This window comes from Rhineura floridana, chromosome 6 (genome assembly GCF_030035675.1).
Source record: "Rhineura floridana isolate rRhiFlo1 chromosome 6, rRhiFlo1.hap2, whole genome shotgun sequence".
NCBI classification, from domain to species: domain Eukaryota; kingdom Metazoa; phylum Chordata; class Lepidosauria; order Squamata; family Rhineuridae; genus Rhineura; species Rhineura floridana.
The window spans coordinates 60,231,243-60,519,600 of NC_084485.1; the positions used below are offsets into that span (position 1 = coordinate 60,231,243).

At 42.0% G+C, this 288,358-nt stretch overlaps 3 protein-coding genes and 2 pseudogenes across 4 annotated transcripts; 2 read left to right on the plus strand and 3 right to left on the minus strand.

The window, feature by feature from the left end:
* The first annotated feature begins 5,951 nt into the window (after positions 1–5,951).
* On the plus strand, positions 5,952–84,014 carry LAMB3 (laminin subunit beta 3). The gene is made up of 23 exons (XM_061632048.1): positions 5,952–6,055; positions 7,726–7,780; positions 12,053–12,207; positions 39,183–39,297; positions 39,566–39,639; positions 41,409–41,600; positions 42,523–42,586; positions 45,024–45,211; positions 47,367–47,487; positions 48,377–48,565; positions 49,396–49,551; positions 53,518–53,714; positions 55,209–55,320; positions 56,668–57,040; positions 58,112–58,272; positions 65,954–66,162; positions 71,026–71,229; positions 72,025–72,169; positions 77,284–77,491; positions 78,468–78,609; positions 79,106–79,282; positions 81,701–81,854; positions 83,663–84,014. The coding sequence occupies exons 2-23, from the start codon at positions 7,756–7,758 to the stop codon at positions 83,800–83,802; spliced, it is 3,501 nt and encodes a 1,166-aa protein (XP_061488032.1). The 5' UTR covers positions 5,952–6,055; positions 7,726–7,755; the 3' UTR covers positions 83,803–84,014.
* Positions 84,015–84,311: 297 nt separating this feature from the next.
* Positions 84,312–136,238, minus strand: CAMK1G (calcium/calmodulin dependent protein kinase IG). Of its 2 annotated transcripts, none has more exons than XM_061632050.1 (13): positions 136,133–136,238; positions 122,746–122,867; positions 113,086–113,214; positions 110,319–110,393; positions 105,849–105,987; positions 103,474–103,597; positions 102,447–102,522; positions 100,875–100,987; positions 98,354–98,432; positions 91,463–91,550; positions 90,285–90,703; positions 87,034–87,165; positions 84,312–85,095 (listed from the first exon to the last, which is right to left on the minus strand). In XM_061632050.1, the coding sequence occupies exons 2-12, from the start codon at positions 122,835–122,837 to the stop codon at positions 87,075–87,077; spliced, it is 1,425 nt and encodes a 474-aa protein (XP_061488034.1). In that variant the 5' UTR covers positions 122,838–122,867; positions 136,133–136,238; the 3' UTR covers positions 84,312–85,095; positions 87,034–87,074. The 2 variants fall into 2 exon arrangements, with proteins under 2 accessions (XP_061488034.1, XP_061488035.1); XM_061632051.1 differs by lacking the exon at positions 136,133–136,238 and adding an exon at positions 132,532–132,550.
* LOC133386653 (large ribosomal subunit protein uL15-like) lies at positions 113,668–114,097 on the plus strand (annotated as a pseudogene).
* A 31,982-nt stretch (positions 136,239–168,220) lies between the features above and the next one.
* Positions 168,221–169,081, minus strand: LOC133386838 (olfactory receptor class A-like protein 1). The gene has a single exon (XM_061630608.1). It carries the CDS (start codon positions 169,079–169,081, stop codon positions 168,221–168,223), a length of 861 nt encoding a protein of 286 aa, XP_061486592.1.
* Positions 169,082–281,672: 112,591 nt separating this feature from the next.
* LOC133386654 (polyhomeotic-like protein 1) lies at positions 281,673–283,145 on the minus strand (annotated as a pseudogene).
* Positions 283,146–288,358: the final 5,213 nt, after the last annotated feature.

Genomic DNA, 288,358 nt, shown 5'->3' on the forward strand with positions numbered 1-288,358 from the left:
TCCCGACAGAGGTCATCATACAGGGCGACCAAGGCTGTTTCTGTACCAAACCCCGGCCGAAAGCCCGATTGACATGGATCCAGATAATCAGTTTCATCCTAGAGAGCCTGGACCTGGTGAGCGACCACACGCTCTAAAACCTTGCCCAGGAACGGAACATTTGCTACCGGTCTATAGTTGTCAAGATTTTCAGGGTCCAAGGAGGGTTTCTTTAGGAGCGGTCTCACCACCGCCTGTTTCAGGCAGGGTGGTACCACTCCCTCTCGTAAAGAGGCATTGATCACCTCCTTGGCCCATCCGGCTGTTCCGTTCCTGCTAGCTTTTATTAGCCATGAGGGGCAAGGATCCAGAGCAGAAGTGGTCGCCCGCACCTGTCCAAGCACCTTGTCCACGTCCTCGAGCTGAACCAACTGAAATTCATCCAATAAAACAGGACAGGACTGTGCTCCGGACACCTCATTAGGCTCAACTGCTACAATATTGGAGTCAAGGTCCCGGCGGATGTTTGTGATCTTATCTTGGAAGTGTCTCGCAAACTCATTACAGCGGGCTATTGATGGTATTATTGCGTTCTGAGGACCAGAGTGTAAAAGTCCCCGAACAACCTTATAAAGTTCCGCTGGGCGGTTAGAAGATGACTGAATGGAGGCAGCAAAGTACTGCTTCTTCGCTGCCCTCACCGCCTTCACATAGAGCTTGGTAGAGATCTTCACAAGTGCAAGACCACAGCCGTCGGGAGTTCGTCTCCATTTGCACTCAACCCGTCTCCTTTCTTGCTTCATCACTCTTAGCTCCGGGGTAAACCACGGAGCCAATTGAGCTCTGCAGAGGAGAGGGCGCACCGGGGCGATCGTGTCAACTGCCTGGGTCATTTCCGTATTCCACAGATTGACCAGGGTTTCGACAGGAGCGTCAGTTTTATTAGCCGGAAAACTCCCCAGAGCCTTCTGAAAACCTTCAGGATTCATTAGTCTCCGGGGGCGGACCATCTTAATTGGTCCTCCACCCTTGCAGAGGGGAGAAAACATTGTGAGCCTACACCTCAATAGGCGATGATCTGTCCATGACAGAGGAATAGATGTAAAATCCCTCACTCCCAGATCACCATCCCCTGCTCCAGTAGCAAAAATTAAGTCTAGAGTGTGCCCCGAAATATGCGTAGGGCCAGTAACAAATTGAGACAGCCCCATGGCTGTCATGGAGGCCATGAAGTCCTGAGCCGCCCCAGACAAAGCGGTTTCGGCATGAATGTTGAGATCCCCCAATACCATAAATTTGGGGGATCGCAACACCAAACCCGAGACCACCTCCGTCAGCTCAGTTAGGGAGGCTGTTGGGCAGCAGGGTGGACGGTACACCAACAGTATTCCCAGTCTGTCTCGCTGACCCAACGTAATATGGAGACACTCCAGACCATTAGCTACCTGGATAGGGTGCCTAATGAGAGGGATGGAACTTCTATAGACCACAGCGATTCCCCCTCCCCGACACTAAAACTTTCGTCATATTTCCTCAAATTTTCTTTGGAGTTCATTTCTTAGTGAGTAGAATTATGGGGTGGGGTCGGGTGGGGAGGGAGAGAGTAATGCACCCTTTGAGAATCCAGAGGACAGGATTAAAACAAAGAAAAGTAAATAATCCCAATAAATGACATATCTACTCAAAAGTAAGTCCCAGTGAGATCAATGGGATTTACTCCCAGGTAAGTATGTTGTTATGTGCCTTCAAGCCGACTTATGGCGACCCTATGATTCAGTGACCTCCAATAGCATCTGTCATGAACCACCCTGTTCAGATCTTGTAAGTTCAGGTCCGAGGCTTCCTTTATGGAATCAATCCATCTCTTGTTTGGCCTTCCTCTTTTTCTACTCCCTTCTGTTTCTCCCAACATTATTGTCTTTTCTAGTGGATCATATCTTCTCATTACGTGTCCAAAGTATGATAACCTCAGTTTCATCATTTTAGCTTCTAGTGATAGTTCTGTTTAATTTGTTCTAACACCCAATTATTTGCCTTTTTCGCGGTCCATGGTATACTCAAAGCTCTTCTCCAACACCACATTTCAAATGAGTTGATTTTTCTCTTATCTGCTTTTTTCACTGTCCAGCTTTCACATCTATAGAGATCGGGAATACCATGGTCTGAATGATCCTGACTTTAGTGTTTAGTGATACATCTTTGCATCTGAGGACCTTTTCTAGTTCTTTCATAGCTGCCCTCCCAGTCCTCGCCTTCTTCTGATTTCTTGACTATTGTCTCCATTTTGGTTAAGGACTGTGCCATGGTATTGATAATCCTTAATAATCAATAGTAATCCTTCCCTGTGTGTGCATGTGTGTGCACGTATGTACGTGCACACTGAGCTCTGTGCCTTGGCAGACCACAGCCCCCAACCAAGCAACCAGGGATGCGGGAGTCACCTCCACAGCAAAGCAGCAGCAGTAGCAGCAACATTTGCTTTAAAGTGTCCGCAGCTTCCACCCACTTTCCTCCTCCTCTGGCCTGCCAGCAAGTTGGAGGTATGGTTTCCCTTCTTCTCCTCTTCCCCCCCCCCGCCTGATTGAAGCTTCTCACTCTTCCCAGGAGGCTGTTGGTGGTAATAAAGTGTCTCTTTGCGTCTTGGGTGAAGGCAGCCTTTGGAAGCGCGGTGGGGGGTGGAATTGGCCAGCTCAGACCTGTAGACAGATCACCTGTTGTCTGCATTTCTTGCCTTCTTTGAAATTGTGTGTGTGTGTGTGTGTGTGTGTGTGAAAACCATAGAGAGCCAGTGTGGCATAGTGGTTAGAGTGCTGGACAAAGACCTGGGAGACTAGGGTCTGAATCTTTACTCAGCCATGAAGTTTGCTGGCTGATCCTGGGCTAGTCGCTGTCCTTCTGTCTCACCTGTCACAGGGTTGTTGTGGCGATTAAATGAGAAGGGCCGGAACTGTGTACTCCACCTTGAGCTCCTTGGAGAAAAGGTGGTATGCTAATGCTAATGCCAATGCTATTGCTATTAATAATAATAATAATAATAATAATAAAAGACTTTCCCAAGGAAGAGCTTCCTCCTCAGAAAACAAAAACACACTTTGTTTTTGTTTTTGTTTTGAGTGCCTTGTTGTCTGTGTCTTGGTTAAGGTGTGCATCCAACCTTGATGTGCTTATGGAAGTGGTGTGCAAGTAGTGCCCCCCTAAGTGTGAAGGTTTGGACAAACACTGTTACAGAAAAGTCTGTGTGAAGGTACATCTTTGGAAATGCCATTGGTGCGATCCTAAGCACATTTACCAAATGATGTCATATAGAACTTAAACTTCACAAAATATTTTACGGTCATGCCCATAAACACCTATGCAACCTTGTGTTTGGAGACCTAGAGCAGATAACACATTATTAAGAATCACTTTCCATAACTGTAAAGAGGTATGTTCACATGCGTGCATCCCAGGCACCTATTGAGGGGTGAGAGCAGTATAGGAATATAGGCAGATGCCTTACACCAAGGGTTCCCAAACTTTTCTTGAAAAGTTACACTTTTATTGTTTTTATTTGTAAGCTGCCCTGAGCTCTGTTTTTAACAGTGGAAGGGCAGAATATAAATCTTCTTAATACATAAATAAATATTCCATAGTGTTGGAAACTAGAGCCTAGGCCAGCGTTTCCCAACTAGTGGGCCACCAGATGTTGTTGGACCACAATTCCCATCTTTCCTGACCATTGGCAATGCTGGCTGAGGCTGATGAGAGTTGTGGTCCAACAACATCTTGTGGCCCACTAGTTGGGAAAGGCTGGCCTAGGCATTTAAGGCTGAAAATGTACATCTAAAAAAAAAAGATTCCTCACATATTCCTTCAGTTTTTGTTGATAATTACTAGGTACAAAAACAAAACAACTGGATAATGCAACTATTAATATGATTAATTTGCATAAATAGCAAATAATTTGCATAATATGCAAAATAGCATGCCTGGTTTGTGGGACTGGAATATGGCAACCCTAAGCATTGTCAACTCTGACAACCGCAGCTCAGCTAACCATGGTCTCAGGCAGAGTACACCTGTTACCTCAGAGGTCAACAGAGATCCGGCTTGTCAGAGCTGCTTTATTTTTTACTAGACATTAAACACCAATATCTGTGTACTGGAGCCATGTATGTGCAAATGACATACAGTTAGAACTAAAGAACATGGTGCCTCTGAGCATATCCTGGGCCTAGAAATTTGCTTTCAGTCCCAGGAGGACTGAACTGAATTCAACTCACAATCCACTCACACAGGAATCCACTTCTGGTTAGCTTCTGTCACACAGAAAAGTAGCAAGCAAAGCTCTTTCTGGCATGAGATGAAGCAGTGGGAAGCTTAGCTTTGTCTGTTCAATTTTTGTGCATCAGGTGGCTGTTTACAGGCACAGGAGTAGCAGCAATAAAAAGTCACCAACTCAACTTGAAAGCAGAAAAATACAGAAATATGGGCCTTTTCCAGACATTGGCTTTCCAGAGGGTGGAGTGGGGTAGTCTGCACAGTCATCAGTAATCCCTCACTTATCCATCCTGATGATGCCCTAGTAAGTGCAGCTGTTATGAGGAAATCAGAATATCCCAGCCATCAGACCACAGGGGAAGAGTTGTATAGCTCAGTAGCGGAGCACATGCTTTGTGTACAGAAGATCCTAGGTTCAATTTTGAGCATCTCCAGGTAGGGATGGGAGGGACCCGCTGTCTGAAATCCAGGAGAGCCATTGCCAGTCAGTATAGACCATACTAAGCTTGATGGACCTCGCCTGACTCAGTATAAGGCAGCTTCTAGTGTTCCCCTAAATGCAGTTACTAAAAAAACAGCTCCGTTATTGTACTGTACTGTGTTGTATGGTTTTACATTTGCCTTAGCAAACACAACTGCCCCCTATGCCTTGGATCATACTAGCTTCATGGACATCTGCTGGATAACAGGCGCATCTCTGAACTGCCCCCTGATAGTTGTGACATTTGGACAAAACATTCCTGCAGGAGAAAAAATGCACCTTGAACACAATAGTGCTATTTGACCCACTGAATAAACAGTAAGAGATGGCACATCATTGTCAGAGAGTTGTGTGCCATGATTTTGAGTAACGCTAATGAATTAAAAATGGATTCAGTATAATGAATATTGTCTGAGTTGTTTAAACAACTTTTTATTTTTACCATGTTCATTGTCCTTTTCTTTGAATGAACTGGATATATGGACTGGATTGCCAGCAAAATATGACTGTATATTTTAATGAGTATTGTGCTAATGAAATATTACTCTTAATTACTTGAAATGTGACCTATCCCTTCTTTTGGGTCATGCGTTGCTTGGCTCACAGGCACCAAACCTGGACATAATTCCTTTAATTTAATTTAATTTAATTTGCTTTTTTATTTATGAGGAAAGAGCCTTGGGTAAGGATGGACAAATCTGTCAGTTTTGGTTTCTCATTTTTTCCAGTCTTCAGTTCAGTTCTCTATATTTCTGCATCTGTTTGCAATTTTTTTAAAAAAAGTCCCCATGAAAATTCATCAACTTTTTGTTGCAAATTGCTCCTAATACACACATTTACGGTATGGACACATTATTTGGTTTGAGAAGTGCAAATTTCTGTATTTTGGTTTGCATATTTTTTTCAGAAAGTGTGAATTAGGTAGGCCCACATTATTTTTATGAAAAGATTTTCTTTTGAGTTCTGTATTTCCTTACTACGGGTACAATGAAGCAAAACCAAACTGATCTCCCTCTGCTGTTTTAAAAGTGCTTTGTAGTCTTGAATTTCTGTCCATTTCTTAGTGGTTGAAAAGACGCCTAGTTCACATCTGTGAACAAACATGTGCTCACTGTCTAGGAGGTATAATGAGTTATACTGAAAATGGGTGTGCCTGTCTGAAGAGATCATTGAATCACTCCTTGTACCATTATTACTACACCCACAGGAACTTACTTCACCAGGTGAGGCATGTTTAAAAACGGAGAGTGAAAGACAAGGACTCAGGAGGCCAAGTGAGGGATTCAGGTTGGCCTCAGTAAGCAAGAGGAGGAAACATCTAGCCCAGGGCAGCAGGTAGGTTCTACACAGTGGGGATTGGGAGCTGTAAATCATTCCATGGCAAAGTATTTCTGAATCTTAACTGAGAGATTGCTATTGTGCTTCTTGCAGTCTATCGACTCATAATTGTGGGGATTTGGTTATAAAGATTGAATTATTCAGACAGTTTTTATTCAATCATCCTAAAAGGTTGCAACTTTCCAGAAAGGTAAGGGGTATTTTGTCATCAGGAATGAAGCAGACCAAAACAAATGCAAAAATGATAAAAGGTGGTGACAATAGCTCATGGTGCAGGTAAAGCATTAGAAAGTGGCTTGCTTGCTTGCTTCATAGGCTGACGTTTAATAGTTATCAGTCTGCCATGTGTACGTAGCTTGATTTATGAAAGACAACTTCAGAGGCAGCAAATTAGTCTCTGAATAAGCAGGTTCTCCAACGTCCATATAAAATTTAGTACTTTTTGTTCTGCAGAGAGAATAGAAGAACTGAACTGCAGTTTATTAGTGGTTTGAAGAGAGTCTTATCTTTTATTGATTCAAAGACATTTTATGCAAATGCAAATAGGCAAAAGGTGAACTGAGAAGAAGCTGTAAGTTCCTAAGCTAAAGAGTGCACATTTGAATTCTCTGTGTGTTAGACTCAGTTTCTTTCTTACACAAGCAAGCCTGAAAGTGAAAATTAGGCTGTGTATAACCTTGGCCTAGTTTTGCATAGGATGCACAGAAAAGTACAAGTGAACCATGTGATTTACACTCTGCCATAGGTCAGTCATATATTGGATGTATGTTAAAGTGCAACTGAGTGCACAGTCAGTATTACAGATAGCTTTTATTACTGATGTTTCCATCTTCAGTGCTGGTTTCTGATTTTAAAAGTAGTTAATGCTAATACAGGGTATGTCTATTAGGGATGGAAAGATCTATCAATTTTGGTTTTCTCCGTTTCTCATTTTTCCAATCTCAAATTAAGTTCTCCACATCTCTGCAGCAATTTGTGTGTGTTTGTGTTTTAAAAATCTTCATGAAAATTCTCCAGCATTTTAGTCTGAATTTCTCCTAATAAACACATTTTTGTAGGCTGTTTTGACTAATGTACACAGTTTTTTTTAACAATTTCTCATCATATAATGCATTTTACATGTTATTGTCATTCATCTATTCATTATTATGCACACGTTCCCTAATATATGTATTTTTTTAAACATTGGTTGGTTGGCAAACTGCATCACAAAATTCAAAGAAGTGAAAATTTCGAAGGATGGCTGTGTTTTACTTTTCATATTGCTTCAGAAAGTGTGAATGTGATAGATTTCACTTGAAATGTGAACTGAAATTCTCTCCCATCCCTAATGTCTATGTTCTAATGCAGCAGACCCTGTTTTTCCATGAGTGGATTTTCCCATTCACTGTAGGGGACATCTCTGCACATGATTTTCTGTGTGCTTAGAGCTATCTCCATCACTGAAGAGACTAGGCAGTCTTCTTGGCTAGACGAGGTCTGTGTGAATTGACAGTGTGAAGGGAACAGTCCCTTCCATCTACTTCCTCCTGCAACCACAGTGAAATGAGATAACTGCAAACCAATGTTGCAAATCTGGTGCTAAGGGAAGAGTTAATGAGCTGCTGGATTGTCCTTTCCCATGATATCTTCTGTGCCACTGAATTTATGCTTTACATTTATCTCAGGTGAATCTTTAGCTTTGTGGAATCAACATCATGTGGATATTTCTTTTTGTTCTGGGTAAGTGTTGCCATTCTAAGTATGCATACAAAAAAGTCTTTGAGATCTGTATTATTTGTGGTAAATCAGAGGGTCAATTCTGTAGTCCAAGATGTTGCATATCATCTCTAATTGAAACTGGCTAAAAATCTTGTGCATTCTACTCAAGACCAATCACAAGAAGTAGTTGGTGTTAGGAGAGAGGCAACCGCATCTTTAGTATTTGCCAGAATTCGTTGAAAGGTGCTACTGAATTGTGGAGGAAGGTGGGGCGGAAATAATATATGCAGCAGACAGCATGGTGGGGCGAAGGTGCTTGTCTGACCTTATAGAAGGTAAGTTTCTACTGCTTACTGGGAGGAAGAGAGATGAAGCGGTTCACAGAATCATAGAGTAGTAGATTTGGAAGGGGCCTATAAGGCCATCGAGTCCAACTCACTGCTCAGTGCAGGAATCCAAATCAAAGCATTCCCGACAGATGGCTGTCCAGCTGCCTCTTGAATGTCTCCAGTGTTGGAGAGTCCACCTCTTCCCATGGTAATTGGTTCCATTGTCATGCCGCTCTAACAGGAAGTTTTTCCTGATGTTTGCCAAAATCTGGCTTCCTGCAGCTTGAGCCCATTATTCCATGTCCTGCACTCTGGGACGATCAAGCAGAGATCCCGGCCCTCCTCTGTGTGACAAACGTTCATGTACTTGAAGAGTGCTATCATATCTCCCCTCAGTCTTCTTTTCTCGAGGCTAAACATGCCCAGTTCTTTCAGTCTCTCCTCATAGGGCTTTGTTTCCAGTCCCCTGATCATCCTTGTTGCCCTCCTCTGAACCCGTTCCAGTTTGTCTGCATCCTTCTTGAAGTGCGGAGACCAGAACTGGATGCAGTATTCAATATGCCTAACCAGTGCTGAATAGAGGGGAACTAATACTTCACACAATTTGGAAACTATACTTCTGTTAATGCAGCCTAATATAGCATTTGACTTTTTTGCAGCCACATCGCACTGTTGGCTCATATTCAGCTTGTGATCAACGACAATTCCAAGATCCTTCTCACATGTCATATTGCTGAGCCAAGTATCCCCCATCTTATAACTGTGCATTTGGTTTTTTTTTCCTAAGTGTAGAACTTTGCATTTATCCCAGTTTAATTTCATTCTGTTGTTTTCAGCCCAATGCTCCAGCCTATCAAGGTCCCTTTGAATTTTGTTTCTTCCACGGTATTAGCTGTGACCCCCAATTTTATATCATCTGCAAATTTGATAAGCATGCTCTGTACCTCCTCATCCAAGTCGTTAATAAAAATGTTGAAGAGCACTGGGCCCAGGACCGAGCCCTGTGGTATCCCACTTGTTACTTTTGCCCAGTTTGAGAAGGAACCATTGCTAAGCACTCTTTGAGTATGATTCTGGAGCCAACTGTGGATCCACCTGATAGTTGTTCCATCCAGCCCACATTTAGCTAGCTTGCTAATCAGTGTATTATGGGGCACTTTGTCAAAAGCTTTGCTGAAGTCGAGATATATTATGTCCACAGCATTCTCACAATCTACAAGGGAGGTAACCCGATCAAAAAACGAGATAAGATTAGTTTGGCAGGATTTGATCTTCATAAATCCATGTTGGCTCCTAGTAATCACTGCATTGTTTTCAAGGTGCTTACAGATTGACTGCTTTACAATCTGCTCCAGAGTTTTTCCAGGGATTGATGTTAGGTTGACTGGTCTGTAGTTCCCCGGTTCCTCCTTCTTGCCCTTTTTGAAGATAGGGACAACCTTAGCTCTCCTCTAGTCATCCGGCACTCCACCAGTCCTCCATGATTTTGTAAAGATATTAAACAGCGTTTCTTCAGCCAGTTCCTTCAGTACTCTAGGATGAAGTTTATTGGGCCCTGCCAATTTGAACTTGTTCAAAGTGATTAGGTATTCCTTGACTGTTTGTCTATCAATCTCAAGTTTCAATGCTGTCCCTTCTACTTCATATTTCCCAAGAGGGTCATAGACCCTTTTTTGAGAGAAGACTGAGCCAAAGTAGGAATTGAGCACTTCTGCCTTTTCTTTGTCATCTGTTATGCTTTTGCCATCCTCACTGAGTAGCTGTGCCACCATTTCTTTTTTCTGTCTTTTATTATGGACATACCTGAAGAAAGCTTTTTTGTTGCTTTTAGCATCCCTCACTAACCTCAGCTCATTCTCAGCTTCAGCCTTCCTGACACCATCGCTGCAATTCTGTGATACCTGCCTGTACTCTTCCTTTGTGGCCTGGCCTTCTTTCCACTTCCTGTATGTGTCCTTTTTTGTTTTCAGGTCAGTTCTAAGCTTTTTGTGAAGCCACACTGGCTTCTTCTGCTGTTTTCCCCATTTTTTCCTTGTTGGAATTGCTTGCCATTGCGCTGTAAGAATTTCCTGTTTTAGAAACTCCCACCCATCTTGGACTCCTTTTGTCATTAGGGTGGCTTGCCATGGAACCGTACTTACAATTGTTCTGAGTTTATTAAAATCAGCTTTCCTGAAGTCCAGGGTGCACGTCTGGCTACTCTCAGCTTTCACTTCTGTTAAAATCAAGAATTCAAGTATAGTGTGGTCACTTTCCCCCAGAGTTCCCGTAACTGCCACTTCATCCACCAATTCATCTCTATTGGTTAGAATCAAGTCCAGGATAGCTGATCCTCTGGTTGCTTCCTCCACTTTCTGTAGGAGAAAGTTATCTCCAACACAAGTCAGAAATTTCTTGGAGTGGCCATGTTTGGCAGAGTTTATCTTCCAACAGATGTCAGGATAATTGAAGTCCCCCATTACTACTTCTGAGACCCATGTGGTGCAAACACACCAGTGAAACGAATTTGATGCTCCTGCTGATGCACTTGCACTCTAACACCCTCCCTGCTGCCTCACCCCTCCACCTCCTATTCAGATGTTCTCACAAAAATAACACAGTGCCCCAGACTCTCCTCATTGCTTTCAGATCAGAGGGAGAGCCTGCATATGTTCTGCAGACTCCATGCCCCCAACATGCAGATAGTGGGGGGGGGAGGGAAGAAGACATGGGAGCAGCCCCACTTTCCCCCTGCTGCAATGCTAATCATGTGAGGAACAGCACTTAAACTGAGCAATGGGATCTCTGCAGTCTTGTGAAGTAGGTCAATATAATCGTCCGCACATTGTAGATGGAAGACTGAGAAATAGCTATTTGCTTAAGGTCATCTAGAAGAGGTGAGATTTGAACTGAAGACTTCTTGGTGTGCTCTGTAATAAAAGGGAAAGTTATATTAGAGAATGGTTCACTGATTATAATTGTCTGTTCTGTGCTTTCAAGCATACATTCATCCTGTAAACCTTTTTTTATCAAAAGCACACATGCTGACTTGAAAAAGTAACACGTCTGACTGGAGTAGTCCCCAGTGTGTTGAATTGGTTAATGGTCACCATATTACTAGTGTCAATTTAAAAGAAGGAGAGATAATTGAGCTGTTGGACATGAGTATAATATTTAACACTTCTATAGTGCTTTTGAATATTTAAAATGCTTCAGAGTTAAATACATTATCTCAATAATTGTTGCAACAACCCTGTGAGCAGTAGTGTAGTGGCAAATTCAGAAGTGCAGGGTCCCTTCATGACAGTCACAGCCACACTCACACCTTTTTCTGCTGCTGGGCTGAGAATGAGATCCGAGTTAATACCTTTCCCCACAGCAATAGATGTTCTTATGAAAGGGGAGAGTGTTAGCTAATGGAAACAGTCTTCTCAGTGGTTGACTCTCCTCCTTTCACTCTGATTGGTTCCAATCAGCAGGAAAGGACAACGAAGCATATTAGAAGACTCTTTTCAGAGGCTAACACACTCTTCTTTCATGCTGATTAGCTCATAGGACACCAGAGACATAGGGACCCTGCTCCCAAAACAGTAAGGGGTCTAAGACTCCCCGAGACCCTGGACTACTACACCCCTGCCTGTGAGTTAGGTCAGTATTGCAGATCAGAGGTATGTGTGAAGCTCTCAGTGCAGTCATGTACCTGTCTACTCAGATGTAAGCCCTTTTTAGTTTAATGGAGCCTACTCACAGGATTGGAGTTTGAGTGACTTTCCTAAGGCCATGAGGTCAGTCCATGGCAGGAGGTGAGGTTTCAAACCAGCCACTTCCTAATTCCTAGTCAATTACAATTACACCAGCTGTTGTTATCTCTGGTGGCTTCAGTGAAACTACCAGGTTTTACATTGCCATGAACAATGGTGGGTTTTGTGTCTAATTTTGACTTTATTAATGGCTATATTGAAGTGCAGTTCTTATTTCATTCTAGCTTCACTACACCTTCGGGCTGCACAGAGTATCTGCTCACATGGGGCTTGTTACCCACCTGTGCAAGACCTTCTAATTGGAAGAATCCATCATTTGAAAGCCTCCTCTACCTGTGGACTTGTCCAACCTGAAACTTACTGCACTCCATATGGGGAAGTACGTATGACATAAGTATCTTTATTCATACAGGAAAGGCACATTGTCTATTTATTATTCATTTATTTATTTATTTGATTTATATGCCACCCTTTCTCCCAGGAGGAGCCCAGGGCAACAAACAAAAGCACCCAAAACACTCTAAAACATCATAAAAAAGACTTCAAAATATATTAAAACACAACAACCATTAAAAACATATTAAAACAAAATACCTTTTAAAAAACATTTTTAAAAAGCTTTAAAAAACATTAAAAAAAGGTTTAAAATATATTAAAAAGCAATTCCAACACAGATGCAGACTGGGATAAGGTCTCTACTTAAAAGGCTTGTTGTCTAGCCTTGTCTAGCCGCCCTAGCAGCAGTTTTGTGTTTGTCACTGAGCAGTTTAGAGATGGTATCTCGTCATAACAGAAGCTGAAACACAAAAAAGCATACTCAATTTTCCAGAATATAGTTGCAGAGAAGTATCAGAATTTTAATCAGGCTTTTTGTGCCCCACAGTTTTTAAATGACTTTCCTCTTCTCCCGGGCATTTTAGCATGTGTTTTTAAATTGTTTTTAAAATTTTTAAATTGTGTTTTTAAATTATTTTTTGTGTTTTAAAATTTGTATATTTGTTTTTAATGTTTTTAATTGCTATAAACCGCCCAGAGAGCTTTGGCTATGGGGTGGTATATAAATGTAATAAATAAATAAATAAACAACAAAAAAGTTGGTTATTATGTTATTATGAGAAATCATGTCATGGACCTCAGTTTTCCTCCATAAATCTAAAGACACAACACATCTCACATGGGACCAAGTTACGTGTTCCAACAAGCAATAATATTCCATATGCCTTTTCTCTTTCAGTTTGTGCCCTTATTTGGTCAGTCACTCTGTGCCTTGGTATCTAGAAAAAACTGGACTCCTCATGTTAACTGAGTTCATACCTTTTGTTTGCTTTGCCATTGCCCATTGAATACCACATTCATAAACATCTAGTTTTTACCTGTAGGAATTTCTTGATTTGGGGCCTGCGATCACACACACACATATTGTTTATTAATTATGTAATTTATAACCAGTTTGTTGTTATATGCCTTCAAATTAATTATGACATATGGTGACCCTATGAATCAGTGACCTTCAGTGGATAACAGAGTAGTAACTTAAAGCACAATTTAAAATAAATGAACAAATAAATAAATTATGCATACAAATTAATATAGCAAACTTAAACTAAAACAGCCTATTCAAGAAGATAGTTAGATCAAACTGCTCTAAGTTAACGATTGCTTACACTAGCAGTTCTTGAAAGCTTGGGAAATCAGAAATGTTTTTTCATGGCACTTAAATGAGGTCTCTAGGTGGGCCTTCCTTGTTGAGAAGGACATTCCGAAGGTGAAGAGCCAACACAGAAAAGCCTCTCTCTCTGGTCACCAGTCACCACACTTCAGATGGCAGAGGACATAGAGAAAGATGATGATCTCATTAAGACCTAGGATTTCTGCTAGAAAAAAAACTTGGCAGCCTTTTTATATCAATGCCTTTCTCTATATGAACTGTAGTAGTTAAAAAAGGGTCTTAACCTATTCAGTGTAGCTCAGTTCACCTCCCTATCTTTTTCTTCACCTTCCTGCAATGGGTGGATGCAGAAATGTGATTTATTTATTTATTAAATTTATATCTCACCTTTCCTCCCAGTAGGAGCCCAGGGAGGCAAACAAAAGCACTAAAAACACTTTAAACCATCATAAAAACAGACTTTAAAATATATTACAACAAAAACATCCATAAAAACATATTAAAACAAAACATATTTAAAAACATTTTAAAAAAGGCTTTAAAAACATCTTTTAAAAAAGGTTTAAAAACATCTTTAAAAGCAATTCCAACACAGGCGCAGACTGGGATAAGGTCTCTGGTTAAAAGGCTTGTTGAAAGAGGAAGGTCTTCAATAGGTGCCAAAAAAGTAAGAGATGGTGCCTGTCTAATATTTAAGGAGAGGGAATTCCAAAGGGTAGGTGCCACTACACTAAAGGTCCATTTTCTGTGTTGTGCGGAACGGACCTCCTGATAAGATGGTATATGCAGGAAGCCCTCACCTGCAGAGTGTAGTGATCTGCTAGGTATATAAGGGGTAAGACGGTCTTTCAGGTATCCTGGTCCCGAGCTGTATAGGGCTTTGTATACCAAAACTAGAACCTTGAACTTGGCCCGGTAACAAATGGGCAGCCAGTGCAATTCTTTCAACAGCGGGGTGACATATTGGTGATACCCTGCCCCAGTGAGCAGTTTCGCCGCCACATTTTGCACCAGCAGCAGCTTCTGGACCAACCTTGAGGGCAGCCCCACATAGAGGGCATTACAGTAATCCAGCCTGGAGGTTACCAGTACGTGGACAACAGTGGTCAGGCTACCTTGATCCAGAAATGTCTGCAGCTGTCTCACCAGCCAAAGCTGGTAAAAATCTCTCCTAGCCACGGAGGACACCTGGGCCGCTAGTGACAAAGATGGATCCAGGAGCTATCACACAGACTACAGACCTGCTGTTTCAGAGGGAGTACTACCCCATCCAAAGCAGGCAACTGACCAATCTGAACCCGGGAACCACCAACTGACAATTCCTCCGTCTTGCTAGGATTTAGACTCCATTTATTGGCCCTCATCCAGCCCACCACCAAGTCCAGGCAGTGGTCCAGGGTTTGCATGGCCTCTCCCAATTCAGATGTTACAGAGAAATAGAGCTGGGTGTCATCAGCATACTGCTGACACCTCACCACAAATCTCCTGATGACTGCTCCCAAGGGCTTCATATAGACGTTAAACAGCATGGGGGACAAGATGGTACCCTGAGGCACCCCACAGCACAGCTGCCAGGGGTCCAAAAGACAATCGCCCAATGCTATTCTCTGAAAACGACCCTGGAGATAGGATTGGAACCACTGTAAAACAGTGCCTCCGATACCCATCTCACCAAGTTGGCCCAGAAGGATACCATGGTCAATGGTATCAAAAGCCAGTGAGAGATCTAGTAAGAATAACAGGGTTACACTCCCCCTATCCTTCTCCCAATAAAGGTCAGGGTGACCCAGGCCAATTCAGTCCCATAGCCAGGCCTGAAACCAAACTGGAATGGGTCAAGATAATCTTTGAGAATGAGGTTCACGGAGGAGGGGTATGTGAAAGGTAACTAAGGGCTCATCTACACGGTTGTTTGCTGAGTGTTTGGTGCTATTCACATCTCCTTTAAATTTGCATGGTTCACATGATGTTACCATCAAACAGAAGCTATCACACAGTTTCCCCCCTGTAAATCCGTATTAACTGAATGTGCTAATACGAAAAGGGGAGAAAAAAAGTCTCCACTCCGGGTTTTTTTGGTGGTTGCTGATGCTGTGCTCTAATGCTTTTAGGTGGGTGTGTCAATCATTCCCCTCTCCATGCCCACTATCTCTTCCCATCTTTCATTTTGTTTCCTGTGGGCTGGCAAGCAACTTCTGGGTGGTCTCCTCAGTTCTGCTGGACTTTATTATGTTGCTGGAAACAGTGCCTTTATTTTCTTTCCCCCCCAACTTGTGTGCAAAAGTGTAACACTGCTCAAACAAAGATTGGTATTTCAGCTGTATCCCACCAGCCCTAGGCAAGGAAAACACAGATATTTGCACTTGCATTCTTTTTTAAAGGAACCTACTGCAGCTGGTAGAACAGACTGAGCATGCCTGGTCACCTAGCAACTAGAGGGAGTGGAAATGTATAATTAGAGGGTCAAGCCAAGCCACAAGGAAACAGTGAGACTAATCCTTCCCAGTGGAATGCCTACTCATGTGATTGGGAAAAAGTGATTGGCAGCTATCACTGAGCAGGGACTGCAGACAGTGCAAATGAATAGCGAAGGTAAAAGCAGTGTATTTGTTATGAACAAATGCTCCCATGTAGATGAGCCCTAATTGTGGCCTTCCATAGCACACATAAAAGATCACATACTTGTACACCATGTGAATTATTTATTTACACACATAATATACTTCCCCTTCAACATAGACTTATGTTCACAGGGCAGGTAACAGAGCAGTAAGAATAAAAAAGTACAATTTAATAGTAGTAGAAGCAATATAACAACAACAACACACACACACTCACAGGTAGTAACACAGATTATATCTCCCAGTTTATCCATAAACATAGTAAAAGGTTGAAAAACAATCCCCTTTTCTCTTCTTTAATCAGCCAAATCAACAAGAAGGTTAAATGGTATTAAGGGGTGAGTGACCTACATTATGATTCCAGCAGTTCAGTATTGCAGTCATGTTTATTCCTAAAGCTGACTCATTATGGTAACTGCATGGACATTACCGGTCAGTAGTTCTTTGTAGAGACAATGTATGATTTCTTTCACTTCTTGGCCTGTATGAATGTGAGATAGATTAGAATCCCCTGTCCAGCATGTGATCTGGGCTGATAAGGGAATGATAGCTAAAAAGCTTTGTCAAGCCAGACCTGGCTCTTATTTTTGCTTTTGTTTTTTCAAAAAAACACTGCTAACAGGGCATCTAGACACACTGCAAAATGTAGTGCCAGTAAGACCCCAGCCACCCAGCATCTTAATTTGCCCAGAAGCAAATGAAGACCTGGCAGCACGACTTGCAGGTTTCCCATGGGCACCTGGTTAGTCACTGTGAGAACAGGATGCTGAACTAGATGGGCCTCTAGCCTGATCCAGCAGGCTCTTCTTATGTTGACTAAGCCCTGAGAGCAAAAAGATTGCAGAGCGGGAGTTCCCAGGCAATACACATTCACCCGATACAGGCAGCATGGGCTTAAATAAGCTTTCCAGTCCCATCTACCTCCCATGTTGCCGCATTGTGTGTCACCATTAGGTGTGTGCATGCCTACCATTACCCAAGATGGCAGCGGGGGGCGGTGTCCCTAAGGGTTTGATGTCCCCACTGCCATCTTGGGTGATGGCAGGCATGTGTACTGATGAGCTGACATAGGAGGTAGGTGGGGCAGGAGGGCCTATTTAAGCCCACATTGCTTGCACTGGGAGGGGGTGTCATATAGACAAGACTGAGCTAGATGGGCCAATGGTCTCACTCAGTATAAGGCAACTTCCTATGTTCTGTGCTTTGCTTCTAGTTTGCACCTGCCAAGGGTTTGAGACCAAGAACAAAGAATCTTACCCCCGCCCCCCCCCCCCAGATATCCTTGAAATTTCTCCTTTTAGATATTTGAGGAGCAGGTGCCAAAACTGTGCACTGTAGGTGACAGCCACAGAAACAGGAGCAGCAGTGTCCAGCAATTTGCCACCTGCCTCCCAATCACACTTTTCTACATTCTCAGTGAAGAAAGGCCCAACAAATGTCTGAGCAAGTGCATCAGGAGGAGCCAACAGAAAGTGATTGGTGAAAAATGCCCAAATGAATGTGCTTGGTTTGCATTAGCATAGAAGTGGAAGGAATTTGTATAACATTCAAATTAGGTTGCCTGGATTTGGTGGAACGAGGACATGACAGCTTAGCATGCGCTGTCTTCTTTATCAGCCGTGCACCTTAATCAGTCAGTGCTGTGAATTCACAGGGACAACTGTTTCATCACTCATCCACCTCTGCACCATGAGTTTTGGGCCTTAAACGTCCTGGCATAATTATTAGTGGGGCCATGTATCACGTTCCCAGTTTTGTGCCAAACGGTGGAAAGTTTTAAAGTCCATTTTTTGCAACCTCTGCACAGGGTATGGGAGGAGGGGCTGTGCTTGCTTGCTTTCCTGACACTCTGCCCTGCTGGCCAATGTGTACTGTCTGAGTCTGGTGCCAATCAGAGAAGTGTCCCAAAGTGTGTGTTTTGTGTCCCAAAGTCTTTTGCAATTCTGTTAAGTTCCTTGCTGGTGGAAGCGCTCCAATCCTGAGCCTCTTGTTTGCTGCCTTTGCTTTGGCTGTGATTCCTTCTGACCTTTATACTTTGTACCCCCACAGTGGCAGCCTCTCACCCAGGACTAGGCAAAGTGCAGCCTATATATCCACTATTGCAAATTATACAAAAGGGAGTATTAAACCCAATCAGTAATTTTCAGGCATTTGACCACAGAATCTTGCTTGCTCAGAGATAAATCACAGTCCCATTAAAGCCTACATTGATATTGTTCCTGTCTTGGGTTGATAAGAATGGGTGGCTAGGCTTGTTTTTCTGGCTGCCTTGGGACAGGCATGATTTCAACAGGTGAAGTTTTTTCTAGTGCACAGATATAGTCATGGGGATGTGTTCTTCAAATTTCTGTCTTGTATTGCAGCTTATTTTATTTAGGAAAAAAGCCCCTTTTATCCCACTTTTAACATATGCTTTGGGGACAGCTTAGAAAAACTTAGAGCAGCCTTTCCCATAATAATAATAAAATAATAATAAAATTTTATTTGTTAGTCGCCTGTCTGTCCGAATTCACGGACGCTCTAGGCGACTTGACCTGACCATTGGCAATGCTGGCTGAGGCTGATGGGAGTTGTGGTCCAACAACATCTGGAGGCACACTGGTTGGGAAAGGGTGACTTAGAGAGTAAGAAAACCATTCAAGCATTCCGTTAAACAGCATAAAATGCAGTCATCATGATTTATTTATACGCTGCCTTTCTGTAGTAATCTATGCTCAAGGCAGCTCACAATATGAAAAAGTTTACATAATTTACTGTTACAAGACAAAAATCAAATAGTCAAACAATAAGTTAAAGAAAACATCATAAGAAACATACAATAAATTGAAACACCATTATATTCTGACCAGCAGAATTAAATTTTGGCCCAAACAGAAGTCTGTAAACAAAAACCCACAGCAATGAAACAGCAGAATAACTACAAAGTATATTCCATTTTGTTTCTATTGTGTGATGTGTGTTAAATTGTTGTGACCCACCCTGGGATCATGTGTGGTAAGAGATGGGATAGAAATCATATAAATGAATGAATGAATAATAAGCTAAAATAAAATAAATTGAATGCCTGGGCAAATATATATAAAAAGTCTTGGCCTGGAATGTATACTTTATCAGGCTTTGGGAGAGTATTCTCTAGTCTCAGGGTGCGGCCAGTGAAAAGACCCTGTCCTCAGTCATTGCCTGCTTAATCTTTGATGGGAGGGGCACCCAGGAAAAGATTTCTGTCACAGATCTTAATGAAACTTAATAAAACAGATCTTAACAACTGCAGATGTTGTTAGACTCCCAATTCCTATCAGCCTCAGCCAGCATGGCCAATGGTCAGAGATTATGGGAGCTGTAGTCCAGCAACATCTGGAGACCACAGGTTCTAACAGCTGCCTTAATTCATGGGCAGGTTCATGTGCTTTTTGTTAATTATTATATCCCACCTTTCCTTCAAGGTGGCATACATGATCCCCTCATTTTATCTTCACAGCAACTCTGTAAAGTAGATTAGGCTGAGAAATACTGTCTGGCTCAAGGTCACCCAGTGAGCATCATGGCTGAATCTATGTATCCCCAGTCCCCACTACGCATGTTAACCACTATGCCACACTGGCAGTTATGGTTATGGTAAAAGGCAGAGGAGCCCTACCAGAAAAAAAAGTGGAAGCTCTAGGGGAAGATTAGTTTATTAAGCTGACCCAAGTCATATAACTAACCTGTTCCTGGTACCTTCTGTAATGGTGCTTCTGCGATAGCATGGTGCCTGTAATTATCTTTTAAGTTGTGGCAGAAGCACTAAAATATTATGGTACGATAGCTAGCATTTTGGATAGTTTCTTGGTGGGGGGTACCAAATATCAGTCTGTCACCATTCCAACTTTTCATGGTGAAGCAGATAATCTTGGAGACTTATACGTGAACTTGCCAGCCTAACTTTCTCAGTGTTTATCATATGAGAGACTTTGGATATTAAGACGTTGTTTGTCTTAGGTCAAGGACATTGACTCTCACATCATTATCTTGCCTGGCAGTGAGGGACTATTAACACATGATAACCACAAAGAGTGAGAAGATGATTTTATCATTCGAGATATGGCAGGATAAGAGAACTCTGTGTGTCCATGTGTGTCTCTGTGTATGTACACACACATATACACTGCTGCTAAGTATGCTTAATAGGAAGTCCCATGGAACTCAATGGAACTTACTTCTGAGGAAATAGGCTGAGGACCAGATGATAAATCATAAAAATCATAATAGGTGGATTACAGCAAGAGGGACAAAAAACCTTTTGAAGGCAGGAAGGGGGGTCCTTTAGTTGTCAAGCAACTAACCATGGGTGCTCTTCTTTTCTTGGTTTTTACAATAAGGCAATATGGTGTAGTGGTTAGATTTTTGGCTTATGACTGGGGAGACCTGGGTTTTGATCCCCATGTAGCCATAAAGCTCAGTAGGTGGCCTTGGGTCAGTCACTCTTTCATAGCCTAACATTCCTCACAGGGTTGTTGTGAAAATAAAATGTGGTGAGGGGAAAGGAACCATGTACACTGCCCTTAGATCACTGAAGGAAGTAAAAAAAAGTAACGTCAGAGCTAGCCAAAAGTGGCTGCCTCAAATTCTCCACCCTATTTGGAGGTAGCAAATTTTTCCTGGATGTTATCCAGGAAGGGAAGCAGAAGTTCTCTGGCTATTTCTTGGGGCTGGGAATGCTTATCAGTAGCTGCAGTGACACAACTGCTTTTTTTTCTTTCTCTTCGTCTTTTTCCTTGACAGCATAGAGCCCATTTTGTTTTCCCCACAAGATCTAGCATTGTTCTGGGACACTCTTTGTGTGTGTGTGTGTGTGTGTAAGTGTGTGAGAAGGATGGCAGCATATCCCCACCCCACCCCTAATACTAAGAATGTTTTACAAAATGGAGAATATTCCCTGTTTGTTAGGGAAGGGGTGAAAAAGAAAATTCTCAGAAATTTGAAAATTTCTTAGAAAAGCCTCTGCTGGCAAATTTCAGCTCAGCTCTGGTAGTAATAATGTGAACTTCAGCTGTTGTGGTGGTGGTGGTGGTTACTGAGATAGGCCTAGAAGTCCTAGCATCAGGACAGAGATATTCAGAGATGCTGATTGCCTTCCCCATTCAAGGGACAGAGAGTGAGATGTGGTGTTAGCCAGGACAAGAAGCTGGAGCAGACCTGATTAGTGACCTTTCCCCACCTCTTTGGTGGTGCTGGGGACAGATTCCCAACTCCCCCAACCTTGTGAAACTGGCAAACCATTTTCATTCTGTCTCTTGCACCCTAAAATGAGTATTAATATTGCCTGCCAAGGGCCAAACTAAGCATGATGCATGATGATGGCAGATATTTGTTTCTTTTCATGTGGCTGCTCCATTGACTCAAAAGGGGTGACAGTTTGACAGCAAAAGGGGTGCATAGAAGAGGGTTGCTGAGCCCTTGTCCCTCCAATACTCTTCCTCCCCTCAGTCCATTGCTCTGGCCACCATTCTCCATTCTGGTCTTGCTTTTGCATTAAAGCTGGGAAGGGTGCAAAGAGACTGGGTAAAATGACATCAGGGAGGAGTGGCATGGGGTGTGGGAGGCTTCAGTGCTGCTCCTCCATGTGCTCCTCTTAATATTGCCATAGAAGGTAGCTATGAGACAGGAGAGGACCTTTTTGGTGGTGGCTCCCCCATTTGTGGAATGCTACGGAATCCGCAGGAATTATGGTGGTAGTAGCACAATCTGGCAGAGAAGCAATGCTCATGGCAACTTCCCAGAAGGCTCCAGTGATTTGTACTCAAAATACTAGCCCTATTATTTAAAACTATTAGTTAATTCAGCCTATTATTTAAAACTTTATGTCATCCATCCTCACATAGGTCATTAATATTTCCATTTTACAAATACTGAACTAAGACCTACAAAGGAGACCTACATTTCAAGTTCCACTGACTTGGTATATGACTTGTTATATGGCTTTAATTGGCATACTCCAGAGAACAGAATTGGGAGCTTCCAGTAACTGCATCTAATCCTTCCACTAGGGCATTCCTTGTTTGCATCACGTTTTGACAGGGATATGTTCTAACCTGTACAAATCCTAGCCTTTCTGTTTATGTTATCTATTAAGGTTGTCATCTGCTGCAGAAACTCATAATCTTTTTTTTTTTAAATAGAAAGGTGATAACATTGTTTTCCAATGTAGTTCAGGCTGGCATTTGCAAAAGAATGGCTGACTTGTCCATTGTGGTTTCTCCACTCTGTTGCTTGAGGAGTTTCCCCAAAAAAACTTTCTTATGAAAGGGGAAAAGGGCTGAGCGAACAAGTCTTTGAGACAAGTGCTTGCATGTTTACCAAAAAGAAATATGAGTTAGAGTGATTGTTTCATGAGATTCAAGCAGCACCGTTCTCTCAATTATTATTGCATTCTGCAGTCTGTCCAGTCAGGGAAAATGGTAGAGCACACACCCATAAACTGCTTTTGGTAATGGAAGGCCTTTGTAGATTTGCCTTACTGTGGTGTAATATATCATGGCTGGATTTGGATGATGGTGGAGGCTTGGATTCAAAATTCTGTTTAGACATTAATCTCCAAGGGGACCTTAGGCAAGTCACACTCTCTCAGTTGTTGTTTCTGTAAGGGTAAACTGGCATGCTGCCCTGAGCTTCTTGGAAGGACGGTGGGATCTGGATTGATTTTTGACTTCTTGACAGAGAGATGGAGCCCTGGGCTCCCACTGGGAGGAAGGGTGGGAGATAGATAGACAGATAGAGAGACAGACAGATAGATAGATATACCTTAATCCAACAAGAATTAGGGTGGCCACTCAAAAAGAGGGCATACGTCACCAAAAACCAGAACAGAGGATTCTGGGTTGTACTCAGCTAAGCCTTACTCAGAGTAGACCCATTGAAATTAATGAACCTAAATCATGTTTATTAACTTTAATGGGTTTACTCAGCAAAACCAGTATTAAATATCATCCATAATTTTGCATAAAATTTGCATGTGCTAATTTATCTGTATAGATGCAGATTTAGATAATTTAAATAGAATACATCTCACCATAGTGGCTAAGATTGTGACTGGGGACCTCTGTGCCTGCTCAATCTGCTGTCCAGGTGCTATCAGTTGATGGGTGACCTCAAGGCTCCTACTCTTGATTCATACATTTTTTAAAATCTTTAACTTAGACTTGAGCTGGACAACCCTTATAAATAGAGGACTGCCCTCTGTAAAGTGGGACATATGTCCACTCTGAACAGAATAGCTGGCTAAAGGAAATGAAGAGCTGCCCTGGGCTCCTACTGGGAGGAAGAGCAGGATATAAATTTAATAAATAAAATAAAATAAGAACTGGCAACAAGCATTATGTAAATGATAATGTGAAGATATGCCAATTTTTAAAAGAAGACGCTTCCATTCTTCAGAACCTAAGCAAGCATGGTGCCCCTCTCAGCTATCAGGATGGGACAGGGAGGCTGAAAGGTTGAGGGAGAACTGGGTTGGTAACAGTGACAGGCACAAGTGTGTGCACATCTGTTCTTGCTTCTCCCCCCATATCAGTCCAGGTGAGTGGCAGTGCCACCACAGCAGGAGGGTGGTGCAGTGTCGGTGCCTTGCTTCATGTATTGTGACTGAACCTAAGTTAGTATATTGTAGAGAGTTAGGATTGCTACCATTTCTCTTATTTAGGGCTGGCTCCAGGAATGTGGGGGCCCTTGGGCATTAGCCTGCCCCGGGCTCCTCTGCTTCCCTTCCGCGATCCCGCGGATCGCAAGACGAGCTTCCGAACCACCCGCCATCCCCAGCGCTTCACCTACCTTTCTCTGCTGTTCGTGCAGGGTTGCCATCAATAAAGATGGCGGCAGAGGTTTCCGTAAGGAACTGAAGCCTTTGCTGCCATCTTGCTGCGGGGCCCTCGGGCCAGTGCCCAACCTGGCCACCCTTTGGAACTGGCCCTGTTCAAGTCCCATGCTTTTAACAATGATTTATTTTATTTTATTTATTTCAAATATTTCCATAACACCTTTCAGGGAAAAGCCCCTCCAAGGTGGTTCACATACATAGCAAAACATCTCAGCCAGGAGTCAGGTGTTTTACACCCAGGGATGTGTGTGTGTGTGTGTGTGTGTATACTGTTACTGTATGTACCATGTGAGAAAGCACTCCACTCTGGCACGTTGATTAGTGGTTTGTGTACACAAAGTGCTTGCTGTTACTGTTTTCTTGCTGTCCTCAAATGCTCCCTCCCCATATATGTTTGCTTAAGGTATATGCTATTAACTTTATTATTAAATTAACTGGTAAATCTGTGTTTTAATCAGGGAAAAGCAACAAAGTAAAAGTACAATGTTGATTTAAACAGCAAAGTCCACTGTTCTTAAAAGGATTGCACCAGTGACCTTGCATAAATCACATAATGAATCTGGTCCCTTGTGGGACTGGCTCCAGACAGACTTGAAATTATTTCAACATGCAGAGTTAAGATCAATCCCAGCACTTTTAGAAGTACTTAAGCCAAGATTACAGGCAGTTTCTCTAGTATTCTGCATAGGTACACTAAGGTTCCAAAATAAGCTTTCTGTAGACACTATGCGTGAGCAGTATGTTTCAAGGTGGGGCTGAGACAAGACTATATGGCTGTGTGCATGCATGTGAGTTTTGTCTTTTGACTTTAGTGGGAGAACCAAGAATGTGTGGTGTATAGTTAATGAAATAGAAATGGAGAGGGTATGGGGAACCTGGGGCCCTCCAGATGTTGTTGGACTACAATCCTTGATTGCACCCTCTATTGTCCCTGACCATTGGCCATGCTGGCTGGGGCTAATGGGAGCTGGAGCAACATCTGGAGGGCTGCAGTTTCCCAAAGCCTGAATCAGAAGGCCCCTACAGACTGGTGTTTATTTGCAGGAGTATTCTGCAACATGTCCTTGATGGAATAATTGCACATTAGTGGTAGCTTTATAGTGGACTGTCCATTCCACCTGATTAGTTCTGCAAGGCTTTCCAAATGTTATTGCATTATTGTCATCTGGAGGAGCACTCTTGCATGATAGCATAATAGAAGTGGGACAAAGCAACAACAACCTGGAACATTTGTGGTATGAAAACTTACAGGAATTCAGGAGGAAGTTACAGGAAATGCACTGATTGGAAACGAAGTAGTATGTCTGCCCCAAAGCATTTGCAAACAGTATTGAAAGTGGGATTGTGTGTAACCATCCTGACACCATCAGGAGCACAAATAATCACGAATGCACAACAAAAAAGGCAACTGGAGGGCCCCAGTGTATGTAAGTCTTAGTCAGGATACGTCTTCAGTAGACACGTGAGAAAGCATCAGTTTCCATTCTGACTCAAGTTTGGCGCATACAGATATGGTTGGACTCCAACTCCCATAAGTTTTAGCCAGCATGGTCAATGGTCAGGGATGATAATCAAGCAACATCAGGAGGGCCACAGGTTCTCCATTCCTGCTATAAGTCAGTCTGAGAGGTCACAATTCAATACGTGGTTTTTCAGTTTGGGCCTATAACAGGTAAACAAAAACTTGCTGTAAATTTAGCATAGCAGTCGCTAGCAATGGTTTCTGGCAAGCTCAAACCTAACAAATCCAACAATTCTAAATATATCAAAAAGAGATTTCTGCCATTCACCATGGTGAGCTTTTAGGAATTTGTTGTCATTGCTGAAAGAAGATTTCACATTACTGAGCATCAGTTTTTAAGTATCCAGATCTATTCAGGGCTCAGCAATTTTTTTTTAATTTCTGGGAGCTAGCACCAGTTTCTTGACAATCATGTGTGCGGTTTTCTCCCTCGTCTCTGTCCATTTCATGGAATGAGAATGGTTGCTTCAGTTCACTTTTCAGTTTTTCTACATGGAGATAATTCTCAATGCAGTGAAAAACAGGTGTACATGATAGTACACACATTTTATAATCAATATGCATGCTAGGAAGCTAGTTAGCACACTGAAAGTATTGGCTTCCTCATGCTTGTACTCATGGCAAAACAAACACTTGCATGTTTTTTTATGAACAATGGTGTACACAATTTGCAGAACATCCCCATCCAGGAAAAACGCTTAGAACATTACATAGAACTGCCTTGCTAGATCAAAGGAAGGTATGAAAAGTTCAGTATTCTGTCTTCAGCAGCAGCCGGCCAGATGCCTCTGGATGCTGAAAAGAGTGTGAAATTGGTGGTATTCCATATTCCTATGTTTATTGCTCCACCATCTGGTACTCAGATGTATACTGCCTGTAAACATATGGGAAAGAACTCTTAGAGAGGTGGCCTTCAAATATATTTTGCATTCCTTTGCTTCTGAGTATCAGGAGTTATGGTCAGAATCCCCCTAGACTGGTAACACTTGGCCGGGTTTTTCTTTCAAAGAATGATGATAATCACATCACATCTTCTCAATGGTCCTGTCTCTTCCAGCTGCCTTGCCTATGTTTCTTAGCCAAGATGATCTCCAACTCACAGGGACCTTTGGGGTTTTAAAAGTAGTAGTGGTGGTAGAGAGGGAATTAGCAGAATAATATAAAATCTTCTTTGAGACCCTGGAAGAATGGATGGCATTCTTGGCCAACACTTCCCTTTGCTCATAGAAACACAAAGTGTATGGGGGTTCTATTTTTGGAACTCTCTTGTGTGATGCGACTTGATGCTATATTTGCATCAGAATTAGACATATAACAAGAGAGCCTTGTGTAACCCAGCTTTAATTGATGACCTTGTTCGGAGCTGACATATAATTCTTCACAGTCCAGCTCCTGCCAGTTCTCGATAGATCTTTTCAGTCTTTTTTTAAAAACAGTCTAAGTACTACCCCAGCTCCTCCCTGATATAAGAAAGTCAGCAGTGAATGGTTCCATTAATAGCCGAGATGTAAGGCCATAGAAAGGTTCAACCTGAGAAGCTGGTAATTGATAGGCTGGGATTGAGAGACAAGAAAAAATACATGACCATGAAATGCCCCAACCAAGCTTCTCATGCTTACACACTAGAGTTCTCATTGCTAGAGGTAGCAGGAAGGAAGAAGAGCTTTGCTGAGACACTGCCATTCTGTCTTCAGTGTATTATGCATCCACATATTCCTTGTACTGCTTTTTTTCTAAAAGGCATCAGAACCATTAGCTGGAGAGGCTGTACATATATTTGCTCACTAAGTCAACATAATATTCTCTGCTTGAGTAGAATGACCTTCCTTTAGTTCCAAGGCCTTTGGGAGAAGCAGTTAATGGGCAAGTTAATCTGAGAACCAGGCCTCTATAGAAGCCAATTGTGTGAGTTATGTGGGTGGTGGTGGGCGCTGTTTGTAGCAGCTCAGCTATTTGCTTTGCATTATAATGCAAGTGATTTGCTGCAAAGAGCCATACAACGCATAAAGACACAGTGACAGAGCACACAAACAGCCACACTCCATACATAAAGCTGCTATAAGAAGCTCATATAAACTTTGTGCTCTGATTAAAGGAATGCAAATGCCCATGGCTTTCTGTATGTGGGTGTAAGATCCCCCACTTTGATGCATGCTCATGCTTGTTTACATATTAAATGTTTGATTACTATGATCACTGTGCCCGTTTCATAGTGGATTATAAAAACAGAGAGATCAATTGGGAATATATGGATATTTCCACACAGGATGATTTTAGTTTGATTTCCTCTAATATACACTAATAGTATTTACTAGAGTAAATCACACTAAAATCAACTTATGTGGTTTGCATTTCATACATTGACCTGTCCAGATCAGTGCTCTGTGTTTTTCTAAGCACAAGTATGTATACCTCATAAAATAGATCTAGTACTCATGCAAATTAGGCACACCTCTTTTACCCTGGCCTTTGACACCTGAGATGTATAGTTTTAGGACCAACTCTATATTTGTGATGTGATTTTAGGTTGTATTTAACTGTTTTTAATGATGTATAACTGTTGAGACCCACCCAGGTAAAGGGTGGTCAATTAATGATAATGATAATAAATTTGATCCTGTGCATGTTTATTCAGAAGTAAGCCTCACACTGTGTTCAACTGAGTTCTAGTCCCAAGATAATGTGCATAGGATTACAGTCTTAATAGTCATCTAGTTAAATATTTCACACAACTTTTGGTCCGAGGATTGACCATTTTACTGACAGTATTCCATGCCTTTAACAGCTGCATGACTTACAGAAATTCAGCAGGTGACTTCTTCCCATGCTAGGAAAAACACAGCTGCCCTGTGAAAAGCTGGCAGTCCTATTTCATCTTGGGTATGGTTCTCGCATCCAACTTTCAGGAATTTCAGTTTTTCTTAAAATGTTTTTATCTTGTTGGGTGCTTCTTTGATATATCTTCACAAAGGAGACTTCTTTTCAACAGTTCTTTTTTTCATGGCTGCTTATTTTGCAATGCCACAGAAGTTGGCTTGCCAGCTATCCAGAAAAGGAAAACAACAACCCTGGCCTAGTCTGTTCCTCCTGTGGTTTTTGCAGATATTTGGTATATAGAAATCAACGCTGAACCTCTTCATAGCTTGAAGCTAAATATTGTCACCTGCTAAATTGCTGCAGATCAAAATGCTCAGGGGGCAGTTCAAAAGTTGGCAGATATATCTTTCAAAGCATTCCCCATCTCCTGACTTGTTTACACTTCAGCTGAGGGGATCCTAGATGGCCTTGTGTCCATCTGAAGGTCTCCTCTATTTGCAGGGCTGTCCAGTCCATTTCACAGACAAAGAATCTTAAGGAGGAAGGGCAGGGGCCTTGTAGAAGGGAGAGTAGGAACCTTGAAGTTGCCCATCAGCAATACAGGACAGCAGACTGAGGGGGCACACACTTTATATGGCCACTGTCTTTCCTCCTACAGTGAGATGTATTGCATTTCTATTTACATTTTAGGAATGCTTTCTAAAATTGCATCTATACATAGAAATTAGCATGTGTAAATTGTATGCAAATAAGTGGCCTCTGTTTTGATGATGTATAAGCGGCCACCCTAGACGCCATATATCTGGCTTTGCGATTAAAGGGGGGGGAAGCACTTTTCAGATATATTAACAAAGATAACATGTGTGAATGGAAGTGGCTTTTAGGGGGATGTGCTACAGTGGTAAGCAGTCAAGACAGAATGAGTGTGCATGTGGAATGCTGCTCACTGTTCTTTCAGACAGGGCCAGCCCTACCATTAGGCAGAGAGAGACAATTGCCTCAAGTAGCATATGCTGGAGGCAGCAGTAGTCCCTTGGCTGTTTCTCCTGCCCCCATCCCCAGGTGTTCCTCTTTCTTGGGGGACAGAGCTGTGTATGCCATGTGGCTTGTCCTACCCTCTGATGCTCCAGGTGCAGCTGAGGATGCCAGGATTGAAATAAAATTCAGCTGCCAGTAGGGATGGAATCCACTGACCAGTGCCGGTTTGAAAGTATTCTGGCAACCTAACAGACCAGTATTGATTTGAGTTCATTCTTTAACTGCTAGCCACTGCTTTTAGCTATCTGTTTTTCCCCTCACAAAAAATATTGATATTAATATTGATATTTTTAAAGGAAATATGATTACTTTGAAAGGAAATATCAATATTTTGAGAGGAAATATCAATAAAATTATCATTCTTAATATCAATATTTTAGAAGCGGATTTTTTTTAAAAAAAAACTGATTTAGAAAATAGCCATGGAAAATTGCTACATAAGAATCCAATCCACGACAATAGAGAAGAAGCAAATTAATGGAAAATTCTGTACCAAATGTGAATTGGGTGCAATTTTAGCATATCCCTACCTGCCTGACTTGTCAGCTGCTGCATGTGAGATGAGATAATGCCATCCTGTTATTGGCTTTAGGTAGCAAAATGTCTTGGACTGGCCTGCGTTGGATACAAATGAAAACTTTTTTTAAAAAAACCTTCCACCTTCGAAGTCAGATAACAGGGGGAAGTGCCTTAGTGCCACCAAAGATGGAAGGTCTTTTCCAGAGGCAAGAATTGTTTGTTGTATCCAACTAATTTCGACTCATATTAGACCCACAAAAATGAAGGGGCCTAAGTTAGTTATGTTGGTTAGTTACATTGAGTTGTAGTCTACTAAGTCCTACTCGGAGCAAACCCATTAAAATTAATGAACCTTAGTCATGTCCATTAACTTCATTGGGTCTACTTTGAGCAGGACTACTGTTGCATACCACTTATTGGTTCTACTCTGAGTATCACTAACATTGGATATCAACCCTTTGAATGTTGTTGCTAATTAGACAAGGTGGGAATATAATGCTCTCCACTATTTAATGGATATAAATTAATGAACTACGCTATCACCTACATCAGTGAAGCATATTGCCTTGCTTTGACTTGTTGGATGCTTGTGTAAGGGACCTATGATCTCCTGAAATGGGCAGCTCCAAAAGAGTTGGATTTCATGGAAACTAGAATACAAATGCTTATAGACTCTAATAATGACAATTCCATAGCCTGGATCAAATGGAGCCCTTTCATGTATTCATTTGTGAAGACACATCTGGGAGGAGGGGCAGCAAGCTCCTCTCCTAATTTATGCACAATCAGGCTAACCTTTGGCCCTCCAACTGTTGTTGGACTCCAACTCCCATCAGCCCCAGCCAGCATGGCCAATAGGCAGTGATGATGGGAGTTGTAGCTCAACATCTAGAGCAGCCTTTCCCAACCAGTGTGCCTCCAGATGTTGTTGGACCACAACTCCCATCTTTCTGACCATTGGCAATGCTGGCTGAGGCTGATGGGAGTTGTGGTCCAACAACATCTGGAGGCACACTGGTTGGGAAAGGCTGATTTAGAGGCTATAGGTTAGCCACCCCTGTGTTAGGGCATCAGCTAGAGCTTGGAAAAGTTACTTTTTAAAATTACAACTCCCATCAGCCCCAGCCAGCATGGCCAGTGGACTGGGCTGATGGGAGTTGTAGTTCAAAAAAGCAACTTTTCCAAGCTCTGGCACCAGCACATAGTTAAACTGGAATTTGCTACCGAAAGATGTGATGACATTAAAAGGGGATTGGACGCATTTGTAGATGATGAGGCTAACAACTGCTACTAGTCATGATGGCTGTACTCCAGGATCAGAGACAGCACATACCAGCTGCTGGGGAATAAGAGTGGGTGTGTTCTGCTGGTTTCAGTGCATCTCCACCTCTGTCTTCTGAAAATGGGGGAACATGATGCTAGTCAACCCCCACCCCTTTTAACTGTAAAACCTAGTGGGAGCAGCTTGAGTGCATTTTTTTTTAAAAAAAATCAGCTTCAAAGAGATTTCATAAGTGATCAGCAGATCAACCATTTCCCTTCCTGATGTGGCTAATGGAAATGCTTTGTTCTGGCGACTAGTGCTCACAGCCCTATTCTGTATTCATAGGCTAGTTCAAGGATGGAGAACCTGGGGACTGCAATTCCCAGTGTACTTGATTGTTGGCCACACTGCACAGGGCTGGTGGGAGATAGAGTCCAGCAGCAAGTTCCCCACCACTGGGCTAGACAAAGACTTGGAGAGGAAATTGTCAAATAATAGTACCAGGAAAAGAACTTTAATGTGTGAGATACTACACTACACTGTCACCATGGGGTCTGATCGGTTGCCAAAGGCATCAGAAGGAGAAAAGGAGGTGGACAAATACCCACACTCCACCTTGCCTCCACCTTGCCCCCTAAGAGCAAGTCAGGACATTTTTCTCTTTCATAGGCAGTTCTCCTAGCTGCACACGCCCACAGACCTTTTTATTCATGAGAAGGCCCTCCTACGCAGGATATAATCTCTGTTCCTGACTAAGGGACTAGCCTTGGTCAGCTGTAAGAAAGACACAGCTGCCTGTTGCCTCCATGGTTAGGCAACTGTTCCCTCCACAGTTTGGTAGCGTTGTCGCACCTCCTTGATCCTCTTCTCCTGCCATGGTCTCAATTCATGTGTCCCATAGCCTTGGTACAGTGGAGATACCTACACTCTGAGCCCTCACATGTTCCTGCCTTCATGATTATAGAGACAGTGCCCTGTCCGTTTAGCTATAACTGGAGTTTACCCTGAAGAAGTGGTGAGTTAAACGGTGAGGGATTTGTGCACTTCTGTCAAATGTCAGCATTCCAAATGTGATATGTCCATTGCATTTGGCAGGCAGAGCACTTGGTAAAGCTCTTCCAAAGCAGCATGACCTTGAGTTGGGCTAAAATGAAAGCCAGGATTTTTTTTTCCTGGCCTGTAATCCCATCTGCCCTGAGGAACTTTGAGTTGCACGCTAACTCTTGCAAACTGCAGTTTCAATAATGGGCAAAAAAAATTCTCTTAAGCAATGGATATGTTACACAACTTGCTCAAGGCAGCAGACAATCCATGTGTTTGCTTCCAGTGTTAATTTTAGCTTTCCCCAAAAATGAAAAAAGAGGAAGATTTTGACATGGCAGTGGATTGCCTTGTGAAATTATTATTTCAGGGTCCAAGTGTTTCAGGGTCCAAATATGGAGATGTCCAAACTCAGCAGGCAGAGCATTTGACATTAGCATGATCTTGATTTGAGCCAATGCAAGGTCCTGCTGAAATTACAGCAAACCTTTTACACAGTATATTGTACTAAGCAGAAATGGGCAAGATTTTAATGGGTTCCAGCTTTTTCAGATAGCATAGGATGACAATCTCCTATAGTGTTTCAGTACACATCTTTTTAACGTTTCCTCAAGGAAAATTGGTGTGCTGAGTGTGAGAAGAGGGACAGAAAGCAGTAAGAAGAAACAAATGATGGAAGCAATCTTCAGCTATTACCTGCCTTCTCCTCCATCAGTCTGTTTCTCTCTGTTTGCCATCTGGCCAGGTGAAGGCTATAGGTGCAGGAAGAGGAGATGAAGCTTGAAATACTGAAGGAAGCATATAGAAGCTAGCATTGTTGATGCCACATGTGAGCTGAGTATTACATACCAGTAGCCACTGTGACATTGTAGGGCAGGAGTAGCCAACTTGATGGTTTCCAGATTTTGTGGATTCCAGCTCCCATTAGCTCCAGCCAACATGGGTAGTGATCTATGATGATGGGAACTGTAGTCCAGCAACATCTGGGCAAGCACTATGTTGGCTACTCTTATTGTAGGGGATGCTGAGTCCCATACCTTGCTCTAGCTCTCTGGTGTATAGAACACAGGAAAAAAATGATGTATGTATGGTGTATGAGTTTACTCTTTACAGTCCATAGAATTGGAGGATATGTCAGAAGTATGAAGCTCAGCTGGATCTAGGATAGCTTTGATAGTAATTGAAATAGATATTGGATTGGATAAGAATATGCCAGATGAAAGATTCCTCTTCTAAATAAGAATAGGTTTATATAGCCATGAGAGTGGCTGTATATTAGAGCCAGCATGGATTTTTCATAGTCCTCCATGTTAAATTGAAACTATCCCCCATGCCATTCTGCTGCTTCCCATAAGCTCATTTCAAAACAAAATATTTCAAAACTTATAGTTCTGAACTCAGAAACGCTTGCTTAACAACCCTCTAAGTTTTCATGGTGATACACAAACACTCCTAAGCATGATTGCCCGGGAGTAAATCCCATTGACATCAATAAGCTTGCAAATGATCAAACTTGCCTTTCCCCTCCCTCTCTCCCTCCCCCTCTCTCCTCCTCCTCCTCCCCCTCCCGCTTCCCTCTTCCTCCTCCCCTGTCCATTCCAGCCCTCCCTCCCTCATATTCAGGTTCACCTATCCTATGATTGCGCGGGAGTAAATTCCATTGAACTCAATACACATGCAAATGATCAAACCTGCCTTCCTCCTCCCCTCCCCCTCCCACCTGCTCCCATTCCCCCTCTTCCACTTTTCCCATTCTCCTCCCCCTTCTTCCTGGCCTTGCTCCTCCTCCCCTGTGGTCAGGTTTACCTATCCTAGTAAATCCCATTGAACTCAATAAGTGTACAAATGATCAATCCATTCTTAGCAAAGTTGCACATGTTTTACCTCCCAGATTAAAAAGCAGAGAAATTCACTAATAGGCAAAAAAAACCCTTGCGGTTTGAGAGCGTACCTATAGCCAACATATATTTCTATCAAAATTTAAAAAGCAGGGAAATTGGGCAGCTATAGTGAATGTACCAGGGGAGCAGGAGACTGGATTTCTTCTCTGAGATACTGTACTACCTTACAAATTTGTCAAAATGCAAACACAATTTGGGTTGGTCTTTCACGTTCCAATCCACTTCCTGTGTAGTTTGGACGAATTTTGTAACATGTGCCCTCTGAGCATATGGTGACTGGTGGCAACACCTGCAATCAGGACTGCATCTCCAAAAATGGAAAATTAATTTTTTGTATGTTTGTTGGTGTTCTTACTTTGCTTCTTTACTGTGTTACTATTGTTCCTACAGAGAATCTAATTTAGAAAATTATATCTCATTCTTTATCCTAGAAATTGGTATCAAATTTATTTTTATTAATTTCAAAGCCTTTTTATTGGTCAGTGTCATATGATTGTGAAGACAACCTTTTGTGTTTCAAACTGGAGGTTATATTCTATTTCTATTTTGGGTGCATTAACAGTTAAATCTGAAATTTCAGCTCTGATGTAAAATTACACTGATTACAATATGTTGCTACTTAAGCAATAAATCTAGCTGTTGTGGAGGGAGGAAATAACGTGGCCTACCCAAGTGTTCAGTCTGCTATGCTTTCACTACTCCACTTGTGGAAGGGTGGACATGGTTAAAAGTTAAAAGTATAGAACACACTTAGAAAATTGCTAGAATATATTTCACTTCCCACTGTTTTATCTTGTGCAAACAGAGACACTCCCCATGTCCACTGGAGACTATTCTGCAGAATAGCCAGTGCCATTATTCCACAATTGTTTTTGGTGGTGTTTTTAGTCAAAATTATGCAAAGTGTTGCTGTATTTCACATATTCACAGAAACAGAAGCAAAATAACTTACCATAGGAAACTTTACTAAAATTACAAAGTCAATCAAACATATTTAAAGTGACTATCTGAACTATATCAACTGTCTTCATATTGTTGCTTCCGTCCTGCTAAAACAAGATCAGCACAGCACGTCATGTTTCTGTTATTTGCACTGATTACAGGTGTTGCCACCACTCACCATATGCTCAGAGGCACTTGTTACCAAATTCTTCCAAGCTACACAGGAAGTGGATTGGACTGTGAAAGACCAACCCAAATGGTGTTTGCATTTTTATAAATGTGTAGGGTAGTACAATAGGCCCTCAGGTTCAGGGCCTGAGACTGATCCTGTATCTTTAGGAGAAGAGAAAATCAGCCAAGTGCAGGTGTTCTTGCAACACTGTAATGAGAAAAACCACAAGGTGGAATTCTCCCTTCCCCCTGCACAACTTTTAAAGTTACAGAAGACCTCTTGGTTGCCAGGCCTGGCCTTTGAGAGGTCTTCTGTATCTTTAAAAGTTGTGCAGAGGGAAGGGAGAATTCCACCTTGTGGTTTTTTCCATTACAGTGTTGCAAGAACACCTGCACTTGGCTGACTTTCTCTTATCCTAAAGATACAGGATCAATCTCAGGCCCTAAGCCTGGCAACCCTATAGTACATTATCTCGGAGGGGAGGTTAGGTCTCCTGCTCCCCTGGTGCATTCACTATGGTTGCCCAATTTCCTTGCTTTTTAAGTTTGATAGAAATATCTGTTGGCTATAGGTACATTCTTAAACAACAAGGGTTTTTTTTTGCCTCGTAGTGAATTAATCATGTAACCTGTATTGTTGAGCAGTGACAGCAACTAATAAGCTGAGAGTCCACTATATTCACCCCCAAGTGTATAGAGGCTATGGATTTCTATAACTGCACCCTCCAGGTGCTTGCCACTATGCTCTCTCCCTTTTCAGAAGCTTTTAATGATGTGTTTTTATTCTTTAAAAGCCACCTCATTGGTGCTTCATGGAATAACATTGTTTTACTCCCTGATTTGCTTTTTGTAACGATTTTAATCGAACAGCAGTCAGTTTCTAATGATTTAATTGAATGTTAACATACGTAAAGTGTCCTGAATGCAGTATCCAAATGAAATCAGCATTTATTTATTTATTATTTGATTTATATCCCCCCCTTCCTCCCAGCAGGAGCCCAGGGTGGCATTTATTAATATAGTCAGTGTATTCTTACCCTCCTGACATTTACTCTGCTTTTTTACATGCCCCTTTTGGTAGAGCCAGTGTGGTGCAGTATGGTTAGACAAGAGCTACCAACCTTTTGGGTTCCATGGACACATTTGCAAATCAGAGAAACTGTTGTGGGCACCCTCCCCCACAACATAGCACATACTGCAACCTCTCCTATTGGCTATAATCGAATCCTTCTTCCAACCCTAATTTCATCAGCAGGAGGGGACCCTGTGAGCTCCAGGAAAAGTCTCTATGGTTTCATTTGTATCCACAGGCAACTTGGTGGCAACCCATCAGTTAGAGTGTCAGACTCAAACCTGGGAGATCAGGGTTCAACCGCCACTCATCCATGAAGTTTACAGGGTTAATCGCAGTCTTCCGGCCCAACCTGCCTTATAGGGTTGGTGTGAGGATAAAACGGGGAGAGGGAGAACCTTGAGTTTCTTTGATGAAAAGTAGTGTTTACATATAATAATAAATAAATAATATGCATCTGCTTATGGTCAGATACACCGGATGGCTTATTTATTTATTTATGTACCTAAAGAGCCAGGACTTAACCTGATCTGTCATTTTTTAGTATTTGTTTGCCAAGTTGGGACTGAAGTCTCTTTAAGCCATTTGTGCACAAACTTTAGGGGATAGCCCAGCCTGTCTTGCTTCTTGAATTACTCACTCAAACTGAGGGATGAAATTTGCTTCACTTGACTTCCTACCCAGTAACCTTTCATCCACAAAAGCTGCTTCGTCTCTGCTTGACTCTTTTTTGGGAGAGGGTGTTAAGGGGTCTAGGCTCAAACTATTTTGAGATGAATAAAGGCCCTTTTGTTTGCTCAAATGAAACATCTCACAGCAGAAGCCTGGCCAATGCTGGAAAGTTGGGTATTTGTCACTAACCTTCTGATGCATGGCAAATATTGATACACTTCACATTTTTTGGCTGAGGTGAAGACTTCACGATAAACTGAAGGTGCTACTTTAAACCTATGAACAAAACAAAAGCTATAAACCAAGAAGCCAGAATGTATTGTTCTTCCCTGTTTGTTTAGGAGGATCTGAAGGTGGGTAAATATCAAGTGGCCCCATGTGAAATTTGCAAAAAGAATTCCATTTTAATTGTTGTTTTCCTGGCTTTCAACAGTGGCTTGTTATCTATCTGAATTTAAGTCCGTGCCCTTTTTGCTCTGCCATTCCTTAAAAGAGACAACTAGGAAAATAGCTTTATAGTTTTAAGGCACATCTTGCATCTTTTCTTTTAATAAATATTCTGGGTTGTATCCAATGCTAGTCCTACTAAGAGTAGACCCATTGAAATTAATGGATATGATTAACTTAGGTTCATTAATTTCAGTGGGTCTACTGTTAGTAGGACTAGCATTGCATACAACCGTCTGTTTTGGAATGGGATGATTGCTCACTACTATGACATTCTTGAGTTATGGGAAGAAGCTATCTAAATTTCAGAGAAATTGGATAAGAATGGTCTAAATTACAATATAGGAGTTGTTACGTGCTGTAACACTGTAGCAGTGGCCACAAGCCATTTCTTTCTATCCCTTTGATTATGACCCTGGACCTCATTCTTTGCATCAAGGCTAGGGAACTGGACTACAATTCCCATCATCCTTCCCTATTAGCCATGCTGGCTGGGGCTGATGAGAGTCAGCCTAATAACATCTTGAAGGTCAAAGGTTTCCCCTCCCTGCTTTACATTGTAATGTGTGCTGTATTTCTGCCATACAGTGTGCTAGAGTATCTTCTTGGCCAATAAGTAACTTCTCTTAAACCCATGAAGAAGAACATAATATCTAACTGGTATATATCTAGTGCTAAGATCGACTTAACATTGTCTCCAGAGGCTTGAGTTTCAGTAATATAATCTCAAAGCTATTGAATATCCTATGAAGAAGGACATATTATCTAACTGGTATTGCTTTTTATTTTGTTTAAATCATTTCTTTGCTACCCTTTATCAGTAACACAAGGGTAGTTCACAACATTGCAACATAATTGCAATAAAATCAGCACATTGAAATACAATAAAATAGACCAAGTGCTAACATCTATTTAATTCTGTGTGGGATCCCGTGCATTTGTTCCATTAGGATTTATGCTTGTGCAGCAGAACTCCCCCCCCCGCTTTCCTCCTACTGCACACACCCCACATCCTCCCCAAATCTTCTCCAGAGGGTTGGTGAAAACCCCAGAACAGATATAGGAAGCACGTGGAGTGGGAATTCCATTGTGCAAGTGTAAACCTTTGCACTAATAGAACAAGTTACTTAGTGCAACATTAGATACAAGCCTCTGTTCTGTATTCTTGAGGTCTGAGTGATGGCAATTATGGGTTTGCCTGAAGGACAGCTGGGACACCTGTGCAAGGCTGACTGTTATTTTGTGTTTTTAGCTTGTATATGCAGTTGTGCGTGCTTCTGTATGCGTATGTAGGCTTCAAATTTTTGTCTCCAAATTCTGGAAAAATTGTGCTTTTTTTTATGGCCATGAAGAGAGGAAGTGGCCACAGTGCAATTTCAGAACCCATGCTTTTCCTTCATGAAGTTCCAGATCCAATTGCTGGTATTTCCAGATAAAAGGAAGATCAGGTACCAGAGCTAGGAAAAGCATCTTCCTTGGGCCCTTCAGGGTTTCCAGCAGCCAGAGTAGACATCACTGTCAGTACGTTTATTAATCCGGAGTGAATATTTTCTTTCTTTCCACATTACCCAAGGTCTACTGTATGGCTATGTACCATGCATCTGACTTTTGAATTTACCTAAATTTGAAGTAAATGTTCTTACATTTATATCCCACCTTTGTTCTACCATGGAACCCCATCATGGTGCTTCTGGATGTCTTCCATCCAGGCACTGGCCAGACATGCACCTGCTTTGCTTTAGGAAGGTGTTGGTCTCATGGAAATCCTATTTCCTGATCTGACAGTTGCCTTTTGATCTCTTTCAGTGGCAAATGAAATGTTGCCGATGTGATTCCAGAACCCCTCGTACACTCAACAGTCACCGGGTGGAAAATGTCCTCTCTTCTGCAGGACATACGCGGTGGTGGCAGTCCAAGAATGGTGAGCCTCTGTCTTGCTTAGTGAGTCTTCAAGAAACATAAGTGTGGACATACTGTGGATGAGGTCTTGGTTGGATACTTTAGAATAGGAATTATGGGCTGAGAGGGGCAAGGGTTGTGTAGATTCAGCAAACACAGTTTGGGTTTTAGTGGATTAAATGCAAAGAGGAAATGGATGACCTGGCTGACGGGAAAAATCTGTTTGCAGTTTTGTTTTCACAACCTTCATGACCTACTGTTCTGAAAACTACACTTTTTTGTCTCCTCAGATGTGAATCATGTCTCCGTCCAACTAGATTTGGATGAAAGGTTTCAACTTGATAGCATCTTGATGGATTTCAGGGTATGTGTATGGCTCTAATGCTAGTTACTGGGGATATAAGATATTCAGGTAGCCTTTGCAAGCCAAGTTGAATCTGATCAGGGCTCCAGTTAAATAACATTACCTACACTATTTTTTCTTTTTTCTTTTTTAAAAAACACATTGGGCTGAATCCAGCCTACATTAGTTGAGCAATGCATGTAACGTGTCCCATAAGATGTAAGTTCAGCTGGCTTAGGCTTGATCCAATTCCAACCCATTATCAGGTAGTAAAAAATTCAAAAATATATAAGGAGGAAGAACTACATTTAAAAGAAAGAAAAGATTCAACGATGCTATGAGATATTAACCCAGATCTAACAGTCTGGATATATGCAAAACTATTGGGCAGACTCAACATCAATTCTACTGCCTATTTTTAGAAAGCCATTTTGGAAGGCCTGTGCAGAAGATGATCAATAACAATAATAAAATGTGTTTTTAAATTTGTATATTTGTTTTTAATGTTTTTAATTATTGTAAACCACCCAGAGAGCTTCAGCTATGGGGCGGTATACAAATGCAACAAACAAACAAACAAACAAACAAACAAACAAACAAACAAACAAACAAACAAACAAACAAACAAACAAACAAACAAACAAACAAACAAACAAACAAACAAACATGGTTCCAAAATGCATATCAGTTTATGTTGTTTGCAGTGTGCTAGGTGCTGTGCTGAGCACAGAAGTGAAGTGTTTCATTTCTGAATAACACCCCAGTATTAAACATGTGAAGTAAGGCTGTGAGCCCCCACTGGCAGACCTGGAATTAAAAATCAGTAGAAATGAACACGGGACCAAGGCCTGTATGCAATATAGTGCAAAATAACTTCTTTTGTTTGCTCAAGGATTTACACTTGTTCGGTGGAACTTTCCCTCCTCTCCTTCGCCCATGTGCCCCCAAATCTTTTCTGGGTTTTCCTGCAACTCCTAAAGATTTGGTTGGACATGGAGAGCATACCACATATGGGGGGGGGGAGGAGGGTCTGTTGCACAAGCATAAATCCCTGCACTAATGGAATAGGTGTATTGGATACCACCCCAAGATAACAAAGCAATGGGGGTGGGACAGGAACCAGCAGCGAGGATGTTGCTCAGGCAGTTCACAGGTATGCTCATCCTTCAACACCACTTCAACTATGTGCATGGTAGACAACTTATTTGAAGCATGTATCCCTCATGCATGCATCCCCCATACCAAAAGTTCTCTGCAAGTGGCAAGTTTACACATCAGAGAAAAAAGCCTGGGAAAAGAGAGGAGATGGATGTCAGCTGCAGTAGACCCCCTGGGTCCTGTGAGCCCTGGCATTTGCCCAACCATCCCAGGTACTGATGTGGGGCCTGATCAGAACTGCAAATTTTTCAAAAGAAAATCAGTTGTTAGGTTCAGAATCAAGCACAACGTTGTGCAATTGTATACAAAATAAAATGCATGAAGTTTATTGATTTTAATGTTCTGGGGAAGGAGACACAGTCCTAAGGACATTGGAAGGTACCTTATACCAGGTCAGACTATTTGTCCATTGAGCACAATACTGTCTATTTCTTTGTCAGGGATCTGTCTCATATTTTTCTACTGGATCCTTTTAACTAGAAATGTGAACTAGGGATTGAACTTCAGATCATCTGCATGCACAGCACATGCTCCACCACTGATAGATGGTTCCTTCTGTAAATGTATATCTTTCTCTATATTAATATATCCAATACAATCTACTTTCATATCTCTTTGCCTCGTCCCTCCAGAGTCCTCTGCCAGTTGGCATGGTGATTGAGCGTTCTAATGACTTTGGCAAATCCTGGACGATTTATCAGTACTTGTCCACCAACTGTGCCACGTCATTTCCACAGATCTCCAGAGGCCTCCCTCAGACCTGGCAGGATGTGCATTGCCAGGATATCCATACTCAACACAGGCCACCTCAGAATGGGGGGAAGGTATAGTAAATGCAGTACTCATTCCTCAGAAAGACTAGGCGGATTTCCCTAAACATAGAGTTGCATTAGCAAACTTCAGCTAGGAACTTAGGGAGCTGCCTTGTACTGAGTCAGATCATTCCTCAGCCCTACCTGGGGACACCAGGGATTGAACCTGGGACCTTCTGCATGCAGGGCAGATGCTCTACCACTGAGCTATGGCTCTTCCTTTAGTTTGACAACAATCATCCACAGAGCTCCTCTACTGCACTACGAAGACAACTGGCTACCAACCATTCAGGTGCAGAGCAACAAATTACAGAGGGTCTTTCAAGCCATTTCTGTGGGGAATAGGTGGACTCTTTCAATCTGTCTGATCTAAGGCACAGATCATCTCACCTACCTGTCAAAGTTGGCCTGTGGGGGTGGAGACAGATAAAGATCTGCCCTTCCCGGGCCTAAAGTTTCCTCTCCCTTGCTCTAAATCGTGCAGGGTGCCTACACGGTTAAGGCTCCTCACTTCAGAAGCTATCCCTCAATACATGAAGAGCCAAGAGGAGCCACACGACCTTGGGGGGAGGGATAAATGCAAGGCCCTACAAGCCCTTTGTATCAGTGAGTAATGCATGAAGAGAGCTTATGTTATGGCTTTCCTTTTTTAAATAAAAAGTATCATGTTTTAAAATTTTTGCACTGAATTGCAGTATTGCTGCCACCTTTTGGAAGGAAGGAAGGAAGGAAGGATGTCTCATACAACCCTTCTTTGATGGGTGAAGTGACTATAGTGTTCATTGTACCACTAATTCTGTGCAACATCACCATTTCAGTGCTAATATGAAAAGCCATTGTCCTAACTGGGAAGTGTCATTGACAGTTTCTAGGACAGGATAGAAAAATCCATGCTTTGACCATCATCATTTTCTTCATCTTTGTTCTTGTTAAGGTTGAGTTCAATCCCATTGGCCTCGCATCTGGGATGAGGATGTCTCAAAGCCAAAAAACCAACAGTACGTATATAGTATTTATGTCTGCTATGGGGTGGGCACACATTGTACAAGTGGAGATTTATTGGGGGATTCCAGCCAGCAGAACATGCTTAGGCACCCAAGTGGATGTTTATAAGAATGGCAACTTTAAGATCTGGTGCCTGAGCTTGCTTTTTCCCTTCTCCCTCCCCTTTTCCTTGTGTGACATATCTTTTCAATTGTAAGCCTGAGGACAGAGACAGATTTACCCCTGAACTTTGTAAGCTGCTCTGGGAGCATTTCAGGTAAAGAGCAGGGTAAAAATGCATTAAATAATAAATAAGTGTTATTTCATATACCTATGAGGGCAGCCATCTTTCCCCCCCATACAAGGTCCCTGTAGATACCTGCCCTCCATAGTTACAATGGGGATACCATCCTGTTCTCTGTACTGTTATCCAGGAAGGAGTGGCACACAGGGGTGGCTGGTGGCTCCATGTCAGTGGGGCACTGGAATTCGCTCTGAGTTTTAGGCCAAGCTTTCAAGGAGCTGTCCAAGGTGCTGAGTATCTTGGACTGTTCCTTGAAAGTCTGGACTAAAACCCAGAGTGAATTCCACTGCCTCACTGACATGGAGCCACAAGTCACCACTGGTAGCATATCATAACGTACTGCTGCTTCCAGGTAGTTTGTACTCCAAGGTTTTCAACAAGCATGGCAGCAGCTAGAAATGGTTGTTTAAAAGAAACAAAGGAAGCATCAAGGAAGCCCTCATGCCATTTTGTCCAAATGTAAGTTGGGTGAATCGGGGTCTAGGAAGGTTCATCCCATGAAGATCGAATCTGCATGTCTATGTTCTGGTCTGAACATGATCTCTTGGATGCAGACCAGGAAGGTTCACTTCACAATCCACAAGATCCTTCCCCATCCCTATTTGTGAGTAAGCATTACAAAAGTACTTTGACCATGAGGAAAGGCATTGCTTTATTTATTTATTTATAAAAGTATTTATATACCGTCCTCTCACAAAGCATCAGGGCAGTGTACAACGACATAAAAACATTTAAAAGCAATACAAAACAATCATAAAATGGCTGGCTTCTCAGAAACCATTTTAAATGGCTGCATGGGCTTGTCAGCAGAAAAAAGTCTTCAAGACTCGCAAGCGAGGATGCCTGCCCAGTCTCTGCTGGAAGAGTGTTCCGTAGCATGGGACTGGCAACACTAAATGCCCGAATTTTGGTTGAGGCCAGTTGGCCTTCTGTAACACAGAAGCACTATATAGCACTATATTAATGACTGTGTTGACCCTTCCTTATAATTCTGATTCCATGTAATTATAGAAAAATAACGCCTCTGCTGTGCTCAAGACCTCTTGAGTGGAAGCACCCTTTGTCTACACAGGCCACTGGATAACATGAACAGATTATGAAACTAATCCAGCGCTCATGCAGGAATTATGTTTTAAGTGCTAGCTTCATCCCTGTTGCTATGTTCAGACACTGGGAATATAATGCCTGTGATGATGCTGCATGAAGAACTTTTGAACAGTGGTAATTCTGTGTGCTAACTTGCTGTTTAGAGATAGAGAAGTGTTCCTCAAAATTGTTTGGAAATGCTTTGTGGGGGGGGGGAGGTGCTGCACATAGTCCTAGAATCGATTTGTAACAATATTATCTTTGTAGCAAGGCCTGTTATCAGTATCTCTTAAAGGGCCAGCTTTGTGTTTTGGAGTGCCTGAGTACAGGGTCCTCGGTGTTCCCCCTATGTAAATGGGCCACACCTGAACTTATCTGGTGAGGTGGTGCGGAAAGCAGCAGTGGTTATGGAACTGAGAGATAGTTCGACTGAACCATCATTATGCCCTCAAAGTAGCAATGCTTTGTCAAGGGCATTGGGGAAGGAATAAAAAGGGAGCTTGTTCAGTTAGTGCTGCTGCTCGGCATGCCTCTTATCACTAGGGAGCAAGGCTAAAAAGTTCTTAAAAGGGCTTACGGATGAGTCTCTTTCATATTTTTTAAAAAAATCCTTCTCAAACTGAACTGAGAGTTGCGTTGGACAGCTGTAGTGTGGCACACCATACTGCTGCACTGAATGGTTGTGGCTGATATCATTTTAATTCCCCCTGTTCCCCCCAACTTGGCATCCCTAGAGCTGTATCCTGGACATTAGGAGGGTCTGAAAGTATGCCTTACTCATTAACTTCAGGTGGTTGGTGCACGCCTCAGCACAAGGCAACAAGAAATCTTGGGGATTGTAGTAGTTTGTTAAGAATACTGAGCGTTGTTAGGAGACCTCTTTTCTTCTCACAGAGCTACAGTTCTCAGAGTGGTTTAACAATTAATCCCTCTCCCTGGGAACTCTGGAAATTGTAGCTCTGTGTAGTGCAGATGTCTCATTTGGGCCTTTCTCCCTTGGCTATAGACTTTGTCTCCTGTCTCACTGTGTGTTTCCCTTCCTTGGTCTTTCTCTCCAAAAGAGCTGGGCCAATTCACCAATTTGAGAGTCAACTTCACCCAGCTGCCCCGCCTTCCACACCAGGGATACCGCTCCCCCAATGCCTTCTATGCCTTGACCGAAATGCAAGTGAAAGGAAGCTGCTTCTGCCACGGACATGCAGATCGCTGTGCTGCCCCTGACACCTCTTCTGCAGGACCCAATGCTATGGTGAGGGTGACAATGGGTTGCTATATATATCGCTTCCCAGCTCCGTTCTTAGATTCTGGTAGGCATGCTCTGCAATCTGACCTCTCATTTGTAAAATGTGTTCCAACAGGTTTTCCAGAAGTCCTCTGTGCTTTTGGAAGCAGCGGGTGTTTCTAACTGACAGAGGGAATAAGGTCTTGCCATCTGCCCTGTGTGAGCCACAAAAATAGATAGTTCAGCCTAACAGAAAGGCCAACCTGCGTGCTTCAAATGCCATTCCTGACTATCTTAAAAGGTCAATGACCAGCAGCCCCTGGGGTCAGTTAGGCTGCTCAGCATACAGCTACCAGCTTCTTTCTAACTGGGCTTCTGGGGATGCTTAGAGGGCTGGAAAGGAAGGCAAAACAAAGAGGGGCAGTGCAAGGAAGGCAATTATGTGCCCTTTGAAAAATGGAAATGGACTGCCTTCAAGTCGATCCTGACTTATGGCGACCCTATGAATAGGGTTTTCATGGTAAGCAGTATTCAGAGGGGGTTTACCATTGCCTCCCTCTGAGGCTAGTCCTTCCCAGCTGGCTAGAGCCTGCTCAGCTTGCCACAGTTGCACAAGGCAGGTCCTTCCTTGTCCACAACTTCCAGCTGGGGGGCAACTGGGCTACTTGGGACTATGCAGCTTGCCCATAGCTGCACAGGTGGCAGGGCACGTAACCCCCGAGCCACTCACTGTGGGGGTGATCTTTAGCTGGCCCTTGACACCCAGGAGACATGAGCGGGGATTTGAACTCACAGACTCTGGACTCCCAGCCAGGCTCTCCTCCCCACTATGCTATACCAGCTGTTATGTGCCCTTTAAATGTAAATGTATTGCTTTCAAGTTGATTCCGACTTATGGCAACCGTATGAATAGGGTTTTCATGAGGCTGAGAGGCAGTGACTGGCCCAAGGTCACCCAGTGAGCTTCATGGCTATGTGGGGATTCGAACCCTGGTCTCCCAGGTCGTAGTCCAACACCTTAACCACTACACATTACACATCCTTTATTCAGTAGCTTATTCAGTCCCCTCTTCTTGTCGTAGCCATTTCCTGGCTTGGAGAGACAAATGGGCACATACAGAGAGTGGGGATGGAGAAATTAATTTGGATGACTTTATGATGTGGACCTATCTGAGTCACGCTTCACGAATGTGAACCAAAATGCAGCTCTCCTTTGACATTTGCACTACTCTGAATTTTGTGAAACACTTCCCCGTGCATGCATACAAAATGCATAGACAAGGGGAAAGTGTGTGTGTGTGTGTGTGTGTGTGTGTGAAATTCATATGTTAGTGAAAATATAGCACAAAAGTGCTATGTTAGGCAAAATTAGGAGAAATGCATGCAAAGGTATTCATGATTTTTTTTTGTATGGACTTTAAAAAAATCACAAATTGATACAGACATGGGTCAAATTGAACCTAAGATTGGAAAAACCAGAAACTGAAACTGACCACTTCATTCAGCCCTAGCAGAGAAGTCCTTGTTTTGTCACTGGTCCCTTTAGATGGGACAAGACTCCAAAGGGGCCAGAGGAGTGTGCAAATGATTGATGGAGGGACCTTCCACCCATCCATGTGCACAGGAGGGTGCAAGCAGACAAGCTGGTGGGCTTATTGAGGGCTCAGCACTCCATCCCTTAGTTTATAGGTTCTTTATAGGTTTATAGGTAAATTCCTTCATTGTCTGGTCAGACACAGACTAGGTTGGACAGGAGTTTCCAGTTAGGAACTTCAGAGTTAAACCTGAACTGCAAGAGGTGGCACCCAGAAAAAGAGAGGTATTGCACTACACAGGATTTTGTGCATGAGTTTCTGCATGTGGATTGTGCAAACTGTACTCACCCTGATAATCTTCTGATCAGCCAGAGAGGGGCAGAAATACACGTGACCATCAGTATAACTGTGGGTTTTTTTACTTCCCATATCAAGTGCTCTGATTTGGCATGCATAAGAATGCCTCCCCTGCTCTTCCAATCAGTATGGAAGCACCCAAAATGTAACCCCCCCCCAATTAAGCCTGAAGGAAGCTCTTTCTCTATCAGGCCAGACAGAAAGAGACAAGATGTGTGAATTCGTAGCCTATCATAGGGTAGCAGGGTGAGCTGTAACACACTCAAAGCAAAGCTTTCTTTGCATTCTAGGTGAACGGACACTGTGTATGCCAGCACAACACTGTTGGGCCAAACTGTGAACATTGTGCAGCTTTCTACAATGACCAGCCATGGAGACCTGCTGAAGATGACAACCCCAATGAATGTCGCAGTACGTATGCCTGTATCCAACTTCCTAGAAAAACATTTTTTTAAAAACAAAGCATTTTGGAAAGATGACTGGTATTTCTAAAATATACATTTTGGATGTTCAAGCTAGTGAAAATATTGTGGCTTCTCCTCAGTTGTGGAATTTTCAGATTCATAAAAGGTGGAGGTGAGCAAGAAAGGGGAAGTCATGGAAAAAATATAGCAAGAAATTCATTAAAAAATAGCAAACATTTAAAAACAGGATGACAGGAGGACTGTGATTTTCATGTGTAAAGACGCTGACTGTGGAAGACACCCCACATCAGCTTGGAGGAAGCAGGCAAGGCTGGGGTAGTTTCAGAGGGTGCAGAAGCCCAGTTTTGTTGAATTGAAGTTCCCTAAGATCCTAAGCAGCCCCCTTGCACTCTGACTGTTTTCATGAGTGACACATGAATGGCATGTCTGGAATTAGCGCCCCTGTTTTTGAACTTGTGATTCTCGTACAGCAAATATCCAGTCTTTAATGTTGAACTCCTACCATTTGAGTTATTCAAGTAGATGACTTCAATGGATACATAACTCCCAACTCCTTGCCACTCTGGAGGAAGGGTGGGATATAAATTTAATAACAATGAATAAACACCACCATTTCAGTATCAGTTCTCTTGTTAGAACATTAATGGTTTATTTTGGCGGGGGGAATGCAGAAGGCTTCTTTCTCAATTACCTTTGCATGTTCTATGTGGGTCTGCATTGCAACCAAGCTCTGGTATGATTTTTATACACTTGCTGTAGAATTGATGAGGGAGGCCAAGTGCCATCTAGTGGTGAATCTGAAAAGCTAAAAAGTATGAAATACTATTGTTTTCATTGATCTTTGTATAAGAAATTGTTTTGTCTCTTTCTCCCAGGGTGCAACTGTAACGGTCATTCTAACAAATGTTATTTTGACCCAGTTGTGTACCAAGCCAATGGGGGATTGAGTGGAGGTGTGTGTGAAGACTGCCTGCACAATATGGCAGGGAGGAACTGTGAACATTGCAAGACCAACTTTTTCCGTAACCGGAATTTTGACCTTGACCACTCAGAAGCCTGTCTCCGTAAGTGGGTGCTTAAGCATTCTCTTAATGAGTTTCTTCAGAATCTCTTTTATTTACATTGTTTGGATATGTAGCCTGCCTTATTTCAAAAGCTCAGGGTGATTAGGATTGTTATAAAAACACACCAGAAGTTTCCCTACCCTATCATAAATCAACATTCCGAAGGATCCAAAGGGAGGAAGCAAAGGAAAGATGAGAAAAGAGAAATATAAACTTCTGCTGGCTCCTGGAAAGCTTGTATGGTCTTCGCCAGTTCATACTTCATCCTTTCCCCAAAGAATTCAGGAATGGTGACTGATGAAAGCACAAGAAATTCCCCTGCTAGGGATTCCTAGCCCCACTCCCCGATTACAGTTCCCAGAATTTTCTAGAGAAGGAATGATTTTTTAAAAAACGAACCTGAAGTGTAGCTATACCTCAAGATTATTTCCATATGCACCTGCCCTCCTTCCTTCCTTATGCCTGATTCTTTGGAACTCACAATTCTTTCTCTAGGTTTCTGCTCTTGTAACTGAGCCTAGAGGAGGTAGTGTGGCTTTTCCCTTGCCAGCTGTTCTAGAATTCTGTGTATTAATAGGAAGGAACAGTATAGCTACTCTGAAACTGACCAGAAAAAATGGATTGAGTAGTTTTTTGCAATATGTTATACCAGTTTCCATGTAGGAGAAAGAAATCCTGTATTGGCAACCATATCTGCAAATGAAGGGAAAGTAATGATGAGGAATATGGCAATACTAAACCCCCATGTAAATCTCAGACAGTTGCTCAGTTTTGGTGTCACCCTTTTGCTATAGCCTACAATGCATTGACTCCGTGTCTTCTCTTTTTAGCTTGTGAATGTGACCCAGATGGCACTGTTCCTAACTCCAATTGTGACCCCCAGACCGGCCGCTGTGTCTGCAAGGACAATGTGCAAGGAGACCGTTGCCATCTGTGCAAGCCTGGATTCACCCAGTTAACCAACTCTAACCCCCGAGGTTGCAGAGGTTAGTGAGACCCCCCCCCAAAAAAGATAAAGAAATGCAGTTGCAGTGGAGCTGCTGGAGACAGGTGTGGCTTTTCCAAGTGCTGTATTACAAGAACTAACTCACAAACAAAGCTGCCCTTCAGAGATGGCATCATCCAGCTGAACAAGGGGTTAATCCTTTCTGTTACAGTAAAGGAGAAGACAGATGTTCAAGGGAGTATTTACATGCTTGAAACAAGAATGGCTGATATGCAAGCCTTTTTAGACTGCACCCTGATGTCCAGTTCCTAGAAATGCCGAACAGAAATGAGAACAATATAAAAAAATTCTTGCTTGATCACATCAAAATTTTTATTCCAGCAGTCGGATTTCAGCTGTGCCAAGCTAGACGCTGCTAGGAAGCTTCTGAACAGCATAGGCCTCTTGTTGTTTATCCTCAGCACCTTGTAATCAAAGGTTTATTTTTCTGAGTGGCCCTTTGTTAGCTATGATAGAGATGGAGCTATTCTTTATAAACATGTCTAATCCACTTTAAAAGCTATCTAGGCCAGTGACCATCAATACATCCCATGACAACTAATTCCATACGTTAAAACTGCATTGGGTGAAGAAATACTTCTGTTGTGGTTTTTTTGGAACCTACAGCCAATCACATGTTTTGAGAGCCAAGAATTGAGTCTCTCTAATGTTCATAATTTTATAAAGCTCTCACATGACTCCCTTTAGTAATCTCTTCTTTCTAATGTAAAACAGCCCAAATTAAAACAAACAAACATTGTTCTTTATGGGGAAGTTAACCTTCTTTGGTTACCTTTTCTGTATCTATGGCCAACTTACACACTGGGGTCATTAGCCTGGAACACTGGTGAAGTTTTGCTTGTGCTTGCATCAGTATGAACTATGAACATAGCTGATGAGCTGACCCCCTGATGGTGCTGCCGAAGTGGGCTGAGCAACTGCATAGTAAATATGGGCTGAGTTGTGGATTGTGCTGTCACAGGATCACTTCAGTATGAGTGAAGTGTGGACCTTTTTCACACAGCCACCAGCATCACCACTCACAGTTGGTGGTGTGCATTCTACCTAAGCTCAGTGTAGTCTGAGAGCAGGGTGAAACATTCAAAATGTGCCCTGGGGAATATGGAAAAAGAGGGGGAAACGTCTTTACTCTCCAGGTCCTATGTGGCATATGGTTTCAGCTGAGCTTTGGCTTATACAACCAATCTCACATCTCTGGACCCACCTTCATTTACTGTTAACAACCTCTCAGGCAAATCTTCTCTTGTTTTAGGTTGAAATGAAATGTAGTCCCTGCAGGCATGGTGAGCTCTATTGGTGGGTTGCAGCAGCTTCCCAGCAGGTGGCAGTCAGTGCTTTGTTAAATTTGATATGGGAGAACAGCAATAGAACATGATAGCAACTGTTGCGATGGAATTATCTTGGGGAAGGGCTGTAGCGCAGTGGCAGAGCATCTGCTTTGCTTGCAGAAGGTTCCAAGTTCAACCCCCAAATTTCTAGGTAGGGTTGGGAAAGACTCCCTGCCTGGAGCCCTGGAGAACTGCTGCCAGTCAGTATAGACAATACTGAGTTAGATGGACCAGTGGCAGCATCCTGGGTTCTTACCTTTACTCATAAGATGCCTGACCTCTTGTGGTCAGTTGAGGGGGAAAAGGCTACAGCAGGGGGTGGGGAACCTCCAGCCGGGGCCCGAATTTGCCCCCCCAGCCTCTCTGTCCCTTGCCACACCCCTCTCTAGCCACATTCTCACTCCCCAGGTAATGCCCCTCACTGGCCTGGTTTCACACTCTCTTTGAGTGTTTTTGCCTGGCTAGCATTTGTCCTTGAAGTCTTTGACAATGCTTCTTGCTTGGCTGGATGGACAACAGAGAGGGGTTTGTGACGGTGTGTAGAAATTAGCCTGCTACACAAAAGGTAACATTTGCATTCATTTCTCTACTTTCTTTTCCTTGGGCTTCACCCACCATTGGCATGAGCTCCTCAGAAGATTGCCCCAAAGGGAATGTGGCCCTCAATCTGAAGAAGATTTCCCTATTCCTGGGCAAGAGGTTTGTTTGGCAGCTGTATGGCCCACCCACAGCACCTCCGCTGTGTAGGACCAAACCGGCAAGGTTTCCCCACTCCACCATTTTTCCTGCTCCAGAGCAAAATAGGGAGACAGTGGGGATGCCTTGGTCACTGCCATGGCAAGGGGATGGATGCCTCTAGGTAATGTTGGCCAGAGCTGGTGCATGGCGCACATCTGTTTCTTCCAGAAAAGAGAGTGGCAGAGTTGACTTGGCTGCTGCTGCAGAGAGGCACCGGCATGCTCCTTCTATCCCATTCCTGCAGAAAAATGGAGGAGGTGCTTGGGCTGCCTTGGTTGCTGCTGTGCCAAGGCAGCTGACACCTCTGGGCAACAATGGTCAGTGGTGGCATGCTCTATGTGACCCTTACCTGCAGAGAAAGGAGGTCAGAGAGCTTCCTTGGTGGCTTCTGCACAGAGGTTCACCACCTAGGAAGACCTTGACTTTTCCACTGGCAGCGGGAAGATTCACAACATGGGGTTTCCCCAATGCTCAGGTCTTCTTGTGTTACCGGAGTGGTACAGGAAGGTGCTAGTATGGTTTTAAAATGTATAGGCCCCTTTTTGGCAGATGCCATCAAAAGAAGTGTACATTAAATTAATCAAAACATGGTAGAACAACAAAAAGCACAAACTAATCAAAGAGGGAGCACCAAACAAATTACATACTACTCATTTTGAAGTACAGTTCTACCCCCCTTAATGTAAGCCCTCCCAAAATAAGGCTGTACTATAGTGGTTGTTTTTCTGCAAGGGCAACATGAGAAAGAGTCCTTAGAACTGTTAAATAATATTACACATAATGAAGCAGAAGAACTTTCGAAGAGCTAAATATCCTCCAATGTTTTACTCTGTATTTAATAAAGTAGCATTTATTTATTATAACAGTTATAACCCATCTTTCCTCCCAGGAGCTCAAGGTGACATACATGGTTCTACCCCTTCTTATTTATCCTCACAACACCCCTGTGATGTAGGTTAGGCCGAGAGAAGGTCGTCCATTGAGCATGACTGAGTGGGGATTTGAACCTTGGACTCCCAGGTCCTAAATCCAATGCTCTCACCACTACACCACACTGACTCTCTGAATACCAGCATATCAGACAGAAAGGTTTAGTATAGTAAACTGCTGTGCTCATTTTAATACTTGCAGGGCAGTTTTTGCCTTAGAGGACCCCTGCCAGTTCCATCAGACATCCATCCAATCTACCATCCTGTTTCCCATAGTGACTAACTAGATGTCTCCATGAAGTCCACAACTAGAACATGAAGGCAACAGCCTTCCTCCATTGTTGACCCCCCAGCAGCTAGGCATAATGTCTCTGAATCTGGAGGTTCTATGTAGCCATCAAGGCTGAAACATTAGAGTGACTGAAGCTGACCTATTAGAGAGAGTGGGGCACTGATTTAATCCTTGTGGTGTTCCACAAGAGTAAATACCCTTGCAAGAGTAAATACCCTTCTGAAACTAACATAGGCTGGTCCATTAGAGTGGACGGGGCACTGCTCCTCCAGCCTCAGGATGGGAAAGAGGGCTGGCACCAAAGGTTGACCTGATCAGGGATCTGCTGAGGGCCCACACCCCAGCAGGAGGTCCATTATCAAGAACCCCCTGGTCCTATTGCAGTGAGCAGGTTGACTCACTGGGGGGGGAGGAGCATGGAGGGGGTCTTGTCCAAGGAGCCTTCAAAACCTGGAGCCAACACTGATGGGAATGCATTTTAAAACATAACTCCTTCACTTTCTGTTTGAAGTGGCGCAGTCCAGAATGTTGTCCCCTGGATCTGCCGCTTCATTCTGCTTAAAGTGTAGAAAGGTTTAGATGCCTCCCCTTCCCCTCCCTGCCCCCTAAGAGCATCCTCCAGTAGCTCTGACCCCAACGCTGGCTGCTTTGCTTTTCAGATTGTGCCTGCAGCATTTTAGGCAGCCGCAGCGACGTGCCCTGTGACGACGAGACGGGCCACTGTTCCTGCTTGCCCAATGTGGTGGGAGACAAGTGTGATGAATGTGCTGCCAATTACTGGAAAATTGCAAGCGGCGAGGGCTGCCAGCCTTGCAACTGCCACCCCCAGCATTCTCTCAGACCTCAGTGTCACCAGGTACTCGCCATGAAGAGGAAGCGGTGCAGTAGCTTACAGTTCTGGAGGTGGGCTGGCAGGGGGGAATTCGGAGCCCTTACATTTTGTAGCACCACAGTCGGGGTCACATCTTTTCAGTCCTGTGGTGAGAGGGTCTGTTGAAAGGACTTTGTACATTCAGAAAAATCAGGTGGTAACACTTTCCCCACATTTTACCAGTTGTGGCTACATATTTGGGGATGGGGGTGGCTTTTGCATCTTTGAATAAAGAACGCAGGAGGAATTTGTTTGGTCCCCATCTTAAAGCAAACTAACTTAATTTGCCACTCACAGACTTGTATGGGGATGAGAATGCAGCTGTCCGTTGGATTGCGTGCTTCTCTGAATTTTGCAAAGCAGTTCCAAAAATGCACACAAAATCCATAGTTTGGGGGGGGGAACTGTATAATGCAACAATGCATTGAAAAGCATACCGCATTGTATCCAACTGATCTTTACTCAGAGTAGACCAATTGAAATTAATGGACCTAAGTAAGTCATGTTCATTAATTACAATAGGTCTACTCTGAGCAGGACTGGCGTTGGATACAACAATGTGTATTTTAGGGGAAGAATGACTACAAAATGTGTACAATTTAAATGCATTTTTGCGCATTAAAAAACTGTACTGCAAAAACTGGAATGCAAGAGATTGGACACATATGAAATTGACATGTAATAGAAATAGGCTGATCCGTCCACCCATAATTGGAATGCTTCCTCATGAAAAAAAAAACCCTCTCTCTGCATGCAGAAAATGGCAAGCTGGGCTGACTGAACCTATCTCCCTCTCATGTTTGCTTTGTACCAGCAGGAAGCTTTTTACAGGGAGGAATATTCAAGCGGGTACTGGGCTAGCTGCTTTTCTTAAAACAAATCCTAAGAACTGCTGGTGCAGCTGTCAGCACCATATCTTAGGTGGTGTTTCAGAGCTGGACTTTGGCTTTTGTTGCTGGGAAAAAACTCACTTCCCCTGAGATAATGTTGGAGGGGCATCCTGCATGGATCATTGATCCCAGCAGACTAGGGTGTTTACATGTGAGAAATTCTGCTTGTGAACAAACATTGTAGTCTGTTGTTTCAAGTGGCAAGTTGACTTGAACACTCCACACCCGCAAGGCTGCTTGGTTCCCTGTAGCCTGTTATTTGATATCAAACAGCTCAAGGCAGCATATGGGGGTGGGGTGGGGAGGGATCCTCTTTTTATCTTCACAACAATCCTATGAGGTAGGTTTGCTTGAGAGTCATTGACTAGCTCAGTCGATGAGATTCACAGCTAAGCAGGGATTCAAGCCCAGATCTCCCAAGTCTGCCACTGTATCTGCTATACCACGCTGGTTCTCTCTTTCATAATTGGAGCTTTTCCTTGCGAGCCCCTTTGCATATGGTCAGTTATTCTCTAGACCAATGGACCAAGTTCTGTTGTTCTCTGTTGGAGCCATTTCCTCACTGGCATCTCTCTCTCCTTCTCTGCAGTTTACAGGGCAGTGTCCATGCAGAGAAGGCTACGGGGGCCTGACATGCTCTGCTTCCAACATACGGGTTTGTCCGGACCAGTCTTATGGAGATGTCAGGACAGGTTGTAGAGGTATGGAATATAGGCTGCATCCACCTGGAAATCGCTGGGTATTTAAAAGATTGTTGCCATCTTGCTGCTCTCTCTAATTCAGGTACAGAGGAGCTTATGGCCCTCCAGATTTGGTTGGACTCCAACTCTCATCTTTCCTGCCGATTGGCCATGCTAGCTGGGGCTGATGAAAGATGGAGTCCATCAGCATCTGGCTACAGACTCCCCCATATCTGCTCTATAACTCAATTGCTGGAATCTTTCTGTTGTCGTCTCACTGTTTTGAGATGTCTCTGCTCCTTGGCATATGCATCTGCTTGATGTAACACTCTCTATCGCACTCTTTCTGCTTGCTGAAACACTGACCTCCTGCTACTGGTTTGATCTATTTCACAGTTTCCTCGGGGTTGCAAAGGATGGAAATCTGGCAAATGTTTGCAAAAGCACAATTTTAGAGTGGAGTGATTTCTCTGGAGTTGTGGGGTGTGTCTCTTGTAGAATTATGAAATAAGAAGACCCTTCCTTCCTTCCTTCCTTCCTTCCTTCCTTCCTTCCTTCCTTCCTTCCTTCCTTCCTTCCTTCCTTCCTTCCTTCCTTCCTTCCTTCCTTCCTGAGGTAGATCCTACTTCTGAGGGCCAAACTACATGTGAGATTAATAATGTGGTTTCCCCTCAAATATAGGAATTTTCTTTTAGTGCAGGGGCTATGTCATGGGTGTGTGTGTGCGTGCGTGCGTGCACGTGCGTGCATGTGCACGCGTGTGTGCAGAGAGCAAACCAAATGATTTGTCACCTGCTGTTGTTCCAGTCCAGGTCAGGACTCCTTTTTGCCTCATTCAGTTTGCAGATTGGGACTGCCCTGTGGGGCAAAGGGTTAAATCCCCCTAACCCCCCTTCCTGGGTCCAGATCAAGTCCCTGTGTTGATTATTTGTGAAAGAAAATCCTATGCTCAAGGGCAAACTGTAAGGTTAATGTTGAGTGAACTTTGGCCTTTATTGGTTGCTTCCACAGTCCTGAAAGGGTTGGATAAATGTCACAGTCTCATGAAGGAAGCATATCCTATGAAGAATAACTCTATTTGCCCTGTTTATTCTTACTGTCTATCCTCTGTTCTTCAAAGTACTACACTTTTACTGCAGATAAACGTTTGATAGAAAATTATTATTTAGCCATTGTAAAAGGTAGAGCAGTTATGCAACAAATCCTGCCAGTTCAGTGGAGATGGCTCTGCTATCATGAGGCTGTGGGGAAAACGAGCTTGCAGCTAGAGGGATGCACTGTGGGAATGTCAGTCTAGAACCAGCAAGCAAAGTCTATAAAAATTCTTGAGCAATTCACAAGTTTTTCCTTGTTCTCCTTTCACAACAGCTTGTGACTGCAATTTCCAGGGCACGGAGGAAGTGGGCTGTGACAAGCTGACAGGCAGATGTCTTTGTCGTCCTGGCTTTACCGGAGTCCGCTGTGACCAGTGTCAACGGGGTTACTGTGGCAACTACCACCGCTGCGAGGCATGCCATCCTTGCTTCCAGGCCTATGACGAAGACCTCCATAGGTTCGGTTTGCGTCAGGCCACCTTGAAAAATTCCACTCAGCAGCACCATGTGGGGACAATGAACTCCGGCTTCCATACCCGCCTCTTAGAGGCAGAAGGTGAAGTTCAGCACATCCAAGGGATCCTGGAAAATCCTCTCATGACACAGCAAGGACTGGATCAGGTGGCCAATGCCATTGCTACCATTAGGTAAACAAATTGCAACGGGCACGGGATGTTCAAAACATGGGAAAAAAGAGATCCCTGGTGTTTTGCTTCTAAAAAGTCTCTCTCCTGCCTGAACTGGAAAGAGGGGCTTCAGTTCCTCCTCAGCTCTTGGGTGCCTCTAGACTGTTACTATTTTTTGGAAGAGACTCAAGTGCACACTTTAAATTCAGGTTTGTGCAATTAAAGTGGATTAACGTGCTCTGTCACTCTAGCACAACAAATCCACTTATTAAAAATGGGTAGGAAGGTGATGGTGAAATGCACTGAGAAGCACTGGATGAATGAATGCTCAATGGGAAGACATATAAACACCAGGCAAGCAAATCAGGATGAATGCTCATAGAACCATAGGACAGTAGAGTTGGAAGGGCCATTGAGTCCAATGCAGGAATCCAGTTTAAAGCACACCCAACAGGTGGCTGTGCCATCTTTCCCTAGGGCAACTCATTGTCATAGAAGTGCCCCACAAACAACTGACAAATGAATGCTCAATAAAGACCTGACATAGTCTAACCTCCACATAAATTTTGCACAAATTTTGTTTGATGAACAAGTTTTCCAGAGAAACCCCTTAATTTGCTGGCTGTTTATGAGCAAGTTGCTGTCTTTTGGTTCCTCATATGACAAATGGGAATGCTGTTGACACTCTTTAGTGTTTTTCCAAGGGATAACATGATAAAGACTGCAAAGCAGTTTGCTTGTTAAAAGTACTATCTAACTGCTCATTTAGTGACTATAAGTTTGAACTAATTGTTTTAACTGCTACATACACTTCAGCCCTTGCCTGTTTCAATTAAAATCTCTCTGAAGCAAGCTCTGTCCCTTCCTATATGTTTCTTATCCTGTATCTGACACCAGAGGATATTTTTTTGCTGCTGCTGAAATATGACTCACAGTACTCAAGCTTTATTTCAGAGAGGTGCCACTGATTTCATGGGAGTTATGCTGGCATGACGGTTTAAGGGTGGTTATCAGAGGATGAAAGAAAGAGAATAATGATGAAATGTATACAAAAAACAACCCCCCTTCTGTGTTTTGTTGTATTAATTCCAGACGGACCATTGAAAGTTTCAGATCTGAAATACCTCTTATGGATGAAGTGTCCTCTTTGTCCATAGATATGGATAGTTTTGATAGAAGCCTGTTTCTGATCATCACTGAGTACCAAAACAAGAAGGCCCAGTTTGAAGCCAGCCGCAGCACAGATGTCTCAGGTAGGACAGTTGTGATTCAAACCCCACATAAGTTAATAGATGTAGCTGTATCTCCTACAGCAAACAGGGACAGTTGTCTGAATAAGTAGGGGCTTTGCCATATTGTGGATTTTATGTCCTATCTGAAAGACAGTGAAGAACTGATTTTTTAAAACTTAAGTTAGATCATCACAATCTTTCACACACACACCCATTTTACAACACCCTCCCTTGCTTATGAAAGTGGATCCAAGGAGAGGGACTTATATCAGAGACAATGTTGCACTTTCACAAAACTACATTCCCTAATGTCCTTTGGAGAAAGCTTTTGTCATTTTCACACAAGACTTCTGTCTTTAGCTGCTTAAAAATTGTAAACTACTTTGGAGAGGAGATTTTTCCTCCTCCATCTCCTCCTTGCTAGAGGCACTGTGAAACAGAGCCCACTGTAATAATCTCCAGTAAATAGATTTTGCAGGGTTTTGTAGCGCTTCCAAGCAGTTTATCCCTTTTGTGTGAAAATATTCTGTGTCAGTGGTTCCCAGACCTTTTTCTCCCCCTGAACCACTTGAAAATTACTGAGGATCTTGGCAGACCACTTGATGATTTTTTTCCCTGCCTGTTGTAGCAGTTCTAATGTGCTGTGCTAGATGCTGTATGACGTTTGTTATTTTATTGCTTCTTTTATTTTTTATATGTAATTTCATTGTATCACAATTTGCTCTCCATTTTCTCTGGTTGTATTTTATTGGATTATTTATTTATTTAATTTATTTAATTTAATTTATATACCGCCCTAAGCCCGAAGGCTCTCTGGGCGGTGTACATAAAAGGTAAAAGCAGGCACAATATATAAATACAATAAATATAATAACTCAAAAAACAAAAACACACAAACAATACGAGAACCAAACAACATCCAGAATACAACATAGTAATAAAATACTGTAAAAATACACTTTAAAATGCCTGGGAGTATAAAAAGGTTTTCACCTGGCGCCGAAAAGATAGCAGCGTCGGCGCCAGGCGCACCTCATCGAGGAGACCATTCCACAGTTCGGGAGCCACAACCGAAAAGGCCCTATTTCTAGTCACCACCCTCCGAGCTTCTTGTTGGGATGGTACTCGGAGGAGGGCCTTAGATGTTGAGCGCAGTGTACGGGTAGTTTACATTTTCCCCATGTTACATTTTATTGTATTATAATTTGAATTCTATGGAATACAATCACTAGAAAAGACAATAATGCTGGGAAAAACAGAAGGGAGTAGAAAAAGAGGAAGGCCAAACAAGAGATGGATTGATTCCATAAAGGAAGCCACAGACCTGAACTTACAAGATCTGAGCAGGGTGGCTCATGACAGATGCTCTTGGAGGTCACTGATTCATAGGGTCGCCATAAGTCGTAGTCGACTTGAAGGCACGTAACAACAACAACAACATGGAATACAAATTCTAACACAATAAAATACAATATAAAAAATAAAAGAAGCAACAAAAAGACAATTAAAAATCAATATGACATACTGTGGACCACCTGAATGAAGCTCATGGACCACTGTGGTCCATGGATCACAGTTTGGGAACCCCTGTTCTATGTCATAGAGAATTATTCTAAATGTGGTACTGTGAATTGATCCTGAGCTCCAGGCTCAAGCAAATTTCCAAGGAATTTCTAATTCTTTCTCTTGCTTACATATTCATACAGCGTATAGTCTTTACCAACAAAATATTGCTCTGAGGCTTTCCAGGAATACCCAGTGGTGTTAGTACTCCATTTTGAGAATGTTGTTTTAAGCTGTTACTTATTTATTTATTACATTTATTTACTGCCCCATAGCCAAAGCTCTTTGGGCGGTTTACAGCAATTAAAAACAAATATACAAATTTTAAAAGACAAAAAGCAATTTAAAGACACAATTTTAAAATTTAAAAAAACATGCTAAAATGCCTGGGAGAAGAGGAAAGTCTTGACCTGGTGCCGAAAAGATAACAGTGTTGGAACCAGGCCCACCTCATCAGGAAAATAATTCCATAATTTGGGGACCACCACTGAGAAGGCCCTCTCCCTTGTTGTCAGACTCCCAGCTTCCCTTGGAGGAGGCACCCGGAGGAGGGCCTTAGTTGTTGAGTGGAGTGTACAGGTGGGTTCATGTCGGGAGAGGCATAGTGGTCCTAAGCCATGTAAGGCTTTATAGGTTAAAACCAGCACCTTGAACGAGCTCGGAAACATACAGGCAATCAATGCAAGCAGGCCAGAATCGGTTTTATATGTTCGAACCATCTGGTCCCTGTTACCAATCTGGCCGCTGCATTTTGCACAAACTGCAGCTTCTGAACCATCTTCAAAGGCAGCCCCACATAGAGCACATTGCAGTAATCTAGCTTGGAGGTTACCAGAGCATGGACAACTGAAGCCAGGTTATCCCTGTCCAGATAGGGGCATAGCTGGGCCACCAACCGAAGTTGGTAGAAGGCACACCGTGCCACCAAGGCTACCTGAGCCTCAAGTGACAGAGATGGTTCTAGGAGAACCCCCAAGCTATGAACCTGCTCCTTCAGGGGGAGTGCAACCCCATCCAGGACAGGTTGGACATCCACCATCCGGTCAGAAGAACTGCCCACTAGCAGCATCTCAGTCTTGTCTGCATTGAGCCTCAGTTTATTAGCCCTCATCCAGTCCATTGTCGCAGCCAGGAACTGGTTCAGCACATTGACAGCCTCACCTGAAGAAGATGAAAAGGAGAAATAGAGCTGCGTGTCATCAGCATACTGATGGCAACACACTCCAAAGCTCTGGATGACCGCACCCAGTGGTTTCATGTAGATGTTGAACAGCATGGGGGACAGAACTGACCCCTGTGGAACCCCATACTGGAGAGTCCAGGGTGATGAGCAATGTTCCCCAAGCACCACCTTCTGGAGGCAACCTGCCAAGTAGGAGCAGAACCAGTGCCATGCAGTCCCTCCCACTCCCAACTCAGCCAGTCTCCCCAGAAGGATACCATGGTCGATGGTATCGAAAGCACTGAGAGATCAAGGAGAATCAACAGAGTCACACTCCCCCTGTCTCTCTCCCGATAGAGGTCATCATACAGGGCGATCAAGGCTGTTTCCGTGCCAAAACCAGGCCTGAAACCTGACTGAAATGGATCCAGGTAATCGATCTCATCCAACAGCGTCTGGAGCTGGCCTGCAACCACTCGTTCAAGTACCTTGCCCAGGAATGGAACATTTGCTACTGGCCTATAATTATTAAGATTTTCTGGGTCCAGGGAGGATCTCTTCAGGAGTGGTTTCACTACTGATCTTTCAGGCGGCCAGGGACCACCCCCTCTCGCAGAGAGGCATTGATCACTTCCCTGGCCCAGCCGGCTGTTCCATCCCTGCTAGCATTTATTAGCCAAGAAGGGCAAAGATCCGGCACAGAAGTGGTTGCACGAACCTGTCCAAGCACCTTGTCAACATCCTCAAGCTGCACCAACTGAAACTCATCCAAGAAATCGGGACAAGGCTGTGCTCTGGATACCTCGCTTGATTCACCTGCTATAACACTGGAGTCAAAGTCCTGGCGGATGCTAAAGATTTTATCCTGGAAGTGCCTAGCAAATTCATTACAGCAGGCCTCAGGTGGTTCTACCATGTCCTTGGGGCCAGCGTGTAATAGCCCCCGGACAATTCTGAAGAGGTCCGCTGGGCGGCAGATTGATGATTTGATAGTGTCAGGAAAATATTGGTTTTTTGCTGCCCTCACTGCCTCCATCTGCACTCAAGCTGTCTCCTATATTGTTTCATCGCTCTCAGCTCTGGGGTATACCATGGAGCCGTACGAGCTCTACACAGGAGAGGGCGCTCAGGAGCAATCATGTCAACCGCCTGGGTCATTTCTGTATTCCACAGTTGAACCAGGGTTTTGACAGGATACCATGGAACTCAGTAGCCAAACCATCGCAACAGTCGCAACCATCCAGAGGTCAGGTGAGCACTGCTGCCCCACCATGCTGTCTGCTACTGCCAGGTCTGCTTGACTAATATTGCACCCCAGAGCAGCCCACAAGCAACTAGAGCAAATACAGCAATATCGATCATAATGAGATTGCCTTTTTAAAAAAAGCTTTGTAGTGTCTGGGAGTTCCCATTTACATACCTGTTGAGTGCTCCTCGCTTGCTCGCTGGCTTCTACTGCTTTTTGCTGAGCATCGGCAGCCTGCAACTGGTTGTGGCTTGCTTTCTGCCGTAACTGAGCAAGTCTCCCAGTGAATCCGTCCAGCTGGTCAGTGATGTCCTGCACACTTTTCTGAGCTGGACTAAGGACAGTCTGGATCTGAACATCCCCCAAAAGGAAACATTTAGCAATGTAATTAAGATTCCTACCCCTGAAAAAAATGCTAGTTGGATCACGCAAAAACGTCATTTTACTCAGGAACATAGTAAAACTATGGAACTGATTGCCATAGGAAATAACGAAGGCACTTAGCACAAGGCTGTGCTCTGGATACCTCGCTTGATTCACCTGCTATTACACTGGAGTCTGTCCTGGTGGATGCTAAAGATTTTATCCTGGAACTGCCTAGCATATTCATTACAGCGGGCCTCAGATGGTTCTACCATGTCCTTGGGGCCAGCATGTAATAGCCCCCGGACAATTCTGAAGAGCTCTGCTGGATGGCAGATTGATGATTTGATAGTGGCAGCAAAATATTATTTTTTTGCTGCCCTCGCTGCCCCTAAATATAGCTTACCATAGGCACTTACCAGTGTGTAATTGCATCCACCAGGAGTTTGTCTCCATCTGCACTCAAGACTTCTCTTATATTGTTTCATCGCTCTCAGCTCTGGGGTATACCATGGAACTGTACGAGCTCTACACAGGAGAGGGCGCTCAGGAGCAATTATGTCAACCGCCCGGGTCATTTCTGTATTCCACAGTTCAACCAGGGTTTCGACAGGAGCGCCAGCCCTATCAGCTGGAAAACTCCCCAGAGCCCTTTGGAAACCATCTGGATCCATTAGTCTCTGGGGGCCCACCAGCTTAATAGGTTCCCCACCCTTGAAGAGGTGAAAGGCCGCTGTAAGCCTAAACTTCAGCAAGCAGTGATCTGTCCATGACAGAGGGACTGATGCAAGGCCCCCCACATTCAGATCACCAACCTCATGTCCAGTTGCAAAAACCAAGTCTAGAGTATGCCCTGCTACATGTGTTGGTCCAATGGCATGTTGGGACAGTCCCATAGTTCATGGAAACCATGAAATCCTGAGCCGCCCCAGATAAGGTGGCCTGAGCATGGATGTTGACATCCCCCAAACCCAACAATCTGGGGGATCTTACAACTCAGCTAGGGAGTCTGTTGGGCAGCGGGGTGGGTGGTACACCAACAGAATCCCCAGTCTGTCCCGCTGACCCAACACAAGGTGCAAACACTCCAGACCAGTAGTCACATGGACAGGGTGCTTGCAGAGGGAGATGGAGCTCCGATAGACCACAGCAACCCCCCCCCCCGACCCTCATGTCTACCCTGATGCTGAACCAGGTACCCTGGCAGACATAGCTGGGAGAGACTGACTCCTTCCTGCTCACCCACCCAGGTCTCAGTTATACATGCCGGATCGGCTGCCTCATCCACAATTAAACCGTGAATGAGGGAGATCTTATTATGCACCAATCTGGCATTTAGGAGCAGCATCCGGAGGTCTGATTGCTGGCTGATAGGGCAACCAACAAAACTGCGGGTGTGGGGAGGACACTACCTGGGCCGCGTTCCCCTTACCTGGCAAGTCCTCCTCACAACACCATATCTCCCTCTACCCATCACTACACTAATTGGGGGGCCCTCAAGTCTCCCCACTTGGCTCTGAGCCCTCTCTCCAGGCACATAACTCAAGACTTGCCAGTCCCACAAAAAGCCAGGGAATCTACAAGCAGGAGCCACCTCAGCCAGTCAGCTTATGTATCCCCTCCAGGGAAGGGACAGGTGGACGAAATCAGCAACAGCTGGCTGAGTACCTGGGGGCCTGGTCCTGCAAGGTGTGACAACCTGCAGAACAGAAGTCCAACAGGGAGAGGCCGGTGGTGGTAGCCGAGCAGCAGCAGCAACAGCAGCAGCAACAGCAGCAAGCAAAGCAAGCAGGCAGGCAGGCAGGCAGCTGCAGCAGATGGCTCTCCCTCTTCCCTGGGTGATGGTAGTCCCCTTCTTCCTGCAGGCACTGGGTGATCTAATGAGAGGTGTGCAGAATATCCTCCCCTCCAGGGAAACATCACTAATCTGATTGAAACTATTTTTGCGTCCCTTGAAAATCTTTGGATACTTCCCTGGAGTAGGAAGTTCCAAATCTCCTTCTAAATTTCTGTGTAAATGAAATTTGATGTCAACTCTAGATCTAATGTAATACTCACTCTGGAAGGCTGGGGAGAATGCAGCACTGATGCTCCAGTGCTTTACCAAACCTACATGTTCAGATTCTCTTCATGGATGGAGATGTCCTGTAGAAACTGAAGAATATTTTTGCTTGTTTTTTCAGAACTCTCTTTGGAGAGTTTAAATTCACATGAACCCTTAAAATTGAAGGTTCACATCATGTTGTGAAAAATTGACATTTTTGCAATTATTTTGTTTTTTGAGTGGGATGGGGCGGGGAACTCTCAAGTTCAAATGCACTGACTCGTATTTAATTTCACCTGTCTTGTTTACAGAGAGAGGTCTGTACCTGTATGGCTTCCATTAATTTAGTGTTTTTGAGAGATAAGATATCCTGTTACAAACAGGGACTTTTAGAAGCCTGCATAGCTCAGTTCACAACATTCTTTTTCTGCTCAGTCTCTGTTACCTTGATGTGACTTGCAAATCAAGTTGCCAACTTTTTCACTGGCATGGTGGTGGGGTGATGAGGAAAATTTCTCTGATTGGATTATTTGCCTGTGGCATTGAGAATCCTGCTTTAAAAACATGTTGTGAACAGCACTGTTATAGCACAGCACCAGAGATCTGTACTGGATTGGTCAGTAAAACTACGGGCCAGCTTGGACCCATACAGCAGTTTTGCTTTTGTTTGTTGTGCAATGCAACTTGATGAAAATAGGAACATAGGAAACTGCCTTATGCCTACTCAGACTATCGGTCCATCTAGTCAGCATTGTCCACACTGACTGGCAGCAGCTCTCCAGGGTTTCAGGCAGGGAACATTCCCAGCCACACCTAGAGATGCCAGGGATTAAATCTCAGACCTTCTGCATGCAAGGCAGATGCTCTACCACTGAGCTACGGCCCAGGGCCTTTTCTCTAAATTGTGGAAGCAGTTACTGTAGCAACTTCAGTGTTGCCTCCCTTCCTGAACCCCAATGAAAGGAAGTGTGACAGATCACATACTTCAGCTTGCTAAATTCTGCTGTAAGACAATCAGGAATCTTGGAGCCACAGATAGTAGAGGCACATCCTATGTGCAGCTTACAAACAATTCAAGGTTAGCATGTGCATCTCTCCCCCACCCCCCTTGCTTGATACATGTTTGAAAATCCATTAAAGTAGAGAGAAAGGACCATTAAGCAGTTTTGCATGGAAGGTGATTGACAAGTGCTTTTCAGTTGGGTGCCTTGTGATTCACTGTTGTGGACTGCTCGTTCTTCCTTCATACCCGGGGCTTGGAAAGGAATGCTGCATGATGAGTCACTAAGCCATTCAAACTGCATTTTTCTTTTGTTTCCCACAGGGGCATTCAAGACTGTCAGCTCTGCGCATCAGACATCTTCTAATGCCAGCATGCGCATAGCTGGGTCTTCTAGACTACTGGCTCAGTCTATGGAAAACAGGGAAAGTGCTGAGGAGCTAGAAGGTGATCTTGCAGGCCATGGGTCAGGACTGGAGGCTCTGCAGGGTGAAATGGCGTTCTCTCCAAACTTGACACCAGTCATTAATAAGGTGAAGTCAACACTTAACCTCTGCCAAAGGTGGTGCTACATAGTCTGTTTGCTCAATTTGCAGAATAATTTGTTACCCAGTGACAGCAGTTTTCCACAGTTCTGACTGCAGCCCAAATGGCTGTGGACTATTGAGACATAGGGTTGTTTTGGGCCAAAGTTTCTCATTTTGTATTCTTCCTTTCTGCTGTTCTCCATTGCCATGGAGACAGAGATCAGCATCTCCTGTTGCCGTGAATATCACTCATAGCACAATGGGGAGGAGAGCCTGGCTGGGAGTCCAGAGTCTGTGAGTTCAAATCCCCGCTCGTGTCTCCTGGGTGTAAACGGCCAGCTAAAGATCACCCCACAGTGAGTGGCTCAGGGGTTACCTGCCCTGCCACCTGTGCAGCCGTGGGCAAGCTGCAGAGTCTCAAGGAGCCCAGTTGCCCCCCGGCTGGCAGTTGCAGACAAGGAAGGGGCTGGCTTGTGCAGCTGTGGCAAGCTGTGTAGCCCCTAGCCGGCAGGGGAGGACTAGCCTCAGAGGGAGGCAATGGTAACCCCCCTCTGAATACCGCTTACCATGAACACCCTATTCATAGGGTCGCCATAAGTTGGGATCGACTTAAAGGCAGTCCATTTCCATTTTTCAGTCTTGTTGCATTTTGGAGCAGTGTTCTCAAATTTATTTATTTTATTTATTTAATTAAGCTTATATACCGCCTGACTAGCAACAGCTCTCTGGGCAGTGAACATTAAAAATACAATAAAAATAACACAAAACTGTACACAAAACTGTACAGTCTAAAATCAAAATATAATAATTTACAATTAACAGGAATTAAAATGCCTCAGAGAAGAGAAAGGTTTTAACCTGGCGCCGAAAAGATGATAGTGTTGGCGCCAGGCGCACCTCCTCGGGGAGACCATTCCATAGTTCGGGGGCCACCACTGAGAAGGCCCTAGATCTTGTCACCACTCTCCAGGCTTCCCTATGAGTCGGAACCCGGAGGAGGGCCTTCGTAGTAGACCGTAGTGTACGGGCCGGTTCATATCGGGAGAGGCGTTCCGACAGATATCGTGGTCCCGCGCCGTATAAGGCTTTATAGGTAAGTACCAACACTTTGAATCTGGCCCGGAAGCATATTGGAAGCCAGTGCAAACGGGCTAGCACAGCTGTTATATGCTCAGACAGCTTAGTTCTTGTTAGCAGTCTGGCTGCCGCATTTTGCACTAGCTGTAGCTTCCGAATCGTCTTCAAAGGTAGCCCTACGTAAAGCGCATTGCAGTAGTCCAGACGCGAGGTTACCATAGCATGTACCACTGATGAGAGGTCCTCCTTACTCAGATAGGGACGTAGCTGGGCTACCAACCGAAGTTGGTAGAACGCATTCCGGGCCACCGAGGCTACATGAGCCTCAAGTGTGAGGGAAGAGTCTAAGATGACTCCCAGACTATGCACCTGTTCCTTTAGGGGGAGTGTAACCCCATCCAGGACAGGGTATATATCCACCATCCGATCAGAGAAACCATCCACCAACAGCATCTCAGTCTTGTCAGGATTGAGTCTCAGTTTGTTAGTTCTCATCCAGTCCATTGTCGCAGCCAGGCAACGGTTCAGCACATCGACTGCCTCACCTGAAGAAGATGTAAAGGAGAAGTAGAGCTGCGTGTCATCAGCATACTGATGACAACGCACTCCAAAACTCCTGATGACCGCCCCCAGCGGCTTCATATAAATGTTAAAAAGCATGGGAGACAGAACCGAACCCTGCGGGACCCCACATTGGAGAACCCACGGTGTCGAGCAATGTTCCCCAAGCACTATCTTCTGGAGACGACCCGCTAAGTAGGAGCGGAACCACTGCCAAGCAGTGCCTCCAACTCCCAATTCCGCAAGCCTCTCCAGAAGGATACCATGGTCAATGGTATCAAAAGCCGCTGAGAGGTCAAGGAGAATCAACAGAGTTACACTCCCTCTGTCTCTCTCCCGACATAGGTCATCAAACAGGGCGACCAAGGCAGTCTCAGTGCCAAAACCAGGCCTGAACCCCGATTGAAATGGATCTAGATAATCGGTTTCATCCAATAGCGCCTGGAGCTGGTCAGCAACCACACGTTCCAGGATCTTGCCCAGGAACGGAACATTGGCTACTGGTCTGTAGCTGCTGACATCCTCTGGGTCCAAGGAAGGTTTTTTCAGGAGTGGTCTCACTGCCGCCTCTTTCAGACAGCCAGGGACCACTCCCTCTCGTAAAGAGGCATTAATCACTTCCTTGGCCCAGCCAACTGTTCCTTCCTTGCTAGTTTTAATTAGCCAAGAGGGGCAAGGATCCAGTACCGAAGTGGTCGCACGAACCTGTCCAAGCACCTTGTCCACATCCTCGAGCTGAACCAACTGAAACTCATCCAACAAAACATGACAAGACTGTGCTCTGGACACCTCAGTAGGATTAACTGCTATTAAATAGGAGTCTAAGTCCCGGCGAATGCATGAGATCTTATGCTGGAAGTGTTCAGCAAATTTATTACATCGAGCTACCGATGTATCTGCCGTATCTTGTAGGCCTGGATGAAGTAGGCCACGAACCACTTTAAAAAGCTCCCGTGGGCGTGAGAGAGATGACTGAATAGTGGCGGCGAAATGTTGTTTTTTTGCCGCCCTCACCGCTCCTACATAGAGCTTAGTAGAAGCACGAACCAGCTCATAATTGCATTCGTCGGGAGTTCGTCTCCATCTCCGCTCAAGCCGCCTCCTGTCTTGTTTCATCGCTCTCAGCTCCGGAGTATACCAAGGAGCTGTATGAGCTCTACATAGGAGAGGGCGCGCAGGAGCGATCGTGTCAACAGCCCGGGTCATCTCTGTATTCCACAGATCGACCAGGGCTTCGACAGGAGCGCCAGTCTTATCAGCCGGAAAAACCCCCAGAGCCTTTTGAAAACCTTCAGAATTCATTAGTCTCTGGGGGCGGACCAATTTAATAGGTCCCCCACCCTTGCAGAGGGAAAAGGCTACTGAAAGTCTAAACTTCAGCAAACAATGATCTGTCCATGACAACAGGAGAGATGTAAAACTCCCCACATCCAGATCACTATCCCCATGTCCAGTAGCAAAGACCAGGTCAAGAGTATGCCCCGATGTATGTGTTGGGCCACTAACATATTGAGACAGCCCCATGGTTGTCATGGCGGCCATGAAGTCCTGAGCTGCCCCAGACAAAGTAGCCTCAGCATGAATGTTGAGATCTCCCAGTACTAATAGTCTGGGGGATCTCAACAGTATCTCCGAGACCACTTCCGTCAGCTCAGTTAGGGAAGCCATTGGGTAGCAAGGTGGGTGGTACACCAAAAGGATTCCCAGTCTGTCCCTCTGGCCCAGCACAAGGTGCAAACACTCCAGACCAGTGATTGCATGGACATGGTGCTTGGTGAGTGAGACGGAACTCTTATAGACCACAGCGACCCCCCCTCCCCGACCCTCAGATCTACCATGATGCTGAACCAGATACCCCGATGGGCAGAGCTGGGACAGACTAACTCCTCCCTGTTCACCCACCCAGGTCTCGGTTATACATGCCAGATCGGCCACCTCGTCCACAATCAAATCATGGATGAGGGAGGTTTTATTATGTACCGATCTGGCATTAAAAAGCAGCAACTGGAGATCTGAGAGTTGGCTGATAGGACAACCAACAACCCTGCGGGTATGAGAAGGACCAGAACGCGGCACAGCCACTACATGTCTGGGCTGCGTTCTCCTTACCTGGCACGTCCCTCTCATATCACCATACCTCCCTCTACCCGTCACTACGGCAATTGGGGCCCCCTCAGGTCTCCCCTCTTGATGATAAAATCTCTTCCCGAGGCACATGATAAACTATAAATACAAAAAACTCATATACATAAAAATACACATTCACTCACAACATACACTCATATAACACCCATTCATCCACTTCAAACCCACACAGAAGACACAGTCCCGTATTCTGTGCGCCCAAACGCCAGCTCTAAGACCGTTCTTCTTCCCACGTAAAACGCCACCTGGGGCCTGGTCCTGCAAGGTGCACATGGGCATGGAGGAGTTGCAGGGATATCAGACATTCCAATGACCTCTAAAACTGCTAGGGATTATTTCTTGTGTGGATCCTGTGATTGTTCCTATGATTGTTCAAGGTGGGGCAGAAATCTCCTGAGGGGCCCCAATGACAATCAATCCTTAAATCAGTGCTTGGAAAAGTTACTTTTTTGAACTACAACTCCCATCAGCCCAATCCAGTGGCCATGCTGGCTGGCGCTGATGGGAGTTGTAGTTTAAAAAAGTAACCTTTGCAAGCTCTGCCTTAAATCTATCCAAGTGGCCCTCCCATTCAGAAATGGCTTCTGGGTCATCTCCAGGCATCTCTAGAGGTCATGGGCCTTGATAGCTGCCTGATCATGGCCACAGAACCACCTTCTCCCACATGAATAAGTGCTATTGCATTCAATTTGACTTACTTTTGATTAGATTGCAAAGTAAGAAGCCCTACCAGAGAATAGGTCTTCTTGGTGATGGTGGTTCTTTGCCAACATTCAGGTGTCAAGTGAAGTTTATCTCATTCTCTCACACATTTTAATGATACTGGAGATTCTTCTGTTCCTCTTTATGTTGTCTCTATTTGGGCATCTAATTGCTGCCTCTTTTGTTTTATCTGCTGCTGCTTTATTTTGTGTGTCTTGTTCCTGTAGTTGCACTGCATTGTATTTTAGTGTTTTGCATTGTAAGCCCCCTTGGAGCTATTCAGCCAAAGACAGGTTAGAAGTACTACAGGTAAATAAAGAAAAATATTAACCCACAAATTGTTTTTATTTTTTGTATTGCTGATTGTGTGGTTCCTCTGTTTAGATTTGCAGTGGCATCAGATCAGAGATCTGCAGTCCTGGGGAATGTCCTGGAGAACTGTGCCCCCAGGAAAACGCAACAGTATGTGGCCATGGTCTGAGCTGTAGAGGGATCATCTCGCTTTCTGGCAGCTCCATCCACACTGCCAGGAAAACCACCCAAGATATTCACAACTTAAATATCCGACTTCAGGAGACTACACAGATGGTGGGTGTGCAGAACAGAGGAAGAAAAAGGGGAGCTTCTACCTTGCTTCCAAGGGAGGCAAAGAGTGAGAGCTCTTTTGGAAGCATCAAGGAGAATACGTGTTTTGTGCTGTATGGCTTTTTGTGAACTTTTGAATATGGTGTAATGACATCTAACATGCAAACTGCATATTTTCAGTTATAATTTCTATCCATGTGACTTTTTAATTTGAATGATTCATCTGCCTAGTATTTCTATGCCCAGTCTTACAAGCGTACTAGCACAGGAATAGCTGGCATGGTGTCTTCCAGATGATGTTGGGCTCTGGCTCTTGTCAGTTCCAGACAGCATGGTTAATGGTCAGGTATGATGGGAGTTGTAGTCCAGCAACACTTGGAGGGCATCAGGTTGGTTGCCCTTGTGCTAGCACAATTACTGACAGTGAAATAGCCAAGAAGCATCTTGGACAAGGCCTCTGCTGAACCAAAATGTGGTGTGTGGAGCAAATGAGAGCATGCTTTGAATGTGCATAGTGCATGTTGTCATAATGCCATAGTGGAATCATGAAAAACTCAAAAACGAGTATTCATGCTCTTTGCATCTGTTGGTTGGCTCAGAGAAGGCCATTTTTTCATTCATTTTCTTTTTCAATTTCCAATTTTTTCACTTTAAAAACAACAACCAGGAAACACTGGGTAATTAAGAAACAGGGAGATTAACAGTATTGCTGAAAGACAACCTGGAACCAGCTTTGGACGTTGAAGTTTTAGTGTGTATATACCATGCAGAAACTGACTCTGCCTTTTATTTTGACAGATCAGAGCAGCAGAAATAGCTGCTGGCCAGATTCAAACTAATGCCCAGAATCTGGGAGACCAAATGAGTGCAACTAGGACCCAGATAGAAGGAGACATCCAACGCACCCAGCAGTTCATCAGCCAAGTTCGCAACTTCCTGTCAGGTAAGACCAACACCTACACATGAAACATCTGTTAATTCCTTGCAATTAGATCTTATTTAAAATAGTTCTCATAAAAACACACAAAGCAAATGAATTAGTACTGTATATTGGACCAATGCATTGATTTAAAAGTTTCTTGCTTACAGGAATATAAGTACTTAAAAAATATCTTATGCTCAGGCCAGGGATTGCCAACATGGCACCCACAAAGGACTTTGTTGGCACTCCTGGGTGTTATGGTGCCCAAAGAGGCCAGGCTGGGAACCATCATGATTTTTTTTAAAAGAAATTGGTTTGGTTTGCTGCTGTTGTTGTTGTTATTATTATTATTGTCCTGCCCTTCCTCCCACAAGGAGCCCAGGGCAGTTTAAAGAACTGTAGATGCTTCCTTTGTCTGTGGAGGGGCTTTTCTGTATGGTGGTGATGGGGTTTATTGAAGCCTACTCTGAGTGTGTGATTGAAAGAAATACACTTGGGCAGACAGGTGGGGTGAGATGTGTGTGTGTGTGTGTGTGTGTGTGTGAGAGAGAGAGAGAGAGAGAGAGAGAGACCTATATATAAATGTGTTGTATGTGTGTTTGTGTGATGTCTGTGAGAGAGGGAGAGAGGTACATGCAGTCTTTCTGTGTGTGCATGTGTTGTGTGTATGCATGAGGTATGTATGCATGAATGTGTTGTCTGTGTATATGTGTGGTGTGTGTGTGAGAGGGAGAAATGTACTTGGGCAGAGAGAGAGGGAGAGATGTATAAGTGAAGCGAGTGTGTGTCTCTATGAGTGGGAGATGGATGTCTGTGTATGGTCTGTATGTGTGATGTGTGTGCAAGAGAGAATGAGTGTGATATGGCCATCTTGTATATTTTTCCTGGTACTGGGGAATGCTCCTTGCTATTAAACAGCAACAGCATCAGGGTTTGTGTGTGATCTCCACAATCAGGACCAACAGGACATAGCTGACTTTCCATGGTAAGCAAGAGGTTGTCTGAGGGGGTGGGGTAGCAGTGATTACTATGCTGTCCCTCATTTTGCATTATGCCATGCTCCCCATAGCCATTTTGTGATATTTCATGGCAGTCATTTTGTGACTGGCACCCACTGCTCTTTCTCAGAAATCAAAATGTGGTCACTCCTGGCCTAGGCAGATAGATACTAGGCAACTTCTGCTGGACCAGTCACAATAAACTAATTTACAGGCAAGAGTTGTCCATAGAAATGGCTCAGTATCTTAGATATTGTAATGCCTACCCTTGAACAGTGGCAAACTTATTGAAGGGTAGGCATTACAATATCCTTCTTTCTGCTCTGACAAACATGCGTAGGTTGTCAGGACCTGCATCCCCACTTCTTTAGGCACAAGGACTTTCCTTGCACAATACCTATTGCCGACTGTCTATTTCCCCTACCTATTGATAGTGAAGTGGAATGCCTTTTGCATAACAGCTGTTACACACAAAAGCTTTATTCAAATGGTTGTTTCGTAAAACATGTGGGTGTTTTCTTTTAAATCAAGGCCATGTGAAGAAAAGATGTAATGGCAAAATGAGTGGTTATTTCAGAGCAAGGATCTGACAACCCTGGATTTGCTTGCTGAAGTTTAGTCTGCAGGGATCTTATCTTCAATGCAGGTTTATGTATGTTGTGACATTCTGACATTACAGTTTCACACAACTTTGGGCAAGGCAGGGTGGTGGACTAGGTTCGTTCCAATTCTAGGAAATAGATGCTGACAGTGATTCAGTAGTGTAATTGTAGACAAGGAAAGGGCCATGTATACTCTCCTAGAGAGGGTATTCCAAAGATCTGTGGCCACCACAGAAAAAATCCTATCCCTGGGTCTCCCTTCTGTTTCCTCACCTTCTTTTAAGACACCGCTGCTACTACCAGTCCTGTGATAAAGAAACTGATTTAGTGCATTGCATTTTTTTGTTTTGTTTGTGTGGAGATGAACAATTTTACATTTGAGTTCCTGGGTGTATGATGCTATCTAGATTTTGTGATTTGCTAATCTGTAATTTGTGCTAGAACTTCCTCTCACTTTTCCTCTCATACTGCCTCTAGTTCAGTCATGAGTATCTGTCCAACATATTCTGCAGGGAAAACCAATGTAAAAAAAAAGTATTTAGGCTGTAATGCTGCACCTCAGTAGGCCTTATTTCTGAGTGGATACATATGGGATTACACTGTAAAGTTTCAATCCTTTGTACTCTTACTTGAGAGTAAGATCCATTGAACACAGCTGGCCTTATTTCTGAGTACAATGCATAGGGGATTGTGCCTTAAGCTTCTCTGGAGTCTCCTTGTCCTCCTTCAGTAATTATTTTACAGGAAAGTGTTGACCCAGTCACTGTCTCTGCCTGAACATGCAGCAAAACATTTCCATTGGCCACACTTGGAAGACAAAGGGGTCAATCTACCAACCAGTTGCAAAAGCTCCTTGAAACTGATTTTCTTAAAAATGCACTGAAGTTGATCTGATTGATTTCGACTGGACATCAGGAAAAACTTCCTAACTGTTAGAGCCATATGACAATGGAATCAATTACCTAGAGAAGTAGTGGGCTCTCCGACACTGGAGGCATTCAAGAGGCAGCTGGACAGCCATTTGTCTTGCATGCTTTGATTTGGATTCCTGCATTGCACAGTGGGTTGGACTTGATGGCTTTATAGGCCCCTTCCAACTCTACTATTCTATGATTCTATGATGAGGTTTTAAGTGTAAAAAGGGGCAGCATTTGACTAGCATTGTGTGCCCCCATTTTGAGAAAAGACAGATAGATAGAGATGCACTGGAACCAGCACAGCGTGTCTCTACCAGCAGAGTGTGATGGACCAGTTACCTCCTGCTGCTTTGAAAAATGCCTACACGTAGAGAGAATAAGAGGCATTGCTAACAGCTAGGATGGCCAGATTCAAAAGAGGAATTTCTACACCAACTTAACTAAGGGTTCCTTCAAACAATTGAACAATTCTATTTATTGAGCGTTCATCTGGATTTGCTTGCACAAAGCTTACACAGAGGTTAGGTTATGTCTGATTTTTGTTGAGCATTTGTTTATTTATTTATTTGATTTATATCCCACCCTTCTTCCCAGTAGGAGCCCAGGGCGGCAAACAAAAGCACTAAAAACACTCTGAAACATCATAAAAACAGGCTTTAAATTATTTTACAAAACATCCTTAAAAAATATATTAAAACAAAACATCTTTAAATACATCTTTTTTTAAAAAAAAACTTTAAAACATTTTTAAAAAAGCTTTAAAAACATATTAAAAAGCAATTCCAACACAGACACAGACTGTTCTGATCTGTTTGCAGGGAAGATGCATGACAATGAGCATTTGTCCTCCATTTATCCTGATTTGCTTGTGGGGTGTTTATACGTCAATCATTTGTTCATCCCACAGGTTTCAATGCATTTCCCCATCACTTTCCAAACTGCAAAGAGTTTGATTTTTTTATAAAGTGGATTTGTTGTGCTAGGATGACAGAGTGCTTTCATCTACTTTAATTGTGCAAATTTAAATTTACAGTATGCACTTGAATCCCACCCACAAAACAGTGACAGTCTGGAGGCACCGTAAGGGACAATTTATATAATACATGCAAATGCATGTAAAGATGCCAAAATGGTCTTTTTTACTTTTTAATGAAAACAGACTTGGGAGAGTGTGAATTTGATCAAGTGAGCTGTGGGCTGTGTGCTCTTTGTGTCTCTGTGTGCATGCATGACCCTTTTACTGCTGGGCATTTTTCCATTGCAAATCACACCCTCAAACTGCTTGCTTTCCCTCCCCTGTGGTCATGAAACCCTGAGAGGCTGTGGTGGAGGAGGCAGGAGAAAGCAGGACTGATTTGGATAAGGAAAAAATGGTCAGTAGGAAAGTATGAAATACACTTTTCCCTTGCTGTCTCAAAACAGCACCCTTCCAAACCTACTTTCCATTGACAAAGGCTGCCAAGATGCCTTTGTGTGTAATGTGTAATTTTCCCCTTCATAAATTTCTTCTTAGAATCCTTCTGTTCTCTTGTTGGTCTCCTTGGCAGTTTTTTAAAACCATGTCTGGCTTTGCTAATATAAGGACCGAAAGGGGACCCACAACATTTTTTTCAGTGTATCCCCCAATTCCCTACACCATAACAGCTCATTATCAGGGTTTTCATCCAGTTTAGAACAGCAGTCTTGTGGTGCCAATTGGGGATGGCAGAGGATGCCATTTTTCTTTCCCATCTTCCTATAAACCTCCTCCTACTCTGTTATGTAGTAGTAAAGGAATCAGGGTTGCCCCTGGATGTTACATAGCGATATATAGCTTGGAAGAATTGGGTGGAGAGGGTTGTTCATGGCATGCATCCCCCAATGTTCAGCTCAAGGATTGAATTCTCACTCCCTCCATTTTCCTCCACCCCGACTGACCCCTTCAGGTGCTTTCAAGTATATCTTTGGGGGCAGCTGAGCCAGGGGATGCCTGTTCACACAAGCCCTACGCAGAAGTTATAATCCTTTTGTGGTTCTCATCACATTCACTGGCCACGCCCCTTGCATCACATCCCCGCTGTTCTCTACATGTTGCAACTAGAAAGTCTGAAGCTAAGAGCCTGCTCCATGTGTTTGGTCTCTGTATGTGATTTAGCACCCCCGATCACACAGGGTTTAGCACCCCGATCTCCCAGTGTGACAGCAGTCACACTGGGAGGCCACATGTGTAGAGGAAGCTCCCTGCTGTAGCTGTTCCCCCTCATACGATATTCATGCCTGAATAGGGCTATAGGCTGTCTGACTTCTATTCCTTTAGATACTTTTCTAAAAAAACCCGTGGGAATCCAGGATTTTAGCATAGATGTGATGGGACAATAGCAAGCCCCTCCATCTTCAAACAAAAAGTAGCGAAGACAGGAGTTCAATGTGAACACAGAAGAACCTTCTCCAGACATTGAGATCTGTGTGTCAAGATTTGTCCTGTATCTTTGTTTGGAAGAGCAACAGACCTGGCTGCTCTAGCTATGCAATATTTGGTTTTCTTTATGTCTCTAAGCTTTAAGAAGGCTTCTAGTTGGTTGTGTAAGATATACAGTCTCAGTTACACTTGATTTGACTTCCCTTCGTTATCTTCACAGATCCAGATACTGATGCTGCTACCATCCAGCAGGTCAGCGATTATGTCCTCTCCCTTCACCTTCCTACTGACTCTGCCACACTCATCAGAAATATGAATGAGATTCAGAACCTGGCTGCTAAGCTACAGTGCCCTGAGAGCATCATTGCCCAAACTGCTGGGGACATTGCTAAGGCCAAACAGCTTCAGCAGGAGGCTGAAGAAGCAAGGTAAAGAAGGCTTTGGTGGTTTGGGATCATGAAAGAACTGGTCCATAGTTTCAGTGATATTTTGGTTTGAGCCCATTTATGGTATTGCTCAGAAGAAACAATGCCACATCCTCCAGCTAGCAGAAGTGGGCTTGCCTTTCTTGGAGCTTTCCAGGGATGCATGCTCAAAACTCTGGCTGAAGTTTTTCAAGCATCTCTCTTGTGATAAAATATATATAATGTGATTTCATTTAGCACTCATTCAGATTTATTGCCAGAAGCATGGCAGTCACCTCCTTGAAGCATCATCCCATACTACTGCAGTAAGAGCAGTATGTGGGGCTGTCCTTCAGATTGCTCTGGGCAGCTCCAGCTAGTGCAAAATGCAGCGGCTTGACTGTTCACTGGGGCAGGATATCGCAACCATGTTATGCCACTGCTGAAAGAATCTCTTTTGTCTTTTCAGCATCTACTGAAGACATTCTTCTTTCAAAAAGCCTTTTAAGTAGAGATCTTCTCCAGTCTGCATATGTATTAGAATTCTTTTTAGGTGTTTTAATTGTGTTATTGCTTATGTGTTTGCTGCCCTGGGCTCCTTTGGGAGGAAGTGCAGGATGTAAATTTAATGATAATGAATAATAATGAATAATGAATGATGATGATGATAATAATGATAATAATAATTTGAATACAGGAACCACATAGGCTCTTTGCATCCAACATTGCTCTCCTTTCTAGCCAGGCAGAAATCAAGTGCAAAGTAACCATGCATCTGACCCACCCACATGGTGTTGCTTGCTATAGCAGCATGGGACTGTGCTATGGGGAGGCAGCCCCAATGCTTTGAAGTGTTCAAGTGACTTCAGATTAGACCTTCTCCATGTTGTTGTAGTTGCTGCTGTTATTTGTATAGGATTTTACCTGCATGTAGCAGTATGTGATGAGACTCGAGAGGGGTGCTTTGTAATATCTGTATCTATCTTTAATCTTTTCCTAGGAACCGTGCCAATGCCATTGAGGGCAATGTGGAAGATGTGGTAGAGAATTTGAGACAAGGGAACATAGCACTTCAGGAGGCTGAAGATACAATCCATGGCTCTGGTTATTCCCTCAGGCTCATCCAAGACCGCCTTGATGAGGTAAACGACACTTGCTGAGCTTTTGGCACTAAAGCCCTATATGAGTTGCCTACTATAAAGCAGGCCCGCAAAACTTGTGATCCTCCAAGCCAAATTCACCATTACATGTTTTGTTTATGATTTGCATTAAAGAAAGAAGTCCTCTGAAGGTTGAACATCTACACACTCACCAGCAGAGGCAATAAAGTGCATTCCCTATTGAAAAGCATAATATTATAAATACTACTTTTAGTCTCAAAACATCACAGCTTCATTTCCCTTGCCCAATATAAGTAACTTCAGCTATTCTAACACTAAATAGTTAACACTCAAAACATTCGGTCAAGGTTCAGGTCTTGATATGCTAAGTGCCTTCGTTATTTCCTATGGCAATCAGTTCCATAGTTTTACTATGTTCCTGAGTAAAATGACGTTTTTGCGTGATCCAACTAGCATTTTTTTCAGGGGTAGGAATCTTAATTACATTGCTAAATGTTTCCTTTTGGGGGATGTTCAGATCCAGACTGTCCTTAGTCCAGCTCAGAAAAGTGTGCAGGACATCACTGACCAGCTGGACGGATTCACTGGGAGACTTGCTCAGTTACGGCAGAAAGCAAGCCACAACCAGTTGCAGGCTGCCGATGCTCAGCAAAAAGCAGTAGAAGCCAGCGAGCAAGCGAGGAGCACTCAGCAGGTATGTAAATGGGAACTCCCAGACACTACAAAGCTTTTTTTAAAAAGGCAATCTCATTATGATCGATATTGCTGTATTTGCTCTAGTTGCTTGTGGGCTGCTCTGGGGTGCAATATTAGTCAAGCAGACCTGGCAGTAGCAGACAGCATGGTGGGGCAGCAGTGCTCACCTGACCTCTGGATGGTTGCGACTGTTGCGATGGTTTGGCTACTGAGTTCCATGGTATCCTGTCAAAACCCTGGTTCAACTGTGGAATACAGAAATGACCCAGGCGGTTGACATGATTGCTCCTGAGCGCCCTCTCCTGTGTAGAGCTCGTACGGCTCCATGGTATACCCCAGAGCTGAGAGCGATGAAACAATACAGGAGACAGCTTGAGTGCAGATGGAGGCAGTGAGGGCAGCAAAAAACCAATATTTTCCTGACACTATCAAATCATCAATCTGCCGCCCAGCGGACCTCTTCAGAATTGTCCGGGGGCTATTACACGCTGGCCCCAAGGACATGGTAGAACCACCTGAGGCCTGCTGTAATGAATTTGCTAGGCACTTCCAGGATAAAATCTTTAGCATCCGCCAGGACTTTGACTCCAGTGTTATAGCAGGTGAATCAAGCGAGGTATCCAGAGCACAGCCTTGTCCCGATTTCTTGGATGAGTTTCAGTTGGTGCAGCTTGAGGATGTTGACAAAGTGCTTGGACAGGTTCGTGCAACCACTTCTGTGGTGGATCCTTGCCCTTCTTGACTAATAAAAGCTAGCAGGGATGGAACAGCAGGCTGGGCCAGGGAAGTGATCAATGCCTCTCTGCGAGGGGGGATGATCCCTGGCTTCCTGAAAGAGGGAGTAGAAAACCTGAAGAGACCCTCCCTGGACCCAGAAAATCTTAATAACTATAGGCCGGTAGCAAATGTTCCATTCCTGGGCAAGGTCCTGGAACGAGTGGTGGCAGGCCAGCTCCAGACACTCTTGGATGAGACTGATTATCTGGATCCATTTCAGTCGGGTTTCAGGCCTGGTTTTGGCACAGAAACAGCCTTGATCACCCTGTATGATGACCTTTGTCGGGAGAGAGACAGGGGGAGTGTGACTCTGTTGATTCTCCTTGATCTCTCAGTGCTTTCGATACCATCGACCATGGTATCCTTCTGGGGAGACTAGCTGAGTTGGGAGTGGGAGGTGCTGCATGGCACTGGTTCTGCTCCTACTTGGCGGGTCGCCTCCAGAAGGTGGTGCTTGGGGAACATTGCTCATCACCCTGGACTCTCCAGTATGGGGTTCCACATGGGTCAGTTCTGTCCCCCATGCTGTTCAACATCTACATCGAACCTTTGGGTGCGGTCATCCGGAGCTTTGGAGTGTGTTGCCATCAGTATGCTGATGACACGCAGCTCTATTTCTCCTTTTCATCTTCTTCAGGTGAGGCTGTCAATGTGCTGAACCGGTGCCTGGCTGCAACAATGGACTGGATGAGGGCTAATAAACTGAGGCTCAATGCAGACAAGACTGAGATGCTGCTAGTGGGCAGTTCTTCTGATCGGATGGTGGATGTCCAACCTGTCCTGGATGGGGTTGCACTCCCCCTGAAGGAGCAGGTCGTAGCTTGGGGGTTCTCCTAGAACCATCTCTGTCACTTGAGGCTCAGGTAGCCTTGGTGGCACGGTGTGCCTTCTACCAACTTCGGTTGGTGGCCCAGCTATGCCCCTATCTGGACAGGAATAACCTGGCTTCAGTTGTCCATGCTCTGGTAACCTCCAAGCTAGATTACTGCAATGTGCTCTATGTGGGGCTGCCTTTGAAGATGGTTCAGAAGCTGCAGTTTGTGCAAAATGCAGCGGCCAGATTGGTAACAGGGACCAGACGGTCCGAACATATAAAACCGATTCTGGCCTGCTTGCATTGGCTGCCTGTATGTTTCCGAGCTCAATTCAAGGTGCTGGTTTTGACCTATAAAGCCTTACACGGCTTAGGACCACAATACCTGATGGAACACCTCTCCCGATACGAACCCACCTGTACACTACGTTCAAGATCAAAGGCCCTCCTCCGGGTGCCTACTCCAAGGGAAGCTCGGAGGGTGGCAACAAGGGAGAGGGCCTTCTCAGTGGTGGCCCCCAAATTATGGAATGATCTGTTTGATGAGGTGTGCCTGGCGCCAACACTGTTATCTCTTTGGCGCCAGGTCAAGACTTTCCTCTTCTCCCAGGCATTTTAGCATGTGTTTTAAATTGTTTTTATATTGTTTTAAATTTTAAAATTGTGTTTTAAATTGTATATTTGTTTTAATGTTTTTGATTGCTGTAAACCGCCCAGAGAGCTTCGGCTATGGGGCGGTATACAAGTGCAATCAATCAATCAATCAATATCAACATGGTAGATCCCTCTGATGTGTAATTTCACCGTTCATCAATTTCTTCACAGGGATTTGAACAGGTGAAACAAAAATATGCAGAACTTAAGAAGCGGATGGGACAAGGATCAAACCTGGGAGAGCAAGGAGCTCGGATCCAAAAGGCCCACATGGAGGCCAACATATTGTTCAAAGAAGCCTTGAATATGATGGCTAAAATGGGAGGTAAGGGGAGCATGGATGTGGGCTCTCATACTTGCATGCCTTATAACTTACTTCACATCCTTTGTTTGCTCTGTCTTGTCAGGTCACACATGATTATGGATTTGAAAACAATTAGTGTGTCAGTCATAAAGATTCTCTCTGGATTAATTTTACCTCTAGAATAAGTAGAATTTTGGAAGTTTCAGCAGTGATATTGTAGGTATTTGATATATCTTTGGTCTAAATCAGGGGTGGGGAACCTATGGCCTCCCAGGTACCCAACCCCCATCAGCCCCAGCTGGCAATAGTCAGGGATGATGGGAGTTGTCCAACAGCAGCTGGAGAGCCACAGTTTAGCTATTCCTGGTCTAAGGGTAAGAATAGGTATTTTCTGCCATAAGACCTGTTGAGCATGCACCTGGGTGCACTCTCCAAAATAGAGCTTTTGCGCATGTGTGGTATTTAAACCTGTGCCATTGCAGTATCAGGGTTTTATGGAGAGGTGAAACAAAAAGCCACTGCAACAATCCCCCTATGTATCTTAGCTTGTTCTTTTGATGAGATGCCCATTCAAGGGGGTGGGGATTTAAACACTGTGTGCTATAGAGCCATTCACAGGCTCACTTAACAATTGCTTGCCAAGCCAAGTGCCAGGTTTTTTGATGCTCCATTTGAACACTTGAGATCTAATGACTTTGCTCAATATGCTTTGGGAAAGCAGCCAGTGTGTAGACTAAATGCTTTGGCCCTGGTAGCAGGTGGAGCATGAGTAACTGGCTGGCTCAAAGCCAGATATGTTATTGGAAAAGGGAGTCTGTGTTGCTTTCATTGATAAAGCCGTGCCTCTAATGAATGGCTTTCATTGAAGGTGCCTCTCTGTGCCAGATAGTTTGCAGCTGGCTGCTGCCAAGCAGTTACTCCTGCTCACAGTGTGCTAAACGCAGTAAGGAATGTTGATTTTACTAAAGAGGGCAGCAGGCAATTTCCCATGCAGAACACGACCAGCATACTTTACTAGTGTCTGCTGACGTCAATGTCAAAACTTGTTTGTCCTTAATTGGGAGGACCTGATTCAGGATGCTACGTGATAGAGCAATTTTTTAAATTATGGGTCAGCTCCTGCAGTGGTTTAGGAAGACTTGGTGAGATTGTTTTTAGGTAGTGTTACGGATAGACAGATAATAAGGTCTGCAAGGTACCTATGGGGATAGACCCAAGCAAAAAAGGACATTGCTGGATTTGCTTAGTAAAATAATCTATCCAGAACTTACAAGGATGCTTGTCTTGTAATTGCCAGCTGCCCTGGGCTCCTACTGGAAGAGAGGGCAGGATATAAATTAAATAAATAAATAATGCTTGTATTAAATTGTGGCAGTACTTAATTGTATGTCTGTACCCAAGGTCCTTGTTTATGTCCTTGGAAACTGTGCTTTTTCTTCTTCTTTTTTGCATACATTTGCATTTCTTTCTCTTGGAACTACAGGTTGTTGTTTGGACAAAGAAGTTTAGAAATAATGCTGAATATGTACACAAATTGCTAAGCACCCTAGGTTACGCAGCTGGAATATAAGCAACAATGGTTGGATGGGGTGGGGGGATGCTAAGAGTCAACCAGTGATTGCCAGAGATAAATCATGATCTTGACAGATTAACACATACTCCATAACAGGGAGCACATGTTATATAACAGGTTTATTTTCCTCCGAGCAGATAGGGATGAGAAACCCACAGCAGATGCTGAGCAATAACCTATATAATGTTAAAGAACTGGAGACGAAACAGAAACAAAAGATGTGAATGTTGATGTTTCATTCTCTTTCATTCCTTAGCTATAGAAACAGATCTCCAAGATAGCAACAATGCATTCATCCTTGAATCAGCCAAGCTGGCAGGCCTGGAAAAGAAGGTGGAAACCATTCGCAATCATATCAGCCACCGAGTTGCATATTATGCCACGTGTACAGACTAGCACTGTTATTCCTGTCTCCTTACTGATCCCTTTTTCTAATTTAAAAAGTTCTTGTTTCCTCCTTGCAAATAAAATAACTTTATACACCTAGCTGTGAACCAAAAGAGCCCAATGGCCAGTGTGTTAATTTATTTGCTATAGCCTTCTAAGGTCTTTTTATGTCTAGAATTCATGAAGTTTTTGAATAAAAACTGGCTGATGGTTCATTTTTATAGAGCACGTGTTTATTTTGTCTTAGAAGAAACAGGACCGGCGCTGGATTTGGATTAGGGAAGAAACATGTGCGCACACACAAACTGTTATTGGAGGCACAATAATGATGACACAAATATATGTTGGGCTTCATATTGCAAGGATATATTGTCTTATTAGCCACCACCTGCTTTACTGACAGCATATCACTTTGCAGGAAAAAAACACTGCAGGACGCAAATCTGCCATTGGAGTTGGGGAGAGGGTCCTCCAGAGTGAATTTACAGACCACTTTCATGGCAATCAATAACCAGCACTTAAAAACCAATCAGCTTTATTAAGCATGGCATATATTACACAATTGCTGACTTGGAAGCAGAAGTTAACTTCATCCAGAGAATGGGAATGCTTAAGTCCCCCCCTCCATCCACTGGAACCTATGCAGAAGCTCTATACCAGCTGCATTGAAACAAACAGTAACGGTGCAGACACCATGCTTTGCAGTTTACCCGATTTATGAGGTGGAAGCCGCCAATGTGGTACCCTCCAGATGTTGTGGGACTACAGCTCTCATAATCCTCATCTAACATAGTTTATGGACACAGATTATGGGAGCTGTAGTCAACAACATCTGGAGTGCACCTGACTGACTACTCCTTGACATAAATCAAAAGCTACACAAGTAAGCCAGCACTGAATGTATTCAGAACACATTTTCTACATGGGCTCAGCATAAAAGAACACCTGGCAATTATTCTGTCATTCCACTGGACAGCTATAGAATACAGATATGCAGAAAACACGATCCCTTCTCCCCAGCCCCGCAAAAACAGATAGTTTTTTGCAAATATGTAGATGAATACACTGAAATGGCTAGCAAAAGCCTGGCTTTCTTTCATAAAATGTTTCCCTGTTTGTATTGATGACCCTTTTAACATTTCAAGTTAATTTCAGGCCTATGGATATGCAGCACTTCAATGAATGGCCACTGGCAACTGAGAACATAGCTCTGCCTGCCAGAGCTTAGGACAGGCACTTCTCTTGCCACGCACAATTGATGTTTGACTTTGCAGCTTTGAAGAGAAGAATCAAACAGCCCTTCTGAAAAAGATGAAAATTATTATTCTCGCTTAGTACTTCCAACTCTGGGGAAATTGTCTTACAATTTTTATCTTAGTTTATGTTTTTAATAGTCCTGTACTGCCCATTTTATGGACAGGGTACTGAAGTGAAGGCTTGGGACTTGGCAAATACTACACAGCAACACCAATGACAAAACTAAGTGTTGAGGTCCCAAGAACTAACTCGGCTGCTGGCTCTTGAATTGCTTTTCCACTTGGCAGACTTATTAAAACAACAGCATTAAGAACCTCTCAGAAGTAGACACACAGGCCACAATCCACTATTGAGTTAAGCATGCTTTAAGCCAAGGGCTGGGCTTTTCCAGCTTGCAGTCTCTCATGGGCAACCTCTGAGGGCCATATGCCATTGGTGGATGAAGGCAGAGGCAAAAGTGGGTGGAGCAACAGTTGTCACTCTTACTTTTGTACATTAAAAGCCAGAGGTTTCTAGATACACCCACACCCATATCTCTAACCACCATCCAGGCAACCAAGAGGCACTATCACAGTTCTAGGACACATTCTAGCTGGGAAAAAAGCACTCAAGAAGGGTTCAGAGCAGGGCCACTGAGGGGTGTACCCTGGGAAGAGTCCCAAGGGCCAGACAAAAAGACTTGGAAGGCCGCATTCAGCCACCAGGTCTGAGGCTCCCCAGCCCTTCTTTAAGCCTTTTGACATCTATAGGCTTACACATTCTTAACTCTGAGTTGGACAGATTCTTACATGGGAGCTTGGCTTAATACTTATTTCTGAATTGAGATTGGGGACAATTTCTTCAGGAGAAATGTATCATATTATCGCTAGTGTCTGACCATTCCTATCTTAAGAGAGATTTCTAGGAGAAGGTCTCTTGCTATGTGGAGATTTCTCATGAGTGTTTTGAAGGAGCCATCAGAATGTGGGGAAGGTTACACACTCCAGGCAAGGAGGGTGGGAAGAGAGAGAGAGAGAGAATACTAGCAATTTAGAACAGGTGAAGAACAAGTTAGCTTTTAAGTTAGCTGCAGCCACTGCGAGGGTGCAAAGTTTTTTTCTGGCGATCTAATAGCTTCTTGAGGTGCCTGCTGTTTTCTTTCACCCTCTACTTGGGTATTTGTAAATAGAAAGAAATCAGTAGACATCCTAAGTCTCCAATGCACTATCATGGAAATACAACCAAATCATCCAAATAAAGTTACATCTGGTAGTATTGCCCAAGAAACTTTCCACAGTTCAAGAGCATCCTCCTGTCATCTAAAGTCTGTGAGACATAAGCAAGCTGGGCACAAAGAATGGAGTGGGCCACACTGAGGGGAAAGAAGTTCATGCACTTCCCTCTCCAGTGCTGGAGTACACATCTGCATTCAAGCAAAGCTCTCCCGCTACCAGCAAAGTCACTTTCCACCTAAGAAGTAAGCAAAGACAGTAGATAATGGGGCCTGGTGTGTTTGTGTGTGATGTAGGAAGGCCTCCCTACACACCTTCAGAGTGTGGCAGGGGCCGGAGTGGGCAAATGGCTTACCCCTGGCTCAGCAGTGGTCAGTCTCCCTAGTAGCTGCATACAGGCTTTACCTAACTTGCATACACCACTCTCGCACTTATGATCCCCCTCTGCAAGTTTATTTCAGGTTTTTTACTTGAGTGTTTAGACTGAATTAAGTGGCGCATTACTTCAACCCAAATATTGGCATCCATGTCTCATTTGAACCCACTGCCGCAATGGAATGGACCACACTGGAGGCACAGAAGCCCATGCACTCCCCTTTCCAGTGCTGGGGTACACATCTGCTTTCATGTAAAGCTCTCCAGCTACCAGCAAAGTCACTTACCACCTAAGCAGTAAGCAAGGAGAGTAGATAATGTAACTGGCACTGGATCAGCACATTTTTCACCAGTAGAAAGACTCTATAATGTAATGTTTAGATCTAGGCACACTTACCTGTAAAGGTGTGAGAGAGACTCATGTGGCTGATTTTCCAATCACATCACCAAACAAACTCCAGTTTGCCCAGTGCCAAAATAGGAGTGGTTACTGGTTTTCACTGGAACAAGGACTTCTGATTTGAAATGACTGAGATTTGGAAGAGAACATTGAAAAACAAAACAACAAAATAGTGAATTACATGAGTGGAAAAAAGCAGCATTTATCTGTTAAAGTCACATAGATTAGTCAACTCATCTATAAGCCAACAGCTTCATGGCTGAAGGATTAGGTGTGTAGGTAGTAAACTACTGATTTTTTTCTGCATGATTTTGAAACTACATCAGCATAAAATTCTTACAGTAGATCAAATAGTTAAGAAAGATGCTTCAACAATGCGTTGGGAGAAACGCCTATTTAGATATTGCTTATCTTTCAACAATTATCATTTGGGAATCTTTTCAGACTCGCCTCATAAATAACTGAGGTCCCAGTGCAGCGCAATAACTAGAGGCTCAGGAGATACACATTACCATCATAAGAACATAAGAACATAAGAAGAGCCTGCTGGATCAGGCCAGTGGCCCATCTAGTCCAGCATCCTGTTCTCACAGTGGCCAACCAGGTGCCTGAGGGAAGCCTGCAAGCAGAACCTGAGTGCAAGAACACTCTCCCCTCCTGAGGCTTCCGGCAACTTGTTTTCAGAAGCATGCTGCCTCTGACTAGTATCCATTGATAGCCCCGTCCTCCATGAATTTGTCTAATCTTCTTTTAAAGCCATTCAAGCTGGTGGCCATTACTGCGTCTTGTGGGAGCAAATTCCATAGTTTAACTATGTGCTGAGTAAAGAAGTACTTCCTTTTGTCTGTCCTGAATCTTCCAACATTCAGCTTCTTTGAATGTCCACGAGTTCTAGTATTATGAGTATTCATAGTATAAGATGAGTCCAACCTGTTCAGTGGGATATTTGATGAGTGCTACAGTTCAGATGGTGTTACACATTCATATGCATCATAAAGCTTGGATGCAGAGATCTTTCCCTTGCTAGAGTTATTTTGTCTTTCAAAATTTCAAAAGTAAATAGAAATAGCCTTACAAAGTCATTTGAAAAATAAATTACATAAAATTGAGACTGGCTCCACATGCCAGACCAAAAACACAGTTGAACATCTAATGCACTGTTTATTCCATGTGGTAAAAGATAAAGGTGTCCCCGCACTTGTAGTGCGAGTCATTTCCGACTCTTAGGGTGACGTCTTGCGACGTTTACTAGGCAGACTGTATATATGGGGTGGGATTGCCAGTTCCTTCGCCGGCCTTTCTTTACCCCCCCCACATATGCCGGGTACTCATTTTACCGACCACGGATGGATGAAAGGCTGAGTGGACCTCGACCCCTTTTACCGGAGATTCAACTTCCTCCTTCTGTTGGAATCGAACTCCGGCCGTGAGCAGAGCTTCGGCTGCGTTACCGCCGCTTACCACTCTGCGCCATGTCATGTGGAGCATGAGATAAATCTGAGATAAAATATGTATGAGAAGTTGAAAAGCTGAATGTCTACTTTCCAGGCATTATAGGCTTTACATTCATGTTATAAAATAACTTGAGGACAAACTAAATTAAGCCTAATGTGAAACCTTGTTGATTAATTTTATTAGATTGTTCTAGATGCTGATGCTGCTATTATTTATTATCATTAGTAGCAGTATTAGTTACATATATTAGCTACATTAATTATTTAGTGTAACTAAACTATTCCCTAGCTTGGAGATGTGTCAGGTAGGGATGGAAGGATCTATCAAATTTGGTTCTCTCAATATCTCATTTTTCCAATCTTCAATTCTCCATATTTCTGCAATTTGTGTTAAAAAAATCTTCATGAAAACTCATTAGCATTTTATTACTAATTTCTCCTATGCAGAGAATGCTGTTTTGACTAAGGAAAATGGAAATGGACTGCCTTCAAGTTGATTCCGACTTATGGCGACCCTATAAAGAGGGTTTTCATGGTAAGCGGTATTCAGAGGTGGTTTACCATTGCCTCCCTCTGAAGCTGAGAGGCAGTGACTGGCCCAAGGGCACCCAGTGAGCTTCATGGCTGTGTGGGGACTAACATACACATTTTTGAAAGGACTTTTCACTAATATAATGATTTTTGTATGTTATTTTCACTAATACATTTTTATGCACACTTTCCCCGATACATACATTTTTGTAAACATTGGTTGGGGAACTGCATCACAAAATTCAAATAAGTGTGAATTTCAAAGGGTAACTGTGTTTCGGTTCTCATATTGTTTTGGAAAGTGTGAATTTGATAGATTTGCCTTTGAATGTAAACTGAATAGAATTTCTCCCCCATTCCTAGCGTCAGAGGACTGGACGCTTTGCTGGTTTTTTAAAAATTGTTCTTGACTTTTGCAATTTATTGTTCTATGCTTCTTTTTGTCCAGTTGGCTTTTTTACAGTGTCTGTTTTTATATATGTATTAGTTGGCTGGGTGCCATAGCAGTGCAAGAAGCAAGCCTTTGAAAATGAATAAAAGAAACATTACTCATACAGCTTGTCCACAGAGCTTTTGCCTACACCACTCTTCTTCTCTGTGAATGCCAGACAACAATACTATAGACAATGCAATCCTAAGGCATGTGCATGGGGGAAATAGGAAAGTGGTCATATTGTCATATCCAAAGGCCTACTGGGCTCATGCTGGCAGGGTAGAAGTGAGGGTAGAGAAAAGCTCCACATGCCTATGCCCTTTATTCTGCTGAATTCCCCTCCAAAGGGAAACAATGAGAGAGAAAGAAGAGGAAGAGATTTAGGCTCCAATCCAATACATGTTTACTCAGAAATAAGCACCATTGGGTTCAATGGGACTTACTCCCAGGTAAGTGTGTATTGGATTGCGGTCTTAGTCACATTCAGAAGCAGAACTAAATTATCCCCCAGTTTGGGGATGCATCAGAGAACAAGAGCAGCTTAGGGTCCTTTGGATCCAAGCCCCTTCCAGACAAGTTCCTTTGGCCCTTCTGATGTTGAAGCTCCAGTGCTGATTGGGCCAGGGCTTCAGAGGAGCCAGTGGTGGTGGAGAAGGAGGTGCCAACATCAGACCTCCCTCTCCATTACTGGAGATTTCCAGTGTCAAATGCATAGATCTGATCTGTTCTGTGGCCCCTGCAAAGCCCTCCCAGGGGACCATAAAACTCTGCTCTAACTGACAATTAGAACCTCTTGTTCAACAAATCTGTCTGGTGGAATGGACACCTACTGGGGCTTGGCACCTCTTTTGAGGAGTACCGACTCTGAGCAAAAGGATGTCTTCACTTTCTCATGCGCCCCACATGCTGTCTTGCAGCTAAATGAAGGTCTATTTGGAGGATTGTGGCTGTCTTCCATGGCTGTGTTGGCAGTGAGAGGGAGGGACCTGGTAGCCAAGTAATCCAAATACTTGCTGTCTGTCATCTTGCTGTGTTGATCAGAAAGATCCAAAGTGTTCTGGCATGGTAATACCAGCATCTTGGCATCTTGATTTGGTTGTTCCTGGCTGGCGATTGGTGGAGTACTGGGCCTTGATGCATTCTGCACTTCCATGAGTGGAAGACTGTTTGGGGTATTGGTATCTGTGTGGTGGCAGTTCATGTGGAGCTTCTTCATGTGGTGAACAACAGCTGCAGCATTGAAGGCTTGCTAATAAAAGAGAAGAGAGCAAGTTTTGTAAGCATGTCTACCAGACTAGTGAATATTAAGTCTATTCAGAGGCTACTTTCCTCTTGGAATTCTTTCTGGAGTGACATTGGGAGCAGGCCTCAGGTTCATGTGATCCCTTCCTCACCCCCTTCTGTGCAGCGCAGGCAGAAGTAATTTATTTGAATATGATAGCATGTGCCAATCTGGCACCCACCACATGTCTGGGCTACAACTGTCCTCAGAGAGTTAGTTAACACATCTGGAGGTCACCAGGTTGGTGAAAGCTGGAATATGGGAACTCCCTGAAATGTTTGTTGTGAGAGGTAACACACTATAAAGATTACAAACCACTTCCTACATGTGCAGAAGTAAATCCAAGTATATGCAGTGAGACTTAACTCACAGAGAAGTGTGTTTAGGACAGCACTCCAAAAGTGCTTTAAAAATTATACAGAACAGTTCTCATAAAAGCCTAGCACAGGGAGAACTTAAACTCCTAACATGGATGACAGTCCTTTTTTCCCTCTGTCTTGACAATTCTGCCATTAATGAGGGGTTTTGTACAACATACCAGGCCCAAATCCATATTAAGTCATCTGGTATCCCAATACTAATGATTTTAGGGGGTTTCTAGGCTGAATGTCTTAAGCTGGGAAATCTTTGCTCTTTGGGGTATGTGTTCATTGCTAGACAAGAGCAATGGTATTGAATATCCTTGGGTATCAGAATGTGCTTGGATATCAGCGTCAAGCAACTTACCTTCCACTTGCTTTTTGCAAAATTTTTCTGGATCTGTGCACTGACAGATGGATATATGTCACGATGGAGGGCTGTGTTTCCATCAATCCTGCAGATGGAGTGAGAGGAATAACAGGAAGATATGCATTTGCGTTGGTGAGGCATTTTGCATTCTTGGATCAGTTAGCTAATGTTTTGTATGTTCAATCAGTACTAATTAAACCCAAAAGGGAAAAGGCAACTGAGCACAATATAAACAAATCCTTCAATGCTTGAGCATGGTCAGAGGATGAACCCCTCCCTGGATGTCCTAACAGTGAACACTCATCCTAAAAGGTAGATCTAATTAATTTTCATTTTCCAAGCATTTCATAACACAAAGTCATACTGCAGTGCTAAGAAAACTTCTACCATTTCTATGTGTCCTGTAGTTTTACATCTAAGGCCTAGTTTTTACTGAGGTAGTAGATCAATTTCTGAGCTGTACTACTTCAGAACACACTGGAGCTCAGACACACACAGGTTTACTGCTAGTTCTCAGTAAGAATAAGAACTGAGAATATCCAGAGCTGTTTCAGTGAAACTGTACAATCCATTTATGGACCAACTGAACTACATCATTCTTTTCTTTCAGTTTCTGACAATCAGACATTTAAGAATATGTCTGGAGGCACAGGCAATTGCTAGGGGAGGTGCAACATCCTCTCTAACTCTTCTTATTTTGTGTGACCATGTCCCTCTTCAACTGTTTAATTTGAGCAAGAACCCACCTCAAATTAAATACTGTCCTTATCTCCAGTTATCACTGTTGTTATTATAACCCCGAATTCCTATTCTATTTCTTTGAATATGCTTTTATACTACAGCTTTATTTGTTTTTGTTGTATTTATAGTTTTAATGATGCTGTTTGTTTTTATGTTGTACACTGCTTAGAGATTTTTGAAATATTAAACAGTTTATAAGTGTTTTTTAAACAAAGAAACAAGACAGCTCTGTATGTTGTTTGATGCACAAGGCTGACTGAATAATTCTTAGCTTTTTGCAGGCCCTCCTTACTATAATGGCCACCCTGGAGAGACTTTAGAACACATCATAAGCCCATCTGTCCCTGTTCTTTTCTATTCCACTGCTCTACTCAGTTATGAGAGAACTCTGCCAGCTTATTCATCTTTGTTTTGTCTGAGCTTCTTGTGGTGAAAGACTCAGATCAACTGCTCCCTTGCTTGAGAAGACCCACTGTAACAACCCAAAGTCCTATCCACACTATAAACTTATACTAGTTTCATACTACTATACTACTGCCGTGGAACTAGGGTTGCCAGGAGGACTTCCCAGGAGGATCCCTCCACCTGTGCAGCCTCTGAGACGGGCTCCCGTCTTGGATGAAACTTTTTCAGTTTTAAATCCAGTCAGAAGGGGTTTTTTTGACTGGGGATAATTTCTTCCGGATAAGGAAGAAACGTGAGATTTCCCACACAGCTTTGTTGTGTTTGTTGGAGACTGGAATTCATCAGAATTGTCTGTGAAAGAAGGTCTTCCAGCAGCTCCGACGGAGCTAGGATTTCTAGCTAGCTCAGCTGAATAAGTGAGCCGTTTTTTTTTCTTCAAAGAAAAACGGTCTAACAGGCAAGCATTCTCCTGTCTACGCTCATTATTTTGTTATCTATACAGCTAAAGAGATTTGTCAAAGAACCAGCAATTAAGAAAACCTGGGTGAGTCAAAACTTTCTCTTTTACTCATGGAACTAAGGGGGAAGAAAATAAAAATAGCCTATCTTTTTTTTATTGCAAAAAGCTGACATGGAAATTAGCATTATAAAGATTACAACGGATGAGGGGTTTCTGATTGGAAGAGAAAAGAAAAATCTTTTTGATTTATAAGACTTTTGTGTAATATATGTCTGGGACTATTTTTTCTGGTCTACTTTTTTTTTTTGACGAATCTGCTCATTCTTTCTGCTACTAGTTATTTGGATGCTGTGAACTAAAGCTGTTTTTGCACTTCTGGGCATATAAGAGATAAGGGCTGTCTAGAGTGTGACGTCAGTTGGTTTGAAAGATTAACTCCTTTGTAACTGGATAAAGAAATAAACTGCTCTTTGCTTGGGACATTGAAAATTGAAGGAGTTTTGTTCCTTTGGTTTTAAGAATGACAATTAAGAAGATCATGGATGTACAAGAAGGAACTTTATCTTTAGATATGTTTCAGAAAATAATGAATGGGATTAAGTCAATAAAACAAGAACTGAGAAATAATAGTCAAGCGTTGAGAATTGAATCTGACGAAATGAGACAGGAGCTGAAAGAAATTCAGGATTCTATGAGAAAGGAGAATAAAGATAGATCTGGAAAACCAAAAAAGGATGAAAGAAAAATTAAAGGCAAGGTTCAAACTATGGAGATTGGATTAAATATGGACCTGGAAAAAGATTTGGATTTCCTGGCTGTGATGGATCCTGGAGACAAATATTATGGTTTGGAACTCAGCGCTGTCCCTGAAGGAATTGATGAAGAGATTGGAGATAAAGATATTATCGGTTCGAAAAAATTCCTGGACTGGAAGGATTTGATGGAACTTGAAATGGAGAAAATTAACAGAATTAATCCCTGTTTTGTGTCAATGGAAAAATCTTCAAGAGATGTGCTAGTGTATTCTGTAAAAAAGAGGAACAAAGATGCGGCTTTGCAACAATACTTCAGTGATACGTTCGGAATTGATGGCAAGGAAATATCTGTGATAAAGGAAATTCCTATCAGACTCTTATTATATGACTATGACAGCAAGATTATTGGGTGCGTAAAGATGGAAGATGGAAGATGGAACCAACACGGATAATGGAAGAAGAGCGATTTGAAATTACTGGACTTAGTAGACTTGATGAGTTGGATTAATTGACATGTTTATCTAGAAAAAAAAATGATGAACATATATCTCAAGGATTGGAAACTTCTTTTTGACTTTTTGTGGAAGAATAAAATGATATGCTGTTAATGAGATTTGATACCAATTAAGATAACCGCTGGAGGAAGGTGATTTTATAATCTATTAAGAGACAGGCTTGTTATATATTATAGACTTATAGCTGAACTACGACAAATCGGAAGTCAATATTTTAATATTTTTTTTCTTTTTTTATTGTATTAGTTATTGATTTGTGTTTTTTCTTTTTGTATTGTTTTGGTTTTGAAAATTTGAATAAAAATTAATTGAAAAAAAAAAAGGAACTAGGGTTGCCAGGTCAGAAGCATCCCAAACCCTGAGATTTTGGGGGCATGCCTGAGTGATGTCATGGGACGTGCCCAAGTGATGTCACAGGGCGGGTCTAAGTGACGTCATTAAGCATGATACATTAAGCATCAACCACAGTTGCTTGGAGCATACAATTCATACAAAAACATTTATCTGATTGGAAATTAAGATAGAAATCTTAGCTAAAACGTGGAGACTGGGTAGGGAACATTTAATCTAGCCAACTTGCTTCTGGCAAAAAGGGTTCAAGTGTCCTCAGGCCAGGCCAGGCCAGTCACCAGAAGGCCATTGTAGGAAGAAAGGAGCCTAGTGTTGTGGAGATGTTAGATGGGAGCACTCAGGAGTAAAGATGGATGCCCCCAAACAGCTGCAATTCTAAAGACACTTAGTAAGGGACTAAGCCCCATAGAACTAAATAGGACTTACTTCTCATAAGATATGGTTTGGATTGTGTTGTTGGTAAAGCTTGACTAGGGATCCTCTGCAAAGATATCCATATCCAAGTAGGGTTGGCAACCCCATGCCTGGAATGCCCTGTCCCTACCTTTTAACATCCACATTTCTTTACAGATATGACCCTTCACTTCAGAAAGAGGTCTGAGAAATGACTAAGAAGATTCTCTACCCTTTTCTGTCTCCTTTGTGGGCTGCTATAAACTCACTTCATCAGCCAACCCAATTCCAGTGAATATAATTGACAGAGAGAAAGCACACATGATTTGGTCTACCTTCATAGGCAGTAGCTTGGGAACAACAACAATTTCAGCCACGCTGCCCAGTATGTGAATTCTCTTTTACCACTACTGGACAAGAAACAAGCAACAAGGTGCATCATCAGTGGGTTTAAGGTGGTTGAGTGGAGCTCATGGAACCACTGTTGTTGCTTGTATGGATGAAAGGGAGTGAGGATCAAGGTAAATGAAATGCAAATAGAAAAACAAAAACAAAAGACAGTGATGATTTCTTAAATGCAATACCATACCAACCACAACAAAATTCATACGAGTAAGGCAGAAAACCAAGAATCCCACAAACATTCATGATTCCTAACCAAAAACTAAAACTAAAAAAGTCCTGGCAGCCAGTTAGCCAAGATCACAGAATCCCCATGTAGCACAATCTAACCTGGGGGCTGCAGTTAGTACAGAATGCTGTAAAACGATTGCTGACATGAGACCCTATCAGCACGTAATACCTCTGCTCTGAAATCTGTACTGGTTGCTGATTTGTTACCAGGCCAAATTCAAGGTGTGCTTTTCATGTTACGGGTGCCACATAGTACTTGTTCTGCTCATGTAAGAAACCGATCCTTTAGTGTAGCAGCACCTACACTTTGGAACTCCCTGGCTATTGACATTAGCAGGTGCCTTCATTCTACTCTTTTTGGCACCTTCTAAAAATATTTTTGTTTAGGCAAGCCTACCCAGGCATGTAGAAGCTATTATTTTTTATCTATTTTAACTCATTGTTGGTTTTATTATTTTAAATATTTTTAAATACATGTCTTTAACTGTTCTTGCCAACAATATTTTTGTTTTAGTTCTTTCTCTAAACTGCTTTAAGATTTTTTTTACAATAAAGTGGTATATAAACTGTGGCCATTGGGTCTCTTTCCATTTTTAAGAACAAAGGAATCTGCCTTATACTGCTGAGGACATTTGGTGACATCTAGCTGAGTACTGATGACACGGACCAGCATTGGCTCTCCAGGATTCCAAGCAATAGTCTTTTCCAGAAATTGAATTTTGGACTCTTGCATGCAAAGCATATGCCCTACCACTGAGCTACAACCCTTCCCGTTTTTAAAAAAATATTTTACAATTGTTCTTTTCAATTCACTATTTAATACACATTATACCTAGTGCAGATCCACACCATTCATTTAAAACACAATCAACACATATTTGAAGCATATGAATCACACCACAGAATCATGGAAACTGTAGTTTGTTAATGGTGGTGGGAACTATAACTGTGAGGGGGAAACTACACTTCCCAGGATTCTTTAGAGGAAGTCATGTGCTTTAAATACAAGTTGGATGTGCTTTAAACATATTGTGTCGATCTACTTAATCAACTTCGACTGCGTGTAAATTGTTTTAATTAATTTTTTTAAATGGGAATGAGCTATAAAGTTTACTGGGTGACCATGGGCTACTCACCATCTCTCAGCTTAATCTGCCCCTCAGGATGAAAACAACAGAAGGGAACCATGAATACTCCAAGGAAGAAGGGCACACTTAAAATGTAGGGGAAGTATTGTAAACCATAGTGTGAAATCAGATACTTATCAGGACATAGTATGAAGAAATATTTATATAAACATGACTATCAAATATGTTTATTATTTACACAACCTGTAAAGATATTTATAGGGCAACCCTACATTTATTTACTGAGAAGCAAGTCCCGATGTATTCGGTGGGGCTTACTCAAACAGGGACAGAACTGCAACCTCAAGTGATAAGGAACTTCTTTCAAGCAACCCAAAATTCAAAATCATGCCACTTTAAGCTGTTTTGCAACTGTTTACACTTGTTTTTATGGTTATTGGATTTTAAAGGGATGTATTTCTTATTGTGAGCTGCCTTGGTTTCCAGAGTGCAACCGTACCTCACAGGGTACAGTTGTTGGAAAGATTCCCATATACACACACATATACTGGAGATGTAAAAATACATACACCTCATATAATAGTTTATTGTAAAAACCAGTTGATCATTGCAGAACATTTTAAAAAAATAAAATCTATTAGTTTCCTACATAATAAAAACAGTGATACCTAAGTAAGTCCTGCCTAATTGCTTTGGAGGTGGAGAGAAAGATATAGCACACAAACACAATTGTTTGCCATGTTCACTCAAAAGTCCCATCAATTTACAGCACAATCCTAACCATGCCTACTCAAAAGGAAGTCCTATTGAATTCAATGGGGTTTACTCTGGGTATGTTTACTCTGGAAAAGCAAAACACTGCCCTCTTCAAAATTTAAACCTGTCTGACTCCCACACACATGAGAGAAAAAGACTGAAAGCTTACTTTTCAATTTGTGAGAGTTTCAGAAAAGCAGGAAAAAGCAAGTTTTGTGACTCTAATTTTTGGCTCTATAGTTACTTCCTTGTCAATCACAACCCTGACTTCTTATTGGCTAAAAACTTGAAAGGGCAGGGATTAGAGCAGAACTTAGAGCAACTAAACTGTAGGACAGTGGCTGATGTTTTGGTTTATATCTTGGGAACCAGACCACCTAGAAAAAAAAATATCTTTTTTTAAATGAAAGCTGAAAGTCAAGAGATTAAGGTGAGTCGCCTGGAGACCCAGAGAGGATCCCCAGAAACCAGAGTCTCCAGCCGATCTGGTAACCCTACATGGAATCCCCCTGCAGAATCCTCAGAATTGTAGTTTAGTGAAGTGCTAAGAACTCTCTCTAGTCCTCCATTGACAGTACTACAGTTCCCAAGGTATAGCACACCTTTAATCCTAGCACATGTAATCTTAACAAAGAAAGACAATGGCTCCCTGTTCACATTCTCTTTTCTGTCGGTTCATACAAATTGAGATCTCACAGAAAACAATTCTGTTTTATGAGCCATGACCATTACAATTTCCTGCTATATCAGAGAGTTGCACATTTTTATTGTAGAAGCGTCACTGATCTCACCAGGGGTGCCTGAGGGCTTTCTCACAGGTAAACCTTTCATTTGGATCCTTCTCCAATAAGTGGCAGATGAAATCCTTGGCTGTTTGGAAGGAGTGAAGAGAGACAGGTTTTTAGCACAAATGCAGGAAGGCAAACAATCTCATTGTTCCAGAGTTTACCACATATGAGGCTTCAAGTTCCTCATGGTTCATTTGGTTTGTAATGGTAATATAAGGTCTGTAATGGCTGGAATGCTAACTTGGTTTCCAAATCCCTTTCATGTGTAAAAAAAAAATTTATCTATGAATGTCTTTGAAGCTCCTTTATACTGATTCAGCCACAGCCCAATGTGGTGGCTGCCAAAACCTCTACAGGGCTGGAGATGATAAGGGTTGAATTTGGGACATTTTGCTTCCAAAGCATGGGCTGTAACCCCTAAACACAGGTTACAGCAGCCAAAATTCATATGTTCTTGGAGACCTGTTCTATAGACATGCCTACTTAGGAATTGCCATGCTCCATGTAACTGGAATTGTGACCAGATGTGTCCTGAGGAAATATTTTTAAAGTATTCTTCCTAGCCTACTCTTTTGAATGAGATTAACATAGGAAGAATATATTTGATCTGGTGGCTAGAGCAAAAGATTAGCACTTCTCTACTGTGGGGTCATATGATGTCAGATAGATGTAAGCCTGCCAGAAGGCAGCAGGTCTTGAATTTTGCACTCAGCCTAAAAAGCACTGAATGCACATCCCTTTGCAAAGGAACATTTGGGAGTGCACTCTAAACCATGTGCTCCCAATTATTCCCTGGCAATGAGGCTTGCATTTGTTGCTGTTTAGATTTGGCAGCAAATTCAAGCCCTGCTGCTTTTAGCAGAGATTCACACCACTCTGGATCTCCTGAGCTGAGTGGAACCAATCCCAATAGCGCTTGCACTCAGCATCAAATTTAGACAGCATCGAATGCAAATTCAATTGACAAGTGAATTATTCCTTGACAACAGCAGCTTTACCTGCTCTATACCTGTTGTCATGTGTCAGGTGAGTTAACAAGTTGATGTGGCTGGCCAAAAATTGCTGCAGACGTCAAACTGGTCAGCCTGGCAGGGCCTACATTAGCCCGCAGGCTGGATGCTCCCCATCCCTGACCTAGAACAAAGGTAGGGAACCTGTGGCCCTCCAGATGATATTGGACTACAATTCCCATCACCTCAGCCGTTGGCCTTGCTGGCCGATGGGAACTGGAGTTCAACAATAGTTGGAGAGCAATGGGTTCCCCACCTTGGAATATTATAGCCTGAACTCTTGGCCTTTTAGAAGTCAATGAAGTTCTGTGACTAAGGGCACAGTCCAAGTGCTTGTTATGCTGGGCTGAGGGGAATTGGATATGCTGGCATAAGTCCCTCATCCTGGCTCAGCCAGGACTGAGCTGGCTCAGACGGAAGTCCACCGGAGAATCTCAGCCCAGCATAAGGAGAGCTGGTGGCAGCCATCAGAAGGTGTGAAAAAGGGATGTTCTGGGGGTGGTCAGAAGAGGGGCAGAGGGGGGGCTTATGCAATATCCTGGTCCCATTTGGCTCACTCACAGGGTCCTCCATCCTGGCAGCTGGGACACCAGGAAAAGGGGTGGTGGAAGGAAACAAAATGTCTCTGTCTGCTGTGCCTTGCCAGTGCAACCAGTGTCCTCCCCTCCAAGAGGCCTAAAGCAGCAGCTGGGTGTGGCCATCTCTTCTGCCAGTTCCAGCTCCACTGGCTTCGCTCCTGGCAGCCTTCAAAGGTCTTACTAGATGTTCTGGTTATCCATAAAACTGCCCAATATTTCAGAATAAAATATACCCTAAATTTCATGGCCACAGTAACATTGAAAACCCCAAGTAAATAGGCCAAGGAGTAAAAGGGGACCATCTCATATATCCATAAATGTTTTGAATTTTCAGTCAGAATTTTAGACAACAGGTCAGTTTCATCTAATAAATATAGCACAACTTTAGTAACAACTGATGCATTATTATTTGTGTCAGGTCTAAGGAATGGAGATTTAACTGTGGCTGTAGCCTACACCCAACAACATGAGTTGCAAATCACTTTATCAAGTGCTTAGATTCCTCTGGATAAGAGTACTAGAGATTTATAGGGTCCTTGCAATATCTGTTTATTTTTATACACATTTTACTTAATATTATAAAATATAGATGCCGAGTCTATTGGAAATAAGTAGATTCCTAAAATCAGTCAGCAAACTCCCAATCCTGCTTCAGGTTCCCAAAGAGAAACTGCATCCCAAGGATACTTCAGCATTATACAGCTCCGGTGAAAAAATACCAGAAACTTGCTAGTTTCATCTCTTGCTCCTTGCCACCCTACTAGCAGAAGGAGGTCACCTTTCAAAGGCAAGACAGAGAGATTTCCAGCCATCAAGGAACAGTAATGTATTTTTCTTAAGTCCCTCCCTAGTGACAAGCCCACTGACAATAATTCAGACAGCAAACTCAAAACACTAACAGAGCATAAGTAGAGATTTTGCAAGGCAGGGAAGTACCTGATTCAGAGATATCATCCCAGAAGGGAGACTCAAATTCATAGTAGCCTTCTTTGATTTTCTCAAATAGTTTGGACTCTGTCTCTTCATAGAAAGGAGGGTATCCACACAAGCTAAGGTGGATTGTAAAAAAAGAGAAAAGGCATTTGGATTAGCTGTTGTTGCCATATACATGGTTTCCCTTTTCTGTGTATTAAAAGGTGATTTAAGCGGGGTGGGTGGAAGGGAATGAAGAGTAGATGCTAGAGCTGTGCACAAACAACAGGAAGCTCTTTGTGAAGATGGCACTACAAAAGAGGTTAAACACTTCATTTTGTTAGGGTAATTGCCAGGAGCCTTTACCAGCTGTCCCCTTTACGGTGAGTATCAACTGTTTGGAGGGGGCTTCCTTCTCCATTGCAGCTACCAAATACTGTAGATAGCAATCATACTCCAGAGAAGACTCAGAGTCAGATTTTTATTAAAACCTTTGGACAATTATTGAAAAGATTAATTGGGAACAGACATTGTCCTGTGGCATCATTGGAATTTTCTCCCATTATGTCCAGCAGGAGCTGGGGAGAAGGGGAAGGTGATTCTGATCAGGACCATGACAGGAGCAAAGGATTACAGCCTCCCTCCATCATGCCACAGTCTCGATCTGGCTTACCCCTCACCCCTCACTCCAACATGGTGGCTGTGGACATGGTGTCCTCAGACACCCCCTTTGCATCTTCTAAGGCCACCCAATGTTTAAATTATTATTATTATTATTATTATTATTATTATTATTATTATTACTAATTGTTATTGGAATTTAGTTTCCCCCTCCTTTGGATGGGGGATGTCACCTGCTTTTCCCTCCTGTTTTATTTATTTGGGTGTGTGTGTTTTGTCTGCTGTTTGGGGGGGAGAGTTCTGAGCATTGCCAGTTTTTCTTCTGTGAATTGGGTATTTTGTTATTCACCTAACAGTTTCTTTGCCCCCCCAAGCCCAAAAAGGTTGGGGACCCCTGGCTTGTGAGCTTCTTGTGAGCTTCTTAGCCAAGGTCATCTGGAGAGCAAGCACAATCACAGTGGCAAAGTGCAGAAAAACAAAAGGTGGAAGAGGAGAATTCCCAGCCAGGGAGACAATCCCTGTTTCTGAAGAAACTGCCAATGGCCAGAGAGAATTCTGCCATTTTATTAGCTTAGTATTTCTAGTGGTAAACTGCCTTGAGTGCACTGGTAGAAAATCATTATATAAATGCAGAAAGAAAGGAAGAAAGACAAATAAAAGGCATCGTAAAGATGGAAAACCTAAGTGTTTATAGTATAGGCTTTAAAACTATACATCTGCTTATGATGAGTAAAGTACCAAAACACACTAAGCTATTAAGCTGGGGAAGTGTTTTATAATGGGAAGTGAGCTGTGGGTTTTTTTGTTCCATGAAGGCCATCAATGAATCATAAACACGTTCTTGCACTTTCTCTTTCTCTGAATGTGAGCAGAGCATGCAGTCTAGTAAACATTTTTGTGGGCTAAAATTGGTTGTGGACATTGGCAAACTTGCTGTGGTCAAGACAATGGGTGATGATGACTGATGACACTCACAGGATGTAGGTAATGACACCTATGGACCAGCAATCCACAGCTTTGCTATATGGCTTTTGTTCTAGCACCTCTGGAGCTGCAGCAAAGAAAAATAAAAACCAGGTTAGCAATAAAATGAGCTATTCAGCTTTGAAAACAATCACACCCAAAATGAGCACAAGAAACCCTTTCAATGTTGCAGGGCAGAAAGGAAACCCCCAGCATCTGAGGCAGGTGAAGACACAAGCTGCCATCTGTAACACAGCTTAATTTATGTGTAGAATATAAGACAGCACTGGATTCCTTCAATTTACAAGTCATTTGGTTAAAGAGTGAGGTAGGTCATATATTTATGAAGTGTATCTCCAAGCTGTCGACAGATATGGTTGCAGTTCCATGCACATTAACTCTTAAGCAAACCTCCACTGAAATCAATAGCTCTCTTCATACATTATTTAACTATGAGGAGTGGGTGGGTGCTGGATCACTTGTGCCCAACATCTAGGCAAATCAGAATGAATGCTCAATGTGAAGCTGATGTCATATAGCCTCGCCATAAACATTGTGCTAACAAATCTTGATAAATGCTCAATAAACAGGTCATCTGGAAGCAACTCTAGTACATAAAATTGTAGGTAAGGTGACTCTCCATGCAATTTCCCTTTTGAAGGGTTCCCAATCACATGAAGAGCGCCCTCGACACATACACTTATATACACAGGGATGCCAGGCATATAGCATCCTGCTGATCCACTCTGTGCATTCATATAACATCCAAAGAGGAACAATATGTTAAAGATAAGGGTGTTGTGTAAACATCAATACATTCCAATTTCAAATTCTGTTGGCAAACTGCAGATTCAGATAGTGATTTTCATTTTAAATAACAGTAATACAGAAATGGGGAGAAGTAATATAAAAGTGGTTAGGCACTCAATATCCTATTTATGTCCACCACACTCAAGGAGATATATTTGGTGGCAGGAACTGATGATACTGTCATCATGCATGACCTCAGCGATAGATTATTGAACATATACTTGCTTACCGACGTATCCTGGAGTCCCGCATGCTGTAGACATGATGCCATTTTGCTCCATTTTAGACAAGCCAAAGTCTGTAATCATGATTTTAGAGTTCTCCTCGGGAGTTAGGTAGAGCAGGTTTTCAGGCTAGGGATAACAGTTGAGAGTTAACCTTATAAAGTAAAATGTCTAAAGACAGGGTCTTCTTAGTGATTGCTCCCAGGTTTCTGGATCTCCTTGCTAATGGAAACCTGTCTAGCCTCTTCTCTGATGACCTTCTGTTGTGAAATACATTTTTATTCAGACAGGCCTTTACCATCATTAGATGACATAGAAAATGGAAATGGACTGCCTTCAAGTTGATTCTGACTCATGGTGACCCTATGAATAGGGTTTTCATGGTAAGCGGTATTCAGAGGTGGTTTACCATTGCCTCCCTCTGAGGCTGAGAGGCAGTGACTGGCCCAAGATCACCCAGTGAGCTTCATGGATATGTGGGGATTTGAACCCTAGTCTCCCAGGCCGTAGTCCAGCACCTTAGCCACTAAACCACACTGGCTCTCGTAGATGACATTAGATGACTGTAAATGTGCAATTTGTATTTTTGACTGTTTTTATATATTTTTTTCCCCTACCTGTTTTTATGTTTTATATTTTACTTTTGCTAACTGCCTTGAGTGCCATTTGGTGGAAATGCAATATACACATTTAACAGACTAACAAATAAACAAACAGATATAAGTTAAACAAACAAACAAACAAATAAGCAAGCAAGCAAGCAAACAAGCAGGGGAGGATGTGGCCAGAGATGAGTTATATAATGAAATCACAATCAGTAAAATGAGAAGCAAATATTACAGAGCCACATGTTGCCTCCACCCTTTCAAGTGTTTAACTACCTACAGTACAAGTTGGCAACTTGCAACCTGGGGGCCAACTGCCTTTTATGTGACCCCCAATGCCTCCTGAAACTGTCTCATTTTTCTATCCTATCAGAGTTCCTTCTTTTCTGTTTGTTTCCTTCTTATTTTTCCTGGCGTTTGAATATGCCTTGCCCCCTTTCTGTGTAGTGTCAGAACAATTAGAAAGGGCAGTATTTTATCTGGTTAAAATATTGATGTGTGGTCCCCCGCCCCAAGCTATATCGCTTGGGAAAAATAAAGCCCCCCTCCAACCTGTCTGATAACAAATGTGTAAATGTCTGGTAAGTGGGGTTATATAGAGTACACTAAAGTCAGAAATGAATTACTCTCACTTACTTTCCAGAACAGTAGCACTATTAGTCTTGTATACTAACCTTATTTGAGAGTAACCCCATCTAACCCAGTAGGATTTTTATCAAGTAAACCTGCATAGGACTGGGAACTCTAATCTGTCATAAATGGAAGCAAAGCAGTCTTTATTCCAGATTAGTTAATCCACAACACTTTTATCTCCCACTCTACTCCTTGTTGGCTCTGGTCACCACTGACATGCAGGTCCTGATAGATTATCCCCAAGGGAAAGTGGTCCACGACAGAAAAAAAGGTTTCCTACTCTTGAACTATAGCCAGACCTATGCTCTTGTTTTGCTGCAGAAATGAGGAAGGCATAGGGGGAGGTGACCCATTGTGCTTCATCCCAAACAGGATCATCAGAACTCCTCCTTTTCATCCTAACTCCTTCATGCTTCATCCTAACAAGGATAATCAGAACTCTTTCTTTTCTTTAGCACACGTGCAATGTTGTGGAAGCAAAAAATACTACAGAAAGGATATTTTAAAAACTTTCTTTCTAAACCAGGAGGACAGAGCTGTCTGGCTGTTCTGCAGTAACAATGGAAAGTATGCAATAATGGACACATTTATGAAACTGTGCAAAATCACATAATGCATCACTCCAAAACCATTTTATCTCCAAATCCATCTTACAAGAGGCTATGCTGGGTTTATTATCCTACCCTTTCAGACAGGAAATGGGATATTATTACTAAACCCAGTAGTAATAGCAGTAGTAGAAAGTCCTACTGGATTCAGCATGTCTTATTTCTAAGAGTACACAGCATAGAAGCCTAAAGTGGCAATCCTAAACACACTATTCTGGGAATAGTGCACTGTAAGAAACGTAGACAGAGGCCAAGACTACAGTGTGTACTTTTCATTTGTTGCACACGTGGCTGATCTGAAGTTTGAGGAATGGGAAGCAAAAAAATGGGTATTTAGAACAACTGTATATTGCATGATATTCTGGAGTAAATACTGCTCCCGATCCATTTGTGTTGTTAATATGCCCAGCTCTGTCTTCAGTGAGTTAGAATGTGGAGAGAATGCCTGACTCAGTGCAAGGCTTTGAGCTTATGCATACATTGCAGATAATTTGGCAGCATGGAGGTCAAGATACGGAATGTCAAGGAGTATACCTTCAGATCTCGGTGGACTATCCCATTCTCATGAAGATAATGCACAGCTCCCAGGACTTGCTGAATTACAATGCTTGCATCCTTTTCTGTGTAAACACCTCGTTCTAAAATACGATCAAATAATTCTCCCCCAGACACTCTGTGGAGGAAGATAGTTGGAAGAATCACAAAGCTGCCCTTACTAAACAGCATGCACATTCAGTCTGAATACATGTTTAGGTAGAGAAAACCGTGTTGTCTAAATTCTCTATTTCCTTTTCTCCACGCTAATTTCAAGTGCAACACATAGTGCCACTGAATAGCTTGGAAGCAACTGGGTAGTCAAAAGATATAGTTATTGATCCAATGTGTTTTGAACCCCGCTGGTCCTTCTTCAGGGACATTTAGAGAAACAAGATTCAACATTTAGATGTGCTGCACTGCTTACAGATTTCACTTCCAGTTCATTTTCAGGGTTCCCATTTCTGTTGCATTTTTCACTGAATAGATTATTTACTGGTTTGTTTACTGGCATGTTAAAGATTCCTGCACCTGAAAAGGTGCTCATCTGTAATAAAAACATAAGAAGAGCCTGCTGGATCAGGCCAGTGGCCCATCTAGTCCAGCATCCTGTTCTCACAGTGGCTAACTAGATGCCTACGGGAAGCCCACAAGCAGGACCTGAGTGTAACAACAATATCCCCTCCCGTGGTTTCCAGCAATTGGTATTCAGAAGTATGCTGCCTCTGACTGTAGAGGTCGAGCATCTGAAAATGAATATGGGCATGTGCTCTAGTTGCTGGGATAATAAGTACTGGTATGGCACTTCTGATTCTCAGTCACAAAAAATATTCATAAAGCGTCAAGTATGAAATAATGCCAGCTTCACACATACAGTTATGATAGAAATGAACACATTAATATAACCCTCAGGTTTACTGTTAAGAAACCTGAAAATCCAGCTAGAGAATGGAAGTTCTGCCCCGTTTCCTGAGCCTTGGTTAGATTTGTAAAGAAAAATGAGCCAGTAGTAAGTAACATAGGATGAAACATAAGGCCTATTGTGCCTTAGACCATGCATTTCTTCTACCCTGTTCTCTCCAAGCTGTTATGGTTTCTAGCCTTGTTCACAAAGCTCTTTCTAGTCTTCTGTGGACAATCTAATTTACTAGCACTTAATTGGCACAAAGTATCTTCATAAGATGAATCAACCTTTAATCCAGCAAAAACTCCATTCTATTCCAATCCAGCTCTATTGCTGATACCCTAACCTATCTTCCTTTTTGTAATGGCCACAATACGGAATTAAATCAGAAATCTTCCTCTTAATCCCTGAGGGATGTAACCAAGGAAATCATCCTGTTCTCACAAAGACCTCTGCTTGCACAATGGAATTTCCTCTCCCTGTGCCTCCCATCTGTTCCAGAGGATTAGGAGAACCCCCAGAACAGATTAAGGGGATGCCGGATGAGAGGGAAGGGAAGTTCCATTGCACAAGTGGAAGTCCTTGTGTGGGCGGGATAACTTTGTTGTATACACCCTTAGTTTCCTTTTGTAATGGAGGCGCAGTAGATCATGAAGGTTTCGTTCAGGATCCAACAGTCCACTATGCAGAGGTCACCTCCTCCCATAAATTTTATGTTGCATAATTCTTACTATTTGTTGTTGTTGTTATTGGGAGCCCATTGACTGCAAGTGGCATAAAGATGAAATGTAGATTGCATATGGATTTTAATGTCAGTTTACTGGGATCAATCTCTTTAAAGCGAAATAGTTTTAAAAAAGTTATGCTCTTTTTCCTCCTCTTCCAGAACCCTCCCCCAATCTCAGCTACAGCTTTTTCTGTTACTCTGAACAGCTCCTTAAAAAGATATTATTAATGGAGGGGAGAGAACTGGACTTGTGGCTGGGTGGAGGAGCATCAGGGTAGATGAGAAGAAAAAAGGATAATATTTGATGCCACCCACAAACCAACTGAAAATTTATCGAGGATGTGGACAAGGTGCTTGGACAGGTGCGGGCGACCACTTCTGCTCTGGATCCTTGCCCCTCATGGCTAATAAAAGCTAGCAGGAATGGAACAGCCGGCTGGGCCAAGGAGGTGATTAATGCCTCTTTACGAGAGGGAGTGGTCCCACCCTGCCTGAAACAGGCGGTGGTGAGACCGCTCCTAAAAAAACCCTCCTTGGACCCTGATAATTTGGACAACTATAGGCCGGTAGCAAATGTTCCATTCCTGGGCAAGGTCCTAGAGCGTGTGGTCGCTCGCCAACTCCAGGCTCTCTTGGATGAAACTGATTATCTGGACCCATTTCAATCGGGCTTTCGGCCGGGGTTTGGTACAGAAACGGCCTTGGTCGCCCTGTATGATGACCTCTGTCGGGAGAAAGACAGAGGGAGTGTAACTCTGTTGGTTCTCCTTGATCTCTCAGCGGCGTTTGATACCATCGACCATGGTATCCTTCTGGAGCAACTTACGGATTTAGGAGTGGGAGGCACTGCTTGGCGGTGGCTCTGCTCCTATCTCGGGAATCGTCTCCAGAAGGTGATGCTGGGGGAACATTACTCGAGTCCCTGGGTACTCCAATATGGAGTCTCGCAGGGTTCAGTTCTGTCCCCCATGCTTTTCAATATCTATATGAAGCTGCTGGGTGAGGTCATCAGGAGTTTTGGAGTGCGTTTCCAGCAATATGCTGATGATACGCAGCTCTACTACTCCTTTTCATCTTCGTCAGGTGAGGCTGTTGATGTGCTAGACCGCTGCCTGGCCGCGATAATGGGCTGGATGAGAGCTAATAAACTGAAACTCAATCCTAACAAGACTGAGATGCTGTTGGTGGGAGGGCCCTCTGCCCAGATGGTTGACGTTCGACCTGCCCTAGATGGGGTTACACTCCCCCTAAAGGAGCAGGTACGTAGTTTGGGGGTCTTATTAGATCCTCTCCTGTCACTTGAGGCTCAGGTAGCCTCGGTGGCACGGAATGCATTCTACCAGCTTCGGCTGGTAGCCCAACTACGACCCTATCTGGACAGGGAGAATCTCGCCTCAGTTATCCATGCTATGGTAACCTCTAGATTGGACTACTGTAATGCACTCTACGTGGGGCTACCTGTGAAGACGGTTCGGAAACTTCAGCTAGTGCAAAATGCTGCGGCCAGAGTTCTCACTGGGACAAAGAAATTTGACCATATAACACCTGTCCTGGCGCAGCTGCACTGGCTACCGATATGTTTCCGGGCCAGATTCAAAGTGTTGGTTCTTACCTATAAAGCCCTAAACGGCATCGGACCGCAATACCTGGTGGAACGCCTCTCTCGCTATGTACCTACCCGTTCACTACGCTCGACGTCGAAGGCCCTTCTCCGGGTCCCAACTCATAAAGAGGCCCGGAGATCAACAACTAGATCTAGGGCCTTCTCGGTGGTGGCTCCCGAACTATGGAATGCCCTCCCAGACGAGATACGCCTGGCGCCTTCTTTGTTATCTTTTCGGCGCCAGGTAAAAACCTACCTTTTCGCCCAGGCTTTTTAAACATTTTAAATTTAATTTTAAACCTAATATGGATTTTAATTTATAAACTCAATGGCAATTCTAGTTTGGATTTTTATCATGTTTAATGTTTTTATAATTGTATTATATTTTTCACACTTGCTCATATTTTAATTGTGATTTTATTTGTTGTACACCGCCCTGAGAGCTTTCTGCTATAGGGCGGTCTAGAAATGTAATTAAATAAAAATAAATAATTATCATGTGTGTGATCCTAAGAGCTTGTAGGATTCTCTGTCCTAGGGCTAGTTAACCTCAGTCCTGTTAGTGTTGTACTTATCTGGAGTGAGCCCAAATAGACTGTGTGGCACTTTTGAGTAGATACGTATAGGATTTGGATTACACTCAGTCTTGTTTAAAATGGAGGAAAAAGTTGGACTAAGGGGTCAGATCTATCTGTTTAGTATGTGTGTGTATATATATATGCACACCCTCAAATATATATATGTTTTGCCATTCATTACAGACCTATACATTAGTAGTATGTCCTGTGTGTTTACATTTCATGGTATGGCCGAAAGTGTGGGTCCGCAATTCTGGATGATTATGTTGGTTTCATGGAAAGAATCTGCATGACTGGCCTCTTCAACGTGGTCACAGGTCATCCGATTAGCCATTATGGCAGCAGTGTGGGATCTGCTCCCATGGCACTACTCTTAACTTGATGGGATTCTTCCTCTTTGTGTTATGGCTGGTGCTTGCATATGATTTTATTTTTATTTTACTTTATACATTTACAAGCACTTCACAGCCAGAGGCTATCAAAATGGTATACAATGAGATAAAATGAGAGAAAATACAAATGATACAAACTCTAAAAACAAACACTGCAATTGTCCAATTAATTTTCCATAAAACGATTGTGCTGCATTTTTTAAACAAAATGTGACGAGATGGAAATCTCACAGCACCATAGCTTACTTTTATTTCTTGTTACTTACAGCTGCATGACCAGATAATAGTGGGTGGTGCTCTCATAAATGTCCTCCAGAGTCACTATGTTGTCATGCTTTATTCTGCAACCAAAGACAGAAATATTATAATCAGTTCCTGTCTTGTACAATCCTTTTTTTTCCATTCAGAATGAAGTGTCATTACTTCAATCTGCCTGCTCTGATTTACACAGGAAACAGAAAAGATTGTGAATATCTTCTCTTCAAGGAACAAAAAACTTCTAAGAGCAAGAGAACTTTTCTTCCCAGCTATAACCAAAACTGCCTACAGTATACTCAGGGGGAAAATGGAAATCACAGAAATGGTTTATCTGCTTAGAAAGCACACTATTTCTCAGGCCACAAGGGCTAGATAACTTCTTATGCTATGTACACTATTACAAAGCATACTGGGTTTTATTTATTACCTAATTTATATACTGCTCCCTAAGGCACAATTGCCCCTCCAAGTGTACAAGACAATCATTGTCATCACAATGGGTTGTATCCAATGCTTGAAAAACAGGACTTCACCAGCCTCTTCTGCCCCTGCAGCCCTCTGCACACCCTCAAAACCTGCTCTGGAAGGTTGGAGGGCCCTCCAGAACAGGTTTTGGAGGCATGCTGAGGAAGGACAGAACAGCAAATCCACATTGCACAAGTGGGAATCCACTTGCAAACATTGGATTTCACCAAAAAAGTAATCATCCAGATTAAAAAACCCTTGCACTTTTCTCATTAATGACAAAAGAACAAAGGTCACATTCTTCAGAATAGGTCTCATGTTTTCCTCTCTCCCCCTTTCTTTCATATCTCATGTCTTTTTAATAATGTAAATATTATCTTGCTGAATTAAATTGAAGGTCCATCTAATCCACTTTTCTGCTTCTTTTATTGGACAACCAATGGCAATCTTACAAAAAGGGCATGAAAGAAATAACTGTTTCTCATTGTTTGGCTCTGTCATTTAATAACTGCCTCTGAATGTGGAGTTTTTATTTAGCTTTCATGGTCAATAACCCTCATTTGCAAAATACCCCCACATTTTAGTCACACCTATACTATACATTTAAAGCACCTGGCTTCCCAAGAATCCTGGGGACTGTAGTTTACCACTCACTGAGCTACAATTCTCAGCACCCTTAACAAGCTATAGTTTCCAGGTTTCTTTGGGGGAAGCCATGTGCTTTGAATAAGCTTTCAGTGTATTGTGTGGATGTGACCACCGTCTATCTACTTCTAAGCAGCTGGCCAACAGGTATCCATTGTTCTGTATATGGCCATTATAACATGGGACTGTAATGTCCTTTTATCTAGATTTGGGACTACTGTCAAATGGGGAATGGGCTGAGATACTCACTAATTTTCTCAGTAAAGGCACTCCTCAATCAAGAAAGCAAAATATATCCATTGGAAACAATGAGTCAGAGAAAAACCAACTCCTCCAGTCTCCTTTGAAAGATGTACACTATAAAATTCTTGATAGGTTTTATATGAGTTTAACTGTCATGACTTACCTCAAAGAAACCTGTGAATTATAGTATGGTGACAGTGCTGAGAATCCTTTGTTAGAGATCCTTAACTTCCTACAGAACTATAATTCCCAGGAAGAAAAATGAGCATACCTATACAATCCTATACCTACCTTCACACCTGGGACTAAATCCAATTAAAATTAGTAAAACTTACTTTTGATACTTTTGTGCTACAAGTCTGAAAGACCTAAATGATCTATTATACATCCAACCAAACACTGTATTCTATAGGAGAGGGCAACCTGCAGATACCATCTTATCAGGATGTCTATTCCTTCTGCATGATATCAGAACTGGGTCTTTAGTGTAGGCCTTTGAAACACCTTCCCATTACATATGAGACATGTGCCATTTTTATTGTCTATCTGGCACCTCTTGAAGCCTTCTTTCAACAAGCTTCTTAGAGGAGATCAGTTGGTATCTGAATGCATTTGAAGTTGTTTTTATATATGCAATTATTTTAACTGCTTTAATATATTCATTTTTTAGTATATAGCTTTATTGTATTGTGAAATCACTTTGAGATGCTTTGTACACAGTGATTCATAAATGAAACAAATATACAACAACTACAAGTCTGAATAACATCTGAATCGGGAAAGGCCATGCAAGCCCTGGACCTCTGCCTGGACTTGGAGGTGGGCTGGATGAGGGCCAATAAACTGAGTCTGAATCTTAGCAAGATGGAGACGCTGTAGGTTGGTGGTTTCTGAGTTCAGATAATTGGTCAGTTGCCTGCTTTGGATGGGGTTGTACTCCCTCTGAAAGAGCAGGTCCGTAGTCTGGGGGTGCTCCTGGATCTATCTTTGTTGCTAGAGGCCCAGGTGACCTCCGTGGCTAGAAATGCCTTTTATCAGCTTCGGCTGGTGAGACAGCTGTGGCCATTTCTGGACCGGGAGAGCCTGACCACTGTTGTCCACGCACTGGTAACCTCTAGGCTGGATTACTGTAATGCTCTGTATGTTGGCCTGCCCTTGAGTTTGGTCTGGAAGCAGCAGCTGGTGCAAAACGCAGTGATGAGACTGCTTACTGGGGCACGGTATCACCAACATGTCACCCCGCTGCTGAAAGAATTGCACTGGCTGCCCATTTGCTACAGGGCCAAGTTCAAGGTTCTAATCTTGGTGTACAAAGCCCTATACAGCTTAGGACCAGGATACCTGAAAGACCGTCTTATCCCTTATATACCCAGACTCTGGAAATGGCATCTGGTTTTGTTTTGGTGTTCCAACTATACTCACTTCTTCAGCACGGCTATTTCATTGTCTAGGTTGCTGTCCTGGGCTACGGGTGACCTTTTAATGCATTTCAGAGCATAAAGCTTGCTGGTTGTTCGGTGTTTCACCAGGAAAACTTCTGAAAAAGCACCTCTGTGAGGAAAGCAAAGATGAAAAGGTAGGCAACTGGTTTTCAGAGGCATGGCTTAACTGCTAACTATCACAGAACACAAACAGAAAATGCCTTCACATACATAACTAGGAAGGAAAATGGAAATAAAACAACATTCCTTTTCTTAAGCAGATGGCATTAGTAATTAGACCTGGGGATTTGGCTGCAAATTCAAGTGTGTTAATTACATAAATACCCAGTGGGATTTGAAGTTCTCCTCATAGATTGATGATGGTATAAGAAACCTAGAGAGGAAACAGCAGCTTGGTCATTACGTGGGCTGAAATATAGCAGCTGCATAGTCATTTTCTTCTTCTTCTTCTTGGTAACATATTATTGTAGTGTATAAATCTCAAATGATGACTTGTATTGATGAGTTTGAAGATGACATCAACATGGTAGTTTTCATTTTTCTTTGATTCTGGCTGAGCAAGATGCTTTCCAGATCGAGGAAGACCAGGAAACTCTGGAGTCATGTCAGCCATGGCCATGGCTATATTGGCAAACACAGGAGACAGGAGGACGTTTTAATGCTGGGGGTATGCACCAGCACAGAATCCATTTTGGCAAATATCATCCTAGTTATTTCGGAAAAGTTGGCGTGAGACATTAACACTTGAAGAAAAACCAGCACTTCTGACCTACAGTGAATCTAGATAAACATTGGTTAGTGAGGCTCAACTATACCAAATATTAGGCGGGAACAGCTCCAGTTATTGATGTTGTATGCTCAGATTATGACAAAGTCCTGGACAAGGTAAAACTGCCAAAACAGCCTGCAACTGTGAAAGCAAAATTGTCCAGCAAAAAGGCAGAAGGAAAAAAATCAAAGAAGTTGGTGGTACCTCTATACTAGTGGCATAAAGGATTTTTGTACATATTCAGGCTGAAATAAACATAGTTTCAGATGTGTTTTGATAAGCTTAAAATTGAAAAAAAATGCAGTTTTCAATGAGGGAGAAGAAGGGGTTGGTTACCTATCTAATCCACATCTAAGCTATGGTACTTGGCCCTTTGTTTTCTCTGACATTCTCAACTTTATGGACTCAGGTGAGTACAGGACTAGCACGGGGTGGGCATTCATTTGGCACCATACACAACCTCAGGTTGTTTCCAGCACTTCAGCTGCTCACACATTTTGTCATCTATCATTGTAGGAGAAGACTTAGGAAAAGGTAGAGACTGTTTTCCTTTGGAAACCCTTATACTAATAGCCAGGCTCTGCTGGGTAATAATGTTGGATTTGGCTTGCCTCCACACACTAGGAGCATGTTCATTGTCAGAAGTTTTTCAAATGAAAAGGCAGCTTTACCATATAGGAGCCTGGGTGGCATAATTTAAGAGATGTTCCATCTCCTCCCACCCCCACATTGGAAATGGACGGCCTTCAAGTCAATTCTGACTTAAGGCAAGGGTTTTCATGGTAAGTGGTATTCAGAGGTGGTTTACCATTGCCTTCCCCCATATTAGAAGCATCATATCCATCTACCTCTTTTGTACTTCTGGCATGGCCTGCTTTGCATATAAACTAAGATTGCTACGAGTAATCCTCTGCAACAGTGCAGGGGCTTCTTGGGAAGCCTGGGTGGCCACTTATGAATCACAAAAAAAGAAAAATAAAGAGAAAAAGAAGAAATTCAAAAACAAAAGAGGACATAGATTTTCATAAAATTTGCACATGTGTATTTATTTGTACAGATGCAAATTTGGAAACAATAATTTTAAAAGGAATACATCTCACCATAGTGGGAAAGACTGTGATCTATATGTCTGTTCAGCCTGCTAATGCTGTTGATTGGTGACTTCCGGGCCCCAGCTCTTCCTTCTTATGGATCTTTCTCTTTAAACCAACAGACAGCCCTTCAAACAGAGGACACCTTCAAACAGAGAACTGCCTTCTGACAGGTTCAACACTTCAAACAGAGGACTGTCCTCTGTACAGTGGGACACATAAGGGCAACAAAAGGCTTGAGCTAGCCCTGTTCAAATGTTCAGCATCCAAACTGAGAGTGTTTCAGGAGAATGAGAGATTTCCAGAAGGCACTACAGAGATTGTCTAAAATGTTCAGCTTCTACCATAGTCCTGCTTCTGGGCTTCTTAGGCTGTTAGGGGTGCTAAGCGTATTTCTCAGGGTTAAAACAGGGCATTCATCAACCTAAGCTCCAATAGCTATAGAAAGACTTGCTACTAGAGTGTGTTGGCAAAGAAAAGGAGAAAGTTGATTAGAGACAAGAACTGGCAATGTAGCTCAAATATATGAATGCTCCTGAAGGTTCTGTCTTCCTACCTGAAAAAAGAGATGGCTATGCCATGTCAAGGAAAGGGAAGGGAAGAAAAGGAAGGCAGCAAAAGAGAATAATAAATGTTAGTCTATTCACAAGCAGGATGCCAGACTGACATAATATATAATTCTTCAAGTGAGAGTATCATAAGACCCCGAAATACAATATCTTGATATTAAACAAACCTTTAAAAAGTACATGTTACTAATCTCCAGTACCAATAATTATAATTCTTCCCAAGGAAAGTGAATGCAATAACACAAATTTGTCCTTTTTTTGCAGTGGGCAAGCTGCATAGTCCCAAGGAGCCCAGTTGCCCCCCAGCTGGCAGTTGCGGACAAAGAAGGGGCTGGCTTGCGCAGCTGTGGCAAGCAGGCCCTAGCTAGCTGGGGAGGACTAGCCTCAGAGGAAGGCAATGGTAAACCCCCTCTGAATACTGCTTACCATGAAAACCCTATTCACAGGGTAACCATAAGTCGGGATCGACTTAAAGGCAGTCCATTTCCATTTCCTCCTTTTATTCCTTTTTTCTTACATGTTATTGAATTATATGTTTTTGATTATATATATCCAGAAGGACCTCAATGACCTATAGGCATAGAAATGCCACCTTTTCCAGCAACAGCAATGAATGACACAGTACATGCTTCTGGCTATGACTGTGGTCTTCTCAAGATGACCTGTTCAGTGAGCATTAATTCTGTCATTTCAACTAAGGACCAGAGTGATCTGAAGGCTTAAGAAGGTCTTCGGGGCCTTCCCTTCCAGTGGGAGATCTGTATGCAATATTTAAAGGGCCCATCATCAATTCTGCACATTCCTACTTTGCCTGTAGAGCAAGACAAGCTGAGGGTTATGACAGAGCCATGTCCTAAGGCCACAGCAGTGCTGTGAGCTCTCCCCCTTGAGTGGAGTGGGTTATTGTTGAGTCATCCAAACAGTTCTTCTCAAGCTGACATTAGAATCCTGAGGCATGACAGCCAGCTCCTTGCCATGGGCTGCCGGAGTAGCTTCAGGATGCTACAGTCTGCATTTGTATGTGTGTCTATATGTGTGTGTGTGACAGTGGCTTACAGTAGTGGAGGTGCAAGCTATTTTATATTGTGTATGCCAAGCTGCCTATATGGATAATGTATTGGCAGGTTAATCAAAACCCTGCAGTAAGTTAATGAGTGGGAAATTACCAGTTAATTAAGCCACTGCAGAAACTTTCCTTTTGGCCTCTGATCTTAGTTCAGTTCTTGATCAGCCTACTGACAAGGCTTAATTAAGACCGTATAAATGAATTCCTATTACAGCTCTCAATTCTATGACAGGAAGTATATTTTAACTTTTTAAAGCTGGCAAACCTATTAAAGGGTTTGGACAGGCAGTTAAATATGGCTAGCTCAGATAGAGCACTGTCTGGTTTACAGATCAATAGTGATTAAGGCTGTAAACACACTAGTCACCTACAGCAAAGCTTTTCCATTGGCCACACCTGGAGGAACAATGGGTTGATCTGCTGGTCAGTTGCGGAACTGTTTGAAGCTGAATGTTTAAAAGAAAATGCACTCGAGCTGATCCCACCAGGTTTTAAAAAGGGGCAGGGTTTGACTAGCATCATGTTTTCAGGAAAGAGACGCACTGGAACTGAGAGAACAGTGAGTGTGTTTCCACCCTAATTCTCACCACCTGAGCAGCAGTTGCAACTTGGTAATGGTTGCTGTAAAGACATTGCCACAGGGGCTTTGCAATTCTAAAGCAAGATTTTCTCAGAGCCATCTTTCAACCATGAGGAAATGCAGTCTATAATCCACATGGCACATTAATTAGGAAAGGTTCCATGATGTTCTCTGAGGAACAGGAAACTCCATGGCTTCTCTGAGGCCAACTTAATGTTACATTGGTCACTATCTGTAATAACATTAGTGGGGTCTCTTCCCCCATTCACAGACCTAGAGTACTTTTCAAAGAGAAACATAATATATAGCCATATGAATATAAAATGTTTTGTTCATTTTCTGTTCAGTCCAGCTGCCTGTTTTTGCAGCTTGAAGCTGCAGAGATGCAGAAATAAATTACAGTTTAAATAAATTAGAGACCTTAACATTTTTCAACATGTTTTTGTTTGTAATACCCTGTTTGTATTCCTCTCTCTCTCTTGAAAGCAAACACACACACACACAGAGGGTAAAGACACACTTACTGTTCTGCTGGTTCCAGTGTGTGTCCACCTCTCTTTTCTGAAAATGGGGGCACACAATGCTAGTCAACCCCCACCTGTTTTTACTGTAAACCTGGTAGGATCAGCTTGAGTGTTTTTTAAAACAAAATTCAACTTCAAACAGATTTCACAACTGATCAGCAGATCAACCTGTTGCCCCTCCAGATGTGGCCAATGGAAACTCTTTGCTGTAGGCAACTAGTGTGCTCACAGCCCTAGTCTAAACACTGATTAGCAGAGCTTTGTTGCTGGATCAAAACTGCTGTAAGGGCAAAGAGTTAAAGTCCCTCTAACACCCCCAGTGCCAGGGGCCTGATCCACATCCCTCCCTGTACCTATCTACTTTCTAAAAGCTATTCATATAATGACTAATTGCATGAACAATGTCTCATCTATGTTGGTTCTCAGCATGTCCCAAATAATGTTCACCATTTGTTTTACTTTGCAGTCGTGAGAACTAGCACACTATTGTGCTGCTTTTTAAAATATAAAAAGGAAGAGTAGAAGCTTATATTCTGAGGTTACTAAATTGTGAAACAGATAACAGATTCCATGGTTGCACATTGCATCTACGGACATGTGGAATATGAACAGTTCAGAGTGATGCTGTTTCGACTCAATTCTGTGTGCTCCATCTCCATTCTTTACTTTACTTCTATTCTCTTATCTGCACTTTCCAATAACACTTTCCCACAGAAACACCCACAGCATTTGGGAGGGAATCAGAATTTCTAGCATCTTTCCTTGCAACTGAAGACAGGAGGAAATCATCAGCCCACAGCTCAGATGCTCTGGCATCTGTTCTATGCTTCATTTCTAAACAGTTTAACATAATTACAGTCCCACATTTAGACTACTTGAATCAACAAGCTGGTGCAGAGGAAACAAAAGCTTTCTCTAGCCTTCTTTCTGTATTGCACCACAGGGTACTGACTCTGGATAACTGATCTCATCCCTAGGGCTGACTAACCAAGGATCCATCACAAGCTAGGAATGTATGCACATGAAAGTACGAGTGTAGAAAGCAGGCTCTACACTTAATATATTTGAAAAAATATTCTTTTAAAACCAGACCTCCGGTTCTGTTAAAATTCAAAATCTAATAAATGTCTCAGTTTCAAATGAAGCAGATTTGAAGAGGGATTTTGTTTTCCCTGCTCTAACAAATGAAGTTAAACATTCCAGGCTTTCATTTAATAGCATTACATTTATTTCAATTTTGCTCACAATTCTTGTGTCATTTTCCATTATAGACCGATGCTGCCAATGACTGTTTACAAATTCATTATAAACTGGAGAGGAGGCTTGGTACCTCACACTGAGACTGTTTATTTTTTGGCATTTCCTTTTCTCTGAAGCTTAAGAACACAGGAAGCTGACTTATACTGAATCAGAGCACTAGTCCAGCAAGCACAGTTTTGACAGGCAGCAGATTTTCAGGGTGTCAGGCAGCACCTTTTAATTGGAGAGGCCAGGGATGGAACCAGTGATCTTTTACATAAGATGCACAGGCTCTATCACCCAGCTATGGTGCCTGCCCCAAGTTATGAAGAGATCAGTGGGAGAGTAGAGCCTTATGCAGGCAATAATTCTGATGATAAACAGAGAATGTGTGTGTGTGTGTATGAATCACGATTGTGCTTGCTGGCTCTGCCCCCAACTGCTACACTTTCTTCAGCTGTCCTGCACAGAGCCTACATGTATAAAAGCTATACATGTCTAGGTTCTCCATATTGGTAGGGCACAGATCACACACAGACTGTGCAAAAGTGTCAACACATGGAGCCAGTTGGAACAAATTCCTGCCCACTCAATGATTGTACACAGAATTATCTCCATAGGGATAAAAAGTTCCTTTTAGGTACTCAAAGGCTTTCTTCCTCACAGTGTTTATAGATACGTGCATTTTTGTGTGTTTGTGCATGTGATTTGTTTTTATTCTGTAGTTAGCTCCCCTGGGAGCTCTATGCATGGAAAAGGAGAGATGTGAATCCCTTAATTAACAACAATAAATGGGTATAAATCACTGATGGGCCAGCTCACTCTTCTTTGCCCCAGATTTGGCCCAAGGATTTCTAGTTGTGTTTCATCATGGCATGGATAACCAATGTAAGGCCCTCCAGATGTTGTTGGACTCCAGTTCCCATAAATGCTAACCATTGCACATACTGGCTTGGGCTGATGAGTATTGCAGGAGTCAATCATCATCTGGAGGGCACTATATTGGCTACTCTTGCACGTTAATCAAAGGCTTAGAGTGTGGTTTGATGCAAAATGTACTTAAAACAGGAAACAGAAAGGAAAGAGAAGGATCTGAGCACAGGTTTTGGAGCTTTGCTGTTATGTAAGCAATAGTTTTATAATAAACCTTGTTGGAACTTCACCTCCTGTGCTTCAGTTGTCTGATGCAACAATCCACGATCCAGTTTGGTTTGGGTTTTTTTGAAATTTTCTTTATTGCAAAAAAAGAAAAGGACAACAGAAGAACACAAAACAAAACCCAACAAAACATCCAGACCCCCAATACAGAATCACACTGTGTCCAACTTAAGAGCACATAACAGATCAATATAAGAACATGTACCTAGGAACCATCAGTTAGACCAGATCAATTTAGTTGCCTCTGGTAAATTGTCTTGTAGATCATGTATACTTGCATATTCAGTAAATCTCTACCAAATGGCAGCGAAGGCTTGTGGTTTTGTTTTTTCTCTGTATAAGTTGGAATTTGTGGGTTATTTTATCCACAAGTGCAATATGCCAAACATTTTAATACTAAACTGGTAAGTCCAGGCCCTCCAGCGTTTTCCACCATTGCACTTTAGTGTGCCATGCAGCCATAAAAAGGAAATTAAATCTTTACATTTCAAGTCCATATTGTCACCTTCATACAAAGACAATAAGTACAAGCCAGGATCAATAGACACATCTTCTCTAGTGATATTTGCCAGTTCTTGGCCAATCGCCCACAGTTTAGTTGCAAGTTGCAACTGATTTCTGATTAGTCAGAAATAATGATCAGTTTTTAAATATCAAACAACCTATACCCTATTTCTAAACAAGAATTTTTAAAAAACTTTTCAACTCATTGATAGCTTTTCAGCTTAAAATGCTACTTGTTCATTTTACCACATATCCAAATGCAAAACTTTCTCATGGGGAAAATCACCGGCATTTCAGTAATTAATCCTGATTGAGATGCAAGTAACTATTGAAATACTAAGATTTTTGTAAAAGGCTGGTTTTTTGAAAGGCATTTTCAGCCACTCCTTAGACTTCTTTTAAAAGAAACAGTGTTAGAAAAATGTAAATTGATGCAGTGAGTAAAGTGTTTTTAAAAATCCATTATGAACAAGGATAATTGAGAAGACAAGCAGATTCCTCACAGGCTGGAGGGAGGAGAAAAATGACACTTGTGGCACAATATTGGAGTCACTTAAATGCCACGACAGAATTAAAGAGGATGTAAAGTGTGAAGGAGAAATCTTTTCACTGCTCAGCCATGTAATCCTAATCAAGAGGCTGAGCCAGCTGCAACTGGGCCACAGGTTCTTACGAAACATGCTGATTGTATTTGTCAAACAGAATGGAAAGCAGGAGGCAGGAAAGAAGGAGAGCAAGGGAAATGTAAGAGCACAGCTAGAATGGAGGAAGCAGGAAGCCATGAGGGTTGCAAGCTTTGCAAGAGATTTATACTGTATCGTATAACTTACCTAGACATTGTAACGGGTGGGGTGGTGGAACCTGTGACCTCCAGATGTTGCTGGACTACATCTCTGATCATTGCCCATGCCGACTGAGGCTTCTGGGAGTTGGAATCCAACAACATCTGCAGAACCACAAGTTTCCCACTGCTGCATTACAACAGTCAAGACACTGCTGCCACTCTGTGCTGCCACTTCCTGTTCTTCCTCTTATTTGTGACAAATATCTTATTTGTGGGTTGGTCCTTGCTCTATGTGCCTATACTGTAGGCACAGGGAACGTCAAGCCCAGGCACCAAATGTGGCCCTCCTGGCCTCTCTGTCTGACCCAGAGGATTCTCCCCACGTCAGGATGGAAAGATCTGTTAATTTCAATTCTCTCAGTTTCTCATTTTTCCAATCATAAATTCAGTTCTCCACATTTCTGCTTTTTAAAAAAAAATTCACCAGGATTTTAGTGCAAATCCTCCTAATAAACACATTTTTGTAGGCAGTTTTGACTAATACAATGCATTTTTGTATGTTATTTTCACCCATATACTCATTTCCATGCACACTTTCCCCTAGCGTATACATTTTGTGAACACCGATTGGTTGGTGACCTCCACTGCAAAATTCCAATAAGTGCAAATTTCAAAAGATGGCTGTGTTTTGATTCTCATATTGTTTCGGAAAGTGCAAATTTGACAGATTCGGCTTGAAATACGAACTGAATTGAATTTCTTGCCCATTCTTACCCCAGCTCACATCCCTCACCGGCCTTGCTTCACACTCTCCTTGAATGTTTGTGTCTGGCTGGAATGTCTCTTTGAACTCTGACAGTGACTCTTGCTTTCCTGGATGGAGGATAGAAAGTGGCGTGTGAATGTGTTTAAGCACTGATCTGCTGTGCAAAGGAAACATGTACATTCGTTGTGCCACCAACTTTTGCTTCTGGCTCTGCCCACTACTGGCGGGTGGCCCTTGGAAGCTTGCCTAGCAGAGAATGTGGCCCTCAGGCTGAAAAATGTACTCCACCCCTGCTGTACGGTGTGAGGAGAGAACAGCTGTGGCAAGGAGTAGGCACAACATTGCCAGCAAGGTCTGAAGCTGTTCTATTCTTGCAGACTTTTGAAAGATTCAGGACTCACTCTCTTTGAAAGGGCTTTTGCTGTAAAATGGGCATGATGGTCCTGTGTTGCTGTTATTGATTCTATCGTCCTTATTTATTTGTTTTTTATTGGTTGTATTGTGTATATTCTGCTGGGAGCTTCCTTGAGCCCTGGCTGGGTAATACAAATGTTTTAAAAGATAGATAAATAAAAAAAATGAATACTTACGACCCAAGTGCTTCCATGAAAATGAATGTTTTTCTGATGTTGTTGGTCTGTTTCTTCCAAGAACTGCCCTCCTCCTCTTGTTGGCAGCCCATCTTCTCCAGAGTTGAAGCCGAGTGTTCTGACTGGAAATCAAAATGGTGTCAGAGCAGTAAAAACTGTTAAGGGAGGGTAAAAAACCCTCCCTGCTCTTGCAGTTGGAACACAGTTACTAACTTATCAATCCATGCTCATCTTTGTGTGGCACAGCTCTGACACTTTCCTGTGTGCTCTGGTATAATATATGGTTAGTTTCTCAATTCAGTCCCCTCCTTACAATATCTGCTGAATAAACTTTCTTCGAATCACATACCTGACAAAGACTAAACACAACAAGACTGGCCTCTCTCTTCCTCTTAGAAATTGTGTGAACCCACAAAGGATTCAATTCTATCATGGGCCACGTCTACACTAATTAGAACTTGGCTGGTTCTCACATTGCTATTACCAATAAGGAAAGAGATTTTGCTGGTGCCCTAAGACAGGGGTGGGCAAAAAGTAAATTGGGATCTACTGGTAGATATCTGGGTGACTTGCAGAAAATTGTTTCTGACTTCTGTTCAGCAACAACTAAACATTTTTCTCTCTCTGCCTGCTGAAATGAAGAAAACTCGGGGAAGGACAGGAGGAAACCAGGAGGACATTTTTGTGAGAAAAGGCTGAGTGCTCATATCTGGTAATGCCAACAAATTCCTGGGCAGAGCATATGCTCATAGGTGCTCTTTTTTTCCTTCTTTAATTGCAAGTGTATATCTCTGCTCCACTCATGTCACTATGGCCTGAGTCTAGCTGATGGATCATGGGGGTCTAGTTAAAAATAAAAGCTAAATAGATTGAAGATTTCACAAGCCTGAAGTCTGCACAACTCTGTTCTAATTTATCATACTTTGTAACCACTGAACTTAATAACGTGCTGGTGTTCTAATTCATTCTTCTTGGGCAGGAGACTCCATTTTTGATGGCTGGTCTCCCATGTCCAATACACAGCGCAATTTTAAAAAAATGAGATACCAGTGTAAAATGGGTGCCATGGTCAGAAAAAAAAACAAAAAAGAGGTGATAGTACCACATCAGTGAGTACCATCACAAAAAAAAGCACTTCTTATTTATTTTTATTTATTTAATTTAATTTATATACCGCCCTAAGCCCAAGGGCTCTCTGGGCGGTGTACATAAAATAAAGCAATCAGGAATATATAAATACAATAAAACAATAGAATCAAACCAACAAAGGTAAACAAAAATAATCAAACAGTAGCAAAATACAACAATACATATAATAATACGCATTAAAATGCCTGGGAATATAAAAAGGTTTTCACCTGGTGCCGAAAAGATAGCAGCGTCAGCGCCAGGCGCACCTCATCACGGAGACCATTCCATAGTTCGGGAGCCACAACCGAAAAGGCCCTATTTCTAGTCACCACCCTCCGAGCTTCTCGATGGGATGGTACTCAGAGGAGGGCCTTAGATGTTGAGCGCAGTGTATGGGTAGTTTCATATTGGGAGAGGCGCTCCACCAGGTATTGCGGTCCCATGCCGTGTAAGGCTTTATAGGTCAAAACCAGCACTTTGAATTTAGCCCGGAAACAAATAGGAAGCCAGTGCAGAATCTAATATGAACATTAGATTTGCTGTGGCCAAATATACCTTCGTGAACTTCCTAAACCCGCAGTCTTCAACCTTTCTGGACCCAGGGTTCTTGCAAGATGGGACTTTTACTTTTAAAACCAGACAAAAGGGGCTCATTGTGATTGCATGTGGCAGTAAGGAAAATGCATTTTGGTCATGCTTCAGGTACATTCTACTATTCACCATGTAAATATCCCACACCAATATATTAAACAAGGCATAGGTAAGTAGGTAGCTGTGACATTTAATATTCACTAACCACAGGTGGGTGCAAAATGTTGGCTTAGGAAAAGAGAGCATTTTTTGTCACTGCTGTTAAATAATTGGAAGTTAAGACTTGCAAATCTATCTTGTGCCCACGACAATCCAGATAAGCAAATTGATATTTCTGAAGTTTAGTTGTGAGGTAGGTTCTTCTCTTACAGTACCTGAATTTAACAATAGCCTTTTGATCATTCTTGACATACACTCTTCTGCTGTTATTTTCAGGGCTAGGAGAAGGCATTGCAAACTGGGTCTCAGTCTGTACCCTGTTAAGCCCTGACTTTAATAAACCCCAGCAGAGGTGTCCACACAACGATTGAGAGCTACAGTTTTAATGAGACACCTGATTCTTAGCTGAGTGTTTCAGCTCTTACTAGGAATGGAAAGATCTCTCAATTTCGGTTCTCTGTTCTTCATTTTTCCATTCTTAAATTCAGGTCTCCACATTTCTGCAGCAATTTGCGATTTTTTAAAAAAGAAACCTTGTGAAAATTCTCCAGCATTTTAGTGCACATTTCTCATAAGAAACACATTTTTGTAGGCAGTTTTGACTAATGTACACATTTTGCAAGCAATGTCTTGTCCTATAGTGCATTTGTGTATGTTATTTTCACGTATATATTCATTTTTTCACTTTCCCCTAACATATGCATTTTTGTAAACATTGGTTGGCAAACAGCATTGCAAAATTTGAAGAAGTGCTCATTTCAAAGGATGGCTGTGTTTCGGTTCTCCTATTGTTTCAGAAAATGTGAATTTGAAGTTCGGCAAACTGAATCAAATTTCTTACCCATCCCTAGTTCTCACTGAAAAACACATGCCATTCCAGAAGTGAATCACCTGAAATACTCTGTCTCTTATGGTGGTTGTGAGTGATATGTGACACTACCACAATAATGGCTGACTCACATTGTTCACTGTGATAGAGAATGTTGAGTTGGCATTGGAAAAGACATTAAAGCTGCTCATTGTTTATATACACAGCAACAGGAGAACTCATGATGATTACCATATAGAATCAATTTTGGAAATCATCACATAGAAAATCCTGAATCCATTCCCTTTCAGTCACTAAGTACCATAATAATTATGGATGCTATTTCTGTTAGGGCAACTGTCTGCACATTTCCATTTTAAAGGAATGAAATATTAGGAATATTAGATGCTAACCGAGTAATTTAGATGCTAATGATTGTAGTTTATAGGTTCTCTAAGAGTTGTAAGATCTCATTGTGGCTATGCTCTTCTAATGTAATAGCCTACCACTGGAATTCAGAGCAAGCAGAACAGAAAACCAGACAAATTCTAGAATCACAATTTACATCAATGTTCCTGTAAATTATTCCAAGAAATGAATCAGCAGAAACAAACCTGAACTTGATGGAGTTACATTTTCCATCCAAACAGGAATTGATAATACTGGCCATAATGCTCCCAAATATTTCTACTAAGTGAAAATTTACCATATGGCCTAACTAACCTAAATGGTTCAGGATGTATCAAAACATTGGGAGATGGAAATGTATATATCTCCATATTTTGTTGGACTACAACTCCCATCATCATCTCTGACCATTGGCTGTTGACATAGGTATAGCACATCCACTGCCACACCTAGAGATGCAAACGAGAGATAGAGTTGTATGTAATCAACATATTGCTTACAACATACTCCATATCTCTGAATGACCCCATTCAGCAGTTTCATGTAGATGTTAAATAGCATGGGGGATAAAATCGAATGCTGTGGAACCCCACATTGAAAGCTTCACGGGGCTGAATAATACTGCCCAAGCACCACTGTCTGAGAGCGACCATCCAAGTAGGACCAGAACTACTGAAAAGCAATGCCATCCACCCGCAAACTGGGCAGTGGCTCCAGAGGAATAACATGGTTGATACCAACAACCTTGTGATGTAGTTTAGATACTAAGATAATGACTAGTCCATGGTCACCCAATGAGCTTCACAGCTGGGTAGGGAACTGAATCCAGGTTTTATCAGCAACCTATCCACTACACCACACCGGGTCAATCTACCCTTAAATATAAGTGGTCTCTTACATACCAAACAGTAATATAAACATACCAAGATTTTTTTCTGTCTTTGCTTAACAATTAGTGTGGTTAAAAAGAGATTTCTGGAAACACTATTAAGCATAGGCACTTGAGAATTCTCCTGTTTTGTGTTCAAGCATCAAAGACTTGCACTGAAAGTAGAGTCGATGCTAAGAATAATATTGCCTTAAGGGCTCAAACACTATCAATTTCTCACTTTTCAGGAGCAATGAGAGCCTTCAGGCACAGGGAGGAATTTGCCAGCGACCAAATTGAATCTTTTGTTAAAAGGAACATTCTGAACAGGGAGAAATCACTGCAGGTAAAGAAGCCAAAAGGTTCACTTCCTGTGACAGGTAGTTAAGATTTTCAATTCCCACTGAAACCGTATTTGCCACCTTTAATTAACAGGGTTACATGGTTTTCAAGTGCCCCAGCATTGGGCTTCAAAGGTTAATTCAAGTGTATTGAAAGAGAAATTGACTCAGCTGCTAAAGAATGACAGCTTCAGTCTATAAACTCCTTAAAGGCCAAAATGTGAGTTCGCCTTTATCTGCTTGCAAGTGTGCATGTCCCCTAGTGAGCTGTTAAGTTGCAAGTCTTAGTAAAAGGTGGCTTTCTTTGGTTGCTACATACATGCTGATGGATACATTTTTAGCAGAGCTGAAGAATTCAAAAATGAAATATTTACTGTCAATACCTGCAGGTGTCTAGTTATCCTTGACCTGCAGAATGATCTGTACAAGAAACATTAGAAACTGTAATACTGTACTGCAACAGCCGAGTCACACATTCTCAGAATAGTTTGCCGTCACTGAATTTTGATACTGAATTTTCAGATATTTCGAACTTGGATTTTCAGGGCACAATCCCACTCAAAGGGCAAATCGTAATTATCTTCAAAAAAATCACACACACACACTCCCTGGACCAGTATTGTCTTCACCTACTGGCTGTCTCCATACCTGGCTTTCACATCATACCAATACAGGGCCTACTGTACATCTAGGCATATTCAGCAGTTTGTTCTTTTCCAGGGTCTTTTATACAGGAACACTCCTACTTTTATTGGAATAGTAGCAGGGTACCGGAGATGAAAGACTTGGTGGATACTCCTAGGCATAGAAGAGCCTAGCCATGGAGGAAATGGCCTGGCTCAATTGCAACACACTTGGGCAGCACAGCAGCAGCTAGGTTAGGGATGACGAATCTGTAAAGCTCAGTTTCTCATTTTTCCAGTCTTAAGTTCAGCTCATCACATTTCTGCATCACTTTTGCAGCTTTTTAAAGTCTTCATGAACATTCTTCAGCATTTCAGTGTGCATTTCTCTTAACACATACATCTTTAATGTAACTATACCTAATGTACACATTTTTGCAAGCAATTTCCCCCCAATAAAAGGTACTTTTTCAGTTCTTTTCACTAAGATATGTATTTTTATGCACACTTCCACCAAATATATGCATTTACATACACATTATTTGTTTGGAGAACTGTATTGGCAAAATTGTGTAGTCACTGCACCAGAAGTAACTTGACAGAATCATATGAATACAGAGGGTAAATGTCACCTGATGGTTCATTCCTCAAAATGATGTAATCAGCACAGAGCCAAACAGCCACTTTGGCTGCGATATTTTGTTCTCATTTGTTGGCTCTTGGGCCAGTAAACCTTTATTGTTTCAGCAGTTTGACACAAAATATAACCTGTCGGTTCAATGCAAAAATACAACTTTTATCTGGCATTGTCAACATTTTACATTAACAAATTAAAATGCAGTGCCTGCACAATGACCAGCATTACTTTCCATAAGCAATACCTGGAGTTTTAAAAACTATATAAATATCTGTATGTGTAGAGCTTTAATTTTTTAAATGTTCCCCTAATTACAACCTAACTTATTCTACCACAGTTTGCTGGTGGCCCAGATCAACTAGAAATTCAGTTACAGAAAACTCCATGGCTAGATCTAAGTGTTACACCCAGTTTGTGATGCTTGGAGCTCTCACATTATTAGCATTATCAGTTTATTTATTATTCGCCTTTCACCTTAAGGTCCCAGGTCAAGTTGAAACAACACTTAAAATGTTTTTTTAAAAAAAACACTGTAATATACAACACTAAAAACAGTTTAAAACAAATTGGGTAGTATTCAGTTAAGTCCTGCTCAGAGTAGACCCATTGATGGACATTACTAACTTGAGTTCATTAATTTCAATGGGTCTACTCTGAGTAGGGCTTAGTTGAATACCGTTGAACTAATGGTATTGCGTTTGCTTGCCGATAATGTATATCACAAGTAAGCGGTGTGTTGAGTTCACCTAAAGAATTCTGTGATAGTTTGGTGTGTTATCCTATTTGCATAGTAAGAGTAACTTTTCATGTGAAACCGAGCTTGGAAGAAAATTACTTCTCCACCAGGACGGTTTGTTTGGTGACCAATCTAGCCCTCTTTTCCTCTATGATTGTCTGTCAAAGTATTTGCCATGTAGTGAGGAAGTCATTAGCCCAAGCAGAGTTGCCATATTAGTTAAGAGCAGACACCACGGAAACAAAAGACAAAACTTTTATTTCAATATTATCTAGGCCTGAGAGAATATGTTACCCCAATGCAGTAATGTGCATGCGTGCATGTGCACGCACACACATTATATTCAAATTCTGGGGGGCTGGGAAATGCCATGCATCACACTAATCTCATCTAGACCAAACACACATCACACTTCACTTGCCATGGTGCTGTCTAACTTCATAATAACACTATATAATGTTTAGATCTGGTTTTGATAGACATTGTGCAGTCCTATGTGACATGATCTCTCAAAACACAAGTACCAAAGTTCTTTAGTTTGTGCTGGCATTTCTTATGCACAGGCAAAAGGAACCAACAGGAAGTGGCTTCCAAATGGCAGCAGGACGTATGAACGAGCATCTTAATAACCAGGGGCATTGAGACCCTAAGAACAGTGGGAGCCAGCAATGCCAATAGGATTTGCAGGCCACAGAAAACATGATCTAGATCTCTGCACTCTTGAAAAGAAGTGACCCTAATTCTTCTCCCAGGTACAGGGCACATTATCTAAAGGGAATCTGGCACTTCTGTATAATTTAATGTACATACATGCTATAATTTCACATCTGGCTTAGGATGGCCCCTCAAGTAAAAAGAAATAATGCATCATAAAAAGGACACATCTTTGCATGAAATTTGCATTTTTGATGTTGATTTACAGTTTAAAATTTAGAAGTATTATGACTGTAATAGCAGTACAGTGCATCTCACCATAGTGGGGAAGATTGTGACAAGCTGACCTGTATACCTGCTTAGTTTGCTGTGCTGATGCTAACTGTTAATGGGCAACTTCAAAGCCTCTGGTCTCCCTCCTTGTGGTTCTTTATTTTTAAACATGACTTGGACCAGGCAACCCTTCAAACACAATAAGACACACAGCCATCCCAGTCCAGGTATAAATAAAAATCACTGTTGGACTCCCAACATGATACCTGGACAGTGGACACTGAACAAGCCAAATTGGTGCGCTAGGCATGGGGGGAGAGATTTGGAGCATTGGATTTTCAACAGCCTATAATATTCATAACTTAAACATGTTTTTATGTATGATCACGTGAAGCTATCTGCACACTCTAGTAGCAGCTTTCCAACATATCAGTGAAAGTTCATTTCCAGCTGTGATCTGTTAGCTTAAGGTGCAAGGGATTGAATTTGTAACTTAAGTTAAGCAAAGCATAAAGCTACTATTGAGCTAGAGAACCTCCTCATATTCACCTAAGTTAACTTCTATACTTCTAACTTCGATAGGGCTATACTCCAAAGTATATGTGCATAGAATTGCAATGTGACAGATATGTATCTTCTTCTTCAAATAATTATTGATACCCTCTTGATGTTTTAAGAAAGGCTGGATAATACATTAAATAATAATTTACAGGTGATTGTTTTTATAGGGCATAATTAGTATAGCTTTATTATCCAATTATTGGTGCTCATGTAATTCACAATGAAGGAAGACCAGGTGAAAGTAATTTTTAAAACTAATTTTCTGAAAATTGTTAAAAAACCTGGAGCAAAAAAATACTTTTGGCAATTACATCAGAGCTCAAGGCAATATATTAAAAATAAATAAAAACACGACTACTTTAATTTACATCATGTTTGTTGGTAGAATATTGCTAGATTTATTTATTTTTATTTGATTTATTATTTGATTTATATCCCGTCCTTCCTCCCAGTAGGAGCCCTTATTTCTTATCAGTAGCCTACCTCTATTGGGAAGATGACTGATCATATCATAATATGACAATGTCCACATTTCCCCACATCCCCTCTTTCTTTCTCTCATTCACATACACACCCTACTTTGGACTGGACAGTGCCCTTTCAGCATCTGCCACACCTGAAGGTACAGATTTGTTCCAATATAGGATAGTGCTCGTTCCAGATAATGTGATTTTATTTTTCTTTGTTCCAGAAATCGATAGGAAGCCATGAAGTCTGCACCTCTTGGGTCATTCCACAAAGACTTACTGGCATGCAGACTGCATAAAGCAGATATACTACAGGGACAGTCAGCTGAGCTCTCCAAGTCAGCGTGCTTCACCTTGTGATCAGTGAACTCACACGGACACCATGTGAAAGCTAAGCTTCCAAAAGCCACTTTGAGTAAGCCACTGAAATGAACTGCAAAGATGCGAGAAGTTGAGAACCACTGTGTTCAGCAAGCGAGAAACAAAGAATTTGTGTGAACAAAGACGATTGTACCTGAACAGTTAGTAGGGTCCACCCTTGATGCCTCCTCCTTATGAATTTTACAAATGTGGAATGAAAATGTGTTGGAATGTGATAGCAGGACATTTGGGAGAATATGTTTCCATTTCATCATCATTTTCTGATGTCAACCATTTAGCAAGTATGTGTATGGTCATTACACTGCTGCTTCACATAATCACATCTCTCTCTAGCTGCTGGAGGCAGAACATTTTTAGAAAGGTAGCTGAAGGTATTATGATAGAAGCATGGTATACACATGCATTTCTTTTGGTTCACTGTTATCTGCAGTCAAGCGCTACTGAAGTACAACAAAACCCATGAATAGAAATGAGTGGAAGGGCACCAAGTGGTACTTCTATCACACCTAGAGTTGCCAGGCTCAGGGCCTGAGACTGATCCTGTATCTTTAGGAGAAGAGAAAGTCAGCCACGTGCAGGTGTTCTTGCAACCCTGTAATGGGAAAAACCACAAGGTGGAATTCTCTCTTCCCCTTGCACAACTTTTAAAGATGCAGGGGGAAGGGAGAATTCCACCTTGTGGTTTTTCCCATTACAGTGTTGCAAGAACACCTGCATGTGGCTGACTTTCTCTTCTCCTAAAGATACAGGATCAGTCTCAGGCCTGAACACATTCAACTCTGGGGAGGAGAAACCTAGATGTAGCCCTATGTGTCCTGTAAACAAACAGTGTGAGATGGGGGGGAACCTTTGCACTTTCAGTTCAATATCTCCATGGAACCTACACATATGTAAACGAATATGCATTAACCTTTAACTGCATGATGATTTGTGGAGAAAACCCTACACACATAAAAGTTGTGCATACATAGTCTCCATGCAGAAATTCAGCTGAACACACACAGGTTGGGGGCCTGACTCCATAATCTTTCCCCTACGTGTTCACTTTACACAATTGATGGGGGGGAAACCCAAAGTTAAAATATCAAGCATTAATTTGCTTTCAAAACCTACTACCCCTTTCATTTCCTTATGCGTGCTCTACATACCTGTTGTCTCTTGCTTTCCTAAAGTTACCCATCTGTTCTGTAACATGAAAAGAACCAGATTTTAAAATGTTTTTATTCTATTTCTCCATTTTTTTGACATTTTTGTAAAAAAAGAATACTCAACATTTTTTAAAGCTATGCCTAACAATTCTGGGTGAGAGACCATGACTCTTGACTTATTGTGTTTCAGATTTTTCTAGATTTTAAATACTTTTGGGATTTCTAGTTTTACTGACATAGGAGCTCTCTCAAATACTACTTGTCTTGCCACCAGGTCCCATGCATCTTTGTTTTCAGAAGTGAAACTCACTGAGTTAGGACTGACTCTTGTGTAGATGTAATATATACACAATGACAACCTTTATAAGAACCGAGACCAATGAAACTTGGTGGGGCTTACTTCTTAATAAACACAACAAAATACCAATCCATTGCATACTTGCCAGCACATAAGTTTCATTAAAGGTAGCGGGAGTAACCATGCATTAGGTTGGGCTGCAAGACATTTCTATTTCTTCTTTCAATAAAACCCTTTGGAACTGTTCCCCTGAATGAGTTAATCAAGGGTGATGTACACAGTAGTACATTGACCTGTTGTCAAATTATTATATTTCCTCTTGCAGTTTAACAAATAGTCCAGGCTTGCTGCAGACCTTAATGGCATTTCTGATTAGGGTCCCTAGCTCCATTTTGGAGGGCTAGATTCTACTTCAAATTTTAAAAAATGAAAAAAATGAAATGGTTTGCCTTCAAGTCAATCCCGACTTATGGCTACCCTATGAATAGGGTTTTCATGGTAAGCGGTATTCAGAGGGAGTTTACCATTGCCTCCCTCTGAAGGCTAGGGCCTGCTCAGCTTGCCAGAGCTGCACAAGCCAGCCCCTTCCTTGTCCACAACTGGGCTCCTTGGGACTATGCAGCTTGCCCATAGCTGCACAGGTGGCAGGGCATGTAACCCCCGAGCCACTCACTGTGGGAGTGATCTTTAGCTGGCCCTTGACACCCAGGAGATACAAGCGGGGATTTGAACTCACAGACTCTGGACTCCCAGCCAGGGTCTCCTCCCCACTGTGCTATACCAGCTGTGCCAGCCTCTGGTATGGGATCTGCAAAAGAAAAAAACTGCTCCTACTTCAAACTTAAACCCAGTCTTTAAGCTTGTATAATAATTTTTCATGGTGATGGTAAGTGATGGGCTTGCAGCTCCCCCCCCTTTTGCTTTTGATATCAAGGCAACTTTACACACCTACCAGTACAACTGCTCATAGTTGTCAATGTTCCCTCCACCAGCTTCATGCTTCCACTGAATTGCTTTAAATCCAATCTACATTTGTTTTATAAATCTTTTAACTATTTTTCATATTGGTACTGTAACAGTACTGGCCTGCTTTAAAAGGTTACTGTAAGGATTGCTGTCTGGCCGCGATAATGGACTGGATGGGAGCTAACAGACTGAAGCTCAATCCAGACAAGACCGAGACGCTGTTGGTGAGTGCCTTCTCTGCCCAGATGGAGGATGTTCATCCTGTTCTTGATGGGGTTACACTCCCCTTGAAGGAACAGGTGCGTAGCTTGGGGGTTCTTTTTGATCTTTCCTTGTCACTTGAGGCCCAGGTGGCCTCGGTGGCACGGAATGCTTTCTACCATCTTCGCCTGGTAGCCCAGCTACGTCCCTATCTGGACAGTGACGACCTCGCCTCAGTTGTTCATGCTCTGGTAACTTCTAGACTGGACTACTGCAATGCGCTCTACGTTGGGCTGCCCTTGAAGACTGTTTGGAAACTACAACTAGTCCAGAATGCAGCGGCCAGATTGCTGACGCGGACCAGAAGGTCCGCTCATATAACACCTGTTCTGGCCCATCTGCACTGGCTTCCTGTTTGTTTCCGGGCTAGATTCAAAGTGCTGGTTTTGACCTATAAAGCCCTACACGGCATGGGACCGCAATACCTGATGGACCGCCTCTCCCAATATGAACCTACCCGGACACTGCGCTCAACATCTAAGGCCCTCCTCCGAGTGCCATCCCATCGAGAAGCTCGGAGGGTGGTGACTAGAACCAGGGCCTTTTCTGTGGTGGCCCCCGAACTGTGGAACAGCCTCCCCGATGAGGTGCGCCTGGCGCCGATGCTACTGTCTTTTCGGCGCCAGGTGAAAACCTTTTTATACTCCCAGGCATTTTAAAGTGTGTTTTAATAGCATTTTCATCATTATTTGTATTTTGGATGTTGTTTGGTTCTTTTATTGTTTGTTTTGTTTTCTTGTTTTCTTGTATTTATTGTATTTATACATTGCTTGTTTTTTTATCTTTTTGTACACTGCCCAGAGAGCCTTCGGGCTTAGGGCGGTATATAAATTAAATTAAATTAATAATAAATAAATAAAAATATGTGCGTGTGGGGGAAAGAGATGCTCAAAACCATTGTATACATTCTCTTCTGCTCAGAAAAAAAGAAATGTGAATGGCAAGAAAGATGCAGGAGGGCAGGGAAAGGGGAAGACTTGTAATGCGTTGTTGAAGAGTCCTATGTGTCAGAATAAGACACATACTGTATATCTCATACCTCTTGTGAAACTGAATGCTTATAAATCACCAGAGTGCCTACCCTTTATGCAATGTATAAAGTTTGCTCTATAGAAAAAGAAAAAAGGTCTTCCTAGAGAGCCTTATGCAGGTGAAAAGCAACACACATTTTAATATTTTTTGCCCCCCAATAATAATCGCACACAGAGCTGTTGGATCGCTCTCTCTTCTGTATCTTAGCAAAGAGGCTGCTTTGCAGAGAGAAAAATAGTTGCATTATTTAAGCCTAGCCGGATATTACCCCCACCCCCCGAAACCAGATAAATATAAAGCAGACTTGCTTTGTTCTCTTTGATCCAGAGAAAGATGTGTCACATATTACAATCTAAGAACAAGCTTTATGACCTTGCATAAACATTTATCTGAGAAAATGTGTTCAGTTTTATATCTTTCAGCATTGGCAGATCAGTTTCAGTGTCTGTTACAGAATGGATACATTCGAAAAACTGAAGAACCCAGGTTGAGAGAGAAAGTTAAAATGCATAGGAAGGCAAAGCCATGCTTCTCTCGTATAACCTCAGTAATATAACCAAAGAGAGAGATGGTGTGTAATTCAAACTATTTGATGAATAAACTATATAATTCAGTTGATTTCTAATAGACCTCAGTTCAAGTTCTTCTAGCAATCATAATTGTAGTTAAGAGAACAGGACTGTATTACTAATTATATGATGTTAAAAAGAAAACTATGAACCATGCAGTACTAATCATGCTCATGCCAAAGGAATACATTAGACTGAGATTGATGAAAAGTCTATTCAAAATCTCTTTTGCTCTTAATGTTCAGATTTATACATGCATTTGCAAAGTATATCTCCTCCACCCTATTCTTTAGTTCTTCCAACATAAAAGTATTGGGTAAAGTATTACACCAGACTCCATCTGCAAAGCTGTATGTTCATATGAAGACATAGACACAAATCTAGTTTGGAAATAGTCTGACCAAAATGCTCCTCGTGCTTTGGACAAAATAGGCACAGAACACAAATGGTGGTCAAGGAAATCAAATCAGCTTACCCCAAAAACCAAAAATGAAGCAACTTCTGTTCTCTGACTCCTCTGCTCAGCTCTTACAAGTCTGTAGGGATTAAAGGCAGGCACGGTGCTAACAATAAACTGAGATTAAAGGGGAGGAATGCAGGAGGCTCCTTTCATGAGATAGTAGCTAGGCAGCTCTTAAAGGGGAGTGAATGCACTTTCTCTGTGGGTGTCTCTGAAACAGTAATGGAAGTGGTATTTTACACTTCCCCAAAATTGTCTGACATTAGCATACTCCAAGCTACATAGCAACAGTCATTAATTCATATTTCTGCAAGCTTGGAAGTAATTTAGTTGGTCCCTAGAATGGCACACTGCCTGATTTTTATAGGAAGCTCATTGCCTTTTCAAACTCCTCTCAATACTTACTGTCTGATTGTGTGGAACTGGCTGCTCTTGGAAAGCTAAAGTAGCATCTGATTTGGCATTTGCTAGAGCTCTTCTGGAGTCTGATTTTTACACAACAATGCATACTGTTCTGCATATCGTCAGAGGCTGCCTGAAGTACCTAGGTGGAAGGGATATTGATGGTGAACCACAAATGCCATGTCAGAACCAGTTAGAGGCTGGAGGCTGGTTCCAGCACAAAGACACCAGAATCATAGAACTGAGCCACACCGACGATTTTGTAATCTAATTTGCAAGGGATGTGAACACCATGTAGTCTACCCCAGCCTCTCTCTCTTTCTCTCCATCTCTCTCTCACATAGGACAAACCTATGCAATTCAAAGTAGAAATTGCCACAAATAACAGCAAGGGATGATCTTAGAATGGACAGATGGTGCAGTCTGTAGAGGCACATATCTCACATGCATAATGCTGAATTTCTATCCTTTTGACTTTGACTTTGATCACTCTTAACTCCAGATGCAAGAAAGTGCCAATAGGTATTACTCAGTGGTGAAGGAATTGCACTCTGAAAATGCTCAAAGGCACTATGTGTGATTATTCCACAGTGCCAAAATCCTGGTACTTAAGAACTGGATGTGCCTTGGCTCCAATTAAATCTTGCATTACTGCAAGTCAGTAATATCCTGCATCAGGAGCATTTTCTCTCAGCATAAACCAGTATACTAAGAAGGATTGTGTGAAGAACTTGCTTGTGCAGTCTGACTTCATATCAGTGATGCCAGTGGGACTTCGTCATAAACATGCCCCCTTTTTTAAAGATACAGCTGGCTGGATTTCACTTAAATGCAAGTGGAATTGCACACATAAATTTCACTTCACTCGTTAGTATATCATGCCTGTGTCTCAGAGCTATAATGAAGAAAGATGAATTTTGATATTTAAATTACCTAATGGAAGCATGCCCCCCAGCTTTCTCAATATGTGAACAAATACTGCCCTCTAGAGGCTGATATTGGACAGACCTCAAGCCAAGTTTCTCAGAAAAGAATTTTCTGTCAAATTTTGGAAAATTTTATTTTTCAAGCTCCTCCTGAACAGATGGAGAATGTCAGTCTTCCCCTGGAAAAATGGTCTTCCAGTTTCACCACCCATGCAGTTTGAGTGCAACTGTCAATCCACTTTTAATATTGTGTAATATCACTTTAATATTGTTGAAGGAAGAAATTAGTTTGGTCCTTACTCCTCCTGGTCCTCTCTTAGCCCATGGCTCCCTTCATCTGCCAATATGAGCTGAAAATTGTTTCATTCAACATAAGGCTGCAATCCTATATCCATTTACCTGTGAGCAAGCCCTGCTGAAATGAAATTAGACTTATTTCTGGGTAGACAGGCACACGACTACAATTTTAGCTGAAATTTCTCGGAAGAGTTTCCTCCAGAAAAATGGTTGGGAAATCTCACCTCTCTCCCCGTCAAGAATATTCAGATAAATGTTCCTGTCCCACCCTGGCAGCATCACTATCACTATTTTGCCACCCACAATTTGCATTGAGACTTTTAGGAAATAATCCCCACTTAGTCCTGATGTGGTCATGTTTATTAACTTCAATGGGCCTACTCTTAGTAGAACTAAGACTGAATATGACCCTCAGTTCATATTCTACCTTGCCTTCCAAAGAATCCCAGGGTAGGAAACATATCGTTAAAACAATATCATTAAAAACATTATTAAAAAAGTTTCAAAACATTATGAAAACAGTTTAAAAACAATCACATTCTCATAGCCAGTGGTGTCAGGGTTGCCAAGAACAGTTCCAGCCATCAAATGCTTGGGTAAATAGGTCTGTATTTAAATTTCTCCATAAAGTCAATAATGAGGGAGACAGACACACCTCACCAGGGAGGGCATTCCATAAGTGGGGAGCCGTCAGTGAAAAAGCTCTGTCACGGGTCAATACCAACACTCCCCATTCATTTTTACTTCTGTATCCTGATAGATTGTGAGACTCTGGGCAGGAAATTATCTTTTAATATATGTACATTATATATGTGCTTTATGTGTGTGTGTCTATATACACACACAGAGAAACGCAAACATTTGTTAATTTGCGTATAATCTAATAAAATTAAGCAGAAATTGGGTTGAAATCTAGTATTTGGACAGGACGTCCAGTGCTTTGACATTTAGGTGGATATTGAGGACATTTTGGTTTAAGAAGGCTTTCCCTGAAGTGTGACCCAGTCATTTTGTGGAATAATAATGTGAAAATGGTTTTGCTGTTTTTAGTTTATTGAGTTTATACTCTTTTGTATTTTATCTTATTTTATTGTACACCACTTTGGTGCCTTTTGGTTATGAAGTGGTCTATAAATGTGTAAATAAACAAAAACAAAAAATGTGTATAGTTAGATCTATGCATTGCCCACTGAAGGAATAATTAGTCTGAACGTTAAATAGAACTTCAGCCTATCGTAGCTGGTTAACAGAGCAGTCTCCCTCCGCCCCTTACACCTGTGGTGGTGGTGGGTTGATTTAGTGTAGCAGTGTCTCCACTCAGTTTTGGCAGCACAGCCAGCCTCTTGCCGACCGCTGCTGATCAGATGGAGAAATGCAAGGCAGGGCCAGCAGAAAGCCCCGAAATGGGACATTCCAAGAGTGGATGGGACAGAGTCATCCTGAGATCCGCTGGAGCTTAAGCCAGTCTTCCTGCCATTGCATAATGGCACTGGGATCATCTGGACACAATCACTGTGCAAGCCTGGAGCTGGTGCAGGGATTGGGCCTGATTCTGCTGCAGTGGCCATAAGTGGTTGGGCTGTGGAAATGGCAGAGGTTTTGTAAAGTCCTGCCGGCCCTAAACTAGATTGTGCCCTAAGCTTCTCTGCTGAAGTCATGCATATAATGATGCTTACAGTCTGTTACTGCAGCAAAGGATTTCTAAGCAGTACTTCTACTGTGTGAGGCTGACTGATTTTATCAGTAATACTAGCATTCTTCTTACACTAGTTGAGGGTATACCTGGAATGATATTTATGGTTCCCAACATTTTGGTGGACATTTATGGCAATCATCAGTCACACAATGCAGAAACCATTATGTGCTTTCTAATACATCCAGCCACGTGGTTGTCAAATCTACTTGATCCTTAAATATTTACATCCAAACCTCAAACACTTCTACATGGAAGTAAGTCCCATAAATTTCAGAGAAACTTCAATACAAGAGACTCGGAGGCTCAGCCCAATCCTATGGAAACCTAGGGAGAATAAGTCCCACTAAGTTCAGTATCACTTCCTCAAAGATAAATGGGCACAGGAACGCAACTTCGGGAGTTCAGCCTTAAATATCAGTCTGCAACACTGTTAATGTAGAAACAACTTGTATCAACATCAGTGGCAATTGCCTACAAGTAATTTGACTAGGCTGCTATTGTTAGGGGCTTAACAGTGATCCGGACACTCCTGATGATGCTTAAATATGTACTTTGGGAAATTTTAGAAGATGCAGAAATGCACTGATGGAATATTAATGAATCATAGCAATCAAGGCTAGGCTAGAAGCAAAGCTGATAAATGGGGCAGTTTATAGAATAACCAAATTGGCTTTTTTAACCTTGGTATGTGACAGCTGTAGATTGCTCCGAAATTGCACCTATTCAGATTCTGGCTTTCAGCTAAGTACCCATAAAGGTGCAAGGTGGGGAGAGAGAAATATCTTCTGTAAAATGAAACAATCAAGAGGATGCTCTGAACTTGGCACCTTAGAAACTAGGAACAATAGATAATTTAAAGCAAACTGATTGCTGTGTACATGGGCTTGTGCAAAATAGCTAGGCAAAATGCACAGATTTTGTTGCATTATTTGAATCTGGGTGAACTGGGATTGACACTCAGCAATGGGTCCTGTTAGTAAGGATCCATTCCTGCAGATTCTAAACTCTTGTCCTAGATTGAGAATGGCAGAAATGAATGCTGTGAGATGGGAGAAACCAGTTTAAAGAAGTCTGAATAAGGAGCTGAAATTCAGGTAAATAGTGATTCCCCAGTGCAGGAGTGGGGAATCTGTGGCCCTCTAGGTGTTGATGTAGGACTAGGGAGGGCAGCTGTGAGAGAACTTTAGAAAAGGTCCTCAAATGCAAAGATGTATCACTTAACACTAAAGCTAGGATCATTCAGACCATGGTATTCCCGATCTCTATGTATGGATGTGAAAGTTGGACAGTGAAAAAAGTAGATAAGAGAAAAATCCACTCATGTGAAATGTGGTGTTGGAGGAGAGCTTTGTGGATACCATGGACTGTGAAAAAGACAAATAATTGGGTATTAGAACAAATTAAACCAGAATTGTCACTAGAAGCTAAAATGATGAAACTGAGGTTATCATACTTTGGAGACGTCATGAGAAGACATGATTCACTAGAAAAGACAATAATGCTGGGAAAAACAAAAGGGAGTAGAAAAAGAGGAAGACCAAACAAGAGATGGATTGATTCCATAAAGGAAGCCACAGACCTGAACTTACAAGATCTGAACAGGGTGGTTCATGACAGATGCTCTTTGAGGTCACTGATTCATAGGGTCGCCTAAGTTGTAATCGGCTTGAAGGCATATAACAACAACAACAAGATGTTGTTGGTCTGCAACTCTCATTACCCATGACCACTGGCCAGTGCTGGCTGGGGCTGATGGGAGTTGGAGTCCAATGACATCTGGAGGACTGAAGGTGGCCCATCCTTGCCCTAGTGGATAAACTTGGCACTGTGGGGGTGTACTGGTAAATCTGTATTCAACATGCTGGTATGTATGTGCATAACACAAGTTTCAAAGCTGGGTTAAGAGCCTCTGTACCCATGCTATGTCGTCCTGTAAACTCTGTTTCTAAACTAAAGAGAACAGAGCTTAACCTTCTGTGGAAGGGCTTAATTTCAGTCTTCTAAATATGCTGAATTTTGCAGATCTGATTATTTAGGCATGTTGGAAGCTGCCTTATAGTAAGCAGGTCAGAGCATTTAATTTTGTGGTCCATCTAGCCCAGTATTGTCTATTGCTCTGACTGACATTGGCTCTCTGCAAGAGGTCTTTTACATCACTGGCTGCTTGATCTTTTTTTATTTCGTTTTTTACACTGGATATACTGGGAATTGAAGCTAGCGTTTTCTACATGCAAAGCCTGTGTTTGACTACTGAGCTATCCCCTTCCCTTATGTTTGTGAACTTCTCATTCAGCTTTGTCTCCGCTTACATCTTCACAGTCTCTTCATTTTTTCCCTGACTATAGCATCCTGATAAAAACATTTCACATGATGACAATTGCTAATATAATGGAATGGGTTTACTAATCCTATTACTGTGCCCACATTTAAAAACTGGCTCCCTATCAACACAGCACTTACAGCTGAGCTTTAGAAGCAAGGCTTTTTGGATTTTTTCTTAGCTAGCATCCATCAAACATATTGAAAAAGGCTTTTGCAAAGTGAGATTGTGTAATTTTTTAAAAGCTCCACAGTTGATGGTTTTTCCAATCATGAGAGTGCAGGATTGTTTTTAATTAGGCTGATAATTAGCTCCAAACCTCCCCATAACTTTGTATTTATGATAACTATGATACTTTTTACATAAAGAAAACTCAGAGGAATTTGAAGTTTGTTGTTCATACTGGTTAAGTCCCCTGAACACTGATATGAATCTGTTATAATAAAAGTATAAAAGGAACACAAGCTATTAGCAAAAGATAAATTGTTGGCAATAGTTCAGTTCTGCTCCATCACCATTATGCAGTGGTGCAGTTAGGTAATTTTGGACTCTAGACTTAATGGTCTTAGATCGGGGGGGGGACCTTTATGGCCTAATGGACCAAATCTTCATCTCCTCCAAAGCACAAGCAAGCTTTCTCAGGTGGGTGGGGCTACCCACATATCAATCATCTGATGTCATGATTAAGTCAGATGACTGATAGGTGGGAGATCTGAACCACCTGTCCAAGATGGCTCACAGAGGTGGGGGGGAGTAGTCTTTTGCCAGCATGTTTCCTGTAGGAAGCATGCAGCATCAGCTGAGGAGTGGAGAATTCACTCCTGCTCTCTGCAGGGGTCTGAACAGGACTTAACCCTCCACTTATCAGCTGATGAGTGGGGTGGGTCGGTGAAATCCTGCTGCTTTGGCTGCACATGCCATTCCTTCCCCCCATGCACGCTTTAGATGCAGGTGTGTAATCGTCTGGGGTCTCAGAAAGTCTTAGACCCCTTACTTTTTTCAGAGCAGGGTCCCAGCAGGGTCCCTATGTCCCTAGTATCCTATGAGCTAATCAGCATGAAAGGGGACTGTTAGCCACTGGGAAGAGTCTTCTAACATCCTTCCTTGTCCTTTCCTGCTGATAGGAGCCAATCAGGAGGTGTGTCAGTCACTGAGAAGACACTACTCAGTAGCTAATACTCTCCCCTTTCATGCTTATTTGCTCCTAGGGATGTCTGTTGTTGTGGGAGATGGCATTAACAAGGATTTCATTCTCAATCCTGCAGGAAAAAAGGGGGGCATGGTGTGGCTGTGGTTATCATGAAGGGACCCTGCGCTTCTGAATTTGCCACTACACTACTGTTTAGATGGTAATGTGTATTGTTTCACTTCAAATGTCATGAGCTTCTCTTTCCCCAACACGTCTTGCTTTACAACTGCTATATTCTTGACAAAAAAAAAAGCTTGGCAAAAAAACCCAGTTCATCTGCAGAGCTCTCTTATAGGATCATCATGACTAAAGGAATAAAATGGTCTTTGGGTTGATGCTATTTACTTGACAGTATGCACCATTATGTTGTAGAAGGGTATAATATAGTTTTAAGTAAAAACAATAAAATGAGCATCTGTAACCATATGCAAAGTTTGACCAATTTGGCTGGTTTAGTGATGTTGATCATGGCATTGTTTGTTTTATATGGAACTGCAAATATGCAGGACTGAAGGTAAGGCAGTCTGTAAATCAGGGCTGGGGAACCTTTTTCAGGCCAGGGGCCACATTCACTGGTGGGTGGAGCCAGAGGCAGAAGTGGACTGAGTTATGAATTCATATTTTACCTTTGTATCATAGGCTGGTTTCCACACACACTAACTCACCCCCTCTGTTTTCCATTCGGACAAGCAAGAGGCATTATCAGAGCTCAATGACACATTCCAGCCAGGCAAAAACATTCCAAATGTGAAGCAGAGCCACCGAGGGGCATGACCTGGGAAGAATTCTGAGGGCCATACAGGGAGGCAGGGGGGCGTACGGGGCCTGGGACTGAGGCTCCGCACCCCTGCTGTAAAAGCTTTTGTCTGTGTTGGAATTGATTTTAAAGATGTTTTTAAAGCTTTTTTACAAACATCTTTTAATGGTTGTTTTGTTTTAATATATTTTAAAGTCTGTTTTTAAGATGTTTTACAGTGTTTTTAATGTTTTTGTTTGCCACCCTGGGTCCTACTAGGACAAAGGGTGGGATAGAAAATTAATAAATAAAATAAATATTATTGTTGTTGTTATTAATTATTATAATTATAGTCACTTTTTTCAAAAACAAACTCAAAGCAACTTACACTATTAAAAACAGATATGAAATACACACAAAATACATAAAACAAAGACCAACCCCACCTGACTAAAAACAAACAGAAAATTAAACTCTAAAGGCAGAAAGTGGACAGTAATCCACTTTTATAGTCACTCATCATATTACTTCATGTACTGTAGGAGTCCCACGACTGAAAATAACTGTAGGCCAGGCCATGGGTCTTCTTAAGCACTGCACCTGCCTTTTCATGGGTGAAAGTTTCCAGCCACCCATCCATGCCCATGTCCAGCAGTGAACTTCACTACATGTAGTCAGCTATTCTTTGAGCACAGCCTCCCCTTTACAAAAAAGAGAAGAAAAAGATTCAGTAGCTTTGCTTTGTGACCAGAAGCAGATAACAGAAAAACATAGGGTTTAAAAATATTTATTTGATGTACATGTGAGGGCATAACCAGGGCTAATGGTGGGATGCTGCCAATTATTGGCACAGGCTTTGCAGAACATATCCATCCATTTTGCTCTTGGGAAAGTGGGGTAAGACCATGATGCATTTATTTTGGCCTTCTTGTTCATTTTACTGAAAGTGGGACCCCTGTGCCTTTGCCCAAAAGTCTGTCCCTGATGGCAGCTCTGCTATTATGTACACTAGGAATAGACAGCCAGTAAAATAAAAATAAAAATCTCCACACATTTATCCCCTTTGCAAGGGCTCTAGTTGTGCATGGGGCTGCTAGAGATCTTGGGGGGGGGAGTTGTGTGGTGGTTACATGTGGCTAGGGTTCACATGCACACACTGCTGGAAGCCTGAATACAAACAGCACATAAAGCTCAGATTATTCTGGTAGCATTATTATTCCTACTCCATGTTGCCAGCACATTTCTTATATTCATGAGAATTGCACATTTAACTCCCACTCTTCATTGTTTCCATAATGATGTGTGGATTTCCCCCCACCTGGTACAATTCATATACTTTATTTCTAGTCCAGATCAGAGGAGCAATTAACTACTCATCTAAAGACGTCTGAGCGACAGACTTATTCCAGTTTGGTGGCCACAGTGTCATTTCTTAGGCTGGAAAAGCATTATAACATGACTACTGGGATTCTCCTGCAACAGGGTCCTTTAATATGTGCACAATAATATTGTACCCTGAACATCACAATGTTTCAACTGGCTTGAGCCTGCGTTTTCAGGGCACTATTGGCTAGAATGATTTGAAAAATGAGTGGGTATTAGCTCCACAAAAAGGGGGATTTTTATTCATAATGTAACAACATAGTGTATGTTATGCTGATGTTGCTGCTTCCAAATGATGTCTCAGACCATTGGTTACTATGGCAACCACCTATACCTGACCAACACTTTAGCTATGCAAAGACCCATTCTCACAACAAGAGGGAATGTGCCAGGCTATCTACATAACAACAAAAGCTGCTTTGACCATGTTTTGCAATTCTCCTTTTTTTTTTACTTAAATCTTACAGCCACTGGTGGTTGGTGCCCATTGGGACTGGGGGAGGGGAGAGGCAGGGAGCCCAACAGTAGGCGGAGCCACAGCCAATGACAGACAGAACTAACTAATTCTAGTTTTGTCTCCATCCTCTTCCCTGTTGAGTTCTACATGGGCAACACTGAAACTAAAGAGGAGGAGGAAGCCGACAGCCAGGGCCCCTCCATGTACTGATTATAAGGAAGAAGGCAGGCAGGTGCAGGCTGGTTGAGGGCAGGTTGAGGTTGGTGGGACAATGCCCCACTACCCCAATGGACCAGCCTCCACCGCTTACAGCTATAAAATCACAGGAATGGATGGGGTTGGTAGATGCATTTTTTAAAAAGGGGTTCACAAGTCCCAGAATGTTCAGCCTCACTAAGGCACTCACCTGTAATATGTTACTGTCTCTAAATAACATCTCTGATCACTAGCTACTATGGCAACAAATCACCAGCCCTTTAGTTATGCAAAGGCCCATTCTCTTAACAAAAAGGAAATATGCCAAGAGAGATTGTCTTCTTAAAAAAAGAAAATGGATTGACTAAGATTAAAATAGGCACTCCTTGAACAGATTTCTTACACAATGACATCTAAAAGTAAGTGTGATGAACAGTGCAAAAACAACATATAATTTTTTTTGGGGGGGAGAAGGACTGGTAGGTAGGCCTAGGCAAGTAACTATTCTCTTAGCCCAGCTGCCACCCCCAATCTGCAATATGAGTAGACTGGTGCCTCTGATGTCAGCGGGGCAGTGAATCTGCTCTGGGTTTTAATCCACATTTTCAAAGACAGCTCCTTGAAAGTTCAGACTAAAACCCAGAGCAGATTCACTGCCCAGCTGACTTTGGAGCCATCAGTCTCCACTGTGAGTAGAATCCTAATACTGAACAAGAAATCCAAAGTAGTAGTATTCTGTAAACTTTGTCCTAAGTCTCCAGTCTTCCAGCCTCTGCTCCATCTGCATTCTCTTTTCCTTGCCAGGGCTTCTGTAGTGTTAATAATATAACCTGGAAGACACTGAAGCTCAAATGTTGAAACTAGCTCTTACTTCTTTTGAAAATCAAGTCAGAATCACAGAGAAGCTGAGCACGTCCTTTGCAAATCGACAATATAGCAGATCAACACTCCATCTTCCTATTCTATTCCCTACTATTGCTTCTGTTGGCGCTTGGCACGTGGCAAACACGGAGACGTTCCAAACCCAATCAAGTATATGCAGTTGCACATTCTCAATTCCCTGGTTCCCATGTCAGGCTTAAGGAAGCACACGTGAGGCCAAGACCCTATGCAGGGGAGGAGATGTTGTCATCCCACTCATCAGGTGGCAAAGCTCTGTTTTGTTCTTTCCACAAAGCAATCTAGTGCAGTGTTAAGAGGGAGACTGAGCAGCAATCTGAAAAGCAGCCCGACTGCATGGAACTAGAAAGAAGGGAATGACTGCCCTCACAACAATAACAAGAGAAGGCGGGTGGCTTCAGATGTTAAAGAGAGGCAGAATTTTTTTCTTTCAGTTGCTGCTCTGAAATTGGCTATTAGTCATTTCGCTAGGTTTCCACGGGCATCCAATCAATCTATTCCCCCTCCCTTCCCCTCTTCATATCCTCGCCCACACTCAGTGTGTAATGTGCTTTGCTTTCTCACTTTTATGCATGATGGTGGTTGGTGTCTTGCTGAAAATGTTTGTGGCTGATGGATGTTGTCGACTGGTTTCACTTCAAGTTTGCTGTAGGAATGGGAGTAAGGGGGGTCACACACAGGATGAATAAATTGCATCTGACAGAGGTTCCCTCACATTATCCTACTCTTGCAAATAGGCCAGTATCTATTCTCATTTATGCAGATGATGCAGTACTTGTATCCCTACTAGCACTGGTCTTTGTCGTCTGCTTAGAGCCCTGGCTAGCTATTGTAACATGGAGTTGTTGGTTATTAACCATGACAAATCCAAGGTCGTTGTGTTCTCCAGGAAGAGGGAAAAACATAGGTGGTGGCTAAATGGGACCTCCCTAGAACAAGTACCCTCATATAGATATCTTGGGATAACCTTACACTCTTCCGGAGCCTGGCATCTACAGGCAAATAACGCCATGGCCAATGCTAAGAGGAGCACCAAGGCTCTCCTCTCCTTTTGTTATACAAAAGGTGGACAATTTGTGCCATCCGCCATACAGGTATTTATTGCCAAAGTTATTTCCCAACTATTATATGGTGCACAGACAAGTGTCTATGGCAAACTTACTTCTTTCGAAACCATTCAAACAAGGTTCCTTAGGAACATACTGGGCACTCCCTTTTGTGTTCCTAATACTATCCTACATCTGGAAGTCGGGCTCCCTTCAGCTGAGGCACGTATTTGGACACTCAAGTTCAAGTACTGGCTAAAATTATTGTTTCTTCCTGTTGGCCTAGCCCCTCTTGTTCTATCTGATGTCTTCCACTCAAAGTGGAAGAAATCCTTAGCCATTAAACTCTCAAGTTTAGGCTTTTCCCCCTCCTCGCTTCTGTCAGCAGGTTTCTCTCAAGCGAAGGTGACTATTACACAGAGAATACTAGATGTAGAATTTCAGAACCACTTGTCCCTTGCAGGCTCCAAACTTGGTTTTAATCTCTACATAAAGCCTTTTATCCCTGCACAATACTTGGCTTCTCTTGACACTCCCAGGCTTAGGAAAGCATTTACACTGGCCAAGCATAACTTTTTGTCTTCTGCCCTCTTAGAGGGCAGATATCAAAAAACTCCAGTTGCAGATCGTCTCTGCCCCTGTGATCTTGTGTCATTGAGTCTGTGACTCATGTTGTATTAGAATGTTCTTTTTATTATGATCTTAGACGTTTGCTCATCGCCCCAATTTTATGAAAAATCCCGGGTAGGGATGCTGCATTTTACATGAAATATCTTTTAGCAGACACAGATCCTTGAGTCTTATCTAAAGTGGTGAGCTTCTGTGCTGCAGCTATCAAACATCAAAAAGCCTTATTAACACACTAATTTTAACAACGCAATTTGGTTTTAATCAGAGATTATGTAGCACAAGTATGTATACTGTACTGTTATTTGTGGTTATAATTTTTATATTGTATATTGGGTTCTGCTGGTTTTTGACCGTAATAAAGCAAAAGCAAATCAATCAATCATCAGAAGAGAGTTCTTTTGAAGCTGAACATTGATTCTCTCTGGGTGGGATCAAATGGCCACTAGCTGCATGGTAATGCCTATAAAACTCCCACCAGGACAACTGTAAGCACATGAGGAGTTGGCCATCTGTAGCCAAGCATTGCCATAACTATTCAGAAAGCCAGGAGATATATAGAGAGAGACAGTATAAGTGTAAGTGCCAACTGTATAATTTGGAATCTCAACATGATTAGTTCCCCACACAAGCAGAGTCACCTCTGCTAAAGAGTAGGATAGCTGTGTGCAATCTATGCCAGGAAAACTATGATAGGGAAGCCTCAATGAGATTAGAACATAAATAGAGATCAGGCCAAAGGCCCACCTAGTTCAGCATCCTGTTCTTACAGCGGCTACCAGATGCCTGTGGGAAGCCTGCAAACAGGCTTCATGATGTCTTGAGAGGCAAAAGGGGAACTAAAGGCCTCCCTTCACCGTGGACCATTCTTTCAATTGGACCGTCACTTTTGTGATACTTCCCAGAGAGAAAGAGTGCTGACGGAGATGGCATGATTCATGCTAAAAAGGCGTGGGAAGGCCTTAGATCTGGGCATCCTAAGAATTACAGCTCAACTACCTGGAAAATGGCATGGGAAAGATCTAATCTCCACCGGAAGATGTGGGGACCCCAGCAGGTCTTTCCTTGCTCAATAATATGCGATCAGGGATGGATGACTCTGAAATTTTGGTTCACTCAGTTTCTCATTTTTCCATTTAGTTCACGTTTCCACATAAGCTTGTAATTTTTTTCTCCTCATTTTAGTGTGAATTTCTCACAATATACATTTTGCAAGCACTTCTCCCTAATACAATATATTTTGTATATTATTTTCATTAATACGTCCATTTGAATGCACACGTTACCCTAGCATATGCATTTGTGTATCCATCACTTAGCAGGAGAACTGCACTGCAAAATGGAAAGGGCTGTGAATTTTGAAGGGTGGCTATGTTTCACTTTGCATACTGTTTGAGGACTTAAGGAGTTCTGCCTTTAAATGTGAGCTGAATCAAATTTCTCCCCTACCCCTATATAAAACACACATAAATATAAAGTCCAGGCCACTTTGTATATAGCTATTCTGGGGGAGAGATGAATTCTCAGACACTGAGATGGGAGGATTTCCATCTCTGCCAGACCAACCCTCTGTTGAGTTTCAGGTGAGGTAATGCATGATGAAGGAACTCCATAGTTAGCAAGGAACAGCATCTCCCAGGTGCTCAGTTCAACAAACAAAATTCACCCAGAAAGTCTTAGAGAATACCACCTGACCTGACTTACTTTGGCTACTGGTTGATTTAGAGGACACAGTATACAGGTCAGGGGGCATGGCATCCAGGAAAGTATAAGTCCTAACATGTGGAAGGATGGATGGAGGAAGAAAGGGGCTATCATCGGGCATCTAGAGAAAAGGAGTCAGTGGAGCAACAGTTCTAGTCTTCACATTTACCAGGGCTCAACCGTGGAACCTCTTTTTATACCAGCCTTCCCCAAACTGGTGGCTCTAGATGTTTTGGACTGCAGCTCCCATCAGCCCCGGCCATCACAAGTGAAGGCCATTATATGCCAAGGCACTGTGCAGGGTGCCTTTCTTGCAGCAGTTACTAGCACAGCATGAAGAACTAGGGCTGGCTGGGGTGATTGTGGACAAGGAAAGAAACACGGCATTAGAAGCAGAAATCAGAGAAGCAGCCTTGAATGAATGAAAGAAAAGCAAGGGGGCGAGGGCAAAGGCATGTAAACAGAAGAGGAGGAGGAGGAAGAAGAAGGAATGAGACAAAGGGGGGATTAATGAATCACAGAATCATAGAATGGTAGAGTTGGAAGGGGCCTCTAAGGCCATCGAGTCAAATCCCTGCTCAATGCAGGAATCCAACTTAAAGCATACCTAACAGGTGGCTGTCCAGCTTCCTCTTGAATGCCTCTTGTGTTGGAGTGGGCATTTACCTATCGGGTTTGCATGCTATTGTGGCAGATAGAGGGGTGCCTCTAGCCTTTTCCAGGCATTCAGTAAGAACATGTGAAGGGGCTCTTACAGACAAATTGGCTAGCACTGCTTGCTAGAAGCTGACTCACCATCAGTCTGAAGGGGACCCTACATACATACAGATTTATGCATGTAGGGCTATCTCCAGAGGCATGTTGTTGTTATGTGCCTTCAAGTCGATTATGACTTATGACAACCCTATGAATCAGTGACCTCCAAAAGCATCTGTCGTGAACCACCCTGTTCAGATCTTGTAAGTTCAGGTCTGTGGCTTCGTTTATGGAATCAATCCATCTCTTGTTTGGTCTTCATCTTTTTCTGCTCCCTTCTGTTTTTCTCAGCATTATTGTCTTTTCTAGTTAATCAGGTCTTCTCAATATGTGTCCAAAGTATGATAACCTCATTTTCGTCATTTCAGCTTCTAATGATAGTTCTTGTTTAATTTGTTCTAACACGCAATAATTTGTCTTTTTTGCAGTCCATGGTATGCTCAAAGCTCTCCTCCAACACCACATTTCAAATGAGTTTATTTTTCTCTTATCCACCTTTTTCACTGTCCAACTTTCACACCCACACATAGAGATTGGGAATACCATGGTATGAATGATCCTGACTTTGGTGTTCAGTGATACATCTTTGCATTTGAGGACCTTTTCTAGTTCTCTCAAAGCTGCCCTCCCCAGCCCTAGCCTTCTTCTGATTTCTTGACTATTGTCTCCATTTTGGTTAATGACTGTGCCAAGGTATTGATAATCCTTGACAAGTTCAATGTCCTCATTGTCAACTTTAAAGTTGCATAAATCTTCTGTTGTCATTACTTTAGTCTTCTTGACGTTCAGCTGCAGTCCTGCTTTTGCGCTTTGCACTTTAACTTTCATCAGCATTCATTTAAAATTATTACTGGTTTCTGCTAATAGTATGGTATCATCTGCATATCTTAAATTATTGATATTTCTCCCTCTAATTTTCACACCTCCTTCATCTTGGTCCAATCCTGCTTTCCGTATATGTTCTGCATGTAGATTAAACAAATAGGGTGATAAAATACACCCGTCTCACACCCTTTCCGATGGGAACAAGTTGGTTTCTCCATATTCTGTCCTTAAGTAGCCTTTGTCCAGAGTATAGGTTGCGCATCAGGACAATCAGATGCTGTGGCACCCCCATTTCTTTTAAAGCATTCCATAGTTTTTCATGGTCTACACAATCAAAGGCTTTGCTGTAATCTATAAAGCACAGGGTGATTTTCTTCTGAAATTCCTTGGTCCGTTCCATTATCCAATGTATGTTTGCAATATGATCTGGGCAACTCTCCAGGGGCCTCACATGCCATTGGTGGGTGGGGCCAGGGGCCAAAGGGGGTACAACAATGAATGTAAAAATTACCTTTGTAGAGGAGGCAACATGCTCACATGCTCCTTTCAATCCCGGCAAGCAAGGGGCATCATCAGAGTTCTGGGACACAATTCAGCCAGGCAAAAACAGTCAAGGAGGGCCAGATGCAAGGCCGGTTGGGACATGGCCTGGGGAGAGGGTATGTGACAGGGAAGGAAGTGTAGTGCAGCAAGAGTCTCAAGGCCCAGGTAGAGAATCTTGGAGGGCCACATTTTGCCCAAGGTTCCCCACTCCTGCCCTAGGTGGAGTGAATATGCCTCCTGGCTACTTGGAGGTATACTGAAGGATCTGCATCTGGTGGCAGTGGAGGCTGGTGGCTCCAAGTCAGCACCTTGGACAGCTCCTTGACCTTTTGGACTAAAACATGGAGGAGATTCACTGCCCCAGTGACATAGGAGCAACCAGCCTCCACTACCTGGTAGGCTTGTGGTCTCATGCCATTGTGGATTCTGTGCTGGGATCTTTCCTCCTGGCAGTCCTTGTCTGCCAGTATCTTTGCTCCTGGCCACCTTCTGCTCCTGCTATGGGCATGGTTTATACAACAGGAAGGGTGACAATGGTCCTCCATCACTTCCTGTTTGTCTGCTATTTACATTGGAACAGGCCAATCACACTAGAAAGGCACCTGAGAGGCCGGCACGGTCCAGTGCTTGATATGCAATTCCCGCCCCCAAACACCTGCAGACTTGGACACACTATTTCAGCATTTTAAAAGGGATTGGTACAGAAGGATCACTTCTCACGAGCTGCACTCATGTAGGCCTTTCATTATTATTTATTATAATTAAAAATAATTAATATACTGTTTAATGCCAAAATAGATTTCTAAGCAGTTTTCAAAGTATAAGAAGCTCTTTACACAGGCATGAAAAGATATAATCCATAATTAATATACACCATAAAACAATCCCATTAAAATGTTAAGATATAAACATCCATAATTAAAATACGCAACGAAGCAATCATAGTAAAACAATACAGCAATTCAAGCAGGAGTCTCAGGCTGAGAGATCAAGGACATGTTTGTGTAACCAGGTGCACCTTAAGCCAGCAGAAGGCCAGTATACATGGAGCCTCTCATTTTTAGCAGAATGGAAGGATCTGTCTGTTTCTCATTCTTCCAGTCTTAAATTCAGATCTCCACATTACTGCAGAAATTAAATGATTTTTAAAATGAAAATTCTTCCACATGTTAGTGTGAATTTCTCCAAATAAACATGATTGTATGCAGTTCTAATGTACACTTTTTGCAAGCAATTTCTCCTAACATAATACACTTTCATTTGTTATTTTCACAAATATATTCATTTTTATGTACATTTCCCCATAATATATGCATTTTTGTAGATATGGGTCAGTTGGAGAACTGCAGTGCAAAATTCACATTAGTATGAATTCTGAAGGATGGTTGTGTTTCACTTCCCAAATTGTTTCAGAAAATGTGAATATTATAGATTAGGCTTTAAATGTGAACTGAACTGAATCCTTCCTACATACCTGATTGGATGGATAATGCAGAGATGTGTGTGTGTGTGTAGAAACCACTGACCTTTGCATGTGGCCCTGCCCAGTTTTGCCTCTGGCCCTTCCATCACTAGCACGTGGCCCCTGGAACATTGCTCATGAAAGAATGCAGAAATGGGGAACATCTAGCAAAAATTGTTTGGTTTGCTCTTTTGTCTTTCTAAGGCCTTAGCCGACTGGCTCCACAATGTCACCTGATAATGTTTCAACCATTTGAATCACATTGTGTATTGTCTTGTGTGCTGGCTTTCCTCAGTTTGTGGGTATGTCATCAAAAATTCAATTTTCACATTGAGATTCAAGGTGAATCCAGGCCTGTAGCTGGGGGGGGGGCAAATGTGGGTGCTGCCCCCCAGAGCTGTGTTTCTCCCAGATTTTTTTTTTGGGGGAAATTCTTTTTAATTTGTGACATGATAGGCAACGACAACCTCAATTTAAAGAATGATAGCTTGTTTTAAAAACAGGAACAATTTAAGTATAGGACCCTCTGAAAAATTGAGTGAATAAGGCAGGGCAAGTGCACAACAAAAGCCTCAACTGGAAGAGCCTCTAAAAATCTGCTCACTCAAGATTTTCCCTGACTGTGGATGGATTTTTCATGATCACAATCACCCTTCAATTACTTAAGCGATCCTGAAAAAAACAGCTTGTATAGTAACATGACCCCTGAAGAGTTAAATTTTAAAACTTTGTTTTCCTTTGCTCTGCTTTTCATTTTCAGCTGTGTTGTCTGCCAAGCCAGCAATGTTTGTTTGCCAGCGGTGAGAATTGAGAGTTTGTTTATTTTGCAGTTATTATAATGAGCAGAGGAGGATTAGGTGCTTATTGCTAAAGGGTGAAATAAAGAGATACCTTCAATGTGAAATGAAGAAATGGCTACTTTTTAAAGCACTCACTGTGCAGCTCAGCATGAGGCCTTTGCAGGGTTTCTGGACAGAAAAATCAACCCAGCAAGCAGTAAAAAAAATCCAATTGCTTTTCACAATTAGTTTCCAATTGCTTAGTTTGTCCTTTATATAGCAACCAGTTTAAAAAGTTTTCCCTTGATTGTCCAACAGTAAGGAAAATCTGAAGACCAGCAACAAGACTAGAAGGAGGGACTGTTACAGAGGAGTTAACAAAAACACCCTATAGTAGTTATTATCTCCCTGCCCTTCCCTAAACTTGTAGAATGGACAAGTATGTTTTTCAGGTGGAATCTAAAACTGAGATACCTAATGCAGCATCAAAGCCAAGCTCAGGAGCTCATTGTCTTTACCAAAGTAGTTCAGTTCATAAAGAATCAGAACACAGAGACAGACCACTGGTGAAAGGGGACTGTAGCTATAGGCAAAGTCAAGCTTTTGAGTCTAGTATTCCTGGGGATCACTCAAAAAAGGGTGAGACAAATAGATTACACTTAATTCATGTCAGTTAACACACACTCTGGATGGAGGAGGAATGAGGGGGAAAGTCACTGCCTTTACCTTCCTCTGGTCTGGCCCTCCCATCCTCTCCACCAGTGGTGTGTGTGGATTGGCTGGTGCTATGCACCTCCTCCTCCCAAATGCCCCACCTAAAATGTGGCTGCCCCACCTAACAAGGAAGTCTGGCTACAGGGTTGGGTGAATGAAATACTGGTTGTTAAGTTGCGACATTAACAGGAGTTGTCAGTAGAGGGCAGTAGATCGTAAGCAATAAAATGATGAGAACAGAAAGCTGCAATTTTACAGAATCAAAAGGGACATTTAGAAGTAGTGCTTATAAGAATGTTAGGATGCTGGCAGGATGACTGTAATGCTTTGGCTGGACTTTAGTTCCTTGAGTGAACTGCATTTAATCATCTTGTAGAGAGGCCTTTTTTGTCCTCTGGTAAATGGTATTGATTTGTGTTAGAGGCTTTTTTCCACTGGTGAAGCTTACTTAGAAAAGAAAGATAATCTTATTATCAAGAATGATAAACCTGGCTTGCAATCACTGGAGGTACAGTCCTAAGCATGTATAGGGGAAGGGTCTGTCAGGTTCCAACTTAGGAAATATTCTGTGAATTTAAGAGTTCAGCAAAAGGAAGAGCCATAATTTGGTGGTGAAGCTCATGCTTTGCATGTAAAAGGTCCTTTGCTCAATCCCTGGCATCTCCAGGCAGAGCTAGTAAAGACTTCTGTCTGAAACTCTGAAGAGCTGCTGCAAATTGCTCCTAACAGACACATTTTTCGATGCAATTTTGCCTAATAAACTCATTTTGCAAACCAATTTCCCCTAATATAAAGCATTTTTGGTGTTATTTTGAATAATATGTGCATTTGTATGCACACTTTACCCTAGTATATGCATTTTTGTGCACATTAGTTGGCTGAAGAACTGCTCTGCAGGGAACAGAAGGATTAACCAACTATATAGACAAGGGTGGGATTTGCAATTGGCAGGCAATTTTGTGATTTATTATACAAAGGGGGCATGCAAAAACAGAGGGAACCTGATACCAAATACACAGAGGGGAGAGCGGTAAGACACTGGACAGCAGGCAAAGAGACTAACTGGGTTAAGAGAGGGAAGTTATGATGCCAATGCATGTTGATGCAAAGGAGCACAGATACCCCTGTGAGAGCTAACAAGGGAAATAGAGACAGAGAGAAAGATGCTGAAGCGCCACTATCATCTCCTCCAAGAGAGGAGGAAGTGGGGAAAGACATTTGGAGGAGCTGCAGTAAATCAATAAGTTGACCTTAGCACTTGGGCACCAAGGATTACTTTCAGCTTCTCCAGATGACCTGTTTATTGAGCATTGCTTATCCAGAGCTTACATGGAGTGTCTGCTCTGTATTGAGCATTCACTCTGATTTGTTTGTGGGGAGGTTGTTTGTTTTCCTGCCAATCAGTCATGATTCCCCACTTTTGTTACTCCCACCACTTTCCTCATTGCAAAAGTCTGTTTTCCTCCTGAAGATTCATTGTGGCAGCATACTTCAATCCACTTCTTGTGCAAACCTAAATTTCCAGCATGTGATTGAGGTCCTCCCATGGCAGTTCCTTATGAATTCCTGGGAGGCATGTCAGCTCTTTGATAATAAGGTGTATCTTGTCAACAAACTGTAGCTGGTGCTAAATTTGTTTAAGCAGCACAGCAGCTTAACAGCGGTCTGAAATGCTAGTGTGCCAGTGTGTGTGTGCAAGAAAGCAGGCTTTTACCCTGCATCAGGATCACTGAGACTTAAGACTTAGTAAAATAAGAAAAGCTACTTTATTTATAGAAATACATCATAGATAGAAAGGCATACCTAGTTCTAACTAACTAAGTTGGAGGCGCAACGCCCAGGTAAGGGAGTTGGCCTCATGGCTAGGAGAGAGAAAGCAGAGACAAAAGGTGTCTCCTCTCTCCCGGACAGTAGGAGAAGAGAAGAAAGAGGGTGGAAGGAGGAGGGGCAGATAAGCTTCCTTAAGAAGTATCAGTCTACCAACGGAAGGAAGTCAGAGCATCACAGGTAAAGGTAATCAAGCCTATCCATCTGGAGGACCCTAACTCTATCTCCCTTCTGGAACATAAACAAAAGAACAAAACAGGAGTTGCTCTTGCCCCACTTCCAACACAAACAACCAGAGAAAAGGCAAGATAGGAGATGAAGAGTAGGCTGAGCCTTCATAAGTTTCCTTGAATCCCATATGGTACAGAATGACTTTTGTAATGAAGGGAGATACCTGTGCTTGGCACAGGTCCTGGAGCCATCACTAACTGAGTATAAAAACAGCAGCAACAGAGAGGAGTTAGAGAACATTTGGGGAGGAGAGCCAAGCTGACCAAATAGGAACAATCTATGCTGACCTGGTGCTGGAGTGATGCAGACCAGGAATAAACAGTCTAGGATTGAACACTAAATAGTAGAAGTGAATCTCTAATACTTTTATATAGGTTAGGTCACTTGAGGGAGGCATTTCCCAGAACAAACTGGGTAAGAGATAGCTGGAGTTGCAGTAGGACCTAAATCTTCCCACCTTAGATAATGTGCAAACGTATATGGTGTGTAAAAAAGGGTTTCTTTTGCACATTTTGGGTGGGAGTTCCAAATCTTCATGGATGGTAAAGGATGTTCAAGTATCTATAATGTGTTTACCGGTGGTTGTCAGGGCCTCATCCATTAGACACTGAGCATCTTCCAACAGGACTCTGTGTAAGCTGAATTGTTGTTGTTGTTATGTGCCTTCAAGTCGATTATGACTTATGGCGACCCTATGAATCAGTGACCTCCAAGAGCATCTGTCATGAACCACCCTGTTCAGATCTTGAAAGTTCAGGTCTGTGGCTTCCTTTATGGAATCAATCCATCTCTTGTTTGGCCTTCCTCTTTTTCTACTTCCTTCTGTTTTTCCAAGCATTATTGTCTTTTCTAGTGAATCATGTCTTCCCATGATGTGTCCAAAGTATGATAACCTCAGTTTCATCATTTTAGCTTCTAGTGACAGTTCTGGTTTAATTTGCTTATGTAGTTCAATTAGGTTGGAGCCCAGGCAGAGAGGAAAGGATCTGGAATTTCTGGAGGTCTCATACTACTATTCATAACTAGTGAGAGTCAGTCCTATTGATTAATGTAAAGAGAGGTCAGGAAGAATATAATACAATGTTTTTGTCCTATATGCCTAAACTTTTGCTTTGCATATTTTCCTACACAAACTGGAGATTTCATAGTCAAGGTATTAGGTAATCATCATCATAGAATCACAGAATAGTAGAGTTGGAAGGGGCCTACAAGGCCATCAAGTCAAATTCCTGCTCAATGCAGGAATCCAAATTAAAGCATCCCTGAGAGGTGGCTGTCCAACTGCCTCTTGAATGCCTCCAGTGTCAGAGAGGCCCCCCGCAGGTAATTGTGTACCATTCTAACAGTTAAGTGGCTTTTCCTGATATTCAGTCAAAATCTGGCTTCCTGCAACTTGAGCCCATTATTCTGTGTCCTGCACTCTGGGATGATCGAGAAGAGATCCTGGCCCTCCTCTGTGTGACAACCATTCAAGTACTTGAAGAGTGCTATCATACCTCCCCTCAGTCTTCTCTTCTCCAGGCTAAACATGCCCAGTTTTTTCAGTCTCTCCTTATAGGGCTTTGTTTCTAGTTCCCTGATCATCCCCTGATCATCAACATTTATGAATCATTTCCACTGAGTCATCCTGAAGTGATTTACAATAACAAATATAAAACAGTTACATATATAAAATAGTTCAACAAATGGACATATAAAAACAATTTAGAAATCTTTTTTTAAAAAACAGTTTTAAACAAAATATACATAAAATCAATTCATACTTACAATGACAGCAAAGCTGAGTATCTTGGTAACAAAATATGATCAAATGAAAGGGTAACTATTATCTCATAGGAAAAGCCAAACAACTTGAGACACTCCACTGCTTGACTAGGATTATTTATTGCAATGAAATGTCTGAAAATCCAGGGCAAAATTTAGAATGATGCAATCCAATATCAAACACTCCTTCTTATTCCAGCTTATCTCTTGGCCCAGTTCACTACGTGAAGTCTTGAACTGATGAAAACAGCACTGGCTGCTACCTGAAAGCAATGTCTATATTCCTGACTCACAGTGCTGCAAAGCTCCTGCAAAACTGCTTGGAGTAAGCAGAGAAGGCACAAAGCAGTCTCAAGTGAAAGCTCTCCTCCTGCTATAAAAAGGCAATAAGAACAGCTGTTGACAAACAAAAGGAAGCAAGGGATATCACATTCAAATATAGCAAAGGTTGAATGTGAGCAACTGCAGTGACATGAACTTAGGCTTCATTGTGTTTGGGGATGAGGAGGGACAAGGTATTACATCAGGGGTGGGGAAGCTGTGGCTCTCCAATGTTGGATTTCAGTACAGCCCTGGCCAGCATGGTCACTGGTCAAGGATAGTGGAGTCCAACAACATCTGGAGGACCACAGGTTCCCCACCCCTGTATTAAATCACATGCTTTGTGGAAAATGAAGGACTTGAAGGAAGGGTGAGGAATGGTCTCTGTGGTCTGGGAGGGACATGCTTTTAAAATGGTGAGAGATTTTCACATGGCGAAGTTTTGAAATAAAAGTCACACAGTTCTTCTGATACTGAACTCCCCAAATCATGTTTTACTCCCACAAAGAATCTTCAACAGACATAAACAAACAAGCAAACAAACCTTACTGGAAAATCCTCCCTGATGCCATTTGGAGAAACAGCCATGAGCACTTTTCTTTAGGAGGAAAAGCAGGATTTATACGCAAGCCTTCTTGTAGTATCTCCCAGCATGACTATAATTAATATTTCACCTTTAACAATTATGGCAGTGACTTGGAGACACCTCTACTAAAGGACATCTGTGATGTCCTTATATGTTAAAACCTGTAAATATGGTAAGTGCGGGTTTATAAAGGGATATATGGTAAGTGAATTGAATGAGAGGGGGGAGAGCATGGGTTGGAAGGCTGGAGAATGCTGGATGATGATTGGCTGAGTGTTTGAATGGCTGAAGGTATAAATGGGAGGATGACAGTTGAGAGGGGGTCGGTTGGTGAGAGTTGTTGGAGAGTCGTTAGTGGAGAGTTATTTGGATGGGTTGGTTGGCAGAGTTCTGAGGGAGGGAGGGATTATTTGGCTGATATTTAGACAGTATATATATGACCAGAAACATAAAGAGTGACACTATATGAAACCATACGCTTGTTAAACATTCCTAAAGTAATCTTGTTATTTCCTGGTGTTATCAAATAAATACTTTTATTGGTTTACCAAAAGCCTGATCCTTGGCTGGGAATACACAGACCAGAAGGGAGGGCAGGGTAATTACCAAGGCTGAAGGGAAACTGTATCATATGGTGGCAGCGGTGAAGGGAGATATAGTAACAACGTCAAGTATCCAGAGCAACCCAGGATTGTATGCTTTATAGACAAAGATACAAGGGGGTTGTGGACAGCAAGGGCACCCAGACACAAAGTAACAAGCTATAGAGAGACTGAGGCAAAGTCTCTAGCAGTATTGTTTACAGGGAGTGACTGGTGGTGCTGCCTAGCAGTGGGATCTTGTGAGATCTGTGCTAGAGCGGAGTGAGAAAAAATAAAAACAACGATCCTGACTGGTGGTGTCCTGAGGTGGTGCCTAGTGAAAGGCAGTAGCCACAAGCAGGTGGGGACCTGACAGGGGGAGCCAAAGGTGGGATCGTCACAACATTGACTTTTCCTGTCACTGTTAAACAATATATGAGGAGGTGAACCCAACCCTCACATTTTCTTTTGCTCAGTGCCACTGATCATGATTCTTCTTGGCTGTAACCCCACAATACCGTAATATTTCAAGATATATTGTTTCCACAGAACATTCCTTTGATCTGTAAAGGCACAGAACGGCACTGTTTGCAATCTTCATATATGGCATTATAAGGATTAGCTAGCAGAAACTCTTCAAATGGTTAAAGAGAGAAGGAAAGCAAAAGCAAAAGGAGATAGAAACACAGTCAGAACCCTAAATGCAACAATACAGCGACTAGTATGTAGGGACAAAGAGAACTATTACAATAGTTACTGTATAGAAATAGAAGAGGACAACAAAAAGGGTAGAACAAGAGCCCTATTCCAAAAGATTAGAGAAATGAAAGGGAAATTTAAACCAAGAGTAGGGATGTTGAATAATCAACAGGAAAACACACTGAATGACCGAGATGAAATAAAAGGAAGATGGAAGCAATACACTGAAGAACTCTATAAAAGAGATGCCAGGATGACAGATTCATTCATGGAGGAACCATATGATGAAGGATGAGAAATTTTAGAATGTGAGGTGAAAACTGCTCTTAAAATACTTGGAAGAAACAGATCACCAGGAATAGATGGCATATTAAGAGAGTTGCTACAAGCTACTGAGACTGAATCTGTCCAAATTTTGACAAAAATCTGTCAAGAAATATGGAAAACTAAACAATGGCCCCCAAACTGGAAGCGTTCCATATACATCCCAATTCTAAAGAAAGGAGATCCCAGGGAATGCAGTAATTATTGAACTATTGCCTTAATATCCCATGCAAGTAAAGAAATGCTCAAGATTCTACAACAAAGGCTGTTGCCATATATGTAGCGAGAAATGCCAGATGTCCAAGCTGGATTTAGAAAGGGAAGAGGCACCAGAGATCATATCGCAAACATATGTTGGATAATGAATGGAGCAAGGAATTTCAGAAGAAAATCACCCTGTGCTTTATAGACTACAGCAAAGCCTTTGATTGCGTAGATCCTGAAAAACTATGGAATGCTTTAAAAGAAATGGGTGTGCCACAGCATCTGATTGTCCTGATGCGCAACGTATACTCTGGACAAAGGCTACTGTAAGGACAGAATATGGAGAAACCAATTGGTTCCCCATCGGAAAGGGTGTGAGACAAGGGTGTATTTTATCACCCTATTTATTTAATCTATACGCAGAACATATCATACGGAAAACTGGATTGGACCAAGATGAAGGAGGTGTGAAAATTGGAGGGAGAAATATCAATAATTTAAGATATGCAGACGATACCATACTACTAGCAGAAACCAGTAATGATTTGAAACGAATGCTGATGAAAGTTAAAGTGGAAAGCACAAAAGCAGGACTACAGCTAAACGTCAAAAAGACTACAGTAATGACAACAGAAGATTTATGAAACTTTACAGTTGACAATGTGGACATTGAACTTGTCAAGGATTATCAATACCTTGGGACAATCATTAACCAAAATGGAGACAATCGTCAAGAAATCAGAAGAAGGCTAGGACTGGGGAGGGCAGCTGTGAGAGAACTAGAAAAGGTCCTCAAATGTAAAGATGTATCACTGAACGCTAAAGTCAGGATCATTCAGACCATGGTATTTCCGATCTCTGTGTATGAATGTGAAAGTTGGACAGTGAAAAAAGCTGATAAGAGAAAAATCAACGCATTTGAAATGTGGTGTTGGAGAAGAGCTTTGCGGACACCATGGACTGCGAAAAAGACAGATACTTGGGTGTTAGTACAAATTAAACCAGAACTATCACTAGAAGCTAAAATGATGAAACTGAGGTTATCATACTTTGGACACATAATGAGAAGACATGATTCATTAGAAAAGATAACAATGCTTGGAAAAACAGAAGGAAGTAGAAAAAGAGGAAGGTCAAACAAGGGATGGATTGATTCCATAAAGGAAGCCACAGACCTGAACTTACAAGATCTGAACAGGGTGGTTCATGACAGATGCTCTTGGAGGTCACTGATTCATAGGGTCGCCATAAGTCGTTGTCAACTTGGAGGCACATAACAACAACAACAACTGAAGTCATGGATTTTAGCTGAAAAAACTTTAAATCAATTTAGAGAGTCACTCCTCCCTCTTGCTTCTTTGATCTTGTTGCCCTATTAGGGTTGCCAAGTCACAATAGGGTAGTGTAAGTTAAAAATGGCAGAATTCTCCTTTGGTGCAGTTATTAAAGATACAGCAGAAATGCCAGAGCCACAACTTGAAGCTTCACAACTTTGTGCCGCTTCAGCTCTATTTGGGTGTTCACACATCACATGATTACATTCCTGCTTTTCATGTGCTGGAGGAGAAATTGGGGAAGAGCCATAGCTCAGTGGTAGAGCATCTGCTTTGCATGCAGAAGGTCTCAGGTTCAATCCCTGTCTGATTCCTGCCTGAAACCCTGGAGAGCTGCTACCAGTCAGTGTAGACAATACTGAGCTAGATGGAGCAATGGTCTGACTCACTATACGGCAGCTTCCTAAGGTCCGAAGAGGCAAGCTTGCTCTATGTGATTTAGAACCCTGTATGCATACCTCTGAATACCAGTTGTTTGGAATCACAAATGAGGAGAGTGCTGTTGTACTCAGGTCCTACTTGTGGGCTTCCCATAGGTATCTAGTTGGTCACTATGAGAACAGGATGGTGGACTAGATGGGCCTTGGTCTGATCCAGCAGGGCTCTTCTTATGTTCTTAACCCTAATCACACATCTTCCAAGAAGATGCATATAGGTCAGGTTCACCTCCTCAGAACTCCACCCCCACACATCCCTAATGATGGTGATGGGAGGATTGGGGATGTAATGGCAGTGCTGTGCCCCAGATCTCCTGCTCATGCAATTATAATCAAATGATAGTGAATTAGGGATGGAGGAGAAATTCAGTTCAGTTTGCACTTAAAGGTGAAACTACCTAATTTAAAGGGTGAAACCATGTGTGAACTGAAACACAGCCGTCCTTCAAAATCTGCAGTTCTCTGAATTTTGCAAAAAATCTACAGCCAAGTAATGTGAGCAAAAATGCATATACCAGGGTAAATTGTGCATAAAATGCACATTTTAGTGAAAATAATATACAAAATGTGTTACATTGGAAAGATGTGTATATTATGGAAAATTGCATACAAACATGATGTATATTAGAAGGAATGTGCACTAAAATGCTGGTGAATTTTCATGAAGACTTTTTTTTTAATCGCAAACTGATGTGAAATGTGGAGAACTGAATTTAAGATTAGAAAAATGAGAAACCCTTCATCCCTCAGATGAATGGACAAATAGGATTCTTGGATCCCTCTTGCCCACAACGCTCATCTCTCCAGGGTTTAGGTACTTCCATGCCCACTACAGTTTTCCATGCTCCCTGAAAAGTTGCTTCCGAACAATGCTCAGAGAGGCATTTCATGAGGCATGAAATGCTACAGCCAGAAAGGAAAACTGTCAATCCGTCCATTCTCATACTGAATTGCCTTACAGAGCTCATTGATTGCAGTCACAGATCACTTAGCTTAGTTCCCCCCTCCCTGAAAAGATGAAAAAGAGATTTATTATTTTTTTCCAATTTATTAGAATATAGAACAAAAACTCTTTTGATATTACAGTGACAGGGTGTGTATATGTGTGTGTGGACTGGAGCCTGCTTCATCAGATGTTACAATAAATGTTAATGGTGTCACGTTGTCCTCAGTACAGGCTTTATGGGGGTAGGTTTCTTTGGAGTTCATGGAGACCTAGGGTGTGTGTTTTGATTACTCTTTTCTTTATGTTTCTTTATTCTTTCCATGCACATGAAAGGCACTGAAAGACTTTAGGATGCATCCAATGCTGCTCACGTGGAGCTTTGCTTGTGCAATAGAACTTTCCCATCCTTTCCTCTCCTCACACCTTCCAGATCTGCTCCGGAGGGCCCCTCAACCCTCTGGAGTGGATTTTGAGGGTGCACGGGGGGCTACAGGGGAGAGGAGAGGACGGGGAAATTCTAGCAGCACAGCAACATCGCATATGACCCTTTAAAAACTTTTAAAAAACCTTTTTTAACACTTAAGAACACTTATGTGTGTGCATGTGTGTGTGTACATATCTGAATGATAGCACTCTCCATTCATTTGATGAAGTGGACTCTAGTCCTGGAAAACTAATGCCATAATAAAATTTATTAGCCTTTCTGGTGTCACAAGACTCTTTGTTGTGTTTGCTGCTACCCCTCTGGAAAATGATAACGATTGTTCATCATCTTCTTTCTAAAAATGAAAGTTTTCTTCAAATATAAGGTTTCCGTCCCACTGTTTCCTGTATGCAAAATATCCCGAGTCCTGATCCAGTAACAAGATCACAATGCAATGACTGGAAAAATAATCTTGCTGCTTGGGAATAACTTTTGCTGCTACGGCACAATCCAACTGGTAGTTATGCCAGGGTGGGGAGAGTTGGATATTGCAGATCCCTAGCTGAGTCAATTGGGTCCTGGCTCAGCTGAGCTATGCCAGCGCCAGGCCCCCCTCCTGGTTCAGCCAGCCAAATCTGGCTCAGCTTGACACCTGTCAGAGAAGCCCAGACCAGTGGAAGGGGAGCTGGTGAATGCAGAAAAAGGGGCATTCTGGGGATGTGGCAGGAAAGGGGGGAGGGGGATGTACACCACATCCAACTCGTATTCGGCAGGCCCCTGCTAGCTCCCATCCCAATGGAGGTTACACCAGGGAAAAGGCCGGTCTAGGAAAATAAACACAATGGAAGTCAGTGGGGAGGGCTCAATCCATTCAGATTGGGTCCAGGCTTACTTGGCAGCTCCACCCGCATCTCTCCAAAAGAGATTGCTGGATCTGGCAGAACTCCTGGCCAATTATTCAGCAGCAGCAACAGGATTTAAAGAGAGCTTGCTCCAGCCTCACTTCACTTTACTCACTGACATGCACAGAGTGGCACGGCGGTTGGGCTCCCAATGCTGGGTCTTTGCACTTGGGAGAGGGGCCCAGGACACCTGGGGAAAGGGCACTATTTGCTTGAAGGACACGTGCCACAAACACTGGGCACTTTGAGCATGGCACCCGCAAAGCCCACACCTCCTCAGAGAGCCCACATGCTAAAACTCCTCTGCCAAGAGTCACTCCCCGTATTCGTATCCACCAGCATTCATATCCACCACCACCACCAGCTCAGCTCTGTAGAGCCAGCAGCATCAGGAAGTACACACAAGGGAGAATAGCAGCAAAGCCTGGAAACAAGGTCAATCTGGGAGGAGATAAACCCCAGAGAAGGCCCCACAACCCCTCATCCCCACCAGGGAGAGACAGAGGCAGCTGTGTAAATCCCATCCTCTGCAGAGACTGTACTAGCCCTCTCAACCACCCCACAGCTTCCAGTAGGACCCTCATGCTCAAACACAGGGGCAGGGGGAGGATTAAGGTGGCTGGGATGAAAAGGGCCTGGCAATGGAGAGCCTGCCCTGGATGAGGGGGAGGGAATCCACCCAGGGGCCCTCACCCTATGCAGCCCCATCCTTGGATGGTGGCCACTCTGTGGGCTCACATGGAGGCTGGGTGCTATGAGGCTGGGCCCTTTGGCAGGACACCACCACTGCCTTGGTACATGTGATGTGCAACATCCATGACATCACTGGGGAGGTGGCAACACAGGTGTGGGCAATGATGATGTGAGTGAATCATCCGTGTTATATAATCACCTCATAAAAATCAGAACAAATGTTCAATAAAGACCAGACATAGTCTAAGCAACACATAGACTTTGTTTAAGCAAATCAGGACAAACATTAAATAAACAGGATGTCTGGAGGAACCAGTTGTGCGTGGGAGTTGTGTCATTTGAAACTATAGCATGAAATAACATCCCATGATATTGGGAAGTTTGGCATATATAGCAGTGGAGTGCAGAAATGAATTGTCTGGAAGGCTAGTGGTTGAAAGAATAAAGAAACTAAAGGTTTATTACTCCTGAAAAATAAAGCAAATATGAGTACAGATGAAAATGTGGCCTATTATTATTATTATTATTATTATTATTAAAATTTATATCTCATCTCTCCTCCCAGAAGAAGCCCAGAGCAGCAAACAAAAACACTAAAAACATCTTTAAAGCATTATAGAGTCATGACTTTAACATTAACTTTAACAACAAGGAGGAAGAAAGTAAAGCCTACGAAAAACAATCTGTATATCAAAAAGGAGTTACCGAAGAAGGAATCAGAGAGGTTGCTTTTTGTCTATTGCCTTCCACTGGTTCAGGCTACTTGCTATAAGTGTTGGTGCAATGTATTCCATATAATTGTATAATTATCATAATGACCACTGTATGGATGAAATATTGTATTTTCTCAGGGATAGAACACTGCCCTTAGACTGCTCTGAAAGTATGAGATGCCCAAAACAGAAAGTCAGCTTTGGGGTTGCATGAACAGTGTTCAAAAACCATCTGATTTTGCAGAAAGGCCCTGGAAAGCCTTTATTCAATGAACGTCAGATGTATGCACATAGAGCACCTCCGCTGGGATTCTGGCACAATCAGGAGGCGTTCTAGACACATTCATTGGTATGTGCCTAGAACCCCTTTCAACATATGTCAAAAGCACAGACATTGGGTGAGGGTAGGGCTAGCCCACATGGTCAGGCAGCCCCTTCTACATGTTCTTTCTGTGCACGGAAAAGATCTTATACATTTAAGACAGAGACTTTCCAATGTGTCCATTTCTTTGTCCCTTCAATTCTTAGATGTCTGTAGTGGTTTTCCATGCATCATCCTCATACAAGTTTCTCCCTGGAATTTGGGGATCTGAATTACATGATTTCCCCCTAAAGTGGAACTGATATATTAAATCCTGTTTCATTTTTTAATTTCCAAATATTGTACAGAGCACTGTGCATGCACAGTTTACCATAACTTTGTGCCTACACTCATTTGTGTCTTCTCAATCTCTATATTGCCAATAAAACACTGCAAAAAAATCAGTCTTGATGTCATTATATGTACATTCAGATTTTTGTGTGTGCAGTGTTTTACTAATGTGGAGGCACATTTACAATAAAAGTTATTTTGATGTGATTGTACATATGGTTGCATCAAGATTCTTTTTTGTGCACTGTTATACCAATGCATAGAAATGCTTGGGCACAGCAGTAAGACACTGCACAAAAAAATTGATGTTAATACGCCAAGATGGCTTTTTTGCAGTGTTTTATCAATATGCATACACGCATTTTTTCAAAGATGCAAATGAGTTCAAAGCTGGAAAAAACTGCATTTGCGCTAATTTCAGAATTAATTTTAGAATTTCTCAGAGTGAAATAAAGGGCAGACCGCACCCACAGACCAATAAAGGAACAGAATGAGGGTCCACTGATCCCTACCTCTTCCCAATAGCACACTTTAAACCTGCTTGAATCTTTCTGTTTGTTAGGATAATCAGCATTGGACTTATAGCTGAGTAGCAGGAGTCAAAAAACATGCGGGCATCTGCAAACCTCAATGAGACTGGGGATACACAAAGGTTGACCATCCAGAAGACACTGTCCAGCCCAAAGCTGAGAAGGTACATGGCCAGCAAGCCCATGACCGATTTTGCTGCTCGGATCTCTGAATGTTTCATCTGCAGCATGGGCAAACGTTTCATCAGATTCCCATGCTGCCGAAAAACAAAGAGAAGGTAGCCACTAGAAACGGTCATCAACACCAGGAAGAACATGTCTCGGGTGACAAATACAGCTCCATTTCCAAAATACAAGAGGTGACTAGGGAACACCACACAGCAAAAGTCATACACTACGGTGAGCTCTTCCTCAGTGCAGTTGGTACCAGTGTGAGGCATAGAGTAAAACAAACGGGTGCAGCAGACCAGTAGGTTGAAGCACCAGAGGGAAATCATGATGGAAGGGAGTTTTTCAAGGATGCTATGCCTTAGCCGCAAGCATCTGGAAGGACACGGGGCAATTAGGAGACACTGGAAGCAGCCCAACATAGAAGTTAAGAAGATGCTCATGGCTCTGCTGACACAATAGATATAGAGAGTAATGCCACAGGTCAAACCATCATACATGGTACGGACTCCAAATGCTTGGAGGGTGAGTGGGACACCCCTTGTCAGGATCACCAGGAGGTTGGCAAGTGCAAGTTTGCCCAGGATGATTTCGCTGGGTGTGAAGTTTTGCTGGCAGATGGCTTTGGTGAAGGCACAGAGGATGGCTAGATTTCCTGGGATTCCTATCATGTCGAGTGAAATGAAGCCAAGCATGTTCAAGATGAACCAGACTTGCATTGCAGATGCGTAGCCCTGCTGGGAGGAAGGTTGGGTCCTGCTTGCGGGCTTCCCCCAGGCACCTGGTTGGCCACTGTGAGAACAGGATGCTGGACTAGACGGGCCACTGGCCTGATCCAGCAGGCTCTTCTTATGTTCTTAAGGTTGCTTGCTCTGTGTATTCTACAAAATAAAAGCAGATACGTGTTTTTCCCCAGTCAACAAAGCCACACATGCCAGGGAAACAAGTAGCCGTAGTGTCCTGCAGAGCCACAACCTTGTGAGCCGCCTTGAGGGCCTTTTGGCCAAACGGCGGCATAGAAATAGAATAAATAAATAAAAATAAATAAAAATAAATACATGAATTAAGCTCTTTTCCTGATTATTAAAAACAAAAACAAGTCAGATATTTCTTTAGGAGTGCATTCATGCTAGCCCCTCTCTTTGTAAAATTATTGCATTTTGGAAAACTGGAAAGTTGTTTTAAATGTTGAATTCTAAGACAGAGAAAAAAAGTTATTCCACAAATAGACATTGGCTGATTTCCCCTTATTGTGTTGTTCTGATAATTGATAAGTGGTCTAATTATACAGAGTAAGCTGCCTAATGCTGCCTACTCCCAAGAGACAGAGTTCTGCTCTGGTAAGGAGCAGAAATAATTGGTCTTTAAAGGCATGGAAGATGATTTGTAGCTTCTAAGTAGAATTTTAGCCATAAAAACAAATTAGCAAAAGCAAATTAAAATAAAGCAATTTGGAGCTACAATGCAAAGTCTGAGCGAGTGATATCAATGAGATTAAATGGGAAACCTATTAACATAACCATCATCCAAGTCTATGCTCAAACGTCAAACGCAGAAGAAGAATTGGAGAGATTTTATGCAGAAGTACAGGGGGAAATTGATCACACACCAAAACAAGATATGATGACAATCATGGGAAACTGGAATGCAAAAGTAGGGAACAGAGAAGAACTAAGATTTGTGGGGAAATGGGGCTTAGGAGACAGAAATGAAGCAGGATAAAGTCTTGTTGAATTCTGTGAAGCCAATAATTTGTTTCTCGCAAACACATTTTTTGAGCAACCGAAAAGATGACTGTACACATGGACATCACCAGATGGTCAATATAGGAATCAAATTGATTATATAATTGGAAACAGAAGATGGAGAAGTTCCATATTTTCTACGAAAACAAGACCAGGAGCAGACTGCGGTACAGATCGTGAACTGCTAATATAGAAAATCAGAGTAAAGCTAAAGAAGAACAGCAAGGCAACCATACTTCCCAAATACAGTTTAAATAACATTCCAGAAGAATAAAAAGATCAATAAGGAACCGGCTTTAACTTTAGTTGACAGAGAACCAGAAGGACTGAAGTCAGAAACATTATCACGGAAGAATGGAAAAAGACAATATCTCTAGTTAAAAAGAGAGAAAGACCTCAATGGATGATGGAAGAAACTCTTAAAATGGTTAAAGAGAGAAGGAAAGCAAAAGCAAAAGGAGATAGAAACACAGTTAAAATCATAAATGCAACAATACAGCAACTGGTACGTAGGGACAAAGTGAACTATTACAATATTACAGTATAGAAATAGAAGAAGATAACAAAAAGGGTAGAACAAGAGCCCTATTCCAAAAGATTAGTGAAATGAAAGGTTAATTTAAACCACGAGTAGGGATGTTGAATAATCAACAAGGGAACACACTGTCTGACTGAGATGAAATAAAAGGAAGATGGAGGCAATACACTGAAGAACTCTATAAAAGAGATGCCAGGATGACAGATTCATTCATGGAGGAACCATATGATGAAGAACCAGAAATTTTAGAATGTGAGGTGAAAGCTGCTCTTAAAATACTTGGAAGAAACAAATCACCAGGAATAGATGGCATACCTATAGAGTTGCTACAAGTTACTGAGACTGAATCTGTCCAAATTTTGACAAAAATCTGTCAAGAAATATGGAAAACTAAACAATGGCCCCCAGACTGGAAGAGTTTAATATAGATCCCAATTCAAAAGAAAGGGGATCCCAGGGAATGCAGTAATTATCAAACTATTGCCTTAATATCCCATGCAAGTAAAGTAATGCTCAAGATTCTACAGCAAAGGCTCTTGCCATATATGGAGCAAGAAATGCCAGACGTCAAAGCTGGATTTAGAAAGGGAAGAGGCACCAGGGATCATATCGCAAACATATGTTGGATAATGGAACGGAGCAAGGAAACCCTGTGCTTTATAGATTACAGCGAAGCCTTTGACTGCGTAGATCAGGAAAAACTATGGAATGCTTTAAAAGAAATGGGGGTGCCACAGCATCTGATTGTCCTGATGTGCAACCTATACTCTGGACAAAGGCTACTGTAAGGACAGAATATGGAGAAACCGATTGATTCCCAATAGAAAAGGGTGTGAGACAGGGGAGTATTTTATCACCCTATGTGTTTAATCTGTACACAGAACATATCATACGGAAAGCGGGATTGGACCAAGATGAAAGAGGTGTGAAAATTGGAGGGAGAAATATCAATAATTACGATATGCAGATGATACCATACTATTAGCAGAAACCAGTAATGATTTTAAATGAATGCTGATGAAAGTTAAAGAGGAAAGTGCAAAAGCAGGACTGCAGCTGAAAGTCAAAAAGGCTAAGGTAATGAATACAGAAGATTTATGTAACTTTAAAGTTGACAATGAGGACACTGAACTTGTCAAGGATTATCAATACCTTGGCACAGTCATTAACCAAAATGGAGACAATCGTCAAGAAATCAGAAGAAGGCTAGGGCTGGGGAGGGCAGCTATGAAAGAACTAGAAAAGGTCCTTAAATGCAAAGATGTATCACTGAACACTAAAGTCAGGATCATTCAGACCATGGTATTTCCGATCTCTATGTATGGATGTGAAAGTTGGACAGTGAAAAAAGCAGATAAGAGAAAAATAAACTCCTTTGAAATGTGGTGCTGGAGGAGGGGTTTGCCCATACCATGGACTGCAAAAAAGACAGATAATTGGGTGTTAGAACAAATTAAACTAGAACTGTCACTAGAAGCTAAAATGATGAAACTGAGGTAATCATACTTTGGACACATAATGAGAAGACATGATTCACTAGAAAAGACAATAATGCTGGGAAAAACAGAAGGGAATAGAAAAAGAGGAAGGCCAAACAAGAGATGGATTGATTCTATAAAGGAAGCCACAGACCTGAACTTACAAGATCTGAACTGGGTGGTTCATGTCAGATGCTCTTGGAGGTCACTGATTCAAATAGGGTTGCCATAAGTCGTAATCGACTTGAAGGCAGATAACAACAACAACAAAGTAGAATTTTCTATTGCTTACATCTAATAAAATCTCAGGTGGCTGGCTGGGGATGATGGGAGTTGTAACATCTGGGAACCTAACAATGAAGAACACTGGGCTAGAAAGTGAATAAATAAATGTTCTGCAAACTGGTGTCTAGCACACACATTCCAAATAGTTCTGAAACTGGATTAGAACTCGGAACTCATATATCATCTAGGGCACCTAGTTTTACTTTTTGTGTAACCTATATTCTCACCCACCAATTCATATTGAATCAGACTGAAGTATCACTTAGTTCAGCATCCTGATCTGATGGATATTAAGCCAGGTGACTTGGACATTGACTAATCTAGCTATCAACTGTTCGTCCATGAGTGGATGGTATAGGTGGTGCTGTTTTTTAAAGGTGAGGAACATTTAAAGGTGGGGAGCATTTAAAATTTAGTAAGCCACCCTAAGAATTTTATTTATTTATATACCTCTCAAATAAATAAATACATAGGAGGCAATCATGCCCTTTTTAATTCTCAGGAACCCTACAGAGTTTTCATCTTGAGTAAGAGGAGTACACTAGTTTTCCTGCTTAAAAGCGTGGGACTCATTTAAGAGCCAATATGGTGTAATACTTAAAATATTGGATTAGAACAAGGGAGACTTGTGTTAAAGTCTCCACTCAGGCACTGCTGACTGTCCTTTATGACAGCTTTCTGGCAGCTGCAAGGAAAGGGGCATTTAGGGTAGTAGCACCTATATTGTGGAATTCATTACCTTTGTATATTAGTGAGGCATCAGGCTTGATGCCAGTGTGCATCCAGGTTGGGCCCTGGCCAAGGGCCCCTGGGGCCCCTGGGAGCACTGAGGGGTGCCTCCTTAGGGTGAAAGGGTAGAGCTCCTGCTCCATGATCTGTGGTAGCACTGGGTCATGCAACCTGATGCTGGTGCAGACTGTGAGCAGGAGTTCCTAGGTATCACCCCCATACAGACAGGAACTCCTAGGCACCCATACAGATGCGTATCACCCAAGTTCAAATCTCCAGGGCCTGATGAACTGCATCCCAGAGTATTGAAGGAACTTGCGGATGTACTCTCGGAAGCTCTTGCCATCATCTTTGAGAAATCCTGGAGAACGGGAGAGGTGCCAGAGGATTGGAGACGGGCAAACGTCGTCCCGCTCTTTAAAAAGGGTAAAAAAGAAGATCCGGGGAATTACAGGCCGGTCAGTCTGACTTCAATACCGGGAAAGATATTAGAACAGATAATAAAAGAGTCCATTGGCAACTATCTAGATGACAATGCTGTGATTAGTAGGAGCCAGCATGGGTTTGTCAAGAAAAAATCCTGTCAAACTAATCTCATCTCTTTTTTTGATCGGGTCACTAGCTTAGTAGATGGTGGAAATGCTGTAGATGTCATCTATCTAGATTTCAGCAAAGCGTTTGACAAAGTCCCCAACGACCTTTTGATTAGCAAACTGGTCAAATGCGGACTAGATGGAAATACTGTCAGGTGGATTCACAACTGGTTGGAAAACCGTACTCAAAGAGTGGTCATCGGTGGCTCTGCTTCGGACTGGAAGGAGGTTTCGAGTAGAGTGCCACAGGGTTCTGTCCTGGGGCCGATACTCTTCAACATTTTTATCAATGACTTAGATGATGGGGTGGAGGGAAGCCTTATGAAGTTTGCGGATGATACGAAACTGGGAGGGATAGCTAACACAATGGAAGACAGGAATAAAATCCAAAGGGACCTGGATAGACTAGAAAATTGGGCTGAAATTAATAAAACAAAATTCAATAAAGACAAATGCAAGATTCTGCATTTAGGCCACAAAAACAAAATGCATGGGTACAGGATGGGAAATACCCGGCTTAGCAGTAGTGCGTGTGAGAAGGACCTTGGAATTGTAGTGGATCGCAAGTTGAACATGACCCAGCAGTGTGATGCTGCGGCAAAAAAGGCAAACGCAGTTTTGGGATGCATAAACAGAGCTATAGTTTCCAGGTCGAGGGAAGTAATAGTCCCACTATATTCTGCATTAGTCAGGCCTCATCTGGAATACTGCGTTCAGTTCTGGGCGCCTCATTTTAAGAAAGATATAGACAAGTTAGAGCGGGTTCAGAAGAGGGCGATGAGGATGATAGCCGTTATGGAGAACAAGTCTTATGAGGAAAGGTTGAAGGAACTTGGCATGTTCAGTCTGGTGAAGAGAAGGCTGAGGGGTGACACGATTGCACTCTTTAAGTACCTGAAGGGCTGTCACATAGAGGAGGGTACAGATTTGTTCTCTGCTGCCCCAGAGGGTAGGACTAGGTCTAACGGTTTTAAGTTGCAGGAGCGTAGATTCAGATTGGAAATTAGAAGGAACTTCTTGACAGTAAGGGCAGTTCGGCAATGGAACCGACTGCCTAGGGAGGTGGTGGGATCCCCTTTGCTGGATGTCTTCAAGCAGAGGCTGGACAGCTATCTGTGGGAGATGCTCTAGCTGTGGATTTCCTGCTGTGAGCAGGGGGTTGGACTCGATGGCCTACAAGGCCCCTTCTAACTCTATGATTCTATGGCAGCAGAGGTGTTGCTAAGGGGTTGACACTCTTGACGTGCCATCTTGGATGACGTGCACACTGACATGGGAGGTAGGTGGGGCAGGTGGGCGTATTTAAGCCCTGCATCGCCTATATCGAGAGGGGATGTTGGGGCTATAGTGATGCAGGCCAGGGGCAGGCTGATGCCCAAGAGCCCAGTCACCCCTAGCGCTGCCCCTGGCAGGCATCCTCCATTTTTTGTTTTAGACACAAGCTTATTTATTTACACAAGCTTACCCTGCCACGTGACTCATTTTTGTGTTCTTTGGATTTTTGCCTTTTAATATTTTTTACTTTTGATTTTATGTAAACCACTTTGAGAAGATTCCCCTCTCCCTTAATTGAGTAGTATATAAATAAAATAATTGAAGTTCACTGAGTGACCTTGAGCTAGTCACCATCTCTCAGCCTACTCCAATTTCCAGACTTGTTGCAAGAATAAAATCGAGGAGAAGCATTTATATTGCCCTGAACTTCTTGGAGAAAAGGTGTGATTCACAATGTCATAAATAAAATAAATAATAAACAATCATGCAGGTCTTGACTTCAAGTGATAGAAATTGTAATCATATCCTTGGAGGCATTTGTTCCAACTGATAACTTTTTTGCATTGTTAAAAACTGGTGATTTCTTTCTAGCCTCTGTCAGCCTTTTTCTACCCGTTTGAGTTTGTTATGGCCTTAATATGCCAGATTAAAATGTTTCTGCCCCTGTAGGATGTTATAGACTCAGTGTGATGGAATCACTTTGTAGTCTTTTCCTTTGCATAAATGACATAAGCTTTCCAATCATGTCCCTCGATGTGTTTTTCTCAGTTACACTGCCAAATTCTGACAAGGATATCTGCACAGGAGACTGCTTTCATTTCATGCTGGCTGATAACCATTTCCGTTTGACATCAGCTTGGCAGCTTTTCAAAGACAGTTTGGTGATAGGGTTGTAGCTGACGCTAAAAATGTGTGAAAGTAGGTGGGTAATTAGATTTTATAAGAACTGAAAACTTTAATGATTATGTCTGAAACCCAGTTTGGATCAAAGTGGATGGAGATGTCTAAAGAAATGACAAAAGAAATTTGGAGGAGGAAAAAAGAGCCTGACCAAGTATGGAAAAAATATCTTGCCATAACTTCTGGGAAATAATGCCATGCTTTTGCTTTATATTTTCAAAGAGACATGAAAATTGTATAAAAGTGTCCTAAATCAAGTGTCTCCCCAAGCAAATGCGGTGGTTGCAGGTTTGCTTATGTGTCTATGGCTATTGACATTCATTTTAAAAACTAACAGAGCACCTAAAATGGACTGATTATATGCAATGTTTAATTACGCTCTTCTGCTTAAAGGCCATGCTTTATAACCTGGAAACCCATTCTCTAATCCCAGACATGTGGGGGGTGGGCCATGATAGCTGCATGTGTGCAACAGCTCTATCTTTGTTTTTCCTTTTCATGTTCCAGAGCTACATTGAAAAACACATTTGGTCCATTTCGGCTCAAATTAAGCCATGGCTCAAGGGAACAATAAAACCAGTTTTGCAGGGAGTGCCAATAGAGGATGTAAAAGTGCTCTTTTTATACTTCTGGTGTAGCCTACAAAAGGACATATCCATATGACAGAATATGTGAGTTTTGCATGTTGCAATTGGGTGGAGGCGGGAGAATGAGGGATAGCAAGTAATCACATTGTGTCAATAGCAATGGAGGGATCTGTCAATTACAGTCCTCTTCATTTCTCATTTTTTCAATCATAAATTCAGATCTCCACATTTCTGCAGCAACTGTAGTTGTTACTTTAAAAAAAAATTCATCAGCATTTTAGTGAGAATTTCTCCTAATAAATATATTTTGCATATAGTTTTGACTAATGTACACATTTTTGCAAGCACTTTCCCTAGTACAATGCATTTTGTATGATATTTTCACCAATATATTCATTTTTATGCACTCTTTCCACAATGAATTTTTGTAAATGTTGGTTGATAGGAGAAGTGCATTATAAAACTTAGATAAGTGAGAATGCTGAAGGATGGCTGTGTTTTGGTTCTCATACAGTTTTTGGAAAGTGAGAATTTGATAGATTCGCCTTTAAATGCAAACAATCAAATTTCTCCCCCATCCCTACAAAGCATAAAAAGGATCTGAAGATCTCTGGGAGTTATATGATTCCAAGATATGTGATGGTTAGTTTTAACAAATCCAATACAATGACAAAAGAAAACAAAAACATACTTTGTAAACAATAAAACATGCTTTGTAAATGATACAGTATCTTTCTTATAGTAAAATAGGTAGGTAGAAAATTGTATGATCTTCAGCTTTTCAGCCTTTGATTAGTTGAATTTCATTTCTTTCTGGTCTATCATAGCAATCTTAAGCAAAGGTCAATAAGCTTAAAGTTAGTAGGATCCTTTAAATATTTCTTTTTTACGTGTAACTAATCTGCGTCTGCATTGGTAACATGTGGACTGATTAGTGGACAGACCCATGTATTGCATAATAGACTGCTCAGTTTACAAGTCAAACCATATACTGTGATTGTCCATGCACTGGTGGAAAAGAGTCTTACATCTACAAAACTTTAGAAACTAGAAGCCCAGAATGTGTACATTTTTAAAAAAATAAGCAGAATTTATGTGGTGTAAGAGAATCCTATGTCAATTCTAACAGCACAATCCTAAAATGTCGACTCCGAAGTAGGTCCTATTTCCAAGTAAGCGTGTATAGGATTGCTGCATAACTAAGCTGAACTTAAATCTCATTGATTTAAATGGGAAACAAGTTATTACTAACTAATCCCATTGATTCAATTGGACCTAAATTAAACTAACTCACCATCTGGATCTAAGCCAGTGTAGGCATGTTAATATATAGATTTTTAAGAAATTAAAAGAGAAGACAGAGAGGTGAAGAAACGTTCCAAATTCTCTGGCTTAAAATATGTAATATACCAGTGGTTGTATGGATATATTCACAACTGGAAGATGTAAATTGGCATTTGCTAGATGGAAAGTCAAACTAGATAACTCATAGTAATATTTGACTACCAGTGTCCAGAAAAGACTGAAACTAGCATGTATGGAAGGCAAGATACTGAACCTACATATTATCTCATTATGAGACTAGTTTGATAATGTAATGGCAGATCAAAGTATAACCCATCAATCAGTCTGGCAAAAGTGCTTGGATTTTAGCCCACTAATGTAGCAAAAAATAGCTTAAATCCAGCCTGAAAAATGTGTTTTAATAGGAATGGATTAGTTGCATTTACATTGCAATCCTCTATGTTTCTCTCAGGTGTGTGTCTAGGGCCGCAGCCACAAATAATCTTTCAGCCTTGAAGTTCTAAGATAATTTACATTAATACCCCCCACTTACTAATCACTATTATTACATTCAATAATGGAATAGCATTGAAGAATACCTGTAGTAACAGCTGTAGATAAGCTACCTTCCCGTTGTTATTGCTAAGACCCCACACCTGAAACTGAAGCAGGTAAATTTGCCATCGCTTTTCTGCACCCTAAGCAGAAGATGATGCAGCTGGGAGGAGAAACACTATTGCTTGGAAAACCATGTGTTTCACAGTATGAAAATATATTGGAAAGAAGGAACCCACAATGGGATCTGCAAAAACCAGCGAACAAACATCTCTCTCTCTCTCTCCCTCTCCCCCCCCACCCCAGAATAATGTATGACAGTGGTGGAGTCCAGAGACAACCAAACATTTAATGGAACCGACTGCCTAGGGAGGTGGTGGAATACCCTTCGCTGGATGTCTTCAAGCAGAGGCTGGACAGCTATCTGCGGGAGATGCTCTAGCTGTGGATTTCCTGCTGTGAGCAGGGGGTTGGACTCCATGGCCTACAAGGCCCCTTCCAACTCTATGATTCTATGATTAGGCCTTTTATGCCAGTTGTCTCAGGAGTAGGGGTGGAAAGATCTGTCAGTTTTGGCTCTCTCCGTTTCTCATTTTTCCAGTCTTAAATTCAGCGCTGCACATTTCTGCAGCCACTTGTGATACTTTCGGCTGGTGAACTGCATCGCAAAACCTGAATAAGTGCTAATTTTGAAGGATGGCTGTGTTTTGGTTCTTATATTGTTTCAGTGCAAATTTGATAGATTCGGCTTGAAGTGCAAAATGGATCGAAATTCTCACCCATCCATACTCATGAGGCATCCAAGTTTCCAAGCCATCACTCTGAAAAATGGAAATGGACTGCCTTCAAGTCGATTCTGACTTATGGCGACCCTATGAATAGGGTTTTCATGGTAAGTGGTATTCAAAGGTGGTTTCCCATTGCCTTCCTCTGAGGCTGAGAGGCAGTGACTGGCCCAAGGTCACCTGGTGAGCTTCATGGCTGTGTGGGGATTCGAACCCTGGTCTCCCAGGTTGTAGTCCAACACATTAACCACTACGCCACACTGGCTCTTGGCCATCACTTTACTATGTCACCAATAGCCACCTCTCAGAAGCCATAGCGGCAGTGAAGCAGATATCAGATCATGCTGAGTAATCAGGACTGGGTAGGTGCCACAGACATACAACCACCTCACATGCTCCATGTTCCTTAAGGGGTTGCAAGATTTCAGCCTGGAAGCTCACTCTTTTTGCCTTTAAGTCCATAGAAGAGGCAGGAGGTGAAACAGGCCTGCCACCTTCTCCTTGGCTTTCCCACCAAGTTCTTTGCTGCCCTTTTTACTTCTTCTTGAAATGATAAGTAGGTCTGCTATTCAAAGGAGATGGGGCAGACAACAGGACTTGGGGAGTAATGAGTTAAAGAAGCTGGAAGAAGAGGCAGCTGGTAACCACTGGACCTAGTGAGATGGCCAAGGGGATCATTGGTTTTCTCTCCATCCTCCTCCCTTGCAAAGATACTGTGGGAACTTAAGTAATATAGAAGTAAAATTATTCAGCATCTAGCTGATCTCAGTGCTGCGAGGAAGGTGAGTTGAAAGACTGTTTTGACAAGCTGCCAGCTTTTTAATATTATATTTAGTAGCAGAAAATGGATAGTAAGTGTTCTTAACATTTTTTTAGCGGAGGGGGAGCTGAATTATTAGCTACTTTTGGAAGGGCCCTATAAGGCCATCGAGTCCAACCTTTTCAGGTGGACTGCCCACCTTATTATTTGTGGAGGTATATTCCTTTATAGGGGTCCCCAACCTTTTTCATAGAATTATAGTAGAGTTGGAAGGGGCCTATAAGGCCATTGAATCCAACCCCCTGCTGAATGCAAGAATCCAAATTAAAGTATACCCGACAGATGGCTGTCTAGCTGCCTCTTGAATGCCTCCAGTGTCGGAGAACGCACCTCCCTAGGTAATTGGTTCCATTGTTGTATTTCTGTAACGGTTAGGAGGTTTTTCCTGATGTTCAGTTAAAATCTGGCTTCCTGTAACTTGAGCACATTATTCCGTGTCCTGCACTCTGGGATGATTGAAAAGAGATCCTGGCCCTCCTCTGTGTGGCAACCTTTCAAGTACTTGAAGAATGCCATCATACCTCCCCTCAGCCTTCTCTTGAGGGTAAACATGCCCAGTTCTTTCAGTGTCTCCTTATGGGTTCCCCCCCATCCCCTCATTATCCTCATTCCCCATCTCTGAACCTGTTCCAGTTTGTTTGCATCGTTCTTAAAGTGTGGTGTCCAGAACTGGATGCAGTACTCAGTATGAGGCCTTACCAGTGCCGAATAGAGGGGAGCCAATACTTCATGCGATTTGGAAACTATACTTGTTAATGCAGCTTAAAACAGCATTTGCCTTTTCTGCAGCCACATCATACTTTTGACTCATATTCAGCTTGTGATCAACAACAATCCCAAGATCCTTCTCGCATGTAGTATTACTGAGCCAAGTATCCCCCATCTTATAACTGTGCACTTGGTTTCTTTTTCCTAGGGGTAGAACTTTGCACTTATCCCTGTTAAATTTCATTCTATTGTTGTCAGCCCAATGCTCCAGCTTATCAAGATCTCTTTGAATTTTGATTCTGTCTTCCAAGGTATTAGCTGTCCCTCCCAATTTTGTATCATCTGCAAATTTGATAAGCATTCCCTGCACCTCCTCATCCAAGGCAGTAATAAAAATGTTGAAGAACACTGGGTCCAGGACTGAGACCTGCAGTACCCCACTTGTTACCTCCCCCCAGTTTGAGAAGGAACCATTGAGTACAATTCTGTAGCCAACTGTGGATCCCCCTGATAGTTGTTCCATCCAGCCCACATTTAGCTAGCTTGCTAATCAGGGTATCATGGGGCAATTTGTCAAAAGCTTTGCTGAAGTCGAGATATATTATGTCCACAGCTTTCACACAGTTTACCAGGGAGATTACTCGATCAAAAAATGAGGTAAGATTAGTCTGGCAGGATTTGTTCTTGATAAATCCATGTGGGCTTCTTGTAATCACTGCATTGTTTTCAAGGTGCTTACAGACCGACTACTTTATAATCTGCTCCAGAACTTTCCCAGGGATTGATGTCAGGCTGACTGGTCTGTAGTTCCCAGGCTCCTCCTTTTTGCCTTTTTTGAAGATAGGGATAACAAAGAAGAATAGCCTCTTACCAGCTTCCACAAGTGTTAAGACATATGGTTCTATGTTGGTAAAGAATAGAAGCCCTGAAGTCAAACATTTTGTTATTTTCAATATATACAGTATAATAAATAAGATCACCTATACCCTAACCCTAACCCTATACATGTGTGAGGAACCTTTGGCCCTCTAGATGTTGCTGAACTACAACTCCCATCAACCTTGGCCATTGGCCATGCTTGCTGGGGCTGATGGGAGTTGTAGTTCAGCAACATCTGGAGGCCCAAAGGTTTCCAACCCCTGACCTACTTTTTTCCGTATGTGCTTTACACGAAGCTTAATCCTCGTGGGAGGTTGCATCAAAGTATATTCAGCTTGAATCCAAAACACAATTAATTCCAGGCTATGGATCTTAAGACTTTCTCCATATTCGGATCCAATAGAAAAGTGTCCCTACTGCTAGAACTTTATATCAATAAAGGATATAACTGTTGAATATCTGCCTGTTACATATCTGTTAAAGATATAGGGGCCTAAAAAGAGAAATAAAATGTGGACCCATCCCATGCTTGCTATTTGCTTTCCTTCTATTTCAGAGGTGGGAAACTTCTGGCCCAGAGGCCACATTTGGCCTGCCAGGGACTCCAATTTGGCCCCCAAGGCAATTTCCCCCAAACTACACCCACCCACCCAGCAGCTGACATCACTGGAGACATCAGCTGATGGGTGGGACTTTCTTGGAAAGCCCACCCTGCACTGATCTCTTCAACCTCCAAAAAGCATAAGCAGGAGTCAGATTTTCCACAGCTTGCTTTCACTATGTGCTTAGATCCCCCCACTTTAAAGATCTCTGGAGAGATCTTTAAAAGGGGGGAAACATCTTCAAAGAGTGCTTGCTTTAAGACAGTCCTCACACTCCTCTCTGAGCATGGGGGCACTGAGAGTGTCTTATAGCAAGTGCTCTTTGGAGCAGTCTCCTCGCCTTTAAAGGGGGGGGGGGAAGATGGCTTCAAACAGCACTGCAAAACAACTGCCCGTTTCTTCATTGCTGCAAAATGGAGTGGGACACAATGTCTTGCAATGGAGCGGGACACAATGGAGCAGTGTCTGCAACCCACCTGTCAATCCGGTGACACCATAGTAAAGTCAAGTGATTGACAGGTGGATTGCCCAGCCTACCTGTCAAAGTTGGCCAGCAGGGTGGGGCAAGATAAAGATCTGGCCCCTGAAGCCAAAAAGGATCCTTACCCTTGTTCAGTTTTGTTCCAGTGCCTCAGACATTCAGTGGGATGTAGTGGCTAGAGTGTCGGACTCGGGCCTGGAAGACAAGACCTGGGTTCAAATCCCCATCTAGCTATGAAGCTGAATGGTATGGCCTTGGGCCAGCCACTATCTCTCAGCCTAACGTACCTCACAGACTTTTTGTGAGGATACAATTGAGGAGGGACCCATGCATACCAGCTTGAGCTCCTTGGGATAAGGTGGGATATATATAAATAAATAAAAGCACATCTGCCTTTTTAGATGTGATTGCTTTTTGGCCACTGGTATGGGCAACCTAAGGGAAGCAGTTACAATGGCAGAAATGCAGCACGCTTTATTTTTTATGAGCACTGGAGTTCTTTTGCACCACTGTAGATTTCTCCCAATGATTCCTAAACAATGTTTGACTCTACACATTTTTTTTTAAAAAAAACATTAATTAAATCATCTATCCTCTTTACCACAACCCTGTGAAATAGGCTAGGAAGGTTTTAGTGCTATCTGTGTCTAACGCCCCCCCCCCACTTTACACAGTCTCTGGAATGAGCGCTGCTCAATCCAGTGAGCTTAGTTCAGAGTAAACATGCATGGGTTAAATCAAACAATCAAGCCCAGAAGCTAGGCTGATCTCCAGAAAGATAGAAGAGAAAGATTTCCTTTTCAGCCCAAGGGTTTAAATAAAAAGCCCTCCTGGTATCTCTCAGGGATACCTCATCAGGGTTAACTTGATTGCTCTATCTTGTGCCTCCTTATCTGTCTGGAAGCCAAGTGATGATCTTTGTCTCAGGCTTTCTGAGCCTGTCAAACTGCCTTTCAGTCTTTACCCCTCTCACTCCATTATACTTGCCTTTAACAATTAAAGTATAGCTAAGAGAATAAAGAAACTCACAGCTGCTGCTTTGCTGCTCACTGCTATGAGAGGCCTAAAACAGGCTGCTGGCTCTCAAAACCATCCTGCTGCTCCTGTTGATAGCTTGCTTGCTCTAAAAGCAAGGGAACAATCAACATAGGCTCAGCATAGCCCAACAGCCCGAGACTGCAAATTCATGCATCTGATTGGCCAAGATGAAAACACATGCATCTGAGTTGGTGGGCGGTTCATAATCCTGCCTCAACCCATGGAGATCTTACTGGACTTCTGAGGGGCTCCTGGTCACTCCTACAGCATAAAAAAGGAAATTTGGAGGATCAGAGGTCCAGGTGCCCAGCCTAAGTTGCTCCTCCTCCTTGAGTTTCAACACCTCTCTGCAAAGTCAAGGATGAAGGGTGGAACCTGCTGGCCATAGTGTTGTTTTTTATTTACTGTGTGATCCACAGCTGTGATCGGCAAACAGAGAGAAAAGATAGGAAATGTATGAATATGACTGTGGGAAATACAGAACTGCTTTGGATTTTGGGGTGCATAAAAATGGTACAGTTCTGCCCTGCCTTGCCCTAGTGATTAGTCCCCCATGGTTAGAAGAGACCCAATGTGGGATAGTGATTGAATATTCGGCTATAACTGGGGAGACCTGGGTTCAAGCTACAGTTAGTTATGAAGTTCATTGGATGACCTGAAGCCAGCCACACACTCTTCAGCTTACCTACCTTGTTGTGCAAATAAAAGGGGCATGCTACAGTTGAAAGTCAGAAGGGTCCTAAAATCTCCAGTAAGAACAGATTAGTGCTGTACTGAAAATTTATTCTGATTTTTTTCTGACCATTCTCCATCAATTAATGAGAAAAAAAACTGCACTAGAAAATGATAAAAAAGAGAGAACATTTCTGTGAAATTCTCATGGGTGGGGTGCAGGCTTTCTATCTTGCTTGCCTTATTTCTGCGGTGGCTGAGGAGTCCTTTCTTTATTCTACAAAACATCACACCAGTGATCTGCATGCTGTGCCTTTCCAGGTGCTCACACTTCTATTAGAGCCCAGGAAGAGGGGGAAATCCCATGAGGTAGCTCCTCCCATGGAGCGCTTTCAGATTAGAAAACACGAACAGCCAGAAAGGCTGCAGAGTATTACAAAAATATTTATTGAAGAGAAAATGCACACACCATCCTCAGGCAACTTGCCGTGGGAGAAAAACATGTAATTAATAATAAAAAGAAGCCATGTCTAGTTCATCTTCTGCTAGGAAATACAGCACAATGCATATCACAGGGTTGCAACCTGCCAAGTCTACTTGCTGAACTCCCATTTATCTTTCTTTAGCCCAACACCAGCGTCCTTTGAAATTACCTGCCTGAAGCATTTGGTGCCATTTTTTTTTGTTCTGTTAAATAAAAAAAAAAAAGATAGAGACTTGGTACCTTTATAACAATTTCATTGCAAACAAGACAGGTAGGCACAATTTCTCAGTTATTGTGTTCTACAGCAGAAAAAAAAGCATTGTGTACTGATTTCTGCTTGTCGTGCAGCACCGAACTCCAGCATTTGGATTTGTGGCAATCTTAATTATTTGACTCTGGTAATCAGAAAAACTAAGCTGAATGTTCTATCGACATGACATCATGGATTAAAAGTCCCTATCTTATTCTTTGTATGATCCCATAGCAGATAGTGTTAGTTAATCTGGAAGCAGCTGCTTTGTGAGTTGTTGGTTGTTTATAGTTAATCTGCTGCTCCATCTCCTATTTCCGCTATACAAACAAGTCTTTCTTAGTCTATGATGTTAAATGCTGAAAGTAACTTTAGGTGGTTCACTTCAGCAAGAGATGTTCACGTTCCTTTTAACCTTTCCCAATTAGTTTTCATGGGCTGACAATCATTAATTAAAAACTACCAAGGGATCATGTAATTGGCTCCTAATAAACACATGCTGCTAATTAAGTTACTTGATGCATTTATTTACAGCTTAATTTGATATCTAAGGCTTCAATCTTCTGTCTGCTTACCTGAAAGTAAATCCCATTGACCTCAGTGAGACTTAGTTTGGGTAGACCTGTATAGGAGGGTATTGTAAGTAGGGATGGGCAAATCTGTAGATTTTGGTTTCTCTCTGTTTCCCATTTTTTCAATCTGAAGTCCAGTTCTCTACAGTTCCACATCAGTTTGCCATTTTTTTAAAAAGTCCTCATGAACATTTATCAGCATTTTAGTGAGAATCTTTAATGTGCTTCTGTTTGTAAGCAATTTTGCATAATATACAAAGTTTTACAAAGCAATTTTCCCTAAGATAATACATCTTTGTATGTTGTTTTCACAAATATATGCCTTTTTATGAACACTTGAGAATATGCACTTCAGTATATTTTATGGACTATGCATTTTTGTACAATTTATTGGCTGGAGAACTGCACTGCAAAATTGGGGAAGTGCAAACTTCAAAGGATGGCTGTGTTTCAGTTTGCACATTGTTTCAGAACATGCAAATTAGGTAGGTTTGCCTTTAAATGCAAACTGAATCAAATTTGTTGCCCACCCCTAACTATAAGTAAATCTGTCTAATAATAATAATAATAATAATTTAATTTTTAGGCCGCCTATCTGGCTGAAGCCACTCTAGGCGGTGTACATATTAAATTCAATAAAATACAAAATACAGTAAATACAATAAATACAATAAAACACAAATAATCATCAGTGACAGAATAGCAGCAATTGTAATACATAGCAGCGGGGGTTGAGTATATAATTAGCCCATCCCGATAGTCTCAAAGGCCTGACCAAACAGCCAAGTTTTTAATGCTCGGCGGAAGGTATCCAGGGAAGGGGCATGTCGAAGATCGAACGGGAGGGAATTCCAGAGAGTGGGGGCCGCCACCGAAAAAGCCCTCTCTCTAGTCCCCACCAACCTAACTACTTTTGTTGGTGGGATTGAGAGAAGGCCCTGCGTGGCGGATCTTGTCGGGCGGCATAGTTGGTGACGCTGGAGGTGCTCCTTCAGATAAACCGGGCCGAAACCATATCGGGATTTAAAGGTTAACACCAACACCTTGAATTGGGCCTGGAAAACTACTGGAAGCCAGTGTAGATTAAATAATACTGGTGTAATATGATCACGGCGATGGCTGTTTGTAAGTAAACGAGCCGCCGCATTCTGTACCAGTTGAAGTTTCCGGACCGTTTTCAAGGGTAACCCCATGTAGATCGCATTGCAGTAGTCTAATCGAGAGGTGACCAGGGCATGTACTACCAGTGGGAGCAGATGAACAGGGAGGTAGGGTTGCAGCCTGCGTATGAGGTGTAGTTGGTACCAGGCTGCCCGGCTCACTGCCGAAATCTGAGCCTCCATGGACAGCCTGGAATCAAGAACAACCCCCAGGCTGCGGACCTGGTCCTTCAGGGGCAATTGTACCCCATTAAACCTCAGGTCAACAGAACCCAGCCTACCCCTGTCTCCCACAAGCAGTACCTCGGTCTTGTCAGGATTTAGCTTCAGCCTGTTCCTTCCCATCCATCCATTCACGGATTCCAGGCACTTGGACATGGTCTCCACAGCCAACTCTGGTGAAGACTTAAACGAGAGATAGAACTCTGTGTCATCCGCATATTGGTGACACCGCAGCCCAAATCTCCTGATGATAGATCCCAGCGGCTTCATGTAGATGTTAAATAGCATGGGAGAGAGGATAGAACCCTGTGGCACTCCACAAGTGAGGGGCCAAGGGTCTGAAACCTCATCTCCCAATGCTACCTGTTGGTGCCTGTCAGAGAGAAAGGAATGGAACCACTGTAAAACAGTGCCTCCAATTCCCAGTCCTTCCAGGCGATCCATCAGGATACCGTGGTCAACGGTATCAAAAGCCGCTGAAAGATCTAGGAGGACAAGAAAGGTGAATTCTCCCCTATCTAATGCCCTCCTCATATCATCCACCAGAGCGACCAAGGCTGTTTCAGTTCCATGTCCAGTCCTGAAACCCGATTGGTATGGATCCAGATAATCCGTTTATCCAGATAATTGCCCTTCCTTGCATTTTTACCTCAAACGCATCTTTGAACTCCATTTATTCTGCTCTCTCTCTATTCAAATGACAGTAGTTGATCTCTGTAGCTAAATGAGTACTGACTGAAAAGTCAGGGCTCAGTGAATGGATCTGGAAACAAAAGAGAAATCAGTGTTTAGGGTGCTGCTTGCAAGAAGAGACAATGACATCTTACAAACATGCTAGCACGTGGCTTATCAGTATGACTGGTTCTTATTTGTGCTATCATGATTTCTCATTGATGTCCTTTCTCCTTTTCATCTTCTGATCTTTTGCATCTTGCAATCCCTTCTGTTCCTGTACCTCCATCCTTCCTGCTTGACTGCCTTACCGCTCTTGTTCTCACTTACTGACCTATTCTAATGATGTCACAGAAGGGTGTGTCATGTCCTGTGACAGAGCATTCTGTTCTCAGGGAGATGCCAGAGAAGATGTTAAGCTCTGATCCAGGAAGAATGTCCCAGAATGAGAGAACGTTGTTGCTGTTGTGAGATACAACTTAAGAACATAAGAACATAAGAAGAGCCTGCTGGATCAGGCCAGTGGCCCATCTAGTCCAGCATCCTGTTCTCACAGTGGCCAACCAGGTGCCTGGGGGAAGCCCGCAAGCAGGACCCGAGTGCAAGAACACTCTCCCCTCCTGAGGCTTCCGGCAACTGGTTTTCAGAAGCATGCTGCCTCTGACTAGGGTGGCACAGCACAGCCATCATGGCTAGTAGCCATTGATAGCCCTGTCCTCCATGAATTTGTCTAATCTTCTTTTAAAGCCATCCAAGCTGGTGGCCATTACTGCATCTTGTGGGAGCAAATTCCATAGTTTAACTATGCGCTGAGTAAAGAAGTACTTCCTTTTGTCTGTCCTGAATCTTCCAACATTCAGCTTCTTTGAATGTCCACGAGTTCTAGTATTATGAGAGAGGGAGAAGAACTTTTCTCTATCCACTTTCTCAATGCCATGCATAATTTTATACACTTCTGTCATGTCTCCTCTGACCCGCCTTTTCTCTAAACTAAAAACCCCCAAATGCTGCAACCTTTCCTCGTAAGGGAGTCGCTCCATCCCCTTGATCATTCTGGTTGCCCTCTTCTGAACCTTTTCCAACTCTATAATATCCTTTTTGAGATGAGGCTACCAGAACTGTACACAGTATTCCAAATGCAGACGCACCATAGATTTATACAATGGCATTATGCTATCGGCTGTTTTATTTTCAATACCTTTCCTAATTATTGCTAGCATGGAATTTGCCTTTTTCACAGCTGCCGCACACTGGGTCGACATTTTCATCGTGCTGTCCACTACAACCCCGAGGTCTCTCTCCTGGTCGGTCACCGCCAGTTCAGACCCCATGAGCGTATATGTGAAATTCAGATTTTTTGCTCCAATATGCATAATTTTACACTTGTTTATATTGAATTGCATTTGCCATTTTTCCGCCCATTCACTCAGTTTGGAGAGATCTTTTTGGAGCTCTTCGCAATCCCTTTTTGTTTTAAGAACCCTGAACAATTTAGTGTCATCAGCAAACTTGGCCACTTCACTGCTCACTCCTAATTCTAGGTCATTAATGAACAAGTTGAAAAGTACAGGTCCCAATACCGATCCTTGAGGGACTCCACTTTCTACAGCCCTCCATTGGGAGAACTGTCCATTTATTCCTACTCTCTGCTTTCTGCTTCTTAACCAATTTCTTATCCACAAGAGGACCTCTCCTCTTATTCCATGACTGCTAAGCTTCCTCAGAAGCCTTTGGTGAGGTACCTTGTCAAACGCTTTTTGAAAGTCTAAGTACACTATGTCCACTGGATCACCTCTATCTATATGCTTGTTGACACTCTCAAAGAATTCTAATAGGTTACTGAGACAGGACTTTCCCTTGCAGAAGCCATGCTGGCTCTGCTTCAGCAAGGCTTGTTCTTCTATGTGCTTAGTTAATCTAGCTTTAATAATACTTTCTACCAGTTTTCCAGGGACAGAAGTTAAGCTAACTGGCCTGTAATTTCCGGGATCCCCTCTGGATCCCTTTTTGAAGATTGGCATTACATTTGCCACTTTCCAGTCCTCAGGCACGGAGGAGGACCCAAGGGACAAGTTACATATTTTAGTTAGCAGATCAGCAATTTCACCTTTGAGTTCTTTGAGAACTCTCGGGTTGTATCCCACTATTTCCAGCAATGCATTGATTTTCACTTGGAGCTGGTTTATGTCATCATTTAGTTGGTTCACTCTTGCAAATCACTGTTCATGCAAACGGGTGTACTCAAACAAAGAGTGTAATAATGTCAGAGGAGGACCTTTGTGCGAGACGGTTTTTCTGTGAACAGGAAAATTGCAAGATGGATTTTTCTTCCAGTTAGAGAAGAGCTGGAGACCTACTGACAATACTCCTTTCTGCTATTACATTGCTGATATCCATCAGTTGTATCATGGGTTTGGAGCCTGTTAGGAAATATTTTATTTCCTAGGCCCCAAGAGTTGTCAAGAGTTGTCAAGAAGCACTACATTATTGCCAGAGCTAGTGCCTCAATGGATCATGGAACGTAGAGAGGGTGGGGGACATAAGACTCTAACTTTCACTTCTTCTCTCATGAGAGAAGAACACCCAGAGGCGCCTGTAAGGCTGTAACATCTTGGAAAAAGAGATGAAGTGTATCCCCTCTGATTTGTTGCTATTTCTCTCTGTCTTGCTTCAATATACACATCCTGCACATTGTAGCTAATTCAGCACAAAGCGAGAAGTATTCTCAAAATAACGTATTAGAAATTGTATCTATAAGATTTACATCACACTGCTGAGTGGGTAACTTTCACAGGCATACTAACAACATCTTTATCTCTTTTGGTGTCAATCTAATTCTTTTCCTCGCCTTTCCTTAGTTCTTATCTCAAATTAAGTTTTCTTAGATTGACAAGTGTATAAACTCTTTATCAATTCCTCGCTTTTTAAGAATTATAAGAAATGTAACAAGCCTTTCACCAGAAATAGGCAGATGGCATTGCCTTTTGCTAGCTAACAATATCCAGATCATAGTTGTTTCTTGAAGATGGATATGCTTGATCTGTACACAGTGTACACAGTAGAGCAGGAAATGGTGGTGGGGCAGGTCAAGGACCCCACCTTTTTAGAAGGAGTCCATTATGACTTATATCAACCCTATCAATCAGTGGCCTCCAATAGCATCTGTTATAAACCACCCTGTTCAGATCTTGTAAGTTCAGGTCTGTGGCTTCCTTTATGGAATCAATCCATCTCTTGTTTGGTCTTCCCCTTTTTCTACTCCTTTCTGTTTTCCCCAGCATTATTGTCTTTCTAGTGAATCATGTCTTCTCATTATGTATGCAAAGTATGATAACCTCAGTTTCATCATTTTAGCTTCTAATGATAGTTCTGGTTTAATTTGTTCCAACACCCAATTATCTGTCTTTTTCATGGTCGCAGCATCCGCAAAGCTCTGATCCAACACCACATTTCACATGAGTGGATTTTTCTCTTATCTGCTTTTTTCACTGTCCAACTTTCACATCCATACATAGAGATAGGGAATACCATGGTCTGAATGATCCTGACTTTAGTGTTCAGTGATACACCTTTGCATTTGAGGACCTTTGCTAGATTTCTAATAGATGCCCTCCCCAGTCCTAGGCTTCTTCTGATTTCTTGATTATTGTCTCCATTTTGGTTAATGACTGTGCCAAGGTATTGATAATCCCTGACAAGTTCAATGTCCTCATTGTCAACTTTAAAGTTACAAAAGTCTTCTGTTGTCATTACTTCAGTCTTCTTGACGTTCAACTGTAGTCCTGCTTTTGTGCTTTCCTCTTTAACTTTCACCAGCATTTGTTTCAAATCATTACTGGTTTCTGCTAGTAGTATGGTATCATCTGCATATCTTAAATTATCGATATTTCTCCCTCCAATTTTCACACCACCTTCATCTTGGTCCAATCCCACTTTCCATATGATATGTTCTGCATATAGATTAAACAAATAGGGTGATAAAATACACCCCTGTCTCACACCACTCAAACCCAATCGGTTTCTCCATATTCTGTCCATACAGTAGCCTCTTGTCCAGGACAATCAGATGTTGTGGCACCCCCATTTCTTTTAGTTTTTCCTGATCTACAGAATCAAAGGCTTTGCTCTCATCTATAAAGCACAGGGTGATTTTCTTCTGAAATTCCTTGTGCCATTCCATTATCCAACATATCTTTGCGATATGATCTCTAGTGCCTCTTCCCTTTCTAAATCCAGTTTAGACGTCTGGCTTTTCTAGCTCCATATATGGTAAGAGCCTTTGTTATAGAATCTTGAGCATTACTTTACTTGCATGGGATATTAAGGCAATAGTTTGATAATTACTGCATTCCCTGGGATCCCCTTTCTTTGGAATTGGGATCTATATTGAACTCTTTCAGTCTGTGGGCCATTGTTTAGTTTTCCATATTTGTTACACTTTTTTTGTCAACATTTGGATAGATTCAGTCTCAGTAATTTGTAGCAACTCTATTGGTATGCAATCTGTTCCTGGTGATTTGTTTCTTCCAAATATTTTAAGAGCAGCTTTTACCTCACATTCTAAAATTTCTGGTTCTTCTTGATACGGTTCCTCCATGAATGAATCTGTCATCCTTGCATCTCTTTTATAGAGTTCTTCAGTGTATTGCTTCCATCTTCCTTTTAGTGTGTTCCTCAGTCAGTGTGTTCCCCTGTTGATTATTCAACATCCCTACTCATGGTTTAAATTTCTCTTTCATTTCTCTAATCTTTTGGAATAGGGCTCTTGTTCTTCCTTTTTGTTGTCCTCTTCTACTTCTATACAATAACTATTTTAATAGTTCTCTTTGTCCCTGCGTACTAGTCGTTGTATTGTTGCATTTAGGGTTCTGACCGTGTTTCTATCTCCTTTTACTTTTGCTTTCCTTCTCTCTTTAACCATTTTAAGAGTTTCTTCCATCCATTGAGGTCTTTCTCTCTTTTTAACTAGAGGTATTCTTCCATGATAATGTCTCTTGACTTCAATCCATAGTTCTTCTGGTTCTCTCTCAACTTTGTAGTCTCAAATCTGTTCCTTATTTGATCTTTATATTCTTCTGGAATGTTATTTAAACTGTATTTGGGAAGTATGGTTGCTTTGCTGTTCTTCTTTAGCTTTACTCTGATTTTTTATACGACCAGTTCATGATCTGTACCACAGTCTGCTCCTGGTCTTGTTTTCATAGGAAGTATGGAACTTCTACATCTTCTGCTTCCAATTATACAATCAATTTGATTCCTATATTGATCATTTGGTGATGTCCACATGTGCAGTTGTCTTTTTGGTTACTCAAAAAATGTGTTGGCAAGAAACAAACCATTGGCTTCACAGAATTCAATAAGTCTTTCTCCTGCTTCATTTCTGTCTCCTAAGCCCCATTTCCCCACAATTTCTAGTTCTTCTCTGTTCTCTGCTTTTGCATTCCAGTTGCCCATGATTATCAGAACATCTTGTTTTGGTATGTGATCAATTTCTTCCTGTACTTCTGTGTAAAATCTCTCCAATTCCTCTTCTTCTGTGTTTGCTGTTGGAGCTTAGACTTGGATGATGGTTATGTTAATAACTTTCCCATTTAATCTCATTGATATCACTCACTCAGACTTGTGTTATAGCTCTTAATTGCTTTTGCTACATCACTCTCACTATTAAAGCAACCCTGTTTCTTCTTAATTTCTCATTTCCTGCATAAAATATTTTGTAGTTGCCTGATTGAAAATGTCCCATTCCCGTCCATTTTAATTCACTCATGCCAAGTATTGTAATGTTGATACATTCCATTTCTTGTTTGACAATTTCTAACTTTCCCTGGTCCATGCCTCCCACATTCCTTATTCCCATTATGTATGTTGTACAACTCTGGACTCTCCTTTTGATTCTGTGCACATCAGCCTCTGGACTTCCATTCAGTTTTGACCCAGTGGTGTCATTATTCACAGCGCTACTCATGCTTGTTGATTGTTCTTCCCCAGTAGCTTGGTGAGTGCCTTCTGATCTGGGGGGTCTCATCTTCCAGCACTAACTTGTGTTGCATTTTGGATACTCTGTTAATAGGGTTTTCATGGTAAGAGGTATTCAGAGGTGGTTTACCTTCCTATGCCTTCCTCTGGTGTCTCAGCTTTGACCATTCCACTTTGGGTGCCCCTACTAGCAGTCTAGCCTCTTGGTCTAGACTCCTGACGTCATTGCTCTCAGCTTCTTCGACACTCTAAAACAGCCTCACCATGTTAAGGTGTGTATCCTAGAGGAGGTTTGAGTGGCTAAGTGGGGCTTATTTTCAATGCCAGTGTAACCAATTAATCATCTTCATTCTATGAACCAAACAGTAGGATAATCTGAATATGCAAGTACAAATCTGCCATCTAACAGCCCAGTTGAGGTTGTGAGGGAGAGAGTATTTCACTGTTGCTTTTTAAACAGTTGGGAGTCAGAAAGCCTTGCCAATCTATCGCACCTACTAGATCCCAATCTACCTTTTGCGCATCTCTGCATTATAAGCAGGGCCAGTGCCAAAGGGAGGCCAGGTTGGGCCCTGGCCGAGGGACCCTGGGATCCCTGAGGGGCCCCTTGATAGGGGAGGGGAGGAGTAGTGCTCCCCTTCCATGATCCGCACAGGGAGGGAGCTTCCAAGCCACCCGCCTGTTCACTGGCTCCACCTACCTGTCTCTCCTGTCTTTTGTGGCTGTGCACGCTGTGCACACAGGGCTGCCATTAACCAAGATGGCAGCCTAGGTTTCCCTAAGGTGCTGCTGCCCCTTGCCATCTTGGTTAATGGCAGCTGTGCACACAGTGTGCACAGCTGCAAAAGACAGGAGAGACAGGTAGGTGGGACGTGCATGTGTGCTTGCGTGCACATGGCGGGACCCAGGGAAGGCTGGTGCTGGCCCTGATTATAAGTGAAGCACATTCTGTATCAAAATTCAAAGCAGATCTGTGGCTTGATGAGACATCTTGCATAAGATATGGAAAACACATTTCCCACCATGTTTTAAATTTCATTCATAAATCTAGGCAATATGCAGTCCATTCTATCAGCTGTTGCCTTATTCCCTTGTTAAAGCCATGTATTTCCCAAGTGGATTGTTTTAAATGCTCAAAGCGAGCTCTAATAGGAGGTGACAGCCAATTAGGAGCCTAAAAGAGATTTTCATCTGCTATTGGAAAATTAAATAGCATAATTATTTAGGTTTAGCTGGATACATACTCAAGGGGTTAATTATGTGCTTGTAAAGAAACAACATTTGATTTGCTCAGCTCAGGGAGTTAACGGAGTGACACAGGGGGGATATTGCCTGCAGTCATGTTTGTTTATTACATTTTTAAGAAGTGAGGTAAAGGAGCTTTAAGGGAAGAACAAAGTTCTTTAGCTTTCATCATGAAAGCTCTGTACTGCTTTTTGCATGGTTGCCAATTTGTACTATTGCCTCTCTCCTTTGAATTGAAAAGACAGCGGTTAAAAGCATATGTGCATCTAGTTTATTTTCACACCTGAAAGGGGGGGGCAAGTGTTTCCTACCTGCTCTGCAGTGGTGCAATGGAGCAGGAGCATGGAAGAGAAGAGCTATGCAGGAGTGATGAAATGATCTGCTGTAGTGGTATTTGCTAGTGCTGTTTGCTTGAAGGATTGGAGCCAGGTCTAGCCTGGCATAGGATCCCTCTGCTAGGTAGGCTAGGCTCAGACAGTGACTAGCCAAAGGTTCCCCTTTGTACTTCATGGTTGACCAGGGATGCAAACCCAGGTCTCCCTAGCCAAACGCCAACATGCTATTGGGTAGTGGTCAATGCTAGTTTTACTCACAGTAGACCCATTGAAATTAATGAACAGGACTAACTTAGGTCCTTTAATTTCAGTGGGTCTATGCTGAATAAAACTTAATTGGATAAAACTCAATGACTCTACACCACACTTCATCAACTCGCTATTCCATGACTGTCAGCTAAATCAATCAATAAATTGCCTAATACATATTATCTACTGCTGCTGTTTGAGATATATATCTAAAATGGCTCAATATAGCTGCCTGCATATTTAGACTCTGCTTAGGAATATGGGTAAAGAAGGAAGGGCAGGATGTAAATCTAATAAATAAATAAAATGGGTATCGAGCAGGGATGGAAATATTGGTCAGTTCAAGTTCTCTGTTTCTCATTTTTCCAATCTTAAATTCAGTTCTCTACATTTCTACAGCAATTTGTGATTAAAAAAAAATCCTCATGAAGATCGTACCGTTTTTACAAATTTCTCCTAATAAAGTATTTTTGTAGGCAGTTTTGACTGATGTACATATTTTTGCAAGCCATTTTTGTCATATAATGCATTTTTGCATGTTATTTTCATTCATATATTTATTTCTATGCACGCTTTCCGCTAACGCATGCATTTTTGTAAACGTTTGGTTTGCGAACTGTATCACAAAATTTAAATAAGTGTGAATTTTGAAATATGGCTATATTTTGGTTCTTATATTATTTTGGAAAGTGAAAATTTGATACATTCAGCTTGAAATGTGAACTGAATCGAAATCCTCACCCATCCCTAGTATGGAGTCTCTTTGGGGCTGAGGAATGACTATGGGGACTCTCATGATTAGTCCCTGCACTTCAAAAATTTACTCTAATCCATTGCTTCTACACATTCATCTGAAGGGTTAACTCTGAACACAGAATATGCAGATACAATTCTGTGCGCATAGGGTCTGTTTGCAGCCCTGTAGCCAGCCTTCCTTGTTGGGTGGGGCATTTGGGGGTGAAAGGAACATAGTGCCAGCCAATCCCCCTACTCGCTGCTGGAGACAACGTGAGGACCAGGCCAGGGGAAAAGTAGTGATCTTCCTCAATGCAGAGAGTGTGTTAACCTATGTAATGGGCTATGTGAAGGTCACGTTAATGGAAAGTTTAGTATGAACACCAGGAATTAAATGACTTCCTTCTGTAAACTTATAAAAATGCTTGGTAAACATGAAAGAAAGCTTTCTAAGTAGTAGGTTCACAGTACACCTTTTCAGAAAAAAATGCATAGCATTTAAAAAACATACTTTAGAACAGGTGCAGCTTTAATTTTTTCCTAGAATTAAAGTAATGTAAAAAATTATCACAATTAAGGTTAGCTGTCCTTTCTTTTTCAAATGCAAGTAAAAGCAAACTTTTTAAATGTCTGTGAGTCATTGAAAGTCTCTGCAACAAATTGGTCTGAGTTAGAACCTAAAATGTTGACAAAATCAGAAATCAGGCCTACAGCCTAGGTAGACAGCCAGCCAACTGTAGTGTGCCCAGTAGTGTTTCTAGTCCTCTAGGGCTGTTTTCATTCTTTGCCATCAAGGAAAAGAAGAAAAGATAGCCTCTATGATTGTGAGTATAGTGAGTGCTTTAAAACAGTAAAGGATAACTTAAGGGCAGGTATATCTTTATTTCACCCTTTAGCAATAAGCACCCAATCCTTATCATAATAACTGCAGAATAAACAAACACTGACTTCTTACTGCTGGCAAACATGATTCTGTATTGCTGGATGAGTAAAGAAAAGAACTAAAACTGAAATAGAAAAGCAGGGCAGAAGCAAGTCCAAGGGGTAGAATCTAATTCTACCCCATAATACAAAGTTCTAATATTTAACTCTTCAGGATTATGTTACCATACACATGAGCTTTTTCAGAATCTCTTAAATAATTATAGGGTGATTGTGATCATGAAAAATCCACCCCCAGTTAGGGAAAGTCTTGAGTGAACAGACTGTAATGGGAAGATCCAGATAATGGCTTACAATATGCATATAATGTGCTGAAATCATTTACTTAGATTTGCTTAGAAGATGCTTAAGACTTACTGAACTAGTGTATAAAGTTTGCCATAGGTACAAGAGCCAACAGTAAAACTGGAGTTGTTTGAAGTTGCCCACCTTCAGAATTGGACAAAAAACATTTTAAAAAGACAAGTGTTTCTGTACCTCCAGGAACTTTGGAGCCAAGATAGTAGATTAAAAATAAACAAGTCTATACTAGAATGTAAACAAAGAAGAGAACAGGAAACACCTGCATAGGATTTTCTGACCAGTAACCTGGCCAATTCACCTATGAACTGATAATGAATCTCTGAGAACATCTATGTTTATAAAACAGAAATTTATGAGAACAGAAAGGTGTTTGTAAAACTATCCCATGAGAATGTTTATGACAAATCTGTGGGAGTGAATTCATGAGAAAAGACCATGGGAACACACCTTCCCATAGAAGAGAAAGTGTATAAAAAGCCAGGTTTCATAGCACTCAGGGCCCCCTTGGGGGGGCGGGTCAAAGAAAGCAGGAGAACCATTCGTTTATTTCATCCATAACATCTGATGGGTGATGTAGCATTACATGTATTCCTATGTTCTTTGGCTCTGTGATATGACTTAGAGTTTAACTCAGTCTTTTAAATGTTGTACCTTGTTTTAATTAAGATGTGCCTTCAGAGTTTTACACTTTGATGTTAAATGGATATGCAGCAATTTCTTTTATGTTAATATATATATTTCTATTATTTTGTTTTCTCTTCTGTGCTGATGGCTGAGGCCACTTAGAATGCACTTTATTAGTTGTAGAGTAGAAGATATGAATAAATAGCATATATTATAAAGACTGTTCTGCTGTCTGAAGTCTGACTCCCAAACAGAAAATTTCTGGTACCTGGTCTCCTCTCGCTTAGACTATTGTAATGCGCTCTACGTGGGGTTACCCTTGAAGATGGTCCGGAAACTCCAGCTGGTGCAGAATGCAGCGGCACGCTTGATTACGCATAGCCGTCGCCGGGAACATATCACCCCAGTGTTGATAGATCTTCACTGGCTACCAGTGGTTTACCGGGCCCAATTCAAGGTGTTGGTATTGACCTTTAAAACCCTATACGGTTTCAGCCCGGTTTATCTAAAGGATCGCCTCCAGTATCACCAATTAAGCCGCCTCACAAGATCAGCCATGCAGGATCTCCTCTAGGTCCCACCGGCCAAAACAGCTCGGCTGGTGCAGACCAGAGAGAGGGCGTTCTCGGTAGTGGCTCCCACCCTCTGGAATTCTCTCCGCTACGATCTTCGACATGCCTCCTCCCTGATGAGTTTTCGCCGAGCTTTAAAGACCTGGCTATTCAGGCAGGCTTACAGGAACTTCGAGCTAGATTAGTTTGTAATGTATTAACTTTTTTTTTTCATGTTAGTTTTAATTGATGAATATGGTTGTATTTTATAGTATTGTGTATTGTATTTTATTGTATTGTGTATTGTATTTTGTTGCTGCTGTAAGTCGCCTAGAGTGTCCGTTAATTTGGACAGATAGGTGACTAACAAATAAAATTTTATTATTATTATTATTTATTATATACCTCCCAAAATTCAAGAATTCTTGAGTGGGGTCTCCTCTATTCTATTCTCCACCTACACCTGATGACTACTGTTGATAATCTGTGAGTTTAGGTGACCTAACGTTCGACATACAAGGACTCTGTGTAGATACGACGGTAGGAAGGAAGCAAGAATCCTCAACCCTATGCACACTGGTAAGAAGGTAGTCTTGCCGGTAACAAGACTTTTGGGAGCTCTTCGAGATGAGGCTTTTTTTGTACACTCACCCTGCTTTATTCACTGAATTTTTCAGAAAAATTGCTTCTGTTCTTAAAACAAGCTGTCATTCTTTAAATGGAGGCTGTCATTGTTTTCCATGTCACAAATTAAAAAGCCAATTTCCAATCAATCAGTCAGTCAATCAGTCAGTCAATCAATCAGTCAATCAATCAATCCTGGGTGGGAGCCAAGCACAGTGTGTGTATGTGTGGGTGCACCCATTTGGTTCACCCTAGCTACAATGTACAATTGGAGACCCTTGCTTTTGCAGAGTTCATGTTTATATGTACATCTTGAAGGCTCTATGCAGACTTCAGATGAATATATGGAGGTCAGAAACTGGGACAGTATGTGTGATTTGTTTGTTTGTTTGTTTGTTTGTTTTATTTATTCATTGCACTTGTATACTGCCCCATAGCCAAAGCTCTCTGATTGCAGACCCACCTCCACTCCTATTCCCTGAAGGTTTGAAAATGGCTAGAGCAGAAGTAAATTCGACAGAAGTTATGTACAAAATTCAGTTAAGTTACAATATACATTCCCAAAGGCCTGTTGGAGATTATGCAGAACAGCCAGAGAATGTACAAAGTGTAGTTATTATTTATTACCCACTCTTCACCCAGAGGTCTCTGGGTGAGTTATAACAATTTTAAAACACATAATTAAAACAATTAAAAACAATCTAAACAACATCACAGAAAATAGTGTGGGTCCTAAAAATATACATCTCAGGTGTCAAAGGCCAGGTACAGAAGCACATCTTCAGCATTTGCTGAAAGTTGTACAATGAAGTTGCCAGATGCATCTCAGTGGGGAGGGAGTTCCACAGCTTAGGGTCTGCCACAGAGAACACCCACTTCTGGGGATGGCAGAATTAACAAAAGGGCCCTATAGAGAAGGAGGTGGTCTTTCAGATATTTGGGACCTAAGTAGGGCTTTAAATACATGAGTACCTTGAAGTGGGCCTGGAAAAGAACTGGCAACTAATGCAGCTGTTTTAAAACCAGGTTTATACGAGTTCTAAAAGGAACCCTCAACAGTAATCTGGCTGCTGCATTTTGGACCAATTGAAGCTTCCGAATCGTCTTCAAGGGCAGCCCCACATAGAACACATTGCAATAATCCAGTCTGAAAGTTACCAGAGTATGGAGTACTGTGGTCAGGTCTTCTCTGTCCCAAAGGGGCCAAAGCTGGCAAACCAACCTGAGCTAGAAAAAGGCACTCCTAGCTATTGAGGCCACCTGAACCTCCAGTGACAGTGTTGGATCAAGGAGTACCCCCAGGCTGCAGACCTACTCCTTCAAGGAAAGTGCAACCCCATCCAGAACAGGCCATCTTCCCACCTCCTGAACCTGGGAACCTGGATACATAACATCTCTGTCTTTCCAGGATTCAGCCTCAATTTATTGGCCCACATCCAGTCCATCACTGTCTCCAAGCACCAGTTCAACACCTCAACTGCCTCTCCTGATTCAGATGGAATAGAGAAGTAGACCAGGGTGTCGTCTGCATATTGATGGAGACTTACTCCAAATCTCCTGATGACAGCTCCTAGTGGCTTCATATGCATGGTAAATAGCATGGGGGACAAGATGGAACCCTGCGGAACACCACAGGATAATTCCCATGGTGCCGAACAGTAGCCTCCTATAACTACTTTTTGGAAGCAGCTCTGGAGGTATGAGTGGAACCACTGAAGCATAGTGCCCCAACCCCCATCTCTTTGAAAGAGCTGAGGTATATACATTCCCCAAAGCTGTTGATAATTATGCATATTGGCTGGAGAATGTACAAAATGCAGTCCAGATATGCACATTCCCCAAGGCTTGTTGGAGATTATGTATATTGGCCAGAAAATGTGAATAATTCCCTCTTCATTTACAGATTATGTGCATTTTCTCTATGAGTCCGGTGAAAGGCTGATTATTATGCTGTTATGCACATTAATGGCTCAACATACATTGCGCTCTCTCTCTCTCTCTCTGGTGAACATTTTGCTGGATTTTCTCTTCCCTCCCCCTCTGTGTGTAATGGTGTGAAAAATATTGTTCCTTTTGCCTGCGATTGCTTTTATTCCCCATTGACCCAGCACCTATTATTGCAACTTCTGCTGTCATAATTTTACGAACAGGACACAGGCTGCAGAAATGAATTCTGAGGCAGGAGTGGGCAGCAGTGAAAGCCATGTCTTCAATTTTATTTTGGAAGCAGGTTTAGTGGCTAGCATTTGAGTCCCTGACCAGGGGATCCTACGTCACATAGCTGTTATAACGATGAATGAGAAAAAGAGTGTTATCTCCTAAGAAAAATGATCATTGTGATTTCTCAATGGATATAGAGAAGCATGCTCATAAGTCATTATGTTTACATTAAGAACTAACAATTCCAGAGGATCATAAAGCAAATACAAATGTGCACAAATCTGGTATCATTCATATGAATATATTAATCCATGCTAATATGTTAATAGTGGCATGTAATGCAGTAAGATCTTTTTGCCATGATATCGCAATAGCAGAGGAGCTTAACTGCTGCAGCTATTGAAGTAAATCCCTCTTTTTTATATGCCTTTCACATCACAGGATGTTCAAGGAGAAAATAGTTGAGTTGTTTTGCTGAACTGTGGCCACACAACTTGGTGCTGGGGCTGATGAGAAAATGAACAAAGGATTACATTGGAGACCTTGCACAGGTCATGCAATTGCTCCAGATATACTGTGGCAGCAGATTTGCTCAAGGGAAGATGCTTTGCAAAACAATTTGAACAAAGTCATTATGATGGACATAACACATATTCTGTACCAGCTTTTGTCAGCCTGTAAAGCTCACGGGGATGAGAGAGGCTAAACAAGCCATGGGAGATATGGCCCTTCATTATTGACTTCATCTTTGCCAGGTCCAAATACCTGCTATAGCTGAAATAAATGTAGAAAAATAAGATGCAATCTGAAATGGCAAATGTGAGTGGCATGTGAAATTTGACACATACCCTAAAACCCAACAAACATAAGAGAATTATTTTATCTGTTTGTTAGCTTGTAGCTGTTATAAATCATACTCTCTGCCCAGAGGTATCTGAGGCGATAGACAAGGTTTAAATCAACAAAACTATCAAATTAAATACAAGCTTGAGGGGACTTCAGACAGGGATCTCTCCTCACTTGGGCACTGCTGGTCTCAGTACTCAGCAGCTTGGGGAAGATGATGTTTTCTTGAAAAATGTCTAAAATGTGTGAAGAGCACAGACTAGTTGTAGTTAAAGGATGGATTTATTCCCTTTTAATTATCATTAATTAAATTCAGGCCTGGTGCCAGCGGGAGCCCAGGTTGGGCACTGGCCTAAGGGCCCAGGAGTTCCCAGGGACCCCTCACCACCAGGTCTGGTCACCTTCTCCCATCTTTATTGCTTTGGGAACCCAACAGCAACCCAGATGGGTGGTGGAAGAAGGTGAGCAGGCCCAGTGCCGGTAAGGGACCCACTGTGCCCAAGGACCCCCAGAAACCTGGAACCAGTCCTCATTATGTTTACATCTACCTGAAGGAGCCCAGGGTGGAAAACACATTTTAACCAAAAAAATGCATTCTAGTAACAATTAAAACCATTCTAAAAACAGTTGCAGATAAGAACATTCTTCCATTTAGTCACCTCCGAATTACCAGGAACAGTCTCCTTCAGACATCAAATGGCTGGGTAAACAGGAATGTTTTCAAATTCCTCCTAAAAGTCAGTAATGGTGGAGCCAAACATACCTCACTGGTAAGGGCTTTCTACAGATGGGGAACCACTGCTGAAAAGGCCCTGTCATGGATCACTGCCAACTGGGCAGCCACCAGTGACAGCACTACCAACAAGGCCTCAACTGCTGCTCCTAGGTACTAAGATGGTTGATGGTTTAAGTGCCTGCCTACTGGTGAAATGGAGCTACTGTTTTGCATTAGTAATGGCCAACCACCAGGGCAAATCACTGCTGTACTGGGTTGATTAATATTATTTATTCTTATTATTTTTATTGCTAGCCCACCTCTTAAATTTTATACCCTCCCACGGTGGGTTACAAAAAAAATAAAATATAACATTAAAATTCAAAATGGGAAAAGATGGTCTCTCAGGCAAGCAGATCCTAGGTTGTTTATGGCTTTATATAGCAACAGTAAAACTTAAACTTGACCCAGTAGCTAATTGGCAGCTAGTTCACATTGCTTTGTAGTGGCATTATCTGCTAGCAGTAGACTGCTTCTAACAGCAGCCTAGCTGTGGCATTCTGCACCAGCTGTAGCTTCCAGACCAACCTTAAGGGAGCCCCACATAGAATTCATTGCAGTAATCCACCCTCAAGGTGGACCAATGCATTGACCACTGTGGTAAAGTTATCCCTATACCCAGTAACACTTATAGCTGGTGTTATCACCTGAAGCTGGCAGAAAGTGTTCTGAGCCACCAAAGCTACTGGGGGCTCTAGGGATAAAGATAAATCCACAGCACCCCAAGATATGCTAATGATCCTTCAATGGGAGTGCAGCCTCAGAAAAGGCAAGCGACCTATCTCCCAGATCTGAGAACCGCTCACCTGCAGATTTTCCATCATGCCAGGATTCACCTTTAGTTTATTGGCCCTCATCCAGCCTGCCACTGTATCCAAACACTGATTGTGAACTTACCATTCAGATGTTACAGAGAAAAAGAAATAAGTACATTGGTGATACCTTGATTCAAATCCCCTAATGATTGTGCCCAATGACTTCATATAGATGTTAAACAGAATGGGGACAAGATGCTGAGGGATCAGCAGTTATTCAGAGCTTCTTTCTGAAACCAGCATCCAAGACAGGAGCAGGACCACTACACCACAGTATATCCAACTCCCATCGCATGAACCAATCCAGGAGGATATTGTGGTTAATGGTATCAAAAGCTGCCAAGAGATCGAACAACAGCAACAGTGTCTTGCTAAAGATCATCCCTCAGGGCAACCAAGGCTGATTCAGTTCCAAAACCAGGCCTGAGCTCAGACTGGAATGGGTTAAGATAATTGGTATTATCTAAGAATGATTGCAGCTGCACCGCCACTACCCTCTCAACCACCTTTTCCCAAAAAGGGGTATTAGTGACTGGGTGATAGTTGTTAAATACTGTTGGATCCAGAGTGGGCTTTTTAAGGAGTAGGTGCACCACCACTTCTTTTAAGACACCGGGGTCTACCATCGAGCACACAAATGCATTCTTCACACCCTGGTCATATTCCTGGTAAACTTTTATTAGCCATGAGGGGCATGGGTCCAGAGAGCAAGTAGTCAGTTGCTTATTTGCAGACAATATCTTTAGGCTACAACAATCAAAACTGATTGTCAGATGGGGACACCAAAACTGGATCTGCTATAATGACAGCTTCAAGGTTGGTGTGGAAGTGAGTCCCATTTTGTCTTTTCCTGAACACTTCTTGGATAAGAGGAGCTGACAGTAATGGTGATTATTGGATAACAGGTTTCTCCATGTTTATGCATAGGAAGGATCATGCATGCTTCAGAAGAAGGCATGGTGTAGGCCAAGCAAATGTGTTCCTATGTAAAATTCACATGTGAGCCATGAGGGTCTCTCTGTGGGAATACAGTAACATTAGTCAGACACATATCTTCCAAATCCAGTGCTTGATTAATTGGGCATTTTATTAGCTGAACAAAGTTTTAGGCACCATTAAAACAAAAAGGGGAATAGAAAAATAATTACAGGACCAAACACCAACACAGAATACTAATGAAGGATTTAAATTGCAATTTAGGATTTAATCAGTTCTTTTACAACCTGACAGATAATTAATTAAGCCTTAAAACAGATGTCCCAAAAGCATGAACCGAATCTCAGGCCCTATTTAACTGTCACATCCACTCAGCAGTGTGATAGTTTCTTGGCATTACTACGTTCCAGTGACCTTCGAGCGGCTGAGATTTCTTAGTCAGTTGCTCCCTCCTTTGGCCTCAAAGGAAACTGCAGTCCCTATTGGAACCTAATGTTATTTCTCACTGGCAGCAGCACAGTTGCAGAGAGTGAGATCAGATGATAATAGAAAGTAGTTGCTTATACAGAAGAATGTGGTGCAGCTAAGACACTATTCCTGAAAGAGTGCTGGCACTGATGCCACAGTTGTGCGAGTGATGATATAGTGTAGGGTTGAGAGCATGTCAAAGATTCATAACTAACTTCAAGATGTAAAAGTAGTAACAACAGCATTCACAAATTGCTTCAAAATGTGGAGAACTGAATTTAAGGCTGAAAAAATGAGAAACTGAGAGAACTGAAATGAATTCATCCTTCCATCCTTAATTCCTACACATTGCTCAGGAGGTATGGCTGTTATATTCATTGATGTCTAGGGGGCAAGGCTAGCTGACACATTCTTCCAAGGCCCTTTGGATGTTCGTACCCCTGGGTACTGAACAATTGAGGCGGGCTTAAGTCTCACTCACATGCTTGGGTCTTACCATCAAATAAATGGTGCTACAGAATCTACAATGAAGTTGCCCAGTAGCATTGTGCATGCAAGGGGCTAAAACTGACATCCTCCAGATGACAATTGTTGGTCCAAAGGGCTATTGGAGGCTCTGGACCAAAACGTGAGATGTGGGTATGCTGTGATTATGGGTCTGGGTGTGCACAGAGAAGAGTAACATTTGTGAATTTCAACCTTTCTGTATTCCTGTTCATCTTTAAATTCCAGGAGTGGGAGGTGGAACTTCTGGGATGCTAGCAAGAAACTCATTCTGCTCTATTAGCTTCTTGCACAGGGCTCCATTCCCTGGAGTGCTGTCATCTGTTACCTTCATGGCTGGCACCATTTGCCAGGCTGCTGGCATTTTAACGCACTGTGTAGTTTTTCAGATTACATTTCAAATGGTAGCATTCAAGAAGCTAAGGGATGCTGCTGCTTTTATGTCTGTTTTCATTTTAAGATGTGCAGTGTACCTTAAAATGGCCAGTGTATTATCTCCTTACTTTTCTAGGCTTCCTTTCTCCTGTCATGGAACCCAACCTGGGTTCCTAGGCAGTCACCCATCCAGGCACTGACCCAACCTAGTCCTTCTTAGCTTTAGCATGGGAGTGGCCTGGTATGCCTTCAGATTATATCCTATCACTATTTGTGCCACTAATGGGAGTCACCAGGATTTACCTGTGTAGCTAAATCACTTTGCTGCACCCATATGTCTCCAGGGCATAGAAACCAGGCAGATCTAGTGGGGGGTGGGAGAAAAAGCAGGTCTGCAGCATACCTTGAAATACCTGAACATAGAATATTTGGGGCAAGGAAATGTGGTAGAGATGATGATGACATCAACAAATGCAATAAATAAATACATAAACAACAAAATTGTCATAAGGGATTTTTCTGTCTTACTCCTTCCCCTGCAGCCACCATGCCCCATAAAATGCAACTCTGAAGAAGCTGGAGGCCTGGGTCCCACCTAGCAGAATGAGCAGGTTGTTGTTGTTGTTGTTGTTATGTGCCTTCAAGTTGATTACGACTTATGGCGACCCTATGAATCAGTGACCTCCAAGAGCATCTGTCATGAACCACACTGTTCAGATCTTTTAAGTTCAGGTCTGCGGCTTCCTTTATGGAATCAATCCATCTCTTGTTTGGTCTTCCTCTTTTTCTACACCCTTCTGTTTTTCCCAGCATTATTGTCTTATCTGATGGAAGTTTTTTTTGTAGGAAACCAAAGAACTCCTTAGAAATGGCTTCTTCCATCACAGTAGAATATAAATATTTAATGTATTAAATATTAAATCTAATAAAGTAGAGGAATACTTAATGATGATCAGTTTCATATTTTATGCTAATTATGCTTTCATGTCAGAGTTTCCACACTGCAAATATCAAGGGTTATATTATATAGAGGACTGTTTTCTTACTACACAAGGCTTGACTCTGAATGCTTGCTGGCAGTTAACATGTCTGCTTGGGTTCAAGAAATATTTATCCATCTTAAAAAGATTATATTTCAGTCTTCAATATTTCTGTTTCTAAGACAAATTGCAAGTAATAGTTATTGCTAAAAGCTATAAAACCCATGAAAACACTTTTAAAACAGCAGGAACATTAAAAAAAACCAGAAGAAAATAAGTCCATGTTGTATTAAAAAAAGGCCTGGGAAAATATAAAAGGTCTGAACAGACACTGAAGAGGCACCAGGCAAGCTTCACTAGAGAGAGAACTGCCCAAGGGCAAGGTGCCATGTTCAAAGAAGTATGCCTTGTCACCACCTGCCTAACCTTAGGTGGTGGGAGCCACCAGGGTTATATCCACACCTTAAATTTAGAGCAATTTAAAGCACATGGGTTCCCCCAAAGAATTCTGGGAACTGTATTATTAAGGGTGCTAGAAATTGTAGCCTCATGAGAGGTAAACTACAGCTCCCAGGATTCTTTCAGGGAAGCCATGCACTTTAAATGCATGGTGCTTACCTGATTGTTATGAGGTGGTCAAGAGAGTTTTTTCTTTCTTTTCAATAAACAATTGGCTGCCCATACTTCCTGATCTAAGTCCCATGTTAGGACTTGTTTACCTCATGGGGTCCTCTCCTGTTTTTTTCTCATTAATTGGAAATGGACAAAAAAAGCAAGCAAATCTTTCATCACAATACTAATTAAAATGGAGCAGCATTCTGTTATTTATTATTATTATTTATTAAATTTATATCAAGCCCTTCCGCCCAGAAGGATCCCAGGATGGCAATTCTAAAACTGCAAACAGTTTTTTGTGGAATCTGCACTGCTGTTGTTGAGTCAGGTGTATATTTATCCAGATATTGCTCTAAATTTTACAGTGCTGCTGCAATGTGCATTCTGTCTTTTTGTTTATTGATTATTAACTTTATATTCCACCTTTCCTCCCAAAGGAGCCCAGGGTGATAAACACATCTGTGATAAAACAATACAATTAAAATGTATTTAAAACAATTAAAAATATCTAAAAATGTCTAAAATATAATACATAAAACAATCACATACTTTCACAGTTAAAACAGTTCATGTCGTTTTTAATGCTTTTGCAACAAACCATCTGTTGGAGTATGGAATGCTTCCCCACAAAATGACATTCCTGTCCCTTTTTCGAAATACATGAACTATCCAGAAATCTTGTTTAAACATACAATTTACAAAGGATTCTAAAAGCACTTATGTAGCAATGCAAAAAAGAAAGAGAGAGAATTGGATCCAGACTGACAGTACAATTCTATACATGTCTATTCACACTGAGTTCAACAGAACTTTGTCCCAGGATTGCAGCCTTAATTAGTTGCTTTTAGGTCCTACTGAAATCAATATGAAAAGTTAAGGTGTTATTCAATACTAGTCCTGTTCAGAGTTCACTGAAGCTAATAGAAACAATTAACTAATGTTCATTAATTTCAGTGGGTCAACTCTGACTAGGACTTCATTGAATACAACCCATGGTCATCATGAATTAAGTTTAAGCCCCATTTATTTCAACTGGAAATGCAACTACCTTATTCTGGATCCAACCCACAAGGTATACAAACAGGGCCTGCACCAGGTGTGACTGGGCCCTTGGGCTCCAGCCTGCCCCATGCCCTCCACTCCCAGCCCCCCCATAGACCCGCATAGACCGCTCCACCTACCTCTTCTCTTTTTGTGAATGCCCTGCATGCTGGATGCGCAGGTCACTGCCATCAACCAAGATGGCGGAGAAGGGCTCTCTAAGGGGCTGATACCCCACCACCATCTTGGTTGATGGCATGCATGAGTGCTACACTGTGTGCTTGTACATGTCTGCCATCAATCAAGATGGCGGTAGGGGCATCAGCCCCTTAGAGAAGCCTCTGCTGCCATCTTCGTTGATGGCAACTGCGGGCACAGCACACAGGGCATTCACAGAAAGGGAGGAGAGGTAGGTGGAGCAGGCAGGCCGCACAGGCCCGTATAGTCTGTAGGGGGGCTGGGAGCTCAGTCTGCGATCTGTGGTAGGGTTGGGAGTCAACCCTGCCGAGGATAGCAGAAGGGGAGTGCTACCTCCACACCCTAAGGAGGGGCCATTCAGGGGCGCTCGACCAGGGCCCGACCTGGCCGCCCTTTGGTGCTGGCCCTGTATACAAATAATAGAATGAGAATAAGAGAACTGGAATTGCTTTTTAATATGTTTTAACCTTTTTTAAAAAAAGATGTCTTGAAAGCTTTTTTAAAAAAATGTTTTTAAAGATGTTTTGTTTTAATGTATTTTCAAGTCTGTTTTTGTGATGTTTTAAAGTGTTTTTAGTGCTTTTGTTTGCTGCCCTGGGCTCCTGTTGGGATGAAGGGCAGGATATAAATCAAATAATAAATAAATAAATAATAAACTGCAGTTTTAAAAATTTGAGAGAATTTCCATATCTCAGTAAAGATATTCACTAACAGGCAAAAAACCCTTGCAGTTTATTATTTATTTATTTATTTATTTATTGCACTTGTATACCGCCCCATAGCCGAAGCTCTCTGGGCGGTTTACAGCAATCAAAAACATTAAAACAAATACACAATTTAAAAACATATTTTAAAAACAATTTAAAACAATATAAAAACCATTTAAAAACACATGCTAAAATGCCTGGGAGAAGAGGAAAGTCTTGACCTGGTGCCGAAAAGATAACAGTGTTGGCACCAGGTGCACCTCGTCAGGGACATCATTCCATAATTTGGGGGCCACCACTGAGAAGGCCCTCTCCTTTGTTGCCACCCTCCGAGCTTCCCTTGGAGTAGGCACCCGGAGGAGGGCCTTTGATCTTGAACGTAGTGTACGGGTGGGTTTGTTTCGGGAGAGGCGTTCCATCAGGTATTGTGGTCCTAAGCCACGGAAGGCTTTATAGGTCAAAACCAGCACCTTGAATTGAGCTCGTTTAAGAACGTTCCTATAGCCAACATATATATATATATATATATATATATATATATATATAACTTTAAAAAGCAGGGAAATTGGACACCTATAGTGAATGCACCAGGGGAGCAGGAGAACTGACCTCCTCTCTGAGATATCATTGTTGTTGTTGTTGTTGTTATATGCCTTCAAGATGTTTTGTGTATCAGCATGAAAACTTAGAGGGTTGTTAAGCAAGCATTTCCAAGTTCAGGACTATTAAGTTTTGCAAGGTTTTGTTTTGAAATGTGCTCATGGGAAGCAGCAGAATGGCATGGGGGATATTTTCAATTTAACATTGCTTAATGTGAAAAATTGATGCTGGCTATAGTTTACAGCCACTCTCGTGGCTGTATAATGATATAAATAATTTCATTTCTAACTTTGATTTTAAAAATGCTAAGTAACAATTACTGTGAAAGATTGCAGATTTATCTTACTGGCCATAGATAGCTTTGGCCAAAGGACCATCCAAGTAGTTTTGTCAGGAGAAGGTCAATGAATATTATCCCATGGTACTAGATGGTGAAACTGATACGTAGTTACCCCTAATCTGTTTGTGAACTCTGACCTTAGGAATTCTCCTGGTCATGCTATTTGTACATTTAAGAATTGATGCATGTTAGGTAGCAGTCAGGGTAATTAGTTTAATCTTTGCACTGATTTTCAAAACTTGCACCACTAGTGTCAATGAGACCTGCTCCCTTGCTTAGGATTGTAACCAGGGATGGGGAGAAATAAGCCTTAGTTCAAATTTAAAGGGGAATGTACTGAATTCACATTTTCTGAAAAAAGATGCAAACCAAAACACAGCCACCCTTCAAACTTTGCACTTCTCCAGCTAAGTTATATGTACAAAATACATATATTAGTGTAAAATGGACATACAAACGCATGTATTAGTGAAAACTGCATACAAAATATACTATCTATGTGGGCATATTGCTTTGCAAAAATGTGTATAAGGGCAAAACTGCATACAAAAATGTGTATTAGGAAAAAATTAGGAGAAATCTGCACTAAAATGCTGATGAATTTTCATGAGGACTTAAAAAAATTACAAACTGATGTGGGAATATGAAGAACTGAACTTAAGATTGGAAATTGAGAAATATAAAGAAACAAAAATTGACATCACCCAACCCTAATTGTAACCTTAGTTATATTGAACAGGGAGACAATTTTTGAACTCACTGTTCAAAATCATATCCGTTGTATGTCTGGACTGCAAGCTTTAATCAATTAACTGATTCATTAATCAGCGGCTAAGAGCTACTAACATTTGCACCCCAACAAGCAATAAAGCCACAAATGTGTTGGAGAATTTTGTATTTCTCCTAGGGTTCTTTTTGCTGGGGGTCCTTGAATAAAAATTTTGAAGACACAGGCTTGCAGCAAAAAGGTAGGACTTTATTGGATGGCAATTGTACACTTGGTCAGTCTTCTCTGAGTGAGTGGAGAACTGCAACATGACACTGGTTACCTGGGGGTTTTATACATTTCAGGACAAAGACTTTAGCATCTACCAATCAGGATTTAACACATCAGAATGACATAGACATGACAGTATTACACAGGCATTTGCACAGGTACTTTGTACTTTCTGCATCATATTCTAGTGAATTTGGTGTTCTGATGAATTTGGCAATGTTCAGTACTTCACATGAAAGTACATTTTCGCTATGAGCTAAGCATTTTAGTTAATGCAAACCTTTATACGCCTTGGAGAGTACAGGGATGTTCAGTGTTTGTTCAGTGTTATCAATTGTTCAGAGTACAAGTAGTTCCAAACAACCCAGCAGTCAGGGAGATATCTCCAAAGAGAAAAAGATCTGGCTTCCTACTAAACTATTAAAATGTTATGAACCTTTATAGCTTTATAAAAGAATATATTTTGCTCATTGTTTATGTATATTGAATTCCCCATTAGCTATACATGTATGTATATATAAAATTCCCCATCATCTCCCCACTCTGAAGCTAGCTAGAATACTAGCTTCACTCAATATCACATTATTTTTTTATTTATTATCCTAAAGTATTTGGTGAAGAGAAAAAAAGAGAAGAATAGCATTACAAAATTACTGGGTGTGTGGTAGCATTAATCATTGATCATTTATCAATGTGAAAAGGAGGGGTCTCGGTGTGAGGAGATCCCATACGTGTGTGTGTGTGTGTGTATCTGCATGTATATTTCTAACTGACCCTGAAAAACTAAGGCTCTTTCTAACGAACAATGGAATTCACTGTGAGTGTGGGGAAATCTGCCAAAGAATAAGATAACATTTATGCAGAACATTTATTCAGTAGCTTTTCTTAACTCTGCCCTTGTTTTTCTTCGCACGAAACCTCTGGAACGCATCACCAGCCATACCATCAGGTGGGGGTGTGTGAAAGTGGGGGTGGGAGTTATAGCTCTTGGTCTTGCACCTCCTGGATTCCACTTGAACCAAAATGGGGTTAGCCAAGCTGTAACACTCCCCCCCAGTGAAGACATCTGTACATACTTATACAGATGTCCTTTCACACCTCAGTCATCATGGTCTTGCCCCCCCCGGGCTCTAATGCTGACTTCCATTTGGTGTAACTGTGCCATTTGAGATCGGATCCATATTACAAGGGCCATTAAGACAAGGACCAGAATTATTTGAAACATCAAAATCACCACAATGGGGTGCATTATAAGGGTTAAACCTCCTTTGGCGTCGTCTCCCCAGTCAGACAGGGAATATCACCATCTATGTGTCACCATCTATATTATCTGAAGTGTAGCTTGCTCTCCTAAGTGTTTCACTACTTCTAACCTTTTCTATAACAAAGTGAGAAAGTAAATAAAATGGATGAGAAAGTAACTGTTGGAGATCAGCGAGCTCATAGCCTAATGCAATGGTTCAAGATTCTACATTGGCAAATCTCATATCTTAAAACAAATAGCCAAATATTGCAAAACCCTCAGCTAGGAAATCACTCAGAGGGATTTGAAAAGCAAACCCATCCTATAAGCCAGCCTTTCCCAACCAGTGTGCCTCCAGATGTTGTTACCACAACTCCCATCAGCCTCAGCCAGCTTTGCCAATGGTCAGGAAAGATGGGAATTGTGGTCCAACAACATCTGGAGGCACACTGGTTGGGAAAGGCTGCTATAAGCAAAACATTCTTAACACTTGAATTATGTAATGAAAAATAGCAATGGTTAAATAATCACATCCTTAAAGCACAATGCATGAGTATCAATTACATTCAAGAATACAATATCTACCAATTATGGAATAGAACAATTTTTTGTGATCTTGAAACATAATGCAGGGTGGCTTGTACAAAGTTCATCCTCAGGAGACCAGATGGTTATGTTTAGTGGAAGCTTAACCGAACTGTGTATGGTTTGCTGATGCTAGACAGAAAAAACTTGAATAATGAGAGAAACTTGAATAATGAGAAGAAGAATCAACCCCTTCCCCCCGAGTGACTGTGATAAAGGTTGCAAGCTTGCACAATATGGGACATCTTGCCAGAAGAAATATTGGTGTCCACAGCAGGATGATGGCCAAAGTAGACTTGTCACCTTCTGTAGTTGGGGAAGAATGAAGCAGGCCTCTTCACTGTTATATTTTCTTATTTGGGTCACCCTGGCACTTGTACTGAAGGCAGACTTGCCATTCATCCCACTGGTGTCCCCAAGGCCAACCAATGACTTTCTCCCATCTAAGTGAATTCATGCCTATAGGGGAAAATAAAGCACTGAATTTGAAGAAAACTAATGAGTGGGGGAAAAACCTGCCACCCTTATATCTGATCCTGGGTAGGTTGGTTTCCATTAACAGGGTTCCCTTTAGGTGAGAGACACCTTATACACCATTCCAGAGATGTCTGCAATTGCAATATGCAGGTCCTCCCTCTACTGCCTGTCGTAACTATAAGCATTTTGTCAGGGCTCAATGAACATAGGTGTCTTTTGACCAACTGCAGAGGTGCAAATCATTTAATGTTTGCAAAGGCACCTTAAAAGCCTTATCTGATTTAAGAGATGTGCTTAGATTTTTTTTCTGTTTAAGATGATATTTGTGATTTCAACTCAATTCATTGCAAATCCATAAAATATGCAATTAACAAAATGATACCTATTAATTTCATGCAGTATTTTCTTTTTGCTCTGAGGGCCAGACATTTTGAAAGTCTTGGCAATTTAACAATATGCAGGAGGAGAATTCACTATTATTTCCCTGCACAGTCATTTTAAGGGCAGTTACATTATCACAAAAAAACCCAAAATACAACATCCTTCTTAAGAAAAAATGAGACCACTTCAAAAGACAGTAGCCCTATACTTCTCTATCAATAATGTGTATTACAACTTAACTCATGATGCTCTTTTGTTATTATGCCAAACATTTTCTGGCCCCACCACCAGCAGCGATGACATGAAGCAGAGATAGGGACACATGTAATGATAGCACACACAACACAAGATAAGCTGTATTACAAGCTCCCCGGGGAGAGATCAACATTGGCAGCACCCCAGTGTTTCTTATAATGTATAATTCCACCCTAACTGAAGAGGTTTTGTTGGAACTCATATCTAAAAATGGCAGTGAAGTGCTGGGTTTCTTCTGAGCCAATTTCCCATGTTTATTAACACTTCCCTTGAGACTGACACTCAGTATATTCCACAACTTTGGTGAATTATAGCATCTTTAATTTAATTTACTATTAGGAAAATAAAAAACACCAAGAGTTAGGGAGGTCCACAGCAGTCTGTAAATCTATATCCCAGCAGCTGACTTTTTATTATGAGGGCCTGAGTTATTGCAGGGTCTCCACATGGCATTGCCAATTGCTTTAACTTCTAAGCAGCCAATATTTATTTCTGACTTATCCTTCTGAAAGCCAATCCCTTTCTCATAAAAGCTTCACATCAGCTTTGTAATGCTAGCCAGCAGACTACTTGCCTCCCCCCTTCCAATTTATCATTCAAGTTGTCCAATGCCACCAGATTCCACCTAGAATACAACTCATTCATTATTTAGATGTCAAAGCTCTAAACTCGCTTCATACTTTCCCCTCCTGCTTTCAAGATGTTGAGCCTTTCACCAAGATGCAAAGTTCAGAAAAAGAAAGAGCAACCCTCACTGATCCTCTATTACAAAGAGAACCTGAACCATCTTTTACATCTTTCTCAGTGTCGTTTTTCATTCTTAATTAATATGCATGGAATAATTGGAAGATATGGAAAACTCACAGAAAGATATAATCTTTAATTCTTCCTGACAACGGTTCTGTGCCTTTAAGATCTGAACGTCAAGGAGAACTTTAACAGGGACAGCTTCCCTATCACTGCTTCTCCATTCTATGAAAGCTGTATCTGTTTTATTATTTAGTTATTAAATTTATATCCCATTCTTCCTCATAGAAGACACCCAGGGCAGCAAACAAAGCACTAAACACATACTACAACATTTTAAAAAACAGACTTTAACATATATTAAAACAAAACATCTTTAAAAGCATATTAAAATAAAAAATCTTTTAAAAACATTTTTTTTAAAAAACTCCAAGTTTTAAAAATATCTTAAAAAGCAATTCCAGCACAAACGCAGACTGGGATAAGATCTATGGAAGTTCTACCTGCAATACAGCTATTTCAAAAATCTCAAAATGTTGAGATGTGGGGGGTTTTAGTTTAGGGGGGAAAGGCAAGGATGGGGGGGATCATAATTATGGATGATGCAGAGAAAGTGGATAGAGAGACATTTTCCTCACTCTTCTCATGACAACGAATAAGAGTCCTGGTATCTGTAAGGCAGTGATGGCTCCATGTTAGTGGGGCAGTGTAATCTGATCTGGGTTTTAGGTGCTTCAGCACTGGCTACCCCTGTGGGAGATGGCCATGACATTCTGCACTAGCTACAGCTTCTGAATGAATATCAAAGGCAACCCAACATTGAGCGCATTAGTGTAATCTAACATTGGGGTTCCCAGTACATGGATCACTGTGACCAGGCTGTCCCTCTTCAGGAATGGCTGTAGGTGGCATACCACTTGAAGCTGGCAAAACAAAAGGTCCTGTTGCCATGGAGACCACTTGTGCTTTTAATGACAGTGCTGGATTTAGGAACCCTCTCAGACTACATACCTATGCTGTGTATCATTCAAGTAAGTGCTGGAAATTCTAGCACTCAATGGCATTTTGTTTTTGTAAAAATCTTCTATGATTAATTACACATTATTTTCCAGTTTTTCCTAGAGCAATGATTGGATAAGATATTATTCATGCTTAAGGTACAAATGTGAGTAGATGTATAACTTACACAGAAGCATATTACCTCATATCTATATATATGATTAAATGACTTTACAAGAACTGTATGTCAAGTCATAAAAAATATTATGGACATGAAAGATGGCTTTTAGTAGGCCCTTCTTACTGTTGCGGCAATGACACCTGAAGTGGCATATCACTAATCAAAGCATTCTTATGGGACAGAATCTGATCTGCCAGTTCTCTAGACAGAAATGGAGTGTCAGTTTGCTTTGTGGCTTTTATTACAGTATTATAATATGTTGCCATGTGGACAGCTCTTACTGAGGTTCATATCAATGTGTTCTCTTTTGGCTTAGCCTGGCCATGTGAGAAAGGCTAGTCAGACCAGTCCTGTGACAGGTGATCTTTAGGAGCAGGTGGATGGATGCTCTTTAATCAGTTGTATCAATTATATATTTTTGTATTTGTTCCTAGGTGATGATATTTGTCCCTGCAGTGTATTATTGTGAAGTGTTTGAAGTCCTTGTAGCCAGAATCATGTCTCCCCCCTCCCCAGATCTTCCCCAGAGAATGGCAAGAAACACAGTTTCTGTGATGCTCAGAAAAATAAAAGGGAGGTACCGTCCCAAAGAAAAGGGAAGTGAGAGGTAACAACTGCTGGTGAAGAGGGCAGAGTTGGTCAAAGGGATTTTGCTCTTTGTGACAAAGGACAAGATATCTCCACCCCTGCAACCCCATTCCATGTGCTGAACCTAGGGATGAGGGAGAAATTAGATGTCAGAGTTGTGGAGTCGGAGTTGGAGTCGGAAGCAATTTTGGGTGAAGTTGGAGTCGGTAGAAATGTACTGACTCCAACTTTAAAATAAAATTAATATTTTAATATTAATATTAATTTATTAATATTAATACATTAATATACACTTGCCATTTATGAAGGAGTCAGATTCGGAGTCAGACAGTAGAAAAATTAATATACATTTGCCATTTATGAAGGAGTCGGAGTCGAAGGTTTGACATACCGACTCCACAGCCCTGTTAGATTCAGTTCATACTTAAAGCCAAATATATCAAATTCACACTTTCTGAAACAACATGAGAACTGAAATACAGCCATCCTTTGAAATTTGCACATCTGAATTTTGTGATGCAGTTCTCCAAATAATGTTTACAGAAATGCATATATTAGACGAAAGTGTGCAAAAAAAATACATTAGTGAAAATATCATACAAAATGCATTATACTAGCAGAAATTGCTTGCAAAAATGCAAACATTAATCAAAACTGTATACAAAAATGTATTTAGTTTATTAGGAGAAATTTGCACTAAAATGCTGAAGAATTTTTATGAGTTTTGTTTTTAAATCACAAACTGCTGCAGAAATGTGAAGAACTGAATTTAAGTTTGGAAAAATGAGAAACCGAGAGAACCAAAATTGACAGATCCTTCCATCCCTCACTGAAGCTGATCAGATTGGCAGGTCAATTTTACTTCAACACTGGCAATGCCGCAGTATACTTCACCACTCCTGACACCATCAGGCTTGCTTAGTGTGCACAGGGCAGCTCATGTGACATAAAGCTCTGCCCTCCAACACTTTCCCACCACTCTCTGCCCCAGCATCTCCCACCTGAGGGGGCTACCTGACTTGCCCTAAATGGTAAGACTGGCCCTCAGGGCTCATTTGAGACAGGAGACCTTATCCTTTACTGGAAATGGAAGAATATGATATTGTAGTTTATTTTGTTTCTGAATTCAGTGCCAGAGGCAGAGGAAACCACAATTCAACTTTCCTTAGCAGGAAATGGTGCTCCTGAACATGCTCACAAATTCCATCTCCAGTTAAGGAATGGGCCTGCAAGTAGAGATCCCTTTTTCTAGAGATTCCTTCCTACTGTGAGTTAGCCCTTTCTCAAGATGAGAAGGGGACTTGCAAGGAGGGCTAGCTAATGAAAAGGCTGAATCCCATTATAAGCTGGACCCAAATTGGGGCCCACTATCACATGGTCTTTTATAATGATGTGGGTGCATTTGGAATCAGGAGTTTGGAACATAAACCATTCCAGTCTATTTGGATCTTCCATTGAGCAGCCATTTCAGGCAGTTAAAGAAACCTTTCAGTTTTCCTTCCTTTCAAACTGGCAGGAGGTGGGTGCTCACCTTCCTCTAGTTTTGCCTTGTTAATTAATGGGCAGTCTCTCATATACCATTCCTTAGGAAGGCCATTTCCCAGTTCTCACTGGGTTGTATTCAACGTAGTGCTAAGATGAATGTTCCATAAATGCAAAGGATATCTGCTTGTGCAATGGAGTGTTCTAGCCCTCTCCTCCTCCCATGCACCCTCTAAACCTGTTCTGGGTTTCCCCCCAATCCTCTGGAGCAAATTCAGGGACAGTGTGGGGGTGTGTATGGGAAAGGAAGGGGAAAATCCCATTGGTCTAGCATTAATCCCCCCTTTAGGATGCACACCTTACTGTGGTGAGGGGGTTTGAGAGTGTTGAAGAAGCTGAAAGCAATGCCGTCAGGAGTCTAGACCAAAAGGCTAGACTCCTAGCAGGGCCACCCATGGCAGAATGGTCAAAGCTGAGACACCAGACTAAGATGCACCCAAACTCAGAGGAAGGCAATGGTAAACCACCTCTGAATATCTCTTACCACGAAAACCCTATGAACAGAGTATCCAAAATGCAATATGAGATAGTGCTGGAAGATGAGACCCCCAAGTCAGAAGGCACTCACCGAGCTACTGGGGAAGAACAAAGGACAAGTATGAGTAGCGCTGTGACTAATGAAGCAGCTGGGTCAAAGCCGAAAGGAAGCCCAGAGGCTGATGTGCACAGATGTGAAAGGAGAGTCCGGAGTTGTACGACGCACACAATAGGAACATGGAATGTGAGAAGCATGAACCAGGGAAAGTTAGAAATTGTCAAGCAAGAAATGGAGCATATCAACATTACAATACTTGGTGTGAGTGAATTAAAATGGACTGGAATGGGACATTTTCAATCAGGCAACTACAAAATATTTTATGCAGGAAATGAGAAATCAAGAAGAAATGGGGTTGCTTTAATAGCGAGAAATGATGTAGCAAAAGCAATTAGGAGCTACAACGCAAGGTCTGAGCGAGTGATATCAATGAGATTAAATGGGAAACCTATTAACATAACCATCATCCAAGTCTACGCTCCAACATCAAACACAGAAGAAGAGGAATTGGAGAGATTTTATGCAGAAGTACAGGAGGAAATTGATCACACACCGATTTCTTCTGGTTCCGGCGAAGGGTGAGCAGCTCCTTTTTATCTACTCTCCCATTTATTCTCCTATTTATCCAAAAAACTCACTCCAAATCCAGCTATATTAACAACATAAATATAAGGACCTTCTCTCAATCTAAACCAGCTGCTTTATCTGTAACGAACGCCATCTGTAGAGAAGAAACATTATCTGCAGAGGAAGAGTAGACAGCAACAACCAGGAAATGCACTGATTTTGAAAACAACAGAACAATTAAAATATCACCCAGAGGAAAAAAAAAGTGACTCACCTAGAAACAGAGGGAATAGTTTGTTTTGCCGAAGATTTATACGTACAAAAAAAAAAACATACTAAATGGTACTGACAAGGAGAGCATGAAAAGCACAAGAAGCAAGTTGATCATTTAAAGCAGAACAGACACCTCAAAATGGCCAGGGAAAAGAAATCTTACAATTCCTACCTACAACCTTTGATAACAATGATGTAAGAAGTCAGCCAAAAATAACCCAGTTCTTTCAGCCACTTTCAAGTAATTCAAAGGAACATTCAGAGAGCTGGAATTTATTATGTCCAACTGAATGGTCAATAAACATCAAAAACCCTATCGAATGGGAGGATTCTTCTCCCTTAACTCCTAATCTGGCGTTAGAGCTGAGGCTGGCTGAACAAAAGGATTCAAAGCCAATAATGCCAAATACCTCCTGTAATAAAATACTAGAGGAGAACATTTCTTTAGAAGAGTTTACTAGTGAGTTGTTTTTAATAGAAGATTTTGGCACTCAGCCCTCTCTAACATCCAAGGCACCTAACGACCAACAGAACTCCATCCCTGAAAGTCTGCTCAAGATAACAGCAGAGTTAGGACAGATGAGAGTTTTTCTTACAGAGTGCAATCGACTACTAACAGAACTAGTAGAATTTCATCTAAAACTCTTGGCTCCTTATCAACACAACCCTTTAACTCCTCTAAATAATGCTTTGCACTCCGAAAGTGCCCAGCAACCCACAAATAAGGATCCAACATTGCTAATCACAAGTAAACTGAAAGAAAAAGAAAGTAATCCGAAAAAAAAGAGAAAAATAAAAACTTTCCCAAAAAAGAAAAAAACATGGAACATAAAAAACATAAAAACCGTGAAAGGGAACAAACTAAATTTTAACAAGATATTTAAGAGTCTGGATCAGAAAACCTTAAAAGTAAAGGGACAAGAAGGTAAGAAAAAGAATGATGAACCAAAAAAAGGAAACCCAGAAATCCAGGAGTTGAATCCTCCCAGACCAAATCCACAGATCTTAAAGGGTCACCTAACAGATAATCATGCAGGGCAACAAGAAGCATGGGAACTGAGATGGATCCGGCACAAAATAGTCCTTGACAACTATCCCAAACCTTTCGGCCTACAGTCCCAAACGGAAAGGAAACAACATCTTTTAAAACTTTTACAACACTGTTCTCTTGTTAACCTACATATGAAAGACATAACACGGATTGAGTATTTACATTATAACAAAGTAAATGCTAGGGCAGTTATTTTGTTTGCAAGGCAAAAAACTTTTGGCATGATAGAACATCATTAGCATGGATAGGCGTTCACGCTCGCCGCTATTTTGAAAATAAGGCAGTTCCTCTTCCGCTATTTGCCACAAAGTTGCATAATCTTCTCCCAATACAGACGAACAACAAGAGACCTAAAATGACGGAAGACCTAATTATTTCGAACAGAGAAGATCAACCAGCCCTGGCCCCAAAAGAAGACCAACCTGTTCCTGCTTCAAATACAGACACTTCGGAGACCTTGCCTCCATTGGAGATGAATCATACTTTATACTGGTCCCAGGAACCTCTAGATGAAGACGAAAAATCATTACTGGAAGCCTTTACTGCCCTTCCGTTTAATGAAAGAATAGCAATAGTCTCCAGACTGGATCTCCAATTACCTATGCCAAATCTTTCTTTTCAGTCATCGCGAACCACTGAAACAAGTAATGACAGTGTCTTTGATCTCTCAGAGATAATGGAAAAAGAACCACCACCAATGACACTCTCTTTAACGGAGCCGGAAAAGATAAGCCCGAAGTCCTCCAAGATGAAAAGGAGATCGAAAGAGGGACCAAAAACAAGTTTTAACAGTAATGCTACGAATGACATTGACATCTCTAGTACACCTAATAATTGACCTTTTATGATACTCTCATGGAACATCATGGGATGGAAAAACAAATTTCATGATGTAGAACGGACATTGTATCTACAAAAAATTAAGATAATATGTTTGCAAGAGACCTGGTTGCCACCAGAGGATATACCATCTATTCCAGGATATAGAGGGTTTAATATTCCGGCAATTAAAAGCAAAAATAAAGGACGAGCAAGTGGGGGACTTACTACTCTAATATCGGTAGATCTTCTAATGGAGTCTGAGCTCTTATTCTGCGGAGATACGCAAAATGTCTTAGCTATAAAGCTAAACGACTATAAATTTGGTCCGCTTATATGCGTCAACATCTACTTCCCGCCCGCAATTGCCCGCTTGGAATCGTCGTGGGAATTTTTATCAGATACAATGACTGAAATAAGGAGACAACATCCCCAATCTCACATCATTCTCTGTGGGGATTTCAATGCCAGACTTGGCCAACTTAGGCCCGGGGTGGAAGCTACATCGAACAACGACCCTTATCCACCTCCACCCACAGAATCTAGGACATCGCGAGATATCCACTCTAACAAGCAAGGCCGCTGGCTTGCCGATTTTTTAAGTATGTCAACTCTACAAAGCCCCCATGGCTCTGAGTTGGATTCTTCCAATGGAACGTATACTTACATGACCAACAGAGGAGCAAGTGTAATAGATTACATTTTCATTTCAACGGCCCTCTATTCAGAGATCATGGGATTTAAAGTCGACAATAGGCCAGAAAGTGATCACTTCCCTTTAAACCTGCTTTTAAAGACGTCTCCACCAAGTCTTTCTCCACCACGACTTGTGAGCGATGGGGACTTACCGATAGAACGAAGAAAGCCCTGGACACAAGAGCTATATACCTCTATAGCCTTCTTTTTGACAAGTCCCCAGCTCCAAGCAAATAAACAAAATCTTATAACTGGTTCAGGAGACGTCCTGATCCAATATCAAGACATAACTCGCGTTCTCAGATCCAAGCTAACAAAGAAACATCCTCACGAACCATATAGGCAAAGGGCTAAATCATGGTTTGATAGAGATTGTAAAAAGGCAAGAAATCAGTTAGCGAAATATACAAGGGAGGCATTACGAGACCCGATGAACTACCCTTGGGTAGCTCTAGTGTCTCTCAGATCAAGTTACAAACAGTTATTAAAACAGAAAAAGCAAGCATTTGCTAGAGCTGGTGGGCAATCCCTTGCGCAAACTGTCAAAGACAAAACTGAGAGTAAATTTTGGGAACTGGTAACCAGGAGGGCAAATCATTCACAGGAGCCATGTCAGATTACAGCACCCCAATGGCTAGACTATTATGCTGTTCAAAACAATCAACAAATAAGTCCTCAACCTCCTTCTCTATCGAGCCAGATGTTATCATTGCCCTATTGGCCCATAGTTTTAACATCTCTAGTAAAAGATCTAATTTCTTCCCTTAAACAAGGAAAGGCACCTGGTGAGTACATGCTACCCCCAGAAATTTTCAAAAACTTTCCAGACTGGTGGGCTCCGATCTTGGCTAAACTTTTCACCCAAATAAATGATACAGGAGAGCTTCCTGCTGGATGGAACCTTAGTATAATTATACCAATCTACAAAAAGGGTGATCGATTAGATCCAAATAATTATCGCCCTATAAGCCTGATTGACATTGGAGCCAAACTTTATGCAAAATTTCTAATGATGAAACTAGACGAATGGGAGGAGGCCAATCGAATAATCTATCCTGAACAAGCAGGATTTAGGAAAGGCTGCAGTACCATAGATCACTGCGCTACTCTTTCCTTTCTAGCAAAAAGATCAATGCAATGTCCGACAAAACGCTTGTATGTAGCTTTTGTAGACCTAGCGGCAGCCTTCGACTCAATTGATAGAACCAGATTATGGGAAAAACTTAAAAATTCTAATATAGATGGACGTTTATTATTCCTGATAAAGTCACTATACTCCAATACCAGTGCCAGAGTTAGAGTAGGTCCCACCGGCTCCCAGACAGATTCTTTTTTAACAACCAAAGGAGTCAAATAGGGATGCCCTTTGGCCCCTTTTTTATTTAATTTTTATTTAAATGATATAATACCAGCAGTATCGGGAATGGACCTTTTTCCTCCTTCCTTGGGCCCAAAGAAAGTATCCCTACTATTATATGCCGACGATATGGCTCTAACTATCAATAACCCGTAATGGACTTAGAAGGGCTCTGGCAAAGCTCTCATCCTATTGTACCACCGAAAACCTACAAATAAACTGTGCCAAAACTAAAATCATGGTTTTTGGCAAAAGGCCACCATTATATAAATGGTTAATAAACGGACATCCAATTGAGCAGTGTCGGACTTTTAAATACCTTGGCATATTCTTTACCGACTCCCTCTCTTGGAGAAAGCATATTGAGCAAACTAAACTGGCCGCACTTAGAGTTAGTGGAACTATCTTGAATTTTTACCGTTCAGAAGGGGGTAATTTAGTTTCCCCGGCTTTAAAAATATTCCAAAGCAAAGTTGTATCGATGATGCAATATGGAGCCCCAATATGGGGATGGGAAAATCCATCACTCGATCATTTAGAGACAGTTCAAAACAAATTTCTAAAAAAAATTCTGCTACTCCCTTCATCTACTCCAGTGGCGTTAATCTGGGCAGAAACTGGGATCCTACCAGTTAGAGCATTGATTCACTCAGCCTTGATAAATTTCTGGAAGGCGGACAAGCAATCTCCCTTACGTCAAACATTAAAAATCAGTGCAACAAATGCATGGTTGGATAAATTCTGGTCCGCCCAACTTATGAAAATCTGCCAACTTTATCACATTGACAGGACAACGTTACAAGATACTTTTAATAAAGTCAGTTTTAAGGAGGCTATCCTTCAGCACACTGCTTGGATAGACAGGCTAACTTTAGTAAATTCTAACTTTTCAAGATGGTATAATCTTTTTAAAACTGACCAAACAAAAGCAAATTACATAGATTTCCTTACTTCAGTAAATCTGTGCCATGCTTTCACAGCCCTGAGATTCCAGTCAATGCCTACGGCTTACTTGGCTGGACGTTACAACGGAATTCCCTGGGCCCAAAGACTATGTATTTGTGAAGTCCCCGAGGTGGAAGACCTTCCACACTACCTGCTAAAATGTTCCCTCTATAACCACCCCCGGGTCAAATTCTTAGATGAGATACTGACCCACGAGCCCGAAGACTTACCTTCACGTATCTCTTTCCTTCTTTCAGACAGGGACCCAGGAATAACTTATAGGGTCGCCCTATTTGCCTTAGCAGCACAGAAGTTGCGAAGGAAATGTTTAGTTAAATTAGGGCATGTCAGATAGATTCTCCATGATGTCATTATGAATGTACTAATGATAATGATTTTACCTGTTTTTAAAAGATTTGTTTGTTTGTATTTAAAGTGTATTTTGGTCTGAGGCCTATGGCCAGACAGCAATAAATGATGATGATCACACACCAAAACAAGATATGATGATTATCATGGGGGACTGGAATGCAAAAGTAGGGAACAGAGAAGAACTAGGAATTGTGGGGAAATGGAGCTCAGGTGACAGAAATGAAGCAGGAGAAAGACTTATTGAATTCTGTGAAGCCAATGGTTTGTTTCTTGCCAACACAGTTTTTGAGCAACCAAAAAGATGACTGTACATGTGGACATCACAAGATGGTCAATATAGGAATCAAATTGATTATATAATTGGAAACAGAAGATGGAGAAGTTCCATACTTTCTGAAAAAACAAGACCAGGAGCAGACTGCGGTACAGATCATGAACTGATTGTATCGAAAATCAGAGTAAAGCTAAAGAAGAAGAACAAAGCACTCATAATGCCAAAATACAATTTAAATAACATCCCAGAAGCATATAAAGATCAAATAAGGAACAGGTTTGAGGCTTTAAACTTAGTTGACAGAGAACCAGAAGAACTATGGACTGAAGTCAGACTCATGATCAGGGAAGAATGCGAAAAGACAATACCTTGTTAAAAAGAGAGAAAGACCTCAATGGATGACTGAAGAAACTCTTAAAATGGTTAAAGAGAGAAGGAAAGCAAAAGCAAAAGGAGATAGAAACACGGTCAGAACCCTAAATGCAACTATACAACAACTAATACGTAGGGACAAAGAAAACTATTACAATAGTTATAGTATAGAAATAGAAAAGGACAACAAAATGGGAAGAACAAGAGCCCTATTCCAAAAGATTAGAGAAATGAAAGGGAAATTTAAACCACGAGTAGGGATGTTGAATAATCAACAGGGGAACACACTGACTGACTGAGATGAAATAAAAGGAAGATGGAAGCAATACACTGAAGAACTCTATAAAAGAGATGACAGGATGGCAGATTCATTCATGGAGGAACGCAGCTGTACTTAAAAAAAATCAAAACAAAGGACTTGGCTATTCTAGGCAGCTGATTCAGGTGGATGTTCCATTGGAGATCAACTTGAGGTTTTATGCTGTTCTATTTATGTCAAGTAAGCAGTGTGTTTGATTTGTATGTGTAAGTGAGGATGGTTTTTTAGATTCCACACAACACTATCCATCGAACAGGTAATGTTTTATATCTTGTCCAATTTGAACCAACTGACTATTGTTCTAAGTTGTTTTTCTTTGAGCAGTTGTACCATTATAACAAAACAATACAACTCAGAACTGCTAATCCTCCTATGATAAGTAGTGTTTGTTTAATCTGGAGCTTGCCAAGGTTTGAACAAGAACCTGTCACTTCAGAATGTTAGGTTCCAATAAAATGCAATCCAACACATTAGTACCTAACACGACTATCCTCACTGTCCAAGAGAAGCTTCATGTGGTCCACTTCATAACATTTTTAATTATCACCTTTTTCAAGGTGACACAATTAACAGTGCAATCCAACTGGCATTTACGCCCGGCTGAGGAGATACAAGATGTGGTGTATCCCCAGAGGATGGAGGAGGGAGGGTGTTAGTGCAGCAGAAGTACCCACCTGGGCACAGCTGCGGCACAGCTGCAGCATAGCTGGGGAAATCCGCCACCACCTGGGCACAGGCTGCTGTGCTGAGACTGGAGCACGTGGAGCTGGCAGAAGGGCGTTCCGGGGGAGTGTCGGGTGAAACCAAGGGGAGAGGGACTTATGCCACATCCTGAGCATGTTTGGCTTGGTCCTGTAGGTCCCAGTCCTGGCAGACGATACATCAGGAAAAAGAAGGGCAGAAGGAAACACTTATTTCTTCTCCTTCTGTTGAGCTGTGCCAGTGCAGCCAGCATGCTCCCCTCCCAGGGGCTCCTGAGTGAAGGTGGGATGTGGCAGAAACTTCTGCTGCTTTCCTTTCTGTCAGCTCCACTTCTGCCAGCCTCCTCCAAGTAGGATTGCTCTGTAAGTCTTTTATATAGCTGAGGGAGTTAAGTAAGATAATATGAACCCTTAGCTTAGATGATTCCATGGCTTATCAGGTCAGCTAAATGAAGTATAGTTCGTAGCTCTATTTGAAGGGAAAGAGGCAAAGCAGTATTAATCATTTTGCAGGTTTTGCACGTTACCTAAAGACATACGGGGTTGCTTGGAATTTAGAGTTCTTTTATGACTGGAGGAACAAGAATTTGTAACACAGATAATCAAGTTAACTGCAAACATGCTCATTTCATGTTCTACTGGGCCATTGCACATCCCCCTGAAAAGTGTGTAGAGAGAGGGCCTTTTCGATCGTGGCCCCCACCCTCTGGAACTTGCTTTCTTTTGACCTTCGTCACGCCTCCTCCCTGATGGCTTTTCGCCAAGCTTTAAAGACCTGGCTGTTCAGGCAGGCCTATGGGACTTCTGGGGTGGGTTAGGTTTTTATATTGTATTATTGAAGGATGGCTAGATGAATTGCTGTTAATATTGTAATTTGTTGTATGTATATGTTTTTATATTGCATTTATATTGTGTACGTCGCCCAGAGTGTCCGTCTTGGCGGACAGATGGCCGACTAATTAAATAAAATATTATTATTATATTATTATTATATGATGAAGAACCAGAAATTTTAGAATGTGAGGTGAAAGCTGCTCTTAAAATTCTTGGAAGAAACAAATCACCAGGAATAGACGGCATACCAATAGAGTTGCTACAAGCTACTGAGACTGAATGTGTCCAAATTTTGACAAGAATTTGTCAAGAAATATGGAAAACTAAACAATGGCCCACAGACTGGAAGCATTCAATATATATCCCACTTCCAAAGAAAGGGGATCCCAGAGAATGCAGTAATTACCGAACTATTGCCTTAATATCCCACGCAAGTAAAGTAATGCTCAAGATTCTACAACAAAGGCTCTTACCATATATGGAGCGAGAAATGCCAGATGTCCAAGCTGGATTTAGAAAGGGAAGAGGCACCAGAGATCATATTGCAAACATACGTTGGATAATGGAACGGAGCAAGGAATTTCAGAAGAAAATCACCCTGTGCTTTATAGACTACAGCAAAGCCTTTGACTGCGTAGATCAGGAAAAACTATGGAATGCTTTAAAAGAAATGGGGGTGCCACAGCATCTGATTGTCCTGATGCGCAACCTATACTCTGGACAAGAGGCTACTGTAAGGACAGAATATGGAGAAACCGATTGGTTCCCCATCGGAAAGGGTGTGAGACAGGGGAGTATTTTATTACCCTATTTGTTTAATCTGTACGCAGAACATATCATACGGAAAGCGGGATTGGACCAAGATGAAGGAGGTGTGAAAATTGGAGGGAGAAACATTAATAATTACGATATGCAGACGATACCATACTCTTAGCAGAAACCAGTAATGATTTGAAACGAATGCTGATGAAAGTTAAAGTGGAAAGCACAAAAGCAGGACTACAGCTGAACGTCAAGAAGACTAAAGTAATGACAACAGAAGATTTATGTAACTTTACAGTTGACAATGAGGACATTGAACTTGTCAAGGATTATCAATACCTCGGCACAGTCATTAACCAATATGGAGACAATAGTCAAGAAATCAGAAGAAGGCTAGGACTGGGTAGGGCAGCTGTGAGAGAACTGGAAAAGATCCTCAAATGCAAAGATGTATCACTGAACACCAAAGTCAGGATCATTCAGACCATGGTATTCCCGATCTCTATGTATGGATGTGAAAGTTGGACAGTGAAAAAGGCAGATAAGAGAAAAATCAACTCATTTGAAATGTGGTGCTGGAGGAGAGCTTTGCGCATACCATGGACTGTGAAAAAGACAAATAATTGGGTGTTAGATCAAATTAAACCAGAACTATCACTTGAAGGTAAAATGTTGAAACTAAGGTTATCATACTTTGGACACATAATGAGAAGACATGATTCACTAGAAGAGACAATAATGCTTGGAAAAACAGAAGGGAGTAGAAAAAGAGGAAGGCCAAATAAGAGATGGATTGATTCCATAAAGGCAGCCACAGACCTGAACTTACAAGATCTGAGCAGGGTGGTTCATGACAGATGCTCTTGGAGGTCGCTGATTCATAGGGTCGCCATAAGTCGTAATTGACTTGAAGGCACATAACAACAACAACAGCATTAATCCTTGCACCAGTGCAATAATTTAGTTGAATACCGCCCAATGTCTCTTGACTCCTGCTGCTAGGTATTTGTTCCTATTTCCTGATCTCCAGGTCTAGTTCCTGTCCCCCATGCCCTTGCCCTTTTTCTTAGTTGTCACATCCTCTTTTATTTGTAAACCTTGGCAATCATTTGCTCTTTAAATGTGTTGAGAACTGTCACATCTTGTTTCTAGATTCAGACCTGTATCTGGATGTACACCTGCTTGTTGGCTTTTGACAAGCTGCTTGAGGACTTTGATTTTTGTCAATTCCGATGCAAAATGGCCTTATCCACATTTCTCAGACAAATGAGTGGATCAGATTGTTGCTACTCAACAGATTTCACACTTTGAATGTAGTGATGCTGTTCTTGGGAGTTTTCATTTAATATGTTTAATTTATTACATTTGTATGCCCCCTCTCTACATCTAATGGAGTTCTCTGGGCAGTTGACAGTCTATTAAAAATACAAAATACAATACAATATGTAATCGATAAAAATATATATAAATAAATCAAAACTTCTAAAACCAACACAAACACAGCAAATAAAAATAATTTGAAACCAGCGAAAGGAATAACTTATTGTAAAGATCTAAAAGTACAAAAATTAAAAGGTGTGGGAGACCAAAAAGGTCTTCATTTAGATCCTAAAAAAAGATATTATGGGCACCAGGCAACCATATTTGGAAAGGGCATTCCATATGGAGGGCACGACCACTGAGAAGGACCCTTTCTTGGCTGCCACTTCCCTTCTTCACCTCACTAGACTGGGGATCTGGAGAAAGACCTCTGATGAAGATCTCAAGGTTCTAGACAGGCATATATAAGAGAAACACATCCTTCAAGTAGCCTCAAAATTTGTATTTTGATATGTGTGTGTGTGTGTGTGTGTGTGTGTGCTTAAATTATGTATTAATACAGAAATAGAACAAACACATGTGAAAATGGAAATAAATTTGCCGTTTCTGGGATCTTTACAGATAATTAGCAAGACATATATCTCACTCTGCAGGTAGTGAGTTAGCCTATATGGCAGGGGTGGAGAACCCTCTAGATGCTGCTGGAGCACAGCTTCCATTATTCCTGACCATTGGTCATGGTGGCTGCGGTAGATGGGAGTTGGAATCCAACAGATTCCCCTGCCAAGATATGGAGAGTACTCAGTTATGAAGGTAAGGCACTTAAGTTCTTTAGGTGAACTCTGGCACTGGAAGCATATTCGATGTATGTAAACCATTCTGAACTCTTGCTCATGTTAAGCCCTCCACATTTAGAGAGATGGGTGCAAAATGAAGTATTTCTTTCAAACTGAGTCCAACAATAATGTCTACCCTAATGGTGTCAAGGCAGGAGGTCCTCTTATTCCTGTTCCAAACTTTGAAGCATGGCTGTTCAATGAAAGAGGAATAGAGGGAAAACACTTCGTTTTTTTCTGAAATTTTCCAAAACTGAGAAAAACTGAAAAAATAACCTTTTAAAAATTTTCTTCCATTTTTTTCTAGGCCTTCACACTTCTAAACAAGAAAAAACTCTTCTTTCTTGAGAAATGGCTATATTTCTGACATTCCACATTATATCTTACTTCTTTTCAGCAGGTGTGTTATATTTATGGTTGTGTATGTTATACCCAGGGCTGAGCTGAGTTTTCATAGTTTTTAATCTTCACACTGTCCTTTCAAGAAGAAAGAAAGATTTCTCAAATCAGAATACAAGTTATGCAAAATATTTTTAAAAAACCGCCATTGTTTTCAAGCTTATTTTGTTGTTTTCCAGCTTTGGAGACACATAGCTTCTGATCAAGTCCTAAAGGGATATAATTTATGCCAAAGGTTTCCCAGTTTTTGGATGAGCCCTCCCACTGAAACTAAAGGGTTGAACCCAGGAAAAAGGGCCCATGCAGTTGTGTATCACTCAGTGGTAGTGCAAATTAACACTATTTCTTTTCTTTGAGGGATGCTGAAACATGCTTTTTGTGGTTTTAATCTAAGCAAGCATGAAATCCAAATGGAGCGATCTCAGCTCAGTGTAGTGATTTAAGCTCAGCTAGAGTACAGACATTTTATGCAGACATGCTTATCATATTTGAAAGCATCTATACTCACATTTCCCAGGAAACTCACAGGAGTCTGAACAGATTCTTCCCATTACTTGCAATTTATCAGCACAAAATTCAAATTCTGTTGTTTCTGTATCTTTGGCTGAAGCAAGCTCTCAGATGAGACAATTAGAATGTTTGAGTCTTCACATATTATCTGAGCAAGTAGTTTGTCTTTGAATTGCTTCTTCAGATAGAAAGCAGCAGCAGCATTCCTGGTATGTCATAAGAATATGATTTAGACATGTCACCCACTATGGCCCTTGATGAATTTAATCTGCAGATGCTGCCTACGAAACTTCCCTTGTATTCTCATCACATGTTTGCCTGCACTTTGCATTCTAACAGTGGAACAGAGTTTATCAGCATCAGTTCATTTGTAAATGTAACCTTTCAAGATTCAATATTTGTTCATTTTGCAACTGCTTTATTTCCACTCATCCTCCTTTTTCTCTTCTGAAGCACTTTCTGGGTGTCATGGTAAGAAAGTGAAAGTAAGAATGGCGTTCCTTTTAAGGGGCGTATTTGCCCTCACCATAATTACAGGGAAGGCTTGTGAACATTCTAGAATCAAGAGTTAGGAGCCACGTGAGATCAATCAACCAATAGATGAAGGCGCGGAGCAGCAGATATAAGGCTGCTCCGTCCTTCCCGCGCTTGCCTTTTTCGCCTTGCGGCACCCACCCTCCCTCCCTTGTCAGCATGGGCTTTGCTGGTCGCCTGAATGGGGCCGTGTAGGAATTTTTTGGGGGGGATCCTGATTTCAGAATCCCTTTCGTTTTGCCTACTCCATACTGCTCGGGTTTAATTCAATTGGCTTTTCAGTTGGGTTGGGATGCGTCTGCTTTGGCTGGCATAGAATTCGGGCAGGTGAGGTATATGGGGGTTAAAATTAGGCGGTTAAGGCATCCTGAAAAAGGGGCATTCCACAGGGAACCATCAGGGCTTGGTGTCTGGTGGCGATCTGGGTTGTGTCCTCGTGGGACCTGCTTGCACATCAGGGTGAACGCCTGTACGGCGGGGCCATGGTGTGGAGGTGGGAACCACACAGCTGGCTCCAAGAGCAAGGAGGGAGGAATTCACACACATCCTTGACTCTTGGGTTACGTAATGACGTGAATAGATGCCTTTAGAAGGTGAGGGTGTAATCCCTCGTTGTTAGGTTTAGCCTCACCTGCCCGAAGAGTTGGATATTTGAATAATTGGCTGTATTGCATTTGATTTACGATGTTATATTTTAATAAATATAACATTATACCAGTCTGGTGTCACGAGTCTTCCTTCTGTGGGGGCAAAACCAATTTTTACTGCACAGTCAGGAAAGTTGGTGAGTTAGTCCTTTTAAGGTGTTCATAATCTCTTGTTATAGATGAAGGATCCATGCCTTTGCCATGGGTAGGGTTACAATAATGCAAATGGTGAAGGCAGCATCAACAGCCCCCCCCATCAATGCACCAGATGATACAATCAATGCTCCCATATGATTTCCGCTGGGGTACTAGCCTGCCATCAACCTTACATGTTTGAATGCATGATTTGCAGGGCAGGGGATGGGGAAACTGTGGTCTTCCAGATGCTGCTGGACTATAACACCCATCATCCCTGTCCATTGGCCTTGTTGGCTGGGCTAATGGGTTAAAGTCTAACAATATCTGGAGGGCCAGAATCTACCCATTCCTGATATAGGGACTTTTTGACATATGAAACAAGGTTTGAAATCCCCATCGCACCATGTGAAAAGATTTCAAGAGCCTAATCAATAAGTCAGGGGGACAAAGTAGGGGGAAAGGAAACAGCTCTGTAAAGAGCGGGTTTCATACCGCTGAGAAATCTGTTTGTAGCCCTAGCTGTTCAACAAAGCTCCATTTGCCTTTCAGTATTCTAGCTGTTTTTGTTTGATCTCATAAAGTTTATCACAATACTAAGATTTCTTTAGAATGTTTTTCAGAAGCCATGAATAAATAGATTTTTATTATTTTATATCTATTTTAAAACAAACTTCACACAAAAATTGAGAGAATTGCCCAGGAGAGACTTTCAGTCTCAAAAAAGATAAATGTGTGAAGCTGGTTTAACACTGAAGGCCAAACTAGATGTTGAAGGCACAGTCCTTGCCATTCTCCTTAGAATCCTCCTTGTTCACATGTCTGCCCCATCATGCATATAGCATGTAGTGGAAACCAAGGTAGTTCACAACAAGAAATAAAGCCATTTAAAATCCAATAACCATAAAACAAGTATAAAACAGTTGCTAAACAGCTTAAAGTGGCATGATTCTGAATTTTGGATTGGGTGAGTGAAGTTCCTTATCAGTGAATTGCAGTCCTGTGCATGCTTCCCTATCTGAGTAAGCCCCATTGAATACATTGGGACTTGCTTCTGAGTAAACATACATAGGATTGCACTATAAATATTTTACAGGTTGTGTAAAAAATAAACAACTTTGAAATTCATGCTTATATAAATATTTATATAAATATACTATGTCTTGATATGAGGGGAGAGACTCTGTCTGTCATCAGGGGAGGCTATTTCCACCTACCATGACCCACTCTCCAGCCCTGGAAGCCTTCAAACGCAGCTTCTTTCAGAAGACTTTCTGGCCCTTTGAGTTGAGCTATGGGGGCCGGGGGGGATGGAAGAGATTTTTGTATCAATTTTTGCCTTGGCTTTGTTGTTGAGGTTTATGCTCATTTACACTTTGACATATATATATATTCTTAATATTGTAGCGATTATACTTTGTATTATGTGTTGTGCTACAGCATTTGGACTGTTTGTGTGAACGGCTTTGAGCACATGTGTATTTGTGAAAAATGCAGTATATAAATAACAATAACAAACAATAACAATAACAACAACAACAACAACAACAACAATAATGTTATGAGCATGGTGGGGTTGGAATGGATGATTTCTATGGGTCACCTTTCCAACCTCTGATTTGGAATCCTATGCCCTGGGGGCTGGCTCTGCTAGCCAGATGAATCTCCTTTGTTAATCAAATGGAGTGGCCAGGTAAGATGATGGGCCTTTCAGTTGCCCCAGCAACTGGTGAAATAGGCCAGGAAGATCCTTTTGTTATTGAAACTCTTCAGGAGAGCATTCCCCCCCCTCCTGGAGCCTAGGAGAGTTTTGGTGCTTGTAGCTTTGAGTGTGTTCTAGAGAATGGCTGGGGCTGCAGGCATGCAGAGAGGCTATCCCTCTGCATCATGGCTATAGGATGCCCCTGCACCCACATGGAAAGCTGAATATTGGACTGCTGATGCATTGAACCCCTCCATCCCTGAGCTCAGGTTGGAATGTGTGTAAATAAACAAACCATATTTCATAAAGACACCGCAGTCTCTGCTGACCTTCTTCCCAAAGGAAACCAAACCCTGGATGGGCACAGGGACCCCCAAAATCTCACCGCTCGGAGATTGGGGGAGGCATGCAATAATAATAATAATAATAATAATAATAATAATAATAATAATAATAATAATAATAATAATAATAATAATAATATACATCTGATTTCACACTATGGTTGTAAATTATTATTTACAACTTATTATTTCCTCTACATTTTAAGTGTGCCCTTCTTCTTTGGGGTAGTCATGGTCCCCCTCTGTTGTTTTCACCCTGAGGGGTAGATTAGGCCGAGAGATGATGCGTAGCCCATGGTCACCCATGTATATGCAGGCAAAGGTTATGAAGTATGCAGATCCACATACCTTTAAAGCACATCCAGCTGACATTTAGAGTGCATGACTTCCCTCAAAGAATCCTGGGAAGTAGTTTCCCCCTCACAGTTATAGTTCCACCACTCTTTAAACTACAGTTCCCATGATTCCATGGTTGAATATGTTTTAAATGCATGGTGTGGATCTGCCCTAGTATGTTGTGCATTCATTAGTGAATTGAAAAGAACAATTTTTTAAACAGGGCTGTAGCTCAGTGGTAGGGGTAGGGCACATGCTTTGTATGCAAAGGTCCAAAACTCAATCTCTGGAAGAGACTGTTGCCTGGAATTCCAGAGGGCCAATGTTAGTCCATGTCATCAGTAGTGAGCTAGATGGTATTAAATGGCCTGACTCGGTATAAGGCAGGTTCCTTGTATCTAAAAGAGGAAAGAGACCCAAGGGCCACAGTGACTCCAAAATTTATTTATGCATTTTATTCACAATATTTATATACCACTGTATTATATATATAAAAATAACCTCAAGCAGTTTATGGAAGGAATTAAAACAATATAATTATTGGCAAAAACAGTTAAAGACAGGTATTCAAAAGCATTGAAAATAATAAAACCAACAATGAGTTAAAAACAGATAAAAACTTAATAGCTTCTACATGCCTGGGTAGGCTTGCCTAAATAAAATTATTTTAGCAGGTGCCAAAATGAGTACAATGAAGTACCTGCTTAATGTAAATAGGCAGGGTGTTCCAAAGCATAGGTACTGCCACACTAAAGGATCGATTTCTTCTAAGAGCAGAACAAGTACTATGTGGAACCCGTAACATGGAAAGCACACCTTGAACTTGACCTGGTAGCAAATCAACAAAAGATTTCAGAGCAGAGGTATTATGTGCTGATAGGGTCTCACTCATGTCAGCAATCATGTCAGTCTAGTTGTGTTGCATGGGGATTTCTGTGACTTTGGCTGACTGGCTCCCAGGATTTCTTTAATTTTAGTTAGGAACCCTGACTGGTTGTGGGATGCTGAGTTTTCTGTCTTACTCAGGAATCTTGTTCGGGTTGGTATGGTATTAAATTTAGGAAATCATTACTGTCTTTTTCTTTTTCTGTTTGCATTTCATTTATCTCTGACCTTAATCCCTTACATCCATAGAAGCACCAACAGTGGTTCCATGTAGTCAGCTCAACACCCTTAAACCCACTGATGATGCACCTTGTTATTTGCATGACAGTTTGTTTCTTGCCCAATTAGGGTTGCCAGGCTCAGGGCCTGAGAATGATTCAGTATCTTTAAGAGGGAAGAAAATTCAGTGAAGTGCAGGTTTTCTTGCAACACTGTAATGGGAAAAACCACAAGGTGAAATTTTCCCTTCCCCCTGCACAACTTTTAAAGATACAGAAGACCTCTTGGAGGCTGGGCCTGGCAACCAAGAGGTCTTCTGTATCTTTAAAAATTGTGCAGGGGGAAAGGAGAATTTCACCTTGTGGTTTTTCCCATTACTGTGTTGCAAGAAAACCTGCACTTGGCTGAATTTTCTCTTCTGTTAAAGATATAGAATCATTCTCAGGCCTTGAGCCTGGCAACCCTGTGTCTAATAGTGGTACAGGAGAATTCACACACTGGGAAGTGTGGCTTCAGTTGCTGTTGCTCCCAAGCTACTGATTGTGAAGGTAGACCAAACCATGTGTTTTTTCTGTGTCAATTATTATTCACTGGAATTGGGTTGGGTGTCAAAGTGAGTTCATAGCAGCCCACAGAGTAGGCAGGAAAGAGTAGAGAATCTTCTCCGTCTCTTACTCATTTCTCAAACCTCTCTCTGCAGTGAAGTGTTAAGTTTGTAAAGAAGTTTGGAGCAGCCACATTAAAAGCAGGGGCAGGGCATTCCAGGCAGGGGATTGCCAACCCTGCTTTAATGTGGCTATCATTGCAGAGGATCCCTAGTCAAGCCTTACCCACAGCACAATCCTAACCATATCTACTCAGAAGTAAGCCCTGTTGAGTTCTGTGGGGCTTAGTCCCATAGTAAGTGTGTTTAGAATTGCAGCCTTCAAGACATTCATCTTTAGTCCCAAGTGCTCCCTCCTAACATCTCTACAACACTAGGATCCCTTCCTCCTATAATGGCCTTCTGGTGATTGGCCTGGTCTGAGGGCACTTAAACCCTTCTTGCCAGAAGCAAGTAGGCTAGATTAAATGTTCCTTACGCAGGCTCTTTAAGCAGGTGAGAAGGAATGATCCCATCACTTCCGTTGTACCTGGGAACACCCTCATTTAGCTAAGATTTCTATCTTAATTTCCAATCAGATATTTTTTTTTGTTTGAGTGGTATGCTCCAAGCAACTGTGGTTGATGCGTGATGTATCATATTTAATGACATCATTAGGGCTGTCCCCATAACATCACTAGGGCCTGCACTGGAAATCTCAGGGTTTGGGATGTTTCTGACCTGGCTACCCTAGTCAGGGAGAGTCTTGAATGAGCAGACTTTTGGGGTCTCTCCGGATGAGGCTTTTGTTATGCACTCGCCCTGCCTTATTTGCTGATTTTTTCATGTGGTCCTATTCTTAAACTGCTCCTGTTCTTAAAGCAAGCTGTCATTCTTTAAATGGAGGCTGTCATTGTCAGCCATGTAGCAAATTAAAAAAATAATTTAAAAAGAATTGGTGGTGGAGGGGGAAGCACAAGTCTTTCTCTCTCTCTCTGTGCACCCATTTCCCCACCCTGGCTACAGTGCTGGTGGGTAAACTTCAGTCACCAGGATTCTTTGGGGGAAGCCACGACTATTAAAGTGGCGTAAGTTTGTTAACAGTGCTGAGATTGTTAAAAGGCCCCTGTTTCCCTTTACAATTCCCAGAGGTCCCTGGGAGGGTAGATTGTTAAACCATCTAGAAATTCTATCTCTGTGAAATGAATAGGGGTCCCTTAATAGTTTCCTTCACAAACTACAGTTCTCAGCATTCTCTGGAGTTAACCATGACTGTTAATGTGGTATAACAGTGCTTTGAAAGTAAGGTGCAGGTGAGAAATGTTCAGGTACATTTTATTTTTATTTTTTAGAAATAGGAATGTTGTTAGGCAAAAGAATTCAACCTCCCTCCCCCTAAGAAATACAATACCAAAATTTCCAGAAATAGATGTTTTTGAAATGTGTAATGCAATATCCAAAGACAATTGGCACTGCAAATCCTGGGACATATGGGCATTTTTAAGTCAATACACATAACTGCTATATTCATAGTGGCCGCTTTCCCCAATTGCAGCTCCTTGCTTGTGGCAAATGAGTTGACTGGTTAATTTGCCTTTAGCAAAAATTGGCCAGTTTTACTTTCCATATGTGCTTTTAGCAAATTAATTAAACCAATGAATCAATTGTAAAGAAGCTTGCAAGCACAGATCCCAACCTTCAATCTATACCACTGACCCTTTAAAAGATTTCCCATTCGTCAGTTCTGAATACCATTGAAATAAGCATTTAAAAGCTGGATTAATTCATAATGCAAGATTCTTTTCCCCCTGCCACCTGACCTGGCTGGGCCTGTGACAAGTCTTTCTTGTTTTGGGGGTAACAATGCATACCAAAAAGCAAGAGACATACAGCAGGAATTCAGCTGTCAAAAGGCACAGAGCTGCCTTTCTAACAAGCCTTGGTTTTCTGCCTGCCCGTATCCGATTAATTTTTTTTTTGCTCTCATGATTAGTTCCCTATAGGAGCCAAGCTATGAATCTCTCCACAGCCCTGGCTTATTATTAGTATGGCCCATGCAGGTTTGGCGAGATGGAACAGCTATAACTCTGAGATACTGAATAGAAAACCTTCATTTTCATGAAAATGTGGACACCCTGCTGGCCGCTGTGCACGGATCAACTAATAAATATTTGCAGCATTTTGTTCTCATTAAATATATGCAGACATGAGAAGAACAAACAATGTTTCCTTCTGGCATGCAGCCCCTGCGGAAGGCCTGGGGAAGGACATTGTGAGACCAAGGAGAGGCTTTTCAAGAATAATTTAGAAGACACAAAATTCCATTAGCAGGGCCCAGAAGAGTCTACTCACACAAATGTTTTTCAGCATGCAGTGGTGGCAGGAAAAACTCAGTTTGTGACAGACAGGCCCATATGCATTTGTTAAGACATGCTCACAAGATCCTTTTGATCTGGCACTGCGAACATTGCTTTTTGAAAATTTAAAGTGGCTTGATGAACACCAAAGTGCTGATGCAAATAGGCTGTGCCTCCTTCAAAAATGCAGGCAGTAACATCAGATTGGAAAGACTTCTAGATCAGTTAGTTGTAGCTGGATCCCCTTCTCCCTTTATTCTCTTTCTGTGGTCTCTTGTGGCTGATCCTGTGAGCTGCTGCATTGAAGTTGCTCTGGCCCATTATATGGCTTGAACTGTGATCCTGTAGCAGTTTGTGTTCAGTTTGTAAAGATGAACAATGCCAGGAACTTTATGTAGGCAGCACATTCATTTCCACTCATGATAATAGATTGGGGGGGATTTTTCCATTATGGAAAAAAAATACCATGATACATAATATCTGGGCTCTGGAATGCCCTGCCAACAGAGATTCAGCAGGCACTCTCCATTTTAACTTTTGCGATACCTGCTGAAAACCTGTCTGTTCCACCAGGCTTATGCAGGCAATTAAGAAGATATCTTTTTGCAGTAGTTGACCACTGTTTTTTACTGTATTTTAATGTTTTTTACTGTACTTTTTTTTCTTGTTGTAAACTGATTTGATGTTTTAAAATTAAATGGCGGCATACAAATAAATAAATAAATAAATAAATAAATAAATAAATACTTTAGATAAATAATACCAAAACTGTTTTTTGAGTACCTATCTTTACATAACCAAAAAGGTACCTACAAGAGGAAGGTGTCGTAAGGCTTGGAGAAAGCCCAAGATTTGCACAAGTACATACCATCTTTCAGGGGAAATAACCTGGGGTGGTGGTGCCCAAAACAGGCCAATAGGGACTGAGCATACTCAGTAGCCATAGATTGCTGGCTTATTATTGGAGGGGGGATGGAAAGCCAGGGGGTGGGGAATGGAATGAGCGATCCTGGAGGAGGACATGGCTAGCTGGCCGAAACACTGAAAAGGAGCACTCTGGATGACAACGTTTTGTCAGAGGTCCCACTCACCTTTTATAAGCTACTTGTAAAGTGCAGTATTATGATGTTCACTAAAGAGGCCAGAAAGTTTGAAAATGTGACAGACAGACCTTGTTGGTAGTACTTTTATCACTGTGTGTTCCAGTGATTATGTGCCAGTTTGCATATTTTAATAAACACTTGTTATATTCATTCTACTTTCTTAGTAGCTTAGCTCTTGAGAATGACTGATCATCGAAGAGCAATCAAGGTTAGGTAGAAGTGTACCTAGGATGGGTATTGTTGAGACCAGTGTTCTGCCTTCATGAGTGTGTGACATAGGAAGAAAAAAAGAAAGAATATTGAGTCTGGCTGCCAAGAGGAAAGAACGTTGAGTTTTTGCAGCTGGCTGGCAAAAAACAGGCTTGGAAAGTTGCTGTTGCTTTCAGGGACAAATGCTGTTTCAAGAGGAGTGCTGCCTGTCTGCCTGCTGCCTGCTCCTTCTGCTCACTGGGGGGCAGAGCAATCCAACTCAAGGGAAGGCGGTGGAAGGGGTGCCAGTGGAGGAGGAGTGGGCAGGAAGCTCCATGGCATCTATTTGCTGTTTGGGAGCCACCGGGCTGGTGAAACAGGAGCTCAGTTGGGAGCTGCATGCAGGAACAGAAAAGAAAAACCCAGCTCTCACAAATACCCCTACCGGCGGGTAAGCACTCCCCATTGACTTCCATTGTAATCATTTTCTTAGACGACCTTTTTCTCGGCATAACTTTGGCCTGGATTGGAACCCTCAGGAGTGCTCTGAACAGGAGTTGGATGTTGCATAAGTTCTCCCACTTGCCTCCTCCTCCAACCCCCCCCAAGAAGGCCACTTTGGGTGTTATGCTGGTTTTCACTGGCACCCAAATGTTTTATTAATGTCATTTCCAAATAGGGTTGCCAAGCTCAGGGCCTGAGAATGATTCAGTATCTTTAAGAGAGGAGAAAATTCAGCCAAGTGCAGGTTTTCTTGCAACACTGTAATGGGAAAAACCACAAGGTGGAATTCTCCCTTCCCCTTGCACAACTTTTAAAGATACAGAAGACCTCTTGGAGGCTGGGCCTGGCAACCAAGAGGTCTTCTGTATCTTTAAAAGTTGTGCAGGGTGAAGGGAGAATTTCACCTTGTGGTTTTTCCCATTACGATGTTGCAAGAAAACCTGCACTTGGCTGAATTTTCTCCTCTCTTAAAGATACTGAATCGTTCTCAGGCCCTGAGCCTGGCAACCCTAATAAACAATGAATGTGTCCATCTTTAAAGACTGATGTGAAAAGCTTGGCTCTGTTGCTGGGCAGTAAAAGATTCATACGTATCCTCTTGAATACTATGTACAGTACAACTCATTCTTCATGTGGGGTTTACCTGTGGGACTGTTCACATTTCTTTTGATAACAGACTGTGCTTTAGGGATATGGACACATACAGCTTTTCCAGGCACATCAGCTAGCACACACATGCTTTCTTTTCTTTAATAGCTTTTAATAATTAAGTCCAACAGAGAAGCTTTGATTGCATTATACACTTAGTGGATTAATTAGAAACCTCTAAATAAGTTGCAAACCGGTTCCTCCAGACTCAGTTCCTTGCTCACTTCCCCAGCTAAAATGTTTCATTCTCTGGAGAGTTCAGATCTGAGAATTGAGTGGAAGTAATGATTCCCAATAAGTCAGTCCACTAAATTAAGTCATTTAATTTTGTCTCCTCCCTCTTCTCCAACCCCCCAGGAACACAGAATCGCTGAGTAACAGTATCAATAAAAGCCCCTTTAAAAGGTTAAGTTGGTATTATATTGAAAGTGCTGAGAGTCAAGTGAAATCCAGTAAAGATGTTTAGCAGAGCAATGAGGTTCTCAGTAAATGAATGCTCCCCCTCCCCTGCAAAGTTCTTTTTTGTTTTCCATTGCTTCCATGAAGAAAACGTAAACCCATGCAGTTTGGTTTTTTTTTTTCCTTTTGGGGTCACACAAAATTTGGCCATGAGATGTGAGGGATCCTATAAAAGTTCTCATCCTTGTGACCATGCTTGGGGTTTCCCCATAGTCAGCCTTCAAATGTGAGCAAGAACACCAGGTGGGTAACTGCGGCATGGAAAGCCAGGAGAGCCCACTAAGTGGGGCAAGGAGCAAGACAGCAATAATATTTTCCCCTGCTGCCTGTTATTGCCCGTATTTTAATCGACACCATGCCAGTCCATTTTCTGGGAATCAAATAAAGTTGTGGCCATTTTATTCCAGCACTCCTTATCTGCCATCTGCAAGATGCACACAAGAGGGACTTGGACTCACATCATCACCTTGAAATCAATGGTGCTTTTGACTCACTCTCCTTATCAATGAAGCATGGAAAGGAGAGGAGTCATAAAAACCATTCACAGCTTCGCATGATTAGAGATGCTCAAAGATTGGCTTTCATTAACTGACTCCTTGCTTCGGTTTTCTATAAGTCCTGCTGAGCTACAGGCAGTTTAAAGTTCCTTTTAACTGTCAAGCTTATTGCATCTGTATGCTCACAATTGCCTGCCAAGTTGTTCTTTTAAATTGGCCACCTGTAATGAAGTCTGGGAGTTTAGCCATTTTTCCTCACTCAGGATGTTTTCTGTTTAAAAGGCAAACAGGTATGTGTATATTTTTACATGTGTATTCTTTCCTCCTTTCACAGAGCTCAGAGTAGGGAGGTAGGCAAACTGTGAGATAGTGAGCTGCACAACAAGATGCCCTAATAAGATTAATAAATTAATGGCTGGTTGAATCTGGGTCTTTCATGTCTAGGCTCAACTTCTTAACAGAACCCAAGTCATCCATATATCTGACCATTCTTGCCAGTTGTAGCTCCATACTTTGCAGTTGGTGGAGACTGGCATTGATGCCATAGTCTCAGCTTTCATAGTGAATTGGGATGGACAAATATTTCAATTTTGGTTTCTCTCAGTTTCTCATTTTCCCAATTTTCAGTTTGGTTCTCCATATCAATTTGTGTGTGTGTTTTTTTAAAAAAAGTCTTCATGAAAATTCATCAGCATTTTAGTGTGAATTTCTCCTAATATGCACATTTTTGTACATACTTTTGCCTAATGTACATATTTTTGCCAGGTAATTTCCACTAAAATGATGTATTTTTATTTTAAGCAATATATACAAGCATTTTACCCTAGTATATGCAAAATTCGGAGAGGTGTGAATTTGGAAGGATGGCTGTGTTTTGGTTTGTATATTGTTCTAGAAAGTGTGAGTGAGGTAAGTTCATCTTTAAATGTGAACTGAAACAAATTTCTCCCCCATCCCATGTTTGGTGGTAGGGAGTACTAGTGCCACTATGAAATACAAACTGGACCTGAAATTCGGGATGGTTTGGGCCCAATTCATAATGGTTGCCATTTTCCAAATTAGATAGGGATGTCATTTTGTGTTCCAAGTGGTGGGGATTTCTGGGCAGCCTTCTACAAGTTCATTTGTGTACACTTTGAACCCTGCATATATATATACCAAAGCTCATGGGTTGGAGATTATATCTTTGGAATACTGTGGTCTGATGTTGATGTCCTTTGCAAGTAGGACTGTACTGAACATTAAAAACCATGCATTTTCACTATGAATGTGTGGGTGTGCACATGCACATGTGTGAATGTTTTTTGACTCCTCTCCCCCATCTCTGTGCTTAACTCTTTGCAGCTTATTCACTTACCAAACAGCAGTGTTTGCATTTTTTAAAACAAAAAAAAAATGCTCTGAACAAACTGCTACAATAATTGGAATAAGATATCCTTGCTGTTGAAGAAGATAGTATAGGGAAACACCGAGGGCACATTGCACTAATAAATTCTTTGAGCATCATCTGGAGGTTTTGCCCCTCCTTTTTCCTTTCCCTTTTTTTTTTTTGGCTTCTAGTTTTTAAAAATAAATTGGCAGCTTGTGAAAGCTTGTGAAATTCCTTCTTTAGACTGATTATGTGATTCCAGCCAAAACGCATGTATGTGTCACAAAATCAGTATAGTGAAATATGACATGACATGAACTGGAGGAAAACGCACAAAGCCAATTCAAAGTGAGGGCAAAATGAACCTATCAGATTTGGCCAAGTAATGATGGAATCATAGACTTTAAAGGAACTTGGAGATCATGAAGTCCAACCCTTATTCAGATCTTCAATGCAGCATACAACTATAACATCCCTGATATATGGTATTGAAGTATACCTCATGAAGCTATGCAGAGTAAAATTCAGAAGTATTGCCCTTACTCAGAATGGTTAAACACTTTCACCTCTCTTCATGATCCTCTGTTTTGTTTTCACAAAAAGCTTTTCACCCTCCCATTTTATCTTAGCTGTATCTTAAAACTCCAGGCCACCTACCTATCTTTCCATAATTGTTATATATTTATTGCATCCTACTGGTCTCTCATTAATATCAGAAGCATCTGCTCTTGGTTAATTGTATCAGAACACTTGAAAAATATTCCATTTCCCCACTGTCTCTTAATATTCCATTCCCAAGCCATGCTTGAGTTCTAAGTATTACATAGTAGGAACTCTTTCTTCCATGCACTGCAGAACATAATATTTAAAAAAGCATTTGTAGTACTTTCTTGCTGTTAAGCCCAACATGTTATTTTAAGGTTTCTTAAAACGGTATGACAGGCCCCCAAATTGCAACAGTAAAAGCAATAGTAATAGTTGTCCTATATCAGCTGCATACAAAGATCCATTAAACAGCTGCATAGAATATTTTTGTATGTTATACTCCACTTTGTAAAAAGATCTGACACAATGCTCAAAAGCATTTTCCTGAAATACAGCACTTTGTTCAACAGAAGGCTGAAAGAAAACAGGAATATCCTGATATCTTCTAGTTTTATATGAAGCAATTGGAGGAAGATTATCTAGTTCCTCTGGCTGGGGTTTACACATAATATCCTTGAAATGGAAATCAGCTGCAAGTCCATGTAAGTATCCATGGGCAACTGACTCATTGGTTTGTGGAAGAGATTTCTGAGGATAATATTGTTTTCTGTACAAATGAATCATGTATATTGTTGTGTCCCAGCCCAGGACAGGTCTTGCCCTGAAATATTTCCGCATGACCTGTTTAAGGATACACCATCAACAGCTTGTTTTAGTTGTTCCAATATATCAGGGGATCGTTTAGTGGTCCATGGGATGGATCTGGCTTCTGAAGCAATTTTGGCTGGCTCCTGGTGGCTCTTGTTGTTGTTATGTGCTTTCACGTCAATTACGACTTAAGGCGGCCCTCCTGGTGGCTCTACCAAACTTTAATTAAAGTGTGGTTAAAAAAAAAAGTGCTGCCCATCATTTCATTCTTTAGGAAAGGAAAAAGTACTTGTTAGAAACAGAAAATCCTACACTGTAATGTTACACTGTCTTGTGGGTTTTGTATCTATTGCATCTGCCTAAGAAGGGTGAAGCCCTTGCCAGTAAATGATGGCAACTTTATTTTAGTTTAGTTTAGTTTAGTTCCTTCTTCCAAAAAGCTGTAGATATTGTAGATCAAATGTAAGGGCAGTCTCATATGAAGAGTACTGCCAACATTCAACTGCTAGGTTGCTTGTATGGACCACTATAGTCAAGCTATCACTGTCCAGGAATGGCCATAGTTTGCACACCAGCCAAAATGGATAATAAGTATTCCTAGCCACTAAGTTCACTTGATTTGGTTTATTGTATTTCTACGCCACTTTCCGTTCAAGTGAATGTCAAAGGGGCTTACCAACAATAATTAACAACAACAACAGCAATACAGTTACAGTGCAAAACATTACAATTACAGTGTTTGGACCTAGAAAGTCATAATATCCGTAATCAAAAGTAAAACAATTATAATTATAATCTATAAAACAATATTAACAGCAGCTAAAAATCAGGCTAAACAGTGTTGTATTCATCTGCAATCTATTCACTTTGCTCCTTTTATTAAAATGCATACCGTAGCATAGAAGAGAACCCTGAAATACCATACTTTAACAAACACTCAGTTTCCTATACATCAGTACATAGATTGATGTTCATAGGATCTCAGACTGTGGTCACAAGCCAGATCCAGGCTCTCTTGAATGAAACCAATTTTCTAGATCCATTTTAATCAGGGTTCAGACCCGGTTTGGGAACAGAAACTGCCTTGGTTGTCTCATGACCTATGTTGGGAGAGAGATATGGGGAATATGTCCTTATTAATCCTCCTTGATCTTTCAGTGGCTTTTGATGCCATCAACCATGATATTCTTCTGGAGTTGCTGTCCAAGTTGGGAGCAGATGGCACTGTTCTGCAGTGGTTCCAGTCCTACATGGATGGTCGCTCTCAAAGGGTGATGCTTGGGGGTATCATTTGGCTCTGTGGATGTGAATCCAATGTAAGATTCCACAGGGATTGATTTTCTCTCCCATGATATTTAACATCTACATGAAGCTGCTGAGTGGGGTCATCCACAGATCTGGAGTACATTGTCAGCAATATGCTGATGACACACAACTCTATCTCTCCTTTGCATCTTCAGGTGTAGCAGTAGATGTGCTAGATTGTTGTCTTGCCTCAGTATTAGACTGGATGAGAGCCAATAAACTGAAGCTGAATCCAGACAAGACTGAAGCGCTGTTGGTGGGTGGTTCCCTAGAGCAGATGGAGGGGTTGTGGCCTGCCCTTAATGGTATTACACTCCCTCTGAAGGAGGAGGTAATAGCTTGGGAGTACTTCTGGATCTAATACTATCGCTTGAAGCTCAAGTGGCCTCAGTGGTGAGGAGTGCCTTCTATTAGCTTCGGCTGGTAGCCCAGCTATGACCCTATCCAGACAGGGATAGCCTGACTTCTGTCGTCTGTGCTCTTGGTTCTTAACTTTGAAAGGCTTAAGGAGGGCTTTTCTTGTGTAGTCTTCCTGAGAAGAGTTGCTCCATCATGTTATGTACTGCTTTTGTTTCTAACTTTTAATTTTTAATATTTTATTTAATTTTTATTTTTTATTAACTGTAAGTTGCTTTGAGTGTGCATATGTGTGTAGAAAAGCAACTAACACATTTTAAAAATATATAATAAATAAATAAATTTCACCAAGCCTTCTGACCCCTAAACTAAAGGTCTCACCAAGAGATTGGGATCAACTCCACACCCCTGCTTTGGGACACTTTACTGAAGAGCATCACCCTTGGGCCCCCACTAAAAGCAATTGAAACAATAACAAAAATGGGGGTGATATCCTTTTATAGATCTATGGGCTAGATGTTCAACAATTGGCAGCAGGCATACCCAATCACTCTTCCCAATAGTTGTGCTGTAACTCAGCAAAGTCCAGGCTATTAGAGCTGCCAGGGAGTCTGGTAGGTAGATGGAATCAGTGACCTCCTCCCCGTCCCCAGGCTCATATGTCTGGATTGACAATCAATCAGTCAAAGTACAACATATAAAAAACAATTTAAAACCAGAAAAATCTGAAAAAATAGCAATACAAGATACATAAAATGCTTGCAGGGCACAAGCCTTAAAAGTACTTGAAAAGTTGGGACAGAGAGGGGAAAAAAGCCTTCAATGACAATGGTGGATCAAGGAGACCTCCCAGACTATTTATTTTATTTAGACAATTCACATATCACTTAACAATAGTCTCTAAGCAGTATACAAGGAATACAGTACAATAAAAATAAAAATTGGTTCAAATAAAACCAGAATTCAGTTAAGATGCCAGCTGGAATACAAAAATCTTCAGTAGGCACTGGAAGTTGAGAACATATTCTGGGTTTATATACAAAGCTGTGTACGTTTGCCCAAACTGTTATCTATTTGCATAATCTAATATGTTGAATTGACGTGTTTTGATCCCAGAGTATGATTAATCTTGCATTCAGTGTTTTTCACACCAAAGTCAACCCTACACTGTGTGAATTCTTTTTGTAGGCGCTGTAATACCACTGCTTTTCTGATAAGATTAGGCATATGGTTGATATTTTGTTGGGCTCTGGGTTGGACAAGGGAAAACTAGCATTTTCATACAAAGCCAATCAGTGTCCCTATGCATCAGGCCTCATTGAAATCTTGCCACTTTCAAGGATTATTCTTCACCACATAGAAAACACTAACAGTATTGCGGTGCCCCACTTGCTCTTATTTGTGAGATATTAATGTGAAAGATAATATATTGGCCAGAATCAATACCCTGACTTAGTAAAGATCACCATCCATCAGCCCCTGCTTTCATTTGATAAAATCCTTTTATGTCACTTTTACTTAGACTGATGAGATCACAGTGCTCCCTTTGTTACATATCAATGGGACTGAGATGAAATATTGCTCTATAAATTAGCACCTCTGGATCAAAATTGTGAGATTCCTCCAATGGCTGCCAAGACGACTCACCAAACATCAAAATAAAGCGCAGTACGATTTAATGAAATAAAGCGCATTATGATTTAATGAGTTAATTAATTTAGAGCTGGATTTGCTGCACTTACACATGCTGGGAAGCAGCAATATAATATCCAACTAGAGGAGTGCCATGAACTCTGTTCAATGACTACTCAGGAATTTTGTGTCAAGATGTGCAGATGTTACTCCAAATCATTCCTATATCCAGGGCCAGCTAGGTGGTATTATGATGGAAATAGAGGTTACGAAGCCTTTTTCCCTCTCTTATGGTACTAAGGTGAGACCTGGAGGACATTTGTATGAGAGACAGTGTGGGGTGAGGTGTGGGGAGCTCAGCATGGTGCAGTCACAGCAGCAGGAGTGGCAGATCAGCTTTGCCCCTGTGCCAGCATTGTAGTGAGCTCCCTGAACCTCTAACCGCCTTCTTTCTTCTCAGGAACCAGAAGCAATGCTTGGCATTGGGAAGCCAGGTGAGCAACACTGCCCTACATATGCTGCCCCATCAACTGTTCTTCAAGGACAAGAAGCCTCCCTGCACCTGCCCTGGAGTGAGGAAGGGAACGTACAGACACATGAAGCATCCACATATTGGCCAGATGGGATAGGGCAGGAGGACATATAAGCCAACACTGTCCCATCCTTTCTTGTTTGCTCCATCGTTGCACTGTCCATCCTCCTGAGCAAAGTCTGCAGGATCAAAACCCAGAGTATGTATTAGGGTGGCATGAGCACTGTCAGATGTATCAAATGATGTTCCCTACACTGACAACTCTAGTTACATGAGTTTGGTCTGATTTTTAAAGAGTTTCTGTGCAAAAATCCTAGCAATGAGCTTTCTTTAAAGGCAAAATGCTGGCTGATATTTTCAGAAGTTTTGTACAAGTTTCATACTTTTAAACTATAGGTGATTTCAGTGCAACTAGCAGGCGCACACACATACACACACACTCCCGCATTGTGCTCTGGTAAGTAGTAAAGCAGTTATTGTGCATATGACAAATGCCAGAAGAAATTACAGAGCTCCTCCTTTTAAACATAGAAAATAGCCTCAATCACTTGTAATAGGAAAGCAATAAATATGCTGTGGACCCAAAAACGTTGTATGCCATAGGGTAAAATACATCCTTAGAATAGATACCAATGGATGGATGCTGTTGTTTTCTAACTAATATGCCTGTTGCATCATTTGCTGTTCAGTGACATTGAAGTATCTGGAAACAACCACCCTGGATTGAATGATGAATGATGCAGCACAACTCGAAGGTTCAGCTCTTTCTTTTTTTAGCCTGGCAATTTGGCAGGGCTTTGTTCCAAACAAGGTTACCACTGTTCTCAAAGTGCATCAGGCAGGGTTCAAGGTGAACAAAACTTGAAAGGAATTTCCCCTCCTTCACTGTTGATTCCTTTTATATTTCAACCATGTGGCTGTCACCTTTTCTCTGGCCACATAACTGCTTCTTCGCCGTTTCTTTTTTCTAGTAGTAGTAGTGGGGGGTGCTAAGACTTACAGAAAACTGTGTGCCAAGAACTGTATTCAGGTTAGTGCTGTGCTAAAAAAATAATCTCTTGCAATTTGTTTTCTCAGCCTTTCTTCAGCAATTGATGGGAAAAGAAATTGGAACCAAATAATATGAAAGGTAAAATTTGTATGTGTGGGGTGCAGATCTTTTTTATTGTGCTTACCTACATTCATGTCTGTTTTTATGATACTTTAGAGTGTTTTCAGTTATTTTGTTTGCCGCTCTGGGCCCCTACTGGGAGTAAGGGCAGGATATAAATAAATAAAGATGGCCTAGTTGGATGTCCTTTTTTTCATTCTACATTTTTCCAATGGTCTATATTCTGTAGCTTTACTGGGTGCCTGCATTTCTTGAAAGCTGCATGAAAGCTGAGCTGAGCTTTCTTGTAAGCACAGAAAGGTAGAGAGGCTGCCTGTTGTCTTTTTATTTCTGAAGAAATCAGTGTTGATTTTTTTAAAAAAAAGATAGAAGGGGAAAAACACAAAATCAGCAATTGCACCAGTCTCGGATCAGGAGCTAGCCTCCCTGGCTTCCGGAGGTCCAGTTAAAGGGAAGACATCATGAAGTAACTTCTCCCTTGGGACTTTTCAGATTAGAAATGTTTAATGGAAAGAAAATACACATACTGCCCACAGCCACCTTGAAAATAATAAGGTAAGCTTAAGTCTTCGCCTAAATATAAAGTACCCTGAGAAAGAGGCAGGACAATAGAAGCCTCTTTCTCAAGGGAAGAAAACTTTTGAAAAATTGGAGGACAGGCTTTGGTGCATTACTAATTCAGGCAAGCCATTTTACTTTAGGATTTGATTTATGTGAAGGTGAAGTAAAACACTCACAATCAAAGTTTAGGTAGCTAAAGCTCAATTGAGTTTCAGTTGCCTTACATCACTGTATAAATACAATGTTCTCACAGAATCATAGGATCGTAGAGTTGGAAGGGACCTATAAGGTCATCGAGTCTAACCTACTGCTTAATGCAGGAATCTGATTTGAGGGACCATCCCACAGTAGTAGAACATATATTTTGCATATAAAAGTGTAATGGGAAGATCCAGATAATGGCTTACAATATGCTTGAAATGTGCAATATGCTTAAAATCATTTACACATGCTTAGATTTGCTTAGAAGATGCTTAAGTCTTATTGAACTGGTGTATAATGTTTGCTATAGGGACAACAGTAAAACAGTAAAACAGGAGTAGATTGAAATTCCTCCCCTTCAGAGTTGGAGAAAAAGCATTTTAAAAAAGACTAGCATTTCTGTACCCATTCTCCCTCTCCAGGAAGTCTGGGCATACAGCCAAGATAGTCGTTTTTAGAATCAACAAGTCTGTGTTAGAACATAAACAATGAAGAGAACAGGAAATATCTTAGTAGGATTTTCTGAATGGCTGGCAGTAACCTGGCCAATTCACCTATGAATTGATATGAATTTCTGAGAACATCTCTGTTTATAAAACAGAAATCTATGAGAATGGAACAGTGTTTGTTTGTAAGACTGTCCCATGAGAATGTTTATGACAAATCTGTGGGAATGAATTCATGAGAAAAGACCATGGGAACATACCTTCCCATAGAAGAGAAAGTATATAAAAAGCCAGGTTTCATAGAACTCAGGCACCCCTCAGTTCTGCTAGAGTGGGGGAGGGAGTCGAAGAAAGCAGAAGAACCATCCATCTATTCCATCCATAATACCTGATGACATGTATTCCTATGTCCTTTGTATTTTCGCTCTGTGATATGACTTAGAGTTTAACTCAGTCCTTCAGATATTGTAACTTGTTTTAATTAAGATGTGCCTTCAGAGTTTTATACTTTGATGTTAAACGGATATCTAGCAATTTCTATAGAGAGATAGATAGAGATAGATAGATCTAGACCTAGATCCATTTTTTCTGTTTCTGCAATGATGGCTAAGGCCACCTAGAGTGCATTGTATTAGTTGTAGTGTGCAAGATATTAATAAATAGCATATATTATAAAGACTGCTCTGCTGTCTGAAGTCAGACTCCCAAATAGAAAATTTCTGGAACCTCCCAAGACTCAAGAATTCTCTTCTCTTCTCCTCCTACACTAGACGACTACTGTTGATAACCTGTGAGCTTAGGTAACCTAATGTTCAACATACAAGGACTCTGTGTAGATATGGGGGAAGGGAGAAAGCAAGAACCCTCGACCCTACACATACACTGTCAAGGGGGTAGTCTTGCTGGTAACAAAAGATTGCAGGTTTAGTATTGAAATTAGGAAGTAGTATTAATATGAACCCCTGCCTGAGACAGAAAAGTACTGATGCCAGTCAGAGTAGACATTACTGGGCTAGATGGACCAAGAGTTTGACTTAGTATAAGCCTTCTTGATCTATGTTAATTCAAGTTTTTGATAAGTTGAATATGTTCAGATTTGGTTAGTATGTCTTTGATACAGAGCTTGTTAATCAATCAAGAACCCTTTTAAAAAATCAGTTGCTCAGTGGCAGTGAGTATGTGTGCTTGTGAAATGCCACACTGCTGTCATTCATCTCACTCATCACAACTCTTAACAGCCTGCAGTGAGTATATTAGGGGGTATTATGAAGCAAAAATGAATACAGCTATCTTCTTACAGCCATCCTCTTTGGACCAGTTCCATTGTAACATTTTGCATTTAGAGCTATTCTAGACTTGTTACATATATTAATAGAGTGACATGGTTTCCACTTCCCCATTGCTAGATTCCAAAGCTTTCATAACATTTGAATCATGGAGTCATGTGCAGTGGGTGGTAGCTCAGTGGTTAGAGCAAATGTGTCACATGTACAAGGTCACAGGTTATATTCCCCATCTTTCCTTCTAAAGGAATCATTGGACAGCTGCTGACAATACTGGCTAGATAAGTATAAGTATGTATAAGAATCATGTAATGTGTATTGGGTGGGTAGGGATGGGTCAGCAAACATATGCATTTCACTGTTGTAATCCAACCCCATCATTCTCTTCAAGAAAAGATGCTCAGAGAACATAATTTGCCACCTGCTCAGACAGCACCATTTCCCACCAGAGGAGTGAGTATCTGAAGGGTTGTCATGCAGATGATTGAGCAGACTTGTTCTCTGTAGAGGGCAGGACTAAAACCAATGGGCAGAAATTGCAGGGAAGCAGAGTTCAGCTGAATATTAGGAAAAAAGCTTTCTAATGGTAACAGCCATTCAACAGTAGAACAGATTGTCTCAGGAGTGATGGAAGTATTTAAGCAGAAAGTGGATAACCATCTGTCAGGGATGCTGTAGTTGCATCCTCTGCTGCACCTCCTGCATTGATGGGGGGTTGGATGATGTATCTTCCAAATTTATGATTCTATGAAAAGTCGGATGGGCTTTTCCTATCATCTCAGGAGCCTTGCTTTCTATGATGCACAATCCTTCTTCTACAAAAGTGAACTTTTCCCCTTGGAACTGGGAGAGAGGGCAGCAAGTGGAGAAGGCCTGGAGGGGTGCAAGCAGAATGAAGGTGTGCTTTGATTCTCTTCACAGAATGTTATCAGGCATGCTCCCATAGTCAAGCATCCCTGCCTAAAATGCTTATCCCACCCCGAGCTGTCCCCATGTTATGTCCTCCATATCCAAGCTGATGATGCTGTCATAGGTTGTGTACCCACATAAACCCCAATGATCCTTTAAGAGTCCCCAGAGCCTGCCACAGGGAAATATGCAACCACTCCACTTTCATAATCAGGACTTAGTGTGCCTAAGTTGACAGCAAGGAGGAGGTAAATAACTGCTTAAGGATTTGCTTCTCATTCCTTTGAAAAAGAGATGTTGGAGAGGTGAGGAGTTACACCCCTGCCTCATTGAAGGTGAGAGCTTGTAGTGTGATTCTAATATCTTCTCACTCCTTTTCTATTTCTTATTCTGAAGGTCACTGCTGGACCTTTAATTGAGATGATATATTAATGGCTGAAATATCCTTCATTTTTTTCAGTAGATTTTCCAGAGCCCATTGTTATTAATGTGTCAACAGGTCTTCTTTTTTTCTCCAGCTCCAGATGGTGACACAAGGCACTTCTTGCCTTAAAATTAGGTTGCTCATAAAATAATAATAATAAAAACTTTGAGTAGCACCACTACTTCAAAAAAGTCAGCACCTTTCTTCCAATGTTGTTAATAAGCTGACAACCAAATAATGAGAATTTGGGTTTTTGGAGGGGGGGGATGACTTGATTTATGTTATCAGAATAAAGGACACATCATGGAATACTTCCCCCCATCTTCTTCATACATTAAACAATTTTGGACTCATCTCACCATTGCCTATACACAATATAGCCAGTTTAAGGCAAGAGATGCTTAAGAAATTCAATTTCTGTGAATTCTGTTGCAAACTAACCAAGATCTGCACCTCCTAGACTGATGTGCAGATCAGAATATAATTATAATTTGGATTTTGTACTTCTCCAAATTTTGTATCACAGGTCTTAGCTAAAATGTGCCAAATGCATTAAATATACATGTTTTAGAATAAAACATATTTAGAATTATGTACATTAGGATACCATGTAGTATACCTTTAGAGTGCAGTTTGAATGCCCACCTTTTTGCCTAGACTTTGGTGGGGGATGGATGAACTGTTAATTTCAGTGTCTCTCTTTTTTCCAATCTTAAATTCAGCTCATGACATTTCTGCATCATTTGGCTTTAAAAAAACATCTTTGCATGAAAATTCACCAGCATTTTGTAATATATACATTTTAAGTACAATTTTGCATTTTTGCAAGCAGTTTCCCCTAATAAACTGCATATTTATGTTGTTTTTCACTAATATACTTTCCCTAACATACTCATTTTTGTACATACTTTTTTGGTTTGAAGATTGTACTGGACTTTTTTGTGGCCTCGCATCCTTCTATGTGTGTTCTATATTAACACACATAGACAAAACTGGGCATGTCACATGCAGCTTTAGAATGAAAATTGATTTTTTTTCTTGAAATGACAAAGAATTGTATTGCTTTTCTTTTTTAAATTGTATGAAGTGTCATGTATAGTGTAATATTCTCAGCTAGACATAGCAATTGAATTAGGGGAGGGATGGGATTTGTGGTTAAATGTTATTTACATTTGGTTTGACTTACCTGGTTAATTCTCTCTCATATACTCTGTACAGCATATTGATGTATTATTCCTTTCTACTTGCACTATTATCTGATACTGGAAGTTGTACTTGTTTCATTAATGAATTATATAAAAAAAGAAAAAAACTAATGCAAAATTTGGAGAAGTGCATATTTTTAAGGAGTGGTGAATTTAGGCTCTTTCATTCTTTTAGACAGTGTGAATTAACTAGGTTAATATTAAAATGTGAACTAAATGGAATTTCCTTGTCATCCCTAACCACCTGATTTATTGCTGAGATTATATTTGAGTTATAAAATGTGGTACCTGATTTCAGTTTTGCTATTTTAATGCTTTCATGGATTTATAATGTAATCAACCATGAGAGCATATACAATAAAGGGTGGGGTAGAACTTCAATCAATAAAAATATATTTCAATACATTTTTTTTAAAAAATAGCAGACTATTATGGAAATAGAACAAAATGGATTTCTGAATGATTCATTCATGACAGGAAATTGAGATAGACCAGAAATATTTATTTGTTTATTATTTGATTTATATCTCACCCTTCCTCCCAGCAGGAGCCCAGATGGACACTGCTCTGTCCATCTTTAGTCCTGGTACATCTGGATGCTATCATCTCTCTTCTATTTTTGGTAGCCTGGAGTTTCAGCCAGGCTGTAACTCTGAGTGTCTTTATAGTCTAGGGTCTTGATCTTGGTGGAGAGATGACTAGGTAAAATTACTGCTTATTTTGATCTTTCTCTGGCCATATCAAGAAGCCACATCACAGACTCCCATGTAGTCTACCATTTCTAATCCCATCTTGATCAGGGATGGGGGAACCAGTGGCCCTTTAGACATTGTTGGACTCTTAACACCCATCAGCCCCAGCCAGCATGGCCAATAGTCAGGGATCATGGGAGGTGTAGTCCAACAACATCTTAAGGACGCCAGGTCCCAAGACCACACTACAATGGCTCCAGTGCCATTCAGGTAATGTCAGGCAGAACAGATGCTGTGCCAGTTTTGTTACAATAGACTAACACAGCTTCTTATTTCTTTTTAGATAAGCCTACCTTTGTTGCAAATCCAAGTAAATTCCTCAGGGCCACCATAAAATTCACTGTAGATGGAATACTCGATCAAAGCTTGGGATAAAATGGTGGTAGCTTCTTGTTTTAAGTGTAACCTTCCCATTTGAGGCAGAAAATATCTGCAAATGAACCACACTGCTGTATTGTCATAGCATTAGCACAATGGCAAGCCAAGAGATATGTGTCATGATGTCAATGAACCTGTCTGCCTCAGAACAGTGTCCCTTGTACTCCTATCCATCATGTAAATGTCTTGCAGAAAAAATCTCCTGGATTCTTGTTGTGTACTTGCTGCCACTGCTGTGGGAAGTAATGGCCTGAAATCATTCACACTATTAGTTTTAATGGATTAGAACTGTGCCATTTAAGGAAAGGTACAGGTGTGAGTTTGCTTGCAGAGTACACCTCTGCCTAAATGCCATTGGCTGATGTTACTGTGAGAGTAAAAATTAAAAGAAAACAAAAAAGACATTTTCTCTATCACCTTGAGGAACAATAATGATGCATTTTCGAAGTGTCCCCACTGGAGGTCAGTGGAACATTGTTTACCATTGTTTGCTAGAAGAACAAAGGAATTGCAAAACTGACATTTCAAGGGTGAATGTATATCTTTTTCAGAGTCTTTGTTATTGTACATCTACAGATAATTCTGTAAATTGTCCATAATGCCTAGTTTTAATGGTCACCATTCCATTCTTTATGGCACATTAAATCAGTGTTTGTTTTATTGGCATAATTGCTTATTTAGCAGCACAGAACTGGGGAAAAGGTGCCTTACTGTATTCTTTAGGTACTTGGGATATAACTTAATAATACAAAGTACAGTGGCATTATCTAAAATAATTCCCTAAAGTCAACAAATGCTCCTGCCCTCTGTCTTTGGTAATGTCCTTCCACCTTTTAAGACAGGTGCTCCAGCAAGAATGCCTCTCATGATTAAATCAACAGTAGCAGTGTTCTTGAAAATGATGCTAAGCATTTGATGTAACTAGCATTGCAATACTTAGTGGCTACAGACAGGGTGTTGATGTTTATAATAGGAGTTAAAGAGTTTGGGATGTAATTAATGGAAAAAAAGAAATCTGCTGATGCGAGTAGCATCAGATAGTACAGATGGTGGTACCAGATAGGGATGGAAAGATCTATCAGTTTTGGTTCTCTCAGTTTCTCATTTTTTTCCAATCTTAAATTCAGTTCTCCACATTTTGGAAGCAATTTGTGTTTTTTTTTTAAAAAAAATCCTCATGAAAAGTCGCCAGCATTCTAGTGCAAATTTGTCCTAATAAACATATGTTGTAGGCAGTTTTGACTCATGTACACATTTTGCAAGCAATTTCTCATCACACAATGCATTTTTGTATGCTATTTTTATTCTTATATTCATTTTTATGAATACTTTCCCTTAACATATGCATTTTTGTGAACATTGGTTGGCTGGCGAACTGCATTCTAAAATTTGAATGTTTGAACTTTGAAGGATGGCTGTATTTCGGTTCTCATATTGATTTGGAAAGTGCGGATAGGCCTGAAATGTGAACTGAATCAAATTTCTCATCCATCCTTAGTACCATTATCATGATCTATTTGATATCATAATGGTTTGATACCATTTGATATCATAATCATTGAAGAACAACGTATCAAAAACAAGCTAAAACTAAAACTGGAGAAGGCAAAAAACCTGACACTGACCTCTCAGAGGTCACTTAGCATACCAGGCTCTTGTAAGTTAAGTAAGACAATTTGTGGCATTGGGATGTTACATTGCACAGGCTGAAGGTTTCAGTATTTCACTCTAGACCAGAGCTTGGAAGATTACTTTTAAATGTAATAAATTACAGTTACAATTACATGGCCCAAAAAAGTAGTAATCACCGTTACAATTACAATTGCTTTGAAAGTAACTGATTACTTTACTTTTTCTCAAAAGTTATCACTACAATTACATTTCAGTTACTTTATTTAAAAAAACGCCTACAAGGTGCTGGCCTTGGCTGCTGCACATCTAAGTAGCCTAAAACAACATTAAAAATAAACAAACACATACAGAGGTAGTAGAATCATTCTTTTCATCCATAAGATAGCAATGGTGGTCTCTCAGCTGGTAAGGGAGGTGGGGAGGGAGGCAGAGGCCACTACTCAGATCTTTGCACATCAAACCAAGTGCAACCCCCCCATCAGCCAGCAAGCATAATCTCTCTCATTTAACCACCTCCCGGACCCTGCCCTTCCACGAACTAAGGGACACTCACCCAAGCAAACATTTTTCCCTGGGATGCAAAAAGTTAAAATACTGCAAATGCAGCACAGTAGCAAGAGAGGGTGGTGGAGGCCACTTTGTGTGCCAAGTGCAAATGCAGTATGCACACACGCATGCACACACATTGTCATATTTCACCTCCACAGTTCTTTATCTCCATTCTGCTGCTGCCTCCTTCTCCTCCTTTATCCATGTTCTTGTCCTCCAGCTCCATTCTTCATCCACTCCATTCTTCTCCACCACCATCCATTGTTTTCTTCACTCCACCCCTCTCTTGCTCTCCACCTCCTTCCCTCGTCGCCTCCTACCCACCCACAGAGCATGAAAGAAGAGTGATGCTGCACAGAAGCCCAGTTTAACCAAATGATTTTCATCCACAAATCAGAGGAGCAGAAGACTTCCCCTGCTTCCCCCGCAAGTAATGCCCAAAAGTAATGCTGGAAACATTACAATTACTCCACAGAAGTAATATAATTTCTCCTAGTTCTATTACAATCAAAATGTAAAGGAATTACCCACTTGGTCCTCAAAAAGTAATGAATTACAAGTAATTCGTGATTTGTAACGAATTACTTCCAAGCTCTGCTCTAGGATGAGCAGGAGCAGCAGCTGTAAGGGTCTGGGAGAGCTGCTTCTGTCTGCAGCCTCTGAATAAGAATCAGTCCTGCTCTGTGTTCCCTTGGAGTCTTGGGAGGGAGGTGTTCTTGTGCTTTTTTCTGAAAAGCGCTGTCTGTCTGGAGAAAATGCCATATGGGGTAAAGAAGAAAGCCCTGACTGGAAGACACACACTACTCCTGCCACCCATTCTTGTTGCTGGGTGTTTGATCAACATGTACACATGCACCTCTGCTAAATCTTTGGTGTCATTTTATCTGTAGAGTAGCCAGATGTAAACCTTCACATTTTTGGTGTGGGGGCAGCTTCTCAAGGATGCGTCTCCATGACAGTCTAGTAACATCAGGAAGGAGAAGAAGGGCATCTGCTTTGAATGTAGAAGGTCCCAGGTTCAATCCCCAGCATCCCCAGGAAGAACTGGGATTGTCCTCTGAAATCCTGGAGAGCCACTGCCAGTCAGAGTCTACAATGTGAAGCAGCTCCCACACCCGTGGTAAGATATGATCTAGGCCAGTGGTTTCCAACCTGGGGACCAGGACCCCCAGGGGGGCCTCAAAGTAATCCAGAGGGGGCTGTGAACAGTAAAGAAATGAATTATTTATTAATTTTTTTAAAAAGTCTTCACTCCTTCTACACTGTCGGCTTTCCACTGCCGCTGCAGATGACATCTCTCCCTTGCTGCAAATGAAAGGGGAGGCCTTTTGCTGAAGCGCCAGAGCGTCTTTCAGGCGCACTAAGGGCAGGCATCTGCCTATAAAATACATGGCAGATGCCAAAGGAGGCTGAGGGTGGGGCTACCAGGAAGAAGAGGGGATTACTATCACTGATTCCCATCTCCTTGCACTGCTGCTACTGACAGTGCCCTTACTTAGAATGAGAGGAGAGGGCTTTTTGTGAAGCAAAAAGAAGCAAGGCTGCAAAGAAAGGCTGCTTTTCCTCTTCCTTCCTGGCAGCCAGCCTGCCTCCCTGGGGGGAGGGGGGTCACAAAAAATTTAAGCTTATAAAGGGGGTCCTGTGCTCATAAAGGTTGGGAACCACTGATCTAGGCCTCAGTAAACACTTCTTATCTTTTAATGCTCTGTCAAGATGTGAACAGAGGAAGAATAGAACTGTCTTGTTCCAAGTCATGATGACTAGCTTATGAAACAACAGATGTTTCAGGAGTGAGACACCTGGAATCAAAGCACTAGAGCAGAACCTTTGGGGAACTCCTTTCAGACCCAACAAACATGGTCAGTGGGCAGGGATGATGGCAGTTGGAGTTCAGCAACATCTGGAGGGTCAAAGGTTTTCCCCACTTGCACTGGAGAAGGGACTAGTGAGAAAGCTAAGCAAGGATCCCCTTCTGAATACAACAGCTGAAGAAATATGAATTTAGGATTTAGTGTGATTGAAAAATAAATGCATTAAAACAGAATAAGCATTCTGTTTCTTTTCTATGTGGTTAATAGACGCAAGTAGAAATTAATTAACTCCATTGATGTTAATGAGGTTACTTCAGGTTTCCTTCAACATTATGGTGAACAGAAGGTAGAAGTGTTCAGCAAATAGTCTGAAGGTTTTTCTTGTACATGAACAAGCACTGAATGCATATTTGGAAGGAATGAAAGCTATTGTTATTGCTATTATCTAACGCAGCTGTCTCTCATTTCTGCTACATAATTCTTGTCTAAACGTAATTCATGTCTCCTGCTTGTGAGCTTTTGGAGCTCAAATAACTTACTATTTTTCAACAAGTTGCTATTTATTTATTTAATTTAAATATTTCTAATCCACACTTGCGTAAAATTGCAACAAGGTAGTATACACTACGGATGGGGTTCGCTGCCTAGATCCAATCCACTTGTATTCCAATAGTCCATCATTCGATCCCAATCCACCTTTTTTTATTCCCACTTCCTTTGACACTTGCTAATTTGATCTGCTGGGGTTTTTTTTGTTGCGAAAAAAATAAAATTACATAATTTTTAATGTAAATGCTTATGTAAATTATGTGTTCCACATGCTTTATTGTTTCCTATATATCACACACACTATTACGAATGCATCAACTTAGAGGAAATTACAAAGATAATTACATAAAATCGGGGGGGATTAAAAAATCTGTGCTGATTATAGCCATTGCCCACCGCAAAAAAATCTGTGCTGATTACAGTTACAGCCCGCCGCAAGAAATCAGTGCCAGTCCAAAAAGATAGCAGACTGTCGAATTTAGACAGATCAGGTACTAAATCTGATTTAGCGGATATTCTCCCCCACCCCTAGTATACACCATACAAAATTTACAGCAATAATAAAACATCCATAAATACTGGTTGATTAAAGAAAATTCACATTTCAAAGGCCTGTTTAAATAACATTGCTTTTAGGCAATGTCTAAAAGAAGGCAGGGAAGATTCCTGCCTAGTCTCTACTGGCAGGGAGTTCCACAAGGCAGGACCTGCTACACTAAAGGCTCAGACCCTAGTAAAGGCAGACTGAACTTCAGGGATGTGGTGAACCACAAGGAATGCACCATCAGAAGATTTCCGTGATCAAGGTGGAGCATAAGGGATCAGACTGCCCTTAAGGTACCCTGGGCCCAAGTTGTTTGGGGCTTTGTGAATTAATATAAGAACCTTGAACCTGGCCTGGTAGCAAATTGGCAACCAGCACAGCTCTCCCAGCAGTGGAGTAACATGTTGCCACTCAGTGCCATCACTACGGGGGTGCGGGGTGTGTGGACCGCACCGGGTGACACCATCAGAGGGGGTGACACCCAGAGCCACCCCTAGGCACTGGGAAGCAGGGCAGTTGCTGCAGAGTGGTTTTTTCCCCCATCCTGCCTGGCCTGCCCGCTCATCAGCTGTGAATTTTAGGCAGGAGGTTTGAATCCCCTTCCTGCTCTTGGGCTGCGTGCCTGAGTGGCTTCCCAGGCAGGATGGGGGGAAAGCCGCTGTGCAGCAACGGCCCCTCTTTCCGGTGCCTAGGGGCGGCTCTGGGTGTCACCCCCTCTGATAAGGCTTGGAAAACCTCCTCTGTTAAGACTTGGAAGAGGAGAAAGCAACAAGTCTTAAGCTGAGGCGAAGGAGAGCACGCCACCGCCACTGCTGTTGCGACGGCTCCAGCTTCTCCCAGCCAGCATTAGGCGCTGTTGTTGGGGGCGGTGCTGGTACCTCCCGGGGGGCATTTCTCCCTGTGCCAGATGGTAGGTGGGGTAGTGGTTGTTTCCGCTGCTGGCAGCTCGAGAAGCGGCTCCCCGCAGCTGCCTTTGAAAGAGCCGCTTTCGCCTCTGATCTTCCTGGCTTGTCTCCGGCTGAACAGCACGACGAGGCGAAAGGGAGCTGCACGCGTGTTACAGGTGCGCATCGCTGGTGGGGCTGGTAAGGGATTGGAGGCATTCAAAGCAGCCCTGCCAGGTGGCACTGGAAGGCGGCTTGAGGTAGGGAGAGTCAAAGGGCTCTCGTCCTGTCTCTCTCCTCCGCCCGCTGCATTTTTAAGAGCTTCCTGTTGCTGGAGAAAGCTGAACTTTCTCACAGTCTGCTCCCTTGTTTTCTGTTTAGACTCTCCCCTCCATCCCCATTTGAGGAAAACCAGCTGAGCTTAGCGATTAGAACCTTTCCCAATACCAGAGATCAGCCCAGGAAGAAACAGGGACAGTGCTTCTGTCCATCTGCAGAGTGTTTTCCCTCCCCCACTTCACTGACTGTGATGCAATTCCCAGAGCCAGCCGGCTTTCCAATTCGGAGTGGGAAGCCAAGCCTAGGCAACTTCCAGACAACGGGGAAACCTGATATTCACTGAACGTTCTTTTCAGATGCTAAATATTGCAGTGGCCTGTGTGTTGTATAATAATAGCAAAGATTAATAGGCAAACATTGTAGTGTGTTACAATACAGGTATGCCCTGGGGCCTGGGAGAAAAGTATGGTGACTTTGTGAAGACAAATTACCATGTGAAATTGTAAATGATAAAAGCCTCACACAAGCAATAGGATGATGTTGTCAGTGACTGAACATGGCATTTCATTTACACAAATATATAGACTTGGATCACTTTCATGCCATACATTTATTCCACTGTTATTTCACTTTTAAACAGCAGGGCCGCTGCCAATGGGTGGTCAGGTTGGGCCCTAGCTGAGGGCTCCCTGAAGGGCCCCTCCTTAGGGTGTGGGGGTAGCGCTCCCCTTCCGTGACCCTCAGCAGGGTCAACTCCTGACCCTGCCACACATAGCAGAGACGGAACTCTCAGGGGGCCCCCAGACTGTGTGGGCCCACAGTGCCCGCCTGCTCCACCTACATCTCCTCCCTTTTAGTGAATGCCTCATGCGCTCTGTGCACAGCTGCCATCAACCAAACTGGCAGCAGAGGCTTCTCTAAGGGGCTGATGCCCCTACTGCCATATTAATTGATGGCAGGCATTTGCATGCATGCTACGCTGCATGCATGCATGCCATCAACAAAGATCTTAGTTGATGGCAGCAACCTGTGCAGGGCATTCACAAAAAGAGAAGAGGTAGGTGGAGCAGTCCCACATGGTCTGTAGGAGGGGGCTGGGAGTGGGGCCCCCAGGGCAGGCTGGTGCCCAAGGGCCCAGTCATTCCTGGTGCCAGCCCTGTTAAATAGTCATGACTTCCCTCAAAGAATCCTGGGAAGGGTAGTTGGGGGAGGGAGCTGAGAGTTAGGAAACCTCTATTCCCCTCACAGAGGTTCAATTCTCAGAGTGGTTTAACAATCAATCTCTCTTTCCAGGGAACTGGAGAACTGCAGGTCTCTGAAGGTAATTGGATTCTCCTAACAATTCTCAGCACCCTTCATAAACTACACTTCCCAGGATTCTTTGAGGGAAGCCATGACTGTTTCAAGTGGTATAAATGCATGGTGCGCATGTGACCTTACACAACCCTTTAACAATACTGAATAACAATGGGACAAGCAAAAGGTTATATGAAGGTAGGGCCTGTATAGTAATTTTTTTAAAAATAATGTTTTTATTGGTTTTGGGTAGAACAGAATACAAAACAAGAAAATACAAAAAACATTACTAAGGATTCTGTATGGTCTGGTATGGGAGGAGGTCTGTGGGGGTGACACCATGAGTTACCGCACTGGGTGACACCATGTTGACGTGTGTGCGTTGTTGCGTGAAACAGCATACATTACGTTGGAGTTAAGTTGATTAAGAAACTTCTTCAGAGCGTTAGATCATGTTAAGAGTCTTTATTAAGACATTACGGCCAAAGGCTTAAGAGTAAATACATGTAGAGTTTCGTCAGTCACCCCCCTTCTGGTACATCTCTCTCCATAGATAAACACAAAAGACAGCCTCTCAGCTCAGAGGCAATACACAGAAGACACAGCTTAACACAGATAGCTGCTAGAACTTTTCCCAGTCTATCGTGATGGTTACCATAGCAACGGCCTTGGCAGTCCGTTCCCAGACTGGGCAAAGACATAACCTCCCTAGTTACAGTTTTTCAGACTTGATGGAAAACAGACTCAGTGACAGTGCGGTTCAATGGTCAACAATCCCCCCTTTTTCCCATCATGTCTGTAACTCATTACAACAATAACAATAATACATTTCTACAATACACCTTGCAATACAGTTCCAAATTACATCTCAGTACATTACAGTACATTTCAGAACATCTCTGTATATTTAGCTAGAACTTTATTCAATCAACTTTCAACTCATTCCAAGCCTTGTCACCAGTTTGCCAAATTTCTCCTCACACAAAGGCTTGGTCATTATGTCAGCCACCATGTTGTTAGTGTCACAAAATGTTAGGTTAACAAACCCCTGCTGCACACAATCCCTTACGTGAAAGTATCTGACACTAATATGTTTTGTTCTTTTGATATGAGCTTCTGATGTGGCTATCTTGATGCAGGTCTGATTGTCTTCATATACAGTAATCGGAAATTGCATATCAATGCCTATCTCCTGCATGAGCATTGCGAACCATTGTAGCTCATTACAGGCCTGTGATAGAGCCACATACTCTGCTTCTGCACTTGAGGTTGCCACCACATTTTGTTTCTTGCTGCTCCAGTCAATGCATGACCCGTGCCACATCACAACTATGCCAGAGGTTGACTTACGACTGCTCAGTTCCCCTGCATGATCTGCATCCACAAAACATTCAAGACCTCCTGTCTTTGCTCCTGACAAAATCAGACTCTTTGTCTTTGTGCCTTTCAGATAACGCACTATCCTTTTAATCCCTTGCCAGTCAGCCTCTGAAGGATGCTCTACCTTCCGGCTTAAAATGTTGACTGCATTACATATGTCTGGGCGAGACACCTTCACCAAATATTGCAATTTCCCTATTATGCGCCTGTACTTCTCAGGTTCTGTACAGGGCGTCTCCTGCACATTCTGTTGGAAAGCCACAACCATTGGAGTCTTCACAACATTGCATTCTGTCATGTTGCATTCTTCTATGATCTGATTTATTTTACTTTCCTGACTCAATGTTATGCTTCCGTCTTCTGCACGCACAATATCCGTGCCTAAATAGTGTGTGACAGGCCCCAAATTCTTTGTGTCCACCTGCCTGCCCAGTTGCTCATTAAATTCTCGTTCCTCTTGCTGCTCATGATAAATATACATGATGTCATCAACATAAACTGCACAGAACGTGGTTTTCATCCCCTGTCTCTTTATATACACACATGGATCTGCCTTGCATCTTTGGAATCCCATTCCATGCAACACTCTGTCCAATTTCTCATTCCAGCAGCGTGCACTTTGCCGCAGTCCATATATTGATTTATGCAGTTTACACACGAACCCTTCCTTTGACACAGAACCCGGAGGCAGTTCCATATATATCTCCTCTCTTAAATCACCATGTAGGAATGCCGTCCCTATATCGTAGTGATTTACACTCATGTTCTGCATCGCTGCCAGCTTCAGCAACACACGAATGGACTCATGTTTCACAACCGGGGCGAAAACAGCATCATAATCTGTCCCATGCTGCTGGGTGAATCCCTTGGCAACCAAACGTGCCCTGTACCTCTGTACCTCCCCGGAACTTGCTTTCTTCTTCTTAAACACCCATCTGCAACCTATGGCCTTTTCCCCCATAGGTAAATTTACTAATGTCCACGTGCCATTCTGTTCCATGGCTTTCAATTCTTCCTGCATGGCCTGTTGACACTTATTTTTCTCTGCCTCAGGCATTAGCCTAATTTCATTAAATGAGGTTGGTTCCGCACATTCCACGTGCTTCATTTGAATGGTTAATGCCGACGGTGTCACAACAGCAGTCTGTTTACAGCCCTGACTGTCATTCTCTTTCCGCCCCATTAAACTCAAGGCATCAGCACACTTCACACCCATGGTCATTCTAAACAGCCCTTGTGTCATAAAACCCTGACAGACAACTTTGCCTCTTCTTTGCACAAAACATTTTCCTCTATCAAATGTTACACAATACCCAGAATTCACCAGTTTTTGAACTGATAAAATATTATGAGCCAATTCTGGAACAAACAAACATTCTGACATTATCCCAAGTTTATTAAATCTCACCAGTCCTCGGGCTTCCACCCTTTTCTGTGATCCATCTGCAAGTTGCACAAAATCCTGCACTTCTTCTGAAGCATAAAACAAACTTCTGTCTTTAATTAATATATGGCTCGCCCCGCTGTCGACAATCCAGTTAACAGGTCCTAAATCTTGAGACTTCTGTTTACAAACAAAGTTCACACTTCCCTGCTTCAAGCCTCCGTCCCTGGAGTTGCGCTTGACTGCACAGTCTTTTTGGAGATGCCCACGAGCCCCACAGGCATAACAAGACTTCAGCCTTTGATGCTTGTAATCCTGTTTGCTTTCGGCTGCCTCCTCCGGTTCGGCACTTTTCTCCTCCTTGCTTCTGACAGCTTCCATCAGCTCGGCTCTCTGCGCCTCCTGCCTCCGCTGCCATTCCTGGGACAAATCCTGCAACGCGTCCCACATCTGTTTAGCCGACGGCTCATCTCTCACACACATCAGTTGAGAATCCGATAGAGCCAAGATTATAAACGCCTGTGCCCTCTGATCTTTGCGCGTCCAGGCCGCCACCGGGGGTGGTCCATCTAAAATGTCCCATAAATCCTCTTTTATCAGCAAAGCCCGCATCCTCAGCTTCCAGCTGCCATAATTCTTTTCCGTCAATCTTTCCATTGGCAAGCCTCCCCCAGACAGGTTTACAGCCATGTTGCTCACCTCTGTCTGGTACAATCAATCAAGCTGCCCTCTCTGGAACTCCGTCTGCCGTTCAGACCAGCAACTTACTCCTGTGTAATGCGCTGTGGATCTGGGCCCGTAACCCTTGTTGACGTGTGTGCGTTGTTGCGTGAAACAGCATACATTACGTTGGAGTTAAGTTGATTAAGAAACTTCTTCAGAGCGTTAGATCATGTTAAGAGTCTTTATTAAGACATTACGGCCAAAGGCTTAAGAGTAAATACATGTAGAGTTTCTTCAGTCACTCCCCTTCTGGTACATCTCTCTCCAAAGGTAAACACAGAAGACAACCTCTCAGTTCAGAGGCAATACACAGAAGACACAGCTTAACACAGATAGCTGCTAGAACTTTTCCCAGTCTATCGCGATGGTTACCATAGCAACGGCCTTGGCAGTCCGTTCCCAGACTGGGCAAAGACATAACTCCCCCTAGTTACAGTTTTTCAGACTTGATGGAAAACAGACTCAGTGACAGTGCGGTTCAATGGTCAACACACCAACCCCAGTGACGCCACTGTTGCCACTCCAGTCACTTGCTCCAGTGAGCAGTCTGGTTACTGAGTTCAGTACTAGTTGTAGCTTCCAAACCTGAAACAACAGTAGTCCAATGTAATTTTTTTTCTTGCAGTAGCAACTGCGTCAGCACCTTGTCTAGCATTTTGCATACCCTACAATGCCCCAGACTTAGCATCATTCAGAGGCATTTTGTGGCCACTGCCAAGAAAAAAAAGAGGTGGAAAATATTGAAAGAAATTTCTTTAGGCTGCCCTTCTTTTTATAGGATGGTGACAGAAAGAGAAATATCAATAATATGTCTGAGAAATTTTTGCTCATCTCTGGAGTATCCTTCCAGCACCCAATGACTGCTTCTAAAATCATTCTGGGTGCACAATTTATCACTAGTGTGTGAATAAAGGGAGTAATACTGACGTGCTGGCTGAAGTAAAATACTGCAGCCATTTCTTCTTTTGTCTAAGCTGATCCAGTTTCTGGCTTCTTACATGTAGATAGAAAATGTATAAAACAGCTCTAAGAAGGGCATCCCAGAGAGTAGACACGTTCACTTGAAGATTAGGTGTTAGCAGTGTCTGGAAAAGATACTCGAGCAGGGAGGCTGTAGTATCTTTTTTCCTTTGGTAGCACTCATAGCTCCCTTTTCATTTTCTGGGGCTGAACCCCAGGACTGAAAACTCTTCCCCAACTTCAGCCATGCTCAAATTTAGACGTGTTGAAGATGGTTCTGCGTGGGTGGTACAGTATTAATTTAAGTTTAGTGCTGTAGATGGGGACAAAGATGGCTTGGGACAGATGAAGAGGTAGGATTGTTAGCATATTGAGGATCTGAAATATGAGCCTACATTTTGCAGTTCCCATTAATACCCATGTTCTGAGTTGTTTTTACACTCATTTTCTTCCCGTATAGAGGAGCCAGCATAAACTGCAAAAAACCCAGGAATTTGGGAAGTGTCACCTACATTTGGAATCTAATCTGCAGAGGACATCAGCTAAAAATTCTGTTCTGATCTGACATGCAAACACTTAGAATATTTACCCTACCACGACTCCTTGGCAAACCTGATCCTTGGGAATTGGATGGGCATTATAAGGAATGTATAACCAGACAGTTATGACTCTAGGTAAAATTTAAAATTATCCACTAGCCAGGTTGGCAAACAGCACTTCTGCTCTCTGCTTTCAGAGGGGGTGGGGAAAATAATGCACAAAACTATAAACAGAGTAACTCTTCATTATGATCAATGGATAATTTTGGGACACTTTTGTAACAAATTCATCCTGATTAAATCCGGGAACCTATCTGCAATCCTGAACCACGGCATTTAGATCACTGCATTAAAATAATGAAATCCTGTCCTGGATTTTCCTGATCTGGAATACGCCAGTCTCAAGAAACACTCACATAACCACTGTGAATATTCTGTTTCTTAAAAGACCTTGGCACATGCTTTAATGTCTCCCACTAAATAAATGGAACTGATATACTCACCCCATTGAATATTCGTGTCTTTTCAACAATGGCACCGTTGTGATTCTCATGCTGTTGCTTCTTTCTGGCACTATTTTTCTTTTTCTTCTCTGTCCTTCGTATCCTTAGCCTCATTTGGCCTCACTTCTGTTTAATCTGATGGACTGTGGTGATTTTTTCTTTACAGGTGTCTTTGGTGTCTTCACATCAGTTCTAGCACTCTGATATCATTGACAAAATAACATGTGGTCACCAATCATATGAAAGGGCACTGAGGGCAAGGGAGTCTAAGGCCAGTGGGGTAAAAGATGCAGAAGAAGAGTGTGTGGAAGAAGCATGAGACTGGGCAACAAAAAGACACCAAAGGAAATTGTTTAAAGAGATTTAATGCAGACATAGAGGTTCAGGGAGAGTAAAAAAATTGCTGCAAGTGAAAGGCACTATTCACCATTCATGAAAATAAAGACATAATTAGGTAAGTAATTTTGGCTCACTGTGGCTATGTTGTACCCGCAGTTCTTCAAATCATGCCCACAAAGCCTACACGGTGTCCTGTATGCAGAAGTTATTATAAATTCCTTAGAGGCATCACTGTTAGGAGAAAGTATTGTTTGCTTAATAACACAGCTCAGCCAGCCACTTTGTCGATGGACTCATACATGATATATTCCCTTCAAATGATCAAGCACACAGCAGAATTCTTTCTTCTTCTTTTTGCTATAGTTTTAAGAGCATTCTGTGCACATTTATGCCAGCCCATCAGCAGGTTTCAGTGAGAGAACACACAATTGCATTTAACTGATCATTTCTACAGAGAAGAATTTTAAATGGACTTTTTAATTTGTATCTTTCTTTGACTGCTTTTTAAGTTTTAGCATTCTATCAAAAGGCATTCTTTTTCTTTCAGTTGAACTCTTTTTCTTTCTCACATTCTGTTTAAAATGATCTTCTTGTCTACAGCTACTTCTGTATGAGGGGGGGAAATGATACAAAGTAGGTTCAGATTTGGTGTGCTTAATCTTTAGTACTGTGAAATCACTCACAGTTTTGCAATTAGATGCTAAATGGGTACGAAGGTCATTTTGTACAGATGTCATGAAAAGCCCAGTTCATTCTTAAAGCACTTTTAAATACACAATTATTCATGGGCTTCAGGAAATATATATATAACATTTAGTTGGAACTTTGCTTGAGCCAAATTACTTATGCTAAGTGGGGTTTCTTTGGTATTCATTAACTCCAAAACAAGATCCATGTAAACCCAATAAAACTCAAGGAAGGTAAAGCAGTGTTACAATTGATGAATGCTGTGAAAGCCAGGAATTGGACTCTATGACTGGTGCAACAGCATTGTCTTATATTAGTAGTTGTCCTCAGTCCTTGACATGACTAGCGTGCTGTCCAGGGCCACATCTCAGTCTTGGGTAGGAATAATGAGGAATGATGACCCTTTCCAGCCTCATAGACATTGCATACGAAAATGTGCTGGCCAAGCCTGGGGTGATTGTTTCTCGTAGTACTGCAGAGTTGAGTGGCAAAGATCCTCTCCCTATCAGGAGTTTCTCACTCAGTTAAGTGAGAGTATAAAATTTGACTCCTCCACTGAAGTGAATGGAAGAATCCACAGGTCTTCCATGCGCACTGCACACTGAAGTCAATAAAGGGCTTCAGATCAGGATATTTTGCACTCGCATCCTATTGATTTCAGTTGAACCAAAGCAGTTGGATGCCAAGAGATGCTGCTTGTGGTGGTGGGGTGAGTGGGGGAGAGAGAAGGGAGGAGATATATTAAACACCTCTAAACAGCTACATCTGTTGACATACCCCCATTCTCCTGCTAGCCTCCAGTTGCCATTAACCATCAGGCAAGCTAGTCCAGGAGCTGAGAGAGGCTGTGTTTAAGGACTCTGCAGCTGCTGCAATTGTCCAACTCTCAGTAGTAGAACAATAATGCATTGGCTGATCTGAGGAGGTGGGCTGACACCAAAGGGAAGACACCAAAGGAGATCTTCCCTTTGGGTTCAGCACTTTGGGGTTGGAATGAGGGTGAGGGCACTGTGATGCGTCCTTCCCTGGCTCTCCCTGTCAGGTTCCTACCTGCTCGTGGTTACTGCCTGCCTCTAGGCACCACCAGGGACTCCACCAGTCCGGACCGCACTCTCTTATGGTTTACCTATCCGCTCTAGCACAGATCTCAACAGATCCCCCTGCTAGGCAACCACCAGTAACGTCCCAATACTAGTATTCCCAGAGACTCTGAATACTGGTATTGTTATTCTCTTCACCGCTGCCACCATTTGTTACAGTTCCCCTTCAGCCTTGGTCATTACCTTACCCTCCCTTCTGGTCTGTGAAACCCCAGCCAAGGATCAGGCCTTTGGTAAACCAAATTAAGTATTTATTAAAGATAACAAAGCTAACAAGATTAACAAGATTTCTTCTTAAGGCACATAAGCATATGGTTTTACTCAATACTAATCTGAACAATGATCTTGGCAGAAAGATTGAAAATAATATTGCAACAATTTATTCAGGAAGATCAATCAGGGTTTTTACCTAAAAGACAATTACGTGACAACGTCAGGAATGTCTTGAATGTGTTGGAATATTTAGAACAACGAAATGATAAACAAGCAGCTTTGATTTTTTTAGATGCTGAAAAAGCATTTGATAATTTGAATTGGAAATTTATGTTTCAGGTTTTGGAGCAAATGGATTTTGGAGACAATTTTATAAAACGGATTAGATCGATTTATACATCTCAGAAGGCCCAGATAATTGTTAACGGAGATTTAACAGATTCATGTGAAATACAAAAGGGTACAAGACAGGGATGTCCATTATCTCCCCTTTTATTTATTCTGGTCTTAGAAGTGCTGCTTAGAGATATAAGGCAAGATAAAAGGATTTCGGGATTAAAGATAAAAAAAGAAGAATATAAATTGAGAGCATTTGCTGATGATTTGATAATTGTACTAGAAAACCCTTTGGAAGGAATTCATATATTGATGGACAAATTAAAAGAATTTGGACCGTTAGCAGGATTTAAGATCAACAATCAAAAAACAAAGATGTTGGTGAAAAATTTAACTTTAAGGGAACAGAAAGAGTTAATGGACAAGACAGATTTTACAATAGAAAAAAAGTTGAAATATTTAGGTATCATTATGACAAATAAAAACTCAAAGTTGTTTCATAATAATTATGAAAAATTATGGACAGAGATTAAGAAAGACTTGCTAAGATGGGATAAACTACAACTGTCATTAATGGGTAGAATATCTGTGATAAAAATGAATGTATTACCGAGAATGATGTTTTTGTTTCAAACAATACCTGTAATATCCTCTGATTTACCTTTCAAACAATGGCAAAAAGATATCTCTAAATTTGTATGGCAAGGAAAAAAACCAAGAGTTAAATTTAAACTACTACAAGATGCCAAAGAAAGAGGAGGACTGGGATTACCAAATCTGAGACTTTATTTTGCTGCCTGCTGTTTAGTCTGGATAAAGGAATGGATTTTATTGAGGAATAAAAGACTATTGGATTTGGAGGGCCATAATTTGAAGTGGGGATGGCATGGATATCTATGGTATGACAAAGTAAAAGTAAATGTAGACTTTAACAATCATTTTATAAGACGTCCTCTGTTGAAAATATGGAATAGATACAAACCAAGGTTTTATTCGAAAATACCATTATGTGTCTCAAGTCAAGAAGCGTTTTATAGAAGAGAAATGACTGGAAAAGAGAAATGGTTAACTTATCAAGAACTATTAGAAAATGTACATGGAGAATATACAATGAAAGAGAGAGAACAACTGACAAAGGAAGGATATAGTTTTCAATGGTTTGCCTATTTACAATTGTTAGAAAGATATAAAATGGACAAGAAAATGTATGGGTTTGAAATAAGTAAATCTGATTTTGAAATAGGATTGTGTACAAATGATGAAAATATAATTGCGAAAATGTATAAACTCTTATTGAAAATGGATATGGAGGAAGAACAAGTAAAAGAGTGTATGCTAAAGTGGGCAAAAAATTTTGGTCATAACATACAAATGGATCAATGGGAAAATATGTGGAAAAAAGGTTTGAAATTTACACTATGCTATAATCTTAAAGAAAATTTTTATAAAATGATGTACCGTTGGTACATGACTCCAGAAAAGTTGTCAAAAATGTATAGTAATGTTTCTAATGTTTGTTGGAAATGTAAACAACAAGAAGGATCATTTTATCATATGTGGTGGTTATGTAAAAAGGCAAAATCATTTTGGGCACAGATAGGTAGGAAGATGCAAAAAATTCTAAAGATAAATATTCAGTCAAAGCCAGAATTTTTTTTATTGGGTTTTATGGATAAACAAATAGAAAAGAAATATGGAAGAATAATATTATATATGATTACGGCAGCAAGATTATTATATGCACAAAAGTGGAAAATGGAATCAATACCAACAATGGAAGAATGGCTATTGAAATTAATGGATTTAGTAGAAATGGACAAATTGACATGTTTACTTAGAGAAAAATCGACAGATACATTTCTTAAGGAATGGAAGCCTCTCTTAGACTTTTTGTTGAAAGATCAAAATAAAATGATGATACTGGGATTTGACGATTAATTAAGACAGCCTACGGAGAAAAGGGACTCTGTATGTATACATTAAGGGACAGGTTTGATGTATATTATATACTTATAGCTGATCTGCGACAAATCGGAAGTCAACTATTTTATTTTCATTTTTTGTTGATGTATTGTTATGTTTTTTTGACTTTTTTTGTTTGTCTTTTGAAAAATTTGAATAAAAATTATTAAAAAAAAAAAATACTAATCCGAACTCCACCTCCCTCCTTCTTCACGCTCTCCTGGTAAACAACTCTCTAAACCCCACCAAGCAATCCACTCTTTCTCTTCTCCCCCCAGATTCCACAATTCACCACCTCACATTCACCCAGATTTACCTGTCATCCTTTCATTTATACTGTCAGCCATTTTAAACATTCAGCCAATCATCAAGCATTCTATTGCCCATTCACTCCCCCTCCTCTTTCACTACTTACCATGTATACTCTAAACAACCAGCACTTACCATATATACACTAATATATAGGAACATCACATTTCCCCCCCCTTAAACAACTGCAGAGTATTATTCCTGTTCCAGGATTTATACGTTGCGTTAACAAATAAAAGTCTCTATGGGGAAAATGTCTTTCTTTGTTCCTCTGTCTGGTCACGTCACTGCAGTTCCAGCCACTTGCCTGGAAAGTCCATCAGCCAGTACATTGTCCTTGCCTTTGATGAACTGGAAGTCCACTTGATAGTCCTGTAGGGCCCAGGACCACCTCTGCAGCATAGTGTTATGGTTTTTCATAGTCTGCAACCATAACAAGGCCCGATGATCCGTAGTCACTGTGAATCTTCGTCCCCACACGTAGGGGCGCAACTTGTTCAGTCCCCACACGACCGCTAGGCACTCCTTCTGGACCGACGAATAGTTTTTCTCCCTCGGCGTCAGCTTGCGACTCAGATACGCCACTGGATGTCTGGTGCCTTCTCTCTCCTGCAGCAAGACGACTCCCAGCGCGAGGTCTGACGCATCTGTAGCCACGATGAATGGTTGCTCATAGTCTGGTGCTATTAATATGGGTCCTTGGCACAAGGCTTGCTTCAGCAGATCAAAAGCCTTCTGACATTCATCCGTCCATACCACACGCTCAGAACACTTCTTCTTGGTCAATTCATGCAAGGGGGTTGCTATTTCCCCAAAATTTCTCACAAACTTCCTATAAAAACCAGCCACACCCAGAAATGCCCTTACTTGTTTTTTGGTTAAGGGGATCGGCCACGCTTGTATTGCCTCCACCTTGCTCCATAAGGGGGTGATTTTCCCACTCCCCACCTTATGTCCTAAATAGATTACTTCCTTTAGTCCAAACTGGCATTTCTTAGCTTTTATTGTGAGGCCTGCTTTTCTTAAGGCCTCCAATACTGTTGTCAGGTGTTGGACATGCTCAGGCACCGACTTGCTAAAAATGGCCACGTCATCGATATAGGCCACTGCAAAATCTGACATGCCTCACAACACAGTATTGATTAGCCTCTGAAATGAACTTGGTGAGTTCCTTAGTCCCATGGGTAAGGTCACAAACTCATATAACCCATCTGGTGTACTGAAGGCAGTTTTGGCTCTGGATTGCTCGTCTAGTTCCATTTGCCAAAATCCTTTACAGAGATCTAGTGTAGAGATAATGGTTGCTGCCCCCAATAACTCTAACATAGCGTCTACCCTAGGCATAGGATACGCATCTGGGACAGTAATTTTATCGATTAGCCGATAATCAATGCAAAACCTTGTCGTTCCATCTTTTTTCGGAACCAGGACAATACTTGAGGCCCAGGGACTGATGGATTCCCTGATCACTCCTAATTCCAGCATCTCTTCCACCTCCTTTTTGATCTCATTCAAAACTTTCCCATTCACACGGTATGGAACAGATCTGATTGGGGCATGATCTCCAGTATCAATGGAATGTATAACTATACTGTTTCGGCCAGGTTTGTTGCTAAAGAGATTCCTATAGGTTTTCAAAACTCTCAGAATCTCCTCTTTTACTTCCTCCTTCACCTCCTCTGACCATTCCACTTGATCTACCCCTCCTTTGTCTTTGCTTTCCTGTACCAAATCTGGAAGTTCAGGCCCACTTCCCTCAGGGAATAAGGTAACTTGCAACACCTTTGCATCCCTGGTATGGTAAGGCTTTAACATATTTACATGAACCACTTTGCTTTTGTTTAATTGGTCTGTGGTGATTACATATGTCACTGTGTCAAGCCTTTCTCTGATGGTATATGGTCCTTCCCAGTTAGCCTGTAATTTGTCATGTTTCCTGGGTATGAACGCCATAACCATATCTCCCACATCATACACACGTTCTCTGGCTGTTCTGTCATACCAGTAACTTTGCTTCTCCTGTGCATGACTCAAATTCTCTTTCACCACTTCCATCATTTGTTTCACTGGTTCACATTCATCCTTTCTCTCAGCAGGCATCCACAGTCTATATAAAATCCCATTCTCACACACAACTTGATTCCTCAGTTTGTCAGTGAAAGGAATCTTTTGGGTCAGCGCTTGTTCCTTTATCTGCTTCAGACTTATATCTTTATGCAGCTCTTCCCTGAATTGATCTGCTTCTTCCCCAGAGACCACTTGATACAGTTTGTCTTCTTCAGCAGGCCTGCTAGTGGTTGCTATGGTGACCTGAGGCTGGTTAACAGATTCCACCCTGTTTGTTTCAGCCCCCCTTAATATGGCTTCTTTTTCTCTGCCAATTTGCTGTCTGGTCACTACATATATTTTCCCCTGTGCCCCCATAACATCTCTTCCCAGTATTACTGGTTCTTGTTGCTGGGCATTAATACCAACTTTATATTGGCCCTTTCGGCCTCTCCATTCCATTTTCGCTAGGGCCACAGGCAAACTCTCTGGTTGACCCCTCACTCCTTGGATAGTCACTGTTTCCTGAGGTAATATTACCTCAGATTTTATTAAATCTGGCCTCAGTAATGTCTGAGCAGCACCAGTATCAAGCAATGCCCAATAATTTGCCCCTTGTACTCTCACTTCCTCTCTCAGACTTGAATCAAGGTCTGTTACTTCTGTCCAGTTTATCTGGCAAAACTGAACCTTTTTCGCTGTTTCTAAAGCCTTGGGCTCTGTTTTCACTGCCCTTGTCTAAGCAGGATTACTACTGGGGTTGGCAACCTCACATTGAAAACGTAGGTGCCCTGGTCTACCACATTTGTAGCATAATTTCTCCTCACTTTTAGGGTACACAGATCCACTCTGGGGTGTCCTGTGCCCTTCAGATTTTAATGGAGGACTCACTCGCTGTGGTACCACATCCCTTCTGCCAGCACTATATGGTCTGGGTTTAAACTCTCTTGATGTTTTCCCCACCCAGCCAGTTCTATTGGAGGCGAAGTGATCCGCCATCTCTGCGGCCTCCTGCACAGATGTAGGGGAACCGTCTTTGACCAGGAGCCTTATTTCTGGTGGTAACTGATGGTATAATTGATCCAGTATCATGAGGCTTTTCACCTCTTCCACTGACTGAGCTTTGGCACTACTCATCCACTTTCCAAATATATCCATCAACTTTGCTCCCAGTTCCACAAAAGACCTCCCTGTCTGCATCTGGCAATTTCTGAAAAGCCTTCTAAAATAACCAGGCCCCAGTCTGAATCTTTTAAACACTGCTTCTTTGAATTCAGCATAGGTGACGGGCTTGTCTGAGGGGAAATATTGGTATACCTCAGCCAATTCCCCTTTAATCAGGTTTGATAAATACTGCATGTATTTATCTTCAGGTAGCCCCCACAACTGAGCTGCTTTTTCAAAGGTGCTGAGGTAAATTTGAGGATCTTGACCAGGCTCATAGACAGCAAAGTCCTTTGGAGTAATTTTTATTTTTGCTCCATCTCTCTCTTTCCTTGTCTCCTCAGAGTGAAATTTCTCTCTATCAAATTTTAACTTTTCTACTTGTAATTCAGCATCCAATGCTCGTTGCTTCTCCCTCTCCTCAAACCCCAATCTCATTCTCTCAATTTCCAACTCCCTCTGTTTTTCCTTCTCTGCACCTTCCATCCTCAATCTCTCAGCTTCCAACTCCCGCTGTTTATCTTTTTCCTCAGCCTCCATCCTCAATCTCTCAGCTTCCAACTCTCTCTGTTTTTCCTTCTCTGCACCTTCCATCCTCAACTTCTCTCTCAAGTACTCTATATAAGCGGGATTGCTTAAATATTCTTCTGGGGTCTCTTCTCTGACAGGTTGTTTTTGCTGGGCAGTTGCAAATCCTATAAGTGCTACCCTCAATTCATCTACCCCTTTACCCTCCTGAGGTAAATTGAATGTTATGCACTTCTCCACCAGCTCCTCTCTTTTCATTTTTATGTATTCAGCCATGGTGTTTGAGTTCGCTCACTCTTTGCCACACACTCTTTGCCAGTCACTCTCACAAGTAATCTTGTTTTGTTATTTCTGTTTGCCACACAACTATTAGGGATTGTCTAGTATTCGTATCTCACTGCTACAGCCAACACCTGTGACGTAGTCTCCTTTGTCACCACGTGTCTTTGGGACTCTCTTTGGTTCGTATCTGGATTCTCTGTTGTTCGTATCCCACCGCTACTGACACCACATGTGATGCGTCCTTCCCTGGCTCTCCCTGTCAGGTTCCTACCTGCTCGTGGTTACTGCCTGTCTCTAGGCACCACCAGGGACTCCACCAGTCCAGACCGCACTCTCTTATGGTTTACCTATCCGCTCTAGCACAGATCTCAACAGATCCCCCTGCTAGGCAACCACCAGTAATGTCCCAATACTAGTATTCCCAGAGACTCTGAATACTGGTATTGTTATTCTCTTCACCGCTGCCACCATTTGTTACAGTTCCCCTTCAGCCTTGGTCATTACCTTACCCTCCCTTCTGGTCTGTGAAACCCCAGCCAAGGATCAGGCCTTTGGTAAACCAAATTAAGTATTTATTAAAGATAACAAAGTTAACAAGATTAACAAGATTTCTTCTTAAGGCACATAAGCATATGGTTTTACTCAATACTAATCTGAACTCCACCCCCCTCCTTCTTCACTCTCTCCTGGCAAACAACTCTCTCAAACCCCACCAAGCAATCCACTCTTTCTCTTCTCCCCCCAGATTCCACAATTCACCACCTCACATTCACCCAGATTTACCTGTCATCCTTTCATTTATACTGTCAGCCATTTTTCACATTCAGCCAATCATCAAGCATTCTATTGCCCATTCACTCCCCCTCCTCTTTCACTACTTACCATGTATACTCTAAACAACCAGCACTTACCATATATACACTAATATATAGGAACATCACAGGCACCACCCCACTTTCTTCCCCCCTCTTCTTTTTCTGTGGGCAATATATGAGATTTATTCATTTAATGTATCATATGTTATACTTTTGGGGTGCCCAGTGTGAGAGAATGAGATAGTTTTTAACCTCTGGGTGTGAGACAGCAGCAGAGAAATGACTATTTATGCCTTAGGTGAGAGATAGAGTGGAATGTCTGTATAATGTAGTTATTTTCTTCTTCATCTGGAGGATGGGCATATTTATGACGGACTGTATGTGAGCTGTCTATTGCAGATTGATGCTTGTGTAGCCAGGTGATATGATAACTTGTGTGATGAACTTTTCTGGCACAGTGTTTGGTATACATACTATTTATTAGGGGGAGGATATTGGGGGATGGGCTATTTAAGTGATCAAGGGGAGGAGTATGCATGGTAAGAGGAGACGATGGAGGGTGATGATAGATTCTTGTGCTTGATACCCCCACCAATGGGATCCTGTCACTGGTGCTAATGGATGCTCTACCGCTGTCCCCAACAGTCTGGTGGTTCTGCTGTTGAATGGTCTGTTATAAAACCATGCAGATCTATTTGTTCATGGATGAATGGGTTGACCTGGAGTATATCACTGAGCAGTGGATGCAGAGCTTGAAAGTAGCTAGTTACAAGTAACGAATTACTTGTAATTCATTACTTTTTTGAGTAACGAGTGGGTAATTCCTTTACATTTTGATTGTAATAGGAGTAATTTTACTACTTTTGTGGAGTAATTGTAACGTTTCCAGAATTACTTTTGGGCATTACTTGGGGGGTGGCAGGGGAAATCTTCTGCTCCTCTGATTTGTGGATGAAAATCATGTGCCTCAAACTGGGCTTCTGTGCCGTGTCACTCTTCCCTCATGCTCTGTGGATGGGTAGGAGGTGACGAGGGAGGAGGTGGAGAATGAGACGGGGTGGAGTGGAGAAAACAATTATTTAAAAAAATGAATAGTGGTGGTGAAGAATGGAGGGGAAAAGGATCCGGAGGTCAAGAACATGGATAAAGGAGGGGAAGGAGGCAGCAGCAGAATGGAGAGAACTGTGGAGGTAAAGGATGACAACGTGTGTGTGTGCGTGCGTGAGAGAATGAATACTGTGTTCGCACTTGGCACACAAAGTGGCCTCCACCACCCTCTCTGGCTACTGTGTTGCATTTGCAGTATTTTAACTTTTTTGCATCTCAGGGGAAAATGTTTGCTTGAGTGAGTGTCCCTTAGTTGGTGGCAGGGCAGGGTCTGGGAGGTGGTTATGTGAGAGAGATTATGCTGGCTGGCTGAGTGAGGTTGCAAGATCTGAGTAGTGGCCTCAGCCTCCCTCACCACCTCCCTTACCAGTGGAGAGACCACCACTGCTATCTTATGGATAAAAAGAATTATTCTACTACCTCAGTATGTGTTTGTTTATTTTTAATGTTGTTTTAGGCTACTTAGATGTGCAGCAGCCAAAGCAGCACCTTGTAGGCATTTTTTTAACTAACTAAAATGTAATTGTAGTGATTACTTTGGAGGAAAAGTAAAGTAATCAGTTACTTTCAGAGCTATTGTAATTGTAACAGTAATTACTACTTTTCTGGGCCATGTAACTGTAACTGTAATTTATTATTTTTTAAAAGTAATCTTCCAAGCTCTGAGTGGATGAGGGAGCTGGGTGCACCAGTTTTGACCCAGCTCTTTCTGCCCAGGTACTCAGTGTGACATCAGCCCAGACTGAAGAGGTTTGGAAGGATGTGTTGCTGTGGTCCATAGGAATTCAATTCCTATCACCTGGAAACCTCTGTCTCTTGAAATGCAACTTGAAGACCTGCATCTGGTGTTAGGCCAAAGAGCCAGGTTAAGGATGCCATTGGTGTACTACCCATCCTGCTGCTCAATAGCCTCCCTGGTTGAGCTGGTCAAGGTTATCTCAGGTGTGGTGTTGGAAGAACCCAGAATATATTTATTTATTTATTGTATTTATGTACCGCCCCATAGCCGAAGCTCTCTGGGCAGTTTACAATAACTAAAAACATTAAAAATAAATATACAAATTTAAAAACACATATAGCACCAAGACAGGCTTTTAAGAGAAGTCAATTTCCTCTTCATTCACTGTTAGGAGTTTGAAGAAATGGTCCTAGCTTGAAGAGGGGAGAACTCTGGCTTCTCATGTTATTAGGTCTCTTTAAGGATATTGATCTTGGCACAGATCTTGAGGGCAGGACCCAGCTTGATATTCATGGCGCTCATGAGGTGCTCTTCCTTCAGTAGGAGCAAAGCCTGATGGTCAATCTCCTGAGAGCGAAACTCTCTTGGCAGACTTGCAGAGTTGCAATGAACTCATACACTTCCTCTACACTCCAGCAGCTGGGGTTGCTGGATAGGAATACAGTGTTGATGCCATGTAGGTCAGGGGCAGATTGAGTCACGCTGGAGCTGGCAAGATCTCATTCTCCATGACTACCCCTCACTGACAAGTGTCCTGGAGACATAGGGGACAATACTTCATCAGATCCTCTGCTAGAGTCTTCTTGGCCCCGGTGACGCTTGCCCTGTATCTTGGCTCGGGCAATCCCTGAGCTGCTGCTCCGAGGTCCACGCCGGCGCCAAGCATAATTTGCTTCCTAAAGCTCTTTCAGTTTTTTTTCTTTGCAGCCGAAGCTGGTGACTGCAGCCTACATTGTACCTCTTGGTACATGTTACAGAGCAGAACCTTTTGGAACCATGAAATTGATTGGCTGGACCGTATTTTCCACAGAATTCACATTTCAGTAGATTCCCTTTTTTGTCTTGCTCTGCTGCTATGCTTTCTCCTCCTAGGGAGTTGCTAGGCTGGTTCTCAGTTTGCCTAGAGGGAACTCCTCCTTGAAGGGGCTTTTCAAACTCTTTTAGAAGCTGAGAGCAGCCCACCGGGAAAGGCTCTGCCCCTTCATGGATGACAAAACCCTCTATGATGTGTGTAAGAATCTGAGGCTTGACAATGGCTTGTGGAGGTTTGGAGTCTCCCGTCTGGCATGACAACATGGCTAAGGTAGGCAAAGGAGCAGTTGTAGGAGTGATAGAGCTGGGGTCACTCGGGGGTGCATTTGGAGTGGCTCTGGGGAAGGACTCAGATTTCTCCCTGTTCCCTTCACCTCCAAGACCACCCTTCTCTTCTGTGGCTTTGGGACTCTTAGCCACAGGAGAAGACTTAGCAGGCAGGAGAGAAGGTGGTGCTCTGGACTCTTCCCTCTCCTCTTCAGATTCTGCCTTGCGCTTGACTGCCAAGGTCTGTGGCTTGCTAGGTAACTGGACATGCTGCATGTAGTATGCTGATGTTGGTGCCTGAGCCATGACTGCAGAGGAAGCAGTGCTGTTCACCTGTGTTGTGCCTTGGACTTGGGCCACATTGACCCTGGAAGTGAGCAGAGAATGGGCTTCTTGTAGAGGAGGAGAACAAGAAGAAAATGAGGCAGAAGAGGTCTGGGATAATGAGAATGCTGTGGGGACCTGCGAGACAGGCTGGACTGCAGCTGGCATGCCCTGGGGGGCCTGCACTGCAGTGTTCATCTGCGGAAGGCCCAGTGCTTGAGCCTGGGCTGAGCCTTGTTGGCGGCTGCCTACAACCTGTACTGGGATATGAGGTGGGGGCTGTTGGGATGCTGACATTTTTATCCACAGGACTGTGTTCAGACAGTAGCACTGGGTGAGTATTCCTTGATCCCTTAGTACTTGCGCTATAGGGTTCAATAGGGTATTTTCCTCTCTTCAGTGAGATTTAACATCTATATGAAGCTGTTGGGAGTGGTCATTAGGAGTTTTGGAACAAGGTGTCATCAGTACATTGATGACACACAGCTCTATTTCTCCATAACATCTGAATCAGGAAAGGCTGTGAAAACTCTGGACCACTCCCTGAATGCAGTGGTGGACTGGATGAGGGCCAGTAAACTGTAGTTGAATCCTGGGAAGATGGAGGCTCTTTGGACGGTTGGTTCCTGTGTCCTGGAGACATGCAAGTTACTCACTCTGGGCAGGGTCACATTTCCTCTGAATGAACAGGAACATAACTTGGGGGTAGGGATGGGTGAGAATTCCACTTTAGTTGGATTTGAAACTGGATTTTATAATAATTTGCATGCTCGCCCTGTTTGTAGACTAAGCATACTTGCTGTGAACTCAGTGGCTTTTCTGTGACTGCATTATTATGTCCCCCTCACTGGCTGCCCCCTTGATATGGGGAGGCGAATTACCTCCTCCCCCACAATAAAGATGAAGGAACACTATGTGCTTTTCAATGCTCATAGTGGCATCTGATGCAGCTGAAAAGAAAGACTGGAGTGAGAAAAAAAGAGTGCTGAACCTTTGCCTGCAGACCTGTAAGCACATTGGGGGCATTCCGGACATGGCTGTGGAGCCCCCTCTGCTGCCACCAAGCCACTGCTGCTTGCCCTGCAGCAGAGCATGCTGGACAAGGATGCCTCCTCTTGTTTCTCCTCTGCCACAGCTACCACTCTTTCCTTCTCCCCTTCTGCTGGAGGGCATTTAAGGGGTTAATACTACAGAGATTAGGAGGCAACCAGCCTAGACAATCTCCTTAACATGGGCATTGCTTCAGACAGTGGAGACAGTGGAGCTGAGGAGACTCTGGGCCAGGATTTTATTCTTTGTGCTATTAACCCTTTAAATTTCCTTCCAGCCTCACAGGGAGGAAGAACTCTAATCAGATAAATAGAGAAGATAGCGGCAGTGGTAGGGGACGGGTGGGTGGGGATAGAATGGGATAGAATGGCCTTCCGGTCCAGCAGAATAGGATTGGATCTTAAACAAGCCACAGATCTGATCACTACTTGGGGGTACTCCTGGATATATTTTTTGTCACTAGAGGACAAGTGTCTTCTGTGGCTAAGAGTGCCTTTTACCAGATTCATCTGGTTTACCAGCTACAGTTGTTCCTGGATAGGAATAGCCTTACCACTGTATCCATGACTTGATAACCTTGAAGCTGGATTACTGCAAAATGCTCTGTGGGGCTCCCCTTGGGCCTGGTCTAGAAGCTCCAGCTGGTGCAGAATGTGGTGGCCAGAATGTCAGGGCACATAGCCAACAACATGTGACACCATTGTTAAAACATCTGCACTGGCTGCCCATCTACTACCAAGCCAGGTTCAAGGTCCTTGTATTAATTTACAAAGCCCTCAACAACTTAGATCCAGAGTACCTTATAGACCGTCTGAACTCAGTCGCTGAGATCATCTCCAGGAGTAGTGCTGGTCATCCCATGGGTTAGCAGGGCTCACTTTACATCAATACAAGATTGAGCCTTCAGTGTTATTGGGTCACTCCTGTGGAAAGCTCTTCCAATGGTAACTCAACAGGTGTCTTCTATGTGAACTTTCAAATGTTTGCTTAAAACTTTTCTTTGTCATCAGGCTTATGAAGACAATTAAGAAACACATTTTCTGTAATAGTCAGCTGGTGATATGTTTTAGTTGTGTGGTTTTTACTATATTGTTGTAAACCACTTGGATTTTTTAATGATCCAACAAGTACAGAGCAAATCACAGGACAATTTACAAATGTATGTCATAAATGCATAATATAAAATATTAAAACAGCAACTTAAAATTATGACAACACTGTTAGCAAACCAGCAGCAAATTGGATGTGGAAAAAAGGAAAGTGTGGGCATGGAGAGAGAATAGCCACTATGAGAAAGACACCAGTACCGGAATAGCCAGTTGCCTTTGTTGGAGCTGTGTAGGACTTTTTGTGTGATTTGCCAGACTGATCTTTGGGGGGCACTTTTTTTTTTGCCTACTCCATGCAGCTCACTGTTAGGTGAGTAGCCAATGATAGGCACAGATCAGCAGCAGCATTGATCGTGGAGCTGGAGTGATATCACCCCAAAAAGAGACAGTGGGTGGTGGAACCATCTTTTTTATCCATGTGTTTTAGAATGATACAAAGCTATTTATCACTGTTGATTTGGGTTTCCAGGTCAGAAGCATCCCAAACCCTGAGATATCAGGGGCGGGCCCTGGTGATATCATTAAGCACAATACATTAAACATCAACACAGTTTCTTGGAGCATACCATTCAAACAAAAAAAATTCTCTGATTGGAAATTAAGATAGAAATCTTAGCTAAATGAGAATGTTCCCAGGTGCAGCTGAAGGGATGGGATCATTTCTTTCCACCTGCTTAGAGAGCCTAGGTAGGGAACATTTAATCTAGCCAACTTGCTTCTAGCAAGAAGGGTTGAAGTGCCCTCAGGCCAGGCCAGTCACCAGAAGGCCACTGGAGGGAAAAGGGAGCCTAGTGTTATGGAGATGTTAGATGGGAGCATTCAGGAGTAAAGATGGATGCCCCTGAAAGTTGCAATTCTAAACACACTTACTAAGGGACTAAGCCCCATTGAACTAAATAGGATGTATTTCTGAGTAGATATGGTTAGGATTGTGCTGTTGGTAAGGCGTGACTACGGAACCTCTGCAAAGATATCCATATCTAAGCAGGGTTGGCCATCCCCTCCTGGAATGCCCTGTCCCTCCCTGGAATAACCTGCATCTGCCTTTCAATGTGCCTGCTCCAAATGTCTTACAGACTTGGCCCTTCACTGCAAAGAGAGGTTTGAGAAATGAGGAAGAGTTAAGAAGATTCCCAACCCTTTCCTACCTATCCTGTGGGCTGCTATAAACTCACTTTGACAGCCAACACAATTCCAGTTAATAATAATTGACAGAAAGAAAACATTCATGGTTTGGTCTACCTTCACAGTCAGTAACTTGAGAACAAAAGCAATGGAAGCCACACTTCCCAGTATGTGAATTCTCTTTTACCACTATTGGGCAAGAAACAAACTATCATGTAACCAGCAATATGCATTATCAGTGGGTTTAAGGGAGTTGAGCTGACCACATGGAACCGCAGTTGTTGCTTCTACGGATGTAAGAGAGTGAGATCAGAGGTAAATTGAATGCAAATAGAAAAAGAAAATGAAAAGATAGTGATGATTTCCTAAATGCAATAACATACCAACCACAGGATTCCTATCAGTAAGGCAGAAAACTCAGCATCCCACAACTAGTCAGAGTTCCTAACAAAAATGAAAACTAAAAAAATCTGGCAACCAGTCAGTCAAGGTCACAGATATTCCCATGCAGCACAATCTGACTTGGGGGCTGCAGTTAGTGCAGAATGCTACAGCACAATTGGTGACATGAGTGAGAACCTGTCAGTAAAAAATACTTCTGTACTGGTTGTCGATTTGCTACCAGGCCAAGTTCAAGGCGTGCTTTCCATATTACAGATGCCACATAGTACTTGTTCTGCTCTTGTAAGAAATTGATCCTTTAGTGTGGCAGCAGTTATGCTTTGGAACTCCCTGCTTATTGACATCAGGCAGGTGCCTTCATTGTACTCTTTTTGACACCTGCTAAAAACTTTTTTTGTTTAGGAAAGCCTACCCATCATTTAGTAGCTATTGTGTTTTTTATCTGTTTTTATCTCATTGTTGGTTTTATTAATTTGAATGTTTTTAATACCTGTCTTTAATTGTTTTTACCAATAATTTTGTTTTAATTCCTTCTGTAAACCACTTTGAGGTTTTTCACAATAAAGCAGTATATAAATATTGTAAATAAAATACATAAATAAGCTATAAACTTACTCAATTTATGAAATTTGCAAACAAGCAGGACAAGGAAAATGTTTTCAGGACTATGGGTTCTAGCTATTGCTTGGAGGTCAACAAATCCCTCATCAATCACAACCTTTACTTCACTTACTGGGTAGAGCAGCCAACTACTAACAGAAGTTGTGGGTGGGGCGACTGACATTTTGGTGTGTATCTCTTGAACCAGACAACCTACAAACTTTTTTTTTAAATGGAAGCTAAAAGTCTGGAGACTGGGGTAACTCACCCAGAGACCTGGAGAGGACCCCAAAAAACCAGAGTCTCTGGGCAAAAACCAGAGGTCTGGCAACCCTATTGCAGATCCTTATAATCAATAACTTGGGGCCCTTATTCCTGTTAATCTATACCTTTACATATGGCAGTCAGCTTAAAAGAGGGTGCACAGAACAGAGCAGCCAGAGTGAAGCCATTATTATTATTATTATTATTATTATTATTATTACATTTATATATTGCCCCATAGCCAAAGCTCTCTGGGCAGTTTACAGCAATTAAAAACAAATATATAAATTTTAAAACACAAAAACCAATTTAAAAACACAACTTAATTTTTTTTATAAACAATTTAAAAACACATGCTAAAATGTCTGGGAGAAGAGGAAAGTCTTGACCTGGTGCCGAAAAGATAACAGTGTTGGTGCCAGGCACACCTCATCAGGCAGATCATTCCATAATTTGGGGGCTACCACTGAAAAGGCCCTCTCCCTTGTTGCCAGCCTCCCAGCTTCCCTTGGAGGAGACACCCAGAGGAGGGCCTTGGATGTTGAGTGTAGTGTGTGGGTGGGTTCATGTCGGGAGAGGGGTGCCATCAGGTATTGTGGTCCTAAGCCATGTAAAGCTTTATAGGTTAAAACTAGCACCTTGAATCGAGCTCGGAAATATACTGGCAGCAAGTGGGCCAGAATCAGTTTTATATGTTTGAACTGTCTGGTCCCTGTTACCAATCTGGCATTCTTGTCACTCCAAATGCTGTATCACCTGTCTGTACCTCATGGAAACAGCTACTTTCAAAAGCACTAGGATGGGCAGAACATATTACATCAAACAGAACATCACCTGGAGGTCCCGTAATATCATTTAAGCTATCAAATGCAAAAAAACCAGGATGTTATATCCAAGAAGTAGGAAAAACTACCATTGACCTACACACATGCTTCAGAAACCACAAATCGGCAATCTCGA

Coding starts and splice junctions, on each gene's coding strand:
- CAMK1G (XM_061632050.1), bottom strand. CDS start 122,837: ATGGGCTGCCAACAAGAGGAGGAGGGCAGTTCTTGGAAGAAACAGACC. Junction 103,598..105,848: donor TAGTCCACCGAGATCTGAAG/GTATACTCCTTG, acceptor TGTTATCCCTAG/CCTGAAAACCTGCTCTACCT. Junction 102,523..103,473: donor CGGGACTCCAGGATACGTCG/GTAAGCAAGTAT, acceptor TCTTTGCTGCAG/CTCCAGAGGTGCTAGAACAA.
- LAMB3 (XM_061632048.1), top strand. CDS start 7,756: ATGTGGATATTTCTTTTTGTTCTGG. Junction 39,640..41,408: donor GCATCTTGATGGATTTCAGG/GTATGTGTATGG, acceptor TCGTCCCTCCAG/AGTCCTCTGCCAGTTGGCAT. Junction 71,230..72,024: donor TTCAGGAGACTACACAGATG/GTGGGTGTGCAG, acceptor TTATTTTGACAG/ATCAGAGCAGCAGAAATAGC.
- LOC133386838 (XM_061630608.1), bottom strand. CDS start 169,081: ATGATAGGAATCCCAGGAAATCTAGCCATCCTCTGTGCCTTCACCAAA.